This window comes from Brachyistius frenatus, unplaced genomic scaffold (genome assembly GCF_029030835.1).
Source record: "Brachyistius frenatus isolate BFR_SWC_R1_liver_20210118 unplaced genomic scaffold, ASM2903083v1 Contig_161, whole genome shotgun sequence".
In the NCBI taxonomy this organism is placed as follows: domain Eukaryota; kingdom Metazoa; phylum Chordata; class Actinopteri; family Embiotocidae; genus Brachyistius; species Brachyistius frenatus.
This window is the reverse complement of record NW_027210760.1, coordinates 417,501-624,473: the sequence shown is the minus strand read 5'-3', so window position 1 is coordinate 624,473 and position 206,973 is coordinate 417,501. Positions and strand designations below refer to the sequence as shown.

Below are 206,973 nucleotides of genomic sequence, written 5' to 3'. Positions count from 1 at the left end.
GGAGTTTTTCTCTTTACCCACTTCCACTTCCTACCCCACTGTCTTTTGAGTTTCATGCTGTGATAGTTTCTCATCTGGTACAATTAAACATTGTTGTTCTCTACCGTCCTCCAGGTCCTTTGGGAGATTTCTTGGATGAATTAGACATCCTCCTGTCAAACTTCCCAGAAAATGGCCCTCCACTTGTCCTTCTGGGTGACTTTAACATCCAGACTGAGAAGTCATCTGATCTTTTGCTTTTAATGTCTTCCTTTGCTCTCTCACTCAGTCCTTCCCCTCCTACTCACAAAGCCGGTAACCACCTGGACTATATTTTCACCAGAAACTGCTCCACATCTAACCTCACTGTAACTCCACTTCATGTCTCTGACCACTTCTTTATCTCTTACTCTCTCCCTCCCTCAAACTGACAACCCTCCCACATCAACTGACTCTGTACCTGTCCATCGCAACATTCGCTCCCTCTCTCCCTCCTCTCTCCCTCCTCTGTTTTATCTGCCCTCCCTTCAACTGACTCTTTCTCACTCATGCATCCTAACTCTGCCCCAGACACTCTCCTTTCTACTCTGTCTTCCTCTCTTGATTCTCTCTGTCCTCTTACATTACGACAGGCCCGCAAGTCCTCCCCAGCTCCGTGGTTGTCTGACTCGGTGCTCCCAGAGAGCCATTATGAGAGCAGCAGAAAGGAAATGGAGAAAATCTAACCACCCTGACGACCTGCTCACCTATCAATCCCTCATCTCCTCTTTCTCTGCCTCTATCTCTGCAGCCAAAAGCTCAACCAGAATTTAATCCACATTTTACAATCCCAAAAAGCTATTCTCCATCTTTTCCAACCTCCTTGACCCCCCCTCCTCCCTCCACCCTTCTACCAAGCCACTTTGTCAACTACTTTACTAAAAAGATTGATGACATACGCTCCTCATTTTCAAACCCAGCTTCTGTAACTACATTTCCATCATCTTCATATTCATCCCCTGCGCTTTCCTCTTTCACCCCATCTCCCAATCAAGTTCTTACCTTGGTAACCTCCGCCCGCCCAACCACCTGCCCTCTTGACCCCATCCCATCTCACATTCTCCAGTCTGTTGCTCCTGACCTTCTTCCTTTTCTCACCCATCTTATTAACACTTCCCTGTCAACTGGCTGTTTCCTGAACTCTCTGAAGGAGGCGAGAGTGAACTCTCTCCTGAAGAAACCCATCCTCAACCCAGCTGACATAAACAACTACAGGCCCATATCTCTTCTTCCCTTTCTTTCCAAAACTCTCAAACGAGCTATCTTCAATCAACTCTCCTCCTATCTTCACCATAATAACCTTCTTGACCACCAGTCTGGTTTCAAGGCAGGCCACTCAACAGAGATGGCCCTCCTTGCTGTCTCTGAGCAGCTTCACACTGCTGGAGCAGCCTCTCTCTCCTCTGTCCTGATCCTTCTTGACCTTTCTGCTGCATTTGACACAGTGAACCACCAGATCCTTATTTCCTCCTTCAGGACCTCGGTGTCTCAGGCTCTGCTCTCTCCCTGTTCTCATCCTACCACAACGACCTCACCTACCGGGTAACTTGGAGAGGATCTGTGTCTGAACCTTGTCCTCTCACTACTGGGGTCCCTCAAGGCTCTGCCCTGGGTCCCCTCCTCTTCTCTCTGTACACCAACTCTCTCGGCTCTGTCATTCACTCGCATGGCTTTTCCTACCACAGCTATGCTGATGACACCCAACTGATCCTCTCTTTTCCCCGATCTGAAACACAGGTAGCCGCACGAATCTCTGCCTGTCTGACTGACATCTCTCAGTGGATGTCCTCACACCACCTGAAAATCAACCTCCACAAGACTGAACTGCTCTTCCTTCCAGGGAAAGACTCTCCCACCCTCGACCTGACTATTACCTTGGACAACTCTGTGTTATCCCCGACCCTGACTGCTAAGAACCTCGGAGACACTCAACAGTCAACTCTCTCTTACTGCCAACATCACTGCAACAACACGTTCCTGTAGATACATGCTGCACAACATCAGGAGAATACGTCCTCTTCTCTCTCAGAAGGCGGCACAGGTTCTGGTCCAGGCTCTGGTCCAGGTTCTGGTCCAGGCTCTGGTTATCTCACGCTTAGACTACTGTAACTCCCTCCTGGCAGGTCTACCTGTTAGCGCCATCCGACCTCTGCAGCTCATCCAGAAGGCAGCAGCTCGACTGGTCTTCAACCTCCCAAAATTCACTCCCACTACTCCGCTCCTCTCCTCCCTTCACTGGTTACCAGTAGCTGCCCGCATCCGCTTCCAAACATTGGTACTTGCGTGCCGTGCTGCGAACAGATCGGGTCCAGTCTACATCCAGGACATGGTCCAACCTTACATCCCAGCCCGCTCCCTCCGCTCTGCTTCTACCAATCAGCTTGTTGCTCCCTCACTGTGAGCTAAACACTCTACAAAATCACGACTGTTTGCTGTCCTGGCTCCTAAATGGTGGAATGAGTTCCCCACCGACATCAGGACAGCGGAAACTCTGTACATCTTCCGCTGCAAACTAAAAACACACCTCTTCCGACTTTACCTTGAATAGTTGAACTTTAGTAGCACTTAAAATGGCACTTACTGATAGCACTTTGTAGTTTGGCTTTCTTGAAGAAATTGTATTTTCTTGATTCCTGTTGTTCTGGGTTTTGTACCCTCATGGTTGAAATGCACTTATTGTAAGTCGCTTTGGATAAAAGCGTCAGCTAAATGAAATGTAATGTAATGTAATCTTCAGTTATTAAACAATTTTTTTTTATCTCCTAAAATATTAGTTTTCACAAGAGGATGGTAATATATTGTCTACAGCAGGGGTCTCCAACCTTTTGTCCTCTGACAGCTACTTTGACAAAATCGAAGTGTACGAGAGCTACTCATGTTTAGTAACATGCCTACTGCAGTGCACGCGACTAGTATGTGGCCAAACTGTTTTGAACAGTGTCAAATAAAGAGTTCTAATATAAGATTTAACTGTGAAAATTCAGTGTTTCCCCCTGCCCCTCCCAAAAAAACACTTGTTTTGGGTCAAAACCTAGTATATGGCTGAACCCTGCAAGAAACTGGAGGGCTGTTAATATGAAAAGTTGCGGCATTCAGCCGATTAGCGGTGTAACTTTGATTTCTCACTTACTCAGTGACAGACACTCACTTTATTGCTCTAGCCCCACTGTTGCGGTTCAGACAAAATTATTGTATTTAAGTTATTGACATAATTTATGATCACCCATTTCTTTTCAGCTCAGTATGAGTCTCTGCTGTGTTTTGCAGGCATTGACGGTCACGTTGGTTTCAGCCCTCTGATTTCTGTGTGTTTCACAAGGGGTGGAGCTCAACCCAGCCTGTCCCCCCCTCCGCTACACTTACACAGTGTAGAACATACACAGGGGAGGGAGAGTGAGGGGAGATTGTTCACTTGTTGATCAATCACATTGTCATTCTCAGACAGGTTTAAAAAAAATGTATAAATAAAAAATACTGAAATGGATTGCCAAATATACTTGGGAGGCCCACCCAAGTAAGTCTATGAAACACGACATATTGTTCGAACCTTCAGCGAGCTACTCAGAAGCGGCAGCATGTTGGAGACCTTGGTCTAAAGCTTCATTACTTTATATTTTTTTATTAGAGAAACTGTTTGAAACTACATTGGTTTTATCACAGTTGATGATGATTTCCAGGTACTGATTTTACTTCGAGTTTGTCTGACCAGAGATGAGAAACATAACATTAACATACATTTTTTACATCATCATTTTCCACAATCAAGTTGTTAAAAGGAAGAAATTTCATTTTGTTTTTAGAAATCCACAATTAAGGACATTGATGCATAACAAAACCCTTCGTACTAACTTCAACCACTCACCTTAATGAGTCACAAAATATATTGTCAATGTTCCACAGAAGGAAGCCTAACATAAAGATACCTAAGGAGGTGTAACACAGCGGCCTGAGAAATGGGTACACCCTGAAATCAGAAAACAAAATCAACAAACGAACCACCATCAGAATATCGTTACTATTGTCCAATAATTAAAATTAGCTTATTTGACATGGTAATCTTTCATTTTAATGGTCCTCTCGGTTAACTTACCATGTTACAATGAAGATAGATCGCATCACTAGGCAAGCTACTAGAGCACCATACATGACCTGCAAAAAAGAGGCAGGTATTTGGGTTTGAAACACTGCAAAACTTGCGGGTAGAAGCAGACCAAATTGTGAGCTATTTACACATTTTTCAACAGGTCACCAGACCTCAAATGATAATCTGAGCAATACAATGAGACTAATGCTAACATAGCATGCTCGCACTGCCTGTTTCCATGCTGTTAGCTGTCATAGAAATGTGGCTTTCTTGTGTGTAGCAAGCATTACAGCGAATCACCTGTATTTCCAACGTGCTCCTCTCACGTTTTAGTTTTTTCACCTTTTAGTAATCCGATTCCTGTTGTATACCACCTTTGTGTTTGCCTGCCTTGCCCTGATTGTGCTCATCTGCTTTTAATAATCTTCCCGCCCTTATGTGTCTGCTGCATTCAAATGGAACTCGTGAGCTCGTGGTTACAACATTGGAAGTCGTGTCTACCATATGCTGGGTGTACAAATGGTTGAATTGTAAAAACGGCGTTGCTGGGCAACAGCAAAGTGGACGGCATAAAGAGGCCGGTATAAAGAGGTCCCACAACAACACAACAATTGAGCAAACTAACAGGCAGGTAACGTAGTGCAGGAAATGCAAAGGCTCAGAGGGAAAAGTTTAAGCTATGTGGAAAATCAACATTTTCTAAAGTTGGCTATTATCTTAGTTATGAAGAGAAATTCTACATGACTAAAATTACAATTTACTAGATTAACCTCCAACGGAAAAATGTATTTCCATCAGCCAACACCTCATAACTCGTGAACTCTGGGATTATCACACATTTTGTGTTCCGCTGTCGTGAATACACAAACAGGGGACCGTTCCGATGGACTCTTGTGTACACAGTAAATACGTACTGCAGCCATATTCCCTTCTGTTCATAGCTACTCTGTGTGTACGTTTTACTGTTTTTTGTAAACTAAGCTTTAGCACCATCGGTGCTCAGGCCCTAATAATAATTCCTTGGATAAAAATAGGGCTTTCGCACCATCGGTGCTCGGCCTCTAGTTTTATACACACGTCCTGTTAGAAGATGCTGCACTTTGTTTTTGTGCAGACAGTAGGCCTATGTGTTGAATTAATATTATTTACCTTCACAGCAGAGGTTAGCCTTTGAATTCTATTTTGAAATCCCCTCCAACCAATTGAGGAAGATAGCAGCCTACCTCTGAGCCTGGTTCTGTCAGAAGTTTCTTCCTGTTAAAAGGGAGTTTTTCCTTTCCACTCTGGGAGGTTTTTTTTTTCCTTTTAAAGCTGTCACTCTAATATGAATTGTTGGGTTTCTTTCTATAATGTTGTTACTATGTAAAATATTTCTGTGATGTGCAGAATGCTTATTATCATAGAAAGTGATTTTATAATACTCTTTATCAGATAGAAATGAAATTTCTTATCCTTGATTTGCAATTTTGGTAATCATGCAATTTTATTACAAAAAACTGACTAGAACTCTACAAATTATATCACAGATTTAGAGAAAAACAGTCGTGCTGCAAAATCAAGCATTTTTGATCTGGAGGGATGCATAAGGGTTTAATATTCTTTTTTTTTTATGATACACCTCAATGAACACTCAATATACCTGCTTTGAAAGGTTACTTTATGTTCAACCACCAGCATGCACCAAATGGAGTGTACATGTGTTGGCAAACCCCAAACATTACCTTAGCACACTGAGTCCTCATAGCAAACAATTAGCAATATAAGCCAGGTGAACATGATGCATAGCATTCCCTTACCTGGTGAAACACTGGCTCCTTCCACTCTAAGTATACCTACATGACATCAATAGAGAAACGAGTCAAGGGTATATGATGGATGTTATGCTTCATTTAAAGTATGGCTCAAAGGAAATGGTCAGGACTGTTAAAGTGAATGTTGATACTCACCACAGTGACTGAGATGCTGAAGATTAATAATAATGCAATAGGAAAAAAACCAATGCTGTCCTTTTGCTTGAAGCACTCATATCTGTAATAAAGAAAGTGTACGAAAAACATGAGTCCAGTTAATCAACAGTTTCTTAACATACAGTAATACAGTCTAAAATAGATGACATGCTGCACTTTTGTGAACTGGACCCAGTTATCAGTGAGGAATTCTCAAGTTCATGTAAAAGCCACAGTGACTCAGCGTTTTGCCAGTGATCGTCTGTATTGAGTGCTTTAACAACAATAAATCCAAAAGGATGACAGACTTACAGACAGTATAGAAAGACACATGTACTGTAAATCATCGGCAACTCGTCCAGCAACTGCAGATGACAAAATAGAAAAAACACAGTTAAATCACAAGTTCAAAAGACCTAACCTCACCTGACATCCTCACATCCAAGTGCCCCTAATGCCAAATCCTGGGCGTGTAGATTACATGGATACTCCCAGGAAGCTATATAACCCCACCCCTTAGCCCACCTGCATCTCATATAGCAGCGTCATGTGGAAGCACCAGGAACCAACACCGACAGCTAGGTGAAAAAGAGTCAAGAACAGAGTAAAGACATTATAACATATGCACTAAGAATGGCATCAGCAGAACATATTAAGACTGCAAAAGCTGTTTTCAATAACTGTTAGATGTTAGCCTGCTTCAGTGCTAATGGAGAGGCAACACACTAACCTGCGAGTCCAAGGAATGAGCAGATATAACGAAACTCAAGGCCGTCACGAAATGTCTGGATGGCCCCATAAATGGGAGGAAGAATCATAATCAGGTTACTAACAGTGTTCCCTGTTCAAAAAGACAAAACAAAAAGAAATCATAGCAACACAACAGGACCTTTAAGATATCTTAACATCTTTGAATGGCTGTTTGTTGAGGTGACATCACGACAGTGAGTGTTCAGTGACCCAGCCTTGTTTACAGGTTGTGATCATTGTAACAACTACATGAGTGGCATCTTATTGCCACGATTGCAGTGGTAAAATAAGGGTAGGTAAACCAATATGATTACACATCATTGTTTGGAATGAAACAAGACTATGACTTTATTGATTTGTCTAAATCTGACAGAGAAGTCAACAGAGGAATGGAACATTTGCATTTTGTTTCTCAGCTGATCAGAACTGAAATTTTCTGACCATTTTACTCATGTAAACACACCTTAAACAACATGAGAAGACAAGTCAATATCAGTGTTTTCCCCAGTTGTAGCAGCAGGTTTTGTGCATACATTGTATCTGTATTGAGGCCTACGCACATACTGTAAATTACGTGTGCACAGTAATGAGATGGGAAAAGACTGTCTTGCCACAGCATATATTCCGAAGGATTTTGGGAAATAACTTTTGTCAAACATAATAAAAGTAAAATAAAAACAACAACTATTGATATTTGACAAAACAGATATTAACACAACCACTCAAAATTCAAATTTGATTTGACTTACAACCTATTAGTTTTCTGTTTGACCCATATCACCCTTACATCTTCATGCTTAACTGAACTTTTTTCTAAGGATTGATTTACATCACTTCACACATCAATAGTCTCCTGTTAATTATACAACAACCGTTTAGAAATATGGGCTTTTTGTTCATTTTGAGGATTTTTTTGGGGGGGGGATATTAAATACCTTAATTTAATTTTAGTGTCACACAATGCATATAAATGGTTTCCTGTTGGCTATAATAACAACTCTTCGATTGAAAAATAAAAGTGCTGTTGCGTAATTTTGAGGAATTTTAATTGGAAAAAAAAGAGGAAATTATTGATATTTTGACACTACACTAAAACAGATTTAAGAAATTTTGTAATTTATCAATTAAAAAATCCCCTAAATTATGCAAAATCTTATTTTTACAAACTACAAACTGCCTGGAGGACAGGTAGCTTTGATAATAATTAGTTTGTAGCCTACATCCGTGCAGTATGAATGAGACGTTTGTGTTTCAACGTTTAATTAAGGCGTTATTGATCCAAGAAATTCAAATGTGCCAATATATTTTCCAGTTTTTCCAAAGTTGTGTTTTCTTGTCCTCCTATCGAAGTGTGTTTGCTGTAACGTTACTGTGTGACACTCACTAAGTTATAGAACTGTTTTCCTTCAGCAAATAAACATGAAAATGTGAACACATCTGATGTGTCATTGTGGACATCTACCCTCTTGTTGTTTTTACAATCGTTGTGCTCTCAATAGTGGCTCAGCACAAACTTTATATGGTTGAATAACACGTCTGTCAATTGACCTGGATATGAAGCATCCTTAAAGCAGAAAAAGAAAGAAAAAAATTCTAAAGAGATGAGACAGAGGGCAGTGTTCAGCGACCGACAGACCTGTTAGTTTTATTATTCAATATAGATTCTATTTTATTGTGTTTTTTACTAATATCATCCTACAGCAGTGATTGGCTGAAGCACCTTGTACTGTTGTACTTATGTAACAGTAAGCCAATTTATCGCTTCAAATTTGATCCCCAGTCCGTTCTGAAATTATATGGCTACAACTTACATAATCATGAGAGAACATCTAAGAATACATTAATTAAATGAAATAAACACATGTAATTAAAAACTCGTGTTTCAACCTTGTGTTTATTATCTCCATCGCTGTCAGTCAGCGCAGGCAGGTCTCTGTGTTTGAATGTGTGCTGCCACTCGCTCAGAGGATGATTTTTCACATAGATGAGCTCCACCCAAACTAAGGATGAGCAATTACACCATTATCTGTATCTGTATTTGTTAAACCAACTAAATTGTCTCTATCCATATCTGTGCTCGGAGGGGCGGGGCTTGATCCGGAAGTGGGTGGGACGTTTTTCATTTAATTGATATAGGTTGATCAAATATTGCTAAATTTATTATTTATTAGAAAACTATTTACGGAACAGCCACTGAATTGAGTTTCAGAGCAATGTCACAAAACTAATAGAACTCGGCCAATTTCTTTTTCAATAAAAGTTACTATATTTATTATTGTTGAGCTAAAGTGAAAAAAAGTCACGCTAGTCATATAACAATTAAAATGAAAATAATAATGTATTTTACTTTGTATTTTGTTCAGCAAATAATGTGTGAATCTGTCTGTGTTTACAGGTTTACATTTATTCACATAGAGGAGCTCCACACAAACTAGGTGAAAAAGTTTCTTTTATGTGAACATTTCCACGATACTCAACACACACATTTTGTATCACATCTTAAATTCAACAGCATGTGCAGGCTTTTTTATGTATGCATTTATATACATTTTTAATTGAAGGGGGGGTATTTTTTGTATCTACCCAATTACACAAGCATGCACTGTAGTAACATGGAAGAACCTTAAATGCCATTGCAGTGCACATAACTGTTATGGGGCCAAACTAGTTTGAAAAGTGTAAAATAAATAAATAACTAAAAGTATAAGTAAAAATAAATAAGACTTCAAGAGGAAAATCCAGTATTTCCCCTTCGATTGGGACCCCCTGCCCCAACCCGTCGAGGTCAAAACCTAGTATAAGGCTGGACTCTGTGCGAAACTGGAGGGCTTTTAATTTGCTTTTATTTTTCTCTGTTCAAACAGAGAAAACTGCAGTTTTCTCAGGCAAATATAGCTGAGTAAGTCAGTGAGTAAGACCAATTTCATCTGTGGGAAATGAGTCGGAGGCAGCACAAACCTATAGCCAGTCTGCTACCTGCATGACTAGGTAATGACATGGCATGACTGGCTAGCCCCTAATAATGACCAAGCTTAAAAGTGAAGGTAGTGAAAACCCTGAAAATAGCCGAGGGTTCATAGGGTCAAAAGAACGTATTGGGTGGAACTCAGCTGCGTGAATAAATGTTCCTAAACATGAGTAGTTTTTGGACACAGCTCTTGGATTTTGTCAAAGTAGCTCTCATAGGAAAAAAGGTTTAAGACCTGTGAACATGACACTTTCCCCTTTATCAGCAGGTGTCTGATAAAAGCCAAGGCGTTTCCACAAGTCCTTGGAGTAATCATTAAAAAATATGTGGACTTTGGTTACTGATAATAAACGCACACATACCAACACTACTACAGCATGTGTATGTTTTGTTTAGAAATTTCAGTGACAATTGCAAACATCCAAATGCGATGTCCCCTTGTATGTAAGAGACTCTTTACGTCCTCCCTTTGTGTCTGCTTCTGTTACACCAGGTGCTGAGACATTTCACAAAAGCACACACAAAACATTGTGGAGCTGCTGCTTTGCTGCAGGAACTACGCAACATTCCAGCCATTATTACCTGATTAATAGTTTAAATATCATACAAATTATTACCAGATGAATAGCTTGGTCAGTCACATTTGTGCAAACAAAATAATATTCAGTATTAAGGCCAGTGCTGAAGTCTAGAAATGAAATCCAAGAATACAGCAGGGTTACAGTAGGCCATTTCAGAACAATAAAATTAAGTGTATAACATTACAAAGAAAGATGAAAACTAAACTCTGACCCAATCTGCTTGAATTCCCTTTGGACTAACCTTAGATATGTGTGATAGCCCAAGTCTTTGCCATGTCATTTTGTGCTTCGGGTCCTGCTGACACAGACGCATTCAGAACAGTCCGACACAAACAAAGTTTAAATCTAACAAAATGGTTCCTGAGAGACCATTATTTCTATCATTACACAAAGCAATGAAGCACCCTGAAAGGAAGAAGTCACTCATACCTAAAATCGGAGTGGATCATGTGAAGGACTAACACAAACTTGTTACAAGGAGGAGCACATCTCTGAGCCGACTTGAAATTAAAATGGGTTAACCACCCAATTTCAAGTCGGCTTTGGATTAATGTAAAACGGTGTTGTGTGTCTATCTCGCTGCAACCGAAAGTATGCAAATCAGCTCGAGACAGAACAGGTTGACAGTATCTCAGCAGCAAACAGCGTGATCTTATTCCTGATGAATTTATGGCTGCAGGAGGTCAAATTAAGTTTATACAGAACAATTATTATTTGCTGAGCTGAACCACGATACTGAAATCCACAACAGTATTCTTACAGCCGCTGATCCTACCTCATGTTTACGTTATTGAGGAGCGACTGAGCGTACACAGTGACCCCCCCCCCCCCCTTCTTCCAAACCTTCCTTTAAATGAAACCTAAATTCCACAGGTTTTAAAGAAAAACATACGGGTCCATTTAACTCACAAAATTCCGCGATGTAAAAAGATACGACATAATTTTCTTCACACCAGTCGAGCGTTGAAGTCGGCCGCCCCCAGTATCCTCGCCTGTTTGCCGAGGGAGCCATGGTGGAAGAGGAGGAGACTGTGCTAACGGATTTGTAGTCCCATTACAGAACGAGCGCTCCGTGATCCCTGTTCCTGCATGATGTCGTTATACCACGTGCTGCAGCTATTATAGCTGCAAGCAGCAATTTAAGAGAATAAAACCTTTTTGCGTTCCGAAGAAGGAATCAGTTAATACAAAAACTAAAGACGTAAGCAGCAATGAACTGTTTGGAATTTAAATGTATACCAAGTTTGTTTGTTTGGGTTTTTTTACGTGTTTGACCGGTAATTATAGCCTGCTGTGTCCAAGAAATCTCTGTGGTCTGCATGTGCAGTCTATGGTACACCCTGAAACTGCTGGGAAAAAAAAGAAACCATTTGGGTAGTTTTTAACCCAACTGATGGATAAATATTGAACCAACACAAAAGATTGCTCATTTTCCTCAGCATGACGGGTTGAATGTTGAATCCAAATGCTGGATAATTTTAACTACAATGCTGGGTTAATTTTACCACATAAATTGGTTGAATATTCATTCCAAATGTTTGTTCAATTTAACTGGAATGTAGGATCCGTTCAACCGAATAAACCGTTTTTTATTTTCATGTCTTGTTTCAAAATCTGTTAAAAAAAAATGAAGTTCAATAGAATACACATATACAGACAAAAGTTTATAAATACTGTTGCAGTTTCAGAAAATATGTATTACTAAACATTTTAACAATGGAATTAACAGCAACATCCTAATTGCGACATTGTTATGTGTAGTGCAGGATTTGGACCCAAAGGCAGGACATGGAAATTGGATATATATATATATATATAGATAGATAGATAGATAGATAGATAGATAGATAGATAGATAGATAGATAGATAGATAGATAGATAGATAGATAGACGTAAATATATATATATATATATATATATATATCTATATAGAGATATCTATATATATTGAGATATGTATATACTGTAGATATCTATATATGTACGCTGAGATAAGGTTGTTTTTGAAACTGTGTTTCCTGTGAAATTGTCCACACAAAGTGACTTGAAACCACTTTGTTCATGTATTCTATCCCATTTTGCCAAAGTTCTGAGTATGAAACTTGTTTGTAAACACGTGGTTTAAGCCGTGGCGCTGTGATGCAGTTTTACATTAGGCTGAGAAAGTGAGACTTGAAATGCTGGTTTCTGTGAAATTGCAGACACAAAGTGACTTGAAGACACTTTGGCCATGTAGTTTATCCCATTTGTCATACTACTGCTGAAGAAATTTGTTCGTAAACACTTAGTTTAAGCCGTGGCACTGTAATGCAGTTTTATGCTGTCTTTGAGCTTCTCTCGCTGAGATAAGGCTGTTTTTGAAACATTGTGTTTCCTGTGAGATTGTCCACACAAAGTGACTTGAAACCACTTTGGCCATGTCGTGTATCCCATTTTGTTATTGTTCTGAGTATGAAACTTCTTTGTAAACACTTAGTTTAAGCCGTGGTGCTGTGATGCAGTTTTACATTAAGATTAGAAAGTGAGACTTGAAATGCTGGTTTCTGTGAAATTGCAGACACAAAGTGACCTGAAGCCACTTTGGCCATGTAGTTTATCCCATTTTGCCAAAGTTCTGAGTATGAAACTTGTTTGTAAACACTTAGTTTAAGCCGTGGTGCTGTGATGCAGTTTTACTGCAACCAGAGTTGAAATGCTGGTTTCTGTGAAATTGCAGACACAAAGTGACTTGAAGCCACTTTGGCCATGTAGTTGATCCCATTTGCCATAGTACTGATGAAGAAATTTGTTCCTAAACACTTAGTTTAAGCCGTGGCACTGTAATGCAGTTTTATGCTGTTTTTGAGCTTCTCTCGCTGAGATAAGGCTGTTTTTGAAACATTGTGTTTCCTGTGAAATTGTCCACACAAAGTGACTTGAAACCACTTTGGCCATGTCGTGTATCCCATTTGCCATAGTTGTGATTACGGTGGTGCAGTGGTTAGCACTGTCACCTCACAGCAAAAAAGGTTCCGGGTTTGAATCCGGTCCTGGGCCTTTCTGTGCAGGAGTTTGCATGTTCTCCCTGTGCTTGCGTGGGTTCTCTCCGGGTTCTCCGGCTTCCTCCCATCATCCAAAAACATGCACCTCAGGTCAGGTTACCTGGCGCCGCGCTAGTGGCAGCCTGCTGCAGCATCTCCCCCCTGAGAGCCCCCCTGCTGTAGTGAAGACATTTCCCCTCGGGGATTAATAAAGTGTATAAAATCAAAAATAAATAAATAAAAATTATGAAACTTGTTTGTAAACACTTAGTTTAAGCCGTGGCGCTGTGATGCAGTTTTACATTAGACTGAGAAACTGAGATTTGAAATACTTTTTCCCGCAAAATTGTCCACACAATGATGAAGAAACTTGTTTTTAAACACTTAGTTTAAGCCGTGACACTGTAATGCAGTTTTATGCTGTATTTGAGCTTCTCTCGCTGAGATAAGGCTGTTTTTGAAACATTGTGTTTCTTGTGAAATTATCCACACAATGTCACCTGAAATTGCTTTTGTCAAGTATGTTATCCCATTTGCAATATTTCAAAACAAGAAACTTGTTTGTATACTCTTAGTTTAAGATGTGGCACTGTAAAGCAGTTTTATGCTGTATTTCAACATCTCTTGCTGAGAAAACCCTGTTTTGCCTTGTAATAAAAATTCCTAAATCCCATAGTTTTGACAGAGAAACTTGCTCGCTCCCTGCACAAATCTGAAAGGCCATATTCAACCTCTGAGAAAGAGTGTTTGACAGTCAATTGGGCTCTCGAACACTTCAGACCTAATGTTGACGTGACTATCCTCACAGACCACAGCAGCCTTAGGTGGTTCATGTTCTGCCCTCACTCTTCGGGCAGGCTGGTCCGATGGTCACTTCAGCTTCAAAAGTTTGCAATTTCACATTGTCGACAAGCCTGGCACACGCAATGCAGTGCCTGATGCTCTGTTTCGCAATCCCCTGCCACATTCCTGTGATGCTCCCACCGATCTGCTACCAGAACACACTGTCATTGGCAGTTTGAACCTCTGTGCTCTGCCCCCATTGTTGCTAGCGTATCGCTCCCATGTAAGACAACTGCAGCTGGATGACCAAGTCACAGGTCAGCTTCTCAGCGGTTTGGAAGCAGACCCAGGCAGAGGTTAGGGGTGGCTTGCATCCGCTGAAAGAACTCAAACTCTATTCCCCAACAACTTATACGAGGCACGCTGCTGAGCTACTATCACGACCGTCCCACTGCAGGCCATTTGGGTGTTTCAAAAACATTAGCGAGGCTGTGACTCAGGTTTGAGTGACTGTGACTGTCAAGCAGTATGTCACTTCCTGTTGTCTGTCAACTCACCAAACCAAGCAACAGAAAGCCAGCTGGTCTCATGGTTCCTATCTCACCTCAGAAGCCGTGGGCATACACAGGATTGGATTTTGTCTGTCCACTACTCCGCACTTCGTCTGAAAATGCTTACTTGCTGGTCTTTATCGACTACTTCTCCAAGTGGATGGAAGTATGTGCAGTGAGAGAGGCAACGACTCGTGTTGTTTGTTTCAGCCCGGTCTGTACACAGACTCATGACAGTCCACCCACAAACAAACACAGCAGAGCGGGTAAACAGAAAACTCAAAACTGCAATTCGTACCTGTGTTGGGGACAAGCACACATCATGGGACAGATTACTCCCCCAAGTCTGCTTTGCACTTCACACTGCCCCCCATGAGAGCACAGGCATCCATGAGGCTGTATGGCCATGAGTTGGATACTCTATTCGACCTCATTACGCAGCCTGCTTCGGATGATCCCAGTGTGCCATATCCAGAGACTCTCAAGGCCTCCCTCCAGGAAGCCCATGACCACACCAGAGCAACGTTAAATCAGAGTCACATCAGACAAAAACACTATTATGACTTAAGACGTTGACATACCTCCTATGAGGTTGGCGACCTTTTTTAGAGGGAAGTCTCACCCCAGGTCAGATGCACAAGCTAACTTTACTGCGAAACATGCACCCTTGTTTATAGGAGCCCTTCATGTTAGTCAGAAACTAGGGGATGTCAACTACAGACTGACTAAACTGCACTCTGGTGCAGATGCTGGAGTCTTTCATGTTGTGAACTTGCAGCCCTTCCACACTTGGGACTCTGCCTCTTCCAGTAGGAGCTCTGTTCCTACTCCACAGGACATTCCCAATGCCTTGGGCTTTGATGAGACTGTTCTCTAATCTGAGACTCGACAGACGTCCCTGCTGGAGACATATATGATGACAGGCCAGATGACACGGGTCCTGTTCAGGATGAGGACTGTGATCCTGAAATACTTTCAATTCAATTCAATTCAATTCAATTCAATTCAATTCAATTCAATTCAATTCAATTCAATTCAATTCAATTCAATTCAATTCAATTCAATTCAATTCAACTTTATTTATATAGCGCCACATAGGTTATTTCATGGCACTTAACACATTAACGTCCTTACAGCAAGACATTACAATATTATACAGAGAAACCCAACAATTCAACAATTCCCACATAAGCTAGGAGGGAAAAACTCCGCTTTAAGGGAGAAAAACCTTCAACAGAGGGAAGGAAAAACTCCCTTTAACAGGAAGAAACCTCCGACAAAACCAGGCTCAGAGGTTGGGGTGAGAGGAGAGCAGAGAGAGAAGAACTGTTGGTGGAGATGACAATCGCAGGGCAGAGACATGCAGCTCCATGACAGGACATCTGCAAAAGAAAGAAAAGAAACTACGCGAGCGAGGGAACTGAATGGAGACAACAGACAATAAGAAGAAACTATGGGAGAGAAAAGGATGGTGAGGTTAAAGGTGAGGATGGTCAGTTAAAGAGTAGGAGGAAAGAAAAGAAGCTCAGCATGTAACAAGGTCCTCCAGCAGCCTCGGCCTATAACAGCATAACTAAGGGTTGGTTCAGGTCTACCTGAGCCAGCCCTAACTATAGGCTTTATCAAAAAGGAGCGTTTTGAGTCTAATCTTAAAGCTAGCGAGGGCTTCTGCCTCTCGAACACAAACTGGGAGCTGGTTCCACAGGAGAGAAGCCTGAAAACTGAAGCTCCGCCTCCCATTCTACTTCTGGAAACTCCAGGAACCACAAGTAGACCAGCGTACTGAGAGAAGTGCTCTGCTAGGATTATATGGTTCCATAAGATCTCTGAGATATGATGAGCCTGGTCATCTAGAGCTTTGTAAGTCATCAAGAGAATTTAAAATTCTAGTCCTGATTTCACAGGAAGCCAGTGAAGAGAAGCTAAAACTGGAGAAATATGATCTCTCTTGCTAAATCCCATCAGTACTCTTGCTACAGCATTTTGGATCAACTGCAGGTTTTTAATTAGTAATTTGGACATCCTAACAACAAGGAATTACAATAATCTAGCCTAGAAGTAACAAACGCATGAATGAGTTTTTCTGCATCACGCTGAGGAAGGATTTTCCTGATTTTATTAATATTACGTAGATGAAAGAAGGCAGTTCTGGAGATTTGCTTTATATGCTGTCTAAAGGACAAATCCTCATCAAATATGACTCCAAGGTTCCTCACAGTTTTGCTGGAGGCCAAGACAATGTCATCTAGAGTAACTAAGTGATTACAGAAAGTGTTTCTGAGGTGTTTAGGACCAAGTACAAGAACTTCCGTTTTGTCTGAATTTAGAAGCAGGAAGTTTTTGGTCATCCAGGCCTTTATGTTTTATTTAGACAGGCTTCAAGTTTTACTAACTGATTAGTTTCATCTGGTTTTATAGAAAGAATTAGCTGAGTGTCATCTGCATAACAATGGAAGTTAATGCAGTGCTTCCTGATGATATAACAGAAGCATGTACAGAGTAAAAAGTATTGGGCCTAACACTGAGCCTTGTGGAACTCCATAACTAACTCTTGTTTGTCTGGAAGATTCATTGTTGACATGAACAAACTGGAATCTATCTGATAAGTAGGATTTGAACCAGTCTAATGCAGTTCCTTTAATCCTCGTAACGTCTTCTAATCTCTGTAATAAGATCGTATGATCAATCGTATCAAAAGCAGCGCTGAGGTCCAGAAGAACAAGTACAGAGACGAGTATCTGAGGCTAATAAAAGGTCATTAGTAACTTTCACCAGAGCTATTTCTGTGCTATGATGTCTTCAGCGTAATTGTGAATTGTACCACGGAGACAACTTCCTCTGATTCATTACTCTCTTCTTCAGAGGGGCGACATCATCTAGAGTTGTAGCAGAGATACTGCAGTGTTTTCTACCAGATGATCCACTTGTGCGGGACTAAAGTCAACATAGATGCCTTTTACTGCTTTAACACACGGCATCGAAGAGGATAAGCATGTAACTGCTTCCTTAAACTTGGCCACGGCATTATATGACAGACATCTACTGTCGTAGGATTTATTCCCACATGCTGTGTAGTCCATTATTGTAACTTCAAATGTTAATAAGAAGTGGTCCGACAAAACAGGGTTTGGAGGAAATACTATTAAATGTTCAGTTTCCATGCCATACGACAGAATGTTGGACTTTTTGGATCGAGGATGTGGTTACCATGGTGACGGGGTTTATTTACATCCTGAGAAAAGCCTATAGAATCTAATAATGAGCTGAAAGTAGAACTGAGGCTGTCGTTGTCCACGTCAACATGAATGTTAAAGTCTCCCACTATCATCACTTTATCTGAACTCAGCACTAAATCTGATCAAAAGTCAGAGAATTAATTTAGAAACTCTGAATAAGGACCAGGTGGGAGGTAAACAACAACAAATAGAATCGGTTTCTCTGCTTTCCAGTTTGGGTGAGAGAGAATGAGAGTCAGACTCTCAAATGATTTATAACTAAGTTTAGGCTTTGGATTAATTGCTAAACTTGAGTGGAAGATTCAACTGTAACTGTATCTGAACCTGCTGCAGGTCATGCACAACGTTATGACCTGAGACCCAGACATTGTCCCAGAGTCTCATCTGGATGGACTGGCCACAGATGGAACATTTTTTACCATACTGACAGACTTGACCTGAGGTAGATAGTCTGCATATGTTATGAGAATAATCTTAGGCAGTCATGCTGTGATGTTTTTTCATGTTTTTGTATTGTGCCACAGTAGCTTTGGCTTTAACAATGCCCTTGTTTACTTTGCTGTGTTGTTTAAGAAAATTGTTCCCATCTCTTTTCAGTTGAAAAGCAACTTTAAGGTTCTGAAAAAGAAGAAAAAAAGAATTTTCCACTGCGCTTATTTGTCAACTATACTGGATTTGATATATATTGGATTTATTTTGTGTGCTTATATGTATACCAGTATGCTATTCTTAATGCCCTCCCCTGTGTGAAACTTATAGTCTATGTATAGCTTTTTGATTATTACAGGTATGATGCTTCTTCAGTTGTGTACGGCTGAGGGCAGACTTGCTGTTAATATGCAACAGACTATGCTTGTAGTCGCTCTCCTGCAATACCGAGTGACACCAGCAGGTGTCAGTCCTCATATTGTTGCTGCCTTAGACTGGAGTTGCTTTCGCTCTGCAGCCAGGACGGAGATACACTTCTTCTTTGTAAGGAGCCGGGTTAGCGCAGGTTACTTATTGAACTGCTTAGGTATGATCAGCACAAGTATCTGTGGGGACCTGGCATTATGTGGTCCCATTGTATATAAATAAAGCCGAACAGTGGAGAACCTCTTATTCCCGCTTTCTGTTGACTGCCGTCCAGCTGCTCCAGAGCCTGAGCTACGTGGCTTGCTAACTCTCCGGCTAACCCAGCTCCCCATAACACCATACAGCACCCCCAGGCATGTTAATCAGGCACGCCCCCAAATATGCCTCTTTTTGAGGCCTGTTATGTAATTATGTTTTATTTTTAGGACCACCACGGCAATGATCGAAAGGAGTGAATTTGGCGAATGACACCAAAATACATTTTCCTGAGCCAGCCCAGCTGTCAGTGCACTTCAATGCACTTCCACAATGACCCGTCCTTTCAGACCAGGAGACCACATCCGTTTTTATTTAGCAGGTTCTTCAGCATGCTTGATGATCACAAGTTAATTGGACTGATCCTTTAGACATGTCACATATAAAACCTTGGCTATATGAATCCATGTTTTTTTAAGATTGCCAGACTGTAACTGAAGTTCCAAAGTGGAAATGTTCAGCCATAGCATGATGTGAGTAGTCCACGCTAAACACTTCATGGGTTTACTGTGACTCATGTTGCTGAATTACTATATCCTCAGATTCTCTGGCAGGGTCCCAACTCAAGTTAAGTGCACTTTTGCAGAAGGGGCTTCTCAGCTTTGAAACTCCCTGCCTGAGGATCTGAGGCTCCATAAGAATCAGTGTCCTTCTCTAAATTATTTCTTAAATGATCTACATAAAATGGCCTTTTCTTAAAATTGCCTTTAACTTTTAGTTCAACTATGTTTTTTCTGTGGTTTTATCTTAAGTCACAATTACTTTATTGTTGAGTATTTTAGTGTGTTTCATTCTATGTTCTAGAGTGGCCTGATTGTATTTAATATGATTGTGCTGAATTCATATAAAACATAAAGTACATTGTACTACAGATGCATCAAAGTTTAATCTTATCTTATTGTCCCATCCATTCATTATTTATACCCACTTAATGCTGACCAGGGTAATGGGGTGGAAGGAAGGGGGCCCAGCTTACTTTGACCAATTCCCCCTTTGGCCCTACAACTTGGCCCTATCCCTCCATTTTGCACAACCTGCATATGGTAGAATGTACCTTTCTTTCAGGTATTGAGGGGTAGCGGTCATCTAGCCCTCCAAACTGAGTGTTTTCCGAAGCAGACTCCAAATACGGTGATTGGAATAATAAATAAATTTCTTGTTCAAACAGATTGAATGAAATCTTGTTTGTGAGCATTATTAGCAGATTCTTTAAGATGCCCTATTTTGTCATCATACTATGTTTTCATAAATGTATTAATCAAATTTAGACTTACAAACGTATTAATAATTAATTTTAATTAACTACTGTTGACACGAGTGGTGTCCAATTTCCTTAGTTTAAGATTTTAAGCCCTATCCATTTTAGCTCCGTTCTGAATGGCCACGATCCAGTAGGGGGCAGTCCTAAATGAGGGGTAGAGTCATGGGATGGGAATTGGGTTTGGGCCTTTGTGTGAAGGCAGGGTACACCCAGGATAGGTCGCCAGTCCATCACAGGGTCAACACAACAAGACAAAAAAACCATTCACGCTCACATTCATTCACTCCTTCGGCCTATTTAGAATCACGTATCTACCTAACATGCATGTCTTACTCTGTGGGAGGGAGCTAGATCACCCAGAGAAAAGCCATGCAGGCACAGGCACATACAACCCCCATATGGGATGGCCTGAGCTGCCCAGCAGGTGCGAACCCAGTGGTGACTGTGACTGTTCTCTGGGGAAACAGTGCTAACCACTGCGCCAACATTCTGTCAATATCACATTTTGTATTGTTTTAAATTTACAACACATCTCCAACTGCTATAATTAAACGATTTCTCTAATCTGTAAAGTCAAACTGTCAATCAATAGAAATATCCTCTCACATACAGCATTGCATGACAGTACAGCATGCTGCCGTACTGTTAATACATTGTCAGTTCATGCTGTTTAAGAGGATTTAAGCAGCTACCTACGCTGTCCTACGTTGGTCCTAACATCAATACGCTATTAGACTGCCAGTATGCTGTAACATTTCTATATTAGTTATCACATGCAAACACCCAAGAAGCTTACCAGTAGTATCTGTGCTGAAATATATTTTTTATTTTATTAATCCGCGAGGGGAAATGTCTTCACTACAGCAGGGGGGCTCTCAGGGGGGAGATGCTGCAGCAGGCTGCCACTAGCGCGGCGCCAGGTAACCTGACCTGAGGTGCATGTTTTTGGATGATGGGAGGAAGCCGGAGAACCCGGAGAGAACCCACGCAAGCACAGGGAGAACATGCAAACTCCGCACAGAAAGGCCCAGGACCGGATTCAAACCCGGAACCTTTTTGCTGTGAGGCGACAGTGCTAACCACTGCACCACGTGCCGCCCAAATAGATTGTAACTGGTTTCCTGATGTAGCCCACACCTTTTTGGTGATCTTTTTTCAGTCAGATAGCTAAAAGACAAAAATTTATGTCAGGGATGGTGTTATCAAGTACAGGCCAGTCCGAGTCATTTGCAAAACTTGGTAGGGAAAGGATAAAAACTGGCTGAGATGTAAATTTTTCCCCTCCCGAGGAAGATGAAAGTGATTTCTACATAATACAACTGAACAAGTAAGTATTTCAGCCAGAATGAATGCAATGTGGGGTTGTTTTTGTTGGTTGAAGTAATTTAATTTGCTGCCTTTGCAGACAGAATCAGTCATCATATGGTGAAGTGCTGCGTGTACCACTGTAAAACTACAAAGAATAACAAACACAACTTCCGGTTTACCTGATGAAATAAAAGTATTCACTTGAATTGATGGATGAAGATGCAAATATTTTGTGATAGACCGAAACATTTTCCCTGTATATTTTAATACCAGTAGAGCAATGAGTACAATAACATTTTAGAGAGAGCACCAGGTCCAATTATGGGCCTAATTTATTGCTACATGTGGCTTTTGATAATTGCAAATTTACTATTTTTAAATACAATATCAACCAAGATGGACCAAGTAAAATTCTTCTAACATAATATTATACATTGTCTCGGGTCTGTACATGGAACATGTTTCCTGAACATGGCAAACAAAATTAGGATGCTTTTTTTCTTCTTCTGGGAAATCACAGGTTAATCTTATGCCCCATTTTATGTAAAGCACTTAAAACTGTCTCTTACATTGTTTGTTAAGATGCTACAATCAAACACACCTATACACCAGACATAGGCTACTTTAAAAAATAATAATTGATGGAGGATTGTAATTGAAATTCTGAGTTGAGTATTTTTGAGACTATTTTATTTCAATTCATCATTCATTGTATTTTGTTATAAATGTAGCCGACAGCCATTACAATCTTATCCGAGCTGAATGACACGAAGTTAAAATTAAATAAAATATATATATATATTTTTGCCAGACTAGGTAGAATATCTGCAGTCTAAACACAAGTTTTTCCATAATTTTAGTGAAAGGTTTAAATGAACACGTTTCGATTTGGATGAAAAATCGCAGTACTTCCTGTTTCCCTGCGTCTCACTTGACGCAGCTGTGTTTAGTACAGCCAGTGCTGAACTGTTATGATGTGTCAATAAGTTAAATAGTTGGACGACACCAATGATGAGAGTCCCACACCCCCGGTACTTTAGCAGCATATTACAGGTAGGTTAAGACCTGAGGACGCGTTCATGACAGAGAACTTGTGCTTTGATCGATTGTACGTGAAGACCGCTCGCTATTTAGTCTCAGTCAGTCATTCTGAAAAATTGTTATCGCTGCTTTGGACATGATGTCCGCCTGCTGGCTTTCTCCCTTTGAATTGTTTAGTTTCCCATCGGCATGTCATTGAAAGCCAGTGTCACACAGCGCGCATTGTTGTCACTGTGATGCTGCTTAAATATTTATTCACCCACGTTTTGAAATCGCCAAAATAAATAGCGAAGCAACTGTTTCTGTGAGGGGGGATGGCCCCCCCCCCCCCCCCTCTATCCGCATCAAATACACAGCGAACGACCTGCGTTCAATGTGAACGGACCGTCTCAAAGGCACTAACAAGTATTTCGATCACATTATAGTCTAATGACTTCAGCTCGCAGTTGGTCTCGAGGCTTGTGCTGTTTTGGACACCGTTGCATGTTAAAGCCGTAGCACGTCCAGTTAGCAGGCTCGTAGAGCTAGCAAGCTAACTAGCTACTTTTATTCCTGGTAACACAGCTAGGAAATGGAGCTACTGCTGTGCAAAACATGTCCACATATGCATGTGCTTGGGCAGAAAATCCTCAGTTTAAGTAATCATCGTGTGTGTTTTTTCGTCGGAGAGAGGGTCATTCCGGCGATATTGTCCTGGAAGAGTTTGACAGGAGTGAAATCTCCCCACTCCTGGACTGTACTTGGGTTTTTCTCCTCCGAACCAAAGCAAGATGGACTCTCATTCGGCTTGTCTGTCTTGTCAGAGCTGAGATCGACATTTTGCATGGGGATAAAAAAAAAAAAGTGTGCTTAGAGTTAGGAGCACACATCGGGCCTAGGTGGGAAAGGGTCGTTTATTTTCATACCTCACTAATTATGTGATGTTACTGTGCGTGACGAGCTTGATACGGAGGCTCAAGTCTTCACTCCAGACACACCGATCGGGCATCAGCAGTTTTACCTGAGGACACAATCAAACCTCCGCGCAGGAAAATAGACACTGCAACTGCGCCTGCTTAATTTGCTCCGTTTAATGTTGTATGAGATGCATTCAGTTATCGCAGGGTTTTGGCCTACATATTTTGGTTTTGGCCACATGGGCGGATCGACCGCAGGATTGAGGTGATCAGTTATCAGATCACACAAAATGTCCCACTGTACTTTGAAGCTGATGAGGTCATGTGCTTATGTGACTCATTTAGGCTCTACTAAAGTTGTTTTGCACCCACCTTTCCTGCAACCAAACTCATGTTTTAAGAAAATTGTTGCAGTGATGACAGTATAACACATGACTGAGAGCAGTGTCTTGTGTTTTATAGGTCATCGTCATTGCATGACAAAGGCTTTGGCAGATTCATCTTCATCACCCATACAGCATTTCCATAGTTTTTCTTAAGTAAGTATCCCCGTTTTCCACTTGACATTTATACAAACACTTGGTGTCTAGTCTGGCCTTTGTCCAGAAGTAATTAAATCATCCATTCAGTGATTTCTAATATCGTTTGTGTCAAGTTTAGTCGACATCCAGAACAAGTGCAAATCCAGCGAAAATTATAATATACAGATATGTTTAATTGCAAATGCTCAGTAATTCAGTTGATTTATGTTTATGTAAGGCTCTGAAATGTATTCCAGTTAATAATAAGACTGCAACAGAACTACACTTTATTACTCTTAACCTATTCATATTTTGACTGTGTTATTATAATTACTTTTAAATGAATTTAAAAATACACTAAGCTGTCATCCATTACCAGACGGTTAAGATTGCAATGGCCAATGGCACCCTGCCCATACAGCAGATGTAGTTCTTGTGTTGTGACCTAAACTATTTTTTTATTTTTTATTATTCTTTATTTCTCCTTGTAGTTTATTTAAACATTTCCTCAGGATTGTGGTAAAATGACAGAATCAGGGAAATATGTCTGCCATATATCACTTAACGTAACTGTTAAATTGATTTTCTGCAGCAGTTGAGGTGTGCGACCAACAGATTTCTATGATAACTTGATTCTTCTTTGCTTTTTTTAAATGAAAAATTACCAGTAATTATCAGTAACAGTGTGGGGTTTTCTCCCCTCTCAGTAGGTTACTTGATGTTTTTTCATAACTGGGACCTTAGTTTAATTGAAGGTTCTGTTCTTTGCTGTCTATCTAAAAAAGCAAAAAGGAATGGAAAATACATATATTTATATGTATATATTACGCACAGAACCTGGTGAAAACATTTGATTTGAGAGAAAAAGATTCTCCTCATGAAATAATATCTCGAAATAATGCTTTTAAAAATGAACACCCTGCAGCAAAAATGGCCATGGGGGTATAGTACTTTCTACTAACAGCCCCACAATGTACAAAAGCCTATTTTTTTTTAGCTATGAAAACTGTAGTGGTGAAGCTCCTCACCTGTCAGTAAAGAAACAAATTGATTTATGAGTGAAAACCCAGGTCACTGTGTGCTTGTAATGATATCATGTGAGAACCAGCAGCTGCAAATACAACATAGTACTAGTCTTGAAGTACTTCATAAAACACACAATTGTGCTTATATTTAAAGGCCATATAGTTTCTGCATATCCAGACTATCTTTCTATCAAGGGGCGATGTACATTTTTTGTAATTGATATGTTTTTTTATATTTTTATTTTGGAACAAATATGTAATTATACATGTTATACAGTACAACCAGTTTGTCCCAGCGTGTTCCTATTTGTGACATTTAGAACCATAAAAAAAACACAGAAAAACAAAAATGTGCATTGGTACTTGTGAATGCATATATATATACAGAAACACTTAGTCATAGATATACACACATTTACACTTATTTACACCCACTAACTATTACTATGCAGTGTTTCCCCTACCATTGTATTGGCAGGGTGGGCTGCCCCGTCAACGGGACCTCCCACCCCCCCTGAAAGAAATAGAATTGCAGTTTTGTCCAGTAACTATGATTTATTCACTTATTTCCTGTGAAACCGTATCATTTCAACTCAGTATGAGAGTTGCGCGTGCATTTTTATGTCACTGACAGTTGCGCTAATTTGTCTGTTTCTGTGCTCCGCTGAGTGTCGGGGCTGTTCCTCACTCACACAGGCAGCAGTGCAGACGGTGGACACAGGGGAACGTTACTCGAGTTGATGAACTACACTCGTAAAAAAGTAAACGCAGTAAAAGCCTAAAGTTAAGCTGTCAATGGCCAAACCTTGACCTCAAGCTGCTGAAAACCAGACCAGAATGTCCGCATTTTTAATACATGTTGCTACCTGTACCCAATGAAGTAGTAAGGATGCTAATGTTGGCAGCTGTGCAACTTCCTGGACTAACTAGCAGAACAAAATGAAACTAGAATTACTACCGAGCTGTTGTATGCCTCCGCGAACCACTCAAGTTGTAGGTGACATGTATATCCGTCCAAACTCTGATAAATGTTGTTGCTAAGAAGGTGTTGAATAATGGACAGAAAAGAATAACAATTGTTTTATCCTCTTAGTTATTTCTGTTAAATGTGGTCATAGTTAACGTATGAATTATTGAGTTAAGGCTACAAATGTGTTTTATGTGGCCAAATTGTCTTTTGACCCCAAATTCTAATCAGTTCATCCTTGAGTCCAAGTAAATGTCATTGCTAAATTTTAAGAAGACGATCCTGAGATGTTACATTCACAAGATTGGGAGCGATGTAAGGTCTCTGTGACTGTGACCACCAAAACCCACTCAGTTCATCTTTAAGGCAAAATTAACATTTGTGGGGGGGAAGACGTGAGATTACAGTGATCTAGACCTTTGACCACCACAATCTAATCAGTCCATTGCTGAGGCATAGTGAACTTGTCTGAATTTAGCAATTCATCATTTGTACCAAATTAACATTTTTGCCAAGTTTGAAGAAATTCCCTCAAGGCTTTCTTGAGATGGTGCATTTCCGCAATGAGACACAATGACCGGAACAAGAGGTAGCAGTCACCTCGACCTTTGATTTTTGACCACCAGACAAAGACAAAATCTGTTCCTCCTTGAGGCCAAGTGAATGATTAGATCCTTAGATATTATGTGACTGTGAATGTGTTGAATTGGGGTCACAGTGACCTCGACCTTCAACCCCCAAATCTGATGAGTTTATCCTTGGTATTAAGTGAATCTTTTTACCAGGTTTAAAGAAATAGATATGGTGCGGAGGCAAAACAAAAATCAGAACAGACAATAGCAAGAGAGTAACTTTAGACCGAAGGAAAATAGATATATAGACATATGTATATAAGTAAAATATTACTTGCAGTTCACAATATTGTAAACATACAATGGATACAGAAAGAATTGAGACACCATAGCTTTTTGCTGTAGATTTAAATGAAAAACAAAATAGGCAAAAAAAAAGCTGTGAAACTCCACAAACTGTCAACTGCTTCTTTTTTGCTTTAATTATTCTTTAGCTGTGTGAAGAACTTGATTGAAATCGACTGATGGCAATTTGATTGAACTGCAAATAGTTCAGAAAGGCATAACAACAGATGACAGGCAGCTGTGTTAGCAGCAGCCTGTCATAGAAGCTCCCGGTATCTTGTCGTTCTACTGTTTTTCCCTCACTATTTTTGTATTCACTTGTACTACACTCTTCACCTTTGGACATTTAGTGGTTTAGATATGTTTTATTCATCTGCATTGTACTCTGATCATTTTCAATGACTGGAAGCTAGGCCTGTTCCACCACCAGCATTGAGTACATACGCAATCTGCTGATCGCCCCAAGGCGATACATTTTAGTGACTGGAAAAAAGCCCACAATTCTGGAGGAGCTAAGGAGAAGAAGGCAGGGATGCAGAGCTGGTATTAAACGGAGGATGAACAAAAGGAGATTTAAACAATGAACCACTGCAGTCATTATTGGAAATGAAAGGTCTTTGGCAAATCAAATGGATGAACTGGAAGCCCTCGCTAGGACTCAGTACAGACACCAAGCTTTCAGACACCATCACGAGTGGTAAGAAGAAAGGAGAGGGGGTCTGCCGTGTTGTAAACTCCAGGTGGAGCAACTTGGGACACATCTCCATGTGTCCCATGAAGTCCAATGACCTCTTTGCAAACCTCCCTAATGTGATAAGGTTTCAATCATGGCAAGATTATAAAAAGCATTTTTTTAAAGCTTTGAGTGTTCCCTGGAGCACTGTACCCTCAATATTTGTGAAATGGAAGAAGTTGGAAACCACCAGGTCTCTTCCTAGAGTTGGCCATCTCGCCAAATTGAGTACCTTAGAAAGGATTTTGTTAGAGTGACCATTGGGCTCTTGATCACCTCCCTGGCCAGAGCTTCAGAAGACAAAATCCATTCTTGAGTAAAAGACAGGTGACAGCCCAAATGGCATTTAAAGGACTCTTTGAGCCTGGGGAGGAAGACTCTGTTCTGATGACACAAAACTTGAACACTTTGAGACGGAGAGATTGTTCAGAATTGAGGGATGATGAATGCTTGTAAGTACAGAAAGGTTCCTGAAGAAACCTGCTCCAGAGTGCAAAAGTCAGGACAGGTCTCTGACTGTCCTTGAGTAGTATAAAAAACTATTAGTGTATGCGACTATCGTCCTTCCTTACATCCTGATTTTACTGGCGCCTGGTTGTAACGCATTACTCCAGTCAGAAGGTGGCATAATGCACCTAAGAGCTGTCTGCCAACTGCCATCAAACAACATAAGGAGAAGAGGAATACGTTGATACCAGGCTTGGGAGTTTTGCAAGGTACACATTCTCTTGAGAAGGGCAAGCTTGGAAATTTGCACCAAATTGGAGAAGTTTGTGTTACACAGTAAATTTATGTATTATAGCTATAGTGCTAAAAAGAAACCTGGGGTTATTCTTGTTTTCTTCTATTATTGATAAAATATTTGGGCTGAACAAAGAGATTCCATTTATGTTATTAGACTAGAGAGAGAAGCCTTTGCTTACTGCTAAACTAGCAAACTTGATACAGTATGTTAGCAAGATATTTTGCAAGTGGTTGAGGAGAGCAAGCATGTGTTATAATTCAAAGTTAGACAATGAGAAAAATTTAATCAATCTCTCAGTACGTTCTGTGACAGTAAGTCAAGAATTATAAGATAAAATAGCAGAGATAAATCCATGACTGTAGGAATCAACAGTGTTTGCAACAGAAAGTGACACAATATGCTCACCGTAACGTCAGACACCACCCGACGCCCCAATTACATGGCTTTTCCTGCATGCTAATGAGGGCAACAAATCCAATGGGGTCACAGACTATTCACAACATAACGTATTCCTGTCTGTGTGAAGAGCCCAACACCCTGTGAATTTTAAATCGTTTTTCTTAAAGTTTCAACTCACCCCCAGCCTTTGTTGGTGAAGCAGATAGATAACAACTAAATATAACGCAAATCGTCCCCGGTGATACAGTCCAAATATGGAAAAGTACCAGCACTCTTTACAGTGCTTTACAGGTGGTGCTGGCCCCACTTGGTCATTGTAAAAGATTTAAATCAACAAACTGTTCTCACCTGTCTGCCTTTCTCTGAAGTGTGTGCTACAGGAAAATGAAAACTTTCAAAGCTCGGTCTTTGTGTTCAGAAGCTAGGCGTGTCTTGATTGGCTCAATCTTCTGGATATGAAGAATGCAAAACTTTGATCATTCCTGTTTTTTGCTTGGGTGCACAAGAATCATACGAAGAAACTTAACAGTGGAAAGGGAACACAATGTTTTTTGTTGTACTTAGAGCCTTGAATAATCTGCAGGCTATGTGGCAGCTTTTTTATCTATAGGATTGACTCCTTGCAGTATCTTGATATGCCAGGCCAGGTAGGTGCCCACCTGACTTTCTTGAGTCTCAGTTGTGTGTAGTAGTCTCCTAGTTCTTTGATCCCCTGGCTGTCCTTGTTCGAGATTCTGGTAAAAATTCTCCAGTTTTTGTAGCAGGGCATGTTCAGTCATCTTCAGACAGCCGTAACTGTCCTCCAATCAAATCCTGTTAACACCTGCTGTTGGATTGTGGATGTGAACAGACTTGATCAGCTTCACTTGACTCTGGGCCAAGCCACTTAGTGAACAGGTCAAGCTCCTTTCTGGCTGTGAAATTGAGACATCTCATAACATCTTAGTTAGACGTTGTCCCTGTCCAGTAGTTTTCTTGACAATAGTAAAATTTCAACTAGCTAGAATTCCCCAGATATTTGACCAAATCTGCTATTTGTGGTGCTTCACATCCATGTGGTACCAAGAAGCGAGTCTGCACACATTCACTGGTACGGTGGGCGAGATCTTCAAGAGTAGTCTGGGCTAAGTCTAAATTTCTCTTCCTTTTCAACTGCTGCTTTGTAGATTACTTCCCTCTTTTTGTAACATATGCAGACTAGCTATGCAGTTCTTTCTGTCTTCCTCTTCCCTTACCCCAACAGATCTCTCTCTCTCTCTCTCTCTCTCTCTCTCAGTCTGTTATTGATCTTGATGGCCATAGAGAGTCGCAGTCCCCGGGAAGCTCAAGGGGAGCGAGGTGATCTTTGAGCTTGGTCAGACAGTCAATGAAGGAAGGCATCGATGAGTGAAGCGGAGTTCCAGTCACTATTGGCTGAGAGGGTGTGGAACTCTATAGGGTAGTCAGCTGCCCTTCTTCCTCTCTGTCGGAGATTAAACAGAGCCCGGGACCAGGAGTAGTGTGATCGAAGGCAGCCGCTTGAAGCTCAAAATGGAGGCTATACTGCATCAGGAAAGGCTTGCAATCCCCAGAAACCCCAGACAAGTGCTCTGAACGGGCGAAGTGAGGGACCACAGGAGCAGCAGCCTGAAGGTCCTCAGACAGGTGGTTCACTTGAGAGCGTTGATGTGTGACTGGAAACCATCGTTACGCCCAAACAGTTCTTTCAAACCTCGCTTACTGGTAATCATGAGCTCCTCTTGACAGGCCAACCTCTTCCCCTGTTTGGCTAGGGCTGATAGGTAGGAGTCGGCAGAGTCCATGTTTGGCAAGTTCGTACTGTAATTAGCAGGGAGTGGACTCAAACACACAAATCGCACAACAGACTGTTCAGTTCAATGATCTTTACTGATGGATCAGAAAAGTCACAACAGAGGTATCAAAAGGGCTTCACAAAAACTAAGTCACAGTTGGTTCCAAGAAGTCCAAAACCAGAGATCATTCCACACAGGCAAAAGTACAGGCAGGGGCAGGCAAAAACAGCCCCCCTCCCAAAAAAAAAAAAAAAAAAAAAATGAGGCACAGGTCGTACACAAGAAAAACTCACTGACAAAGATGTGTGAACTACGATAAACTGGCAAACAAGTGAGGGAAAGAGGTTATATACGCATGAGGGCGGAAAGAAAATTGGATGCTGCACGCTACTTGTCATGGGGTGCAGCTCTGGGTTTGACTGCTACCTTGATGCTATTATTGTTGCTACTAATGCTAATATTAGCATTCTTACAACTTTCAGTAAATAGAGTTAGGGTGCATTTAATGGTCTGGTTTTCAGCAGTTTGAGGTCAAGGTTTGTCTATTGATAGTGTAACTTTAAGCTTTTATTGTGCTTTTTTTTTTACAGTCACGTATGACTGTAGTTGTTGTCCACTCGCATAATGTTCACCTTGATCCACCCTCTGCACTGCTGTGCTGCATGTCGGTGTGAGACAAATTATCGCGCCACTTTCAGTGATAGAAACAGGCATGAGCGAGCTGAGAAGAAATTAAACGAGTGCACAGAAACTAATAAATAGTAGTTACTGGATGTAACTGCACTTCTATGAGTATGTTCACATTTTGTTGCTTTCACGGGGGGCGGGAGATCCAGTTGGTGGGGTATATATATAACTTTTACCATCCAGCTAAAAAAAATTCTGCTTATTCGGGTCTACGTATCATTGTGACGCAGCTTTCACTGACATGAATGTCATGAGATCTAACCTCAGAACAAGACTGACAGATGACAATTTAAATGACTCTATGAGAGTGAACTTAAGTGGATATACTCTAGCAAGCACCTCGTTTGTTGATTACATGCCGTGCCAGTTATCCTCATTAACTACAGAAAAGACTGAATGCATAACGCATGCATGTGAACTACAGAAGAGGGGAATGCGAAAGGAAGTGATGTGATACATTGTGGACAGACAGAAAATAAGGAGAAGTAAAGTAAGTAACAAACAGTGTTTTGTTTTCGATGACAGATGTGAGTAGGTGGAGCTGGTGTTGAGTTGAGTATCAATTTGTTATTGTTCACATTAAAGAAGCTTATTAAGCTTGTTTGGGTGAATAAATGTTAATAATCATGAGCAGCTCTTCACTTTTATTTTGTCAAAGTTCTCAGAGGAAAAAAGGAAGGAAACGCCTGCTCTACACAGTGTGCTTGCTTTAAGACAGCTACCGTTTTTAAGAGATAGTACAAAACAAGCTTTTGACTGCATTATGTCGATGCTAAAGTATCAAATTCTGGAAGAAATACAGAATGCTGAGATTATTGTAACTGGTGGATGGGCTATGGTATCATACGTTATAATTTCTTTTACCACAGCTGGCAGTACAGAGACTTACAGAAATTGAACCTGTTGTGCAAATTATTTTTGATAATTGTGGCAGCACTGAAGCACAATAAGACCAGTATTAATTGCAGATTGGTATTTTGAAATAACTATCTTTAGGAGAGTTTCGTTGGTGATAATACATTTTTGTGTGCCTAGTTATGAATATTCCTTATGTAAAATATAATTATAAAAATAATTTCAATTTAATTTATACAAATTTCATTAATACAATTTCATTGTTTCTGATACACACTTGGGTTGTCCATTGCTTTTAATTGGTTAGTATTTTAACGTATACAAATAAGTACATTATAATAAAACAACAAATTGTTGTAATTTCTTTTAAAACTCTGAAAGTACAATTACCTTTGTGGCAGCCTTTCTCTCAAGTAGTTTTCTCTGGAATTGCATGGCAAATAATAATCAGAGTTTTGTAGATCAAAGGAGCTCTCAATGTAAGAAAGGTTGGAGACCCTTGGTACAGATATTGACATATGTAGTGCTGAATGCATGTGTGAGTAAGATTAATGTCATGGTCCCAATACCACTGCTGCAACTACCTGTTGTAAAGTTGTTTTGTACAACTTCTCATGAAGGGAAAACTTGGCACATTTTGTGGGGGAAAAAAAAAATCCCTGGACTATAAACATAGCCAAGTCCAAAACATAGTGTGAATTGTAAAAGGTTAAGAAATTAGGTCTTGTGTAGCAAATCTTAAATTCAGTTGCAATCAAAATAAGTTAAATAAGATCAAATTGATATCAATAATTTTACCTTTTTTGCAAACCGGCTTGAAATCATTCAATGTTCTGGCGATGCACATTGCAAATAATTCTTATGATACATCAACAATGACTTTTTAAGCAGCAGGTATCTCTGCTCTTGACATTATCATTTAACATCATGTAATTGTGCTTGATGGTTTCAGTGTGCATGTTCTTTTTACAAATTTGGCCTGATCCATTGTTTTTGTGTAGGTGCAGGTAATATCATGAAGGGTGGAGGAAGGGGCAAGGAGCCACCCATTGCAGGGGAGGTAACTGGCAAACGCCCCAAACGCAAATGTCTGCAGTGGCACCCACTTCTCTCCAAAAAGGCTTTGGATTTTTCTGAGGAGGAAGAGGAAGAAGATGAAGAAGAGCTGGAGAAGGTGAGTGGGTTCGATGGCATGACTGTCTATTTATTCCCCTCTGTCCATAAACTGAATAACAAATATGTCAGTTTATTGGAAAAATAGACCCAAAACAAATTTGTCCTTAGCAGCCAGTGCTGTGCAGTCAGGACCAGGATTCACAGAGGCAGTGTGGAAGCACAACAGAGGAAGTGGAGGAGGACTCAAATGAACAACGGGCACGCCGACCAATGAATGCCTTCCTCCTCTTTTGCAAACGCCACCGTTCCCTGGTGCGGCAGGAACACCCTCGCCTGGACAACCGTGGGGCCACAAAGATACTGGCCGACTGGTGGGCTGTGCTTGAGCCCAAAGAGAAGCAAAAATATATTGACATGGCCAAGGAGGTGAGACTACTATATGACAATTGCGACTGTACTAACTTGTAGGGACAAGGTAAATTAAAGTAAAGGCTTTTGATTGTCTTGTACAGTTTTACCAGTTTCGGATCTCCTCTATGAGGAGCAGTAAAGGAGCCAATGACTTCACAGCCAAAATGAAATGACAGATATTGGGTTGTTTGCTTATGTTGCTTCTGTCAAATCAAATCTGATCAAATCTCACCCGCACAGTCTGATGAAGAGTACTATCTGACGTTTTTGACTGTTAAATTCTTGATCAGTAGTACCTAGGGGATTGCTATGATTTTTGCTATTTACTCATCAATATTTAATGTCAATAGAGTCATACTTATTTTAATTTTGATGGTTCGCAAGAGGTTTAAATGTTCTGCTTGAAACCAAATAAATTCTGTGTGTTCTTCCAGTACAAGGATGCCTTTATGAAGGCAAACCCCGGCTACAAGTGGTGTCCCACTACAAGCAAACCAGTTAAGAGCCCTTCCTGTCAGCCATTTAGCAATCCTCGCAAAAAAGTTTGGTCCTTCTCTTGCAACTCCTCTAAGGACACCACTGCCAGAAAAGTGCCCCAAACTGACAGCATGCCACAGTTAAATTTTGCCATGGCAGGTGCGTATGCTAAGATTATTTGTTATTTGTTGATTGTTTGGTGTAACATGATAAAGTGTTGAGTGGTTGTTGTAACTTATGCCATTCATTGCCAGATCCTACAAAGATGGGAGGCCTTAGCATGCTGTTGTTAGCTGGGGAACATGCTCTCACAAACAGAGAGGTATGTGAGAAGCCTTCAGTTGGGCTTTCCTTCTTCACAAGCAGTGCACACGGTCTCCAGTAGGTGGCCTCAAAGAATAATAACTGATGTAATATGTATCTGTAGCACAAACAAACATTTGCTTCTTTTACATTACTAGTACAGTGCCCATTGATAATAGCCTGTTTGCCAATAGGGTGTCTTGTGGTATTTGCTCTGTAGCTATTTTTAAGAAAAGCTCGCTGCAGACATAGGTGAAGACGCGCTCAACTATGTAGCTAGACATTAAAACATGTTTTACGTAAATTTATCATTTAACGGAGGAGGTGGGGAGGCTTCACCGCTGGTGTGCGACTGATAATGTATTTCAGGCTGAAAGACGACAATGGCAGGAATAATAATCGGTGAACCTGTCTACTTTTAGCCAGCAATGATGTGAACATTAGCTTGTTAACAACAGGTTGTGGAAGTTAAATTTCACTTAACTGTGAAAATATAATTGTATATTTAAACATGGTTCTCACAGGACAAGAATTGAATTGAATTGAATTTTATTTATATTGCCTCAAATCATAATAGGTTATTTCAGGGCACTTAAAACAGTAAAGTCCTTTCAACAGAACTTTATAACATTATACAGAGGAACCCAACAATTTAACACTAATTAACACACAACACTGAATTTTTTTTTTTTTTTTACTATTAGTCAATCTGTGACTATAATATCGCCATTGATTTAGAGCTCCCACTGAATGTCTCAAAGTAGGCTTTCAGAGGAGCTTGTGTCCTTTACAGGGCAGCTGAACTACCCTTAGCTCCCCCTTAATTTGAACCATGCACTGTTCTCTGTAGTATACCTTTATATTCCAGTGCAGTTGTCCACCATTGCACAGCCTTAGATGTCGCGCTGTTCACTCTATCCATCACCACACACACAGTTTTTTGTTTTCATTTGACTTCAATGCTGTGAGTTTTTTTTTTTTTATAGTTGGACAAATCCTTTTGCTTGAGAAAATCTCGCTGCAGAAGTAGGTGAAGAGAAGCTGAGGTCCGACCCACTGCTTCACAGCGCTGGGTTGCCATTTGGGGGCTGCCATTTTATGATCCCACAAATGTAACACGTTTGACATAATTATTATTATCAAACGCCTGTCCAAACTGCACTTAAGTCGCCAGTGCACAACCTCATGTCCTAAGCAACACATCCACTGAGTTTGAAGCAGATGGGTGGAGCTAGGTGAAGGACAAATACACATGCTTACATACACACAGAGATTTCCTGCAAGACAGAATAGATGCTTTTGAGAGGATTATGTATATATTTATTTGATCAGCACAACTAACCCCAGTATTGTTTACTTCTCCAGATCCCTTCAAGCACTAAACCTAGTTTACCTGACACGGCCAAGGGACGGAAGTCTTTTCCAGAGAATAAAGAAGAGGTGTGTTTTGAGAACATATTTATTTCCCCCCTTTTTTTTGTATATCATAGATACTTCAGGTCTTGTTGTCTCTCAGAAGTAGTTCACTGATGGCTTCTGATTTCATTATTTTCTTACTATAATTACCACAGACTTACATCATTACAGCAAAATATAACAAATATATGTATTATTATAGATTAAGCTGGCTGGCAGTAGATTAGTTAAAACTAAAACCATCTTTACCAACCGCAACATTAAAATAACTCACCTGAATGGGACTTTGGCATTGATGCATCGTCAGTTGTTCATGGTAATGCTTTAATGTGAATCTTAAGTGAGCCATTCTGTATAAACACTCACATTTGGTCTTGTCAAATCAAAGGTTGTTACAACAAAATTTTGAAAATTGTACCCGTTTACTCTTTAGAGCTTTTTTTAGCATTTCTCCAGTTTGAATGGTGACTAGCTGAACCGACTTTATACAGATGTTATTTAATAACTTACAGAAGAACTGACTTGTTTTTTTGCTGTGCTATTTCAATCTACAGATGCTGTCTGGGACAATACCAAACAGAATGCCTGACATTATTGAAAGTAGGGTCAAGTCTGCCCTTTTCCCAATGGCAGAGGTAGGACTGAAAGTTGAACTAGATGTCATAATTTCAGTCAGTTGCATTCAAAGATTAAGATTACAAAATAAATGATTTCAGCTAAGGCAAAAAAAGATCTACGTAGCCATTTTAGCATCACCCTCAGGGCAAAAGATCAGTATTGCCTACATGTCATTGCATAACAGGAAGTATGCCATTAAAGTTTGGGCTTAATTTAGAATTTTTGCTTAAAGGTGGCTTGCAGATAGCTCACTTTTAACTTCGTAGATCCCCATGGTAACCTATGTAACAAGTTTACCTGTTCTGAAGCAGGTCAACCTCAGACCAAAACCAGCCGACAGTGACAAGTGACTAATCACATCACTGAAATAAATCGAGTTAAGTTTTCTACAGGATCCAGACGGTGACAAAAGAGTTTTCAATAACATAACAAGTAACAAGAAGTATAAATAGTGTTGCCTATAAGTTGCATTTTATTTGCAAGTTTCTTTAATTCAGAAATAATTACTGACAGTGTTGATGCTTGCAATTCATTCCAGGATACTCATATAATAAATATTAATATTTGATTATCATCAGAGGAATAAAGGAAAGAATACTCACTTCATATTCAAGACATGTATACTATAGCTAATACAAACTACAAGTTTGGTTGTAGTTTGGGAATTTTTTTTATTTCTATAGTTTTCTGCTTATACTTTTATATCTTTCTGTTGCCTCTATAACTGATATGACTTCCTTCATGGTTCTGTTGATGTCACTTGTAATTAACAGCTGCACCTGTTTCACAAGAACATGCTCAGAACTGGATTGGTAAAAAATTGTAACAGAACCAGCTTCGCAACCGTATTTATTCAGAACAGCCAATTTCAGGCTCAGTGGAAAAGAGCTGAAAAGAGCTGAATTTACTTAATTGTATAAGCCCCAGTTTGAGTCTTTCGTACAATAACAATAAACATGGTTAAATTTGTTGTTGAAAGTCAAAAACAAACTTAATATTGAATAAGTCTACAACATTAGTATTTAGCTATTATAGTGTTGCTGAATAATAATAATAGCAACTTTTTTTTTAATTTTAATTTTTTTATTATTTTTAATTTTTTATTTTATTGTACTCTATTAATCCCCGAGGGGAAATTATTTCGTTACAGCAGCCTCCCGAGGGGGAGCTGCTGCAACAGGCTGCCATGACCGCGGCGCCAACCAACCTGAAGTGCATGTTTTTGGGTGCAGAAAGATAAGCAAGTGTGTTCCCCCAAAACACAACTGGTGACAGAGCATGTTACTGTTTGTTTACAGTCATCATTGTCTGTGGCACCTGAAGGAAAACCATGCAGACAGTCAGCTCTCTTCCAGCTTGCTGAGGTAAGAAATGTGTCATCGTTAACTTAGTGCATATTAAGTAACACCCTTCAGCTGTATTTAATAACTATTTAGAAGAATTACAAAAACAAAAAATTTACCTGATTGCCACCTCATAGTAAACTGAGATGAAAATATTTGAAAAAAATGTTGGTCATCGTGTGTGTGTGTGTGTGTGTGTGTGTGTGTGTGTGTGTGTGTGTGTGTGTGTGTGTGTGTGTGTGTGTGTGTGTGTTGGATGAAATATATATGCTTATTTTGAATTTGATGCCAGCAAAACATAAAAAAAACTTCAAAAAAAACTTGGGATGGGGGCAATTACTAATTACGTTAATGGGCAACAGATAGATAGATAGATAGATAGATAGATAGATAGATAGATAGATAGATAGATAGAGATAGAGATAGAGAGAGAGAGAGAGAGAGAGAGAGAGAGAGAGAGAGAGAGAGAGAGTGAGAGAGAGAGAGAGAGAGAGAGAGAGTGAGTGAGTGAGTTAATCCCCAAAGGGAAATTCTTTCGCTACAGCAGCATTTATAGATACAGGAAAGAAATAAAATAACAGTAAAACATATTAAATATAAAAATGGACAGTATATACAATAAAATAGAATAATTAAATTAAAACTAACTAAACAATAGTACAATTTTTTTTTCTTTTTTTATATTTAAACAACCAAGAAAAACAGACGACGGTGTTATTGTGTGATGGATTTTCATCTGATTCAGATCAGTAACATGATTGAATATAAAGATAAAATCAATGATACTACAAACATTTAGTATAATAGGGTGCAGGGATTATTGACATTTTATTATCACTTGTTTAACACTGTCTTTTGTTGTTTTTGGTTAGATGTGTTTAGCATCTGAAGCTGGAAAAATGGATACAGTTGTATCTCAGCCAGAGGACAGCTCCTCTACAGTCTCTGTCCAGCAAACTTTCGTCAAGCCAGAGATTAAGGAGGAAAGAGCAGACACTGATCGCTGTCCTCCCTCTTCTCACACATCAGCCCTCTTACCTTTGCTCTCCTCTGGCACTTCTACCTCCATGGATGCCAATCCACCACACCTCAACAGCCAAAATGCACGTGTCAAAAAACACAACAACAAAAAAGATGCGGCCAAGTTAAATGAAAAGGATGAGATCCCTTGTTCAGCAAAGCTCATTAAGGAGTGCGACGGTTCAGAAGGAAAAGTGGATAGTGTTTTCAGTACTATTGAGGCAGTGGCCAAAGGAGCCTGGATAGACATAGAGGAAAAGCCCAAAAAGAAGATCCAGGGCACTCTCAGCGGGGGAAACTCTGGCTTGCTGAAAAAGAAAAGTAAGCCCAAAACCAAGGTCTTTGTCAAAGAGAAAGAGGAGGAAATGGATGGCAGCAGTGGGCAGTGTGGTCAGTATAGCTCCTCTGAGATAGAGATGAAGGAAGAGATGACTGATGTTAACCCCAAGAATGAAGCGGAAGAAGCAAATATAGGAAGCACAGACCTCCAGTGCCGCATTGCAGAATCTTATCACTTTAATTTCATCCATTCATCTGATAAACTCAAGGATGAGGACAAGGGTTACACAACCAATGAGTCCAACGCAGAGAACCGCGGCTCCAGGAAATCCGAGCGGAGCTGTAAAGGCGCCTTGTATAAAACCCTTGTCTCTGAGGGAATGCTGACGTCATTGAGAGCCAATATTGATCGAGGTATCTATTTAGATTTTTAGGGCAAACTGATTAAAACATATATGGAACACATTCTAAATTGTGTGTGTTATGTATTTAATAAATATTATTAAATAATTTTGTCACTTGTGGCAGGTAAAAGAGGCGCTTTCCGTGCTTCTGATCATGATGCTAACTGGAATGATGACAGCTGGACAGTTTCACAGTTGGGACCTAACAAGAAGCTGAAAAAGTCCAAGTCCAAAGATGAGTCTTCACAGGGGTGAGTCTTGTCCCTTCTTACTATAACTCACTATACTTTATTGTAGGGTACAGTAATAGAATGTTTTTTTTTTTTTTTTTTGCTTTCTTCCCTTTTTTTCTGGAGTTACGACCCAAAAATTTGACATGATTAAGTTTTGTACTAAACTTATTGTGGAAAACCCAAACATTTTACAAAATAATGTATACAGAATATTGTTTGTACATCAGATTCAGTTGCATAATCTTAACCCACTATACCAGTCAATAATTACATTTCTTGGATTTATGGAAACATTCAACAAAAGTTCAACAAACTGTTCATGAGTCATGATCATTGAGTTTTTTTTTATCATTCCGACACCATTTATTTAAGAGCGGTCGGGCGATTTTTATAGAGAAAGTCCAGTATTTTTTTTAAGTCAAGTTTATTTAATTATGGAACACATTTAAAAACAATTGTTGATCAAATTTTACAGATATGAAGTTATGGGATTAGCATATATGATATGATACCTATAGGTATGTAGGTATAAGAGATAAAAGTAAATTATTAAAAACATAATATATATATGAATTAATTAAATAAAAAAGCATTGCACAGAATACAAGTACAACAGACTGATAAAAACAACTGTGATCACTCAGGTCTTTATGATGATGTTTAAATGGCTAAAGAACACAGATGGATCCTTAGACTGATTTTGGAATATATCAATTGAAAGGGAAATTTAATAGTAAGTAGAAAACTATTACACAATTACAGTTTGAGTCTTATTGTCATAATTGTGGCTTATCTGGCCATGTGTCATGATAACTTTACATCTACCAACTCTGTTGTAGAAATGAGAGATATGTGACTACAGCATATAAACATGAAGCCAAACTAGCTGCTTATTCATCTGCAGTATTAACAAACTTGTCATTTCTTTGTCGCATGACTTGGCACTGTTTACTTAATTGTGTCCCTGTTGTTGTGCTGGAATTGCTTTTCCCCATTTTCTATCACAGAACTTTATTATGGCACATAGAATGGTCACAATTGAAAATTTCACCCATGTTAAAATTATTGTAATTTCACTGGATTATCACATGCACATTTGAGTGACTACACATATTTATTTATAGTAACACTCTCAATAACCTACCTTTTTTTGTGCATTTGATGGTCCTTTAGTAAGTTAATTCCTATTTAAAGAAAAACTTTGCATTTTAAAATTGTCTTTCTAATTTTTGTGTTTCCTGTTACTACAAAAATTTAAATTTGTCCCATTATCAACTCATGAGATGGAATAGAATGGAAAAAAAAAACCCAAAAAACGTGGAAAGCCAACACCCTTCAATCTCTTCAAATGAGCTTGTAATGTCATGTTGCAGGTGGCTGGCTTATAAAACCTAACTAGCAATAAATATTATATTAAAACTTATGTTAATATTATTACTTTACATAATTTACACAGATATTTTAAATAAGCTCCTTTACTAAGTATTTTTCAGTGCTATAAAGCTAGGGTAATGTTTTATTACCTACTCGTCTGTAATCTGAATGGCTGTCAGGTGTTCAATCATCTTTTTTTTGTTGTTGTCAATAAAGCATATAAAATGGTCAACCAAGTTGAGAATGTATAATGAATTACAGAAATGGAAACTGCCATTTGCGCTTGGTGAGGAGGAAGGTAGTTTTGATGCTGTCGCTGTTTCCCCCTACGGGACTGGACCAAGATAATTCTTCTGTTCTATTATCAGTCCCTACATTGTAAACTCACAAGATTGCTCTGACAACGGGTTTTAGTTTAAAGGTTAGGCTATTGATAATATTGATCAGTTATGTAAAACTCCTTACTTTACTTGACAGCCTAGGGAAACTGGAGGAGGAGTTTGAAAAGAAATTTAACAGCCTGCCACAATACAGCCCAATGACATTTGATAAGAAGGGAACTGCTGTCACAAAGAAAAAGAAGACTGACACTTCCACTATCCAGGAAGACACCTCAAAGGCTGGAAAAGGTAGGAGCATAGTCTAACAAATGTTTGTCCACTGAATAAAGGCAATGGGCTCTATTTTCGTCAATCTAGGTATAGCACGAAGGCAGGTCTAAGACCACGTTCTGGGTGTGGCCAACTTTTTTGGTAATTTGGTGAACACAAACGAATTGTATCTGTGGCACAGCATGGCACAGTAGTGAAGAAGGAGGAATAGAATCATGAGAAAGTTTGTCACACCAGCTTATCATCACTGTCAGTCAGTTCCTCTCATCCGCTTTAAAACTGCGTATTGTCAATTTAGTAACAGTTGAAGGAGCAGACCGGCGCCGCCAGCTAAACTTTGCGCAGGAGGAAACTGACATGTCTGTCGGGGCCCAAAAAAAACGTGCATCTTATAGATGCCAAACAATAATCTCAGCTGTGAGCGTTGAGGGTTTCGGTGGACCTCGAGGTCAGTATATCAACAAAGTAAAATATGGATCATTCAAAGCTTTATTTGCCATTTCATCATGAAATGAATTTCAAATTGAACAAGGAACACTCATCCAATATGCTGAAATCAGGTGCTGTAACAATGTTTACGAGTGATCATAAGTAATTGTGCACACTCAAATTGAAGAGCAATGTGTTTGAAACATAACTAATGTTTTGGTGTTAATAAATGAATTGCAATAGGGGCTTCAAGAGAGCAAAATGCTCTCTGCAATCATTGTTTAAATGAATCATGAGCTATGCTGTCATGTGTAAATTTCCCCGACCTTTCGTCCATAAATGATTTAGTGTCAAACTTGGTGGCCTTGTACGGCTGGGTAGAGAAATCCCAAAATTAGTGGGTGGAAAAGCTTTTGATTTGTCACACCTTTATGTTTCATTTTATTGTAACTCATTTGTAGTAAAGCCGAGTTGCCTTTTATAATATAAGACTACAAATGGCTGCCGCATCACTACGTGTGCCAATTGCCTGATTTACAGCCAATTCAACAGAAATTAATTTGATGAATTAACTAACTAAAGAAATCGCAAAAAGATTGTTTTAATTATTCATCTAAGCAGTGTGAAAAATATAGGACATCCACCATACATGTCTCTGGGATTCTGGCTGGGTCTGGCCATGTGTGCACTTGCCACTAAAGCCATGAAAATGTCCCCTCCGATAGTTGCATTACACTCAGACCAAGTTTGAGCTGGTGGAAGAGCGAGCTTGATTTGGTCTCAAAAATGACACCGAAATTGCAACGCACGATGATCTTGGCCCAGCTAGGTTCATGCTGAGCTGCGAAAATAGCAACTCAACGCAACCTTGGAAAAAAAAAAGCCCCTTGTGCTGTACCAAATTACGCATACGCTTGGATCCACGCTTAGACCAACTTTGTGTCAGTACGAAAATAGGGCCCAATTACTGTTTAATATCCTCTCATGGCTCACTCTGCACCTGTGGAGTCCTGATTTCCACACTTGTGTTATTCAGGATCAGTTCTCTTTTGTTAGAAGTAAATCATCAGGACTGCATAACTTAGCATTTCCATGCTCTTTTTTTTCTTTCTTTCTTTCTTTTGTTGTTTGGTTTTTTTCTTGCTATATCAGGGCCATCTCCATCTCAGAAAAAGACTTCATTCCACAAGATTGTTAGGAAGCAAAAACACAAAAAGGAGAAACCAGATGCAGTGGACAAAGGTGAATTAGAATGTTGGTGTTTGTGCATTATGTAGCAGGGGTGTGAATATGTTTAGAGATATTTCATATATTTTAAAGTTAAATGAATGCAATGTTCTCAAGACCATCAAAATACTTTTAAACAATAGAGATTACATGTTAGTTTACCTTCAAGCACATCACAGGCCATTATTTTGTTGTAAACGATGCTACCAAACAGAAAAGTCTTCAGAGATTTAAAAAAAAATCTATGATATACAACACTCCCATATTTCAACTCACACTATTTATACCATATAGAAAGAAACATATTCATGAGGAATATTCATTAGCAGTTGAGGGCTATGTGCCAACAATCTTACTTTTATGTGGTTAGATCAAAATGATACTAAACAAATTAATATACAACTGTTGTCTTTTTAACTTAACTTGTTCTGAAATATATTTGTGTCATTGATTTTAAATACCGCTGAGGTGCAACAGTTTGATCCCTAATATCCATTCTGATTAACCTGTTCTCCACAGCAGTGGTACCAACTGATTCCATCTTGCTGGATTCAGCTTCAAAAGCCAAATCATGTGCCCCCATTGCCATAATGTGCCCAGATGTCCAGTGCGCCACTAGTATGGAGATGCTAGTTGGTAGCCAGAAGAGGAAGGCTAGGAAGACCAAGATCACACACTTGGTGCGCACAGCTGATGGCTGTGTGTCTCCAGCCGAGGGTGAGTGAAGAATGATTAATCAATTGATCAGTCAGTGTGGGATCAGATAGATGTGTCGGTCTCTGTCATGTCACAAGTTTTAGCTCAAATGTTCTATGGTAAAACAAAAATGGGCTATTTCGAAAATGGCAAAGTACAAGTTGTCACTCCATAATTTGCCTTATTAGGTTAATTTTAGACATTATTTGTGAATTCATGTATTCAGTTGTTAGATATAGATTTTTATAAACATCTTAACCCTTTCACTTCTCCTTAATCATGTGTATTTTCACAACAGTCAAAGAACTGAAAGTTTTCAAAATGTCTGTAGCTCCCAGAGAGGAAGTAGGTCAGACCCACCTGAATAAAAGCCACAGATTTGGTCGAAGGAGTATCGTCTAGAAATTGTAAAAGTATATGGCCAAATTTTAAATCAAGAAACCATAACAACGCAGCTTCATGAAACCTGAAGCTGGAAACAGACAGGCTGTGCAACCACGTCATATGTTGCGCAGCAACATCGATAGGTTGCACCGCGCAGCAACACGTGAAATCAGACACACCATGGAAGTGTTGCCGGGTGACACATCCACATGTGTGGCGCACGCCTAGCCACTGTGGCGGTTTACATAGATAACAATAGGCGCATCTGTTTTAACTTGCGCCGTGTGTTTTGGCCGTTTGTCAGGGTTTCTGGTATTATGCTTTTATAAATGGTTTAATAGGTAGGTAGGTAGGTAGGTAGGTAGGTAGGTAGGTAGGTATATACTTTATTAATCCCCGAGGGGAAATTTTTTCGCCACAGCAGCATACATACAGGAGCAATAATAGAAACAATAGAATAAAATAATAATAGAATAGAATAATATAATAGAAAAGCAATAAAATAAAAAATATAAAATATAAAATGGACAGTACATACAGTATATATACAGTACATTAAATATCTATATATATTATATACAACAAACCAATAAACACAGTCAACATATATATATATATATAGATATATACACATACAGTACAGTATATATCTATATATATAATATACAAGCAACCAAGAAACACAGTCAACAGTGTTATTGTACTGTGATGTATTTTGCCAGAGGTGAGTTATTGTACAGTCTTATTGCGGTCGGCAGGAATGATCTTCTGTATCTGTCCTTGTGACAGCGGAGCTGGAGGAATCTTTTAGAGAAAGTGCTCCGCTGTCCCTGCAGCAGGTGGTGGAGAGGGTGGACAGGATTATCCAAGATGGACAATAGTTTGTTCAGCGTCCTCCTCTCCACCACCTTTTCCAGACTATCTAGTTTGTAGCCGATGATGGAGCCGGCCTTCTTAACCAGTTTGTTAAGTTTGTTGGTGTCTCCGGCTCCAATGCTGCTCCCCCAGCAGACCACAGCGAGGTACAAAGCACTGGCCACAACAGACTGGTGGAACATCTCCAACATCTCGCTGCACAACATTGAAGGATCGAAGTTTCCTCAAGAAAAAGAGTCGACTCATCCCCTTCTTGTAGACAGCATTGATGTTGGTCTTCCAGTTCAGTCTGTTGTCGATGGAGACACCAGGTACTTGTACTCCTCAACCATGTCCACCTCCTCTCCCAGAACTCTCAGCGGTTGTGGAGCCGTCGTCTTCCTCCTGAAGTCGACCACCATCTCTCTGGTCTTGGCCACGTTCAGGAGCAGGTGATTTATTCCCGCCCACTCCACAAAGTCCTCCACTACTGCCCTGTACTCATCCTCCCGTCCATCCCTTATACATCCTACCACTGCAGAGTCATCAGAGAACTTCTGCAGATGTCTTGACTCTGAGTTGTACTGGAAGTCAGTGTTGTAGAAGGTGAACAGGAAGGGGGACAGAACAGTTCCCTGAGGAGCTCCAATACCACTGACCACCGTATCAGACAGCACACTGCCCAGACGGACAAACTGTGGTCTGCCTGTCAGGTAGTCAGTGATCCAGGAGACGGTGGACGCGTCCACCCCCACCACCCGCAGCTTCTCACTCAGCAGCAGTGGTTGGATGGTGTTAAATGCACTGGAGAAATTAAAGAAAGTGATTCTCACAGAGTCACCAGTTCCATCCAGGTGAGACTGAGCTCGTTGCAGCAGGTAGATGATGGCATCGTCCACTCCCACATGAGGCTGGTACGCAAATTGCAGAGGGTCCAGTGAAGATTTCACCAGCGGCCTGAGGTGGGCCAAGACCAGCCTCTCCAGCACCTTCATCACATGTGATGTGAGGGCAACTCATTGAGGCCAGATGGAGTCGTCTTCTTAGGGACTGGAACCAGGCAGGACGTCTTCCACAGCACCGGGACCTCCTCCTGCTTCAGGCTCAGGTTGAAGAGGTGTTGTAGGACCTCAGCCAGCTGGACGGCGCAGGTCTTCAGGACCACGGGGCTGATGCCGTCAGGTCCTGCAGCCTTGCGCTGGTGGATTCTCTCCAGCTGTCTCCTAACCTGGCCAGTCGTCACAGAGAGGGGGGTGAGGGGTGTGGGGGGGTCGATGCTGTATGCAGTTCACCAGGGGGCGCAGAGGGGGCGGGGGGGGAGGCAGCAGAGGTGTTTTGGAGGTGTGAGGTGTGGAGGAGACAGATGAGGGCGGTGAACTAAACCTGTTGAAGAAACAGTTTAGCTCATTGGACCTCTCCAGGTTCCCCCTGGTTGTTCCTCTCCAGGTTCCCCCTGGTTGTTCCTCTCCAGGTTCCCCCTGGTTGGACCTCTCCAGGTTCCCCCTGGTTGTCTCTCTCTCCCCTTGAACCCAGTAATCTCCTTCATACCGGTCCACACATCCCTCACGTTGTTCTGCTGGAGTTTGGCCTCCAGCTTCCTCCTGTAGGAGTCCTTGCACTCTCTCATCTTCTCCTTCAGGTGGCGCTGCACTCTCCTGAGCTCCTCCCTGTCCCCAGACCTGAAGGCTGCTTTCTTCTGATTAAGAAGAACTTTCAGGTCACTGGTGATCCACGGCTTGTTGTTGGGGAAGCATTTTACAGTCTGGGATGGTACGGTGGTGTGTTCACAGAATTTGATGTATTCTGTGATACAGTCCGTCATGCTGTTGATGTCCTCCCCATGTGGTCCACACAGCACATCCCAGTCTGTGGACCCAAAGCAGTCATGCAGGGCGTCTTTAGCCTCCTGTGTCCACCTCCTCACAGTCCTGGTGGTCACAGGCTGCCTCTGCACCAGGGGGACATACCTGGGAGTCAGCAGGACCAAGTTGTGGTCTGATCTACCAAGGGGGGGAAGGGCAGTAGTACTGTATGCATCCATGGCATTAGCATACAGTAGGTCCAGAGTTTTATTGTTCCTTGTGGGGCAGTTCACATACTGGTGCAAAGTTGGCAGTACTTTATCCAGACTGATGTGGTTAAAGTCTCCAGTAACTGCCAAAAATGCACCGGGATGCTTAGTCTGCAGTTTGGACACAGTGGAGTAGATGGTGTCCACTGCTGCCTCTGCATCAGCTGATGGAGGAATGTAAACAACGATAACAATGGCGGACGAGAACTCCCTCGGTAAACAATAAGGGCGCATCCCCACGACTAGAAGTTCAATGTCCGGGCTACAGAAACGTTCCTTCACACACACGTGGTCGGGATTGCACCACCTCTCGTTCACATAGACTACAATCCCTCCACCTTTCTTCTTGCCGCTCTGAACAACGTCTCTGTCTGCCCGAACAGTCCTGAAGCCGGGTACGGCCGCGCTGTGGTCCGGGAGATGTGAGTGCAGCCATGTCTCGGTGAAACACATGATGCTGCACTCCCGGTACTCTCTCTGGGTCTTTACCAGCGCGCTGAGCTCGTCCGTCTTGTTGGCCAACGACCTCACGTTCCCCATTAAGATCGCCGGTACCGATGGCTTGTATTTCCTCCTTTCCGCCTTTAGCTTAGCTCCGGCTCTGCAACCCCGCCGTCTTCTCCGAAGTTCAACGGGGATCTCAGGCCTCGCTCCGGGCAGCAGCAGTAGAGGTAGAGGGCTACTCAGCGCGATCAGCTGATCACGAGAGTAAACAATAACAGAGCCCCCATCCAAAAACGTGGAAAAATTACGGTCCATTACGGTCCGTTAACTGAACACGAGAGAAAGAAAAAAACAACAACTCCGAAGAGAGGAGAAAGACTTAAAAAATACTAATAATACTAATAACAAGGGGAGGGGAGCTGCCGCAACAGGCTTGTCATTTCTTTCTGTTTTGAGGGTAAGTGACGGTACTTTACAAAGCTACTTTAAATTTCGAAGTAAAGAGTAAATAGATTTAAATGTACAATGAGTGAAACTTAACTGATAGTTACTTTGGATAGGCACTTTCATTAGTATAACAGAGTCTGATGTCTCGTTTCTGAAAATGTTTTTTTGTGAAATTATCAACAAGTTCCTTTTTTGTAGATCTAAAAATATAAACAAATGAAATTCTGTGGTAACATAATCTTTAATTGTCCTGAGAATTGTGTGCTCTTTTTTGTTACAGAGGACAAGACTAAAGACCTGATCCAGGAAAAGGATAAGAAGCCATCACCCCAACAGAATTTATGCAATGATAAAGGGTGCTACAGTAATCCCAGTGGAGAGGCGGCAGAGAGGAGCACCGTACCACAAGAACTACCTGCTTTCTTCAGCCTGGCAGCCCTTGCTGAGGTAGCAGCCATGGAAAACGTTCACAGGTAGAGACAGCCTAGCTTCTATACTACACTGTAGAGTAGACTATATTGACTGTAGTATATGTCATGATGTGTGCCTTTCATCTAATATTCTTTTAATATTTCAGAATAACAATAAATTACTTTTTTTTATCAACCAGTTGAATATGTGATAAGCATTGGAAATATGTTCCAAAATGCTAGTTATAATTGCCAGAGGTCTTGGCTCAGCCTATTTTGGGAAATGTCTACATCTGGTATCAAGTGAATGTTATTCTATTACTTTTTTGAGCAGTTTAACATACAATAGATATGCCCAATTGTACTTTTTCCCAAATAGATGCCACTGCTAGCAAACTTGAATAAATATGTCTAACATTCCCACAAGTTGTCATCAAACATCATCAGCTCTCTGTGAGGGCCTCATCTCTTATCCTTTATATTGGGCCTCACGCAAGAACCACTCATATACATTTCTTTGTTCTCATGTGGCAGGTACGAGTGATCTTTGACAGTGTATAAAAGCGCTTTGAGACCGATAAGGCGATAAAGCGCTACAAGTGCAAACCATTTACCATTTACCATTTCTTGGAAGCATGTCACATTCCCTAGTTTTCTTGTTTTGACTTATCTTTGGTTTCAATGAAATCTGAGCGATTCAACTCCATCTGTACCAGTTGTGCTGATGGTCCTCATTTTTCTTCACCAGAAGAAAAACACATTTTGGATTTAAAGGTTCAGTGTGGTGGATTAAGGGGGGATATATTTGCAGAAAGGATATACAGTATTCATAATTATGTTTTCCTTGGTGTAAAATCACATGAAACTAAGAATCATTGTGTTTTTGTTAAATAAGAATGAGCCATTCCATATACAGTAGCAGTCAAAAGTTTGGACACAACTTCTCATTCAATGGTTTTTCTTCATTTTTATTTTTTTCTACATTGTAGATAAATATTGAAGACATCCAAACTATGAGGGAACACATGTAATTATGTGGTAAACAAAAATATGCTTAACAAACCAGAATATGTTTTATATTTTAGATTCTTCAAAGTTGCTTTTATGACAGCTTTGCACACTCTTGGCATTCTTTCAAACAGCTTCATGAGGTAGTCACCTGGAATGGTTTTCCAACAGTCTTGAAGGAGTTCCCAGAGGTGCTGAGCACTTGTTGGCTGCTCTGCCTTCACTCTGCGGTCCAACTCATCCCAGACCATCTCAATTGGGTTTAGGTCGGGTGATTGTGGAGGCCAGGTCATCTGACGCAGCACTCTCCTTGGTCAAATAGCCCTTCCATAGCCTGGAGGTGTGTTTGGGGTCATTGTCCTGTTGAAATACAAATGCTGGTCCCACCAAGCGCAAACCAGATGGGATGGCATGTCACTGCTGAATGCGGTGATAGCTAAGCTGGTTAAGTATGCCTTGAATTTTGAATAAATCACCAACAGTGTCACCAGCAAAGCACCCCCACACCATCACACCTCCTCATCCATGCTTCATGGTGGGAACCACACATGTAGAAACCATCCGTTCACCTTTTCTGCGTCTTACAAAGACACGGCGGGTGGAACCAAAAATCTCAAATTTGGACTCATCAGACCAAAGTACAGATTTCCACTGGTTTAATGTCCATTCCTTGTGTTTCTTGGCCCAAGCAAGTTTCTTCTTCCTGTTGTTCTTCATCAGTAGTGGCTTCTTTGCAGCAATTGGACCATGAAGGCCTGATTCACACAGTCTCCTCTTAACAGTTAATGTTGAGATGTGTCTGCTACTTGAACTCTGCGAAGCATTTATGTGGGCTCTAATCTGAGGTGCTGTTAATTTGCAGTTTCTGAGGCTGGTAACTCCAATGAATTTATCCTCGGCAGCAAAGGTAACTCTTGGTCTTCCTGTCCTGGGGCGGTCCTCATGAGAGACAGTTTCATCATAGCGTTTGATGGTTTTCGCAACTGCACTTGAGGACACATTCAAAGTTCTTGAAGTTTTCCGGATTGACTAACCTTCCTGTCTTAAAGTAATGATGGACTGTCGTTTCTCTTTACTTAGTTGAGTGGTTCTTGCCATAGTATGGATTAGAACTGTAGTCGAATAGGCCTATTCACTGTATAGAACTGTGCACCAACCCTGCCTCTGCACAACTGATGCTCTCAAACACATTAAGAAGGCAAGAAATTCCACAAATGAACTCTTGACAAGGCACACCTGTTAATTGAAAACCATTCCAGGTGACTACCTCGTGAAGCTGATTGAAAGAATGCCAAGAGTGTGCAAAGCTGTCATCAAAGCAAAATGTGGCTACTTTGAAGAATCTAAAATATAAAACATTTTCTGGTTTGTTTAACACTTTTTTTGTTTACCACATAATTCCATATGTGTTCCTTCATAGTTTTGATGTCTTCAATATTAATCTGCAATGTAGAAAAAAAATACAAATAAAGAAAAAACATTGAATGAGAAGTTGTGTCCAAACTTTTGACTGGTACTGTAGGTAGCGGGTCCTCTTCCCCAAAGCCCACCAAGTTGGACTACCATGTTTCTATAATAGTCCAGAACAGACAAACAAGATGCTGGCTCTTGAGGGCCTTTTCTCCAACACACTTGGAAGAAGAGGGTTAGGAAAAGGATAATCAGTTGGTTGCAATCTGCAAGCTCATTGCTTGATGCCACTAAATCCTACAGACTGCTCCTTTAAAAATCATAATGCCTAAATCTGAATTAATATCAGTAGGACAACTTACACAGTTCTGTAGTTGTTATTAAATCAACATAGAATAAGTTAACGTCAAACCATTCCCTTGCTATTTCTGTCACAGAATGACACTTTGATGACAAAGTGTGGACAGTTGTAGTATTTTCACTTAAAACTCTGCTAAATACCGTATCTTACTGCATCATTGATATTTCTTTTAATTAATTGATTGATTGATTTATCTGTTTGTTACAAAAATAAGACAAGAAATGGTAATGAATATAGCCGCAAGCCTCAATTTGCGGGTTTTGCACTCAACAGAAGGAAGGAGTTCATTTTGCTAAAACTAAAGCTGCAAGCAGCAAAGAGCTGGGAACATAACTATCCAATTGAGATAAAGTCATAAGATGGAGCATAATTATGAATAGGCCACACTCACAGGCCCTAATCAATTGTCTGTTTAAACATAAAATGCTTACAACAGTCAAAATTCTGGGTATAAAATTCTGAAAAAAATCACATCATTCTGATGATGTCAGGTTTATTATCAACTGTTTTGGTGAAGTTTAATCAAACATTTGGCAAAGTAGAAAATCTTGCCTATGCAGTACAAATTACAAAGCTATTGAATTTCACTGCGGATTCACCGTTTGTCATAACTGAATATTATTGAAAATGTGTGATATCTAATCTAATCATCCAAATATGATTACTTTAATGATTTTGGTGACATTTGGATAAAGACTTGTGGCGATTTAGATGTTAAATAATTTAGCATTTTTGGAAAAATATAGAGTAATGAAATTCTAAACTGACCACAGCTTGCAATGAGCCAATGTTTTGTGCCAATTTATAATAAAATGATACAAAAACAATAGGGTTCTACCCCTACAAGGCTTATAGTGTGGTTGCCCCGAGGGTCAAATTCAAAAACATTTCACAAAACACAAACATTTCACAAAATGATAAAACATTTCACAAAACACCAAAATATTTTACAAAATAATTTTTTACTAAATGCAAAAACATGCTACTAAATTCAAAATCATTTCACTAAACGCAAAAACATTTCACGAAATGTAAAGTCACTAAAAGCAAAAACATTTCACAGAACAAAACAAATTTCTTAGAACACAAACACATTTCACAAAACGATAAAATATTTCACCAAACACAAAAACATTATACAGAATGCAAAATTATTTCACTAAAAGCAAAAACATTTCACAGAACACAAAAACATTTCACAAAACACAAAAACATTTGACCAAACGCAAAAACATTTTAGTAAACTCAAAAACATTTCACAGAACATAAACATTTCAGAAAACAACAAAACAATTCACAGAACGCAAAAACATTTCACTAAATACAAAACATTTCACTAATTGCAAAAGCATTTTACAAAACGCATAAACATTCCACAGAAGACAAAAACATCTCAGAAAACGCAAAAAAACATTTCAGAAACACAAAAACATTACACAAACCGGAAAGGGTAAAACAACACATTTTGTTTGTGAATGGACAGAACCCAAGTCAATCCGCTGGCCAAATCCTGACGTTGAGCCTCCCATGATAGTGTTTCTGGTCCGAGCCTCTGCTAGGTTAGCCTGGAGAGACGCTGACATTGTAAAGTAGCCACTGATATGCCACTTCAGGTGCAGCAGTATACCTAATCTCTTAAGCAGTATACCACTGCTACAGTATGTACCGATCGCTGGTGGTGTGTCACTCCTTTTCCACCGGGATGTGCCCAAAGCTAATAATAGTGATGGGCACAAGAAACAAACCTAATGTTAACCTAGCCCCCATAGCCAGCCTGACTAATTCATAACAGGAACATTAACCAGGAATATGTATGGCATTATATATATACTCACTATAAACAGTGTGCACATTTGTGTGAGTAACATTAACTTTAGGTATACAGCCAATCGCTGGTGGTGTGTCACTCCTTTTTCACCATACAATGCACATACAATGTGCTCAAAGCTAATATTAGTATGGACACAGGAAGCAAAGCTAATGTTAGCTTAGTTACACCCCGACAAGTGTCAATAATATTCAGCCTCTCCCCGGACTGACGTAGTAGAGGCTCTGACCAGAAACATTATTAAGGGTGGGTCAATGTCAGAATTTTGCAAGCGGATTGATTTGGGTTCTGTGCAATGACAAACAATATGTGTTGTCCTACCCTTTGTGTTCTGGAAATGTTTTTGCGTTTTGTGAAATGTTTTTGTTTTCTGTGAATGTTCTTATGTTTTGTGAAATGCTATTGGATTCTGTGAAATGTTTTTGTGTTTCTGAAAAGTTTTTGTTGTTTTCTGAAATGTTTTTGTTCTGTGAAATGTTTGTTTCTGAAAAGTTTTTGTGTTTTCTGAAATGTTTTTGTTCTGTGAAATGTTTTTGTGTTTAGTTAAATGTTTTTGCGTTGTGTGAAATGTTTTTGTTTTTTCAAATGTCAGAGATTTCTGAAATGTTTTTGTGTTTTTTGAAATGCCTTTATAGTGTGGGAAATGTTTCTGCATTTAGTGAAATGCTTTTGTGTTCTGTGACGGTTTTTGCATTTAGTGAAATGTTTTTGTATTCTGTAAAATGTTTTTGCGTTTGACCTTTAGGCCCACTGTATGAACCCTAAGAATAATAATCATAATCATAATAAACCGGTACAAAAACCATATGTTTCTGCCCACACTGTCATCTGCTAATGTCTGGCATTAAGATTTAAAGCCCTGCTGTTGGGGTTGTTTCACTCTTGGTGAACAGTGTGGGTATAAAAACACAGCAGGCATAATAAAATACCATCATGTAATACCACTTTGTACATTAGGAGGCAATAGTGAGTCACTATCGAATCCAGACAGTCTGCACTCAGCTCGGTGTGCCCCATCAGATTCTGTGACCTACAGTGTTTGTTAGCTTAGTAAAGTTTAGTTATCCTGAGTGAGGGTAAAGACATCAGGGCAGGTCACAGAATCTGATGTGTGAAGGATATATGCCTGTAACACTGGATCTAATGGTGTTTACAGTTAGGTAGAATTAAACTTTTTTTGACATGCCATGAGTTAGTAGCTGGCTTTTTCTACAAGTAGTAATCCCACCAATCATACATCATAGCATAGTAGTGAGAAAACAGCCACAGCAAAAACATTTTTCAGCTTAGTTTGTGTTGTAACTACCTGTACTGGAGATCCATTTTAAATTCTCCATACAAGGTCAGTACGTTTGATTTGTTTGCAAGAAAAAATTGACTCCATTTGGGAAATAGCTAGGTGACGTGCTGATTGAGCTGGTAACATACAGCTGTTCTCGTCAGAACCACAGATCAACAAACAGCAAACTAATCATATCAACACTTTCAGTAAAGTAGGGTTCCAGTACTATACCAGTGTCACAGTATACCATGGTATGAAACTGTATGATTATCATACCATGCACAACATCTTCAAAAATCCCTCCAGGCAGATCAAAGTGTCTGCGTCCCTCATATAACTTTAATGCTTCACAAAAAAACCTGTGATTGCTTAAAAGTCAATCATAAAATATGCTGGTGAAAAACTTTTTCCACATCCTGTTTGAGTTTAACGTACAGAGCTGAGCTCAAAAACAGTAAACTGTTTTATAATCATTTAGAGCACTTCTGACAAGACTTCAAAAAATAAATATATACTAACAATGAAACACTATATACAGTATTATATCATATTATGAAAAAAACATATACTGTTACAATCCTACAGTCAAGTTATGTGGAGGTGTGCCAGGAAAGAGGTCAGCTGAACACAGAATGTTCACATGTGCACTCCGAATAACAGGCACACACAGATGGCATTAAAGAGACAGACAATGTCAGAAAAAATGTTATGGATTTTTTTGATGGTCCACCAGCCCACCGTTGCAGCGGTCCATGGGATTTGTTCTGGCATGCGTGACGGCCGGCAAATCCCAGATGTCATACAATTAGCTGCCTTTATAAGGTATTACATAAATTATCTTTTTGTACTAACTGTTTACTCATAAGTCTAGAAGAAATGTTACAAGTTAAGCAACAAAGTTCATTCCTCCACTCACCAAGAGTTGTCTCCAGCATTGGAAAGCAACACCAATGATAAATTTCGCTTCTGTTTAGCCAAGAGTTTCAGCCATCGTCGTGTTCACTATTCCATTGACAAGACAATATATCAGATGTTGAAATTGAGAAATCGTATTGTTTTATGAAAAATATATGATAATTTTAAATTTGATGTGAGCAACATAAAAAAAAGTCTGGACGAGGGCTACAAAAGACTGGATAAGTTGTGTAACACTAAAATAAACACCTAGTTTAACATCTCACAACTATTTAGGTTAATTGATAACTGGTGAGTAACATAACTGGGTATAAAAAGAGCATCCCAGAGAGGCAGTCTCTCTCAGCAGTGAAGATGGGGAGAGGTTCACCACTGCATGGGAAAACATTTAACAATAAAGTTCCTCGACGTAACATTGCAAAGAAGTTGGAGACTTCATGTTCTATAGTAAAATATCATTCAAAGAATTCTGAGAAATCTCTGTATGCAAGGGATAAAATCCGAAAACCAATATTGGACGGCTGTGATCTTCAGGTTTCCAGGCGGCATTGCATTAAAAACAGACACAATTCTGTGGTGGAAATCATTGCATGGGCACAGAAACATATCCGAAAACCATTGTCTCTGAACAAAGTTCATCGCTGCTTCCAAAAATACTCTACCATACTAAGAAGTAACCATGTATAAAACTTGATCACCTCCACTTTCTCTGGGTCCTTGCTTATTTAAGATGGACTGAGGCAAAGTGGAACATTGTCCTGTGGTCTGACAAATACAAAAATTTAGATTCTTTAAGGATATCAGGGACGCTGCATCCTCCGCATTTAAGAGGAGAGGGACAGTCCAGCTTGTAATCAGCAAACATTTGAAAAGCCTGCATCCCTAATTGGTATGGGGATGCATTCATGCACATGGCATGGGTAGGTTGCACATCTGGGACGGCACCATTAAGACTGAGTGATATATATAGATTTTATAAAAGTCGTTGCCAGCTGGATGTCTTTTTCATGCCTCTCACCCATTTAAAAAAACATGAAATGAAATATATGACAAACGAGACCCCGAAATGTTGAGCAGCTGAAATCCTATACGAGTCAGAAGTAAGACAACATTCCACTTTCAAAACTCAGTCCCCAAATGTTTCCAGAGTGTTGTTAGCAGAAGAGGTAGTGCCAAATAGGTATAAACATGCCCCCAGTCCCAACTTTTTTGAGACGCATTGCTGGCATTAAATTCAAAATGGGCATAATATTTTTCATAAAACAATATAACTTTAACATTTTATATGTTGTCTTTGCTCTATTTCCAATTAAATATGGGTTTACATGATTGGGTAATCATTCTATTCTGTTTTTATTTACATTTTACACAGCGTCCTGACTGTTTTGAAGACGGTGTTGTGCTTAATTGAAAAAATAGACAAGATATTTCAAAAAAAATGTGAAATCACTCTTAAGTCTTCTGTAATGTCCTGTTTCAGAAGCCAGAGAGGCTTGGCTGAGAGTCAGAAGAAAGAGCTTGCCCAGACTCCAGTTCTCATCTCTTGCGCTGATCAGTGAAACTCTGCTGCTGCTGTAAATGAGAAACCACAACATGGACATTGACAGTGGAGCTGTACTTTTCCTCAGTGGCAACCCCCATGTTGAATGGAGACTTGAACAGGAAGCTTTGGATAGACTCCACCTTCACGCTTATGGTGAATTTGCTTGAGCTCGGATTCATGGTAGGGGAAAGAGACCCTCTTTTCCTCCTTCTCCTCCTCATCCTCCTTTCACCCTCCTCCTCCTCTGCCTCCCTGATCCTTGCAATCTCAGTGTTTCCACCAAAGCCTTCCTTTGGTTTGAGGGAGGATACCTTTTCATAACTCCTCACTCTCCTTCGTTTGGGCCTGTGGAAGAGCCATGTTGTCCTCCAGTGCATGGCTTCCCTTACAGATATGGTTGACATGGGTTTATTGTACACTGTCTTGTCAAATAGAGGCTATTTTTAAGGTCAAGAGTTGCAACTGAAAAAAGGTTAAAATTTTAGGTAGGGAAAAAAACAAACACTGCATTTGTTTTTTAAGTGAACACAGCTTTCTGTCACCTTTTTACCTCACACATAGCTGCTGAAGAGTTCCCTAAACCTCTAGTACAATACCTCTGTATTTGAATAGTTCTTTTATCCCTTCCATTCTTTCCAGCTTCAACCCAAAATGACTTTAACCAGGGTAAATTCCATTACCAACTACTTTCATAGTGTTTCTCCATGGTACACTGAACCATAAACAGCTTATGGTTAAGTTTACTACTTTACTATTTTAAAACTGTATGTGGTTGCTACAAATGCTAATATTAGACTGAATGTGAAGAGTAGACATGCGCATACCCTTGCATTTGAAACCTGAGGGCGTTGGTCCTGTTTATCTTTTAGTAGTAGGTTCAGTGTCCCTGTCAGCGTATGAGACAGTAGGTCTGCTCAAAAATGTGTTATTATTACGAGTAGATTGAATGAAAGTGTTTCAAATATAGCCTTAACCCTCCCACCTACACCCTATTTCCCACTACAAAGCTCTCAACAGCTTTCTTGCTCATTGCCATCACAGTCCCCAAAGCCAACGTAAACATTTTGAAATAGCTGAATGCAGTTTTTGTCAATACTTGATCTTCTTGCAGTTAGCGTAGCAGTTAGAAAGGTTAATTTCTTTGTGCACCGTATTTCATAAAATAGTTGTTTTGTTAGTTAATTCCAGAGAAACTGCACTAATTTGTAGCTGACATTTGAGTTGTTTAATGGAAAGGTAATAAAATACCTTGCTTTCACCAGTCGCATTGTTCTTCCACCACAGCATATGTCTTGCTTTCAATGCCCCCAGACCTGGCTAAAGCCAGTTGCAAATTTCCACATAAAGATCAGGTGTCAATATCAATGAATAATCTGTTTTAGAAAATTGTTTTGTTTTACACGTCTTATAAAATCTTGAAGTTGGTTGTTAAAAAAAAAAAAAAATTAAAAAAAAAAATTACATATTCATTTTTTTGTGTTTATTTCAGAAACAATTGATTAAATGTGTAAAAATTAGACAGCACTATGCTCTGGTTCCTCTTATAGCTACTGTAGACAAGGCATTCAATAATTGCCCATTTGTTTCCTATTGGCCTTTTGAGATTTTATTGCCAAGTAATGGTCTACTTGGTCACATGTAATCAATGTTAAGATTTTTAGAAGTATTTATGTACACATGAAACTTTGTGTTCTTTATGTTTGGCTTTTTGTTCATGTTTGTTCAAATTCATTTCATTCCACGCCTCTGTCTTGGCCCTACTTATGTTTACAGTTTGTCAGCTGTAAAAATGCAAAAGGATGCAGTGGAGCTGCAGGTTTGTTGTCTTCCCGATAGTTGTTGGGGCTTGGAAGAGTTGCTGTCTCAGGCTTATTGAGGGTAACAGAGCTCTGCAGACTCCCCAGGAGTATCCCTCACCTCCTTACCCAGAAGCCTTTTGTTCCTTTGTGTAGACCAATACTTAATTTATCACATTAGATTCAGTCACATTCAAAACTTTTATAGTTATTTCTTTTGTATTTGATTCTTCTTGTAAAGTGTGCGCATTTATGATGTTCTTGTAACTAGGTCCTTTACAAGCTCATCAGGTCAAGTTTACTGGATTAAGACTGTTGTCAAGCTTATAGATGATTAATGCATCTGTGCTTACCTGGTAAGCAAAAATTTGAAAAATTGTACCATCCTAAGACATGACTCAAATACACACCTCCAGAGTTGCAACTCTGGAGGTGTGTATTTGACAATGACAGCATGACTGCTTTGTGGTTATGTGTTAAGATGTATTAAGTGTGCGTTTTAAAACTTGACAGGACAAACAAATAAGAAACAAATGGGGCTTAAAGAACTAATTTCTCTTGAAATAAGATATTTTTCCTAAATCAAAGCATTGTTACACAGTAATAATGCTTTGCTTTTGTGGGCCCTTGTGTGCCAAAAGTACTGTTCATGCAACAAATTTGGTCCATTTTTTTTTGCCTGAAATATAACAGACTAACTGCATGTTTCCCAGTTAAGCTTAAGGAAACCAGAATACACTTTACGGTCATCCTAATAAGAAAATAAATGTGTGTGTGTATATATATATATATATATACATATATATGTGTATATGTATATATATATATATATATATGTATGTATATATATATATATGTGTGTGTGTGTATATATATATACATACATATGTATATATACATATATATATGTGTAATATGTATATATATATATATATGTATATATGTGTGTGTGTGTGTGTGTGTGTATATATATATATACATATGTATATATACATATATATATGTGTAATATGTATATATATATATATGTATGTATATATGTGTGTGTGTGTGTGTATATATATATATACATACATATATATGTGTATATGTGTGTATATATATATGTGTGTATATATATATATATATATATATATAGACAGACAATGATGTATAGCTCTTCCAGTGGGAACATCATTGTGTTCTTTGTAAAGACAAAGACATTGTCTTCCCCCCCAAAACAGAGATATAGTATTTGCTTATAGCAAGTGAGTTTATTGATATTTGCCAAAGAAAGAAAAAGGTATAATAAAATGGACATCTTGATAGGAAAAGAAAGAAAAAAGTTAGCATAACAGTTGCACTGGAGTTTCTCTGTGTTTTAACCATCAGGTAATGATATCAGCACAACTCATCATGTGGATCTAATGGGATTTCCAATGTGTTTGCTCCCAGAGTTGAAACGAGGTGCAACAAAATGGCAGCACTCAATGCCTCGTTTAATATACTGTATTTGCACCTTATGACCCAAGCCAAAATGTTCATGGTTTTTGAAGTAAATACATAATTTTTACCCAATCTATGGAAATATGGTATTGGTATATATAATCCAGTCAATAACAAAACCACACTTCTACACAACAGCCAGTTGTTCTGTCATTTCCCAATCCCTCAATTTTTCTATCTATACAATGCTTCTTGAAATTCCTATATTAGTTATCTAAATGACTATAATACCCTTTTGTGCTAGTACTGTCTTCTTGAATGTAATCATTTTGTACCTGTATTTTTCTAATTCAGTCTTGATTGTACTGTATGTATGCTGTGATGGCAAATTGTTCCTTAGGTGCATAGTTATTACAACCAAAAGTTATTTTGACAGGTTAGCTGCTGCACTGTGAACTCCTTTGAAATGTGTGGAAGTTTTAATTCTGAACGACTAAGACCTTGTGAGCATCCATGACACTGATAACAGAGATTCTTGCATTTCAAGTGGTGGGACAATATCTTTACCTTGTTTGCTACTTCATTTTTCTTTGCATTAAAAGTGAAAGTCTGTTGGGATAGTTTATAAAACAGGGATGCTCCTGCAATCATATAGATAACTTGAATGCTTGAGTTTTGACCTATTTATAACTGATCCTTTTTTATAGGTTTAGTCAAATAACAAACAATAAAATATACAACTGAATATGCAGCCCATAAAACATTCACATTTATAAAATGATGTACTTTTTACTGGAATGTAGATCATGGCATCTTTTGTTTCATTTGTGATGAAGAGGTTATGCCATAACGCTTAAGTCTCTTTCCTCTGGTAGGTTGTACTTCATGTGCTTCCTTTAATTTATGTTATTAGTAATTATCTTGACAGTTATGTATTATTGATTGTTGAAGCCCAGTTGTTAAATGCAGCCTTGCCTTACTGGAACCCCAGCTTAGTGTGGGATCCCTCAGCCACCCATCCTCCCAAACCCCACTTCAAACCCCCAACCCCATCCATGACTCCTATGTCATAACACTGTTTGCTGATGCAACTATTATTCCTTTTACACTTTCTGCTTACAAAACTATTACTTATTGAACACCTATTAAAATAACATTTATTGCATCTGTGTGGAAAAAAGTTTGTTGTGTATTATTAGTTTAACACAATGATCCTCATCTATCTATCTATCTATCTATCTATCTATCTATCTATCTATCTATCTATCTATCTATCTATCTATCTGTCTGTCTGTCTGTCTGTCTGTCTGTCTGTCTGTCTGTCTGTCTGTCTATCTGTCTGTCTGTCTGTCTGTCTGTCTGTCTGTCTGTCTGTCTGTCTATCTATCTATCTATCTATCTATCTATCTGTCTATCTGTCTATCTATCTATCTATCTATCTATCTGTCTGCCTATCTATCTGTCTATCTATCTGTCCCTCGTGGGCCGCAAAAACAGCTCTGAACTGTCAAGCCATGGACACCACATGACCTCAAAGTGTCCTGTGGTATCAGGCACTACAGTTTTAGCAGCAGACCCTTCAAGTCCTTTCAATTGTGTCGTGGGGGGCCTCCATGGACCAGACTTTCTTTTTCCAGCACATCCCACGAATGGACCATTGGAGAGAGATCTGGGAAATTTGGAGGCCTAGTCAACACCATGAACTCTTTGTCATGTTCCTGTTATTCTGCTGAAAGAGGCCGCTGCCATCAAGGAATACTGTTGCCGTCAATGGGTTTCATGTTGTCTGCAGCAACACGGGCTGCATTTCTGACACTGGATAAGTGTAATGATAATCCACATTATCTACCAAGTGCACTTCCATTAGTAACATCCCTCTCACCATCCCACCTATGGATTTCACACAGAAGATGGAGGAGCTATAGTGTATGCTAGAACTAAACTTTCACATTCCACCTCAGCCAGTCCACATGCCCATACCCTCAAAGATCAAGACACTCCTTCCCTCATTTGGAAAGATCCCTACTACAACATCGCCAACAGCAGCCCTCTCCTTCATCACCCCCGGCGCCACAGAGTACTGGATGCTCAGCAAATACTTCTAATAGCAGTGGATAGGTACAAAACACTGACAGCATTCTGTGATGGGCCCGGGTCCCTGCTATAGTCGAGATGGTATTGATAGACGCTCTGAAAACAAGCTGGGACCCAGGATGCCGGCAATGTTATTTATACCAGTAATAATAAGAAATAGAAGGAGTAGAGTGTATTTAATTTATGAGGTAAACCCATCGAATCTGTTACCTGTATCAAGATAACCTGAGACTGTCTCAAGGTCTCCTTTTGTCTCTGCAAAGCTGCTGTACTTGATATTCGATCTCCAGATAACAAATCCCTTTTAGTTAACGACATGATGATGGCCTACAACTTAGATTTTATTTTTCTTACCAAGACAAAGCTAGGAGAAGGCAGCAGTGCTACTTTTTTTTAACGACAGCACCAGGAAATATCAGTTTTATGAATACCTGCATTCTGCAGGCAAGAAAGGACCTCAATTTTATATTGAAAGGTACTCCATCCATCCATCCATCCATCATCTATAACCGCTTTATCCTGAACAGTGTTACGGGGGGGCTGGAGTCTATCCCAGCTCACATTGGGCGAAGGCAGGGTACACCCTGGACAGGTCGCCAGTTCATCACAGGGCCAACACTGAGAGACAAACGGAAACAAAGACCATTCACGCTCTCATTCACATCTTTTTGGGGACCATGACGACCGAGGAGGCCAAGGAGCTGGTGGAAGAGGCTCGATGAGTCCAGCCTGTTGCATCTCCTAAAAGACTTTGGTCCGCCGTGGCTTGTCTGGCCAGGTGGAGGTGTTTAGGTCTCGTACTATTGGGCTGCGCCCCCCAGTGTCTATGTCATGCTGGATAAGGTCCAGCCTTCGACGAAAACCAATCCTTGAATTCCAGAAGGAATCGCAACAGCAGATCCTGTTTACTGGGGGTCAGTGCATCACATGTCACGGCCAGGACCCTGGCCTCGCTGTCAGGTGGTGTGACAGAGAATGTGTGTGTGTTTGTGGTAGAGGGGGTAAGTAGGGAGCAGTGAGGGCAGTTTGTCAGGAGAGATGCTGCCAGTGACCATGTCTTGTTTCAGATGTCAGCACAGTGATCGTGTGACCTACGGGGCACCCCAGCAACGGTGGCTGCCGTGACATCCGGATGACATGTCCATCGTGAAAAGTGAGAGTCCCTCTCTCGTGTTAATGTCCCAGTCCAGTCCAAAACATCCATTCCCAGTATACAGTGCTCCAGGGTAGGGACCCACACCAGGCAGCGGACCATCTTCTTTCCCATGCCCAGGGTCACTAGTACCTCCCCGAGCATGAAGAAGCTGTGTTCACCAGGGAGGAGCAGTATACACCCTCAACAGTCACAGGAGGATACCAGCCTTCTCCTAACCAGGTACAGCTCAGAATTACTAGTTCTAACTGGCAGTCCAAATCACCACCTGGGGTAACGCCCCCTCCTGGTTGGTGTGTTGTGTTGCTCAGGATGCAGTGTCAGGGTTCTGCATTGTACCAATGCCGTCCCCGGGTTGTTTGCCTGGTTCCTTGGAGTGCAAGGGCAGTATCTGTTCAACCCCCCCACTCCCCCCAACAGACTCTGCTGTCCTCTGGGTGGCTTTCCTCCCAATAGTCTAGGGGCCTGCACCAGCTTAGTTAATTCCTCAGCCCAGGCAGGCAGGTGCCACCGCATGCAGTCCAGTCTCAGCTTGTCCTGGAGGGGAGAGCCCTTTTATGCATATGTAATGTTATATCTCTGGCCGTCATTGGTTTTCCGCTGGAAACATGCTGATCTCTGAAATGATTGGAGGAGCCAATAAAGGAGTAAAACTTTACAAAATTACCAGACAGTGCCACTGTGGGCTTTAGCCAACGCCAACAAATTATTCCTTCTTACAGGTAGCTCTTGGAACTAGCATCTCATGTCCGGCACACTCAGCAAGCTTAACACACATTTCTCCGACAAACAGAAACAATAACTCTCGGCAAATCCAAGACGGGCTATTCACTGTTGTAGGTAACAGAAATGACTGACAGGCTTAACAGCTTTTACAAATAGGACATGTTCAATGACACTTTCAATGACACGCTACAGCAGGTCGTTTGTCCCGACGGCTGACAGACTATTCAACAGCAGCCCATCATAATGTAGCACTGTATGTCATAGCACCTGACACTTTTTTTCACCCTAAGGTGTATTTATTTATTGTTGTGTCGATAGTTTGTGTGTGTATTTATCGGTCTTATTCTTTATAGTTTTTCTAAAAAGAATTATTATTATCTACCTCATTTTGATTGTATGCATATTTAGTAAATTATTTACTATAATTAATCATAATAATTATGTGTAATTATGCTTACCTTTTTCCCCCTAACGGTGTCCGTATGCCACGCCCCTTTCTGTGGGGACACATGGACATTGCGGAGAATCGGAGGAAGTCAAGACTTTTCTCCAAGCGTGTGCTTTAAACTAACCCATTTAAATAACAACGCTATGCTGAAGAGTTGCTGTGTAGTTAGTTGCAACAACAACGTTGTTTAAAACTCTTATCTCCGATTTATTTCCCTGTCATGTCCTAAAAAAGATCCTGTTAGAAGTGCTCTATAGAGGGACAACTGAAGTGACTGACCAATGGCAGGCAGATGCAAATATGACCCCTAGACATGGTGCTGCCGTGTAATGTTTTAAGTAATGTTGGTGGTTTACAGCGGATTGCTTTAGTAAGGCTATTTTACGGTGAACTCTATGGAGAGAGTTGCTTGTTTTCACCCCAAAAGGGGGCGGGTACGTTTCCTGAGAGCCAAGGTTCCCGGATTTCCGGTCTCTGCTCAACGGGCCCACTCGTCAGACAGTTTTGCTCACGTGACAGTTGAGTCACATGACAACGTTCCTGTTTCGCTCATGCTACAAAAATGGCAGCGTTCTTACAGTGGAGAAAATTTGTCTTCTTTGATAAGGATACGGTGAAGGATCCTGTGGATAATGGGAAAAACGTTTTTCTTCCAAAAGGAATATCAGCTTGTGACTCCGGCCGGGGTCACATTGTTCTTGGAGATATCCTTTTAAACGGCGGTAATCATCTCGCTCAGCTATCGTTAGGTTCGGTTGCTGATGTCCGATGCTAAGCCCTGACTCCGGAAATGTCAAAACAAACTTCAAACCGAGGTAATTTAGAATCGGTATTATAAATTAGTGACTGTTCGGCTGAAGAATGAGCGGCAGAGCTAGGCTGTCTTTTATTTCCTGGTATTGGAAACAACGCCACAACCAAGCGGTGTCATAATCTTCGGATCAGGTCCTATTTGTTTTCAAATTCTGCTACTAATAACCCTACATTAACTGGATGACCCAGTTCAAAGGTAGACAATTGTTATGTTTACATTCTGCGTTATGGGTTTTATTTACTATTTACTTTATATTTATTGACTATTTACTGAGTTTTCCGTTGGATCTTGAAGGTATCACCAGCAAGCCAACACAATATTGCCACATCTGTATAGATTTTGTTCTAACATCCTTTACTTTGATTATAAACACCTCAGAAATATTCTGAGATACGGACCTCAGTGACGTCGATGAAGGGTATGGCTATGCTCAAGACAACACAGATTAGCTTGCTCAAATACTGGTAGGGACAAATCTGTCCTCCCAAAATGTAGATAGACATACTGTATTGTTCCCGCAAGGGGGCATTTTTTCGTTACAGCAGCATGGAATATACAGCAAAAGCAATACAAAAAAAATACGGAATAAAAATAGAGGTAGTAAAAGTACCAAAAAAAGTTTTAAAAAAAAATGCACAGTATATACAAATAAAATAAAATTAAGCAACAGTGCAACAGTGTTAATGGGGCAGGACAGATTGGGCCAGAGGTGAGACAGTCTGATTGCAGTGGGCAGGAATGATCTCTTGTATCGGTCCCTGTGACAGACTTTTGTCTGCACACTCTCTCTATGTGCCCTGGTCTGTTACACTTTCTGCCGTTTTTCAACCAGCAATCCTGTGTGGGACCAAAAGTAGATAAATGACCTGAACATTTTTTTTTATCAGATTTTATAAGTTGTCTGCCCCTGTCCCCATCCAGTCCCCCTTTGCTACAACCTTCATTATCTACCAGCTTTTTATACTGCCCCCCCCAACACACACACACACACACACACACACACACACACACACACACACACACACACACACACTCTCTCTCACAAAAAAGGAACTCAACGAAGATAGAGGCCAGGAATGCTGCGTATCTGGATGGCATCAGCTCAAGGCTCCTGCAGTCCTGTGCAAGACCGGCTGCAAGACAGTTTAGCCCACTTCAATAACATATTCCATTGTTAATGCATCAGTTAATGTGTCTCTTGCAAACCACTGAATATGCTTGTAGTTGTCCTTAACCTGTGTTTTCCTACATATGGATGGCAACATCTGGCTTTTAACGCGCTCCCTGCAGCTGACATCCTTTCAGGCCTACAAGTTACGGGTAACACACCTCTACCAGTTGAAGCAGCACAGCATCCTCGTATCAGTGGGGCAGGATGAACACGGAATTAACCCCCTAGTAGGTTTGATGTTCTTATTGTTATTATTGTTGATGTGCTGTAGAGAAAAAAATTTCCCCTCGGGGATTAATAAAGTAACTACCTAACGTAACCTAACCTAATCACAGAACAATTGTCTCAGTTATTTTAAACCACTTCTAAACTGAATCTTTCTTTCTTTTTCTTTTTTTTTTAGGTAAAGGTCTGGAATTTAGACAAGCGAGACAGTGGAAATCCGCTTTGCACTCGGATTTTTCCTGCAATTCCTGGCAATAAACCAACTGAAGTGTCTTGCCTCAGTGTACACGAAAACCTCAACTTCATGGCCATTGGTAAGACACTAAATAAAAGTTCTGCTTTTTGCCCATTGACCCTGTGATTGCTGTTTGGTAACCATTTTTACCTTCAGTTTATAATGGATGTTGTTATTTTCTCGACAGGCTTCACAGACGGCAGTGTGGTTTTGACCAAAGGTGACATCACCAGGGATCGTCACAGTAAAACGCTGACGCTGCATGAGGGAACTAGCCCTGTCACGGGCCTTGCCTTTCGTCAAGTGGCCAAACTTACACATTTGTTTGTTGCCACGCTGGAGAAAGTCCATGTTAGTCTCTTTGCTCTTTGAAAAAATTGGGTGCTTTCAAGCCATTATGTATTTGTCAATTTACAGTATTTAGCAAGTTTTAAAGAGACACCTTTTCTCAACCTTAAAATGACCATATATAGTCTTTCAACTGAAGATGTTGACCTGTTCTAACTTATATTGCCTTCCTGGTTTCCTCTTGGTCAGTGCTATACCCTGTCCATCAAAGAGTATCCTAAAGTAGAGCTGGATGTCCACGGCTGTGCGCTGCGCTGCTCCTCCCTGACGGATCCCTCCCAGGATTCCCAGTTCATCGTGGCTGGTGATGAATGTGTGTACCTCTACCAGCCAGATGAACGAGGGCCCTGCTTTGCCTTTGACGGACACAAGCTGTTGGCCCACTGGCACCGTGGATATCTGTTCCTACTCATCAGGGACATAAAGTCACCCAACAAGTAAGAACAAATGAAATGCATATTGAGCATTTTGAGGCTGTGCTTACTTAAAAAGATGAAATGTGTACAGAAACACATTCGGTGGACTACTTGGGTCATTTAGTGAGGATTTGTAGCTCTTTTACTCTCCAGGCTCTTTGACTTTTAAATTATATTTGTAACTATTTACTATGGAACTGCACTACAAAATAGCAATGGGTGTGCTTCTGCTACATCTACTTTAACCTTTAAAACCTGATAGATGCAAATTATATCCAAATTCCCGCCCCTTCTCGGTTGAATTGCACAGCGAGGATTTATCAAAGGGAAATGTGACACATATCCTATAAAAAAATGCCAGTGCCTGGTCTATGTGACGAAGCATTGCAGATGAAATCTGTTTTTGAGTTGGATTAAATTTGATCATCATTACACTCTGTGTCCTTCACCACACCCGCTACTTTTTATTGAATTATTCCCACTTTACCAGCGTACACCATATCAAAATAAACAGCAGAACTCACCCTTTTTGATGATACGCCGTGGTTTCTCTGCACTGCGAATATTTTCAGCAAATCTGGTTTTGAAATCATATGTGACATTGTCTCCAACATAGGGCTCACGTTACACAGGTGTATGCCCTGAGTGTGACCATGGTCATTCTTTCCCCTTCATATTCTGTCAACACTGTCACTGTCAAATTAAGGCATAAAATGTGCATACAAATGATTTTTTTACAAAAGATACATAGTTTATGTGCTTCTCACAGCAAAAGTTGTGTTCAAAAGATGTACAAGATGTAACTAAATGAAACGGTGACCTTTGTGCCTCCGTCAAGCACATATTTATTTCTAGTTGGTAAGTCATAGTAGTGTGACAAACATGGTTCATACATCGAGACAATCGGTTCTGCACAATAATGAAAAGATATCTCTACTGCCAGCATTCTATGGTGAGATACATGTAAAAACATAACTATTTCAGGAGATTATTTTTCCCCTTTATGTACAGGCTTATATGTACAATCAATCTATAAGTATAATCAAAACAAATGATTAAAGATTTGGATAGCCCAGACTTGACTGAAAAAAACCAAGATAAAGCATTAATGGCCTTATAATGACCAAGATATGAAAGTGACATTACCCTGTCGGTTACTATTGAGGGGCTATTGACAGGCAATATTTGCTTTTCTTTTAATGATTAGTAATCCTTGGAGTTTACACAGTAAAGGAGTTGCTGTCTTAATATAATGTGCAATATTAAATTGTTATATTGTTATCTTCATTAGCTCAACTTTCTTTCTGTTATTACTGCTAAGGCCTGATTTACTGAGATCTCAAATAAAAGGTACTAAAATACGTGTTTATTCCAAAAGTCTGTTCATTTATATTACACCAATTTTGTGGGGGATTTACTAAAAGTAATGGCATAATTGATATCGGGTACAAATAGCTTTATTTAAATGAGGGGTTTGCATGTTTTAAAGTGATTGTATCCATGGACAGTTTTGGACGGGAAATGGAACGATTGAAAAAGGAAAAGGTAAATTGGTCCTAATTAAAGGTGCTAGTGGAGTAGGCCAATAAGCACATTGTTGAGCTACAGCAAAGGAAAATAATTGTAACAAGAAGAAACGCTATATGGGAGGTTATGAGCGAGAAAGTCAATGGCGTGGGAAAAAAAAAGATCAATAGATGAAATTAAGAGAAAACTACTGCAGTGCCAGTTCAAAATAGGCTGTTTGGCACTATGCTTCAATCCCCCCCAAGAAACTGACATAAGAATAGTCCTTCCCGACTGCAGCAGACACCCCATGAAATTTCATACATATAGTATCTTGTCTTTGAGGTTAGTTGTAATAGTCTAATATAGATACTTGTTCACACCCCATTGCTTCTTCTACTAATCTCTTTTTTGTTATTTTACTTAATGAATTGCATCTTTAAAGGCTTATAGGTGCTTGAAAACTAATGACACTTGGCACAACCATCAGAAGTGTTGAAAATATACATCTGCTATGGGTCTTGGGCGAGGATGTGGCAAAACGTCTCGGTAATGCCCTCTAAACATCCCATTGTCACGCATTTTAGTTCAATAAACTCCTACAGTGTTTGTCAGACAGACTAACAATTTGGTCTGTGCCATCATAACTGCCTGACTGATTTTAAATGGGATAAATGAAGTGGTTTAATCTGGATTTTGGTCCATCATTAAATAATAACCAGCTTACTAAAGTCTTACAAAAAGTGTTTCCTATGAGACTGTTCACAGGGTTTATTTTCCACTCAGGACAGGGTTCGGCACCAGGGAGAGCTCTCCGTCAGAGAAACAGCTTCTGACCATCTATGACCTCGACAACAAGTTTATCGCCTACTGTGCCTCCTTTGATGATGTCATCGACGTGGTGGCAGAGTGGGGCTCCTTCTATATTCTAACCAGAGATGGAAAAATGTTTGTTCTCCAGGAGAAAGACACGCAGACCAAACTGGAGGTGAGTCTCAAGGGTACAATCTGCAATCTTACATGCTTCTCTTCAGTTTATTTAAGGCTTTCAATATCCCCCCCACACACACACACACACACACACACACACACACACACACACACACACACACACACACACACACACACACACACACACACACACCACAAAATATTAAAAAAAGCACAAAAAAACAACAACCTCAGACTGCATCTCCCTCTCGACCACCTAAATTAAAGAAACCACAACTCTTGTTATAAGACAAGTTATCCTAGTTATAGGCTTTTATGATTTGCGGGGAGCCTTCTATGTATCTATCAGTACCAGGAAGGTTGTTGAGGCCCATATGTACATACTGTACCTACATACAGTATGGACATGCTAGTATGCCCACATGTACATAGTAGCCTACACAGAAACAGTCTGTCTAGCTAACATTTAAGGCATCTAACATTTTTGGAAAATAGTCTTTCATAGAACATAACATAAATATAATCTTTACAAAAACTATTAACATTCATTGAGCAAAAAATAACTATTAACCACCACCCATTTAAAGTCAAATCTGAAAATTCAAATGTGATTTGACTAAAAAGCTGTGAGTTGGATCCATATCACCGTTTACACCCACTTGGTGTCATTCTTTCCCCCAATTCTTCACTGCCCTTTTCTCCTGAATTAATTTGCATCACTTCACACATCACTGTTCTCCTGTTGGTTATACGACAACGCTTGTAAACCGGGTGCGTGGGTGATTTTTTTTTTATGTACCTGAAATTTTAGCAGAGTTTGTGAAAACTTTCTGGGGAATGGAGAGAAGTCGCAGGGAGCCAAATCTGGTGAGTTGGAGTGGTGAGGGAGCGATGATTGTGTTTGTAGTGGGTGAGAAACTTGTACGTTTTTATTGCACTCTGAGTTAGCGCGTTGTCATGTGGGAGAACCCAAGTTACGGGAGGCTGTGGCCAAGATAGTAGAGTGGGTGGCCCACTAACCAGAAGGTTGGTGGTTCGAACCCCGAGTTGCTCCCGTCGGTGTGTGACTATATTCCTGATGGCGAGCACCTTATGGCAGCTCAGTCTCATTAGTGTGTGAATGAAAAACCATGTAAAAGGGCTTGAGACCGATGATGTGATAAAGCGCTATACAGGTGCATTTACCAAGTGCCATCACCACAGTTTGGGTCATTTGAACGCAATGTTTTTTTCCCCAGACACCTCAAAACCTCACAGCAAAGCTCCGTGGTTTCACTCCGACCCTCCTGGGATGAATTCACGGCACACAGCCGTCAATGTCAAAGAAAACCCACCTGGTTGCACCTGACCCGATGTGCTTTCTTTTTTTCAGTTTTGGACAAGGACGTTCTTGCCCCTCAGAAATGTACAGCATATGTCACCGAGAACACCTCTCCAGGCTCATTGCTTCGTTGCCGCAGCCCTCCTGAAGCATTGTAAGGGACTCCGTTGTCAATTTCTAGAGTTTGATACAAAAATCTGACATGCACCCTCTGGTCATGTCCGACGCACCCAGTCCACTGCTCGCAAAAAACGTGTGTAACTCAGGAACTGATGATAATGAAGCGACGAAATTTTGTACCAGTTACTCATCAGGGTTATATCTTTCTCCGTCTTTGTGCACGCCATGGTGCTCTGCTTCGTGCACGAGCAGTAGTCTCAAAGGTTATTGATCTACCCTTGTAGTTTTGCATTATCTCTCTTTTAGGTAGGTAGGTAGTTAGGTTTATTAATCCCCGAAGGGAAATTTTTTCGCTACAGCAGCATACAGAAGCAATAAGATAATAATAGAATAATAGAAAAACAATAAAATAGCAGTAAAAAATATTAAATATAAATATAAAATGCACAGTATATACAGTACAGTATATATATATATATATATACAAACAACCAAGAAACACAGTCAACAATGTTATTGTTATGTGATGGATTTTGCCAGAGGTGAGTTATTGTACAGTCTTATTGCGGTCGGCAGGAATGATCTCCTGTATCTGTCCTTGTGACAGCGGAGCTGGAGGAATCTTTTAGAGAAAGTGCTCCGCTGTCCCTGCAGCAGGTGGTGGAGAGGGTGGACAGGATTATCCAGTATGGACAATAGTTTGTTCAGCGTCCTCCTCTCCACCACCTTTTCCAGGCTGTCCAGTTTGTAGCCGATGATGGAGCCGGCCTTCTTAACCAGTTTGTTAAGTCTGTTGGTGTCACCGGCTCCAATGCTGCTCCCCCAGCAGACCACAGCGAAGTACAAAGCACTGGCCACAACAGACTGGTAGAACATCTCCAACATCTCGCTGCACACATTGAAGGATCGAAGTTTCCTCAAGAAAAAGAGTCGACTCATCCCCTTCTTGTAGACAGTGTTGATGTTGGTCTTCCAGTTCAGTCTGTTGTCATGGACACACCCAGGTACTTGTACTCCTCAACCATGTCCACCTCCTCTCCCAGAACTCTCAGCGGTTGTGGAGCCGTCGTCTTCCTCCTGAAGTCGACCACCATCTCTCTGGTCTTGGCCACGTTCAGGAGCAGGTGATTTCTTCCCGCCCACTCCACAAAGTCCTCCACTACTGCCCTATTCCCTTATACATCCTACCACTGCAGAGTCATCAGAGAACTTCTGCAGATGTCTTGACCCTGAGTTGTACTGGAAGTCAGTGTTGTAGAAGGTGAACAGGAAGGGGGACAGAACAGTTCCCTGAGGAGCTCCAATACCACTGACCACCGTATCAGACAGCACACTGCCCAGACGGACAAACTGTGGTCTGCCTGTCAGGTAGTCACTGATCCAGGAGACGGTGGACATGTCCACCCCCACCACCTGCAGCTGCTCACTCAGCAGCAGTGGTTGGATGGTGTTAAATGCACTGGAGAAATCAAAGAAAGTGATTCTCACAGAGTCACCGGTTCCATCCAGGTGAGACTGAGCTCGTTGCAGCAGGTAGATGATGGCGTCGTCCACTCCCACACGAGGCTGGTACGCAAATTGCAGAGGGTCCAGAGAAGATTTCACCAGCGGCCTGAGGTGGGCCAAGACCAGCCTCTCCAGCACCTTCATCACATGAGATGTGAGGGCAACCGGTCGGTAGTCGTTGAGGCCAGATGGAGTCGTCTTTTTAGGGACTGGAACCAGGCAGGACGTCTTCCACAGCACCGGGACTTCCTCCTGTTTCAGGCTCAGGTTGAAGAGGTGTTGTAGGACCTCAGCCAGCTGGATGGTGCAGGTCTTCAGGACCCCGGGGCTGATGCCGTCAGGTCCTGCAGCCTTGCGCTGGTGGATTCTCTCCAGCTGTCTCCTAACCTGGTCAGTCGTCACAGAGAGGGGGGTGGGGAGGAGGTCAAGGTGTCGATGGTGGAAGAGCCCTTTGAGATTGAGGGCCCTATGCAGTTCACCAGTGGGAGGCAGAGGGGGAGGTAGCAGAGGTGTTTGGGAGGTGTAAGGTGTGGAGGAGACAGATGAGGGTGGTGAACTAAACCTGTTGAAGAAACAGTTTAGTTCATTTGACCTCTCCAGGGAGCCCCCTGGTTGTCTCTCTCTCCCCTTGAACCCAGTAATCTCCTTCATACCGGTCCACACCTCCCTCACGTTGTTCTGCTGGAGTTTGGCCTCCAGCTTCCTCCTGTAGGAGTCCTTGCACTCCCTGAGCTTCTCCTTCAGGTGGCGCTGCACTCTCCTGAGCTCGTCCCTGTCCCCAGACCTGAAGGCTGCTTTCTTCTGATTAAGAAGAACTTTCAGGTCACTGGTGATCCACGGCTTGTTGTTGGGGAAGCAGTGTACAGTCCGGGATGGTACGGTGGTGTGTTCACAGAATTGAATGTATTCTGTGATACAGTCTGTCCTGCTGTTGATGTCCTCCCCATGTGGTCCACACAGCACATCCCAGTCTGTGGACCCAAAGCAGTCGTGCAGGGTGTCTTTAGCATCCTGTGTCCACCTCCTCACAGTCCTGGTGGTTACAGGCTGCCTCTGCACCAGGGGGACATACTTGGGAGTCAGCAGGACCAGGTTGTGGTCTGATCTACCAAGGGGGGGAGGGCAGTAGTACTGTATGCATCCATGGCATTAGCATACAGTAAGTCCAGAGTTTTATTGTTCCGGGTGGGGCAGTTCACATACTGGTGCAAAGTTGGCAGTACTTTATCCAGACTGGTGTGGTTAAAGTCTCCAGTAACTGCCAAAAATGCACCGGGATGCTTAGTCTGCAGTTTGGACACAGTGGAGTGGATGGTGTCCACTGCTGCCTCTGCGTCAGCTGATGGAGGAACGTACACAGCGATAACAATGGCGGACGTGAACTCCCTCGGCAAATAATAAGGGCGCATCCCCACGACTAGAAGTTCAATGTCCGGGCTTTTATTTGAGTTAATATTTTTAGACAGCCCCTGCACTTGTTATAGCCGGCTGTATGTGGAGAATAGATGCCTGATTTTTTTAATGTAAATCCGGCTGTAACTTATGATTGTAGCTCATTATCTACCCCCCCCCCCCTTTGTAGGAATATGATCACTTCTGCTGGAAAACACTATAGTTATAACTCCTTTCAAGGTTTTCCTCTCAGCCTCTCACCCAAACTGGAAATAACTAATCAACCACTTGCCACTTACTCCGTTTTTATTTGAGTTATTGGACTTTTTTGTCCAATCTAGGGCCTAGTACAGAAAAAATAATTATAGTCGGTTACTCTTTGTAAGGAACCATGGAGTTATATTTGACCAGGGTCTTTTAATTCGCACATAAACTGAGTTTTGAGGTCTATCATCTTTTACCTGTTTAGTATGGTTAAAATTTTAAATATTCTTTCTCAGAGCAATGAGACTGTTTTAATCCTTTATTATCAGGATCTCCGGGTAACTTTCTCAAAGGCCTTCAGTTGATCCAAAAAGATTTAGCAGGAGAGGTTATATTTCTCACATATTACCTGCCACATTTAATGCCTCTAATGACCAAGCTCGAGCATATCTTAAAGATCTCACGGTACCCTATTATCCTGTCCTGGCTGCAGGACTAAACAAAAAGAGAATCACCCTCGAGTATCTGGAGTCACACTACTGAAACCACACTGGTTTACACTGTATGTGCACACTGTGTGTGTGTGCTTCATGATTTAATAGAAAGCTCCCCTCTCAGAGTGCAGACTTCAGGCAATTTTTCCACCGGTTCCATCCGTGTTGCGTCCCGGCTCCGACAGTGCAAGCCGAGCTGATTGCTCTCACCTACTTTTTTTGTCATTCAAGATGCTGTTTAAGAAGAATCTGTTTGTGATGGCCATAAACCTGGCTAAGAGCCAGCACCTGGACAGTGATGGGCTGTCGGAGATCTTCAGACAGTACGGTGATCACCTGTATCTTAAGGGAGACCATGATGGTGCCATCCAACAGTATATACGGTAATTACATCACTAAACATGTGCCAGGGCTGAAGCTATCATTTTTTTCTTAGTTTGGACTGTGTTGAGGCTTCCTTTGTTCGATATTACCAGAGGAATGTTTTTTGGGGTCGCAAAACATGTCGCTTTGTGGTTTCACATCTTTCGGATACTACGTTTACTTGATTGTTGGTCAGTTTCCCTGTTGATGGAAGCACTCCTAAAATAGCACTGTTATTTTTCTCAGCACTATTGGGAAACTGGAGCCATCGTATGTGATCCGGAAATTCCTGGATGCACAGAGGATCCACAACCTGACTGCTTATCTGCAAGCCCTGCACAGACAATCACTGGCCAACGCAGACCACACCACACTGTTGCTCAACTGTTACACCAAGCTGAAAGACAGCTCCAAGCTGGAAGAGTTCATTAAGGTGACTATTCAATTCAATTCAATTTTATTTATATAGCGCCAAATCACAACAGAGGTTATTACATGGCACTTAACACATTCAAGTCCTTACAGCAAGACTTTACAATATTATACAGAGAAACCCAACAATTCAACAATTCCCACATAAGCTAGGAGGGAAAAAAAAACTCCTCTTTAAGGGAGAAAAACCTCCAACAGAGGGAAGAAAAACTCTCTCTTAACAGGAAGAAACCTCCGACAGAACCAGGCTCAGAGGTGGGCGGCCATCTGCCTCGACCGGTTGGGGTGAGAGGAGAGTAGAGAGAGAAAAGGACAGCATAGAGATACAAGAGAAGAACTGTTGGTGGAGACGACAAGTGCAAAGCAGAGACATGCAGCTCCATGACGGGACATCTGCAAAAGAAAGAACAGAAACTACGCGAGCGAGGGAACTGAATGGAGAGACAACAGATAATAAGCAAAAAAGTGATCGTAAACAATGAGAATATTGATCAGGGCTATTCAAACTTAATAGCTGAAGGGCATGATAGGAAGATGAAGAGGGAGCTCGAGCACCACACAAAATATTTTATCAATTAATAGTTGCAAATATGTTTAATGCTCATAAATATATGAGTACATGGAATATGCTAATCATCCATTTTATGGTATCAGTTTCAGACCGCAAAATACAAGATGATCATATAGTATTGGCCTGTTTATGATACAATCAAAACGATTTCAAGCAAACATAAATTGTTTATACCTGGTCCATATCAATATTTATTAATGGTGAAAACAGTGAAACAGTATGGAGACTAAATAAAAATTCATATCATGATAATTGCAATACTTCGACCTGCTGACGTAATGATATCCTACTGTCACACAGCGTAACTGTATGACATACAGCTGACCCAGTAACAACCACGGCTGAAAGCCGCTGTAGGTTACAGGTTTTTTTGCTCCAAATTAATGTAATCGGGTATAGATAATGGACGAATGGACAAACATTGACCTCAAACTTAAAAAAAACATCAAGCCACAATATCGGCAAATGTTCCGAAAGTGGCGAGGAAGTAGTTAAAAGCTCTGCAGTTGATTTTGGTAGCCTTCCTGGCAGAGCGACAGCTCTTCCTCTGATACAGCTACACCCCTGCACCCCCCACATCCACCTCAGCGCTGTATGCAGAATCTGAATCTCACTGACTCACTGTTCTTGTTTGCAAACTAAAGAACTAAGAGCTCATTTTTGTTAAGTTTATCTAAATATTTGAAGGCAAACTGTTGCTGTATCCTGACATAAAACTATAAGTCGTATGTTATCAAACTAATAATCAAATATTTTTCAGTATTTTTTCATATCGTCAAGAATTTTATTTTTGCAAAAATAACCCAGATGTATTATGATATTTTTGTAGAGCCTTATAGCTCTAGCTCGCCCCTAGTCTTATGAGCTGACCCAATTCCACACTCCTACTTGCTTTAATCCTTGTCTATGGTTCATATATCTTAAAGTAGGTAAGCAATTTAGACTTAAGTTTTATTAATCATCTTACTTAAGGCCCACTCATTTTCTTGTGGGCAATATCAAATTTCAAACAGGACTTATTTGGCCCAGGGCCGCAGTTTGAATAAGCTTTTCACACAAATGACAACGTAAGTTGACAGAAAATATTAATTCTTTTACAATGATAATATTAAGTGACCTAAAACAAAAAATGGTCTTAATAGACAAGTCACTAATGGGTTCCATATCGTAACATTATTGTCTTCCCACACTGTATTTCAACAGAGCAGTGAAAGCGAAGTCCACTTCGATGTGGAGATTGCCATCAAGGTTCTTCGTCAGGCTGGCTATCACAGCCATGCTGTCTTCCTGGCTGAGAAACACATGCACCATGAGTGGTACCTGAAGATCCAGCTGGAGGACCTCAAGGTAAAAAACAAGTAGACACAGGGATCAGCCTCTTGAGAGTACTGGGACATTATCTGGTGGCCTTAGTGTTATTTTTAGTCAACTTGACCAGCAATGATGTAGCAAGCAAGAATGAGTTAAAGAACCTCAGAATTCATGCATCAGGTGGACAGCGTTAATGTCACTTGGTTTGCGCACGCCAAAAATGACATGATGTCACATGGTGACGCACATACCAAGCAACAGCATTTTTAGAGCAGTCGCACAGGGAAATGGATGGTCAAAAGAAAAGTAAACGTTCAGTAGAGATGGAGAGAAAGAAAAATACTCTTTGCCACAGGTGCAGCTAAATGGATTAAAATAAGTTATGCACAAAATGGGGCCTGAAAGAGGCGTACGCCGCTCCCCACACAAAAGTCAGGATTTATATAAACAAACTTGACGGGATAATGTGCAAACTCTGACCCATCCGTACGCACGTTTTGGAGACCGGGAAAATTGCCGACACCAACGGTGTCCAGATTGTAGAAATTAAATGTGACAGGCATCTTGATACATATAACGAAACCTCTCACACATTTAATTTCGTTTCATATCGCATCTTATTTGGGCATGGGTCCACTGTATCATTAACATTCTAACCAGCTGGTTAATTATTTGCTTGTGACCTATAATTATTCCATAAGCAACTTTCAATTGTTAATGATAGAAGCAAATCTAAATTTCTAATTAAATTCTGGTCATTATATCTGGTTTCACCCAACACGCTCCACCAGAGCTCAGCGCAGAGGGCTGGAATGACCGATGGTCAGTCATGTGGCTCTGCAGCTGATGAAAGGCAGGATGATGTCAGGATGTGACAGATTCTGGAAAGTGACGGTCTTTAAAGTGAGACCTTTTCACAGCGTTAACTTGGAAAACTGGTCATCAGCATCCTTTGTAAAAATCCAAGATAACATTAAATAGAATTAGGCTAAAGAACTGCAGAACAAAGTGTCAGTTTAAAAAAAAAGTATTTCTCATATTGTGCATATAGAGTTTAATGCAGTTGTTGTGTGGAAAAGTTCTTCCACTGAGCTCTCAGGCGCAGAGAACGCAACGTCATGGAGACATCACGGTGGAACTTCTATCACTGCAGCAACAACATGTTGCTACTCGCAGCATTTTCTTTTGTTTGGGACCCCACTGCTGACACCACCAAACATTACAAGCTTCATCTTCTGCACCTCGACCACAAGCATCTGGATTTCTGTCAGAAAAATTCTATTTCTGGATTTTACTCTCCGTTGTTGACACGATTCACCACGATTGAACCATATTTTATATGCATCAACCTTGAGGCAGATCTACGTGTGCACATTTCCACATGGATTGTGATTTATAAAGGGAACATTGCATGCAGGTGTGCATGTGCATGGTTTTATAAATCTGAATTTATTTATTTTGCACACATCATTTTCTGCTTTTGTGTGCACATACACTTTTAGTGTGGATCCTATGCAATGATTTATAAATGAGGTTGGCTTCAAATATAAATCAATGTAATTGATTTAGGTACATAGTGAAAATATTATTTGTTTGTGTTTTGAGCAGTTACATTTTTAAATACAGTAGTTCATTATATTCATTAGAACTGTAAATGAAAGTGGAAGACTATTTAACACAAAAGAATTAAGCAGGTAAAAAAAACCTCTAGGAAAGGCCCAGACACAGTTTCTGTGACACAAACAGATATGGAAACTCTCTTATCTTGTTTCCCTCCAAAATCCAGAACTATCAGGAAGGGCTGCGTTACATCGGGCGTCTGCCTTTTGAACAAGCTGAAAGCAACATGAAGCGTTATGGCAAGACACTGATGCACCACGTTCCAGAAGGTACTACGCTGTTCCTAAAGGGTTTGTGCACCAACTACCAACCTAGTGGAGACACTGTTGAAAAAGACCACCTTGACAGGAGTCGGGTCAGTCAGGTCAGTCGGTAGTACTGTTGCTCTCCTTTGTATTTAAAATGAAGTCCTCATAGATTACATACTTGAAGCAATTGTATGAAATATAATTCTAAATAAATGTTCATGTATGTTTCAGTTTAAGGCCAATTCAGAGGAATTCATCCCAGTTTTTGCCAACAACCCTCGGGAGCTGAAAGCCTTCCTGGAACACATGATGAAGGTCGACTCCTGTTCTCCCCAGGGTGTGTATGACACCCTGCTGGAGCTCCGGCTGCAAGACTGGGCACATGAACAGGACCCTGAGGTCAGTGCAAAAACACAAAAACAACTTATGAATGGTACCATAATAATTTCATGTCATTTCATAAAATTAGAAAGGTTTGGAAAAATGTTTATTTAACAAGGGAAAATCCCTCTAACAATTTTTTTTTCTGGTGCACATGTTTGGCAGAATAAAAAGTCCCTGCAGGGGGAAGCTTTGTCGCTGCTGAGGAGTGACAACACTGTGTTCGATAAGGCCCTGGTCCTCTGTCAGATGCACAACTTCAAAGAAGGCGTCCTCTACCTTTACGAGAAGGGTAAACTGTAAGTGAGGAAGACTAACTAGCCAAATGGGCAAGTTCGGAGTGGGTGGGGTGGGTGGGCTGTTAAGCATTAGCTTCTTTATCCGTACCCATACACATTGGTAATTTCTTTACACATTAACATTATGTAATCAGGTTCAATGGTGATAGCCATAGCCGGAGGCATTATGTTTTCGGGTTGTCGGTCCGTTGATCCAATTCTCATGAACGCAACATCTCAAGAACGCTTTGAGGGAATTTCTTAAAACATGGCAAAAAGATTTACTTGATACCAAGATGAACTGATTTGTTTTTTTGGTTTTTTTTTGGGGGGGGGTCAAAAGTCAATTTCAAATTGTTGACCCCAATTTGACACGATATCCAGCAACATGTCTCCAAAGAAGTTGGGATAGGGGCATCAAAGGACTGGAACTCATTGTGTAAAGATAAAAAAAAAAAAAAAAACACCTGTTTGAACACCACAACTAATTAGGTTAATTGGCAGCACATCAGTAACATGATTGGGTATAAGGTATAAGGACTCCAGTCTGCCTGCAGTCCAGACATTTCTACAATTTAATGTGGCCCATTATTAAAATGAAAAATATGACAAAGGAGACACTGAACTGTTGAGCAGCCAAAGTTATATCTTAGGCAATAATAGGACAACTTTTCACTTCCAAAACTCCAGAAACTGGTCTTCTCAGTTCCCAAACGTTTACAGAGTGTTGTTAAAAGAAGAAGTGATGCAACACAGTGATAAACATGCCCCTGTCCAAAAAAAATTGAAACATTCTGCTGGCATCAAATTCCAAAAAAAGCTTAGATTGTTTTTATAAAACAATAACATTTCTCAGTTTCAACATTTAATATGTTGTCTGTAGTCTGTCTGCACTTAAATATGGGTTTATGTGCTTTGAAAATCATTGCATTCTGTTTTGTATTTCCTTTTTACACATCGTCCCAACTTTTTTGGAATTGGGGTTCTAAGATCAGGGTTTGTGTATGTGGTTTATGACTGAATAGTAATAAAGTCAATAAAGACAGTCACTGAGCACTTTATAAAGAACAGCATACTTGGCAGATCTCCCATTTCTGTGGCATGGATTCTACAAGATGTTAGAAACATTCCTTTGAGATTCTGGTCCATTTTGACATAATTGCATCCCAACATTTAGGCTGTGATTTTCAAACCCTGGTTGATGGTATCAAGGGGCCATAAGTGTGCCAAGAAAAACTCCTCCACACCATCAAGCTGCTACAAGCCACCTGGACTGTTGACACAAGGGTAGGCTGGGTCCATGGACTATGCTGCTGATGCTACTCGGACCTACCGTCTGCAGCCTCAGTAGAAATGGAGATTCACCAGACCAGGCTTATGTTTTTCCATTCGAAGTGACCACTATCGCATTTTTCCCAATTCTGATGTTTAATATGAACATCACCTAAAACTCCTGACTTGTATCTGCTGAAGTTTATTCACTGCACTGTTGCCACACGATTGGCCAATTGGATAATTTGAATGAATAAGCAAGTGTACATGTGTTTCTGAAAATATTGTAGTACCATAAGATATTTATGAATTGGACTAACTTTACATCTGTGTGCAGGTACCAGCAGATTATGCACTACCACATGCAGAATGAGGAGTATGGAAAAGTGGTAGAGGCCTGCAAGCGTTATGGGGACCAGGAGAGTTGCCTTTGGGAGCAGGCACTGGGATACTTTGCGAGAAAAGAAGAGGACTGCAAAACTTACATCAGTGAGGTCCTACATCACATCGATCAAAACAATCTAATGCCTCCATTACTTGGTAAGCTCGTTGGATATTTTGCTTTCATACTTCATGCATTTTTTGTTTGGATTGTGATCAGCATTTCTGATTAAGTTATGATTAAGTTCACCTGAATAAGTTCAGGTAAAAATTGAGAGGATTGAGATCTCTTCACATCAGTTGGATCTAGTTTGAAAAGGTAATTTGTGCAGCATTTACATGCATGATTTTTGTGCGGCTACAGTGGTGCAGACGCTTTCGCACAACTCGACGGCCACACTCTCTGTCATTAAGGACTACCTAATCAGCAAGCTGCAGAGGGAGAGCCAGCAGATAGAGGATGATGAACGCAAAATCCGCCAGTACCACGAGGAAACGGCTCACCTCCGCTCCGAGATACAAGAACTGAAAATGAGGTCGGGTCAGACAAATGATGGAACTTTGTAGAAACTTGACTCTTGAACAGCCAGCATATATATTTATTGTCCCAAAGTCTTATTTTAATTGATAATCATTACCAGTATGCTTCTGCTGATGTGACCATGCAGAAGTCACAGACGTGCATAACATGATCTTTACCTCAATATTTTCCCACGCAGTGCTAAGATTTTCCAGAAGACCAAGTGCAACATGTGCAACAGCCCTCTGGAGCTGCCGTCCGTTCATTTCCTGTGCAGCCACTCGTTCCATCAGCACTGCTTCGAAAGCTACGCCGAGAGCGAGGCCGAGTGCCCGACTTGCACCCCGGAGAACCGTAAAGTCATGGACATGCTGCGTGCCCAAGACCAGAAACGTGACCTTCACGACCACTTCAACAGACAGGTAACAATACTCAAATTCGTCCACAAGATTGTTCACTGAAAACAAAAGAAGTTGTGTGTTTAATTAACGTCCTTTCAAGCATCATGATGATTTCAATAGTTTGAATCTTATATACATTTTTCATCTCCGGGTGGAATATTTTTACTGTTCTTTAAGCACCACAGAAATGTTTGAATAAAAAACATGTTTTTGTGTCCTCTCTCTGGTTTTCAGTTACGCAGCTCTAATGATGGTTTCTCAGTTGTGGCTGACTACTTTGGTCGAGGAGTGTTTAACAAACTGACTCTGATCACCGACCCACCTGGCAGCAAAACTGTTGGGAATCTAGAAGTCAACCTGCAGAGAGACCTTCTCATCCACACAAAGAGAAACAGCTAAAACCTCAGCTTATGATTACAGTCTGAATTCTACCTGAGCACGTAAGCTGGTGTTACCAGACCACAAAAACTCATTGCGGTAATACTATGGGTCTGTCGGCTCTCCATAGAGAACCGTCTCCAGTCAGAGCATCTTACTGCCCGTAGACCTCATTTTAAAACTATTGGAGCAGCCTTTTACCAATCAGCATTGACCACCATATGCGACAAAACTCTACCAGTGCTACAACTACATTTAAAAAGAAGAAACATTGACGCCATTGCAGCAGTCTCTCCAATGGTTGCTGATTGGATCGCTCTACACAGTGGCTGAGTGAATGTTAATGTGGACAGGATTTCTAGAACATAATAACAGCAAAGAAAACTAAAGCTGTGAGCAACATTCTGGTAACACCAAGCTACCTGAACAGTTTGTCCAACTTAATATTAGTGCAGTCTTACAACTACATTCTTTGCTGCACTTTATTTATCACTGAATTCAGATGCCTGCTTTTAGTAATTGCGACAGACCTTTTTGTTTAATTGTGTTCCAATCCGAGTCATGACTCACTTAAGGACAGTCAGAATATGTGTTGAAAATATGTAATACTGCATCTTAAAACTTTGCTCTATCACACTTCGGATCATTTTTGCTTATGTGTGTTTGCGTTTACTCAATCTTGCACAGCATTTTCATAATTATTTCAACCGTCTGTCATTAAGGAAATTATGCCTAATACTCTAACCTGACAAATAAAGTTGTGAATAAAGTCATAATTAAGTGTATTTTTTTGATGCAATGTTGTCTTTAGGCTTTATGTTTATCAAATGTATGCTTTAACTGGGCATTATTTGCACTGCTGCTACAGTCTCCCCACACACCAAAGCCTGTACAACTTCTGTTATAAACCAGTTCTTTGACTTCAGCTTCAAAATTGCAGTGGTCCATCAATCTGAGGTTCCAACTTGCATGAGGAACCCAGGACTATCTTCTGTTGCTGTAATTGTGTACCCTTGTTTTCATCTGTATTTTTTGGATGCTAAAATTTTTACAATTTCTTCAATTATCAGTGACACACAGAAAAGCTTTTTTTTTTTTTTAGCTTTACAAATATAATTTGATTATCTTATCTAGATTCCAGGGAAAAGTTATATTACTGCAAATAAGCTGTTGGAATTATTACAATACTAGTTTTTAAATGTATTACAACTTTAGCAAAGTAAAAAAAAAACAAAAAAACATTTGAAATGCTTTTTAATTTCTTTTTTTTTTTTACATGTATGAAAAATGTGTTGATTGTGGCCTAATTATAATGAAAAGACAAATTTACACAACAATGTTATTACTATAACAAATAGATTGATTAATTTTAAGGGACTATGTGGTTGGCTCAGACTTCACATGGAAATATCGTATTTCGATGTACGCCCACTTGGACGTGGACCAATTGCATCCAGCCAGACGATACGCATATGTCGTGGGCCAATCACGGGGAAGTGCGTCGCGAGGTGGGCGGGCTCTAACGTGCAGCGGTATTGCCTGTTGTTACACCAGCAGTCAATACAACGCCATTAATTACCGGAGGCTTGAAAATGTTCCTTTCACAATAAGAGCACATCAATATTTCAGGTTGTAACAACCAAAGCCACAGTGCCAGTAATAGTGGGTTCCCTCGTGAAATGACATTGAGTACGTTTGACTGCAGTGATGTAATGTATTTTGTCTAAAACAACCATTTCGGCGGGTAGCTATGCCTGTATGTCAAGCTACTTTGGGGTTCTTAAACTGAAACGCCTACCGGAAACAGTTGATCCGTTTATAGTTAGCTTGACAATAGTTATTCTCCCAGTAGCGGCATCAGTGGATCCAATGAGGTGACGCCGCGTTCCGGGCCCGACCGCTGAGAGCAAGCCGGTGAAAGGGGAACTAGAAGTACTGAGTGTGCCTGCGAGGAGGTTCTGAATCAAGGCAACAGCTACAAAGCTAACCTCAGATCTGTTCGGAAAGCACGACCCATTCGGGAGCCTCTCTGCAGTCTCACTTGTGCCCCTGAAGAAAGGTAAGTTCCTGCTAGAGCACGATGTGTCAATCATGCTTTCAGTATGACTGGCTGACAGCGAGCTAGCTAGTGGTCATTGTCAACTTATCTTAAGTGATATTTCCTCCAGCTTCCTAGTGCTCGCTTCTTTTGTCGGTACGGTCCACTGATATTCTTCATTGATGTTTGAATTGAACGGGAGTTTTATTTGGTGTGATGCTAACGAGTTACTGTTGTATCTAAGTTAGCTATATAATACACATCAGCAACTTATCTTGCGCGTAGCCACCACACGCCAGCGGATTTTAGACTCTAAAAGACAAGTGCTATAAAAAAAAAGAAGAAATAATAATAATTAAAACCAATAATAATAAGGGTTTTTTAATTGTTTATCAAATTTTGCAATCATGCGTCATTGCCTCACTAGGGGCTGGACGTTTCTATGTGGGTTTCTTGAAACACAAAACAATGTTGGGTTTTTTGATGTGCTCAGTCTGAATTTGAAGCTTTGGCTACAGCAGTCACCCTTGACAATTAAACCCACGCTTTCCTCTGAGCGCTGAGTGGTACATTTGTAAAGCTTTTTGGACTGTTCACACCAGTGTGGGGAGGAATCAGGTGCATTCAATGCTTTGCATATTCTTCTTGAACAAAGGCCTTGGCATTACTTGGCAGTGGCACACTTTTTTCCACTTAAAATCAGGTTTACACTGAAGGAACCATGAGGGGAAATGAGGAAGTGACTGGACATGTGTCAAAAGACTGAGTAGGATGTGCTTCTACCTGTTTCCACTTGTGGAGAAGCAGCAAGAGCAGGTCTTCTCTTTTCAAGACATCTTGTTCCTCCTAAAATAAAATGAACAAGCAACTAGACAAAACCCATTTGTACACGTGGTGAACAAATATGAGCAGATGATTTCAAGGCTAACTTGATTACATACTGGATAAAGGTCGGGGCAAATTTAGACCTTTGTAAAACCAATTTATGATTATGTTGTTTGTAACAAATATATTTCATTTGTTTATCTTTACAGTTCATCATGGGGAGGAGGAGGCTGGGGCCGGTTGCCCTCTTCTGCCTTGTTCTGGCAATGTTGCCTTCTCACACAGGTAGTATGATCCACTTCATGCGCAGACATATATTTCTGAAATGTTGTATTTGGTGAGCCTCGTATTGTAAATCACAAAAAGATTTGACTGGGAAAAGACAGATTGACTATTTATCTACAGAACAGACACATAACTGCATCATTGATAAATGAATACATGGAGCTTATGGGTTAGTGTTGGGAAAATAGAAAAACAAGATAAATAATGTAGCTCTACTATACTAAAGATGGCGCTACCTGTCTGCCTTACCGGCTTCATATAACGCTTATCATTGTGTTCCCAGTGGCTGTAGCTGTCATGTCTGTTGACCTGGGGAGTGAATGGATGAAAATGGCAATAGTGAAACCTGGTGTGCCAATGGAGATCGTTCTCAACAAGTGAGTATTGGTCAATTCAATTCAATAAAATTGTATTTATATAGTGCCAAATCACAACACAGGTTATTTCATGGCACTTAACACATTTAAAGTCCTTGCAGCAGAACTTTACAATATTATACAGAGAAACCCAACAATTCAACAGTTCCCATATAAGCTCATAAGGAAAACCTCCTCTTTAAGGGAGAAAACCTCCAACAGAGGGAAGGGAAAAACTTCCTCTTAACAGGAAGAAACTTCCGACAGCCTCGACCGGTTGGGGTGAGAGGAGAGCAGAGATAGAAAAGGACAGCATAGAGATACAAGACATGAACTGTTGGTGGGGCCGACAATCACAGAGCAGAGACATGCAGCTCCATGACGGGACATCTGCAAAAGAAAGATGAGAAACTACGCGAGCGAGGGAACTGAATGGAGACAACAGACAATAATAATGGGAGAGAAAAAGCATGAAGTTAAGGAGATGTGATGATGAGATATGAGTTATAGAGTGAGAGGAAAGAAGCTCGGTGTATAACAAGGTCCCCCAGCAGCCTGGGCCTATAACAGCATAACTAAGGGTTGACCTGAGCCAGCCCTAACTATAGGCTTTATCAAAAAGGAAAGTTTTGAGTCTAATCTTAAAACTAGAGAGGGTTTCTGCCCCTCAAACACAAACTGGGAGTTGGGTCCACAGGAGAGGACCCTGAAAACTGAAGGCTCTACTTATGTAAACTCTAGGAACCACAAGTAGACCAGATCTCTCTTGCTAAATCCCATCAGTACTCTTGCTGCAGCATTTTGGATCAACTGGAGGGTTTTTAATGAGTAATTTGGACATCCTAACAACAAGGAATTACAATAATCTAGCCTAGAAGTAACAAATGCATGAATGAGTTTTTCTGCATCACGCTGAGGAAGGATTTTCCTGATTTTATTAACATTACGTAGATGAAAGAAGGCAGTTCTGGAGATTTGCTTTATCTGGTGGCTAAAGGACAAATCCTCATCAAAGATGACTCCAAGGTTCCTCACAGTTTTGCTGGAGGCCAAGATAATGTTATCTAGTGTAACAAAGTGATTAGAGAAAGAGTTTCTGAGGTGTTTAGGACCAAGTACAATAACTTCTGTTTTGTCTGAATTTAGAAACAGGACATTTTTGGTCATCCAGGCCTTTATGTCTTTTAGATATTTTACTAACTGATTAGTTTCATCTGGTTTTATAGAAAGATATATCTGCGTGTCATCTGCATAACAATGGAACTTTATGCAGTGCTTCCTGATGACATCTCCTAATGGAAGCATGTACAAAGTAAAAAAGTATTGGGCCTAACACTGAGCCTTGTGGAACTCCACAGCTAACTCTTGTTTGTCTGGAAGACTCATTGTTGACATGGACAAACTGAAATCTAGTATGATTTGAACCAGTCTAATGCAGTTCCTTTAATCCTCGTAACATCTTCCAATCTCTGAAATAAAACCGTATGATCAATCGTATTAAAAGCAGCAGAGGTCCAGAAGAACAAGTACAGAGATGAGTCCATTATCTGAGGCTATTAGAAGATTGTTAGTAACTTTCACCAGTGTTGTTTCTGTGCTATGATGAACTCTTAAAGCCTGATTGAAAATTTTCAAACAGATCATTCCTTTGTAAATGATCACAAAGTTGATTTGCAACAACTTTTTCAAGGATTTTAGAAATAAAAGTTGGGTTGATCTGTAGTTTCCTAAAACAGCTGGATCAAGAGTCGGCTTTTTAAGTAAAGGTTTAATTACAGCCACTTTAAAAGCCTGTAGTACATAGCCAGTTACAATAGATAAGTTGATCTGATCTAATATGGAAGTATTAATTAAAGGGAATATTTCCTTGAGGAGTTTAGTTGGGATGGGAGATGGGTAGATGATAGAGATGAGGAAATAATTGTAGTTAGCTCAGAGAGCTCAACAGGAGAGAAATGTTCAAAGTATAAATCTGGTCCCACGGTTGCTTCTAGGGCTGCTGTGCTTAGCAACACATGACTGTCAGGAAGGGTCTGCCTGATTCTCTCCCTAATACTGAGAATTTTATTGGTGGAGAAGTTAATGAAGTCATTACTGCTGAAGGGATAGAAGGCTCAACAGAGCTGTGACTCTTTGTCAGCCTGCTACAGTGCTGAAAAGAAACCTGGGGTTGTTCTTGTTTTCCTCTGTTAATGAAGAAGAACAATATGCAGTTCTGGCCTTACAAAGAGCTTTCTTATATAATCTTAGACTTTCCTTCCAGGCAGGTGAAATTCTTCTAAATTAGTAGAACTCCATTTCCCTTCCAGCTTTCTGCCTAGCAGAGCGTAATTCTGAGTTATACCAAGGAGACAACCTCCTCTGGTTCATGACTCTCTTCTTCAGAGGGGCGACATCATCTAGAGTTGTAGCAGAGATACTGCAGTGTTTTCTACCAGATGATCCACTTGTGCGGGACTAAGATCAACGTAGATGTCTTCCACTGCTTTAACACACGGCATCGAAGAGGATAAGCATGTAACTGCTTCCTTAAACTTGGACACGGCATTATCTGACAGACATCTACTGTAGTGGGATTTATTCCCACATGCTGTGTAGTCCATTAATGTAACTTCAAATGTTAATAAAAAGTGGTCCGACAAAACAGGGTTTTGAGGAAATACAATAAATGTTTTAGTTTTCATGCCAGATGACAGAACCAGATGGGTGTGGTTACCATGGTGACATGGTTTATTTACATGCTGAGAAAAGCCAATAGAGTCTAATAATGAGCTGAAAGTAGAACTGAAGCTGTCATTGTCCACATGAACATAAAGTTCATCACTTTATCTGAACTCGGCACTAAATCAGATAAAAAGTCAGACAATTCAGTTAGAAACTCTGAATAAGGACCAGGTGGGCGATAAACAACAACAAATAGAATTGTTTTTTGTGCTTTCCAATTTGGGTGTGAGAGACTAAGAGTCAGACTTTCAAATGGATTACGACTAAATTTAGGTCTCGGGTTAATCGATTATCTTGAATGGAATATTGCTGCTACTCTTCCTCCTTGGCCAGAATCTCGAGGAATATGATAATTAAGATGACTCGGAGGAGTTGCTTCATTAATACGAACATATTCTTACTGCTGCAGCCAGGTCTCTGAGACAGCATAAATCAATCTGATGATCAGTTATCAAGTCATTTACTATTAGCACTTCCCTTCATCGCAGTACAGTGCACCTACACATCTGTATTTGAGTGTTAACTGAGAAAAATATCCAAGCCAAGTTCTCTATTTTTCTTCAAAGCCTGCTAAATAAATTAAGAAAAGCAAGAGAAATTAACGATATGTCTATTGCCTTTTTTTTTTTTTTTTTTTTTTACCAGAGAGTCCAGGAGAAAAACACCCGCGGTTGTTTGTCTCAAGGAGAATGAGAGACTTTTTGGAGACAATGCTCTCGGAGTGGTATGACTTCCAAGTTTTCTAAATTGATTTTATACGAGTATATGATTAAACAGATAAATCATAATTGCTAAATTAATCCATTATTAAACATTTCAAATAAGTCGACATCTTTTTTGTCTCGTATGCTGTTAATGGTTGCCTATTGTGTACATTTCAGTCGGTGAAGAACCCCAAAACTGTTTATAGATACCTCCAAAGCCTCCTCGGAAAAAAGCACGACAACCCACAGGTGGGGCACTACCAGAAACGTTTCCCCGAGCACCAGCTGCAGGAGGACCCAGTAAGAGGCACAGTCTACTTTACAAATTCAGAGTGAGTTTCCCCTAATTGTCCCTGCTACTTTTTTCCATCATGCAATACATACAGATATGAAATATCTTGTATATTCCATTGTAAGATTTGAATATTTAAAGTAGTTTGCATGGTTTGTTTGATTGGTTTGTTTAAAATATAGTGTCTACATAGTATATTAAAGTCATTTTATGTAATCAAACTGTGCTGCCTTGCTTTGTAGATATTTGTTGTTTCCCTGCAGAAATACCCCCTCCCTCCCTCATTAATAATGACTATTTATGCAGCATTCATTCATTTGGAGTACTTTGGCAGTTGTCAGGAAACATCAACTCCAGTATCAATAGATTTTAAAGTGAAACGCTGTTCTAGTCAGGTGCATCCAATATCTTTTTTTTGTTTTTCCAGAGAAATGCAGTACACACCTGAGGAGCTCCTTGGGATGGTGCTCAATTATTCTCGCGTACTAGCTCAGGACTTCGCAGGTCTGTTTGTTTGAGGAAAAAAGATACATCATTGTATGACATGTTTAATTATATGAAGCACATTATTATTATTATTATTATTTATTTTTTATTTGTCCTCATAATAATCTTTCCAATTTACAGAACAACCAATTAAAGATGTAGTGATCACCATCCCAGCCTTTTACAACCAGGCAGAGCGCAGGGCAGTCCTGCAGGCAGCACAGATGGCTGGACTAAAGGTCCTTCAGCTCATCAATGACAACACAGCTGTAGCGTTAAACTACGGGGTCTTCAGGAGGAAAGATATTGACAACACAGCGAAGGTGAACAAATACACGTTGTTGAATCAGTCTGTTGGTATTCTGTATTTATTTTTATTGCCAACAAATTTCACTTGCAACAATACCTCATAATGTATCCTTCTAACAATTATTGTGGGTGTATTAAAAACATATACGAGCTCCATTTTATCTAAAATCAGCCACACTATTGCACTGGGGGACATTGCCAACAACACGCACGCACACATTATAATATATTTTGAATTTGTACACTCACCCTCTGACTGCCTGTAATACTAACTAGATCACCAAATGTGGATTAATCTGCCACTAATGATAGTCCCCAACAAATACAATATTTCCCCCTGTTTGAGTAACATTTGCCAAGAACAAGTGTCCAATAATTTGAGGAATTTGCTGAGCGTTTAGAAAAAAAAAATTAAATAAAAAAAGAATATATTTTCTGAGGTGTTTTTAAAGATTGTGGAAGTCAAGAAAGTGTTCTAACACATTCTTGGTTTTGGTTCTTTTAAAAGACTTGTTGAATAAATCAATGTATGGAATATTCAGTTCGATTCAATTTGATTTATATAGGACCAAGTCATTTCAACACACTTAACATAGCAAAGTCATTACAGGAACCCAAAAATTCAACAATTCCCACATAATAATTTTTGGGTTCCTTTCTATAATGTTGTAAGCTGAGAAAGACACTCCCCTTTAACAGGAAGAAAAAACCTCTGGGGAGAAAAAAATTCCCTTTTAACAGGATAACACCAATGAAAAAGGTTTGGATTAACCCAGTGGCTTTTCTGGTTTTCAATCCTAAACATGTCGCATGCTTGAGAAATGTGCAGCCTCGCAGTCAATTGCAGGGTTGCTGCAAAAAACATTCTCTCTCCTGCTATTTCTCTCTTTTCTCTTCTTGGAAATTGGTGTGTAATTGGCAAATTAAATATTATGATTTATTTCAGTAACTTTATTGTACAAAAGATTGAAATCTATAACGTGTGGCTAAAAAGAGTGGACAAAGTCATGTTTAAGACCAAAGGTGAACCGAATTGCTCCTGCGAAGAGATTACATACTAAGTCAATACAACGCGAATGTCCGCGAATGTAATTAATTTCATGATTAACAAGAGGCGAACATTTGCTTTGCGTTTGGTCTGAACACAGTTAGAGTAGGTTTTCACGGGCGCTCATCTCCTTTTCAATGTAGCTGAGCTCCCCCTGTAATTTAAACCATGCCTTCGTCTGAACCAGGCTCAGAGATGGGTGACCATCTGAGGGCAGATGAAGAGCGAAAATAACAGCATAAAAATCCAAGACAAAAAAACTGTTAGTGGTGTCAGTAATTGCAGACAAGGAACATGCACCTCCAGCGCCAGGGATACATGCCAAAAATAGCACAAATCTACGCGAGCAAGGACAACTGCCTAGAAACATAACAAACGATAAACAAAACTATGGGAGAGAGAAGGCAAAAAAGTTGTAATAGTGTTAAATAAATGTTAAGTGACTATATATTGATTATAATCTTGATTTATTGATTTATTTGGTTCTTTTCAGAATGTAATGTTTTATGATATGGGCTCAGGCAGCACAACTGCCACCATCGTCACCTATCAAACAGTCAAAACCAAGGAGACTGGCACACAGCCCCAGTTGCAGATCAGAGGCGTTGGGTGAGTCCATTGATCCATGAAGTGCATGAGAATGCTGCATCTATCAGAGTTGATTCTGTCTGAAGCAGGGGGGGGTCTCCAACCAGTAGCTTGCGATTGAGTACGTGTGTGTTGAGTATCAATTTGTTATCATTCACGTAAAAGAGCTATGTGAAATACATGTTGTGGTGTCCGAGAGCTACATGATCAGTAACCTGTTCTGGAACTACTGACTCATCAGATCTCTGGACATTTTGGAGTCATTACTCCTACAGGATACCTGACAGGAACCCAACAGTTTAAGGGACAAGTAACAGAGCAATGGATCTTTTTATAAATAGGCCAATTGTTTTGCTGTTCCAGACTTTTTTCACGTGTCGCTCTCGTTTTAGGGTATTACAAATGCTTCTTGTGGGGTGTTTGTTTAACGTGAAGTGTTCACGACAAGATAGTAAACAATTCCTACTTTTGACTGTTGGTTAATTTAAAAACAATTACATTTAGATTCACAACTGAAAATAACCTCCTATCATCCACATGGTCTGCTTCTCATGTTCTGGCTCCAGGTTTCATCGCGGGTTGGGGGGCTTTGAGATGGATCTTCGACTCCGGGACCACCTGGCAAAACTGTTCAATGAGCAGAAGAAGAGCAAGAAAGATGTGAGGGAGAACCAGCGGGCCATGGCCAAGCTCCTCAAAGAGGCTCAGAGGCTCAAGACTGTGCTCAGTGCAAATCTGGAATTCATGGCCCAGGTGAGCCCTGAGACATGAACCCTGCATGTTGTATTTTTAAAATTAAAGCTAAAGGTAATAAATCAGCGGCAGCACCTGGATGATGACTTACAATGAAATTCTGCTTTGACATTTTCTTGATATTTTTTGTATATCTATTAAAAACGGATAGTTTCAAATCAATTGTATTCATATAGCTACCTAAGGGCTATTTAACATATTATGGTCCTTATAAAAAAATTTTTTTTTTAAATTACGGGGAGGGAACCCAATAATTCCAACATGAGCAACTGTGGAGAAATAAAACCTTCCCGTTAACAGGGAGGAAACGTCCGTCAGTATCCAGCTCAGTGGTGCCTCAACCGGCTGGGTTAAAGTTTGCCACCAGCAGGCAGCTGGACTATTTTGAATATGGTTTTACTGTGGCAACAGTAGTGTTTACAACAGAAAAAGTCAATATATACTCAATAATGATTGTTGACATCAAAATAGTGTCTGAAGTTTAGACAGAATGAAGAACAGACATCATTAAGCGTTTTCGGTCCAAACAGTTCTATGGACTTTCTTGGGAGGAGCGCGCACACACACACACGCACGCACGCACGCACACACACACACACACACACACATATTCACACCACCAATGGGAACTGTGAAATGACACTCTGCTGCCGGAGCAACGCTCCGCCACTTATTCCTCTAATTGAGGAAATACAGTTCTGGCTGAAATTCATGTACAGGTTTTATCTTTGAAGATCTAAAGCGTGTTTCATTCAAGAAGGCCAATAAAAACAAATGGAACAGACACGGTACTCATGATCACATTTAAGATGTATTGACTGATTGACTTGAAGCCTCGTTATGATCTGCTACCGTTTGCGTTTGCATTACAGGTCAATAGAACCGCAACATTTCCTGTATTTTTCCTGTGCTTTATTCTGCTGTTTTAAAAGGCTTCGTTCGTAGCTGTAGTTTACCTGCTTACTGATCTATTTTAAACCCGGTGGTTGTCTCTGCTCCTGTGTGTGTCACGAGAGTTCCTATTGCAATGGGGGAGAGTACCCGGGCAGAGGGAGGAGCTAAAAAGTCAGCACAAAACGTAGTTATAGGAACCAAAAGGTTCTAAGTTCCCCCGGTCAAAAATAAACGGCTATTTTCTACAGTAGCTGGAGCTTTCTTTGCCGCTGCAGTTTAAAAACTGTACTAAATGTCCCCACTGTGGGATTAAGAAAGTCTAAGTCTAAATACCTGAGCTTAGTGGTCCCTCCCTCTCCGCTACTACTCCGCTATAATGGTGACATTTGAGTGTGAAAAGCGTTGAGCATTTCACACTAAATTGTTTTGAATGTTTTAAGCACAATATCCGGGTACTGCATTTTTCCATGCACTTCCTTAAAATTGGTTATGCCATTATATTATCAGATAGACATCTACTGTCATGTTTTTTTTTTTCACCAAATGCTGTGTTGTCCATTATTTCAAATTCAAAGGTTATGAAAAAAAATTGTTTTGACAAAAGAGGATTTTTCTCTAACCATCTTCTATGCGATTTGTCAGAATAAAACAACATAAAGCTAAACATGTCACCTTATGGTTAGTGACTTGGACGCCAATCCAGATCATCTTATTATCTGAAATGCAGTATCATTGAAGTGAGGAAAAGAAAAACAAAAACAGTATATATTTTTTTTCAGGTGGAAGGTTTAATGGATGACATTGACTTCAAAGCGAAGGTGACCAGGACTGAGTTTGAGCAGCTGTGTGCTGATCTTTTTGAAAGAGTACCTCACGCGGTGGAGGACGCCCTCACTGCCGCAGAAATGAAACTGGTCAGTATTCTAAATGCACCTCTCTTCATGTCTTATCAAGAACAGCTTGCCCCCTTCTTCTTTTTTGTTGTTTTAAAGAGTATGAGGTCAGAACTGGCATTATACCTGTGGGGAGATTTTAGCTGTTGATTGCTGAACACACTGGATAGTGAGAAGCTTGATAGAATAAGTCTTGGCAACCATGGTCTACAGAGTCCTATGTACATGACATGTTATTGTCCTCCATTTATTGAAGGAAGTAATAACTTTTATTACATTATATAAGAGTCTTGGACAAAAAAAATATCACATTTCATAACAAGCTAAAAAAAACTGAAGCATCATCCTAAGCAATGGATCACACTTAGCTTTTCAATGAGCTGTGTTGTCAAAGAATGCATGAAGTTGAGGTTTTATGGTGTGAACAGAAATAGTTTCCTCTCAGAAAATCAACATGAAACAAAACTCTGCATCACAACTGTGCAAAAGTAGTAGCTACTGGAAATGAAATGAGGATGCTTTAAAAGGGTAGACATCTCGCCTTCTCAATCTCACTCTACTTTTTTTTTTTTTTTTTGTCCTGGCTGTCATAGAAGCTTTATTGATATAGGTTAGAAAAAATAGGATCACTTTTGCGTGTAGCTGTATTTGTATTTTGTGACTTTGCTCATTTGATTTTGCCTAATTGAAATTGGTAAATAAAATATGCACAGACATTCCCACAGTGCTATTGGTTTCCACATCAGACATTTCATATTTCATCACTATCTTATGCTAAATAATTGGCAATTTATGGTAGAAAAATTGGCTTTTTCAAGACCTCTGTTGATCAGCGTCACACTTTTTTTTTAATAGAAATAGATCAATCCAAGTAATTTTCCTTTTTAAGGTTATAAACACTGAATATAATAAATCAATACATGCTCATGTTACTTCTGCGAACCTGAGTTGTTGTTTTTTTCTCTGCCAACAGGATGAAATAGAGCAGGTTATTTTAGTTGGTGGCGCAACGCGTGTCCCCAAGGTTCAGGAAGTGCTGCTCAAAGCTGTGGGGAAGTAAGTATCAAACACAAATACAGTTCAATCATCTTGATAGCTCACACTTTCAAAATCAGATCTTCAGTGTTTCACAGTATTGAAATTTGAGTTAAAACAAAAAAAATTGTCTGATTTAGGTAGAGAAAACTTTTCAACAGCATTTTGTAATTGTGTGCTTTTTCCATGCAGAGGGGAGCTGGGGAAGAACATCAATGCGGATGAGGCAGCAGCCATGGGTGCCGTGTACCAGGCTGCTGCCCTCAGCAAGGCCTTTAAGGTCAAACCTTTCCTGGTCCGAGATGCAGCCATCTATCCCATTCAGGTCAGGACAGGTCGATTAGTGCCTATAGCTGCTGGGGAAGAATTTAAATAACCACAACTTTAGAGAATGATTGGTGTTGTTTTCTCATATCTTCGATAATAGATAATAAAGATAATAGATGAACTAAATCAATATAATAATCCTTTGTGGAGATCTGTGTTTTGACACCACTCAGTTATGGAGGTGATGATGTGTCCAAAATGAAAAGTGTAAAGCATTAAGGTTTTTGTTCACCGTTTTAAAAATGTAATGTCAAACTAATTCCATAACATATCTGTGAACATAATCGTTATTTCAATCTGTTAGGTGGAGTTCACCCGGGAGATGGAGGAAGAGGGGATCAAAACCCTGAAACACAATAAACGCATCCTTTTCCAGAGAATGGCGCCCTACCCCCAGCGCAAGGTCATCACATTCAACCGCTATAACGACGACTTTGCTTTTGACATCAACTACGGGGACCTCAGCTTCCTGAGTCCGGACGACGTCAGGTCAGCTTTAACACTTTCTGCTTCTGGAAGCTCTTGAAATAATATTTCTGCAAATGCATTGGTTTATTTCATAGGCGTTAATGACACTCCAGAATTGATGGTGCAACCCTATTTTCCAAAAAAGTTGGGACGCCGTGTAAAATGTAAATAAAAACAAAATGCAATGATTTGCAAATATCACAAACCCACATTTAATTACAAATAGACAACATATCAAATGTTGAAACTGAGAAATGTTATTGTTTTATGAAAAACATGCTCGTTTTGAATGTGATTCCAGCAACACATCTCAAAAAAGTTTGGACCAGGGCAATAAAAGACTTGGAAAGTTGTGTAAAGCAAAAAAAAAAAAAAGACCTGGTCGAACGTCTCACGACTAATTAGGTTAACTGGCAGCAGATCAGTATGAAGGTATTTTTGTGTCTTTATTATGCAACAAAAAACTGTTTTGAGAGCAAATTTCTTGCACTGCAATTAAAAAAGCAAGTAAATAGAAATATATAAACTGAGAATAGAATTATTTGTATTGCTAACAAATTTGCTCCTACAGTTTTTTTTTTTGTTTTCGTCACGGAATTAAGAATTTTGAAACTAGACTTTTAAATGCTGCTTTTAAATCGAAAATCTTTGCTTTTAAATCAAAAACATTTGTTAATTGAGTTGGATGTAGTGGGCGGGACATACGCTGGACACTAGAGTTTCTATTGGTGGATTGGCTTCGAGCCACACAGCATGACTGTACACACACAACTCGCTTCTTCTGTAAACGCACGACGGGAGAAGTATTTGTGTTCTATTTTACACAGCGTCCCAACTTCTTTCGTAACAGGGTTGTATATTAATAACATTCTGGACTTCGACTTAAATTTGATTGATTGATTTGTTGTTTTTGTGTGTGTTGCAGTTTGTTTGGCTCTCTGAACCTGACCACAGTCAAGCTGTCCGGAGTGGGCGGCAGCTTTCTGAAGCATGCAGAGTCCGAGTCGAAAGGAATCAAAGCTCATTTCAACATGGATGAAAGTGGAGTGCTCCGCTTGGATCGGGTCAGTTACACTTAGCTCCATTCACCTTATTTACATAATCAAACCGGTGTTTGACATCTTGAGAAAAATATGCCTCAAATATAATATTTTATCACGGTTTGCTGACAGAAACTGTTTTGTGATTAAACGACAGCACTTATCTGTTTCACTGCTGTTTGCCACAGCTATAAAAGAAATGGCTAAGTGTTCAGATAATGGGATGAATTTATTTTTGTTTTAAGGACTTAGTCATTTCTGTTTTTGTTTTTTTTATTATTTGAATAATCCCAGAATGAAAACATTTTTGTTTGTACCAGTGAGTTGAGTTAAATTTTCATTATTGTCATTTTAATCCACAGGTGGAATCTGTTTTTGAAACCATTGTGGAGGAGAAAGAAGAGGAATCAACTTTAACTAGTAGGTTTTAACAACACAACTTCATTTTTCTTTTTGAAAGCACAACACCCATTTCAAATGCAAAGTCACTCTTATCAACATTTGCAGCCAATTCTCTTCAATTATTCAATAATTATAAATGTAAATGAACCATTATTGTGTTTAAATTAGCATAAACAAATATGTGATTAACGGCAACACCAGTATTGCAGTTTGCATCAATCTATAAATGAATAGGTGGGATTCTCCACAGCTGCTTTATAGTGTATTAAAAGCTGTGCAGTGTTAATAAATAGGGCTGTGTGCTGTTGTTAAATCTGTTACAGAATAATCACACACTGCCTAAGTCTACCTGTTTATGTGGAAGACTCCATCTTGTCCATCAGTACCTCCTTTCTAAGTTCCTTTCCCACTACGGTGTGTCTACAATAGTCCTCTTTTACTCGCTTTAGTTAGTCAAGGTGCAGGAAGATGACCAGCTATAATTCTTGTAAGAATTTGAAGGTTTTGCATGTTTAACTTGTAAAGTGAACTGCCTTCTTACGTAATACTGCAACCTGCATCACAGCTCATATGCATGATCCCAATTTTTTAATCAAGCCAATGATTGGCTGTCTTTCAGAACTGGGTAACACAATTTCCACGTTGTTTGGAGGAGGATCTGCACAACCTGCCGCAAATATAACAGAACCTGTCCAGGTAACAGCATCATATAGCGCTTCAGACTGATGATCAGGGATATGGGAAGACTAACGCGTGCGTGCGCGCGCGCGCATGCACGCGCCCTCTATCTGTAATTATGTCCTTTAACTCTTACATATGTCTTTCAGCTCCCTGTTTAAGTAAGAGCAAGTATAAGCGGAGTCCAAATTCCTTGTATGTGTAAACATACCTGGCCAAAAAAGCTCATTTTTAATTTGCCGCAAACCAGGATGAGGAGGAAGTACCTCCAGAGTCTGGGAAGGAAGGCAAGGATGAGGATCACAAGGACAAGACTGCCAACGAGAAACGGGAGCATTCAGAGAAAAGTGCAGATGAAGAAAAAAGCCAGGAGAAGACGGAGGACGCAGGCGAGAAAACTGAGGCCAACGTAAGTTTTGCCACATGTAATCTTTGAGAAATACTTTGGTGTGAATTCAAAAGCTAATAGACTGACTGTCAGTGCAGTGAAAATGTATATTTAAGCTAAATTAGCCCCTGCAGACTTGGTATTGAAAGTAGCCCTGTCTCTGCCGGTGAAGGAGGAAAAGGACGGAGAGAAATCTGGAGACGCAGAGATGGAGAAGGATGCAGAGAAAGTGGCAAAGCCTCAGAAAAAGAGCAAGATCTCTGAAGACATAGCAGTGGAACTCGTCATTAAAGACATTTTTGACCAGACTTCTGAACACCTCGCTTCCTCAACAAAGAAGTAACTCAGTTTAAAATGTCTTTTCAGTCCTTGTCTTGTTTGGTTCTCAGTATTATCAGCTAAAGCAAGTTGTATTTTTTTTAGGCTGCAAGATTTGACAGACAGAGATCTGGCCAAACACGAAAGGGAAAAAACACTCAACAGTCTCGAGGCTTTTATCTTTGAGACGCAGGTAAGCAACAACGTTTGTCTTTTTTTAGGGCCCGAGCACCAAATGGTGTGAAAGCTATATTGTAATGCAAGGAATTCTTCTTTTTCTCGTTCTGGCAAATGAAATGCCTTTTTGGCAGCTTTCAAATGCTCAAAAACTCAGAAAACTTTGCACAAAAATCAGCCTCAGGGGAAATGTAAGTATTTCATAGTTTTTGGTCATAGGTGTCTCAAAATGGCTCGCCAGCGCCCCCTAACATGAGATCTCAGGGCTGCTTTCACCGATTTTAACGATATTCGGTGGACATGTGTATCAGACCTAGATATAGAAAAAAGTCTCTTGCCACCATGACCTAAATTCAACAGGAAGTCTGTCATTTTTAATTTAGTGGCCATTTTGGCGATTCGCATGTGTGGACATCACTTAAAATCGGTGATGTCCGAGATAAATAAATATATATCTATAGCTATATATCTATACACACTGTATGTATGATGTCCTTCAAAGTGTGACTACGCTCTTTGTATCTTTACATTACATAACTTAAAAATTCCCATTCCTTGCTTAAAAAAAAGGACAAAAAGATAACAGAAAAACTGGACAGATCAAATTTCAAGTTGGTCCGATTCAAACTGTCGGAGTTCGTACAACACATGCGAATCGCCAAAATGGCCACTAAATAAAAAAAATAAAAAATAAAATAAAAATATATATATATATATATATATATATATATATATATATACTTCATCATATACATCTTCTGCTCCAGTCACGCAATTCTCAGGAGTGATAGCCCAACTCTGCTGACTAAACTCTGACTTTGTGCTGGATTTTAAACCCTCCTCTAGTCTAGGGTGATATCTTTCCTTCAAAGTTTTTACCAGAGGTTTTGTATGTGGTTGCCTTCTGGTTTGTTAATACATAATTCTGGTAATGCTTAAAACGGTTCCCTTTCGGCTGCTGTGTCCCTGTACACTTCAAGACTGCCTGTATCTAGTCTCTTATCAAAATGCCTGACCTTGACGCCTCTTGTCTACAGTAACTACAGACGGATTTTCATACTACCCATCACTTTTGAAATTTTACAGTTGATACAACTTTTGAAATCTGTCTCAATGAAGTGTATTTTTTTTCTTCAAATTCCAATCATCTTTTCATAAAATAAATAGCACAGAAACCATCCCTCTTAGAGCTACAAATGACCTCTAGAGACTGTTTCATCCATGTTTTAGTTAAGTGCCTCATTTGATGCTGTGGATCATAGTATCCTTATTAAAAAAATTTAAAAAAAGATATATCTGATATAGCGGTTTGCAGCATTTTCTTTTTTTTTCATATCCATAGGTTTTTGCGTTTCATCTTATTTCTTCTATAATGTTGTTCTTGATCACATCATATTGTCAACATAGTATCACTTTCGATTGGTGTGCAGATTATTCCCAGTTGTATTTCACCATAGACCCCCAATAACATCTTTGATTTGTCCTATCTAGTTATGCCTTTAGCAGACATGAAGGACTAAAAAGTTTCTTTAGTAAAATGTGGACAAAAATTAGATTGTAATTGGTCCAGAAAAGTTTGCACACAGATCAACCCACATCTCAGGGGCATCACCACAAACATGAAGCCTGTTTGTGTGTGTGTGTATATTATTATTATTATTATTATTAAAAAGAAAACTTGATGAGATAAATGATAGAACACTCCTAAAATGTCCTTGAAACACAACACTGGTGTCTTTTCTTCAGGACAAGCTGTACCAGGAGGATTACCAGCAGGTGGTGACCGAGGAAGAAAAGGAGAAGATCTCAGCCAAACTGAGCGAATCGTCCGAGTGGATGGACGAGGAAGGCTACACGGCTACCACCAAGCAGCTAAGAGAGAAGCTATCCCAGCTGAAGAGCCTGTGCAAGGACATGTTTTTCAGAGTTGAGGAGCGACGCAAGTTGCCGGACCGCCTGGCGGCTCTGAACAGCTTGCTCAACACTTCCAGCTTCTTCTTGAGGTTCGTGTGCAGTCAAAAGGAAGTATGGGATGGGTCAGGATTATTTGACCATGATGTTGTTTAAATTCAGTTTTGTTTTTTACCAGTATCTGAGAAGAACAAGTTATGACAAAGGTTCTGGTAAACTGTGTGGTACTGTTAGATTTAGATCCTACAACTGAAACAACAGAAATATACTACTACTGCAAGTTCTGTGTGCAACTGTAATAAGTTAAGATGATGGGGACTTGTTAGAGCGCCCTCTGCTGAATGATGAGGAAAACTACTTCAAAAGGTCCTGCTGTGTCCAAATACACCATCAATTTTGAATTCAAACTGGTCATCACAGTTTGAACGTTAATTCTGTTCTAACGACTATGTGATAGCCCTATTATACAATTAATTACTTCGGTCTCGGCCTTCCAATATTGATTTATGGCCTTTTTCTCGCATACAGAGAGTTCTCCGGATTCTCTGAATCCTCTTAATTATTTTATGTACTGTAAATGATGAAATCCCCCAATTTATTTTGCAATTTTATATAACGAGGGACATTATATTGGGGAAGGTGTGAGGGTGCTGAAGATGTTAGGAGTTTGTGATGGGCCGTTAACTTTGTGGTGACGGAGTTCTTTTTTTCTTTTTTTTATAGGAGTGCAAAACTGATACCAGAGGATGATCAGATCTTTACTGAAGTGGAGCTAGATATGTTAGAAAAAGTCATCAATGACACAACGGTAGGTGTTTAACGCACCAACATTTTCTCCCTGTTCTCACATTACTAAGTACTACAGTGAAGGATTGTCACCTTATACTTTTATTTTTCTTAAAGGTGTACTCAAAAGATGTTATGACTTTTAGACTGTAGTGGTGGTCAAATTCCAGAAATGCCTCATCCTACATTTCCCAGAATGCAACTCAACACTTTTTTTTCTTTAGCTATTACTAGGTAAATGCCCACACCGATTAAACCTCAAGCTTCCTGATTGTAATCCAGAATGTACAGATTTAATTTATAGTTTCTCAACTCAAATTGAGATTACTTCAGTGACATAATTAGAGTTTCTTAAACTTTACCTTTCAGAGCCATAGAAGATGTTTTAAAAGTGTTTCCTCATTAGTTGCGTAATTCTTCTTCGTTTTGACTGAACTGAGCTTCGTGTGCAAAATTGTCAATCCTCTTTAGAAATGGAAGAACGAAACTGCGGCGGAGCAGGCGAAACGCTCTCTAAAAGAGCGGCCAATCCTGCTTTCCAAAGACATTGAGTCCAAGCTGGCCCTGCTGGATCGAGAGGTCAACTACTTGCTCAACAAGGCCAAGTTCGCGAAGCCCAAGGCTAAAGCCAAAGCCAAGAACAGCACAAGCTCTGATAAAAGCAGTAAGGCCAACGACACAGCTGAGGAAATAGTCATCCCTTCCACAGAGGAGAGTACGGACACCAAGAGTGGTGGGTCCAACAGCCCGAACGCATATTTAATCCTTCTGGACTCTGAAAAACAAATTGGAACTATATTAAAATAACTTCCATTTTTTATTCAAATGCAGAAAACTCCGAGAGTGTGCAGCCAGAGAACGGCCCGCCCACAGAGGAGAGCACTCCACATGCTGACTCAGGCAGCGAAACGCAGCCCACTGAAGAAACGACAACTACAGGTTGGATCTGCCATATGTTTTACTGATGATGCTGGAGAATTGGTTTTACATTTAATCATTAAACATGCCCTTGATTTATTCAAGACTCCATCCTCAGATGAGAGAGCAAACATGGTTACTACAGATCTTGTGCTTTTCTGTACTAATGAACAAGAGTTGCCATAATTCCACATATACTCAGTATCTATTCTTTTTCTTTCTTTCTTTCTTTTTTGCAGGACCAATGCAAAAAGACCAACCTGAAAACCACATAGAGGATGAATTATAACAGCTGGAACTGTGTAAAAAGAAATCATTGTATTTATTGACAGTGTCTAAAAGTTCCCTCTCGCTCTGTTTTTTTCCACTTGTTTGTTTTGTTTCCTTTTTATTGCCCCTTGTAGTTGTTGAACTGCTGGAAACTGATTGTATAGGGATTGAAGACAACATCATTTTGTCCCCCTCTTTGTCTCCCCCATTCAGTTTTTCTCTTTTATCTTTCATGGATTTTGTAAACAATGGACTCAATGAAATGCAGTTTAAGTAAAACTAAAACCCCAGACTTTGCTGTGATAAATGCAGGTGTCCAGACATCCAGCAGTGTTTGACCAGTTTGAAAGACATTTGACAAGAAATAAGGGCTCTTGTCCTCCGGTTTTGTCATTCATGATCATCTAATTTCCTGCTCTGTACTCCACACTGCATCCTCAACCATGGTTTGTTGTTGTGAAGTAAGTATACGATGATCTCCGTGCACTACTTAATGGTAATGGTGGCGGCCAGGGTGGTTTGCAGCCCCTCTCAGGAGAATCTTTTTGGAACAAGTATGCTTTGTCTCGTTTTCCAGAAATTCCGGAATTTATTTGGCAACCTAAATTAACAGAATATTTACAGAAAACGTGGAAAAATACTGATTTGAATGAGAAGCATCTTTCATCGAATGAATCGTAACAACTCCAAATCTGTCCTCATCATAACCTTGGAAACGTCATATAGGAGGATGAGTCATATTATAATGATTATGTAGGTCTCACAGAGGCAGCCATTTAGGAGTGTCTGACAAAATTTTACTCGAATACATGTAGAGAACGGTGGCCAATACCAGACAGTACGTGACCAGAATTACTGACTGAATGTGCACCCTTTATACTGTTCTTTAGTGACGAGCCCCTTCCGTTACACAGGTGAATGTTCCAGCATTACACCCACCCCACATTCGTATCCGCCACCGGCACTTGAGAGTTTTTGTCATCTGAGTATCGCCCCTGTAGAATCAAGACGGTGTTAAAAAAATTAAATTGATGCTGGTGATGCCCTGCTCAGGCGCTCCTGTCTGTGCAGACTGTGAACATTAAGTTAGAAAACTGAGCTGCCAAAGTTGGAACATTTTAAACAAAGTGTCCAAATATCTGCTTTCCAGCATGATCAGATGGCTGGAATATAAATTAGTTTTTTGTATTTTTTAATAAAGCTGATACAACTTTTTTTTTTTTTTTTGCTTGAATGGGTTTTGAAGACGGTGGACAGTCTCATAAGCTGCTGGAAGGAGGTAGTGTGTCACTGTTCTTAACCACAACAGGCCTGGCGATACAGATTCTTCCTCAAACATTCGCTCCATTTCTTTCCTGTTGGAACCCAGTTTGGGGATTTGGGATCCGCTCTGTGGGTCTGCTTTGTACTTCTGTGTTTTCAGAACTCTGGATTATTATTTTTTTTGGGGGGGGGACTGAGGAAAACAAAGTCTGAAATGGGAAATGCAAAAAATGTTGCATTTCTAAACTGTTAATAAAAAAAAAAAATCTTTTTGTTTTTAATTTGAGAGGTGTAATTATGGTATACGAATGCATGAAGAGTAAAATATAAAGAGGAGGAGCTCAGTGTCATGAAAGTCAAGCCCTATAACAGCATGACTGAGGGATGACTTGGGATCACCTGTGCCAGCCCAAACTATAAAATCTGTCTAATAAAATATATATATATATTTTTAGCATAATCCCAGAGGTATAATGGATGTCTGCCCCATCCATAGGAGAGAGGCCTGAAAGCTAAATGCTCTGCCTTCCATTCTACTTTTGGAAACTCAAGGAAAAACAAGCCAACAAAGCGCTCCATTAGGATGATACGGTACTGATCTCTGATAAAATAGAGCTTGGCCATTCATTGTAAATTAGAAGAATTTTGAATTTACTTCTTGGCTTTATAGTCAGCTAATGATGAGAGGCTAAAATCCCATCATTACTCTTGCTGCAGCATTTTTATTAACTGCAGGCTGACAACAGGGAATTACAATAGTTTAGCCTGGAAGCAACAAATGCGTTTGATTTTTTCTTCTTGTCATGAGTCAGGCAGGATGTTCCAGATTTTATTATATTGTGTAGATGTCCTACAGACTTGCCATGTGTGATTTGAAAGACATCAAAGATGACTCCAAGTTCCCTTACGGTGATGCTGGAGGCCAAGCCAATGTGATCTGGAGTAACTTTTTGGTTGGGTAAAGAATTTCTAAGCTGTCAAGGGCCAATTTTAAATGTGATGTCAGCAACATGTTTCAAAAAAATTGAGAACAGTTGGAGTTTTTACAGGTTAAATATTGTGGCATTCTTGCCTAATAGGATTCCAGCTTCTCAACAATTCAGGGTCTCCCTTGTCGTATTTTTCATTTTGCAAATTCAAAATGAGCATATATATTTTAATAGAGCAATAAAACACTGCAAAAGTTTTAAGAAAATACTATTATATATTCTGTTTCTACGCCATATGTCAAAACAAGATCAAGAATGTGATTATAACACCAAATAGGTTAATTAACATTTTGAGAAAAAACAATTGATTCTAATAAAGAATGAATTGCAGTGCTGTGGCTGTTGTCCAGATCAACGTGCAAAAGTCTCCCACTATAATCCCTTTTCTGAGCACTGGGTCACATAAAAACTCTGAGAATTTGGATAGAAACTCAGCTGGGAGATAAACAATCAATTGGTTTTTTTTTAGTTTTCCTGTTTTGGTGTGGGAGGCTAAACTTTCAAATGAGTTATAACCAAGTTGAACTCTTGATGGTTGATCAAGAAGCTTGAGTGGAACATTGCTGTGACTCCTCCTTTACTTTGAGCAGTTGACAATTGATGACTGAATGGAGTTGATTCAGTAAGCTTGAATCAACAGGTTTCTGTTTGTAATTCTTTATCTTGTATCACGAATTCAAAAAGTCAGACTAAATGAAATTGACTCTGCAGGCTGGAGGGAATGTGTGTAATACTTATCACTAGAGTCATTTTGTAGATTTTCTCCCTCCTGTCACAAGCTGTAGCAATCTCTTTTCCTTTGCCAGCTACTGTGTCAGTTTTTTGTCTCTACAGGATGCATCACTGCTGTATGAGCCACTGAATTGCCACCAATGAATGAATGAATGTGCTGCTCCTGCTAGTAAATTGAAGGGTACTGGTAGATCTGACTTAAAAAAAAAGGTTTTGTTGAAAATATTGGAAACAACAATGACTCTAAATTGAAACATGTCATGCTAATACATTTAACATCTACAGTGGGTACGGAAAGTATTCAGACCCCTTTAAATGTTTCACTCTTTGTTTCATTGCAGCCATTTGCTAAAATCAAAAAAGTTCATTTTATTTCTCATTAATGTACACTCAGCACCCCATCTTGACAGAAAAAAACAGAAATGTTGAAATTTGTGCAAATTTATTAAAAAAGAAAAACTGAAATATCACATGGTCATAAGTATTCAGACCCTTTGCTCAGTAGTGAGTAGAAGCACCCTTTTGAGCTCGTACAGCCATGAGTCTTCTTGGGAACGATGCAACAAGCTTTTCACACCTGGATTTGGGGATCCTCTGCCATTCTTCCTTGCAGATCCTCTCCAGTTCCGTCAGGTTGGATGGTGAACGTTGGTGGACAGCCATTTTCAGGTCTCTCCAGAGATGCTCAATTGGGTTTAGGTCAGGGCTCTGGCTGGGCCAGTCAAGAATGGTCACAGAGTTGTTCCGAAGCCACTCCTTTGTTATTTTAGCTGTGTGCTTCGGGTCATTGTCTTGTTGGAAGGTGAACCTTCGGCCCAGTCTGAGGTCCAGAGCACTCTGGAAGAGGTTTTCTTCCAGGATATCTCTGTACTTGGCCGCATTCATCTTTCCTTCAATTGCAACCGGTCGTCCTGTCCCTGCAGCTGAAAAACACCCCCATAGCATGATGCTGTCACCACCATGTTTCACTGTTGGGATTGTATTGGGCAGGTGATGAGCAGTGCCTGGTTTTCTCCACACATACCGCTTAGAATTAACGCCAAAAAGTTCAATCTTGGTCTCATCAGACCAGAGAACCTTATTTCTCATAGTCTGGGAGTCCTTCATGTGTTTTTTGGCAAACTCTATGCGGGCTTTCATATGTCTTGCACTGAGGAGAGGCTTCCGTCGGGCCACTCTGCCATAAAGCCCCGACTGGTGGAGGGCTGCAGTGATAGTTGACTTTGTGGAACTTTCTCCCATCTCCCTACTGCATCTCTGGAGCTCAGCCACAGTGATCTTTGGGTTCTTCTTTACCTCTCTCACCAAGGCTCTTCTCCCACGATTGCTCAGTTTGGCTGGACGGCCAGGTCTAGGAAGAGTTCTGGTCGTCCCAAACTTCTTCCATTTAAGGATTATAGAGGCCACTGTGCTCTTAGGAACCTTGAGTGCTGCAGAAATTATTTTGTAACCTTGGCCAGATCTGTGCCTTGCCACAATTCTGTCTCTGAGCTCCTTGGACAGTTCCTTCGACCTCATGATTCTCATTTGCTCTGACATGCACTGTGAGCTGTAAGGTCTTATATAGACAGGTGTGTGCCTTTCCTAATCAAGTCCAATCAGTTTAATTAAACACAGCTGGACTCCAATGAAGGAGTAGAACCATCTCAAGGAGGATCAGAAGAAATGGACAGCATGTGAGTTAAATATGAGTGTCACAGCAAAGGGTCTGAATACTTATGACCACGTGATATTTCAGTTTTTCTTTTTTAATAAATTTGCACAAATTTCAACATTTCTGTTTTTTTCTGTCAAGATGGGGTGCTGAGTGTACATTAATGAGAAATAAAATGAACTTTTTTGATTTTAGCAAATGGCTGCAATGAAACAAAGAGTGAAAAATGTAAAGGGGTCTGAATACTTTCCGTACCCACTGTATACTTGAATATTTTTTACATGTAGTTCTCTTTCCTTCTACCACAGAATAAGACCTGACATATTCTGTGTCCAACAGTCCCAACAGTCAGCTTCTCAAGTAGAGTGAAGCTCACTGTTCTTGAACAAGCAGCAGAGGCTGGGAGCCAATAAACTTGTCCCGCTTCCAGGTTCAGACTTGAGGTGTTCCTTACACCTTACTGACAGAACGAGCTTAGTATGTTTCAGATTCTCTACAATAAACAAATGAAATCAACTCTTTCCCCTCGTGATTATAATGTCAATTTTAAAATGTTATCAAACACCTTTCTTAGAAATAAAAATACAAATTCATTTTACCCTTTAATAGATACAAAACTATTTTCTAAAACAAAAACTGCATATTTTAGAGTTTGAGTTTGAGTAACACCAATAAACACTGCCCATGATTCTATTACCCAAAATCACAGTATAAAAAGAATACAAAATGCTACCAAGGTGTTAACCAGACGTTTTGCTTTGACTCATTCATCAGAATGCCATGCACAGCTGAGTAAAACAGTATTTTTTTTGTAGCTGATCTGACACTCTGTCACTCCTGCAGGTGCAAAATTGTTTTGTTTATAGCGATTTTGGAGTTGTACTTCTGGTAAACGATGAAAGCACCCAAAGTAAGGCACATAGCTCCGACGATGCCTGCCACAACTGAAACAGCCAGTAGTGTTCACATCAGCGTCCTGAACACCTGGGAAGAAAAGAAAGAATGAGACCATTTTGAGCAGTATACAATACAGTTTCTACATCAATGTGCATGACAGAAACTGTCTTTATATCCATCATTTATGTATTAAACCGTAAAAGCCACCTGGTTTCCATGATGAAACACAGAGGAGAGATGATAGTCATGCTGAATGATAATGGTTCAAGGTTTGGCAGAATATTTGGGTTTTGTCTGGCACAGCTTTCCCCTGGCACTGAACTGCACCTTCTGTTATTTAATCATCACAGGAATTCATCCTTCTTTGTATGCTTCAAATTAAGTTCAAGCCCTGATTCCTGAGGATGCATGAAGCAAAGTTTCAACATAATTTTGTCTAAATTTAACCCAGGTTAAAAGTTTAGGTCTATCACAGTGTGGACAAGGCATGCTGTGGGATTGTTCCTTTAAGACAGCAACATAAATGGTGGACACCAACAGATCTCTTTCACAGCAAATGTTTTGACTTGACCTGGTAAAGTGTTGCCATGATTATAATTAGAGCCTGCATTGGCTTTTTGCAGTGATTATTTTTCACCACGCACAGTTCCAAGCTTAAATATACCAGGAAACTACCTGTGATCACGTGTGCACTAAATGATCATAGCAGAAACACAGTGTTGGGTTTAATTATATAATAGCGCTACTTTACCAGGTGAAGGGCGCTGTTTTCCCGCTGCTGGCTCCCTCTCCTCCCCCTTTCCCTCTCCCTCTCCCTCCTTAGTGTCAGTGTCTCGCTCTGAACGAGGGTGAACAAAAATCAAGTGCCTGCTTTTTGGTTACAACTCACCACTTTCATCAAGTCAAGCTTTGGAAATGTGTGAATGGAGTAAGTGAATTGATTTTAAGAAGATATTGTATTTTGTTTCAGGAGTCAGATGCACAAAGTTAAACGCAGAGTTTCCCAGATCAGTCCTAACGTGTGCAACATGTAATAAGAGCCGGTTAGTGGAGCGGCTGCAATGAGGCCCGTCTGTGCATACGAGGATTTCAGACAGGTAACAGGGCCGTTTTCCAATCAGAGCTTTATAAATAAAGAGATGCTAGTGAGTGTCATGTCTCTGTTGAAGAGAGGACCATCCAAATGTATCATATAAAATCACCACTGTTTGCTGTCCTGGCTCCTAAATGGTGGAATGAGCTCCCCACCGACATCAGGACAGCGGAAACTCTGTACATCTTCCGCCGCAAACTAAAAACACACCTCTTCTGACTTTACCTCGAATAGGTAGAACTTTAGTAGCACTTAAAATGGCACTTACTGATAGCACTTTGTAGTTTGGCTTTCTTGAAAAAATTGTACTTTCTTGATTCTTGTTGTTCTGGGTTTTGTACCCTCATGGTTGAAATGCACTTATTGTAAGTCGCTTTGGATAAAAGCGTCAGCTAAATGAAATGTAATATAGAAGGCAGTGATGGTTATTGTAACTGTTACCTACTGTAATACATCGGAGAGTGAAACCTCAAAAATGTAATACTGTTGGTTATAATATATTCTCATGTTAGCATTGTTATGAATACCTCCCGACGCCACCAGCCACCCTATGAGAGAGCAAGAGATCCTCTGTTGATGCATGAACAAAGGAGACCTTCAATCAACACCCAGCAGACACCTGTCAGGCATGATTCAGTAAACAATGTAGCTTTACATTCTCACCGTTGTGTCAGCAGATGGTGATGAGGCCTGAGCTAATGGTGGCCATGTCGCTCACTGCGGTGTCCTGTTGGTTGTTGTTGACGTAACGCCTTCTTCTCGAGTTGGTAGAGGTGCAGTTTTTGATTTGATTTTTTACACTTTATTAATCCCTGAGGGGAAATGTCTTCACTACAGCAGGGGGGCTCTCAGGGGGGAGATGCTGCAGCAGGCTGCCACGACCGCGGCGCCAGGTAACCTGACCTGAGGTGCATGTTTTTGGATGATGGGAGGAAGCCGGAGAACCCGGAGAGAACCCACGCAAGCACAGGGAGAACATGCAAACTCCGCACAGAAAGGCCCAGGACCGGATTCAAACCCTGAACCTTTTTGATGTGAGGTGACAGTGCTAACCACTGCACCACCGTGCCGCCCCATTCTGTTCTGTAGGTGATTTGGATGATTTTGTCATTTTGGTCGTGACAGTTTTGCAGAAGAAATAAAGTAACCCAGGCTGTTACAGTGTAAGAGCAACATGTGACAAGTAGGACTAAAAATGAAGAAACACTTGTGATACCCACAACCGATTTCCATCAAAATACAACTAGTATACATAAGCAGTATATCAAATGTAAATCCATAGCATGAAGACATTTGTGCAGCCTGTCCCAAAGATTGTTAAAAAAAACAAACACCATAAATGCTTCAAAGTTTTAAATGCTGTAGAAAGTTGGACGTGGCGAATGTGATGTGTGCTGTAATAAAGATAATCTCTGTTTTGGTCATATTTAGCTGAAAATATAGTTAGCCATACAATCACTGATTTCCCACATGCAATTTACAAGATTGTCAACACGGCTAAAATCATCAGGTCGCATTAGACCTGTGTGTCATCCGCTTGGTTCGTAGATAATTTAACCTAATGGCAGACAGTAAAGAATGAGGCAAAGGTTTTAAACCTTGGGGTAAACCACATTAAATGTTCATGCTTTCTGAAACAAAGCATTCTTAGCTTGTCAGCTACAACTGAAACCAGTCAAGATCTCTTCAAGAGTGCCTTCTTATGAGGAAATTATGATCGACTGTTCTGAAAGCAGTAAAAGTACCAGAATATTCATGTTCTGTTATCCAAATCTTTGGAATAAGTATCTCTGTGCTATGTTTAGAGTTGAAGTCAGATTTTAATTTTTCAAAAATACAGAAGAGGCTGTACAAAAGAAAGACAATAGGTAGCCTCAGGCTAACAAGATGCCCAAATGTCCAAGTCCTCAACGCCACCTCCTGTCCGACAAAAGACGTTGCAGGAGAGTTTTAAGAGAGGCAAAGCATATCCAGGTACAGATGGCAGAGTTATGAGCTCATAACTCTGCCAAGAAAGTGGCAGAGGTCATGTTTTTTGGGTGTCTGTCTGCCCTAAATTCCAAAACATCTTTATTACAATTTAATTTTAAGGCCAGACACTACAGGTGTAATAAATAAATTAATAAACTAATAGATATCACAGTAAAACTTCCACAGTTGGTTGCTTCAGAGAATAATTAATGTATCGTAAGTGTAATTAACTTTTTTTTCAAAAAAACTATCATTATTATGAAAAATCACATACCCGTTTAAGAAAGTATCAGTATCGGTAAAATTCTAACTAAAAGTATTGTTAGTGTATCGAACTTAAAAAGTCTGGTATCACCCATCCCTAGTAGCTCTGCTTAAGGAGTTCAAATAAGTCGTGTGCCCTTTATGTGTGGAAGGAAAGCAGGGTATTTAGCATGTCTGACATCCATGCAGAGGACCCGCAAAAACCATAGCCAAGATATTTCCTAAACTTTTAACTGCTTATCATGCATAGATATTGTAGAAAACAAAGTTTTAAAAAAAAGAATACCCACTTAAAGTCATGCAATCCAATATAAAAGCTCTCAGGGTGAAAGCTTTGCTTTTGTAATGTGTGTGGTTTTTTTTTAATGATAGAATCTGACCTGAATGAGCGAGGGGCAGAAGGTGTTCACACAGAGCCTTGTGGCACAGCGTACGTAGTAGGTTGAAAAAGCTGCATCCACATTTTGGATAAAGCGGAAAGCCTCAAAAGAGAAGCGGGCTGCTTGCTGCTCTCCGTTGACTCCCATTACTGTCTGTCCATCCCGTTGACACCTTTAGAAGGAAAGATGCTGATATTTTTCACGTTCTTCAGACATTCTGACGCACAGAATGCATTCTTGTTCAGCATAAGTGTGGTTCACAGGTTCTTTTGCCAGTAATAGAGAACTATGTCTCAAATCTAAAATCCTCCCTCAGGACACTCACATGTAGTACTCTTACATGTTGGAATACTTGTGTCGTTGAATTTCAATAGGGTAGGACTGTCTCAAATCGAACGCTGCCTTTCTGCATGTTTACTGAGAATAACTGTAAAATTTGAATTCCTCAACCGCCAACATATTATTTTATGATCTTACCCAGAAATGTCCTTTTTTTCATGCCTTCTGTTTAACCCACACAATAAAAGTACAGATTGGCTTCCGTCCAACCGCACTTGTGTGTGGCGTGTACAACGTGCATAAGAAGTTTTGAGTACACCATCTGGGTACGTTGTTTTCATACTTAATAGTGTGAACACAGTTCTGCCAAATAGTAAGTATCAGTACAAAAGTAAGCGATTGGAGACACACAAACAAATGTTTTTCATGGGAAACTTTTGCATGTTTACATGTACATATTAAAAAAGAGGAGCAAAAAGGTGATGGGTTTAGATTTTCCTGAATACAGAATCCACCTTCTAAGATATATATCTTTTAGAAATTGTGAAATTTAAATTAGTTTAGATGAAAATATTACAATCCATACGTGTGCCAATAAAACATTTAACTGTGAATGCTCAGAAAAAGCTAGTTGTGTCTTTATTTAGACATTACCTCTATGTCAAAAAACATTTCTACCACTGTTGGTAACAGAAACTCACCCAACAAAGAGATCATAAAATGTGATGTTGATGGTAGTTTCAATGGGTCCAAATATCAACATGTTTTTATTGTTATTATTAAATGTTGAAAACTTTGCTGAAACGTCTTTGAAGTGGGAAGTAGTGGTGAGGTTGGATGCTTTCACTTCGACAAAGATCCTGGTCTTCAGCTCCAGGCCTCCTGCAGGCATCTGCAGCATGGAGGAGTAGTAATTGTCCTGAAGGCCCAATAACAGAGGAGAAGGAGAGCTGTTTTTTAATTAGTAGGTAATGGTATTTGACAATACAGAGTCCCACCATCGGGTTAAATTGCAGTAGGACTTCACAATAACTGGCACAATAAGGTGTGCAACACAGACGCCATCACTTAACTCTCAATCACTTTTACTCTGACCGTTAAGCCGTTTATTAATGCAGCTGACCTGACAATACCTGCTCTTCTCATTTTGGACAATTATGAATTATGTATCCGTCTTTCTACTTGTCTGCACATCTATTCCACTTGGAATAGAACAAAGGGGTCTTCTATCCTCGTGGCTTTTATTTTTAAAGATTGAATTTACAAGCCCATTTCCAAAAAACGTTGGGACGCCAATTTATTTGGTTGAGAAGTGAGTGTGATCAGTTGGCCACACAACGTCCACTTCACGTTCAATGACAATATCCACCTTTCAAATGTCAAATAAACATCCATGAACTTAATGTATTTATTCATGTATTTCATATTCACTGTTTTCAGCCTGTGCTGTTTGTATAAGAGACAAATATTCAGCTCTAGTTACACCGTGAAGACGTAAAATGACCATCATATCTCGTGAGACCTCTCATGTCACCTGGCTCTCGTTCAACAGTGTCTGGCACCGTTGTAGGTGATGGATTAACTACTACAATTTTTTACATTCTACGAATATTCCCTCAGACTTTGCCTGAAACCACAGCTGTTAAACAGTAATGTGCAACACCATGCGACCCAATGTGGATTTTAATATGGCTAACGTTAAGTTTGCATCCTAATGCTCTGTCAGCAGTGGTTTTAAAATACTGTCTAAGCACATGCAGTGGATGTTTGTCCTCCTTTGAACATCCTGTTTTCAATCAGAATTTTCTACTTGACTTTTAGCTCAAGATGAGTCAGGTTGCTCAGTGGGTGGAAACTAGCAGAATCACATTATGCTAAATCACATGAATTTCTTTTGTCATTCATAAAACCATCTAAAAGTAGATTATGATAGGATCACATTGAATATATATATATTATATATATATATATATATATATAAGTCCAAGTCACAACTTGGTAATGGCACTGTAAAAGCAAATTCACAAACATTGGTACAACATGAAATAATAAATTATGCATACTGGATCATGGATAAACTCCTGTCAGTAGGTACTTTTAGAGGGCGAAATGAAGATAAATTAACTAAAAACTTTCACGTGTAAATTATTTTTTTCCTCTTTTTTTTTTCTTGCAGTTCTGTAATAACATGTTCATTTTCTTTACAGATCCTGTAAAGAGGCGGAGGTCCAGTTCCACAGAGCACCAAATAGAAGCTGCAACAGGGAACACTTCTAACGGAATCCAACATAGAAGGATGTTTTGATAAAAGTCTGAGCAATTGCCAATGCTTTTTTTTCTTTATATTTTTATTTAGCCTATTAAGTTAGTACCAGGTGCAGAGGAGACATTGTAAAGATGTCATAGAAGCCCTGTGAGGCTAAAATGTCCAACTATTTATTAAAGGATCATTAATATTCGCCAAAGCCAAGATGAAGATACTCAGAACAGACCCTGACACTTTCAGTTTATCATCATTTCTACCTACTACCAGATCCTTTTTGGTATTTTTGCTTGAAGTTTTACTCAGATTATTAGTTATTTATCAAATTGGTGTCAATTGATGTTCTTTCAAGTGACTAAATTAGCTATTTCAGCTCTTGAGCACTGGTTAGGTTGGATTGCCTGTGGAAACAATAAAACTGGCATTCATTGTGTTAAAATATGTGGTTGCCACATTTGATCACTTTTACTTATTTTATTTTATCATCTGATTTAACAAAATAAATAAAAAAATTAAAAATAAGACATATCATGGCATCAAAGTGTCATTCATCTTTGGCTAGCAAACCAAGAGCGCAGTATAGAAGTGGGCCAATATTATCATATTTACTTTAATATTTACATTTAATAACAACAGCATATAGAATTTCACATTACTCCTTATGTGCACTTTTAAACAGCAAGAGCTGTTTTGACACTCATTTGAGTATTGTTGACCAGGTACTGCAACGGGTAACGACAAGAGAACTTGTACATCACCTCTTGGTGATAGGTGATGGCTCCTGTGCTGGGGTCTGTGGAGCAGACCATGCCTGAGAGGTTGATGTATTGGACGTTGGAAAAGTCGGCAAACACTCCTGTTCCCAACTCCTGAGTAACCTTTGGAAAAAAACAAACAGTTAAGTGAGACTGTGTTGTGACTGGGATTTTGCTGGGTATTTTCAGGCTCAGATTGACCTACTCGCAGTGTGCTGGAGCAGGCAGTGATTGCCTCCTCTGTGATGGAGAAATTGAATTTGACTACAGGTGGGTCCACCGTCCAGTCAGCAGTCCCTTTACACTGGTCTTTGGAGTGCTCAGAGTTGAGGGCCAGCAGTGACTCACTGTATCCATTGAAATAAACAGGACACAGGCCACAGAGCCACAGAAGACTTCAATGTCTGAGTTTGCTGAATGGAAAGAGGATGAGATCAACATTTAGGGTTTTTGAAAAGGACTTCATCTATGACTAAAGAGAGGGGCACTTCACAGATATTAGTTTATTTGATGTTCCAGTGATGTTCTGAAGTCTGCAAAAATATGAGAAAAATATCATATGAGGATATAGACTTTTATGTAACAAACAACCAATAAACTGGGGGTGACAGAAAGGGTTCAGTTCGACGGTTTCCAAGTGATGTCATCAGTGATATGCACATGCATGTTGGGGCAGAAAACAAATAGAAATTGCATACGGATTGAAAAATATATCAAGAAGGAATCCAAAGGAATTAGCTCACGGGCTAGGGCAGAGGAATAGTTTTTTTTAAAGCAGACTCCGTCCCAACTTTTTTGAAACGTGTTGCTGTCATCAAATTCAAAATGGTTAGAAAATTGACACATCCTGTTTTTATGTACATTTTACACAGTGTCCCAATTTATTTGGAAACAGGGCGATAAAATAATTGCCTAAAATATATTCGTATTGGTGCCGCAAAGACATCGCACAAGACCAAGATAGTTGATTCCCTCATATGATCTGATGAGTGGCGTCAGCTTTGGGATGGGGAGAGACACAGGACAGGATGGGGAGATTGAGGGAAAATGAATGGGAGGAGGTGATAGAGATGAGAGAGGAAGAGCACCTGCTTCCTGTCCTGACAGTCGGAGCAGCAGGTGGACAAGCATGCTTGGAAAAGATAATAGTGTGAGCTCTGCTAGTTTCCCTGACCTGGACTTCTGAACGTGGAGCGTGTTCAGGTCCCTTCAAATGATCACAAGATAAACCATAGGGAGTTAACGGGAGAGGGGAAAAAAAAAACAGTTCGGATATACAAATGTTAATACATTTGTGTATTCTGATGTAGATGTAATTATCTATATCAGAACTGATCAGACTTTTGTTTAATGTTGCTGTCTTTGTGAAAATTGAATATTTTGAACTCATTTGGGACTCAAACACTTGTTGAAAAAAACCAGCTGAGAAGTTGATCAGGGAAATGTCTCCGGGGGAACTGCCAACAACTCTAAAATCAATTTATTTATTTTTTGGTCAGGGATCACAAGTCAAATAGGAACCATTAGTTTAATAGGCATTGCACTTCATGAATTTATGAGTGATTTATGTCAAATCTTATTCTGAAAAGTAGCTAAGAAATGAGAATCATGAAGTGAAGTACCACAAAATTATCTTGAGTATAGCACTTAAGTATAAATCGTTACTTTTCATCACTGCAGAAAAACACTTTAAACAAGACATGATCAATGTCAAACCAAAATACACCTTTTATGTGAAACTTGCGAGGATATATTTAAATCCTACAATTCCTCACTCTGTAAATGCAGACCAAAGCACCAGGCCTATAAATATGATGCAACCTGATATTTAAATAACTGGAGGTCACTTTGATGTGTCTTAAGTGAAATCAGACATTACCTTAGTTTCATTTTGGGCTTGAAGTGTTGCACCTTAAAGAAATGTTGGGAAATATATGGAAACCAAAATCAATAAAACCAAGATTGCACTCTGATATTTCATATCTGAAGCTTTGAAAACTTAAGTCTTACCTTGTGGAGATGACAACAGTGTTTCACCAACCTCTTATCCTCGGTATGTCTTTAGCTGTTTCTGCTCACCGTGACTCTCATCCATATATACTGGCTTCCATTCCAGCTTTATTAAAAAAAGAAATAAAAAAAGAAAAAAGAAGCCAACTGAGAAGAAAGGGAACATTAAGAGAGCAACACAAGCTGGCTGGGTCCAACAACCGGATCATCTGACAGACATGGAGCAGTGGGTGAATCAGCTGTATATGGAGTATCTTTGGGCTTATGGTACATTGTCAAGTAGCTATGAATTCAACTTGTCATTTCAGCTACGACGTCAACTGCCATCACTTTTGGACTCCAAAAAAAAAATCATGTCTAAACGTTTTTTCTGTTTTAAGAAAATGAAAAAGTTGTTTTTTAACAACATCATAGCTGTTATTTGTAGGTGTGTCTTGGTCATGGACAAAACCACACAGGAAACTACAAAACGCTCAAGTATCTATCTAAACACCTCAGGCAACACATCCTGATGACATTACATAACCAAAATGTGAATACAAGCTGAGTTTTTTCAACCACATTTACATGAGCACCTAAAAAGGCCATGTTATGAATTAGGCTGCACTAAAGTTCTGTTTTTGTTTTGTTATTTTTACTTACCCCCCCTCCCCCTCACTCTGCCGGGGGCTACCACTGTTTGTCAAGAAATTAGGTCTCCTACACATCATGTTAGATTTGGAGAGAAAGGACACCCTGCTAGACAAAACCTCCAACAACTGTCACCTGAACCATGAACCCCCACCCCGAAGCCCCTCCAGGAACCTTGAGACCTGGTCCCAACAATGGAGCAGAGATGAGTTTACACGGAATTTAGCACTAAGTCTTTCCTCTTTCCCATTCAGCTTGCAGTACATGTGGGTCTTTAGTCACAAGTAACCTCTGAGATCGACTTTATTGTAATTCTGGGTGTTAAAGTTTGAGGGGGACATAATGTGGACAAAAATCACAAAGGTTTAGGCTCGATGTTTTTGTGTCACAAGAAATTCCTGGCTCATGAATCATATTTTGGCTCACTCAGATCTTATGGATTATGATATTCATCTCAAAATGTATGTTTTTTTTTAAAAAAAAATTTATTGTGAAGAACTGTTCTACTGACCAGTACATACAACTTTTTATCCACTTTTGATCTGACATCTGACTAAAAGGCTGTGAAACAACAACAATCTGAACCGACCTCAATATATGTTCTATGTTGGCTTCACGAAAGAAGATTTTAATTCCTTTTCAGCATTTTTGTTTTTCTGTTTCTATCAACTGACTCGCACCATTTAACATCCGTGCATTTAATACGAGTGTTATGCTATATATTCAGTTTGCTGATGTTTTGTGCATTTTCTCACTTATATGCTTCCATTAGCTTGATTTTTTTAATTTTTAAAAAAAAAAATTATATTGTTGTCTGTAATTTTTTTCTTCAGTTTATGATTTATTGTTTATGTTGATATTGTGGGTGTTGGGAAAATCTGTTTTTCAAAACCTCTGCTTTATCAATAGATCCTTGCACTGAACTATGAAGTGCTATACCATCTTTTTCATGCTTGGTATTCTTGACCTTCTTGAACCTGAGTGTGAAGAGGATCACAAAGGACACTATGTGCGTAGAATATATTCTATACACAAATTTGTAAGCCTTTAAAACTCAGGCTTGCCAGCCTATCACTGAATCCTGTAGTCACTGTACTTCATTACCCCCAAACACAAGGTTCTGACCAACATTATTATTGCTGCAAAGCCAGGGCTTGTAACATCTACTACTACCAGTAGCAGCTAATGAAAACCATATAATTTACTGCTTTTTTATAAAGAGATCAAATTAATATTGAGCAGATTTGAGTTCAGCCTATTGGTCTGGCCCTCCACAACAGTCTGAGTTTCTCATGAGGCCCCTTGGGAATATTAATTGCCCACCCCTGATCTAGAGCCACTTTGTTAATGATTTAACAAAACATATGATCTGCTTATAGAATATGATGTACAGTACTGTTAATTTAATCAAAAGTATTAGAGATTCACCAATATGGCACCTCGGGCTGACAAGAAGAGGAAAAAATATTAAAAAATTATTGACAAGTTTATGTTTCTAATATAAGTCAGAGTGCACTGACCATAATTGGAGTAATACATCACTCATCATCAATAATTTAATATTAGAACAGTATCTCTTTTTTAATTGATGAGACAGCAATTTCAAGACACAAACCATTTAAATTACTTCACACATGTTTTTGAAGGCTGCAATACTTTATTTGGCAAACAGCTCTATGACAGGTTTTCTCATGTTTTCGGACCTTATTATTGGCTTAAATTCTGTTATCAGAACAATTACAAGAATGATCTTGTCTTACTTATTGATCCAGAATGTTGCCTATTAGCCACTGGTGTATTCTGCATCATTAAAAATAAATATATATTGTTTACATGTTCAAACATCATATCCTTGCAAGGCAAATAATAGAATTTAAGATTTTCAGGAGGAATTCTGCTGTGTGATTTTATTTGTACATTTGACTTATAACATAAAGCAGAATTTTTCAACTGTGGCACCTTTTTCAACATGTACTTTTCTTCAAACGTCTAACTAGTAAAGTAGACTTTGTTGCAGCAGGAATGTATTTAATTTTCCTCATCCAGTTGGCTAGTGACTGCTTTCATCTGTAATTCTATTCCGTTTTACTGGAAACAGAAAAAAAAAAAAAGAAGCACATCCTTTAGATTTTGATCCTCACATAAATGCTGGGACTTCAGTGTGCACCTGCACCTTTCCTTTTTTAAAGTCCAGCTGTGACAACACTTTTTTTATGCATGCATAATACTGCATTTTCCAACCTGTCATATATAAAAGAAAATAACGATCATCAGACCACCGAAACACAACCACCCACTGTTAGTAGGCCTAACTCACATCTTTAATCCATAATATGTTTCAACTGTTAAATATTAAGTCTATTGGAAATTTTCTAAAGGGGACATGTGGCTTTACAAATAATATTAAAGTGGAGCAAAGCAGAAGACTTAGAATCGCTCTGAATTTATTATAATTTTTTTTTTTTTTAAACAGCTCTGAAATAAACAACACAAACAATACGGTTTAAACAAAATAGCAGGAAACAGTTTCAGGGAATCAAGACATTTAACATAAGGCCCAGGTTCAATTGTCATTTATTCTTCTCCAAATCCGGCAATTGTGCAAAACTTTAAACGCCTTTCTGGCAAAGTTATCACCCGATACACTGAAGGGAGTTATTCGTTTTCGGAGCCTTTCTTGGGCGCAGGGGCGGACTTGGCAGGATCAGGCATTCTCTCTTTGACATTCACGTCAGCTGGAAAAACAGGAAGACAACACTTGTCCAGATTCCACCCACGTTTGTCGTCCCTTATTTATAGCATGACTGTGCAAATAATGTGTGCCATTACTTCTCTGGGATTGGCGCATTGCTCACCAGAGGACCGACATCACCACAGGACGCGCCGCGCCATTGGTTCGTATGTTTCCGTTTCACTCGTCCAATCAGAGAAGCCTTTGCTGTTCATATCGCTATAGTCACAAATACATTACGTAAAGGCTTAAACGCGTCCTTCGTCATCGTTACCACATTCATAACAACCATGTCTGGCCGAGGTAAAACCGGTGGCAAAGCTCGAGCAAAGGCCAAGTCCCGCTCATCCCGAGCCGGACTCCAGTTCCCCGTGGGTCGAGTACACAGGCTACTGCGCAAGGGCAACTATGCGGAGCGCGTCGGCGCCGGGGCTCCGGTGTATCTCGCCGCCGTGCTGGAATATCTGACTGCTGAGATCCTGGAGCTTGCAGGCAACGCGGCCAGGGACAACAAGAAGACAAGAATAATCCCCCGGCACCTCCAGCTGGCCGTGCGCAACGACGAGGAGCTGAACAAGCTGCTGGGAGGGGTGACCATCGCCCAGGGAGGAGTGCTACCCAACATCCAGGCTGTCCTCCTCCCCAAGAAGACTGAGAAACCGGCAAAGAGCAAGTAAAAGAGACTCCCGTAAGGCCCAGGATTTACCCAGGCCAAAAAATGCTCCCCGCGGAGACACCCACGTTTTTATAACGGTGTTCGTTTTTTGGATCAACAACCTTTTAAGTCGGAGACAGTTTGGTGTTGCTGTTTCTACAATAAAACGGCACTTGCTTCTCATTGGAACTCTTCATAGACAATTCAGTCGCCGCAGTTGTGGTCTTGGCTCGGGGAAATGGAGGCACTCTGAGGGCTGCGGATGATGATGGCCGTGGGAAAAAAGAACCTTATTAATATGGACCAATTCTGATAAACGGGGTTATTTTAGTTTCGAAATGCTGCTACAAAACGTGCAAAAATGGTTATGATGTTTATTATGTTATGTTTCAATAAATGTTCTTGAGCCTTTTGGCAGAAGGAGGACACATTGGCTTTATTTATGTTGTTGTCATTCGAGGACTTTTGCGTTTGGATCTAATGTGATAGAGGGACATGGCCCATGCATGGGCTCTAACTTTTTCTGGCATATAAACTGTGGTACGGGTTGAGTATGATAGCATTTCATTTTACAGTCAAGGGTCTATCATCCACACTGAACGACACAGGAGAAATGAGAAGATACACATTTGGTCCAGTCACATAATGTTGCTGTGTATTCCCTGCTCAGCTGTGGTCAGAAGTCCTGAGGAAATGTCTTCGTTTTGACCAAGTCTAGTCGGTGATTATTAACTTCAGTTAAGTTCAGAATTTTCATTGCATTTGTATTGGCTACAAAACCAAACCACAAATTCCTGTCTTCCTGAAGTTGATTTACTTACTAGGTGAACATTTTATTATCACTTGAAAGTCTTGTTATTTTCCGTTTTCTACCAGTGCTCTGCTTCACAATTATCTAAAATTTCAATTCACGGAGAATGAGTTGAAAATTCAAGCCTCGTGAGGGGGCTTGCAAGCTTTTCAGCGGTTTTTGGAAAAACTATTCTGCACTATAAACATTTAGTGTTATCTTGATATGGTACTTAATGTATGTTTGCTTCGATAACCTCTTAAACAAATCAGACTGCATGGACAGCCAGAGCACTGTGCCCATGGAGCTGGTGGGAAAAAAACAACAACATTCACACCCTGCAGCTACGACAGAACACACATGGAATTTTAAAAAAAAAAAAATTATAGCTAGTCTTTCATAAAAGTCATAAAATCAAATGATGAAAGATTTAGATAGCCTAGACTTTTCTGAAACAAAACAAACAAAAAAAGTTATAGTGTGAATGGTAGCCCTTATAATGACAAAGATGTGCCCTTAAAAATAAAAATAGTGAAATTACCCTTAAAATAGCCTGGTTCATAGGGTTAAGTTACATTTTCCGTGATGAACTAGATACTTTTTACAACTTAAAACAAGTCACCATTAAGTTATGGTTTTACGTGGGACATCAACATGACTGTCCTTTGTCACCTTTCATACTCTTTCTCCATAATCCCATCATAATTACCATGATCACAAGAGGTTGCAATAAATATGTCATTCTAACACCCTTCAACTATCTACCGCTGTTATTGTTTTCAGAATAATTATGGGCTGTCGTCAAGTATCTACTACACAATCCCTGTTGTGTTATTTAAATGTAGTTAATACAAAAAAAAGAGAGAAAACCCTTGAATGAGTTGGTCTCTCCAAACTTTTGACTAATTGATTAAAATAAATCCTGGAACATACAACATGAAGATACCAAAGTTCAGCCTATTTTAGCCTGTCGTGAAGTACAACTTAAATGTAACCCTGTAATGTAACAAGCAGGTCAACAAGAAGGAATCATGCTGTTAAAATGCTGTAATTAAAACCACATAAAGAGGCATTTCACAGATTTGGTTTTGGCTTCTACAATCCTGTTTCCCTAAAAGTTGGGATGCTGTGTAAAATGTAAATAAAAAATAGAAGGCAAATCATGTAAACCCATATTTAATTGAAACTAGGAAAAAAAAAAAAAAGATCACATCAAATGTTGAGATAATACATCTGTTATGTCCTTGAAGTGTGTTTTGTTTTTGTTTTTTTGTTCTGCTCCTCCCTTGTGTTTCAGGAGCTGTCTGTTTCCAGGTAACAGCGAGCGGATTGGGTTCCACCTGTGCAGTGCCTCTCTACTTTCTGATTGGCTACCTCAGGCTGCCACCTATCCAATCATCATCTTGGACCCTCAAGAAAAGTAGTATTCCTTTAGTCTGGCTGAGTTTCTCTTTTCTGCACCAATTCCAAACTGGCCCCTACACACTCCCACTCCGTGATTGAGTGTCGCTCGGTGTGGAGTCACACTTGCGGCCGTGGAGGGTGTCTGAGTACACCGACCAGGAGATGATGAACCTGTTACCCAAAATATTTCAGTTACAGCAATTCAATAAATTGTGTACATTTACTTGATATTTACTCATCAAATGTCATCATATACAGATCAGACAGAGCTGGCACTTAGCCGAGGTGTTTTTCCTCTCACAAGCTTGTGAGAAGAAAAATTATTTATGGACAAAATATATATTCTCTCTCACACCTTGTCCACGTGTCTTTCTTCTTTTTGGAACATTTTTACTTTAGCCTTTACTAATCTGATTAGATCCTTGTTTTTGTTTTTTTTTCCAGTTTCTGAAATTTTACAACACAGCCAATAAAGTCAAATAACTAACACCTGTACCATTGGAGGACGGTAGGTAAGTTTGGGGTACCCTGTACATGCCACACTTAGATGGTCTTTATTAAACACATTAGGTTTAGAGGTTGGTGCCACCCTAGGTATTTTATTGAAAAGCTTTTTTTTTTTTTTTGGTTAGCTGGTTAGTTTGTTTTGGTTTCAGAGGCAGAAGTTTATTTATGCTCAATTTTGTTGCACTGTTTCCTTTTATTTGGCACAATTTTTTTGGTTCCAATGTCCCTCACATTATGTCAACCTTTGTTCAGTAATAAACCTATTTATTTTGCCACTACTGCTCTGACTCCTTGAAATAATTGGTGTGATGTTGGAAACTACAAGCCAATTTCCAACTTAACTTTTATTTCTAAAATCCTTGAAAAAGTTGTTGCAAATCAACTTTGTGATCATTTACAAAGGAATGGTCTGTTTGAAGATTTTCAGTCAGGCTTTAAGAGTTCATCATAGCACAGAAACAGCACTGGTGAAAGTTACTAACGATCTTCTAATAGCCTCAGATAATGGGCTCGTCTCTGTACTTCTTCTTCTGGACCTCAGTGCTGCTTCTGATACGATTGATCACATGATTTTATTACAGCGATTGGAAGATGTTACAAGGATCAAAGGAACTGCGTTACACTGGTTCAAATCGTTCAAAATTATCAGATAGATTTCAGTTTGTTCATGTCAACAATAAGTCTTCCAGACAAACAAGAGTTAGTTATGGAGTTCCACAAGGCTCAGTGTTAGGCCCAAATACTTTTTACTTTGTACATGCTTCCATTAGGAGATGTCATCAGGAAGCACTGCATCAACTTCCATTGTTATGCAAATGACATTCAGCTATATCTTTCTATAAAACCAGATGAAACTAATCAGTTAGTAAAACTTGAAGCCTGTCTAAAAGACATAAAGGCCTGGATGACCAAAAATGTCCTGTTTCTAAATTCAGACAAAACAGAAGTTATTGTACTTGGTCCTAAACACCTCAGAAACTCTTTCTGTAATCACTTAGTTAATCTAAGTCTTGTCTTGGCCTCCAGCACCACTGTGAGGAACCTTGGAGTCATCTTTGATGAGGACTTGTCCTTTAGACAGCATATAAAGCAAATCTCCAGAACTGCCTTCTTTCATCTACGTAATGTTAATAAAATCAGGAAAATCCTTCCTCAGCGTGATGCAGAAAAACTCATTCATGCATTTGTTACTTCTAGGCTACATTATTGTAATTCCTCGTTGTTAGGATGTCCAAATTACTCATTAAAAACCCTGCAGTTGATCCAAAATGCTGTAGCAAGAGTACTGACGGGATTTAGCAAGAGAGATCTGGTCTACTTGTGGTTCCTAGAGTTTACATAAGTAGAGCCTTCAGTTTTCAGGGTCCTCTCCTGTGGACCCAACTCCCAGTTTGTGTTTGAGGGGCAGAAACCCTCTCTAGTTTTAAGATTAGACTCAAAACTTTCCTTTTTGATAAAGCCTATAGTTAGGGCTGGCTCAGGTAGACCTGAACCAACCCTTAGTTATGCTGTTGTAGGCCCAGGCTGCTGGGGGACCTCGTTATACACCGAGCTTCTTTCCTCTCACTCTATAACTCATATCTCATCATCACATCTCCTTAACTTCATGCTTTTTCTCTCCCATTATTATTGTCTGTTGTCTCCATTCAGTTCCCTCACTCGCGTAGTTTCTCTTTCTTTTGCAGATATCCTGTCATGGAGCTGCATGTCTCTGCTCTGCGCTTGTCATCTCCACCAACAGTTCTTCTCTTGTATCTCTCTGCTATCCTTTTCTCTCTCTGCTCTCCTCTCACCCCAACCGGTCAAGGCAGATGGCCGCCAACCTCTGAGCCTGGTTCTGTCAGAGGTTTCTTCCTGTTAAGAGGGAGTTTTTCTTCCCTCTGTTGGAGGTTTTTCTCCCTTAAAGAGGAGTTGTTTCCTTCCTAACTTATGTGGGAATTGTTGAATTGTTGGGTTTCTCTGTATAATATTGTAAAGTCTTGCTGTAAGGACTTTAAAGTGTTAAGTGCCATGAAATAACCTGTGTTGTGATTTGGCACTATATAAATAAAATTGAATTTAATTGACCTTCTCTGTTTGCTACCAGCTGGAAAGTACTGTAAAAAAATTGCTGTGAACTTTGGTGAAGAGGAACTAATGACACGCTCGCAGCAAAAGGCTTACAAATTAGACACACACACACTTGTCATTTACAGTCATTAAAAAAAAAAAAAAAAAAAAAAAAAAGTCCCATTCTTCACATAACACTATACTTTTTGCCTTTTATTGACCTTGCTACTATCCACAATCATTCTCAAATATGTTCCATGCTGACTGACAGCAGCTAGGAAATATTGAAAGCTGAATCCTTTGCGTCACAAAGGGGCGGGATGTCTGTAAATTCTATTGGTTGGAAATGTAAACAGATGTACCAAGAGACTTTGGGTAATCAAATTTATATACATATTGTTCCAACCCTTTGCGATTTACTCAGAACCTGATTGCGTTTTACTGGTAGATCGCAGTTTATGTGTTGGAAGGCTACAACGCTCATCATAGAAAATGTGATCTGGATAGCCTACACCAAATTATTGAAAAAAATTTAAATCGGTAAAGGAGATGCGAGAAATGTATGTATAACATGTATGCCTGTTTGGAGGAAGTTAGTAGGATATAAAATCAAATAGTTGTTGTGACAATAAACACCCAAAAAAGTACCCCAAAAAAACCATCTCAGAGGAAAAGTCAGGGAGTAATCAATCCTCTTTGGCAGCATGAATGTTTGTAATCCATGACATTGTTGCTGAGATATTTCATTTTGGTCCAAAATGGTGGACTGACATTGACATCCCAAACTCTCCTTCCACTTCCACTCCACAAACAAGTAACACCAGGTATCATCAAGTCCAGCTATTCCTCATACAATTTACTGTGTTAAAAAGTTAAAAGCTACAATTTATTCTATTTGAGGAATTATTATCTGAATTAATGTTTCCCTTTATCAATAATTTTCACAAGACAAGATCTCCTTTTTCAGGAAGCAACGGACTTGTGGAAAGCAGTTTACTTTATATACAAGGGGTTGTGAAGGTTAGAATTACAGCCTCCCCCTCCCCCCAACCTGAAGTTCAATAGGTCAAACCATCTACGACCCACATACAGTACAGTTGGTTAGTAGGTTGACAATGGCCTCTATTGTCACACATGTTGACTGGCTGGCGATAAGAGATTAAGCATAAACATAGCTACTAACAATTCATTTGGTGGTACAATATAAGGGAAAATATCTATTGTGAAAATTCTTAATCATCATATGAAATATGCTTTTTATCTTTTTTTTAATCAGAGCACTCAAAATTATTTTTGGCCCACATGAGTACAAAAAGAAATTATGTGAATCCTGAACTTTTAACCGTGTACTTTACTGTAGGTATCACATGAGAATAAAAAAAAAAACTGTGTGGAAACCAGAGCTGTGATGTCACGGGAGGTCCCTCAGCAGAGTACAAGTAAAGCGAGTGATGAGGAAATGCAGCAAAGTCAAAGTGTGATTGATTGTAACAGAGATGGAAGTCAAGCTGCAGTTCACTGTCTTCATGCTACTCATTCAAGGTAAGTTCTTTACTTTGAAAACTTGTAATACTTGACTGCTAGAGTTTTGTTATGAAATGTGAAAAATGAAGTTACTGAAAGTGACGACTTTACTTATGAATTCTACATGACTTGTCTTGGGAAAGTGTGATGATTTAGATTTTGATGGTTTCGGGGGAATTACATGCTCTGATGTTTCTGAAACATTTCAATTATTTCCCCTTTTTCTGGTCAAACATTGTTGACATGAGTTCCTGTTTTTGGAGGCTTTCGATTTGTTGATTTTATATGTAAAAACCTTTGTTATAGTCATTAGTACCTGTAGTGAATTGCATATCCGTTTGGAATCTGTTACAGTAGAGTGAAACTAATGTTTTTTTTACACTTGAGGCATTTGAATCTGAGATCAAAACATGACCAGACATACTGCTGTCAGAGAAAAAAAACACAAGAGACATATATATATACAGTGAACCCTCGCTATAACGCGGTTCACCTTTCACGGTCTCGCTGCTTCACGGATTTGCATTGTGCATTGAAATCACATTACGACTATATGTAACGTAGATATATTTAATGTCCAGTTCTATCTATTTCAATTGTAAAATAAAGGTTACTACTTCACGGATTTCGCCTATCACGGTTTCTATTTGGAACGTAACCCCCGCGAAAAACGAGGGTTCACTGCATATATATACTATTTGTGTCTAAGTAGCATAAAATAAAACTACACACACACATATCCATATCCAAAGTCTAGTCTCGTAATAAATAATCAGTACACTCTTTTTCTGAGGTTTTTATGCATTTGTTTCTATGCTCAGAAAAATTAATCACATATATATGCAAACCTGAGTGAGAAAAACTTTCGACGACCTCAAGCTTCTTTGTTTTTTACCTTCAAGCCCACTGGCCTGTCAATGTGCCCCCACAAATGTGTTTTCCATACACTTCGTAATGTTCACCCCGTAGGAAAGAAAAAGTACCTGAAGCCCCCGAGAACAGCCTACGTCACACCCGTCCTATTTTTGCTTTCTCTTTCACCACCAAACAACTGACCACATTACTTCCTGTCACAGCAGAAATGTGATGTTTAATGGAGTAACGGTGATGAGGGGATGGGGGGGGGGGATGGGGGGTACTGCTTCCCTTGTAGCTGCAGTTGTTTTTTTCCTTTTCACACCAACCACACACACACACACACACACACACACACACACACACACACACACACACACACACACACACAGTGTCAGGCTTGTGGCAGAGATGGAAATATAACAGGGGTTTCAACTCTGAACACTTCTGTGCGAGCCATAGAGTGATCTGTAACAATATGAAATGTAACATGTATCTTCAAACTGTGGTTTATAGTGACATTGTGTTTTTGATATTTTATTTGATTGCAGTTTCTCTTGGGGTGTGGCAGCATATTACTGTGATGAAAGGTCAGACACTCACGTTAAGGTGCCCCATTACTGATGCTCACAAGACCCATGTGGACTGGAAGAACCCTGAAGGATATATTATGTTCTTTAATGACAATCAAGGTAAAGATGGTATATCGAAAGCTTTAATTCCATGAACAAATGATAAGCAGAAACAAAAAATTGCCCATTTTTGAACATATCTTTGCATTTGTTTCCAGCATTGAATGACAAACGCTACAGCATCAACAAACTGTCTGAGACAGAATTCTCCATCAGTATTTCCAACGTCAACTTTAAAGATGGAGGCAATTACACATGCACTCACTATAACCACCACACGACAGAAAAGAAAGTGGAGGTGACAGTGTTAGGTGAGTGTAATGTTGCAACTTTCGATTTATGTTTTTCTTGAGGCTCTCAAAGATCTGATTTGGTAACTTTTCTACCAGTGCTATAACCGTCACCATGACTCACTACAACCATTATATTGTTAGTGGATAAGTATTTAATAATAACCTAATAACATTTGCGCCGTTGTTGATTAATTTGAAGGTCATCCCCAAATGTCAGTAGTGAGGCATGAAGGACAGATTGTGGTCAAATGCACTGCTGCAGGGAACCACTTACCTCCCCAGATCTCCTGGAAGTTTGATCATGGACATGAATTTCTTGGTAAGTTGGAATGAACTGAGGTTTTACTGCACTAAAAAGCTAATAATTATAATTAAGTAAACCAAATTTAGCCATGGAAGCTAAGATTACTCACAAAGGTGCATCACCTGCCATCTTTAGCTTTAAAAAAAAAAAAAAAAAAATTATATCTTGGATATTGCTATCATGAACCAATGGCAAAGATGTTCCAACTTAAAGAAGCTTGTCTGAACTCTGCTCTCTTGAAACATCTTCAAACCCAAAAACTGTAAGAAGGCTGAGATGTGAGCTTGTGAAGCTTCAAACAATGGATTGTTAGAAATTAAGGTTAAATAATACCTCAATACCACACTAAGACAAATGAAGACCAGCTTTACTGTTGTCTCTTGCAATTGAACCTTTGAAAGTGTATGGTAATTGGTAAATGGTCTTTACAATTTGCCTCCACATGCAAAGGAGCTCGCCTGCCGTTGGGGCAACTTGTTTCTTGCCCCATGAGACTTTTGGGATTTTTTTTATTTTTAAGATTGAACTGCCGACTTTACATTTAGTGGGCAGCCTGCTCTACAATCGAGCCTCAGCCATTTATCAAAATAACTCTCAACCACCACAGAGTGTACTCTTGATGGCAGGGACAACTGTCATGATGTGATAATGGCCATTACCTTTAAGTTTTGTTTTTTAACTGTTTTTTTTTTTATCATGTAAACCCACTAATCTTTTCTTTCATTTTAAATGCCAGATGTCAAATGTGTGATGGCTCTTTGGCTACTAATGTAAGCTGGTGCATATTCTTAACAATGGATGCCTGTGACAACTGTCCTATTCTACAGCTCACGCCAATGTCCAACTTGAAGATAAAAAATATGTCTCCACGGGGATGTTGCATTTTCTCTCGGTGGAGAGAAGAGTCACTGTGAGATGCCTTGTCCGCCACCCGTCATTGTACTCACAACATCTGATGAACTTTGTCAACATTGGACGGGACTGTGAGTATATTACATTTATTCTCAAACTTTGTTACCTGGTACTTACGAGAAGCTCAACATTTGGCTCTTGTATTTACCGACACTTGATTACTTCTGCATAAGGTGTGTGATTTCAGGAACGGCAACAGACTAGTGTAGTTGTGTTGTCACAAAACAGGTAGCTGTGGCAAGGCACTGTTTTTTCTGATGTGGGACTCTGTGACATAGTCAACAGCACCAGACGTGATTAACCAATGTAAATAGTACAATATAATAAAATTGTAAATAGTCTGTTTTCCTGTATTCCAGATTATTCACAAGTGAGCACGAATTTTGCCTTTTTCCATGAACTTGGTTCTGGTCTGTAATATTGTTAAGTTCTGCTGTAAGGACTTTGATGTGTTAAGTGCCATGAAATAACCTCTTTTATAATTTTGGCGCTATATTGAATTGAATTGAGTTGAATTGAATTGAATTGAACTGAATTGAGTTGAATTGAATTGAATTGAATTGAATTGAATTGAATTGAATTGAATTGAATTGAATTGAATTGAATTGAATTGAATTGCATTGCATTGAATTGAATTGCATTGAATTGAATTGAATTGAATTGTTTCTGCTTACCAATGACGTGAATCCCCTTTCTGTTATAGCAAAGAGGTCCCGCCTCACAACCACGACCAGGTTACCAACAGTAAAGCCTCGAGGGTCAACAGAAGGGCTGGGAATAAGAACCAGCTCCAATGGTGGAGCAGCAATGTACTTCACAACTACAGACATGAATAGGCTCTCATCAGAGAGCTCAGCGGTTCCCTCCAGTCAACGGTTTTCCTCCGATGCTCCAAAAACCATGTCGGCAATCACTAGTTTTCCTCTCAAACCTGTTACATCCGCAGGCCCCCATCAAAACACTATTGGTGAGTGAAACTGTCCTCATTTGTTTATGATTTGCCACATGGGCAAATGTAAAAACCAAGTCGACATGCATCATTATTAAATTACCTTTAGAAAAAGGAAAATATATTCTACACTGTGAGTGTGAAAATGGGTGTGAAAATGGGTTTGGGTCTGTGGGATGGAAACTAACAAGATTAAGCTTTCACAATGTGTCGGACTGTCACCTAACCACAAATGTGGTTGTGACGCCACTTGATCTGTTTCCTTTGATGGAGATCTCAGAGTACAGTGTTTGATTCCCACCCATGTTGTATTCACAAGTTCAGATGATATAGACGTGGTGTTTTTTTGTAGGTGAAGAATTGTTCCGACATGTATGTGTCATCACCAAAGATGGCTGTTTCCAACTTATGTTTCATGTTTTTAACCTTTATCATCAAGGACCAGTTTGTCATAAATAAAGCCATTTTGATAGTTACACGGAACATTGCTGCTACTTAAATAACATTCAGTTACTCTTTATTTATCTTTCTATTTACTTGGACAAAAAAAAAAAAAAAAAAAAAAGTTTTTTCCCATGAACCTTGTCATCAAAATGTCTTCATGTTTGTACAGGTGACTCAAGAACCTCTGAATTTTCAGGCTCAACCAAAATGAATAATGACACCACCACTGAGGCAACAAGCACAACTGGTATGATTTACCTTGTTTGTATTGTGAAAAAACTGTAACTAACTGTGCTGCAAATGCATAACTATACTTTGAAGATATTTATTTGCTGCCATCAAGTGGTAATACTACACTTCCATTGTTTCATTATTAAGATGACTTGAGCAGCAGCAGCTTAATTCATTGTGTTAATTATTAAATCTTCTTTGTCCATTATTCCTTAAAGGCTGGACATCTGAGGTGACCGAGGACATCACCTCCAACAATTATACAGAGAGAAACAGAACAGGTAAATTCATTTTTGGACTGTGAGGCCAATATACAGTTCCTTTGCTATGAAATGATAATATTTTTTTTAAATTTTTTTGTCCTTGGCACACTGCTAGAATGTATAGTAGGTTTTTAAAAGTGTTTAAAGTTTGGGACTCTGTCCATTTTCAGGTAACTTTGAATTAAATATGGAAGAAGGAACTCATGGAAGTGCCTCATTACTGGTCTTCCTGGTGTCATGCCTTATCTTTGGCCTACTGGTGGTGGTCACTTTTTTTGCCATCAAATTGAGGAGAGCACACGTCACCTGGAGGAAAGGTAAACAGACCACATTCCCATTTTCTCTCATGGCATCTAAAAACTGAAGTTTCATGTTACTTTCATCTTTAGTTGGGGCCATACATTAATGAGACAAATCCACTGTGCTGCTTTGACCCTGGCAAATACTTCACGTGTGTCCAAATATATAATACATATACATATTAAAAAACAAAAAGAAGTATATATATATGTAAATACATCTTATATATGTTATACTGTATGTATCTCATAGCGGTGCAGTGCTACAATGAATAGGAAATACAGAGGTTATAATAGTGGGTACAACAAAGTTAAAAGTTATTTTTCAAATGTATTTAAAAAAACAATAACAAAAAATCATGGCTGTTTTAATTTTTACAGAGAATGAAGACTTTGATCAGTCAGAGGAGAGCAGTAAATCTAAATCAAGCCAGGAAGAGAAGAGCGCTCAAGTACAAAGGCGAAGAGGTACCTTAACAATTAAGACATCCCCAAAAATACTTGTGCTAGCAGAGGTCTGAATACTTATGACCATGTGATATTTCAGTTTTTCTTTTTTAATAAATTTGCACAAATTTCTACATTTCTGTTTTTTTCTGTCAAGATGGGGTGCTGAGTGTACATTAATGAGAAATAAAATGAACTTTTTTGATTTTAGCAAATGGCTGCAATGAAACAAAGAGTGAAAAATGTAAAGGGGTCTGAATACTTTCCGTACCCACTGTATAATAGTATATATTTTTTATTTTTATCATTTGTCAGGAAGCAACCAGTTTCTCCAGTGAATCACTGATTATGAAATAGTCTCTCTGTCTCTCTCTCTTAGGGGTCCTCAACACGGAATTCACACAGTATGTTGTTGAAGAAACAACAGGGACGACTTCAGTGATTAACACAGCTGCACTTGCAGCAAAAGCGAATGAAGAACAGACCTGTCAACTTCCAGCCTCGGCACAAACATTAGCAATTAGTGACATAAAGGAGACAGAGCTCTAAAAGTCTATCATTTATTAAATTCATCATGCACACTAATTAGCTTTATAAAAAAAAGAAAAAAAAACTGTACATGTACCACAGAGTGCACCATACAACTCATATAATATATGAGTTATATGAGAGCCTCAATTCTTGGAATCATGGATCCCACATGATGTTGTAAATATTCTTTTGAGATTCTGCTTCATGCCGGCACAGTTGCATCTCATCAGATGCATATTTGTCTGCTGCACATCACACCCCAAAAGCTGCTGGAGTTCACCGATCTCAGTTTGAGAATACTTTTGCTTTGTGACCTATTGCATATCCTGTTGGAAGTTGCAAAGATCTGCCTGTGATTGGCTGTCACGTTGTGGCAAACAGCCGTGATGTCACCCGTTGCCGTTCTGAAGCCTCGAGTTTGGATTCTGGCCATCGCAAGCTTGCTATTTTTGAGCAATGTTGTCTCAGTCGAAGTCACGAAGATCACATTTGTTCCCTCTTCTGATGCTTGATGTGACCGTGAAGCCAAGCTCCTGACCTGTATTTTGGGAGTTTGTACATTGCACTACTGCCAGCTGATTTGGAGAACTGCTTGAATAAGGTGTACCTGTGTTCTAAATGAAGTGTATGTTTACAACAAAAGTTATTCTCTTGAATGAGTTGTTAGAGCTATTTTGTTAGAACCTGTCGTGTTTGAACATGGATGAGTGGTGTGTATAAAGAAAATATTATTTCTGTCACTCTATTATCTATTTGAATTATTTTTTTATTCCATTAAAAGATAATTATCACCGCTGTTGTCTATGTCTTGGTGTCTGTTATTCAATACTATTTATTTATTTAATTTATTTGATTTTATACACTTTATTAATCCCCGAGGGGAAATGTCTTCACTACAGCAGGGGGGCTCTCAGGGGGGAGATGCTGCAGCAGGCTGCCACTAGCACGGCGCCAGGTAACCTGACCTGAGGTGCATGTTTTTGGATGATGGGAGGAAGCCGGAGAACCCGGAGAGAACCCACGCAAGCACAGGGAGAACATGCAAACTCTGCACAGAAAGGCCCAGGACCGGATTCAAACCCGGAACCTTTTTTTTTTTTTTGATGTGAGGTGACAGTGCTAACCACTGCACCACCGTGCCGCCCCCAATACATACTTTACAGCTTAATTTTTTTTTTTTACTTGTTTAAAAGCTTTTTAATTTTTTTTTAACAATCTTGATTATATCACTGTAACAACCGGTGTGACTTTTAGGCATGTAGGATGCAAACACTGTAGATAAAAAAAGAAAAAAGGAAAGTGAGAACCAGATGACAACCTTGACACATCCCACATTAGCTCTGGTCTAATCATGCCTGGTCTCTCCTTTCACTTCCTCAATAATTCCTCTATTCAGTTAGAGTATAAACTCCTCTTGTCGTTTACTTATACAAGTACTTAATGTGGATTTGGAGCCTCTGGAAAAAGCAGTCTTTTGCCTGACTACATCTTGTATCTCCACACAAAGCTAACACCTTGAACCATGCGGCCGCGCAGCTATTATGAAATTCAGATGATTAAACAGGAAGTAGGATGGATCAGGATTGAGCGTCATCAACGACACTGAGTCTCATTGGAGAACTGTTGCGGAAATACTCAACGACTCGTAGCTGGTTGGCTGATGTGCCGGTCATATATATCGTACCGATATACGCTAGCCTTCCTTTCCCTTCTCATACCCGGCAGAGAGGAGTCTCCTTCGTCTTTGTCCTTTCCAACCCACCATTTGGAGGCAGCCGCGCTTCAACAAAAGAAGTAAGTTATTCGTGGAAACATCCCAAGTATTAGTAATAATAGTATATTAGTCCAAACCCCCGACACTCGTCCTGGAACGCTTCAGTTAAATAATTTTTGCTTATTCATTCGCGCTATTGCTGACGGATAGGGAATTAACTTTTCCTTTTAATATTATTCATATTCTTTGGTAGGTAACGATGTAAATGATTATTTGTAATCCTTGTTTTAGGGGCAGTAATCACAAGCTGAAATGGTGCATTTGCTAACGTTAGCTACTTAGCAGAGCGTGGAAGGTGGGGGTGGGGATTCTGAGACGTTCGAGAATGTTCTCGAACGTCCGTTGCTAAGCGCCCAAAACGAACTCTCTTCCGGTTGTTTTTGTTTTTCAGAACAAAAGCCTTTTGGTTTTTTCAAAGCACTTGAAATGTAATTTTACAGGCAGACTGGCTTGCACTTTATCCAAACTGCTTTCTCATTAAGCCGATTCACGGTGGTGTCATTAGGTTATTGCTTAAATGTTATAAAAGCCATTGCTCTTTTGCAATTTCCGGTCTTATTACCGCACAGGCGGTTTGCCGTAAACCTGATGTGTCATTGTCACGCGCCATGTTTGCACACTGCTGATTTTGTTGTTGTTAGCCCTTAGGTTTATTAATGTAGTGAATGCTTGCTGAGGGTAAATACTACTTAAATTTCCATAAGTTGATGTTTGGTGCCCAATTTAAATCAAATGGTTTAAAGTCTAAAGTGAGTTAAATAAATGCAGAAGATTGGTGTGTATATTTTGTAAAAGTAGTTTAATTGATTTACTTGAGCATCTTCTGTGACAGGTTTGTCTAGCTATTACCAAGACTTGAGAATAAGCTGTATTAATAAAAAATCTGCTGCTGTGGGAGTTATTGTTAAAAAATGTTAAATCCTTTTTTCTTTTTTTTTTTAAATTATTATTTTTTTAAAATATATTTTCTGTAGGAAACATGTCGAAGGGACCAGCAGTCGGTATCGATCTTGGAACCACCTACTCCTGTGTTGGGGTGTTCCAGCATGGCAAAGTGGAAATCATTGCCAATGACCAGGGCAACAGAACCACACCCAGCTATGTGGCCTTCACAGACAGTGAAAGGCTCATTGGAGATGCAGCCAAGAATCAGGTTGCCATGAACCCCACCAACACAGTCTTTGGTAAGACGGAAGTATTCAGTATTAATAGGGATTTTCCCTTCTTGCATTGTTCTTTTCAGTCCTGCCTACTGAAATTTGGCAACATTTTTATTGAGTAATTTGTTATCACAATATTAAAGCAACCCACCATGTTGTTTTGAAGCGACTGGCTCCGCTGTCCTCCGTTTTAACTCTTATTCACTGTGATGATTTCCCTGCCATTTGCTGTTTCCACCAGTGGTTGAGAAGTCCTAAGACTGTCCAGGTCCTTGCTTGGATATCTTAATAACTGTTTAAGCGTAAAGCTCTCACAGGAGGTACGTGGTGTTATTTCTAAAAGAACAACCTTTTTTTTTTTTGCAGATGCCAAACGACTGATTGGCCGCAGGTTTGATGACACAGTCGTGCAGTCAGACATGAAGCACTGGCCATTTAATGTCATTAATGACAACACTCGCCCCAAGGTTCAAGTCGAGTACAAGGGGGAATCAAAGTCCTTCTACCCAGAGGAGGTCTCGTCAATGGTGCTGACAAAGATGAAGGAGATTGCTGAAGCATACCTTGGAAAAGTATGCTCCTAATTTGTCTTGATTATAGACAGATTTGCCAACTTGCATAGTAATCATGCTAATGTTTGATTTTATGCCATTTCAGACTGTCAACAATGCTGTAATCACAGTACCTGCTTACTTCAACGACTCCCAGCGGCAGGCCACTAAAGATGCTGGCACAATCTCTGGCCTCAACGTTTTGCGTATTATCAATGAACCAACTGCAGCTGCCATCGCCTATGGTTTGGACAAGAAGGTAGATAAAACTTATGTATGTATGTATGTGTATATATATATATATAAATACATTTTATTTGACTATGGCTAAATTCATTAAGGTCGAGTAGCTTTGAAACATTTAAACAGCATCGCATGTCTACTTTTAGGTTGGGTCAGAGAGGAACGTTCTCATCTTTGATCTCGGTGGTGGCACCTTCGATGTGTCAATCTTGACCATTGAGGATGGAATCTTTGAGGTCAAGTCCACTGCTGGAGACACTCATCTTGGTGGAGAGGACTTTGACAACCGCATGGTCAACCACTTCATTGCAGAGTTCAAGCGCAAATACAAGAAGGACATCAGCGACAACAAGAGGGCTGTCCGTCGCCTGCGCACCGCTTGTGAAAGGGCAAAGCGTACCCTTTCCTCCAGCACCCAGGCCAGCATCGAAATTGATTCTCTCTACGAGGGAGTCGACTTCTACACCTCCATCACTCGGGCTCGCTTTGAGGAGCTCAATGCTGACCTCTTCCGTGGCACACTCGACCCTGTGGAAAAGTCACTCCGCGATGCCAAAATGGATAAAGGACAGATTCACGACATTGTGTTGGTTGGTGGCTCCACTCGCATCCCCAAGATCCAGAAACTACTCCAAGATTTCTTCAATGGAAAGGAGCTCAACAAGAGCATCAATCCAGATGAAGCTGTGGCTTATGGAGCTGGTAAGCATCTCTAGCCAAAGGACAAACACAGTCCCCTCTCAAGTACCTCAAAATCATTGTCTTGAGGTCTAATCATCATCGTTTTTATTTTTTTCTTCTTTACAGCTGTCCAGGCTGCCATCCTGTCTGGTGACAAGTCTGAAAATGTGCAGGACTTGCTGCTTCTGGACGTCACCCCTCTGTCCCTGGGTATCGAGACCGCTGGAGGTGTCATGACCGTCCTGATCAAACGTAACACAACCATTCCTACCAAGCAGACCCAGACCTTCACCACCTACTCTGACAACCAGCCTGGTGTGCTCATCCAGGTCAGATAATTATCACTATTCTGTCCTTTTTAATGTTGTGTGCAGTGATGGGATTTTTTTTTGCCTGTCATTTGTAGTTTCCAGACCAAAGATGGCCTGTGGACATCGACGCAAAACGGTTTAAAAAAAAAAAAAAATTTGCTCAACTGCATTTTTCAAACAGGTCTATGAGGGTGAGCGAGCCATGACCAGGGACAACAACCTGCTGGGAAAGTTTGAGCTGACCGGCATTCCTCCTGCCCCTCGCGGCGTGCCCCAGATCGAGGTGACATTCGATATTGATGCCAACGGCATCATGAATGTCTCTGCTGTTGATAAGAGCACCGGCAAGGAAAACAAGATCACTATCACCAATGACAAAGGTGACTTTTGAGTGGATTTTCAAGCACAATCTCAAATGTACTTGGTTCAATTTGTAATCGTTTTAAAAAATGCTTCTAGGTCGTCTCAGCAAGGAGGACATTGAACGCATGGTCCAGGAAGCTGAGAAATACAAGGCTGAGGATGATGTACAGCGTGACAAAGTTTCTTCTAAGAACGGCCTGGAGTCGTATGCATTCAATATGAAGTCAACCGTGGAGGATGAGAAGCTTGCTGGCAAGATCAGTGATGACGACAAGCAGAAGATCTTGGACAAGTGCAATGAGGTCATCAGCTGGTTGGACAAGAACCAGGTGAGACTTGGCGCTGATCAATTTGGCCACAATTAGAATATTCTTTTTGACTTGTGTAAAAAAAAAAAAAAAAAAAAGATTCTGTAAAATAACACTTAAATGTCCTAATCTTTTGCAGACTGCTGAGAGGGATGAGTATGAGCATCAACAGAAGGAGCTGGAGAAAGTGTGTAATCCCATCATCACCAAGCTGTACCAGACTGCTGGTGGAATGCCCGGTGGTATGCCAGAGGGCATGCCTGGTGGCTTCCCAGGAGCAGGTGGTGCTGCTCCTGGCGGTGGATCTTCCGGACCAACCATTGAGGAGGTCGACTAAACCATTCCATCACTTCAGCTGCTACCGTTTAAGATGTTTTCTAAGAGTAACCCTCTTATAGCACAAGATAAAACAAGGCTAAGAGAGTAATTTAAAGAGTAAAAACACTGGGTTCAGGTATCACATTTATTGCATTGTTTGCAACACCACTAAGAACAACTTGTAGCTGGCATAATTGAGCAGTCACTTCACATGTATGGTTCCGTGTTTTGTATACTGTGATGTTACTGCCCTGACAATAAATCTTGTAACCCTTTGCCGGTCTTGTTTGTTTTTGGCCTGCTATGACGGTAAAATCGTGTGCGCTGATAGATGCTGTCATTTACTGTTTTAGCTTGTATTTTAAAAAAATAAAATAAAAAAAAGATGCTACGATTACAAGGAAGCCAAATCTTTGAAGAATTATATTTGAATGTGTGTAAAAATAAGATTATTTTTCCTGTTTTGCTATACAGAGCAATAGTAAATTAACTGGAATCTTATGGTTGTAGTGACATCTAGTGATCAGTGTGTTTGTGTCATCAAGTAGGGCATTTTGAGGGATTAAAACTGCCCTTCCTGCCATCCCCCTTTACCTTCTAGTTTTTGCACAGTAGGTACATGGAAAGAAAATAATCCCCCCCCTTTCCAACACAGAAGTGTCTTAAGTCAGTTGTAACTAGTCCTGAGAAGTATTTTAATTGTTATGCACACTGCTGTGAGCCTTGGATTGTTTTGGAAACTTTACTGTTGAAACTTTGGACATTGTATTAGTTACTGTAGGCTATTTAGTGACTGCAATCATATGTGGTACAGACCAGCAAAGATTATGGCCAAAATGGCTTGAGATAATTTGACAACACAAAACTTGATTCCACATGAAGTAATACAATACTAATACACGGCAAGAGCACTTCCAGTGAAAACGGGAATAAGTGCAGCTGCGGCTCGGGTGTTGGAGCTGACATAAAAGGCATATGTAGAGACCACTTACAATTTAATACGGCTGTAGCCTGTCCTATTTGTGTGTTTTGTGTGCGATTTTGTCAGCTTTAAAGGAAGTCTTCGGTTAAGCGGGTACATTATAATAGATCCGCGTTACCTAAATATATATATAGGTTAAGTTATGCACAAGTTTCTTCGGGTTGTGGCAAAATGTAGAAAAACATCCGTAGTGTTTTCAGGTATGCTTTGCCCACTGTTGTTAAAAGTCGGAGCTTCAGGAAGAGTACTTGAAGGGAGCATGTGTGCGTTAGCGTTTCCATGGTTACAACAAAGCGTATTGACAGAGGAGAACAGGTGAGTACCTTACCAAGGGCTGATAGTACGCATATGCTTACCTTATTTTCTGAGTGTTTAGTTAATGCAACACAGTCTAGTGAAATATCTGTCGCTTGTAAACACATATTATTCAGTAATTTCACGTGGTTTGATCTGGAATGTGTTTTTTTTTACCCCCACGCTAACGATAGTCAACCAAATGCAGGGTACTGCTAAGCTAACTGTCACTTTACGTGCATTTACGTTAACCAGCTTTACTTTAGGATAATGCCGCCACGTTTATTCCTTAAAAACAATTCGTTAATGAATGGGAGGCTCCATGACAATTGTTTTTTCTGTCAAGAGTGTTGAGGCTATACATCTTTCAAAAAGTAAACATTTGGACTTTTCCAAACGCAGGTGATATTATTAACATGAAAAATGACTGTAGTTGTTTTATGTTTATGGAACAGACTGTCTCGTGTTTACTGTTTGCATTGGAGACGATATGTCCCCTCAGGGTTGTTTCTGGTCAAGAGAGCGAAGAAGAATAAAAAAGAGAGAAGCCGTGGGTTGAACGTGGTTGTCTCATCTCCCGACTCCACTTATTATATCCTTATAAGTGCCCCGTTACACAACTCAGGACGCTGGGTTACATTGACACCAGAGGCGGGAGTTCCTCTGCCTCTACGGCAACCCTGAGGGGACATATAATCTCCAACGCAAACAGTAAACATGATGATAACATGTCTGTTACATTTATTTATATTTTTTTACTGCAGTGAGTGGACAAAAATCTTCATCATTCACTCACTGTCTTTTCAACATTTTTCTAATGGCACATTTGGATTATACAAGCACCAGGTACTATGTTTGAAATCAACGGGTCTTTTCCATAAAGGACATTTGGACATGTCTCAGCAGGAAAAACAGGGACATAAGTAAAACTCATGATATTGACTGTTGACTAATGAATTGACTAATTCATTGAGCATTTTCATGATGACATTTAGAAACCAATTTGTAAACAAAGTGACACCCAGCATGCAGAAATGAAACTGAATCCCTCAATTGAGGCTGGTAAAACTAATTATATAAAGATTATAGTGTGTTAAAGATCAAACCGCCAGTATGCTCATGTTTAAAACAATGGTGACACATGTTTAGCGTGGTCATTTAGTGACTTACTTTAATGTACACTGCTCAAAAAAATAAAGGGAACACTTAAACAACACAATGTAACTCCAAGTCAATCCCACTTCTGGGAAATCAACCTGTCCAGTTAGGAAGCAACACTGATTGTGGATCAGTTTCACCTGCTGTTGTACAAATGGAACAGACAACAGGTGGAAATGAGGCAATTATCAAGACAACCCTATAAAGGAACGGTTCTGCAGGTGGTGACCACAGACCTTTTCTCTGTTCTCATCCTTTCTGGCTGATTTTTGGTCACGTTTGTGTTTTGCATTTTGCCAGTGTCCTCACCACTAGAGGGAGCATGAGGTGTCTACAACCCACAGAAGTTGCTCAGGTAGTGCAGCTCATCCAGGATGGCACATCAATGCATGCTGTGGCAAGAAGGTTTGCTGTGTCTGTCAGCACAGTGTCAAGAGCACGGAGGAGATACCGGGAGACGGGCCAGTCCACCAGGAGACGTGGAGGGGGCCGTAGGAGGACAACAACCCGGCAGCGGGACCGCTATCTGCTCCTTTGTGCAAGGAGGAACAGGAGGAGCGCTGCCAGAGCCCTACAAAATGACCTCCAGCAGGCCACTAATGTGCATGTTTCTGCTCAAACAGAATCCATTATTACATTTCATTTAGCTGACACTTTTATCCAAAGCGACTTACAACACACCGGTGGTACACCATCAGGAGCAATTTTTTTTAGGGTTCAGCATCTTGCTCAAGGACACTTAGGCATGTGGACAGGAGGAGCTGGGGATCGAACCACCAACCTTCTGATTAATGTGCAACCCACTCTACCAACTGAGCTACAGCCTCCCTTGAGGGTGCTATGATGTGCACTAGTGTGCATGTTTCTGCTCAAACTGTCAGAAACAGACTCCGTGAGGGTGGTACGAGGGCCCGACATCCACAAGTGGGGTCTGTGCTTACAGCCCAACACCGTGCAGGGCGATTGGCATTTGCCAGAGAACACCAAGATTGGCAGCTTCTCCGTCGGCGCCCTGTGCTCTTCACGGATGAGAGCAGGTTCACACTGAGCACATGTGGCAGACGTGACAGAGTCTGGAGACGCCGTGGAGAACGTTCTGCTGCCTGCAACATCCTCCAGCGTGACCGGTTTGGCGGCGGGTCAGCGATGGTCTGGGGGGGCATTTCTTTGGAGGGCCGCACAGCCCTCCATGTGCTAGCCAGAGGTACCCTGACTACCATTAAGTACCGGGATGAGATCCTCAGACCCATTGTAAGACCATATGCTGGTGCAGTGGGCTCTGGGTTCCTTCTGATGCATGACAATGCTAGGCCTCATGTGGCTGGAGTGTGTCAGCAGTTCCTGCATGATGAAGGCATCGATGCTACGGACCGGCCTGCCCGTTCCCCAGACCTGAATCCAATCCAGCACATCTCGTTCCATCCACCGACGCCACGTCGCACCGCAGACTGGCCAGGAGTGGACTGATGCTTTGATCCAGGTCTGGGAGGAGATCCCTCAGAGAACATCCATCGTCTCATCAGGAGCATGCCCAGGCGTTGTAGGGAGTGATACAGGCACGTGGAGGACACACACACTACTGAGACTCATTTGGACTTGTCTTCAGGAATCTCCACAGAAGTTGGATCAGCCTGTGATCTGATTTTTCCACTTTTATTTGGAGTATGATTCTGAATCCAGACCTCCATGGGATAATGATTTTGATTTCCATTGATCATTCTTATGTTATTTTGTTCTCAACACATTCCACTATGTAATGAATAAAGATTTTTAACTGGAATATTTCATTCATTGAGATCTAGGATGTGTTGTTTAAGTGTTCCCTTTATTTTTTTTGAGCAGTGAGCTTTGGCTGTTTTTGAGCTGATGGACAGATAGAGAGTTAAGTAATTTTAGCGGTTTATGTATTTCTAAGCCATGTTACAAATAAATGAATGGCTAGCTTAAACTCAATTTATAGCCTACCATTTTTTAAAATTTTGTATTAACACCCTGCTACTGCTTTTCTTAATTTTTGACCTATCTCTTCACAAAACAGACATGGATAAAGAACTCAAACATGGACAAACAGTGATGGTCACCCAGTTGGACTGCGTGGAGTCAGACACCAAGAGCTTGACCCAGAAGAGTGCCTACAAACAGCAGCCACAAATGTATATGAGCCACTGTGATGAAACCAAATTCATACAGATGCAAAAGGAAAGTGCTGATGGGTCTCTGCAGGACGATAGAGGGAATGAACATCATGCAGATGAAGATGAAACTGAAGATCTTCAGGTTTTTGATAGCCTGGAAGTAGCAGCACAACCCCAAGCCAAGAAGAATCCCATTGTCTTTCAGACTGAATATCTGGAAACACAAATGTATGAAAAAGGAACAAGGTAAGTCCAGGTTAACTCATTTGGTGTTAAAAGTTATCCAAAGTGACACCAGAACATCAGTTGTGGTCAGAAGGGTATCTGCTGCATATAAATGGATACCTTACAATGAGGTTGTAATACACACACTTAATACTTGTAATGTATTACAGTGGAACATTTTGAACTATAACTATATTTTTCTTACTGTGTAAAACGACCAAAACCAATAATGTGTCTCTCACTATTTTCTCACTTTCCTTCCCTGTCTTTGTCTCTCAGTTCCAGGCCCACTGGTTCCTGAGATATAAATGAGTCACAAATTTTGTATTTTACTTTTAAAAAAGGATCTGTATTTCCTGTAGGCCTAGTTTTTAGCATATGTTTAGATGTAAGTGGAATTTTGTTCAAATAAACCACAGTGTGTTTATTCTTAGTAATGGAGGAACTGATATGTTGAATTGTTTTTGGTGGAGCTTGGCACACAAGGAATAAAAGATACCTGGCTTTTAGGTACTCACAGTACTTGTTAGTTTAGCCTTTGATGGAATATGATGACAGGTAAACAGAATATCAGCAGACTTTTCTGTTAAGAGGCTCTGGAATGTGACTTATTTTGGCATGAAGTTATGCAGTTTGCCCAGGAGATGGCAGTAAATGATGTTAGTAGCACACTTGAAAGGATGACTTAAAACAGAACCTGGAGACATTCATTGTTTGTTGAAAACAGTACCAAAAAATAACTGTCTTTTATCTGTTGATTAAACTCAATTAAACGCGGGAGAGAAAGTGGGTATAGACATTGTGGTGAAACAATTCTGATGGCATTATTGGTTGTAAAGCCTTGTGTATTACAATAAATCTATAATGGTATTATTATTCACATTAAGGAAAATCTCCTGCCTGACCTTGTTCATTTTTCCTATCAAACAGAACTGTCACTTTCACTATCAGTGGCAAAGTAATTCAAATTAAGCAGATAATAGCGTGGCTTACATGGAATACAACCCGGACAAATACAGCAGCATTCAAAGCTTTTACTTTTAAACAGCAGAGGGATGATAAAGGATAAATAGCCTTCATTCATCTATAGCAATAAAATGGTGTCAGTAATTTAATGAGATACAGGCACTGATGGAGTGAGAATGGCCTAATTCAGGTGCTTTCAGAATAACAGCTTTCATTTGCGGGAAATTAGATTCATGATTTGTTTGGATCACAATAATTGGTCACTCGTGGTCCATTACAAGGATCGTTGTTGCTGTAAACAAAATCTCTTGTTCTCTGTTTTGAAGGAGCGGGGTTAGGCATCTATCACGGGGGCACGGCCACATCTGTTTTTGCTCTCTTGTCGACTTGTTCTTGTCCACTGTTTTTTCATATCTTTCCTTCAGACATTGACAGACAGTCATATCCCCTCCAAAATAGAGAGGGGTCATTCTCAATTTTCCCCATCATTAGCCTGTGCCGATTGATGCCCAGCAAGTGTGGGTTGGCTTCCAAAATACATTGTTTCAGAGGAAAATGACCATGACATATTCTCACAAAAGGCTCCATTTTATATAGCACGGCAGTAGACAGTCCCATTCCCATCATTGCCCCCTCTACTGCCTCCTCAAAGCGGGTAAGCCTTTTCACACAATGCCACTGCATAGTTAACAAATCCAATGGGCATTTCTCATTCAAGCAAAAGATTACTATTTAGGCAACTCCATTCATCCCTCTTCACGATATTTTAAACCTATCTCACTCGAAATATTGCAAAAAGATGTTTGAGTATAGCTTGCATGATCAGTTTTTTCAGTTTTTCTTTCAATGTTTGTCATAATATTTCACTTGCTTTTGTATTGATATTTTTGTATCTCGGGCAACAAATAATAGGCTGTGGTGTTTTGGCAGTGTTAAAGGCATCACACCCAGCTGCATGTTGTCTATAATGCATTCTCCAACTTTTTTAAGTCTGAGTCATTAGAGAAACATCCCTTACCCTTTTGGCCTCATTGAACTGAAGGGCCCTACACCTAGGTTACCCTCCCCCCAATTCACAACATCACGACGGGAGAATTAAACTCCCCTCATCCTCCCAGTAAGCACAACAAAGAGGCTCTCTCCTATTTATTTTAATGAGATCTTTTCATCACCATCAGAAAGCATTTTAGTCTGCAATTTTCAAGCCATTTCATAAGCTGAAAATTGCCATTTGTGAACCATTCCCCCGCTAGTAGCTCTCAAATACACTATCATTAGTGAGCCTGGAGGTGAAAATACAATAATTATCTGTAAGTACAGACTCATAATCCCCCTCATCTGTTTCAATTTCAGAAGTCTCTGATAAGGCTTAGCTTTTTGTTTGAGGACATCATCAGTTAAATAATTGTGTAATGCCTCTTGTTGCTTTGACCTATCAGTAAAGGCCTGTGTGGCTTTCAGGTATGTGTAAAGTCACTTAGATATGAAAATGTCATTAATAAAGCTGCATACCATCCATTGAATCAATTACTAATAATTATACTCTATGGCATTATTAATTGAGCATAACAATAACTTACTGATGGGTTTGTCACTGGCCAGTTGCTTTGGTCATGATCTTTATTGCTGTCATCTTTCTTTAACCTCGCAGCCAGCTTCTCTCTGATGACGCCTATTCTGACCTCCACAATGATCCCAACTGGAGGATCAACCTGAAGGGAGCCGGTCGCTCCAACAAGAGTCCACGGATTTCTGTTAAGAAGCATTACAAAAACTCCAAAGATATATCTTGTCAGTCATGCGGTGACAGTGAGGGGCAGGTAATTAAGGGTAGCTACAGATACATTACTGACACATGTCCAGCACCTGCGGTGACGCCTTGTACGGCTGGCAATGAGTATGACAGCTCATATCGTTTACACCCTCAAGATGATCAAACTAGCTCAGAAACATCTTCCTGCTGTAACAGTCATGCTTTACAGCTCAGATCACCAAAAGCTGATCTTTCAGGGCCATTCAGTAACACTTTGCAGAAAGGATTCAGAGGGAAAAGTGTGAATGCCTGTGATAATGTTAGTGGAAATATTGGGAGGCCCCCTGAGCTGACAGACAATATACAAGCTATGCACATCCAAGAATTGAACACCTACTACCAGCAAGAAGTGAGACACAAACAAGGACTAACCATTCTAAGACAGAAAAGGAGCACATCGCCATTGACGAGTCCGAAGGTTTTTTCAAACAAAAATCTTGGAAATCAGATGGAGGACATAGTGGAACGCAACAGAAGAACCTTGGGGCGGAACGCATCCAAATGCGGTTCCTATGGGAAGGCGCATGCACTTGGGAAGGAGATGCCTCACAATGTGAAAAAGGTGAGCATAAAAAAGGCAGAGATCTCTCACACTAAAGCATTTGCTAATGGGTAAAATCATGGAATGAGAATTTGCAATATGTCAACAAATTCTGAGACAGCTCTGTTATGGTCACTCTTAGGCAGGCTCTCTCTTCAAACAAACTGCAATTATAGAAATGGACACCAGGAGCTGCACCAGCATTAATAATGATTCTTGGAGAACAAAGCCATTGTTACACTTACTAGATTTGGGGTTAGGTTTGACCTGTGACAGATTTTCAAATTTATGGGAATAATATTGACAATTTAAAAAAAAAAATCTTCATTCAAACTGATAAGGTCTACACTTTACAATTTTGTGATCCCTTTGATCATACCCAGAGGCCTTACAGGCCATTGCTTGATGACAGACAGATCAAGTAGGCTACTGAATCTGCAGGCCTCTATGAATAGAATTTTTTCTTTTATGATTTAGGTTTCTTTTTTTGTAAATTAACAAAGGGGATTCTTGTTGTAATTGTCATTGAACCAAACAATTATTAGCAAGTTTGTGGTGTTGTGTATTTTAATCAGTAAGTCATATTTTGTGGTATTGGTAAAAAATTTTGAGAGATACATTTTATGATAGTTAATTTTTACAGTGAAATCATTCATAGAAGCATGCCTAGATCCATTAAATGTATTGACATGGTTTAAACACTGAGGCTAGTTTTGGGGCTTGCTAGTGCACAATGCATTATTCCTTCATATTTTTGTTTCTGTATATTTTTTAGAGATCTGTATTTGCTGTGCAGTTATATAATAAGAAAAGCAGCCAGGTCAGTATATTAACTGTCCAACGTTATTCTAGACTGTTAGGTGGCAGTTTGTTTGCAGCTTTTTTCATTAGCAGAATACAAACTAAATGTTCATTTTCTTTGTTGTTGTTGTTTTTTTCCCTTCTGCATCAGCCAAGCTTATGCTCCTTTAATTATCGTGCCTGTCAGACAACAACTAAGAGAATATCCTCATATGTTTCCTTTGACCCAGTCTGGAGAATTTATTTGGCTAAGGAGCCTTGCTGCCTTCTCCTCCGCCATATAAAAAGAGACTTGTCTGTCTTATTATCAGTTGATGTGTGCAACAACAACAACATCAGAGACGCATGGTTACCAATACACTCTTAGACATCCTTGCATCTGACACAGTAGCATAATTGGTCAGGATGGCCCACATTCCCCATTTGTTGGGCCACAAGACTGTTTGCTGGCTATTATACCCCCAACGTTGTTCACCCATCTGAGCCCCAACCCTCCACAATGTCTCATATCATCACCATTTACATAGTCAAGAGCTGTTAGCTTTGTGCTATGGCAAAACAGAGCCAGAGCCTTTCCCTCTCCTAAACCCTTGTGTTTGCCATCTTCCCTCTGAATTCACTTATTAGCTTTTCATTGCTCAATCTCCCCAAAGGCGTGTTCTACTTAATGGGGTACATGGGGCATAAAGGAAGGGGCAGCAATTTGCATGAAGTCTATTTCCTGTTCCATAGGATTAATCTTGAATCGGGTGAATTACGGCAACAGTATGATGTATAAACAAAACTAGGCTTAACTTAAAAATAATCAATAAATAACAACCTTATCAATAAACTAATTTAAAATCTATGTAAAAATGTTATTTAATTCCAGCATTGTGATTAACATTCTTGTAGGGACAAGTCCCCATAAAGCAGAATTAACCTGTGAAATGTGTATTATTTGGGCAGTTCATTCTTCATATGCTGATATGTGAACATGAGATTTAGCTTGCTAAACTGTTGGCCTGATAGGCTTCTAGACGCTGTTGCCATTGCCTAGCAACAGTGTTTTTACAACCGGTCCACTTGAACACCAAGCATACAGTGCACATGACTTCCCATGTTGTATGAGCTCACAAGTTCAATTCAATTCAGTTAAATTGTGTTTATATAGTGCAAAATCTAAACACAGGTTATTACATGGCACTTAACACATTGATGTCCTTACAACAGAACTTTACATCATTATACAGAGGAACCCAACTACTCCCACGTAAGATGGGCGGAAAAAACAGGGAAGGAAAAATTCCCTTTAACAGGAAGAAACCTCAGACAGAACCAGGCTCAGAGGTGGGCGGCCATCTGCCTCGACCAGTTGGGGTGAGAGAAAAGGACAGCATAGAGATCCAAGACATGAACTGTTGGTGGGGCCGGCAATCACAGAGCAGAGATGTGCAGCTCCATGGTCGGGGTTGTGTGCAAAAGATTGCGCAGAAACTATGCGAGTGAGGGAACTGTATGGAGAGGCAACAAACAATAAACAAAAAGTATGGGAGAGAGAAAGCATGAAGTTAAGGAGATGTGATGATGAGATATGAGTGTATAGAGAGGAAAGAAGCTCAGTGCATAACGAGGTACCCCAGCAGCCTTGGCCTATAACAGCATAACTAAGGGATGCTGAGCCAGCCCTAACTATAAGCCTTATCAAAAAGGAAAGTTTTGAGTTTAACCTTAAAGCTAGAGAGGGTTTCTGCCCCTCGAACACAAACTGGGAGTTGGTTCCACAGGAGAGGAGCCTGAAAACTGAAGGCTCTGCCTCCCATTCTACTTTTGGAAATTCTGGGAACCACAAGCAGGTCAGCGTTCTGAGAGCGAAGTGCTCTGTCAGGATGATATGGTTCTATAAAGATATCTAAGATACGATGGAGCCTGGTCATGAAGACCTTCGTAAGTGAGCAAGAGAATTGTAACATTTATTCTTGATTTAACAGGAAACCATTGAAGAGAAGCTAAAATCTGTGAAATATGATCTGTCTTGCTAAATCCCATCAGTATAATATAACTCTTGCTGCAGCAAGTTCCATTTCAACACAGTATTTGTGTATTTTCCTACTGCTATGATTAGGTAATCACACCCTGTAGGTAGGTACCCTGCCCTGATACTTTGCACCAGTGTCTAACTGTTTCTTCCCCCCTTGTGTATACTGTAGTTTTTGTGTTCTCTCCCCTCTGTGAAAGTTTGTTTTTGTAATCAGTGCTAAGTAATTCACCCTTTTGTTTTCTAGTAATACTCCTCCTGGGTTTTGAGTCTCTGGTCTGCTCTCTCATTTTGCTCTGGATTTGTTTGCCGACCTTGGTTGTAGTCATTGTACAGCAGTAAGTCTAGTCAGTTCTACTCAACAGTGCTACAGTACAAATTGGCCATAAGAGGGAGTCATTTGACTCGGACTCTGGCCAAGCCTCTCTTCAGATGCAAGGAAGAAGACTTACCCACCCCTGTGAGCAACTTGCCTCCATTAGCCACATTATGAGGGAGGATACAGTGGAGATCAGATCTGTCAATTTATGGAGCAATTCCAACAACTTGCCACCCCTCGACCTCCTCCTGCTGCTACTGTATCTCCTCCTGTGGCTTGAGCCTGGGACACACTGCCGGTGTGGTGCGCGAGTTACTTCTCAGCTGTGGCAGTGCATGTGTGTGTTCACACCGGCTGCATGTCAGCAGCGGTGCTGTTCATTGAATCAATAAGTTTCTCTTTGATAATGGCCATCGCTATTGAATCTTTTAGGTCAGACAACCAATTTGTTGTGAGCAAAAGGCAGTCATGTGATTTGTCCAGCTCCTCACTGACTTTCTTCGCAAGATATTTGCTCACACCCCCTTCTTACTGGGACTTTGTCAGGGTAGGGTACGGTTGGGTTTGAGATTGCGCCATAGAGTTCCTTACCTTGTCATCGTTTCACGTTTTCATTCACGGACTGTCTGAATCCCTAAAAGATCAGCTAGCTCCACTGGAATTCCCTTCGGTTCTCGGCTCTATAATATCATTTCCATCAAGATAGACAATTTGATAAAAGGGCTTCAGATCCACAGTACACCCTCCCTGCTCTGGAGGGCAGTCTTCCTGCAACTGCTCTCCTTCCAGGCAACAGTATGCGTGCTCACCATTCTCTCCAGCGCCTTCCTTGCCCTCTGCAGCTCCACAGGAGCTAATGCAACATGGGAGGACAAGGTTCTCACCAGAAGAACGACAGTGCTGTTTTCAGGAGGGTCGATGCTTCTACTGCTCACAGCTTGGACAATTCATGACTTCATGCTCAGGCTCATTAGCAAAAGAACCTCCACAGTGCTAGTCAAAGTACTCGTCTTAAGCTTCTCACTCCCGATCAGCAGGTTAGTCACTGTGTTTTAATTAACTCTGGGGTAGATGAGAGTTTTATTGACTGGGGCTAAGCCAGAAGATTGAAACTAAGGATTGTCCCCCTCACTAAAGCCCTTGAAGCAAGTGCTCTTGGTGGATGGTTGTTGCAATCAATCAATATTTGTTATTGCATTGTTATGAGGTTAGTGTTTTACCAGGACCCAAATGCAGGCTCACAGACTCGGGTTTGAGTTCCAAAATACAGTCTTTATTTCCATAAGCAAAAACAAACCAAAAGGTGGCACCTACAGTGTCCACTTGCTTCCAAGTTGGGAGGGCAACTCAACCGACTGATCCAGGGAGACACAGTTGGCAGGGCAGCCGACAGACCAGCGGACAGGACCGCTGGAAGAAACAGAGTCTATATCCTCCGAGTTGGGAGGGCAACTCCACCAACTGGTGACTCCGACAGGTAGCTCTGCAGGTGGAATTAGAGCCGGGGGAACGGGAACAGGACGGACGGACGGAGGGAGGACGGACGGGTGACTAACTAATGAACCGACAACCAGAGGAGTGCAGGGGCAGGGTACATATAGTCCGGGGAGGTGATCAGGGAGATGCAGCACACCTGCAGGTGGTGATCAGGGGTGAGTGGCTGCAGCTGCTGGGACTGGTGAGGGGCGTGGCCACGGGAGGTGAGGAGAGGAGGACACAGAACAAGCAGACAGGGGACTGAGGGGACACAGGAGGAGAGGTGATCGGGGGCAAAACGGAGGAAAACCGGACTCCTGACATGCATAGCTGTACAATGAAATTCAGTGCTCACACAGTTGTATAATAATGCATATAAAAAGACAACATACACACTCACACATTCAGATCATTGTAAAAAACATAAAAATGGGAATTGTAATAAAAGTTCTAAATACTCGGTTAAATACTACTGTATATATTGCAGTTATCCCATGGTTATTGCACATTCTAAGCAGAGTTTGAGGAATTTAAAGCTGGTCACTCTCTCCACCATGTCTCCTCCAATGTATAGAGGGTCAAGTTCCTGTTTTCGTTGCCTGAAGTTGATGATGAGCTGTTTTGTTTTGGAGATGTTAAGTGGCAGGTTGTTGAGGGAGCATCATTCTCTTAGCTTGCTGATGTCAAATTGATCCTACCAAATTAATGGATCAAAAAAAAAAATCTGACAATTAAAAGCGGACTATTAAATATCAGATCTCTCTCATCTAAATCTCTGTTAGTAAATGACTTGATAACTGATCATCAGATTGATTTACTCTGTCTCACAGAGACCTGGCTGCAACAGGAAGAATATGTCAGTATTAATGAAGCAACTCCTCCCAGTCATATTAATTATCATATTCCTAGAGATTCAGGCCGAGGAGGAGGAGTGGCAGCAATCTTCTACTCAAGTTTATCAATTAATCCAAAGCCGAAACTTAGTTATAAATCATTTGAGAGTTTGACTCTTAGTCTCTCTCACCCAAACTGGAAAGCAGAGAAACCGATTCAATCTGTTGTTGTTTATCGCCCACCTGGTCCTTATTCAGAGTTTCTAAATTAATTCTCTGACTTTTTTTTATCAGATTTAGTGCTGAGTTCAGATAAAGTGATGACAGTGGGAGACTTTAACATTCATGTTGACGTGGACAACGACAGCCTCAGTTCTACTTTTAGCTCATTATTAAATTCTATGGGCTTTTCTCAGAATGTAAATAAACCCGTCACCGTGGTAACCACATCCTTGATCTGGTTCTGTCGTATGGCATGGAAACTGAAAATTTAATTGTATTTCCTCAAAACCCTGTTTTGTCGGACCACTTCTTATTAACATTTGAAGTTACAATAATGGACTACATTCATAGTGACGAAGAGTCACAGCTCTGTCTTCAGCTCTCAGCAGTAATGACTTCACTAACTTCTTTACTAATAAAATTCTCATTATTAGGGAGAGAATCGGGTCGACCCTTCCTGACACCATCACTGATGTGATGTTAAGCACAGCAGCCCTGGAAGCAACTGTAGGACCAGATGTAAACTTGGAAAATGTCTCTCCTGTTGAGCTCTCTGAGTTAACTAGAATTATTTCTTCATCTGGATCCTCTAGCTGTCTGTTAGATCTCATCCCAACTAAACTTTTTAAGGAAGTCTTCCCTTTAATTAATACTTCCATATTAGATCAGATCAACCTATCTATTGTAACCGGCTATGTACCGCAGGCTTTTAAAGTGGCTGTAATTAAACCTTTACTTAAAAAGCCGACTCTTAGTCCAGCTGTTTTAGGAAACTACAGACCAATTTCCAACCTGACGTTTATTTCTAAAATCCTTGAAAAAGTTGTTGCAAATCAACTTTTTGATCATTTACAAAGGAATGATCTGTTTGAAGATTTTCAGTCGGGCTTTAGAGTTCATCATAGCACAGAAACAGCACTGGTGAAAGTTACTAATGACCTTTTATTAGCCTCAGATAATGGACTCGTCTCTGTACTTGTTCTTCTGCCTCAGTGCTGCTTTTGATATGATTGATCTTATTACAGAGATTAGAAGACGTTACGAGGATTAAAGGAACTACATTAGACTGGTTCAAATCCTACTTATCAGATATATTTCAGTTTGTCCATGTCAACAATGAGTCTTCCAGACAAACAAGAGTTAGTTATGGAGTTCCACAAGGCTCAGTGTTAGGCCCAATACTTTTTACTTTGTACATGCTTCCATTAGGAGATGTCATCAGGAAGCACTGTGTCAACTTCCATTGTTATGCAGATGACACTCAGCTATATGTTTCTATAAAACCAGATGAAACTAATCAGTTAGTAAAACTTGAAGCCTGTTTAAAAGACATAAAGGCCTGGATGACCAAAAACTTTCTGCTTCTAAATTCAGACAAAAGGGAAGTTATTGTACTTGGTCCTAAACACCTCAGAAACTCTTTCTGTAATCACTTAGTTACTCTAGATGACGTTGTCTTGGCCTCCAGCAAAACTGTGAGGAACCTTGGAGTCATCTTTGATGAGGATTTGTCCTTTAGACACCATATAAAGCAAATCTCCAGAACTGCCTTCTTTCATCTACGTAATATTAATAAAATCAGGAAAATCCTTCCTCGGCGTGACGCAGAAAAACTCATTCATGCATTTGTTACTTCTAGGCTAGATTATTGTAATTCCTTGTTGTTAGGATGTCCAAATAATACATTATTAAATTATTATTATGGAGTTTCCCCCCCCCCTCCTAGCTTATGTGGGAATTGTTGAATTGTTGGGTTTCTCTGTATAATATTGTAAAGTTCTGCTGTAAGGGCTTTAATGTGTTAAGTGCCATGAAATAACCTGTGTTGTGATTTGGCGCTATATAAATAAAATTGAATTCAATTGAATTGAATCCCTGTAAGCAGACTCATCGCCGTTGTGAATCAGTCCCACCACGGCAGTATCGTCTGCAAATTTTACGATAGTGTTCGTACTGTGGGTTTGCATACAATCAGACGTGTAGAGTGAGTACAGAAGAGGACTCAGCCTGCAGCCTTGTTGAGCCCCCGTGCTGAGCGTCAGGGGTGGGGAGTGATGGGCCCCCAGCTCTATGGTCGGTTTGTGAGGAAGTCACCATTCTGCTGGGGGTGATCGTGTTGAATGCGTAACTAAAGTCCACAAACAGCATCCTCCCATATGTTCCAGGGTTCTCCAGATGGGCCAGTGCTTTATGGAGAGCCGTGTTAATGGCATTGTCTGTTGATATGTTGGCTCTGTATGCAAACTGGTGTGGGTCCAAGGCAGGTGGAAATGAGGATTTGATGTGTGTTAGGACCAGCCTTTCAAAGCATTTCATCACGGTGGAGGTGAGAGCCACCGGTCTGTAGTCAGTGAGTCTGCTGATAGATGCTTTTTTAGGGACAGACACAATGATTGCAGATTTGAAGCATTTGGGGACAGTATAATATGACATGAGAGGTTGAAGATGCTGCTAAATACCACCGCCAGCTGATCTGCACAGTCTCTGAGTGCCCTCCTAACTTCATTGGTTGGTAGCAGTCCAGTCCCAGTCTCTGCCTCGCTCACCTGCGAAGAAGTGGTTCAGTTCCTCTGCTAGTGAGTCGCTGCTGCTGGTGCTGGTTGTATCTCTGTGTTAGGTTCAGAACCGTAACATAGCGCTGATAGGATAAGAATCAAACCCACAGTCTGACAAAAACAAGGCTTGGACCCAAATCTGAGTTTTACTTGCAGCAAGGGAAGTCCGTGCAGGGTCTTAGAGTTGTAAACTCTTCACCTGGCATCAGCCAACTCCGAATCAGACTTCCCTCTTTGCACCTTTTATTGTACATATGGGGTTACATAACAGCATGTGATTACAGTCATATATAAGCATGTTCACATGTTGTGTGTAGGCATTAAATGTTCTTTGCACACTATATGGGTATGTTTGCTTTTAATTTATGTGCATGCTAAACTAGATAAGCCAGTTCCTCCTCCTCCGAGGGGATGTGTGTTGCAGGAGAGGAATTCGTGATTTGTGCATGCAGTAGTGACCTTTCAACTACAGTTTAATGCATAGACTAGATGAAACTTTACACACATAGCAGTAACTTAATTTACACACTGACAATGAGTTATTATTTTTCCTAACACTCTGCTGCGTCTGAAGTTGGTGATATGCCTTGCTATACACGAGGGTCCCTGTCACTGAAGTGTCCTTCAATTTTCTGCCTGTAGTCTGCTTTTGTGATGGCTTTCTTCAGTTTGGACAGGGCATCACATCCATGGTCGCCAGACCTGAAGGCTGTTTTGCGGACCTGCAGGACCTTAACGTCCCTAGTCATCCACGGTTTGTTGTTTGGGAAGCATCTGATATGCTTATCAACAATGACATTATCAATACAGTTCTGTACATAAAACAATACTGTGCATGTGTAGCTATGTCTTGTTGTGCAAATAAGTCCCAGCAAGTTCGCTCAAAACAGTCTAAATTGAGTAGATGCTCCTTTAGGCCATGTTGTTATGGTTCTCAGAACAATTATTACTCATGAGAGGTCTGTAAGCAGGGGTGAGAAAAAGTGATAAGTGGTTAGACTGACCCAGGTGGGGGAGGGTGGAGTATGTACAGTATGTACCCTTCCTTAATGTTGCTCAATGATCCAGAGTATTTTGTCACATGTTGGTGGAATTTAGGGGGGACTGTTCTCAGATTGGCTGGATTGAAAGTCCAGCTACGATAAAAAATCCCATCTGGATGAGTAGTGTCCAGTTTACTAATGGCTGTTAGTAAAGATGTCCAATGCTACCTGATAACAACTGTGAACTCCCACAGCAGGTAAAAGGGTCGGCATCTCAGTGTTATGTACTCTAGTTGTTGCAAGCAATGTCCGTCTTTCACGGTTGTGTTTGTACACCACTTGTTATTGGAGTAGATGCATAGCCCCCCGCCTCTGCTCTTACCCGAGTTCTTGGTCCTGTCGGCTCCGTGCACTGCGCGGCTATACTAGCATAATAGCCTCGTCAGTGATCCCCGTATCGAGCCAGGTCTCAGATATTACCAATATCTAACAGTCCTGCACTGATTTTTGTGCCGCAATGATCAGCTCCAGTTCTTCCATTTTGTTGTAGCGTGATCTGGCATTGGAAAGGTAAATGCTAGTGCTGGCTTGTGGGGGGGCTCTCTTTAGCCTGGCTCGCATTCCAACCCAGCAGCCTGTTCTTTTCAGCCTGTTCTTTTCTGTTTCTTTTCCCTTTGCCGCCTCTTGCGTCTTCCCTCTGGTATAGTAATCCACTGAGACCCCGCTGGCCAGACTATGTCTTTTGGAATATGTTCGTATTGATAGTTCCGGATAAACCCCATTTTACTGCATTATGTTCCAATCCTTAGAAGGTCTTCCCGTTTATATGTCGAGTCGCTGATCGACAGACAAGCAGACACAACAAACAAAACAAACATAACGAAATACCACTGGAAGAGCAAAGCCGCTGCGAATGTGTGCCATCTTGTCTTGACTTTGATCTTCTCTGATTAGTATAACCTAGCAGGCTAAGTCTATTAAGTTTGTTATGGCCAAGAATCACACAGACACATTAAGTTCTCATTTCTTCACCCTCTCCATAGCTATTGAAACACAATCCCCACACAAACTGCCCTACTGGGGAGATTTGAAGTTGAAGAGAACATTGTTCTGATAGCTCTTTCCTTTCAGATCCTCTTCTGGCGCCACCACCTTTTCTGGTTTTCAGCACCGCCTCTTCACCTGAGCCCATAGAGAAAGACCAGCCTTTTGCTCTTTACCCTCCTCTGTCTTCTCTGGACTCAGATTTTCCTGACCTGTCCAAAGTCCCTGCCTGCTACCTATATTTTAAGGAGATTTTTTAACAAAACAAAGGCCACTTCCTTGCCACCTCTTCAACCTTATGTTTGGTTCTTTGAACTGCTTTCTGGAACCTTCCCACCTAAGGGGAACCTGTACTCCCTGTCAGCTCCTGGAAGAGAAGCCATGAAAAAATACATAGATGTTTCACTGGCTGCCGACATCATTCGCCCATCCTCTTCATCACCCAGGTTCTGGGTTCTATTTCATCAGCACTCTCTTTCACTGCATTGACTACCAAGGCCTTAACAAGCTCACAGTTAAAAACAGGTTCTTGAACTGTTGCGGGAAGATAAGATCTTCACCAAACTGGACTTGAGAAATCCATATAATTTTATGAGGATCCGTGAGGGGAATGAGTGGAAGATGCCTTTTAATACCACGTTGTACCTAATTATGCTGTTTCGTCTCACCAGTGCTCCAGCAGTTTTCCAGTCACTGATCAATGATTTTTTTTCGGAGACACGCTTAATCCATTCACTTTTGTCGACCTGGGTAGCATCCTTATCCTCTGACAGGGAGACACATGTCCACCGGGTTTTCTAGCACCTTCTCAACAATCAGCTCTATGTGAAGGTTAATGAGTACAAGTTTCACATACCATCAGTCTCCTTTCCAGGGTTCAGTTCTATTGCTTTCTCCTGTGCATGCCCTAACATCAGTATATTTTTAGTTCCCGTGGTATTCCCAGGAAAACTCACTCCATCACAGAGAAACTAAGACATGGAGAACAGAGGACTGTTGACCATTAAGGTCCCCTTGGAGGAATAGAGTCGCTAACTGGAGGAGCCTGAGCAGCCTTTTGTAGTCTGGACTGACATTTACAGTACATGCTTAACTACGGACAAGCCAGATGGGTGCTTTAATCATTTAAATTTCACCCTGTTGTATGGCCTTGGCCGTAAAAATATTCAACCTGATAACTTGTCCTGCCTTTTTGACCCCAGCTTGGCTATCCAGATGCCCGAAACCCCCAGCCTTACCACACCCTGCCTCCTTCTTGCCTGGAAGGGGCTGGACCCTTGAGGAACGGGTCAGGCAGGCTAGTGTTAATGTCTTGGTTTCACATGGATGTCCTCACAACCGGTTGTTTGTCCCTGTCTTTCTCTGTTCTTATTTTCTTGGCCCACACAAACCTTCTTGCTTTTCATCTTGGGGTATGCCAAACTCTTCTCTTGGTTAAGCACTTTTGGTGACCATCTATGGAGAGAAGTGTGTATGTGGTAAATTTTCCCATCTGTGCCAGAAGTAAAACCTCTCATCGTCCACTCACTGGCTCTCTGAATCCTCTCCTGGTACCTGGAGATTGTAACCACAGTCTTACAGTGGTTGACAGATGTTACAATATGGTACATTTTCATTTACCTGGACAAGTTGCCCTACACCAAAGAAATGGCGGAGGTGATGTTGTACCATGTCTTCCATCTGCATAGTGTCCCAAGAGATGTGGTGTTAGACCAGGGTCCTCAGTTAATCTCTCAGTTCTGGAAATCCTTCTTCTCCCCTCTGTCAAACTCTTTCCATCTTCCACCCTCAGTCCATACTGAACATCTGAATCAAGAGTTGGAGGCAGCTGGCATGACTGTCCAGAACCCGTCCTGGAGTAAGCTAATCATTTGGGTTGAATATGCTCCTGATAGCTTGCCATGCTCATTCTTGGGTCTCTTCCTCTTCCTCTTCCAGTGCACATATGAATAGCAGCCTTTCTTGTTTCTTGCCTTGGAGACAATAAGTCAATGTTGTGTCTGTATGCCCAAGCCTTTAATTAGAAGTGCCACCACACTTGCATGCAGGGATGTCAAGTATAGCTGGGGAATGTGGCCTGCAGTGAGCAGTTGGCCAACTGCCAGCAGACAGACCGCTGCTAACCATATCCCTTACCAAACAGAGGGTTTGGCCCACCACCTGGGACCTTTCCCTGAATTCCCCTGAATTGTACCTGTTTCATTTGACCATTTCCCATCTCCAAGATGGTGAACCTGCTTGCTGGACGGCTTCAACTTCCCAGATGTATGAGGATCCACCCCACATTCCATGTGTTATGGATCATCGATGATGGACCAGTTACACAGTCCATCACTTTTGGCTGTCTGTCACCAGGGCCTAGACCTCATCCAGGACTTCCACCAATGCCTCTCTGATCACGTTGGGCTATCAGTAGTTTTCTGTAGAAGAGGGGGTATTGGCACAATCTGTTCCTGTCACTGATGTTCCCCTTGTTTCCACATTTTTTATTTTTACCACTCCATGTTTTATTTTTGTGGGCTGATATGTCACTCCTTTTCAGAGCCTTGACTTCCTGTGTTTGTTCCTTCACTGCCCTGATTAATTCCACCTGTGTCATACTGGACTCTCTTGCTCTTGTGTATATAGTCTGCAGGTTCCCTGCCCTCTGCACCAGTTAACTGTTGTACTTAGTGCGAGGTGTTCCACACAGTTTTTTTTTTTTCCTGATTTTTGATTCTCAGATTTTTGCCTCAGCCTGTTCCTCTGGATTGGTTTACCTGACTTTCTTGTTCCAGTTATACATAAGATCCATAAGATCTTAGTAAAGACTTGAGCTTTTGAATTGAGCTGTTTGCCAGTCATGCTTTTGGGTCCTGTGAATTCCACTCAGCAGTTCTACTCACCATATGGGACTTATTATTGAAAAAGAGAATGAATTAAAACTGCAAGCAGTGATGTACGGGCCCTCGCACTCCGGCGCGCCACCTCCCCGAAGCCGCCTCCCCGAAGCCGCCTCCACGAAGCCGTCTCCCCGAAGCCGTCTCCCCGACGTGCAGCGCGAGGGACTGCGTATAGTTGCTTAAAGTTGCTATTTTTGTCTCGTTTCCTGTCTCCAGCAGGGGGCGCTGGCGAGCCGTTTGGCCACACCGACTCGCAAAACACATCAGATGTATTGTCTCACCACGCCGGACGTATGGCACACGTTTCGTGAGGTTTCAACCATCCATTGACCTTAAACATCAACTTCCTGTGTCACGGCGAGCGAGGCGTTTGGCCACGCCCACTCGCAAAGCACATCAGATATATCATCTCACCACCCCGGATGTATGTGACACGTTTTGTGAGGTTTCAAGCATCCTTTGACCTTAAACATCAACTTCCTGTGCCGCATCGTCAGGTGACACCCATTGACAAAATCGAACGAATGTCTCAATATATCATCAACTACATGTTTAGGTTATTGTGACCCGACTTTACGTTCATGGGATCAACCAGCTCGACGTAGAATGTGAAAGTATGAAAAGTGTCATTTCCGGTGGCCAACAGGGGGCACTATGACTATGAGCGAATATTATCACACAGGGCGGGGCTGTTATCATACCTGTGATGTTTGGAGAAGGTCGGTCCATGTACATAAGATTTAAAGCAACTCGTAGTTTCATGGCGAGACCTCAAAATGGCCACCACGCTACGGGCACACACATCGATGAAAACAAATTATTTATACAACTTTTAATCCCAAACATGTTTTCTATTCATAGAACCTAAATTCAAGTCGGTCGGACAAAATCTATCGGAATAGTTCGACAAAGTACAACGTGTCAGAATCGGCCAAAATGGCGACTAAATTCAAAATGGTGGACTTCCTGTCGAGTTGACGTAACGGTGCAATGTAACTTTTTTGTGCGTCTAGGTGTGATACAGGTGTCCACCGGATTTCGTGAATTTAGGTAAATGTGGGCGCCGGGGCATCTCTTTAGGGGGCGCTCTAGAGCCGTTTGGCCGCGCCCACTCGCGACTCCACTAGAATACGGAATTTTTTCGCCGGGAGACATATGTGTATCCACTTTCATGAGTTTTTGAATATGATAAAGCTTCCAAAAAGGCAAATCACTTTACGTAAGAAGAAGAACGACGAACTACCAAGAACATTTTTACGAAATACAACAGGGCTTTCGCACCGATGCTCGGTGCTCTGGCCCTAATAAACAAAACTATGGAAGAGAAAAACCATGATGTAAAGATGTAATGGTGCCCTATAAATGCATAGATAGCGAAAGAGAGAGAGAGGAGGGGAGCTCAGCACTTCATGGGATGTTCCACAGCAGCTTCGGCCTATAACAGCATACCTAAGGGGCCACCTGAGCCAGCCGACTATAAGCTTTATCAAAAGCAATGTTTCAAGCCTAACCTTAAAAGGGGAGAGGGTGGCTGCCTCCCACACTGAAGCTCGGAGCTGGTTCCACAGGAGAGGGGCCTGAAAGCTGAAGGCTCTGCATCCCATTGTACTTTTGAAAAGTCTAAGAACCACAAGCAGGTCAGAATTCTGAGATCAAAGCACTCTATGATTGGTCATTAAGAACTTTATAAATCAACAGGAGCATTTTAAATACTATTCTTGATTTTATAGGAAGCCATGAAGAAAAGCTGAATTAGGAGAAAAGTGATTTCTCTTGCAAAATCCTGTCAGTACTCGCATTTTGGATTAACTGCAGGCTTTTTAATGAGTAATTTGGACATCCTGACAACAAGGAACTACAATAATCTGTCCCTGAAGTAACAAATGCATTGATTAGCTTTTTTGCAGGATGAAGCAGGATGTTTTTTGAAAGCAATCCTCGAGAGTTGCTTTACCTCCCAGAAGTGCTGGAGACCAATGCCAAGTCATCCATAGAACTAAGTGATTAGATAGAGAATTTGGTGTTTAGAGAAAGGTGTTTACTAGTAATAACTTCAGTTTTGACCAAATTTAGAAGTACAATTTTTTTTAGTTTCACCCTTTTGAAACTATTGCATTTTTTCAGTGATTTCTCTTATGTGGGTTCATAGATTGATATATCGAGGTGTAATCTGCTCAAAAATGGAAGTTTATTCAGTGTTTCGTTATGATATCACCTAAGGGGAGCATGTATAATGTGAAAAGTATTGGACCTAGCACCAAACTTTGACCTGAAGGAGTCATTATGGACATGAACGAGTCATTGTGGACATGAACAAATTGAAATCTATCCATTAGATACAATTTGAACTAGCCTAATGCAGCTCATTTGATCCCAATAACATGTTCCAATCTCTGTAATATAATCTTGTGATTAATTGCATGTCAAATGCAGCACGGAGGTCTACCTGAGTCCATTGAGAGGCTTGAAGATTATTTGTAATCAGTGCTGTTTCTATGCTATGATATACTCTAAAGCCTGACTGAAAAACTTCAAACAGACATTCCTCTGCAAATGGTCGCATACTTGATTTGCAACAACTTTTTCAAGGATTTTAGAAACAAAGGGTCGGTTGGAAACCTGTCTACAGTTATCTAAAACATTGTACACATAGTATAATATAGTTACCCTCAGTAATAGGTTATGATAATGTAATATTGAATATCAGAAACATCATAGTAATCCTGAAACAATTTATTATTAAAATATATATATTTTTTTAAAGCTGCTTCCTCCCACTCGTCATTATCTCCTTGCAAAGAAGGCAATATTCTATGAACAAATTACATATGTTTCACAAATCAGTGAGTTCAGACATACAAGTTGTTAGGCCCTTATGAAATAGCCATTTTGGTCTTTTCAGGAGAACAGCCATCTGACGGTAACTTGTGGTAATTAGACGTGTTATTAAATGTACACAATTTCCTAATGCACCAAATATTTAGTCCAGCCAATTGGCAGACGGGCGGTAGCAATGATTGGCTACATCGGGGCTTGGGTCTCCTTTGATAAAGACAGAAGTACGAGATCAATCTTCTGCTATTGCACTCAGCCCTCAGAGTCCCTTGTCCTCTAGCAGGCCCTCACTTCAAAGCCAGGGGAACATAATGTACAATCTTTTAATAGCTTTAGACCAAAGCTCTGGGGAGCTCTGTGCCACTGTATACCCTGCCTCAGTCTAAACACCTAATCAAGATTACCTGGGCTGGCCACAATAGCAGCTAAATGCAATTCAAGATCCACAGCCTCTTTGAAGTCTTCATTGCGAAAAGCAGATGTTTCTCGGGTACAGGAGGTAATACAGCAAGCTGCAACTGCCAGACTTTGTTGTGATTTCGTCTTGCAGAGAAGCAATTACGGGCCTCCCAATTTAGAAGAAAAGATATTACACAGCTTACCGTGCTCAAAATGCAATACATACTTGATCATTTGTTCCAACTGATTGGGAGTTTTATAATGGCTAACAAAAGGCAATGTCAGGGGGAATGAGTAAAAAACATGTTTGTGTGTGTTAGTGTGTACACTGCCGAACATACAGCTGTCACTGACACCTGCTCTTGATGTTCAACCAACTGCTCTGTGCTTGTTTATCATCTGTAATAGAACCCAAATGTCTAAAGGTGTCTGGTGTCTGGTGTTCATGTGTGTTTCAGTTAATTACCAATAGCCTAACAATTTGCCTAAAGGTGGAGACAAAGCTAATTTTAGACAATATCTAAATGGATTGAATGCACTTATTTGAGGTTACCTGGAGGACAGTATCTGCCAGATGGCTGTAACGTAAGGTTAAGAAAGGACCACATACTGTAGCTTACATATTGAAGCAAAATAATGTTTGTCTTACATTTTTCTGTGCTTGCAGCTTAATCTTGGGCAATCAGATCTGAGATGCAATCACAAACACACTATTGATGGATATGTTTCAACTGGATCCACTAATTTATCATGACCTTCACCTATTCATGCTCACAGAATCAGTGGCATTCAGTGAAAAAGTCTTCAGCATGTCAATATCATTGATTCACTCAGATGGCCCTCTCTCACTCAGGGGAGTCCTGAAGTTAACTAAATGATTTTCATTACAGTGTTAACACAACGTATTTCTACGCTTCAAACGGGTACATTAGCAACAACTGAAACAGTAAATTGATGTAATATTATGTGGTCGATGAAGGCAGGCATCGATAGTATGAATGCAGTATTGATAGCCCTGAGTTGGTTTTAAGGGGATTTAAGTGAAGGCTTTGGTTCCAGACGATAAAAATGTAACGGAAATTAGTTTCTGCATTCATCTGTATGAGCATGTTTCTTTCTGTTTGGCTATTTGTGTCTGCCTAAAGGTGCATGTGGAAGTGCTTTCACACCTACCTTGTTTGGTCCAGACCTTCAGACTTTTCAGTTTGGTCTAAAATAGCAAGTATAAAAGGTTTCTTGGACCACCGACTAGACCAAAGGACCAAAATTTGGTTTAACCAAAAGAGGTAGTCTCAATCCAGATCAAACTGCACCATGACTAAGTTCATTTGTAGCGTGGAAACACTTTTTGGATGGTTCTGACTATCGGACAAATTTCAGGAAATTGAGGCCGCGTACCTTTTCTCATTAAACAATAGAAAAAGTAAAAGAACCAGAAGAGAAGTAAAAATGAGCCACAGTAGTCCATAGGGAGAGAAGGAGAGTTTTTAACTGTAACTTGGTCTGATGAAGAAATGAAAACTGAGCTTGAAAAATGCATAAAAATGCAGAAACCTATGATCTGTTTTCACAGAGGAAAATCAATGTTGGTCATCACGCCATAATAATTATAATAATATACAATATAATATATTATAATTTAAATTATAGTAATGATAATTTGTTCATTTCTTTTTCTTAATTCAAACGGGAAAAGTCCAAAAGATCTGGATGGAAATCTGCAGACGCTAGATGTACAGTGTCAAAAAAAACAACAATCAGTGTTAAGTATAGGGACACAAATATGTCATACAAATTTATTTTGTGTGCTTGCAAAATTGCAAGATGAAAGGAAAGGGAACTGGATCAAATGTATAGAATGTAACAAAAAAAAATAGCCCAGACAATGGTATAAAGATGTAGTGAAATTGAGTTTGTCTCGAGACGCTCTGTGTGTGTAAGCTTCATTGTGTTAATTCTACCGTGGGCTACCGAGCTGCTGCACAGTAGAAACACTATCACCCTGTACTGTATACTTTATCAAATATGGACACAGTCACTGATGGCATGGGACTTGCTGGAAAGGATTTTTAAAACTTAAAAGAGGAGTCAGAGTGAAAAAGGAAAGGATTGGAAAAATATAATTAATTTAAGCACTTCAGCAGCCACATTAATGCTGCCAATCAGAGTTTTTTGCCGCCTGGAATTGGCAAAGCCGATTAATGCTAAATCAGCAGGATTAGATGCGTGAGACACATTCACTCACTCAGCTTCCTGCTCAATATTTTGGGCAGATCTCACAAAGAGCCCTTCTTACCCTTCTTAAAACATTGTGCCTCTTAACTTAGAGTTCATGCTTGCCTGTTGTTGTTTGTGTGGTGTAAATGGGTTGATTCAGAGTTGATGCTTTGTCTTACACACCACCTTCAGAAAAAGGCCAAGCTATACTTTACAAGTTAGCATATCTGACAGATTTGTAGAGGAGTTGGAAGTATAAATGTATTGCAACACTATATTAAAAGGTTGTTTGCAGGCATTCAAATAGTGTATTCCAGTTGAGTATGAGTATCTGTATCTGTGTACAGATATTAACTGCCTGGTTTGAGTTTGGAATACAGGTTTTTAAGATTTGAATGCTAGCTTGAACTACGCCTGTTTGTTTGTTTTGGGTTAGTGAATTAACACCTCTGTATACTGTGTGAATGATTTAAAGCAATCCTCGTCAGATTATTTATAGTTGTACCTTATGCTGTAAATGTTATTCTCATAATGATGATCTTACCTCCTAGGTCACTCAGATCAGCAAAGGGAAGAAAGCCCAGCAGAATAAATACCTCAACCCCTCTCAACAGGAGCCGCCTCTTGCCCTGGGGGTCAAAGCTGAACATGGAGACTGTAGGAGCACCCCAATAGCAAAACCAGTCAGTATGACTCCGCTAAAATCCCAGAAGACAGCTTCGTCACAGCCTTTGCCTCCTACAATTCACCTCAACATCCACGTCAATACTCCATCACATCTCCTTCCACTATTCCAGCAGACAAGCCCGGATGCCATCATCAAGTTCTCTGCCTCTGAAGTTGCCATGCCCCGGGGGTACCAACAAACCAATCCAAGAAGGTCCACCCACATATCTTGGGATGGGCTAAATACACAATATCACCAACAACAACTGGACAGTACTGAACAATGGCAAAGGTAAAGTATTTTTTAACATTTAATACTAATGATAGTGATAAAGATATTGATTTTTAGGAGCTCAGGAGAATTGGATCCCTGTGGCATCAAATATTGGCAGTAATAAAGAAAAAATTAAAACAAAAAACAAGCATTGGACAAACTACATGTAATCAATGGAATAATGTGACAAATGACAGCAGATTTGTGGTCTCTAAAAAGACAGCATCTGGACTGACAGAGGAAATGCCACCATGTGTCTTATGAAAATTGATAAAACTAAGCATATTTGGTATTTAAAAAAAAGTAATATCATTGTATGATATGAAGAATACCTTATGTCTCATAATACATTGTCATGGTACACTTCATTATTAATACACCAATAATTTTGTGTTTCAGGACAACTGCATTACAGCGTCCTTTGTCCTGTGAAGAGGAGGACCAGAAGTGGAGTCCAAATGAGGTTTACATGAGGCAATTTGTGCATGACCTCACCAGGACATCCACCACAGCTTCATCACAGGGCTCAGGCTTCAACACAGTTCTGCCCCCAATTGGAAATCAAATGACAGGAAAAAGGCCTGAACTGAGACACGGTCGGAATGTGAACACAGCGTACCGAATGCATAGAAGCAAAATTGCAGGCCTGGTTCAGGTGGAGAAACAGGAGCAGATGAGGGCAAGAGTCACTTACAAGGTTAGTGTCTGCCAGTTTTATCTATCCCAGAAAGAGAGAATACTGCCAGTTTACTTGGTTTTCCTCTGCTGTAAAGTACTTATATTCATCAGAACATTGTATGTCTGAAACAATTGGTGTGACATCCAGATTAGATAGAGAACATACAATGCAGTGTCTAAAAAAGTTTGGACACTGTGTAAAATGTAAATAAAAACAGAATGTGACGAGGATTTCCAGCAACAACGCTTCAAAAAAGTTGGGATATTGAAAACAAGAGACTAGAAAGGTTGTGTAATGCTAAAAAAACAAAACAAAAAAAAACACATGGTAAAATATATCTCACAACTAATTAGATAAATTAGTAACATGTAACATGTATGTGTATAAAAAAAAGCATTCCATAGAAGTAGAGTCTCTCAGCAGTGAAGAGGGGTTCAATAATGATCTTCAATGTCAAATTGAAGAATTTGTAGAATTCATCATCTACTATATAGTAGATGATGAATTCTACACATTAGAAGAAGAGTGCTGGAAGAATGCTGAGAAGTAAGCATAAGTTAATTACGCACACTTAAAGCTCTGGCCGCTTTGAGTTTGCTTAATTTACTTTCCAATCATTAATTGAATGGCCCAAGCTGCAATGCGCAACTTCCCCTGACCTTTTGTGTGTAAATGATGCAGCGCCACACTGCGTGGCCTGGATGAAAAAGCTTTTAAATTGTCCCCCTTTATGTGTGCTTTGAGTGAAATACATTTGTAGTTAACCCGAGCGCCTTTAATATTTTATGGCTGAGATTGTCTACAGTGTCATGACTTGTGGCAACTGCCTGATTCTCATTCACTTCAATAGACAAGTAAGCTTTATGTGATTAACTGAATCAGAATGAAAAAGAATCCTGTTTTAATTGTTTTTAATTAGTAGGTCTTCCACCAAACCTGTGGGATTTTGGATATGTCTGTTCATGTGCTCTTTTGTCCACATAAATAGCCCTGCACCGGCACTTAGACCTTATTTGTAGGCGCCAGTTCGCTTCAAAATTTACACCGAAATTATGCTGCATCAGCACAGCTTTACCGGCACCCCCCCTGCTGCACCTATCTCAGTGGAGCCTATTCACGTTGATCCACAAAAATTGCAACTCAGCGCAAGTGTAGAAAAAAAATCCCCTTGGCAAAATGCCAATGCTTCTGAGTTTGTGCTGCACCAGGTACAAAAATAGGGCCTACTGTTTTTATAGTGGCTTAAATTGGTCTCAGTTAAAATATATGGTCCCAAATCAACACAAGAACTTGTTCACTCGAATCATTAAAAAATAATCCTATATGTAGCCCTTCTTAGTGGTTGTAAAAGGTGGAACATATTTAGGCTGCAAACGGCTTCAAACTGTTGTGTCACAAACATTTAAATTGAGCGTGAATAGCTTGGTTTTAATGCTGGATAATCATGTATACTGAAAAAGTTTACAAAAGGACCAAATGTGGCCTTTTCTGTAATTTATTCATTTGTCAACATTTTAAACTGTGTTTAAATAGGGTTCAGTGGTCAAATGTAAATTAGAAATATAAGAGCACATTATACAGTTCCACCTCATAAAAGTGTCACATGAATTCTTGAATTGAGTGGCATTCCCCCTTAATCCCCATGCACACGAGAGGTTACACAAATAAATGCCCCTTTGAAGTCCCAAATAATCCCCTCAACTGTCATGTAGAGATTTCCTAATCCAACATGAGTGTTCTGGTGACTAAGGGCACAAAACATCAGGTTGTCTAGCTCCACTAAGATACACACAATTGCTATCACATGATGACTATATACACCACTGAGCTGCAGGATCTGAAAAGCCATTTGAAGATGTGTCAGAGGATAAAGTGATTAGAAGAGAGAGTCTGTGAAGCATAGGGCCACTAAAGACACCCATTTACATTTTAATGATCCGGCTGTTGTTGTTGTCGTCCTGGTTTGTTAGGCTGTCCTGCACAGGTAAGTCCTCAGTAGAAAGTGACCCAGCTATCCTCTTGTTTCCTCTGTGCTCACATAAACTATAGCCATAAACCATATAACCATAAACTTATAACCATATAAATCTAACGATTTTGTGTTGTGTCTTAAAAGGTACTTTGTTTCACGTGTCAAACTCAGCACTTTTCAACAGTTTCTGAATCACTGCAAGATAGTTAAATGCCAATAACTGTTGAAAGAAAACTTTACACTGCGTTCGTACATTAGTGAAACTAACCAGAACACAACACGGCATACTTTAAAATAAAGTATGTCTTTTTGGGATTGTGCTGTAAATGCCCCAATACATAAATATTATCTTCAAGGCTCACTTGGTAGTCACAAGATTTTAAATCGTTGGCTATGCTTTTTGACAATTCATACACTGCACACCCAAAATATTCCCAATAGAATTAGGATGCCAATTACTGGCAAAGAGGAAAAATTAAATGATAACAGACAGATTTATTATATAATATAATTTGTCATATTAATGGTACGTATTTTGTGAAAGACAGAACCAATTATTTTGGAAACAGCCAAAAGTACTGTCTAGCTTTCAACAATCAACAAGTTAGGTTGCCGGTGAGTTAGGCGGACCAAAGATAAGACAGAAAGTATGATTAAGTGCTTAGGGTCGTATGAATACTGGAGCCTTCACATTGTCCTCCTGTGGTGCCCACCACTCTCCACTCCTTGACCTCTCATCTCTTTTACAATGCTCGCCATCATGTCTGACAAGATTACAGGCTCAATTTGTAAAGCAGCTGTGCCTAGGCATAAAAGTTGAAGAGCGTGACTTAGGGGTTGGAGAAAGAGAGGTACGGGCTTGGAAAGAAAGGTACCCTGTTGTGCCTATCGCCAAAGGCTGAAGCAAACTGAAATCCTCTTTCCAAAAAGCAGCCACGACAATCTGAAGTGATTAGCCTTATAACCCTTCTGTCTGGGGCATCTTGTAGTCTACATGCACATATGTATACGTAGTTTCTCTCTCTCTCTCTCTCTCTCTCACACACACACACACACACACACACACACACACACACACACACACACACACACACACACACACACACACACACACACACACACACACACACACACACACACACACACACACACACACACACACACACACACACACTACCATCAACATCACCACCATACGTGCAAAGGAATGGCTTCAGTGCATCCTTTCTGTCTGTCTGTATAACTTGACACTTCATCTTAACATGTCCATGAGAAAAATACTTCCATTTCATATCAGAGCAGAATGATAAAACAATGTTTAATATATGGTGTATGATGCCAAGGCAAAATCCCTAAAATGCTGACACATTGCAATAAACAAAATACAATGTCACTCACACTGAGGTTTTGTCTCGCCATGTCATCTGCCAGGAATTGTCTATTATTATACTGTATTATCAGTCATATTATCTCAAAGCACCATGTGAATTTAATGAGAAACATTTAAATGAATCAAAATTGCAATAGGAACTATATGTTTTGTGCCATTTGCCATCTTGATACTGTTTGAATCATCTTATTGAGATTTGATTTTCCCTTGGAAAACAAACAAAAAGCACTGGCATTGATGTAAAGTAGTAATAGATTCTCGGAGTAAATTGGGTAGTTTGCATGACCTAGCTGGGCAGACAGAAAAAAATAGCACCACCCCCAGAGACACAAATTCACCATCATAATTTAGTCTGTTAGCATGCTAACATTTGCTTACTTGCAGTTCACTGTGCTGCTGAGACTGAAATGAATTACATCAGTTTTGCAGGTATTTGGTCATTAACCAGATTATTGGACAAATTGCAATTTGGACCCTAGTAATTAAAACATTTTCTGACTGGAAAACTAATATCAAAGTGAATTTTCAAGGCAACCCATCTGACTGTTGCTGAAACAATTGACCTAATACGATAATAAGTGAAACAGTGGTACTCATGGTGGTCCTAGAGTAACAGTCAAGAGATCACCAAAGTTATTATGATACATTGTCTCAGAATCATGAATGTCTGCACAACATTTTGTGCCAATCAATTTATTAGATTTTGAGATATTTCTCTGGATAAGTGAAACTTTTGACCTTCTGGTGGCATTATGAAAGTTACCACCAAAGTTATTATCTTAAATCCCCGGGGGACCCGGGGGATATCTGTATTGAATTTCTTGATATTTCAGTCTGGATCAAAGTGATTGACACTGCCATCCAGAGCCATGAAAACAGTCTCTGGGTGTGTGGTATGTTTGTTGCCAAGAGTGAATGTTCACAACCCCCCAAATATGGACTGTTCCCCATTGATGAGATATTGACCTGAAGAATGCCATATGAGAGTTTTATTTTTGCTTCAGTATTACCACATACATAGTTAAATACATTTGTGGTAATAAGGAGTACAGTGGTGATGTAGAGATACAGTAGCATACATCAATACTGTACAGTATACTGTGACAGCAGCAGTGAAAACCTTCATATTGCTGCACATTTTCTCGCACACTCTTATATAACAGTGTAGTTCACTGAGTATGTTTTGTTTTTCCCTGTTTCTGCAAAGTAGTGAAACGGTCAAAATAAAAAGAAGATAGTGTTACAAAATACAACCCCATTTCCCCCAAATTAGAAAGCTGTGTTAAATGTAAATTAATACAGAATACAGAAAGATTTGCAAATCATGTAAGCCCATATTCAATTAAAAATAGACCAAAGACTACATATCAAATGCTGAAACTGTGAAATTGTAATTGTTTTGTGAAAAATATATGCTCACTTTGAATTTCATACCAGCAACACGTCTCAAAAATGTTGGGACAGGAGCAATGAAAGACTGGAAAAGTTGTGTTAATGCTAAAAAAAAAAAAAAACACCTTGTGAAACATCTTACAACTAATTAGATTGATTAGAAAAAGGTCTGTGACGTGATTAGGTATAAAAAATTTAAAAAAAAGAACATCCCAGAGACGCAGAGTCTCAGCAGTGAAGATGGGGAGAGGTTTACCACTGTGAAAGACTGTGAGGTAAAATAGTGCAACAATTTAATAATAATATTCCTCAACGTGAAATTGTGAACAATTTGGGGATTTCATCATCTACGGTACATCATGTCATTAAAAGAGTCAGAGAATCCGGAGGGACAAGGCTGGAAAACAATATTGGATGGCCGTGATCTTTGGGCACTGCATTAAAACCAGCCACAATTTTGTAGTGGAAATCTCTGCATGGGCACAGAAACACTTCATAGTTCATTGCTGCATCCACAAATGCATGCAAAGAATAAACTATATATATATATATATATATATAGGCTGTGTTAAATGTAAATTATATAACAGTGTAGTTCACTGAGTATGTTTTAGTTGCCTGATCTGAGGGCACTGCTTTCTGTGGGCCCGAGCTCATTTAAGATAGACTGAGGCAAAGTGGAAAACTGTTCTGTGGTCTGACTAATTTAACATTTTTGATTATTTTAAAAAAATCAAAGATGCTGCATCCTTCAGGCTAAAAAGGAAAAGGACCATCAGGCTGGTTATCAGCGCACAGTTGAAAAGCCAACATCTGTGACGGTATAGGGGTGCATTAGTGCACATGGCATAGCTGGCTTGAATGATACAGGTCTGGGTGCTAAACTGGCCTGCCTTCAGTCCAGACCAGACACCCATTTAAAAAATACAACAAAACTCTTCACACTCTTTCGCTCTCTTCCTCTCTATGTCTCTCTCTTTCTGTCTCTCACTTAGGCACACAGTCTGAAAGACTACAAGCAGCTAAAGTCAGATGTAAAACTGCAAGGCCTTGGTCCTGACTACACAGCAATTGAAAATACAGTAAGTATTTGCCTCTATTGTCAGTCGGTGACATATCAGCTGAAAAAGTCATTCACCCGTAGACCTACACCACCAAGTTTTGTTGTGAGTTCATTCATCCAGAAACAGCATGATAGATTAGATTGTCGTAGGATAATGCATAAGCAGGCTTGTCAATTTGCTCTTTAAATGGTTAACACAGCAGGGGGTTGTAAATACTTTGTGGGTATTGCTGAATTTGGTTACCCCGTTCTTCCTTTTCTTGGCTGATACTACTATACCCTATTTTTTTGAAGTGGAAAACTTTCAGAGCAATTTTTCACCCCACAATGGAAACTTAAACAACCACTCTAAAAACACAAATTTCCTGAGAAACAAAGTGGACCATAAAGGGGAGCTGATCAGATGTGTTGAATATAATTAAAACACAGTATTGGTAATTCAGGTGAGGGCTTTCTCAATGACATCAAGTATATTATTGATTTAGTAAGTATGGATCCAACAAAACTGCAACATGTGGAAGACAGAGAATGTCGGTGTAGCTAATCAAACATAAAAAGGTGTCAGTTGAAAAATCATGTAATAGGTATGTTGCATAGTTTCCTCAATGATAAACAGACTTTGACCATTGAGAAAGTTCTGTTGGTAAAACTAATCCAGACACACACAAATAAGTACAAGCACACAAATTCACACACAGCCACACTGGACAATAGATAATATGTGTCTGCACTAAGAGACTACTTTATGTGGCTTTCTTTTCTTTTTCTCATCACGTGTACAAACGTGCGGACATTTTACCACCAAGAATGTTTGTCTGTAAAACAAACTGTATTGTTTTCTTTTTTACTTGCATGTATGCAACTTATAAGAAATGACAGTTATTCACAAATATGAGGCAGAAATCCATCTGTAAATTTCACATCATTCACAACATTTTTCTTATTATTATATTTGAGGCCGTTTCTGGCCTTTAATACATTTTGTGGCCCACAAATAAATGACACAGAAGAACACGATACAAAATTCACCCTGCATGATGTTATATTAACTATGCTATATAAAAAAAAAAAAACAAATATAAGATCAATTGTAAGCACTGATTCATGCAGACAAAAAAATATTAAACAGTCCTTGTGCCCTAAACCTTGATGTTAACAAGTGGCCATCTTTCATTTCATCATTTAAAAGCTTCTAAGCCGTTGCAGATAAAATTACATTTACAAAGAAAAACAAAAGTACCCCTAAAAAGTTAAGTGCTCTTTCTGCTTCAATATCAAATTTGTTAATTAATTCCAGTTGTAAAAAGTGAGCATGTCTGGCCAATTTACACTAGACTGAGCCCTGAACATCGCCAGGGCCAAGCCTATTAGCGAATGATATGTGTAAATGTTGATAGGCTCACTGAACGGCTTGCTGTGTTTGGTTTTGTTGAGCTGCATGGAGAGGCTCTGCCCCCCCTGGCAGAGCCTCTCCATGCATACACAAAGAGATGGGAGAAAAGCCTTCAGGGAGAAATGGCTCAGTTAATTAAACTCCCCCCTTCCATAATCTGCTTCTGTTTCTCTCTCTCTCCCACTCCCCCTCTCCCACCTCACCCCCTCACCATCATCATGCTGAGAAAATGGAACGACAGAAGCTGTATTCAAATGTGATCCGCGATCAGAACAAAAAGATAAGTAGGATTCCCTTTCCTCCCGCCAAGGACCCGGAAGGCAACAACAAGAAAGTTCCCAGGATGAAGGTGTGTTGTCTGTTTCTTTTTGAGTGTGTGCGTGTTTGTGTATAAGTGTGAACATGTCTCTTTCAACATGTTTGTGTGGCTGTGATTATTAAAGCGAAAAAACCTGTGATGAAAAAAAAAGACAAAAAAAAAAGTTTTCACCTACACCTGTCTTACAAAACCTGTCTGGCAGGCTAATAATACGTTATTTGGATTCATTGAGCATTACATGTTGATCCTGGGTAACTGGTGTCACGCCGATGGTTAGCTGTACATCATGATAAATTACAGGCAGAAATCAGAACCCAAATCAAACCCACCCAAAAAATTATTGAATTATAAAATATTGAATTATGTAGACACATAACTAACATATTTAAAGCATTACTGCCAACTTTTGAAAAGACAATGACATAAATAGATCATGGTTTTGTCCTCACAGTTTGTGTATTTAATAGTGAATTATTATTGTGAATGCATATAATCTACACAAAATATTATTGCAAAAAAAGAAAGACAGAAAGGAAGACTGCAGAGAAAGTGCAAATAAATGTTTGGCTTAATAAATCGAAAAATCGGAAAACCTAAAATCGTATCACTGTTTATTAGTAATAGAGAGCGCTTGTTTTTTGTATTGTCGTCATCAATTTATTTAGTTGTTTACACCGTTGTCTCATGTTTTGGTAGAGTTCAAAAGCAATATAATAAGTAGTTATGGTATTACTGTAAAAAATATAAAATCATTTCACAATTAGTTAAATCATCTGAAAAGACACTAGACTGCTACTATTCAATCCTTTGAACTTGATCTGATCTATGAAGGACGGCCAGGCTGTGTATTGCACTAATCTCACTTTGTGAGACAGTTTTCATGGGATTTTCTAGAAGTTCCAAAACACGCAACAATATCAAATCAGCTAACGGTGATGCAGTCAACAACAGAATTTTGAACTATACATTATATAACATATACGTTGTTATATTTCTCTGCATCAGTTAAGTTCTGTAATTGGTGGTTATATGTTGGACTTTACTTTTGAAAAATACAGCAGTAACATTTTGGAAATGGGATTTCTGGAGGACCAAAAACATTTTTGACTGCAGCTCGTATATGGTAATGAAACTCACACTTAACATGTGTAGACATCTCTCTCTCTTTTTTTTGTTATAGGCCTTGGAATATGCCAAGACCATAGCCAAACCCCCTGTACAGTCCAAACCAAAACAGCAACAGAAACACCAGTCTGAAGGCTTCATTGACAACACTCCTTACCTGAGGGACTTGGATGTATCACAGCTGGCTATCCTGGAACTCCTTAGAAAACGGCATGAAGAAGAAAAGCAGGCTGTGGCACTCTTTAGAAAAGTACATATTGTCTGAGGCGAGGTGCTATGGAACCCGTGCTATGTCCCTTGCATAGGATGGCATAGGACATAAAATGCTGCTTCATCAAATTTGACTTAGCATCCCATCAGCAAATGATTATTACACACATTTTCTAGAATTTTTCTAAATAGTCATAATAGATATGAAAGACTTTGAGTAATCTTTGAGGAGATTAGCTAGTGTCTGATCACTGAATTACTTTGCCGCACGAATAGATTGGCTGTTCTCTCATAACAAACAGATTGTAGGCCTTCAAATGTATGGTTATGCTACTTTGTAAAATAAGACATCCTGATAATGATAAAAAAAATATATATCTATTGTAATACGTCTGTAGACAAGAAGACTATGAAACAAAATAAACAAACAAAAAAATGTTGTATGTACATGTATGTGTAAAATGGAAATGAAAACAGAATACAATGATTTATAAATCATGTAAACCAATATTTAATATCAAATACACTAAAGACAACATATCAAATGTTGAAACAGAGACATTTTATTGTTTTATGAAAAATATGTGCAACACATCAAAAAAAAAAAGTTGGGACAGAGGCATGTTTACCACTGTTTTGCATCACTTCTTGTTCTAACAGCACTCTGTACATGTATGGTAACTGACGAGACCAGTCTCTGGAGTTTTGGAAGTGAACTGTTGTCCCATTCTTGCCTGATGTAGGATTTCAGCTGCTCAACAGTTCATGGTCTTTGTCGTATTTTTCAATTCATGATGCTTTCAAATGTTTTCAATGGGTGACAGGTCTGGACTGCATGCAGACCAGTTTATCACCCGGACTCTATTACTACGGAGCCATGCTGTTGGAATACGTGCAGAATGTGGTTTGGCATTGTTTTTACTGATATAAGCAAGAAATGCAAGAAACGTTGTCTGGATGGCAGCATACTGCTCCAAAACCTGTATATGTCATTCAACATTCATGGTTCCTTCCCAGAGGTGCAAGCTATCCATGCCGTGTATAATAATGTCTCCCTGTACCATCTTCAATGCTGGCGCTGATAATAAGCTGCATGGCCCCGCCCCTCTTTAGCTTGGAAGATGCAGCGTCCATGATTTCCAAATAGAATTTCAAATTTTTATTCTACAGACCACAGGACAGTTTTCCACTTCGCTTCAGTGCATCTTAAATGAGCTCGGGTCCAGAAGGCGTCTGTGTTTCTGGATCATGTTTCTATCTGGTTTCTTCTTTGCATGGTAGAGTTTTAACCTGCATTTGCGCCTGCAACGATGAACTGTGTTCACAGACAATGGTTTTCAAAAACGGTTCCGAGCCGATTCACTGATTTCCACGATAGAGTTGTGTCTATTTTTAATGCAGTGCCACCTGAGGGCCCATAAATCACTGTATCCAATGTTGTTTTTTGGTCTTGTCCCTGAGACTTCTCTGAGAGATTTCTCAAAATTCTCTGAATCTTTTAATGATGTTAAAAACCGTAGATGATGAAATCCCCAAATTCTTTGCAATTTTAGACAAAAGGAAAACTCTTTTAATTTTTGCACTTTTTGCCCACGCGGTCTATCACAGAGGGGTGAACCCCTCCCCATCTTCACTGCTGAGAGACTCTGCCTCTCTGGGATGCTCTTTTTATACTCAATAATGTTACTGATATTTATAGATTTTAACACAACATCCCAACTTTTTGGAAACGGGGTTGTACATTGCCCTACTAGATACTGAGGTTATCTTTAAATAGGATTTTGTAACAGGTCATGTCACATTGTGACTTGTACATATATTGGGTTGTCAGCATTTTAGCCAAGTATATTAAAAAAAAAAAAGCAGTTTTATTGCCTCTGCAAGCTGCTCAGTGTACTCTCAGTGCCTTAGCATTATAATAAGGCCAAGTGGATCATTAATGTTGCACTTCTAACTCAGGTTGGGCACTGGATAATGATTTCTGGTTTATTTAAATGTCTAGTTTTCTCAAATGAGCCACACCAAAATACAAATATATCGTTTTTTTTAAATATTATTTGAAGTTTTTGTTTTATTCATTAATGCAGGAGTACTGTCAACAGGTTTACACAAAATAAAGATTTTGGATTGCTGCTTACTTCAATTAAGATTTTAGCTGTATGGAATGCCGAGTGGAACTGAGTCTCAAGCCAACACTTTAAAAGAATCAGTCTTCACTTCTTAATGTGTTCTTTCAAAGAATTTCTGAATGGCTTTTATCGTATTAAAGAGGCACCAACTATTGACATTAAAGGAGCTGCAGTTTAATGCACTTTGGGCTTCACCACTCAGCTGAAGCTGCCTAAAGTCGAAATTATAGTTCATCTCAGTGTTGCATTCTTTTTAATCAATACTGGTTTACAGTGAACTGATTTCATTTTAGAGTTTAATTTGGGTCGCTGACGGTCACAGCAGTGCGGTAACACTGGTAACACTGTTAAACTTAAGTAATCATGTTCAATTATATTCTCTCATTTTTGATCGAAACATCACATATCATATGCAGCTGCTGCCTGTAACTGAAATACTGTTGGATGTCAGAAACCCTTATTATAAAAGTATTTTTTTAGGAAAAAACTATAAACAGAAGAAATGAATGCACACTGTTTGACATGAGTGGATAAAGATGATTTATCCAGCGAACATCAGGTATTTCAAAATGGCAGAAATGAATCTTTGCATTAAAGGATGGCTATTGAATTCAAATTATGACACACATACAGTAAACGTTATCTTTTAAAGATTACAAACTTTTTATGCAATACATGCTTGATGTTTTAAATTGATTTTTGTTGTGGCACTTATAGGCAACATTATTGTATGTACAAATAAATCAGACAACTCAATTGTCGAAAATATACTACATTAACAACATTAAACAATGTAACCAGGTGAGAGAAGAAACTCTGATAATGTGGTTAAAAAAAACCAATAAAACAGGGGTGAGTGTTTTTTGTATTTATTTCTCAATTACCTTGATTTACACTGTCGCAAATTGTGCCCAGATTAAGGATGATACTTTGAAGCTCACTTGATTTGGTCCTAGTCCCACCTTTTTGTTGCCATGTTCTAAGTAGTAACTCCATTCCAAGGTGAAACACTCTCAAGCAGCTCATTTTACTAATTGAACCCTCAGATCAATTTCAAAGCACTATTTACCTCTGTGCAATATTTTAATTAGATTATAGTCTCCATTTAACCCATCATGGACTCTTTGAAGCTCTGTATTTTTAGTCTTAAGTCCTCAGATGCATGGTTGGAAACAAATGGCCGAGCCCTTTTTAATTTAATGAGAATCACTGCCTATCCAGAATGAGTCTCTTTGCATCCTTTTTTTGGTCCCACCTACTCATTTTTTGCCATTGAAATCCAGTTAATTGAAGGAGTCTTTCACTGCTATACATGAAGGGGGCCAAATTAGCATCCCTTTCTGCCCATTGGGAAGCTAAAGCAGACGCTGGATGCTTTGATGTGAGAAGCACACTTTCAGTAGGCGGCAAGCTTCCTGAAAATGAGCTGATGGCCCAGCTATTAAGTCCAAATGCAGATGCGTCCATGTGTTGCAAAATGCTTAATCTTTTAATTGATCACCTTCTGCGTGGCCTATTCTCATAATTTTTTTCCCAGCTGCTTGTTAATCAGAATCACATTTTGAAGATGACATAAATTGCTTTTCAAAAAGCAGGAAAGAAGGGTAAATTCAGCATGAAAAATGGGGGAGGATTTGCTTGTTATTGTGCAAATTCACAGTGATAATGGAGCATCTGATAAAACAATTTATTCCATGTAATGAGAGCTGTTTGAAGATTTTGAAATATCTATGGGTGGCTCATAATGCACATGATTCAGGAAAAGTGTTTATCAAATAAATACTTATTACCATTCTGCCCTCCATTTTTGTCAGTAGTAACAGTAGTTTGCTGGAGAGCTTGGTTAATTATTTATGGCTACAGTCACAGACATAAAGACGAAGTCTCTAAAGGGAGCAAAACTGAAATGTGACAGTGAAGTGGATTTAATTTAATATGCTGAACATCTGTTGATCAAGATTGCTTAAAGATGAATAAATGAGATATCATGCAGCATATGGGATAAATTACTTTATCAGTGAATTAATGAAATAACACGGACATAATTTTTCTTCAGCCACCGTATTGATTGAGGCACAAGCAATAGTGCCTTGTTGCATTAAATTCCAGCTCCATATAACAAACTTATATAATTAAGCACAGCATAGAACAAACATAGGCTAATTTCTGTCATGTTCAGTGTTCACAGACAAGCACACACAAAAAGGTGCTAAAATGTTTTAATTATTTAAATCTTCTCATTGAACTAATTGTTTCTCTTTCTTTCTAATATTATTTTCATGAACAATGCTTAGGAAGTTGTCTCTTAACATTAGAACAATTAATACATTTCTTTTCAGTTCTGCAAAATTTGATTTGGACTTCTGCTGATTTAAAAAAATAAAGCAACAACAAAAAGATCAATATTATTATTTACCTACCTACTAAATTAAAATTTATGCTTAAATGCCGAGATTTTTAACAACATTTTAAACGAAACCACATTTTTGGATTTAGCCTATTTTATGGCATATTATAGTAATGCTTTTGGGCAGAAATAATCAATAATTTTAGTTCAAAATATGTTCATATTAATCTAATAACAGTGGTGCTGAACACTTTCACTCACAATTAAGGATGAAAACATTTTCATGAAAAACACGAGACTTCTGGATCTCAGCGTCATGCTGAGATCCAGAAGTCTCGTGTTTAACTTGCCTGACCAAGTGTTTTAACATTTTAAACACAATTTTTAGAGACAATTTAGCAGAAACACAACAAGCAGAGTTATTCAACATTGAGTAGCTGTACCACTACAATCCCGTTTTTATTCATTGTGTTCAGAAAAAGGGAATATTTATTTTTGCCATCATGGACGATCTGAAGCTGTTGACTGCCCTCATGATTGATTTTCTTGAAAACATCAAAGTACATCCATCATCAAGCCTTTGCTATTGGGAAAGAGCAGTGCCCTATTGCCTCATGGCCCATGTGCCACACCTTTAAGGGTTGTTAACATTGCACCGATGCAAACATTTAGACATTAGAAAAATCGAAGTGCTCTAAACACCGCTGTCAGCTCTTGCTCAGTATAGAATTCACTTGCCCTTTAAAAAAAACAACAACAACGAATATCCCTGTCTTAAAGATAATTCAACAGTGTGAGCAGGCAAACAAAACAACCTGCAGCAGTGAATTTCTTCCTCAACTAATTCACTTGAAATATCCTTAATAAAGGGAGTGTGTAAAAAAAAAAAAAAAAAAAAATAGAAGTCCAGATGTTGATTTAGGCGGCTTACAGAGAGTAATAGGCCTTACTTAAAAACACAATCGGATTCTAGAGACACGTTAGAGAGCCGCTGACTTTTTGGAAAATGTATTGTAATTCTTTTGTGGTGGTTGACTCAGCACAGCGGGCTCAAGGCCACAGTGCAGGAAACCGAATAGAGAATACGCAGCCTCGTATTCACACAAAGCTTCATGCTGTGGAAAGTGGTTACGACAGCCGTTTGATAACAGGATCAACGGGCATGTTCGGCTTAAACAATGCACTGCACTAAAAGTAGCCCATAGCCTACATATGTATATACGTTAGGTTTTTTTGTTTGTTTTTTTTTTTAAAGGATTTTTAAATGCATTCCTGCTCGGTCGAGGTATGGAATTGAAAACGTCAAAGAAAACAAGTTGCTTTCCCATATAACTCAATAAATAAATATAAGGTTGGATACAACTAAATAAACGGAGCTGAGAATCGAATTATTATTATAGGCTTATGAATAAGTACCGATTAAATATATTTACCAGCACAGGGAATGGTAGGCTATATATATATATATATATATATATATATATATATATATATATATATATATATATATATATAGGCTCCAAAACTTCCAAAACAATATGGATGGAAAAATTTCGTTTGGGATAAAAGTGCAAAAAACGATGGGACAGCAATATGCGTCTGTTACAAAGCAAAGCGCTATTCGACGGAATTATAGTCATTTATACAGATTTTCCGTCTGCAAATAAAAAAAGACACAAGTGTAACATTTCATAATAATAATAATAATAACAATACTAATAGCGTGTTTTTTGTTTCGCCAGACATAACACGATAAGTCATAGCCATATAGGCTACACTGAGCAAAAAAGAGCAATGGTAAAAAACAACAACATAAAACAATAGCCCCCATTTGTATGTTTGAATAAATATTAACATTAGCCTATTTTCCCATCATTTTAAAACGGTAACTTATATAGTTATTTATAACAGAAGAAAAAGGAAAGTCGGTGTTATCTGCCTATAGTAAAAACTACATTTACAGTGTAAAAGTCGCTGCTTATAAAACAACGCTGCAGCCCTACTATAGTAGATGATCCGGGGAGCAAATGTCATCCTCGATGTCTACATCGTCGTCGTCGTTTTCCTCCAGCATGTACGAGTCCGGCTCCAGGCCGTGTTTCATCTCCTCCGCGCTCTTCTCGTTCAGTTCGCCCTCACTGGAGTTCTCCGCCGATCGGTCCTTCTCCCCGGGGGTCTTGTGCTCGTCCTGCGCTTTCCTCAGCTGCTTCTTGTGCTTCATCCGCCGGTTCTGAAACCACGTTTTTACCTGCACGGGGTAGGGAGGATGTGGATTAGGCTATAAAAAAAAAAAAGGTTCCTAAATGCAGTTTATATCCCCATATTGGCCTGTAATGTAAAGAAACCCCCAGTATGAAGACACTCATTTACATAGTTATTTTGAGGGTAAGGCTATGCCAATTAAATATCCCATAGAACGCAGAAAGATTCGTGTAAATTTTGTGGGCCTATTTAATTTAATTTAATTAGGTTAGTGGCGGACTGAAATGACCACTGTTTCATGCATTTAACACCTCCCCAAAAAACTCACTTTTACTACAAAGAGAAATTACAGGCTACATATAGATCGAATTTATCCTTATTGGGCATCCACTTTAATAGTAGCCCTACATCTCGTCGCTTTCAAGTGTGTGCGTGTGGTCTACCTGTGTCTCGGACAGGCTAAGTGCCGTGGCCAGCTCCACTCTCTCCGGCGTGGACAGGTACCGCTGGATTTCAAACCGCTTCTCCAGGCCGGACAGCTGCGAGTCGGAGAAAACAGTCCGCGCTTTTCTGCGTCTGCAGTGTTTGCCCGGTAACTCTGCGTGGTGCTGGAACAAGGCCGGCATCTGCATCCCTGCAAAGCGGTAAGAGTACGGTGGTTTGGAAATAATAACAACAACACAAAATAAAGAAACAAAACTACACAAGTAATTTGAATAGCCTTTTTTTTGTGTTTTTTTTAAACATATAGGCCAGTTACACTGTTACAATAGGAGTTTAATGATCACGTCTGTTGCCGAGATGATGATTGATGATAAGAAAAACAAACTAACTAATTTTACTGCTTATTTAAGCTACACAACAATTGGAACAATACCTTCCTTTTGAAAAGTTGGACAAATAAATAGGAGTATTTTAGTTAATACTAGCTTTAGAATTTTGATTCAATTAAATGGGAAAAAAATATATTGAATGAGCTGCTGATCCTTTATTTCCTTCGATGCTTAACAGAGTTCAGCAAAGTTTTCCTCCACAACTGTGGGATTTATTCTACCCACTTCACTTTTACGCGTTGATACCCCCCACCCATTAGCCTACTGTGTAAATCCAAACATGATTAGTTTAAACTGGCTTTTCTAATTTGATTAAACAAAAAAAGTTGTTATTTTTCCACGAGTACAGCGCTTTATTATACTCCGATAGCATCGCTCCCTTTTTGTCCAGTACTGTATGCCTGTTTGACAAAACGTTTCCTCGTTATGGCCTTCCACCTCTGCCTCGCGAAATACTCTCGCGCTTACCAGATGTGAAGAAGTACTGGTGATGCTCCGGCTTGTGGAGCGGATGGTGCGGATGCGGTGCCAGTATTGGGGTTGGCATCAACGGATATCCATACTCCAGGATGGGCATCCGGGAAGCCAGCGAACTGCAGAACGGTGAGGGAATGACCTCTCTCAGCGGCTTTGGTTTGTGCAATAAGATGTCCTCGATAAAAAATGACGTCGACCTCTGTGTGGGCGCTGCAGACGCGTAGTTCATACTCATGATGTTAGTTTTGGGCTTTTCTATTTTTCTGCCTTTTACATTAGCATCTGCCACTTTTCCTGCAGGTCTCCCAGGCTTAAATGCAATCCCTGTGTGAGATCAGTGAATGGTCGAGCAATACATTGATATCGGTGGGAGGGCAGATTTCCAACAAGTATTTATTCAGTGAGAGTAGCGGATAGGGGGAAATTCATTTGCTGCATCTGCCAATTAGAGGTCTGGATGGACACAGGGGGGAGCTATGAGGGACCGGGTCTTCGTTGTGATTGGTTTAGACGTGTTGAAGCTGGTGGGAAAAAAAAGGCAACAGATTCCAAATAAACTGCGCACCTGTGACCGCACCAGAGCTCTTTTGAAACGTAACTGAGAATCAGCGCGGAGATCGGCCGTCTATGGTCGTCGACCAAAGCACGCTGCTTTTGCCTGCTTCACCAGCATGACATGTTATCGTGGAAGAATTTACCTTTTTTAAATTTAGTTTAAATATAGTTAGTAATGCATCAGTGGATAATAACTATGTTGCTTAGCCTATACTCTACTGAAGGTTATTTTATAGTAAGGGGCTATTTGATAGTTGTTGCAGTGGCTCGTTCCCCATGGTGCTAGATCATTGAATTGAAGTCTTTCTATGATACTTCGCTGTTTTAGTTAATAGGAACAGACATTTAACCGAAGAACAATTTCAAGAGTGCATGATGTAGGTGACTTAAACAAAATATATGAAGCTGCTCTTAAACTGGAGTTCATGTCGTCTTTGGCCTAATGAGATGAGAGTTTAAAAAAAAAAAAAGAGTTATGAAAATAGAGTCTGCAGGCATGTGGCCTTTTTTATGAGCCGGTGGATATAAACAGCCTGTTTTTGTCACTGTTATTTTGTGTCCCCCCCACCCCCCTTTCGCTATGTGATCGGGATTTGTACATTTATATGTGTATATTGCATATTCTGTGGCCGAAATTTTTATTTTTAATTTTTTATAGAAAGCCTATATATTTGATCTTGTGTCATTTCTGTGATATTTCTGTATTATTCTGTCCCTACAAGATGCATGCACCGCAATGATTTCATATACATCTTCTATTCAATGATGCAAATCATCCATGCCGATGATGGATACCTACATCAAACTTTCGATTGAGTTTTCTTGAAACGTGTTGCCTACATGTGACTACATGTAGTGTCAGTGAAATAACACTCCTGGTCTGCCAGCAGGCTAGTTTTTGAATCAAGCGACCCAGTGTCATAGGAGGATTATTGCTGCAGGCCAGTTCAGTAATTTTGCCCAAATTGGCTGTATACCTAATTGTCGGTATTAAAATCTGTGAGAGTACAAGTGCCCATTTATGAAAGAAAGTGGTGCACTATAATTTGTTGATATGGTGTTGTCATCACATTTCCAATCATTCCGGTTAATGTGAAATTGTCTTAATGTAGACAGAATTCACGCTGCAATGCTATTAGGCAATTAAGGGAGATGTTAGAGCGGAAGTTGTAATCCATGGACTGAAGGGCAGGATTTCAATTTTATCAGATGGAGGGAGAACAAATGCATTACTGGGAATCAGTTCCACTAGTAAAGCGTTGTTCTGCTGCATTAGTTTGTAAGTTTAGTGTTGAATGGACGCTCAAATATAAATTATGGTTAGATGGTTAGAAATCAAACACCTTTTGGCGTGATTTAGAATTTACATCCGTGTTCTACCTGATTGTATAATAACTCATATGACTAAAGCTGCTACACAAAATGTGCACAAGCTTCTAAAAATCCATTACAACCTGTTTCTTTCGCTTTTATAGGCTACACATTCGGTGTAGTCGGAAAAGTAAACAAAATCATCCAGATTCTAACAAAATTAATCTCTCTATCTCTTCAATGTAAGGTAAAGGTAAGAATAGACCTTTTACAGACATTGCCAAAGCGGATGGAGGTAACCCCGCCGCACCCGGCTGTGCGTCAATCCCTTTTATGGAACGCACCAGGATAACAAGTTGCTTTTAGAGGAAAATTAGAAAGTAAATGAAACAAATGGTGATGAAATCGTCTTAAGGATCCGTTCTTGAGACGCAGTTAAGAGGCTTTCTGTGGCCATTTCATTAAGTAAAATTTTGAGCCGGTCAGGCAGTTGCGTCACTCCCTTAAGTGGCACGTTTGGAATAAGAGGTTTGCAACAGCGCATTGGGTAATACTTGGCCGAGAGCCTACGCAGCTGCCAAAGCAGCAGTGCTAGATTGTAATCGATAGGCTATACAGCGAAGTAATAACGGGATGCAAAAGAGGAAAACCCACCTACATTTTTGGTGAAAAAGTGTATATCTGTTTATTGGGTTTAGCCTACACAGCCCAAATAACAAGTCCATCTAATGTAGTCTACCACAACACGTCCTTTATGCATTCTTCTTCTCCTATATTGTTTATTTATAGAAAGTATGAAAAAAACAAAATAATTGGTTTGGTGGCTAGTCAGGCATTGTCCAAAATAGCAAGGTATAGCCTTTAATTGGCCCGATCATGTACAACAGCTATGAGACATATATGCACGTGGACACAAACACACATTTATTTTTGCGTGTAACTCCAATTAATTTGTCCGCAAATTTGCATTTGGTTCCGTAAAACAAAACAAAAATTAAATGTATGGTATGGGATTATATTGGAGTATCATGTAGGTGCTGAGAGCCAATGCAGTGCTGATCTAATTCATGGTGACATAAAACCAGTTGGCAAGCTTCCCAAAACGTTAACACAGTAATAAAAACACCACAACTGGGCACAATAAATGCAGATAACTATGCACAGAACCTGAAAGATATTTAATTTGATGGGTGTCTGTCGATATAAATGAGGACACATGTTTTCCACAATCTTTTTATTGAAATTGTTTAATCCTTGACCTTTCATTTTGCATCATACTGTTGGTGAGAATCTACACACAGCACTGATGCACTTTCACGGCTCCAGAATCCTTGTCTGTCTTCTGGATGATGGTTTAAATCTCTTAATGTGAGTTTGCATTCCTGGGGCATTCATGCATCCTATAGGCACACATATAGAATATACCTGAAAAGAAAGGAAGGTTCTTTTGTTATCCATCACAAAATTTTACCTACAAGCATCTTAAAGTGAATCATTTAAATTTCAATGAGAAAAAAACAACATTGTGTCATTTAATGAATAAAGTATGTATATATTGGTAAATAGGTGTGTATGATTTGTAACAGTTTAATTCAACAGTTCATTAAACTTTTCCAGCCAAGTTCAGTGAGACTGATTACATACTGATTTTGCTTTTTATTCCTAACAAAGAACATCAAACTAATAAACTGGCATTTTTATGACATCATTAAAATCACATTTAGTTAAGTTCTTTATCTCCTTAAAGTTTGAGTCTGTGAAGCAGCTTTGTTTTCAAAAGACACCAACCTAACAAATATAGGCACATTTAAGATCCTTTGATATGTGCAGAAGTTGTACACAAACAACTTCATACGACACTGCTCAGCTGTTTTTATTTTATTTTTTATTTTTTTTTGGCATCCAGTTAATGCCTCCAAATGCCATAGAAATAAATGTGTACAACGGTCTTCCTGGTTTTTGCCATTTTCTGATATTTCTAGTGTCAGCAAAACACGTTAACATTGTAATATTTTCTGTATTTGTATGTTGTTTCCCTGTAAATTTTTTTCCTATTCAATCAAGTGCAAGCCTGTTGATCAGCAGGTACTGCACAGCATGGTGGAAGAATCAGATATGAAAAACTCAGTAAAAGCATCACTTACTGATTTCACATTAATGATCCAGCTGCTTACGTAATGTTTTCTGTTGAGGAAGTGACCCATCATGTTGTGTAATAGTGCATACTTTCTGCATTTTTTGTTTTCTTTTGTACATGTAGAACATGCAGTATGGAAATCGGTAGCTGAAAGCACTAGTTGAGGCCTTGCTATAAAAGTGAGTTTATTTGCTTTGGTACATTTTTATACATTTGAACTTCCAAATGGAACATATTGTTAAAAAAAAGTGTAAAATTAAGCATAAATTTGAGAAGTATTTTGAGCCAGTTGCTAAGAAATCATAACACATGTTCTCCAAGCAGTGGTTTTATTTATACTTTGCTGAGTGTATTAGTTGACCCTAAACAATGAAGTAAATTGATAGCACCTTTGTGAAAGAGAGAAAACTTAAAGTAGTTTGGTTTGTTGGATAGCATAGTTACCTGAAAAGAAGGTAAGCACCATTGACACCCAGCCCATGATATATGACCAGGAGAACCTCCAGTTTCCATAGCGTTTCCCGTAGTAGTTAATAGTCACACCAGTGTACACAGCCATTGCTAGAAACACCAAAAAGCCTGAAAACAGAAAAAAAAAAAAAAAAAAAAAAGAAAACGTAAAGAAAATGTTTCAAGACGATTGTATAAGTTGCCTACAATTTCTACTGTCCGTTCATGGAAGCTGTTCTCAGTACTCCGGTTTTTTTTTTTAGCTTTTCAATTGTGACCAAGGATTCACTACAGAAGAACACCAAATTATATGATTTATAATGAATAAAGGCCACTACCAATAATGCAAAAACAAAGCTTTAAAACAGGAGCTTAATGAAACCTCTCAGACATAAGAGAGGTTTTATAAACAGAAGCAATGGTGCTTTGTTGTAAAATTGCACTGATAAAGAAATCATTTTAATGTAATTAGTTCATGAGTAGTAAACTGCTGTTACTATATTTTTTCAAAAACCTACCCATTGTCTCAGTGTTTGATGGTTGCAGTCAGTTAATGTCAAACCAGATGCAAACTACATCTTATACCCAAACTAACAAAGTACAAAAATGATACTTACATGAGATGAAAAACAAAATGCCTGCAGCAAAGGTTTTGTCAAACCTGTCGAAGGAGGAGTAATGGATGAAGGCCATAATGCCAATAATAATGCCAATGAAACAGGCCAGAAGGGAGAGTATCATGAGGGCACGGGTGGCATCTAAGTGGGCTGTGGACAAGGTCAGAGGTCAATAGGAGTCACTGGTGCAGTCAGTGCAAGTAAACAATGGTAAATAATCTGAGGTGTGACCCCTTTTCAGGCCATGTTAACAACACAATATGATGAAGAATGGAGAAAGAAAATGAATTACAAATTTTGTCAAACAGTTGACATGCAAATCTTTAAACCTTTCTTTCCGACAGAAATGACTGAAAGCATTTAAAACTTTCTGCATTGGAGGCAGATTTATCTCTGATTAAACAAGAAATGCACAGCCTCAGTGTAATGCTATCAAATAGGGCTCTTACTTCTATGGTGTGATATGAATATATGTCATGTTAGTGACAGTAATACATTTCCGAGAGTGACAGACTAAAATCCAGTGGAAGAAAGGCAACCTTGTGAAGCCGTAAAGTTTGTTTTATGCCTGGAGCATTTTGTATATTGCCTGGAGCATATACAAAATGCTCCAGGCATAAAACAAACTGTACACAGCGAGTTCCCTTTAACAATTCAACCAATGAGAAAATTGTCACAACTTCAGAGTAGAAAAAAAAAGAAAAAAAGTCTGGAAACCAAATATGAAAAATGCAACTCTATACAGAAATAGGCAGCTCTTTACAATGTTGATGATTGAAAAATCAGTCTTGTAATATATCTCATACTGCTGCAATCTCCTATTTAGCAAGTAAGCCCATCCACTCTTTTTAAGTTCACAGTAGCCATGTCCACTGTCCACCCAACTTTTCACACTGCACGCTCGTTTACTAGAATGTTCGAGTCAAGTATGAATGAAGAAATTATTCACTCACGATTGTACAGGCTTAGTTTTTTTTCCCCAGCACTTGTAATGATGTTGATTACTTGGCCATTATGTTTTTTGAATACTTTGAGTAATGCCTCTGGATCAGTATGAACCAATGATTGGCTAAACTTACCAATACTGTCGTTGTGTGGGAAGCATTTACCCGGCATACAGTAGCGCCACAGGCCCTGGTGCATATAGTTATTGGACTGCCGATACTGCATCCAGTAATCGGTTGCCGTGGAAACGATCAAGAGGATGTTCCCCACGCCTGCACAGAACAACCCTCCACCCAAAAAGCTGTACATCCTGCACCTGCAGACACACAGACATACACAGTAGGAAAATAAGGTCAGTTAGCATCAGCAGTCGGTGGTAAAGGCTCTGTCTAACCCCCTTCCCCTCCACCCTATCCCCCCACCCCCACCCCACCTCTTCTCGCTCTCTAAGTGTCAGTAATTGCTTTGTAATGAACATATTATTTCTACAGGATGAGCTGTGGAGTCGCCTGTGTATGTACACTCCAGTTTGTTCTCTCGGAGATCAGTCCCTGAAGATGTGCTTTTCATACACCCCTAGCCCCAATGCGTTTGCTCACACACACACACACACACACACACACACACACACACACACACACACACACACACACACACACACACACACACACACACACACACACACACACACACACACACACACACACACACACACACACACACGTCCAGCCTCTATCGAGTGCAGTGATGCTTTGATACTTGATACATCTATTGCTCATTGTTCCACCTGGATGCAATATCCTGCAACCAATCTCTCTTTCTCATGGAGAGCTGTCATGTGTTTTATGTGTGGGGGGGATGACAGATATATCTTGTTATGTCTAAAACCTAAACGGGATGCTTGTTGAAGAGCTCTGTATTTCTGCTGGATCACATTTCTCCATGAGCATCCTCTCTGGCAAGTTCTGTCTGTCTCAATCGAAACCAAAACACTCCTTAAAAATGTGTTTGATTCCAAGCAGTCAATAAATGAAAATAGTCCCAGAATGTTAACGTCATTTGGTATTTATAAAATACAATACAATTAGTCAGTCAGTTTGATTTAGTATTTTCTGAGGTAAACATTACACACAATGAAACCAGCAGTTAATCTTCTTTTTGTTCAGGCTTTGGTCATGGCTGGTGCTGACTTCACTGTCTGTTTCTTCTTAATCACACAATCACATCAGTCAATGTGCTCAGTAGATATTCTTCAGTTCTTACTTCAGATGTCGTCTACTCTTGTAGAACACTTGAGAAAAGTGACCTATCTAGATTATGAGACATTCTGTACATATTTTTCATAAAGTCCCTTCACTCAGAGATCCTTTCTCTCTAAAAGATACTTGTTTATATTCATCACACTGCAGTTACATCAACACATAAACTGTTCATTTGCACCTAACTGGCTGTGGAGTGTAAACATTTGTCTCCCTGGAACTAATGAGACTGTTAAATATATATATTTTTTTAAAGTAAAGAAAACAACATCTTCAATGCCTGATACTTGCAACATTCCTTGTGGAGATCTTCAAACTGGAGCTGTTTAAATGTTCCATGTGGGGTGAAAATAGCAGGTCGAAATACAAAAATAAACTAAAACACAAACAACTAAAAAAAACACCAAAAGTTATTGGATGAGATTCAATATTATCTTACCTTAATCAGCCAATTTTAGGAAGATGCTTATGAAGATAGGGCTGCGTGACAAAATACAATAAGATCCTATATTGCCAAGAAAGGCAGATTTCCAGCAGGCTGACAGCACCAGCGTTTGACGGGGTGAAAAGGGGGAAACTGGGGCTACAACAAACACAGCGCTGACACAATAGGCCAGGCTGACCACAGACCAATCAGCTTCCACCAGTTTTGTGGTTTGGGAATCTGCTGAAAAAACAGAATTGGCCAAAGCTTGGCAAGCTGAAGTAATACTGATGACTACATGGTTTTAATTGAAAGTCGAGAGAACAAACTGGCTTTAGAAGGGGCAGGCCAGGCATTAGCTGCTCTGCTTTTGATTTTTGGCTCATTAGAAAAGCATTGTCACACTATTTAAAATTCTTATTAAGTTTTGATATATCTCTAATAGCTATTTTTTTTAAAATTAAATGTTTATATTTGGATTTAATTTCTGATTATTAATTTTCATGAAACTTGGTGGAAGGGTGTAGGATGGGTCCACTGAACCCACTGAATTTTGGAGCGGATGATCACTGGGCAGACTCACAAATGATTTATTTTTACTTAATACATCTTAATACAACTTACATTCATCTAAAAATCTAGTAGAGAGCAATTAAATCCAATAGTGATGAAACATTTCTAGAAATGTGGTACCAGTAATCCCTTGGGATTATTAGTAATAATAATAGTAATAAACTTTAGTGTTACAACTCCCTTCATACAACAAATGCAGCTCAAAGGGCTTTAAAGCAAGAACATCACATGCAGTGCATAAAAACATATAAGGGAACATTAACACAAAAAAAGAAAATGATAATTAAAGAAATAAAATGCATAAAAACGGATGAAATTAAAGACAAGACAACACATCAATTACAACAGAGTTCAAATATAGAAGAAAGCAAAAAGCATTTTTAAGGCACAGTAGTGCCAAGTACAGGCAAGTGTGAGAGAGCTTCAGATGTAGCTAGTCAAAGGAGATATGTTTTAAGCTTTCTTATAAAGATATTTACTGAGTAAGTGTGTCCCCAGCTTTGGAGCAGAACTGACAAAAGCTGCATCCCCGATTTTCTTTCGGCTGTTTTCTGGGAACCTCTAATAAACCAGCAGCAGATGAAGCAGTTCTTGAAGGCACGTAGTTAATCAGAAAGTTAGCATTGTAACTTGGTCGTAGCCTCTTAAAATACAAGCTTTTGTATGTAAGGAGGAGGAGCGTAAAGTCATTTCTGTGTTACAGGTAGCCAGTGCAGAATGGCTAAGACTGGACTCGTGCTCTTGGTTCTGGTTAACAGCTGAGCTGCAGAGTTTTGGATGAACAGAAGTCTCTATTGTTTCTTTGGGAGGCCGGTAAAAAGTGCATTACAGTAGTCTACTCAGCTAGAAATTAAAGCATGAATCAGCTTTTCAGCACCTGTCTGATTTATAAATACCTTGGCTTTGTTTCTAAGTTGGAAATATTAATTATTTTTCACCATGTTAATGTGCCTTAAAGCTTAGATCTGAGTCCAAGATAACATTGAGACTTGTCACCTCTGGTTTTATCCAAAGAATTATTTTCCCCACATTATTTCTCCTTTTGTTTTGGGGCCTTGTTTATAGTTTTGGAAATTGTTGTTCATACATTTATTTATTGCAAAACAACATTTAGTGATGGAGCGCATAGCTGCATCATCTACTTGGTTTAGCAACGAAGTACAGTTGTGTATCAACAGCATAACTATGGAAACAAGCATTGTGCTCTCTAATGCTTTCACCAAGTGGCAGCATGTAAAATTAGAAAAAGAAAGGAACAAGGTGAATCCCCTGTGCAACCCCAAAGCAGTTTTCATGTATAGACATATGATCTCTAATGCTGATATAAAACTTCCTGCCTTTGATGTATGTTTTTTATGAATGTTATTGCTCAAACTTGATACAGCAAGCAGTCATTGTGGTGCACCAAAGGTATAAAGCCCTAAAACCCTGAAAGATCAGAACCCAGAGAGGACAGGCAAAGAAACAGACAGGGACACTGAATGCTTTCTGGTCTCTTTGACAGTCCAGCGGCCCGTACCAATTTGTTCCGGTATTCCCGAAGCCAGTGGAGCACTCAGGGACAGTGTTTTATGGGGCAGAAATGGAACCAGTACAATTGTAACTTGCCATAATTGTTAATATATCCAGAAATATTTGTCATACAGTTGCAGATTTGCATACAATTGAAGTGGACAATAGGCTTTAGCAGAGGTCTGTACTCTCCAAGTGTATTTTTCTGTTTTTTTTGGCAGTAAAAGACTTTGTACTCTTTATTATTGTTTTATTGTTCAATTTGATCATTACACGAAATACATTTTTCAAAAAAATGTTTCAATGGATTTACATTAGAGTGAATGCTGTGCATAGGCTATAGGTGCATGGAATGTTTACAAGTCATTACTCATGATTTCCCCCAGATGTACTTCAATCTAACCACAAAACATAAGATGCTGTACAGATGGAGACATGAGAAGCATTTTCAAACTGAGACAGAAGATGCCTGTCATATAATGTTATTTTTCCACACAATGTAAAAGCAGTGGTTTGAGCACAATGTTCACATGAACTATTCAATTCAATTCAATTTTATTTTATTTATATAGCGCCAAATCACAACACAGGTGAATTAACAGGCACTTAACACATTAAAGTCCTTACAACAGAACTTTACATGAAGTATGTGTCAGAAAAGAAGATTATGTATTTGAAAATATGTTCTAACCTTCTGTTAACCCGTTGTGCTGCAATCTTAAACAAAGAAATAATTTCTGAATATACATTTGAACTTTTTAACCACCATTTAATTTCCAATGCTCCTAATTTAACTTAATGTAATCGAAAGCATGTTAGGATGGCCATTTTACTAACTTCACATTTCTGAAGATACATTTACAGATCCACTATAGCTGTGCAGTTCATGATGTTTATGATGAGTTTAGTTAAGTCTGATTTGTCTTTCCTTGTCATAAATGCACAGCATAAAGAGAAAAAGAAAAAGAAAACTGCCCCCGCAATAAATTTGGCTTTAAGTTTTAGATAAATTGATATGAACCTAAACAAAGTGGTTGTATTTGATGTTCAGTTTTGAATCTTCAACTTAAGTACATGCTACAGAGTTGACATTTGTAATGATGATGCCAGCATCTGTCAGACATCTTCACATCTTGCTTGTGTTGGAGCTTTTTGCCAGGAGAAAAAAAATTGATGCTCAGTTGGATTCAGGTTACTGACTCGGCTAGTCGAGAACATTGGTCATACAAACACGGTTGCTTTTTCTGTTTGTTTAGGATCATTGCTCGGCCTGCCGCACATGTTTTAAAAAGAGCTACAACATCTATAACTCTTAAAGATGAATATGTCACTGGAAAGAGTGAAAACACATTTCAACTTTATCATGTGAGTCGAATCCATGAATACATTCACATCAGCTTGTGTCAGCTTAAAAAAAAAATGCATACCATAATCAATACTTTTTTAATGCCTAGATGAGTGATGAGTGCAACTTCAATAGCACTACTTTACTGTCGTGATCGCCGTTCTCATGAGCGTGGTTTCCAGCTCCAGCATTTTTGTACACCACCTATTCAACTACAGATAGACTGTTAGAGACTCGCTGGTGGACATAGGTGAGTAGCTAAGAGAACCACATATTTGGGGAGTTGGTAAAAACCTACAAGAGTGAAAATGGGACTTACATTCATCAAGTTGCCTAATGAGTGGAAATGGTGCTCCGTGTCTGTTCAGGCAAATGTTTGCAACTCCATTTGCTATAAAAGTTATAAAGTATAAGGTTGTAATTTCTGAATGTTTTTATTCAAATTTATTAAGAGCTGTATATTTATGGATGGTCCACAATGTGTTTACTGTTACCTCTGAATCGTGTTAGTGTTTGTGGTAGTTTTGGTTTTGGCAAGGAAAAGACCCCTATGTATTTTTAAGTGTATTAAGTGGTAAAACTTATAAGAGGACAATGTGGGTGTAAAATGCATTTTAGTGATCATTTTTACAAATAATTTTTCCCATTCTCCTTCTGAAATACTTCAAATTGATAGAAATTCCACTTTAGGTAGCTCTGAAGGTAAATGGTGCCGGCTCAGGTGTATGAAGAAGCAGCTCACACCGGTGCAGATCCTTTGGATGTGCTCTGACATGATGTTTCCTTCATTCTGACCATCATCTGGCTGTATTTGCTCATGCTGTGTCTCTTTCCAGCCCCCCCATCCCCATCCCCAGCCCCCTAACTCCTAACCACCCACCCCTGCAGCTTTGACACACACACACACACACACACACACACACACACACACACACACACACACACACACACACACACACACACACACACACACACACACACACACACACACACACACACACACACACAGATACACATACACACACCTCAAAGATGAAAGGAGAAGAGTAGCTCCATTATCTGCATTACAGCAAGTTGCTCAGACCAATTGACAACAACAAAATGCCCCAGAAAAAGCATTTTTTTTTCTCCCAGAGATTTGAGTGCTGTACTTACATATAACTTCATTTTTATAGACCACAGCCTATTTTCTTCCATCTGGAGTGTGGCAGCCAGGAGGGCATTTGATATCCTCCCATGCACCATCAAAGTGGACAATATGCCTCTGTGACTGAAGAGCAAATCCATGTTTTCTTGAATCCATCCATCTTTTGACAGATTAATTTTGTTATGGGAAGTCGACATTTATGTGGCATTATTGGTGGGTAAGAAGGGGAGGTAATGTGACGAGAGTAATTACAAAGAGCCAGCGTCATGGCATTAATGTGGTAAAGTTACTAAGCTCATGTCTGAAAGCCTCCCACATGGCCTTGTTTATGTGCACCTGCCGTCTGAACACACAGCCGTGACACTTTTTATCTTAATTTTTGTAAGCTGTTTTAAAGCCCTGTCTCGCAATTAAAGTATCACAAAAGATACTTTGTTACAGGCTTCAGTGGTTAGAGAAATGACCTGTGGCTTGTTATGGTAAACAAAAAGATAATTTTGTGACAGACACATCCCGCAATTTATTGCAACGTGTGGTGGAAAGTACATTTACTCAATTCAAATTTTGAAATACTTTACTATAGTATTCCCAACTAATTTGACTATTTCACTATATATTAGAAGGAACTATTGTACGTTTTATTCCACCAGATTCATCCAACTGCCAGTTACTTTGATTTTAAAAACAAAACACAGGGTCCATATTTTTTAGGAGGTGAGTGTTAAAAATTATTAAATAATTGTTGCTTGAAGTCTTAACATAGTCATATGTGGTGGTTTCCTGCATCTTCATTTCTAGAAAGAAATATAAGCAATTTGACACACTAAAAAGTCTATTAATTAAAATAGCTCATGGTTTAAAACTAGGGGAAGTAAACCTGTAGCTTTTTGGGGCACATTGGCAGTTTCCCACATTGCCCACTTGGTGACTTTACTGAGAAGAACCGAACTGGACATTTTATTGTAAGAGCATCATTTACATCAAGCAATTTCTACCTTTACTTAAGCCGGAGGGAAACAAAATGCAATTCGGATATGTCTGCAAGCAAAAATGTTGTTTAAACTACAATTACTAACCCCTTGACATGATCACGATTCTGGTCTCTAATAAAAGTGTGTTCAAAGACACATTTATTGCAATTTAAATACAGACTGTGGATGTTTGATAACAAGCCGTATTGTTCCCAATGCCTGTTAAATATATTGGTAATGGGAAGACATATCTTTATTTTTAACATTTGAAATGGCAAATTCACAGCAGAAGCAATTTAAAAATGTGCCTCCATTTAAAGTCGCATGATAGCTCACCATCAGATGCATGTTTTGTTTATTGTATGTCTTAATACTTTGAGTACAGGCCTGGAGTCCTTGAATCTTCTCTAATTTCTGTTTTTATTTCTGTTTCCTACTCTAACTGTTTTTTTCCAGGATATTGCACATCTCTACATTTAGTATATTAAATGGCACACTTCATTTTTTTTTTCATATTCTCGGCCCCCGGCAAATATACTCCCCTAACAGATCCCATCCTATCAATCAGAAGCTTCTGCCCATCTTCATGATAATAGAACAACTCTGTCATATGGGAATAGAGTTGTGGAGGTGATGGAAATGATCCAAAAAGTGAGAAATCCTGGTATTTTCCAGCGGTGCCGTTCACAAGGCACAAGGTCGCACATAATGCCCCCAGAAAGTTATTGACATTAGTGGACAAAATGCTTCTAAATCTTTACGTTCCAGTCACCCTTTGCCTAAATGGATAAATCAACTCCTTGGAATTGAATTTTCAAGCCTTCAAATGGCTAATTTGTGCAGCAAATGCTTTCAGCATTTTCTCAACAAATGAACGGCAGCTCTAATCATAAGAGCATGTGGGTGGTGGAGCCTCTCTTCATCCACCCATAAGACAGCTGCGTAGATGGGGAGAGAAACCTTTACACTTAACCACTTAAATGAATATATCAAGAAACTAATTTACCATTTTAATTGCGTGATTTAGGAAGACGCTACTTCACTTGCCCCTCTTCCATCTTGGTTGATTTCCAATGTGAGCGCACATTAGATTGATCAATGAAAGACTGCAGAAATCACAACACTTAAGTCTTTTCATTTCCCTCCCTTAATTAAATAATTGAAATTCCTGTCAGTGTCTGCACTTAAGCCGCACACAAACATTGCAGGCATGCTGCATAGCTGAATGAATCGTGAATGGCTTGTTTTTTTTTTTTATCCTTGCTTGTTTGTAGCTTGTTCTTTTCTTTGCCTTCTACCTTTTCCTTTTTTGTCTTCCAAGAACCACAGATTCACTCCATCTGTCAAGCCCAGAAATAGATCAGTGCATCCATTTTGTTGAGATCTGCCCATCCCATTAAGTGATTGCTTGCAGAAATGGCAGGGGACATTTCTTCTGATACGTTCCCTGAAACAGCGCAGGCAGACATTAAGGACACATTATTGAGTCCCATTTTCTCCCAGCCACAAGGATATCCATTAGAGTGGCACACAGGCCTAAATTTTTCCATTTTCTCCCTCACCAAACTTGACTTTACACATTATTTCTGCCTCTGTTTTGTAATTTGCTGCCACAAATTATATCAGGGAAAAGCCATCTCGTAGCATGTGGCTCCTCTTCCCCAGGCTATTTGCCAAGACTTGATTCTGAAGTGTCAAAATGGGCCTATCGTTACAGCTAATCATGACTGACAGGAGGGTGCTTTAAAGTCCATACAAGTTGGCCCACAGTGGAAACTTTGTGTGTGTGTGTGTTTTTATTCCTGTGCACTGCACAGTGGCATGCTACACCGATGCTTTATGGAGAGAGAGAGGACATTTCTTATCTGTATTTTCTGAATCACAGCTCCTGTCTCTTATCAAAATATGGATTCAAATATGACTCCAAAGAGGGTCAGATTTTGCCCTGTAAATTGAAAATTGTAAAGAAAGAGAAAAAGAGGGAGAAAAAAGTCTCAAGTCACAATAACAGAGCACTTGATTTACAGACTGAACGTTTGACGTTTGAATTTTCTTAATCAGGTTTAAATGACAATTTTAACATTGTGAGATTTCCATCCTTGTGTTTTGAATCTCTGAATGATAATCCAGTTAAAGACAAAATGTGCAGGTAAACTCTTACAGATGTAGAGCATTCTGATGGAAACCATTTCCATCAGCAATTTCTATTACCATGAACACAGTACAATACAGTGACAATGAAAATTATTCAACCCATCAGAGAAACGGGCTTAGCTATTCTGATGATCAATAATTTTGTAAGGTTTTTTGGTATAATTTCAGTGACATATTTAAATTGTAAATGAAAATGTGTAATACATTTTTTCAGAGTTGCAGGAATTCTTTTTCATAATACAGCCATGTCATAATTATTCAACCCCATCTTATCTCTGTCTAATATATATATATATATATACTTAAAAAAAAAATACTTCCTACTATGTAATGCTGCCAAATTGTTGCAAAATGAAATTAAGCTTTGAGTAAAATAATATTACAATTAACCGACAAGGCAATGGTTTAAAAAACTATTATCACAATAGTTCAAATTCAGAACACACACTTGGCAGCATCGTCCACGAGCTTAAAACTCGTGAAAGAGTAGCAAATCTGCTTGGGTTTGAAAGAGAGAAGAAAGAGCAGAATTTGTTCTGGGGGAATCAGACTTTGGAAAACAACTGCCCTGAACCCCCCCCCCCCCCCCGAAAACCAAAGAAACACCGGTTTAACTGCTGAAGACGTGCAAGAGGACCAAATGAAGGCAGAAACCAAAGTATCACGACAAATTGTAAGAAGAACACTTTAAAAAAAAAAAAAAATCACAATTAGAAACCTTGCTGCATTCCTTTGTTGACCAAAAATCTAATTGAATATGCCCAAATAAATCTGGATAGTCAGTAAAACTCTTTCACCCATTGATCAGAGGCATGTCCAGTGTATGAAGGGCCAGGGTTATATGACAAGAAGAATCAGCCTGGTCTCCTGTCAAAAACATATTCGTTTTACAACAACAATTCACACAGTTAAATGTGTAAGGAGGATGTCAGAGGACTTTCACCCATGAAACCAAAGTTCAATTCTGTGAGAATGTGAAAATGAATGCCGAAGGAAGGTAATGTATTTATTTTAACCCAAACAATGATCTTGGAGTATTTTTTGGTGCCTAAATTTAACAAATCTGTGAATGTGTGCCATGTGACCCAAACCATTAACTTTTTTTGAACCTGACCATGTGGGAACCTTGTATATGTCTCGTGGGCTTTGTTGGACAGTCACTGGGGTGAACACAAGCCAAGTTGTGGGCCGTGGTTGACTGACTGACATCTCAGTCCCCAATGGTTGAATCCCACTTCAAATCTTTGGTGGTATTTAAAGAAAGCTTTGCTATAGAAACCAAAGAATATTAAAGGAGCTGAAAGTTGTTGTGTAGGACAGGGCCAAAATTCCAAAAGCATGCGGCATCAAAAGCTTGTGAGAAACTAACAGAAACATCAAATGAAGGTTGTTAAGGTTCAGATGATATTGTTATTAATATTGAATTTTGGGGTTGAATAGTTTTTCTCAAAATCTTATGTATTTGTATGCTATTTGTAAGCTTAACATTATATTCTCAAAAATCACTCAACTGTGCATTATTGGACTCTCTTTGATACAAAGGCTTTATATAGCCTTTATATATGTTTTCATTGCATTTGACTTACATCACTGTCATGTCTTGCATGTTAAGGGGTTGAATGATTTATATTTCAACTGCATAGCTGTATCATTGTAAAGGGGGTCACCGGTAGCGTAATGGTTAAGGCACATACCACATGACCATTAAAGACAATGGTTTGATTCCTCAATGTGACCTTTGCTGCTTATCAGTTCATTCTCTCTCCTCCCACATTTCCAATCTGCAACTTAAAGACACTATTAAATAAAGCCAAAATACTTATACTAATATTAAAAATAACGGTGCTGTGGTCTCATTATTTTGTAACATACTACCTTTTAACTTTTAACACCCAGCAGAGAACACAGCATAACTGCTTGTTTGAATCATAAACCCTGTAAAAAAAAAAAAAATCCTTGACATTATATTTGAATTTATGATTTTTATCTGATGAGATTTAAAAGGCCAAAACATTGCAACACTTTTATTGTTCTTTGCTAAGTAAAATGGAATATGAAGAAAAACATAAATTGGCAAATAATTACTTGCACTGGAAGTAATTTACAGTTTAATGTCATGAACATTAAACAATGAGCCTGCCTTTGTTTATAATGTGTTATGAAGGTTAGTTCATTTGCAGAGTTCAACAGAGCAACAATGTTGAGTATAGTTCACAGTGCTCAGTATATATATTTAAATATGTCCAAGGCAATTCTAATGATGTCATTTTACTACATTTAGTACTAGTGCTATTAGTACTTCAATCTTCTAAAAAAAGGGCTGATATTACTGTCACAATACATATTTCTACATTGTTGGACATGAATTGAAACATGAAACTATCATGCCCTGACAACCTTGATTACAGCGTCTCCAGACACATCACATATGTTAGACTGTCAAATCGTTATTTTCTGGATGCTGCATCTCTCCTTGCAGTAGTCTTTTTTTTGTAATAGGCAGACGTGTTTGTGAAAAAAGTGCATATACAAGGCTTCTGTGTTTGGCTGACAGTTTAGTTTAACGCCTTGAGATGGTTTCACAATCTGCTACAACAGTTGGTTATGGTTAATCGCTTTTCTTCCTTTTACAGTGCATTGCTTCAAACTTATTGTTGTTTTAAACTTATTCTAATTATTGATCTATGATAAATTGAAAATTTGGGTTTCTATGTCTTTAGATTGTATACTGCACCATGCTGCAGTGATTTGACACTGTGGCCTCAAAGCAGGATGATTCTGGGTTCGAACCAGCTGGTAGGCCAAGGCCTTTCAGTAAAGTTTGTGCCTGCGTAGGTTTTCTCAGGTGTCTCCTGCTTCCTCCACAGTCCAAAGACATGCGCGCTAGGTTGATTGGTGATTCTAAATTGGCTGTAGGTTTGAATATTAACATTAATGGTTATCTGCCTTTCTGTGTAGTCCCTGTGATGGACTTGGTCCCTGGGGTGTACCTATCCTTTACCCAAAGTCGGCTGGGTCAGGTTGCAGCCCCACCCATGAGTCTGTCCAGGATAAAGTGGGTATAAATAATGGATGGATTGATGATAATTTCAAATTCTCTGTTATCATTCACTGCAGCCTTAGGATTCCTTACTGCAGGCATAGTTGGCTAACACTAAAAATAATAATGTCCCTGTGTTCCCCCTCTTACAGATCTGACGGCCTGTTGCATCCATTGCAATTACTCCAACTGCTTGAATACATCTTGACAACTGTATATGTACACATTAGCAAAATTAACTTGATCATGACCTCATTGCGCTGTTTACTCAGAGACATCTCCACGGTTTCATGCAATAATAAGCACAATAGCTTGTAAAAAAAAAATGCATTCAAGACCAGATCCACCAATAGACAGGTCAAGCCTTTTCACAGTGTTGTGGAGAGCACAATCACAGAGGCGTCAGAAGGCAACTCAAAGGCCACAGCAGCCCCCCACTGAGCTGACATTCTCATCGTGCCTTGCCCATTAATTCTGTCATTGTTGCTGCCCTGGCCTCCTGGAGTCCTATCAAAGCCTCAATAACCACTGCTTAACCAAAGTCCATTGCCACTGCTCTAAACCATCTGACAGCATGCGGGTGTGCGGAGCAACTGCCTTTCACTTTGACGTGGCTGCGCTGTAAAGACCATTATTACCCTGTAATTGTAGGAGTCAAACCCAATTAAGCAAATCTGTATGGGAACAGATGCCGCCCAGTCCACCCGGTGTGCACACACACACACACACACACACACACACACACACACACACACACACACACACACACACACACACACACTTTATTTACCCGCTCCCCTTTCTGTCACTTGCTGTCACTTCACTTGGGTTAGGCCGACTTGATCTTTGATGTAGGATGAACAAGTGGTGGTTAAAACCCTCAGCCAGGTAGGACATGTTGCTAAGTGAGTTCTTACTGGTCATTTGCTTATTGCAAGTGAACAAGGAGAAAAACAGAGAATCGCTGCCTCATCTGCTGAGGCCATGGGAAGAACAAGTGACATTCCACTCCAGTTGGCATAGAGAAGTAAAAAATAAGCAAACGAAAGCCATTTAATCCACAAGGAAGGGAGCGAGAAAAGAGGGGCTTAAGCGTGTTCGGCTGCTCCAGCGGGGATCCACGCAGCAGTGAGGAACACCAACTCCAAGACCAAACGCTCCCATTCAAGTAACACGCCACCCACTGAGTCTGCCACTTCCTGTCTCCAAGAGGATTGGCTCTGAAACTAGAAGAGTAGAATTAAGGCAATGTTCACGCTTACATGGATAAACCGTAAAATCCATCTTATTCTCTGCACTTTTTGCCCCTCTGACCCACTATTCAGGTGTTTTTGGGGAAGGGAAAATAAAACATTTTAAAAGAAGTTTGGTAGATATATTTGAAAAAAACCTAACTGTTCACTGGTTAACATTTAATTTTTTTATTTAAAAAAAAAATTCAGTGCAATATAATATCAATATCTATAATTCTAAAGAGTGTTCGGCAAATGTAAATGTAAAATCTGAGGACTTTGAAAATATGTGATCAGTAATGGACTTTCTGAATAAAATCCCCTTAAAGAAGCTCTCAAAAGAAGAAACTTACTAAATATAACTACTATACGCTTGAACAAACGGGAACCCATTAATCCAATTCTTTCTTTAAGCTATCTGTTGTTGTTTTCTTTGTCTTGTATGAATGTTTGGTATGTTTTAGATTGATTAAATGGTTTGTGAGCAATTTCTCAGCGTCAAAGTGAAAAACTCAGCATTAGCTGGTTACCTCAATGTTACTTCATCTGCAATTTGGTTTTACATTGTTTTTCTTTGAAAAAACACATAACTCTGCAAAATGAAAGTGATACATCTCAAAACAACAAGAGCTATCTAAACCTGCCAACACTAGTCCTCCACTTCAGTGTCCACTAACAATTCAAGTTAGTGAACTTGAATTATTAGACCTTAAGATTAACAGCTATAGGTAGGAGGCCTGAGCAAGCTATAGCTACTGTTAAGTTCAGGCTAAAAAGGCTTTCCAAGATAGAGTCATATCATAACAACAACAAATTGGTTAAATTTTGTAATAGCTAAGATGGCTAGTTTAAAGGAAAATTGTGCCACTTTTTACTTGGATGTCTACTCAGTTTTGATG

General features: G+C 39.7%; 10 protein-coding genes and 1 long non-coding RNA gene across 24 annotated transcripts in view; 7 read left to right on the top strand and 4 right to left on the bottom strand.

The window, feature by feature from the left end:
- The window catches only part of acer3 (alkaline ceramidase 3), a 16,162-nt gene extending 4,803 nt beyond the window's left edge, over positions 1 to 11,359 (bottom strand). For 2 of the 6 annotated variants that reach the window (XM_069716640.1, XM_069716641.1), the window contains exons 1-8: positions 11,257 to 11,359; positions 6,779 to 6,889; positions 6,574 to 6,626; positions 6,361 to 6,413; positions 6,049 to 6,130; positions 5,899 to 5,934; positions 4,109 to 4,167; positions 3,881 to 3,982 (exon numbers count right to left, since the gene is read on the bottom strand). In XM_069716640.1, coding sequence (XP_069572741.1) covers positions 3,881 to 3,982; positions 4,109 to 4,167; positions 5,899 to 5,934; positions 6,049 to 6,130; positions 6,361 to 6,413; positions 6,574 to 6,626; positions 6,779 to 6,889; positions 11,257 to 11,359 — 599 coding nt within the window. Of the gene's footprint in view, positions 1 to 1,915; positions 3,720 to 3,880; positions 3,983 to 4,108; positions 4,168 to 5,898; positions 5,935 to 6,048; positions 6,131 to 6,360; positions 6,414 to 6,573; positions 6,627 to 6,778; positions 6,890 to 10,588; positions 10,643 to 11,256 lie in introns of those variants that run through there. The other 4 variants (XM_069716642.1, XM_069716644.1, XM_069716646.1 and 1 more) reach the window with 4 other exon arrangements.
- Positions 11,360 to 22,564: 11,205 nt separating this feature from the next.
- Positions 22,565 to 58,369, top strand: LOC138631608 (HMG box transcription factor BBX). Of its 7 annotated transcripts, none has more exons than XM_069716656.1 (16): positions 22,565 to 22,670; positions 24,017 to 24,093; positions 33,198 to 33,370; positions 33,484 to 33,738; positions 34,158 to 34,359; positions 34,455 to 34,522; positions 35,869 to 35,943; positions 36,474 to 36,554; positions 37,836 to 37,901; positions 38,753 to 39,593; positions 39,708 to 39,834; positions 41,668 to 41,819; positions 43,383 to 43,472; positions 43,977 to 44,174; positions 48,635 to 48,827; positions 57,049 to 58,369. In XM_069716656.1, exons 3-16 carry the CDS (start codon positions 33,212 to 33,214, stop codon positions 57,125 to 57,127), a joined length of 2,586 nt encoding a protein of 861 aa, XP_069572757.1. In that variant the 5' UTR covers positions 22,565 to 22,670; positions 24,017 to 24,093; positions 33,198 to 33,211; the 3' UTR covers positions 57,128 to 58,369. The 7 variants fall into 7 exon arrangements, with proteins under 7 accessions (XP_069572757.1, XP_069572758.1, XP_069572755.1 ...); XM_069716657.1 differs by having other exon boundaries at positions 33,481 to 33,738; positions 43,980 to 44,174; XM_069716654.1 differs by having other exon boundaries at positions 33,481 to 33,738.
- A 6,908-nt stretch (positions 58,370 to 65,277) lies between these two features.
- On the top strand, positions 65,278 to 84,388 carry vps11 (VPS11 core subunit of CORVET and HOPS complexes). Of its 2 annotated transcripts, XM_069716653.1 has the most exons (16): positions 65,278 to 65,457; positions 66,817 to 66,965; positions 67,142 to 67,277; positions 67,386 to 67,549; positions 67,736 to 67,983; positions 70,255 to 70,456; positions 75,688 to 75,839; positions 76,066 to 76,252; positions 78,026 to 78,169; positions 79,920 to 80,117; positions 80,233 to 80,400; positions 80,548 to 80,681; positions 82,270 to 82,472; positions 82,678 to 82,849; positions 83,033 to 83,255; positions 83,469 to 84,388. In XM_069716653.1, exons 1-16 carry the CDS (start codon positions 65,316 to 65,318, stop codon positions 83,631 to 83,633), a joined length of 2,787 nt encoding a protein of 928 aa, XP_069572754.1. In that variant the 5' UTR covers positions 65,278 to 65,315; the 3' UTR covers positions 83,634 to 84,388. The 2 variants fall into 2 exon arrangements, with proteins under 2 accessions (XP_069572754.1, XP_069572752.1); XM_069716651.1 differs by lacking the exon at positions 65,278 to 65,457 and having other exon boundaries at positions 66,793 to 66,965.
- A 2,292-nt stretch (positions 84,389 to 86,680) lies between these two features.
- hyou1 (hypoxia up-regulated 1) lies at positions 86,681 to 106,069 on the top strand. Its single transcript, XM_069716647.1, has 23 exons — positions 86,681 to 86,760; positions 87,044 to 87,137; positions 90,486 to 90,564; positions 90,722 to 90,876; positions 91,264 to 91,340; positions 91,464 to 91,645; positions 93,173 to 93,288; positions 93,834 to 94,020; positions 95,694 to 95,828; positions 96,781 to 96,863; positions 97,035 to 97,167; positions 97,474 to 97,658; positions 98,563 to 98,701; positions 99,040 to 99,097; positions 99,699 to 99,775; positions 100,008 to 100,166; positions 100,318 to 100,484; positions 100,569 to 100,656; positions 102,387 to 102,643; positions 103,275 to 103,359; positions 103,809 to 104,070; positions 104,169 to 104,276; positions 104,495 to 106,069. The coding sequence occupies exons 1-23, from the start codon at positions 86,691 to 86,693 to the stop codon at positions 104,542 to 104,544; spliced, it is 2,946 nt and encodes a 981-aa protein (XP_069572748.1). The 5' UTR covers positions 86,681 to 86,690; the 3' UTR covers positions 104,545 to 106,069.
- A 7,416-nt stretch (positions 106,070 to 113,485) lies between these two features.
- Positions 113,486 to 118,196, bottom strand: LOC138631621 (zona pellucida-like domain-containing protein 1). The gene is given in 7 exon segments (XM_069716675.1): positions 113,486 to 113,494; positions 113,769 to 113,940; positions 114,749 to 114,966; positions 117,006 to 117,188; positions 117,271 to 117,443; positions 117,446 to 117,478; positions 118,154 to 118,196. Coding segments are annotated over 7 exon segments (831 nt in total).
- Positions 118,197 to 122,627: 4,431 nt separating this feature from the next.
- On the top strand, positions 122,628 to 123,519 carry h2ax1 (H2A.X variant histone family member 1). The gene has a single exon (XM_069716666.1). The coding sequence runs from the start codon at positions 122,727 to 122,729 to the stop codon at positions 123,111 to 123,113; it is 387 nt and encodes a 128-aa protein (XP_069572767.1). The 5' UTR covers positions 122,628 to 122,726; the 3' UTR covers positions 123,114 to 123,519.
- A 5,811-nt stretch (positions 123,520 to 129,330) lies between these two features.
- LOC138631603 (cytotoxic and regulatory T-cell molecule) lies at positions 129,331 to 135,600 on the top strand. The gene is made up of 11 exons (XM_069716639.1): positions 129,331 to 129,383; positions 130,772 to 130,912; positions 131,011 to 131,163; positions 131,345 to 131,464; positions 132,277 to 132,432; positions 133,065 to 133,328; positions 133,924 to 134,001; positions 134,204 to 134,266; positions 134,419 to 134,565; positions 134,929 to 135,015; positions 135,374 to 135,600. Exons 1-11 carry the CDS (start codon positions 129,338 to 129,340, stop codon positions 135,541 to 135,543), a joined length of 1,425 nt encoding a protein of 474 aa, XP_069572740.1. The 5' UTR covers positions 129,331 to 129,337; the 3' UTR covers positions 135,544 to 135,600.
- Positions 135,601 to 137,211: 1,611 nt separating this feature from the next.
- Positions 137,212 to 141,509, top strand: hspa8 (heat shock protein 8). Of its 2 annotated transcripts, none has more exons than XM_069716638.1 (9): positions 137,212 to 137,319; positions 138,274 to 138,483; positions 138,826 to 139,031; positions 139,117 to 139,269; positions 139,400 to 139,955; positions 140,061 to 140,263; positions 140,427 to 140,625; positions 140,705 to 140,937; positions 141,056 to 141,509. In XM_069716638.1, the coding sequence occupies exons 2-9, from the start codon at positions 138,279 to 138,281 to the stop codon at positions 141,251 to 141,253; spliced, it is 1,953 nt and encodes a 650-aa protein (XP_069572739.1). In that variant the 5' UTR covers positions 137,212 to 137,319; positions 138,274 to 138,278; the 3' UTR covers positions 141,254 to 141,509. The 2 variants fall into 2 exon arrangements, with proteins under 2 accessions (XP_069572739.1, XP_069572738.1); XM_069716637.1 differs by having other exon boundaries at positions 139,117 to 139,284.
- A 27,014-nt stretch (positions 141,510 to 168,523) lies between these two features.
- On the top strand, positions 168,524 to 175,438 carry LOC138631620 (uncharacterized). Its single transcript, XR_011311733.1, has 3 exons — positions 168,524 to 168,889; positions 169,271 to 169,568; positions 175,300 to 175,438. It is a non-coding gene; the product is annotated as an uncharacterized lncRNA (long non-coding RNA).
- A 9,183-nt stretch (positions 175,439 to 184,621) lies between these two features.
- On the bottom strand, positions 184,622 to 186,691 carry bsx (brain-specific homeobox). Its single transcript, XM_069716673.1, has 3 exons — positions 186,394 to 186,691; positions 185,536 to 185,726; positions 184,622 to 185,138 (listed from the first exon to the last, which is right to left on the bottom strand). The coding sequence occupies exons 1-3, from the start codon at positions 186,635 to 186,637 to the stop codon at positions 184,893 to 184,895; spliced, it is 681 nt and encodes a 226-aa protein (XP_069572774.1). The 5' UTR covers positions 186,638 to 186,691; the 3' UTR covers positions 184,622 to 184,892.
- A 2,940-nt stretch (positions 186,692 to 189,631) lies between these two features.
- Positions 189,632 to 192,726, bottom strand: lim2.1 (lens intrinsic membrane protein 2.1). Its single transcript, XM_069716672.1, has 4 exons — positions 192,552 to 192,726; positions 191,473 to 191,622; positions 190,850 to 190,984; positions 189,632 to 189,693 (listed from the first exon to the last, which is right to left on the bottom strand). The coding sequence occupies exons 1-4, from the start codon at positions 192,724 to 192,726 to the stop codon at positions 189,632 to 189,634; spliced, it is 522 nt and encodes a 173-aa protein (XP_069572773.1).
- Positions 192,727 to 206,973: the final 14,247 nt, after the last annotated feature.

What these genes read in the sequence shown, in the direction of transcription:
- LOC138631603 (XM_069716639.1), top strand. Translation starts at nt 129,338, where the DNA reads ATGGAAGTCAAGCTGCAGTTCACTGTCTTCATGCTACTCATTCAAG. An exon ending in GTTCTTTAATGACAATCAAG is followed by an intron (nt 130,913 to 131,010) that starts GTAAAGATGGTA and finishes ATTTGTTTCCAG; the next exon opens with CATTGAATGACAAACGCTAC. An exon ending in TGAGGCAACAAGCACAACTG is followed by an intron (nt 134,002 to 134,203) that starts GTATGATTTACC and finishes TATTCCTTAAAG; the next exon opens with GCTGGACATCTGAGGTGACC.
- h2ax1 (XM_069716666.1), top strand. Translation starts at nt 122,727, where the DNA reads ATGTCTGGCCGAGGTAAAACCGGTGGCAAAGCTCGAGCAAAGGCCAAG.
- vps11 (XM_069716653.1), top strand. Translation starts at nt 65,316, where the DNA reads ATGGCAGCGTTCTTACAGTGGAGAAAATTTGTCTTCTTTGATAAGGAT. An exon ending in AACACGGAATTAACCCCCTA is followed by an intron (nt 66,966 to 67,141) that starts GTAGGTTTGATG and finishes TTTTTTTTTTAG; the next exon opens with GTAAAGGTCTGGAATTTAGA. An exon ending in CCACGCTGGAGAAAGTCCAT is followed by an intron (nt 67,550 to 67,735) that starts GTTAGTCTCTTT and finishes CCTCTTGGTCAG; the next exon opens with TGCTATACCCTGTCCATCAA.
- LOC138631608 (XM_069716655.1), top strand. Translation starts at nt 33,212, where the DNA reads ATGAAGGGTGGAGGAAGGGGCAAGGAGCCACCCATTGCAGGGGAGGTA. An exon ending in ATGCTCTCACAAACAGAGAG is followed by an intron (nt 34,523 to 35,868) that starts GTATGTGAGAAG and finishes TTACTTCTCCAG; the next exon opens with ATCCCTTCAAGCACTAAACC. An exon ending in ACCAGATGCAGTGGACAAAG is followed by an intron (nt 43,473 to 43,976) that starts GTGAATTAGAAT and finishes TGTTCTCCACAG; the next exon opens with CAGTGGTACCAACTGATTCC.
- bsx (XM_069716673.1), bottom strand. Translation starts at nt 186,637, where the DNA reads ATGAGTATGAACTACGCGTCTGCAGCGCCCACACAGAGGTCGACGTCA. An exon ending in CCAGTACTTCTTCACATCTG is followed by an intron (nt 185,727 to 186,393) that starts GTAAGCGCGAGA and finishes ACCGCTTTGCAG; the next exon opens with GGATGCAGATGCCGGCCTTG. An exon ending in TTAGCCTGTCCGAGACACAG is followed by an intron (nt 185,139 to 185,535) that starts GTAGACCACACG and finishes TACCCCGTGCAG; the next exon opens with GTAAAAACGTGGTTTCAGAA.
- lim2.1 (XM_069716672.1), bottom strand. Translation starts at nt 192,726, where the DNA reads ATGTACAGCTTTTTGGGTGGAGGGTTGTTCTGTGCAGGCGTGGGGAAC. An exon ending in CCCACACAACGACAGTATTG is followed by an intron (nt 191,623 to 192,551) that starts GTAAGTTTAGCC and finishes CCTTGTCCACAG; the next exon opens with CCCACTTAGATGCCACCCGT. An exon ending in CATTTTGTTTTTCATCTCAT is followed by an intron (nt 190,985 to 191,472) that starts GTAAGTATCATT and finishes TTCTGTTTTCAG; the next exon opens with GCTTTTTGGTGTTTCTAGCA.
- hyou1 (XM_069716647.1), top strand. Translation starts at nt 86,691, where the DNA reads ATGGGGAGGAGGAGGCTGGGGCCGGTTGCCCTCTTCTGCCTTGTTCTG. An exon ending in ATATTGACAACACAGCGAAG is followed by an intron (nt 91,646 to 93,172) that starts GTGAACAAATAC and finishes GGTTCTTTTCAG; the next exon opens with AATGTAATGTTTTATGATAT. An exon ending in TTGCAGATCAGAGGCGTTGG is followed by an intron (nt 93,289 to 93,833) that starts GTGAGTCCATTG and finishes TTCTGGCTCCAG; the next exon opens with GTTTCATCGCGGGTTGGGGG.
- hspa8 (XM_069716637.1), top strand. Translation starts at nt 138,279, where the DNA reads ATGTCGAAGGGACCAGCAGTCGGTATCGATCTTGGAACCACCTACTCC. An exon ending in AGAAGGTAGATAAAACTTAT is followed by an intron (nt 139,285 to 139,399) that starts GTATGTATGTAT and finishes GTCTACTTTTAG; the next exon opens with GTTGGGTCAGAGAGGAACGT. An exon ending in GCTGGTTGGACAAGAACCAG is followed by an intron (nt 140,938 to 141,055) that starts GTGAGACTTGGC and finishes AATCTTTTGCAG; the next exon opens with ACTGCTGAGAGGGATGAGTA.